At 36.4% G+C, this 288,358-nt stretch overlaps 2 protein-coding genes, 1 non-coding gene and 1 pseudogene across 17 annotated transcripts; 3 read left to right on the plus strand and 1 right to left on the minus strand.

Annotated features, from left to right (window-relative positions):
- The first annotated feature begins 3,177 nt into the window (after positions 1 to 3,177).
- RALGAPA1 (Ral GTPase activating protein catalytic subunit alpha 1) lies at positions 3,178 to 208,929 on the plus strand. 15 transcript variants are annotated; one of them, XM_081547901.1, is made up of 43 exons: positions 3,178 to 3,693; positions 39,212 to 39,322; positions 39,877 to 39,926; positions 42,736 to 42,793; positions 46,455 to 46,498; positions 48,427 to 48,604; positions 50,466 to 50,581; positions 55,160 to 55,298; positions 56,322 to 56,530; positions 59,783 to 60,022; positions 69,629 to 69,826; positions 72,153 to 72,290; positions 76,513 to 76,661; positions 79,969 to 80,098; positions 81,822 to 82,059; positions 83,311 to 83,472; positions 92,788 to 92,928; positions 100,950 to 102,494; positions 104,211 to 104,335; positions 105,296 to 105,512; positions 106,789 to 106,965; positions 108,696 to 108,848; positions 113,578 to 113,771; positions 114,009 to 114,107; positions 114,825 to 114,980; positions 116,334 to 116,462; positions 117,802 to 117,927; positions 121,453 to 121,511; positions 124,067 to 124,175; positions 125,444 to 125,554; positions 134,403 to 134,471; positions 138,162 to 138,296; positions 138,689 to 138,872; positions 144,987 to 145,851; positions 149,340 to 149,411; positions 156,324 to 156,447; positions 161,391 to 161,546; positions 179,838 to 179,996; positions 181,308 to 181,435; positions 198,886 to 199,010; positions 203,452 to 203,454; positions 205,960 to 206,024; positions 207,574 to 208,929. In XM_081547901.1, the coding sequence occupies exons 1-43, from the start codon at positions 3,588 to 3,590 to the stop codon at positions 207,622 to 207,624; spliced, it is 7,743 nt and encodes a 2,580-aa protein (XP_081404027.1). In that variant the 5' UTR covers positions 3,178 to 3,587; the 3' UTR covers positions 207,625 to 208,929. The 15 variants fall into 15 exon arrangements, with proteins under 15 accessions (XP_081404027.1, XP_081404028.1, XP_081404033.1 ...); XM_081547902.1 differs by lacking the exons at positions 203,452 to 203,454; positions 205,960 to 206,024 and adding an exon at positions 199,613 to 199,643; XM_081547907.1 differs by lacking the exons at positions 203,452 to 203,454; positions 205,960 to 206,024 and adding an exon at positions 199,613 to 199,643 and having other exon boundaries at positions 100,950 to 101,117.
- TRNAN-GUU (transfer RNA asparagine (anticodon GUU)) lies at positions 159,754 to 159,825 on the plus strand. Its single transcript has one exon. It is a non-coding gene; the product is annotated as a tRNA-Asn (tRNA).
- Positions 208,930 to 209,892: 963 nt separating the features above from the next.
- Positions 209,893 to 212,721, minus strand: INSM2 (INSM transcriptional repressor 2). The gene has a single exon (XM_081547925.1). The coding sequence runs from the start codon at positions 212,633 to 212,635 to the stop codon at positions 210,977 to 210,979; it is 1,659 nt and encodes a 552-aa protein (XP_081404051.1). The 5' UTR covers positions 212,636 to 212,721; the 3' UTR covers positions 209,893 to 210,976.
- A 363-nt stretch (positions 212,722 to 213,084) lies between these two features.
- LOC145528589 (ankyrin repeat domain-containing protein 26-like) lies at positions 213,085 to 228,841 on the plus strand (annotated as a pseudogene).
- The last annotated feature ends 59,517 nt before the right edge of the window (positions 228,842 to 288,358 follow it).

Here is a 288,358-nt window from a genome sequence, read left to right on the forward strand (position 1 = left end):
TAGAATACTGAAGCCTAAACGGGGCAGTGCGGCAGCATATCAAATGAGACCAAGAGAGGGGTGGCTTTCCAAAGAAAAATCTGGGTATGATTACCAAATGGTAGACAATCCAGCATATATCCACCACAATCAATATGGCTAAATACTTTTTTTTTTAAATTCCACTTCAATAAGTTTAGAAAGAGCAAGAGTCTAGGTCTGCTTTTCCTGCATCATCTTAACAAACTTTGCTGCTGCTGCTGCTGCTAAGTCGCTTCAGTCGAGTCCGACTCTGTGCGACCCCATAGACGGCAGCCCACCAGGCTCCCCTGTCCCTGGGATTCTCTAGGCAAGAATACTGGAGTGGGTTGCCATTTCCTTCTCCAGTGCATGAAAGGGAAAAGTGAAAGTGAAGTTGCTCAGTCGTGACAGACTCTTAGTGACCCCATAGACTGTAGCCTACCAGGCTCCTCCGTCCATGGGATTTTCCAGGCAAGGGTACTGGAGTGGGGTGCCATTGCCTTCTTCGAACAAACTTTGAGATTGGTTATAATCACTATGAAGTGGGAGTAAGGTATGAAATCTGGACATGTTTATAGCCTTTCCTCAATCCGGGTTTTGTTCTTTGATCCAAAGTGCTGTGCATTTCCTGACTATAAAATATATCCTTAAGCAAATATGTATACCAAAAAAAGAAAAAGAAATGTCTTGATTTATCCATGCCACATGTTTTCCTCATTAATACAGATATTCAGGGACTGATTGGAAGACCATCAGGCATCTTTTTTTTACTCTTAAAATTTACTTAAAAAAGAATGAATACTCAAATCTTACTAAGATATGGGGGTAGGGAGGAAACCACTGCCATTTCTAGCACACATGGCTAGAAATGGTGAAGCCCTGAGCCTGAACAAGGGTGGTGATAATGGAGAGAAGAGGACTAAATCAAAAAATACTTAAGAAGCAGAATCATCAGGTGTTGGTAACTGACTGGATGAGAGAGAAGAAGAAGCCTTAAGATGAAACAACTGGATTGAAAATCTGAGCTAACAGTGGTAGTACCAGTGAAGATTTTTAATGAAGGAGGAAGATCAGGTTTGGGAGCGGAGAGGACAAAGATGATGAGTGTTGTTTTGTATATACTGAATTTGAGTAGCTTGTGGAAGCTCACAGAAAAGAGACTTGGGTTACTAATAGGGACATAGGTGTCTAAAATCACCAAATAAATGATAGCCAGAATCATGGGGTTGGATGACTCTTGTACTAGCAAAAGAAACCATTTTAATGTAAACATAATTTAAATGTCAACAAATATTTATTCTGTACCCCAGTAGGACATATTATAAATTTTTCATAAAAGGCTTTATTTTCAGGGAGTTTCTATTCTTAACATACATCTTAAATTGTTTTGCAAGTTTAAAATTGGTACATTTTCTTAATTTTCTTTAAATAGACTTGTTTGTTAAGTTGTGAAAGCAATATATGACTTTTGGTAAAAAAAAAAGCTAAGCAAAAATGTAAAGAAAATAATTAAATTCACCTGTGATTTTACTTTGTAGCTATAATCACAATTTTGGAGGTTTTTTGAATTTTTTTTCTAACTACAGTTTACATGCATAGTTTCTTTCATAGTTTTGAGAACATCTTCAGCATTGTATTGCTTTTTTGTTTAATAGTGTCTTGAGTATTTTCTATGTCATTAAAAAGTCTTCATATTAATAATTTTCATGGTTCCGTGACATTCCACCTACTGGATGTTTTATCTCCTGAAGGACATTCATCGTTTCCAATCTTTCAGTGTTATAAATCACGCTTTAATATTTTCATATAAATATTTCCCATTTCTGATAGTTTAAAATAGGGTCCTAAAAGATAAACTAATAAATCAAAGTATATATAAACATTTTTAAGTGTCTTGATACACAATGCCAACTTTTGAAGTCATTAATGCTTCTTTCTCGTAAGCAATAGGATCGTCTGTTGCTGCCCTCACCTTTTGTAAGACGACTAACTTAAACTCCTAGTTTGACCAATGAAATGTTACATTATTTAAAAATAAGCTATATTGAGTGTAAGAAATCAGACAAGAGTATACTATAAGCATACACTTCCATGAAACTCTGCTGCTGCTGCTGCTGCTAAGTCGCTTCACTTGTGTCCCACTCTGTGCAACCCCATAGACGGCAGCCCACCAGGCTCCCCTGTCCCTGGGATTTTCCAGGCAAGAGTACTGGAGTGGGTTGCCGTTACCTTCTCCTACAAAAGGGCAAGAGGACCATTTGGGGGCTGATGGGTATGTTTACTATTGTGACTGCTTAAGTTTTCATAGTTGTATGCAAATATCCAACTTACTAAATTGCACATTTTGAAAATATGCAGTTTACTGTATATCAGGTACACTTCAATAAAAGCTGTTTAAATTGTTTAAATATATGTTGTTTTACTCTGATTTTTAAAAATTACCCACGAGTGTGAACATTTTTCACATGTTTTAGTTGAGTACACATTTCTGTGATATTTGTTTCATGTTTTCTACTAACTTTTCTCCTTGTGCTTTAGCAATTTTCTCCTGGATTTGTGAACTCTTTACAGATGAAGAAAATTAACCCTTACAGTTCTCCAGATTTCTTTTCCCTGTAATTTTTCTTTGTACTGCAACAAGCTTTTGGGAGAACTCATTTTTGCAAGACAATTTTAACCAAGAGGATGTACTATAATACCACAAATCTCGAAACTACAGTAAATTATTAATCACTTTGCAATACAAACAAAAATTCTTTATACACTATTCAAATTAAGGAAATGAAGGGGTGTTACAAACAAAGCCTTCAGAAATGGCGTCTAAAATACACTGCACATCTACTCTGATGTTCTGGAGCTATGTTCTTAAGTTACATAGTAAATAGCAGGGACAGGCGGAGGACCTTTAAAAACAGACTTATCTGAGGGCTTGGCTAGGAAACACTGCTTTCAAAGGCGCACGCAGAATTTTCTTCCCTGACTTCCTCAGGATACTCCGCTGGCTACTTACACAGGAAACTAAAGGAAGGCAATGCCACGGGTGATCTCACGCTGGCGTGACGTAAAGAACTCTTGACGTCAGAAGGCGGTTGCCACGGGGACCATTCGCCACCGACGGCAAAGTCGTGAAACCCCATCACCACACTCCATCTCCTTGGCGGCTGCTAAAGAAGATTTAACCTTAAGGGGGCCTCAGGGAGAGAGGAGCGCTGCCGCTGCCGCCGACAGCCGCACCTCCGCGACTACGGGTCCTGGGTGCCCGGCCCCGGCCTGTGGCGGCAAGCGGCGGCCGCAGGAAGCGGCGGCGGCGGCGGGCGACCCGCCCGGGTCTCCGTCGCTCCGTGCAGGACTGGAAGAGGGGAGCCGCCATATTGGAGCTAGAGGCGAAGGTGCCTTGCAGACGCCGCGCGTGTCGGGTGGAGGTGGCGGCCCTGGCCTTGGTCTGGGACGAGTTGGCCGCGCCGGGGCCCGCAAGGCTGGGGAGTGAATGAGCCGCTCGCACTAGTCTCCTCCCCGCCCACTCCCTCCACTTTCCGCCGCTGTGACCTGGCCGGGAGGGGGCCGGAGTCGGCCGTGGCGGCGGCAGGATGTTCTCCAAGAAGCCGCACGGGGACGTGAAGAAGTCTACGCAGAAGGTGCTGGACACCAAGAAGGACGCGCTGACCCGCCTCAAGCACCTGCGCATCGTAATTGGTGAGGGGCGAGGGGTGACGGCGTCTGGAGGCCTGGGTTACCCGGCCTTCTCTCTCCTGGGAGCCCCTGGGGACTCTCCCTCCGGCCCTGGCGCGATGCGCTAGTGGAGGGCGAGGCATCGCCTCTTCAGAGACGCGGGAGGGCGGATAATTTGGGAAAGGGAACCCTTGGTAGTTGGCAAACGCTAATCACACACAGGGTTACCTCGTTTTCAGTTAATAGCCCGAACTGTTTTAAAAACACTTATTACTCTAACAACTTAGATTATTTTTAGACTTTCTGGAGACTTGTTGTTGCAGATAATGGTGTTTATAGGATATGTTTGTCAGATGACTACCGCCATCTCCACCCAAGTGAAAAGAAAAAAAAAAAACTCAGACAGTATAAACCCTAATCTTTCAAGTTTCTTGGCTAAGGAGGGCAAGGAGGAAGCAGTTACACCTCTTTGGGAAGTGGGTGGTTCCCTAAAAGCTTGTGGAAAAGAGCCCCGCCCTTGTTAATGCACCTTGTTCATAATTACTATCATTTAGAGGGAGAACTATGATTAATTGTAGAAAACAAGGTAGTTTATAGCTTCCTTTTCTTTTGGAGAATCGTACAGCATTCTATTTTTAAATAAAATTTTCTTACCGTCTGTACCTTCTGTTTTGCGGCCGACCAAACAACTCTTGAATTGTGGATATAGGGTTAAATGAGTTTCTTGCACACTTGGTAATTTCGTGGGCCAATAGGCTGTAATAATACTTATGGAACAACTGGTCCAGAACTTGGATCTTTTTATACGAAATTTGAGGTGAAAAGGAAAGTTTGCCTTTGTTGATACAGAGAGTTAATGGCAAAACTGAGTTTAGAACCCAGATGCCTGAATCCTAGTCCAAGGTTTATCATCTCAGGCTCTCTTTGTAAAGAATGTCCCTTTTAAAAAGTGACGTTTATTCAGTGAATTAAGTCTCTTTTATTTGAGGTGAATGTTTCTGTACTATGTGGTTTACTCATACCAACAGGATACTACCAGTACCCAACCTTTGTATGACACTTTACAGAATGATTTCACATAGGTGATAATTGATCCACACAATAACTTGAGAGTTAGTTAAATTATTACTCTCCATTTTTTACAACTAAGAGAGCTGAAGTTTGGGGCTGTTACCTGGTCATCCAAGTACTAGGAGGCAGAGTCAGAGCTGGAACCCATATTTCATCTCTCCAGTTGGTTTTTTACTCCTTCTACATTTATGGCAGCAAATCTGTATCACAAGTAAATTATGTTTATTCTTGTGTAATAGTAAGAAAGCGATTAAGTCCAGTGTAGCAATGTAAAAAGATACTTTTTCAAGAAAATACAAATTTTCTAGACATAGTTGATGTTGTGATCTTTTTATTTTCATTTTACTTGAGGGTTAAGCTATTGAAAAAATTTGGCTAGGAGACTGTGATAGGGAAAGTTAATGTGTAGGAGATATTACCACAGATAATGGCAGTTTGAAATTGAAGACAATGATATTTGATAACCTACTTAGGACAAGATGTAGGTTGGGTAATGGCAGAGCTCTAAAGTTGAATTCAAATAGAGTATTGACATTTTCTAAATTAATTGCCACAGTTCCTTAGGTAAGGAATGGTTTGTTTATGCTTCTTTGGCCTTAGAAATTTTTTTTCCCACCCTGGAGACATGGTCTGAATGAAGAGGTCATAGGTATCAGGTATTTTGTAGGGCCTAGCTTTCTCAGTTTGAAAACAAAACAATGTTTGTTTAAAAACAAAAACCTGTGCTTTTTAGTAATTTATTATTTTTTTTTAAAAAGGAGCATATACTATCTATAAACGTTTAAAATATTCTTAAGAACTTTCAAATGGAAGACTGTTTTCAGACTCCCTGCCCTGTGAGTGAAGGAGGTCCATATAGAGAGATTACTGCACTCATTTTAGGACAGTAATTCTCAACAGGGACTGTTTTGCTCCCCTGAGGACAATGAGAATGTTTGGAGACACTATTGATTGTCATAACTATGGAGAGGTGCTTCTGGCATCTAGTGGGTAGCAGGTCAGCTAAACATCTTGAAATGCTCAGGATAATCCTTCACAACAGTATTCTAGCTCCAAATGGCAATAGTGCTGAAGTAAACCTTGTCAAATGTAGAACAAAAAAGATGGACCTCTAAGTACTATACTTGGTTCTAACATTAATTAATTGAATGAAATATTCTGTATTTCTGAGTGGTCACAGTGACTTTGAAATATAATTAGTGTAATTGCTAAGCAAATGAGTAGGGGAGAGTAGAACTGCAAAGACTGAAAGATGTCTTAGAGGTCTCCCATTTTGCAGATGGGAGAGCCACTTCAAATCCTTTTTGCAAGTTAAGTGCAGGTTTTATTAATACATAACCACTATGAGGAAACAAGTTTGCAGAATCCCAATTACACAGGATTTTGATTTTTGGTCCCATCTAAACTATATTTTTAACCTTTAAACTGCCATTCACTAAGGGTATTTTTAGAATTCAGTGCTTACCACTATATGAGAACATAATTTAAGCATGTAGTGTAAACCTTTGTCCTGGCATGTAGTCCCACTGAAGGACAATTCCAGCTGAATTTATAGAACTTGGAGGATTTAGATTTAAATCTGTGTTTATTGATAATGTTGTATATTTTATTTTTAGGAACTGGAAGTTAGAATTATTACAGAATAGAAATCTTGTCTAGTTGCTAAAGTTTCATATTATCATCTTGCTCTGCCCCATTCCCCCCCCCTTTTTTTCCCCAAGGAATGGCCTTAAGATGACACTAAGCACATAACTTAGTATCTATCAAGTGGCTAGCATAATGCTTAGCATATAATGGATAGTGACTAAATGTTAATTTTCTTGTATGGCAAGGTAACAGTTCAGTCTTCTTGGCTTAAAAAAAGGTAAGTGCTTACCTAGCTGATATATTGATTATTTTGGATCATTCTTTCTAGTAACTTTATTGAGGTGTAATTGATAAATGATATATCACACAAATTTAAAGCATATAATTGAATACTTTTTAAAAAGTTGGAGTATGGTGATACACAATATTGTATAAGTTACAGGTGTACAATATAGTGATTCACAGTTTTTAAACGTTATACTCCATTTATAGTTATAAAATTGGCCATATTCCCCATGTTATGCACTATGTCCTTTTAGCTTATTTTATGCATAGTAGTTTGTACCTCTCAACCCCTATCTTGTCCCTCTCCCCTTCCGTCAGCCCACTGGTAACTACTACTTTGTTCTCTGCGAGTCTGCTTTTTTTGTTATATTTGCTGGTTTGTTTTATTTTTTCGATTCCACATATAAGTGATATCATATAATCTTTGTCCTTCTCTGACTTATTTCACTTAGTGTAATACCCTCCAAGTCCATCCATGTTGCTTCAAATGGCAAAATTTCATTCTTTTTTATGGCTAAGTAGTATTCCGTTGTATATATACACCACATCTTCTTTATTCATTCATCTGTTATGGACACTTAGGTTGCTTCCATATCTTGGCAATTGTAGATAATGCTGCTGTGAACATTGGGTGTAATTGAATACTGTTTGACATGCATACACTTTGTGAAGCCATCATGACATCATGATTAGGAATATAGTCAGATAATCGAGAAAACAAATAACATCGATAATCTCCCAGAGTTTCCTTTTGCCCCTTTTAATCCCTTCCTCTCACCCTTACTTGCCTGCCATCCTACCCTTGGGCAACCATCGATCTGCTCTCCTCTACATTAGTTTGTGTCTTTTATATACATACGTGTGTGTGTATGTGTGCGTGACCCCTCTTTGTGACCCCTTGGACCGTAGCCCGCCATGGGACTGTGTGTCCCATGGGACTTCCCAGGCAAGAATATAGAGTGGGTTGTCATTTCCTACTCCAGGGGATCGTCCCAACCCAGGGATCAAATCCACGTCTCTGACATGTCCTGCATTGGCACTGTGCCGCCTGGAAGGCCCATGCATAACATATACGTGGAATTAACGGTGCTTACTCTTTTGGGTTGGTTTCTTGTACTCAGCACACTTTGAAATTCCTCTATATTTGTTGTTTGATGATGTGTCTATAGTACATTGCTCTTACCGCTTTTATTGTATGGATGTGCTGTAATTTGATTGTCCTGGTCACATGAACATGTGGATTTTCGGTTTTGGACTATTACATGTAAAATTGCTGTGAGGTACACCTATTGTGTAGACATATGCTTTCTTTTCTCTTGGAGTCAATACTTTGGAATGGATGAATCCTATGGCAGTTGTATTGTTTCTTGATATTTTGTTTTTTTTAACCAGTTGACATTCTCACAAGCAGTATATGAGAGTTGTAGTTCCTGTAGAAATGCACCAACACCACCTGATAATGGTATTTCTTTTTCTTGTCAACCACTGTAATAAGTTATATAGCAGGTGTAGTTACTGTTTCCCTGATATCTGATAACAGTGAGCTTCTTTTCACGTGCTTATTTGCCATTATATATGACTTCTTTGATGAAATCAAGTTCAAATCTTTCACCTATTTTTAAATTGAGCTGTTTGCTTTCTTACTCAGTTTTGAAGATTCTGAATATATTCTGTACGTGTGCTAAGTCACTTCAGTCACATCTGACTCTCTGCAACCCTATGGACTGTAGCCTGCCAGGCTCCTTTGTCCATGGGATTCTCCAGGCAAGAATACTGGAATGGGTTCCTGTGCCCTCCTCCAGGGGATCTTCCCCACCCAGGAGTCGAACTGGGCCTTTCTTATATCTCTTGCATTGGCAGGCGGGTTCTTTACCACTAATGCCACCTTGGAAACCCTGTATTCTGTATATAAGTACTTTATCAAATACATGATTTGCAGAGTGTTTTTTTAAATATTTTAATTCGCTTAACATTTTCTTCAAAGGAATAGAAATTCTTAATTTTAAGTTCATATATCAACTTTTTCTTGTATGGTTCATGCTTTTGTATCTGAAACCTTTGCCTAAGTCCAAGGTCATAAAAATTTTCTCCTTATGCTTTCTTCTAGAGTTTTATCATTTTGGGATCTATGTCTGTGATCCATCTTGAGGTAGCTGTGAATATAGTTTGAGATATGGATTGAGTTTTTTTTTTTTTTTTTCATATGGATCTCCAAGTGTTCTAGCACCGTTTGTTGAAAAAGATTTTCCTTTCTCTGCTGAATTGCCTTTGTACTTTTTCCAAAATTCAGTTGTCTCTATATGTATAGAACTATTTTGGGACTGTTTTGTTCTGGTGATCTGTTTGTCTGTGTTGCTGCCTATACTACAGTGCTTTTTATTGTTGTTATTATTACAACTTGATAATAAATCTTGAAATTAGATGGTGTATACCCTCCAACTTTTTTCTTCCTTTCCAAAGGTTTTTTTTTTTTTTTGCTGTGGGAGGAGGGAGCTATGCCTTGTCTTTTAACTTTCCATAAGATTAGCTTTTCAGTTTCTAAAATAAATGAATAAATAAAACATTTTGCTGGCAATGAGATTGTGATGAATCTGTAGGTCAGTTTGCAAAAAGTTGACAGAAATAATTTCTCTGACTCACGAACAAGGTATGTTTCTTCATTTTCTATAGAGCTTCTTTAATTTCTCTAGCAGTGTTTTGTATTTTTTAATCTACAGGTCTTAAATGCATCTTTTGTCACTTACCTCTAAAATATTTTCTACTTTTGATATCCTTGTAAATGGTATCTTCATGACTATTTCTGATAGTTAGTAAAATACAGTTAATTTTCATACACTGAGCTTGTGTCTTGAAACTGAGCTAAATTCACTTGTTCTGTTAGTATTTTATAGATTTCATTGAATCTTTTACATACATGAACTCATTGTCTGTTAATAGAGTCTTTAAGTCGTCTTTTTAATCTGGATGCCTTTGTATCTTTTTCTTGTTTTATTGCACTTACTGGAATTTCTAGTACAGTGTAGAATAGAAGTGGTGAGAGTGCGTATCCTTGTCGTTTTATTGATCTTAAGGGTAAGGTGATCTGTTTTTTAACTAACCATAAAATCATGTTCATTGTAGGCTTTTTAATAAATGTTCTTTGTCATGTTGAGAAAGACTTACTCTTTTAGTTTGCTGAGAGTTTTCATCAAGGATGGATACTAGATGTGTCAAATGCTTTTTTCTGTTTCTGTTGAGGTTAACAAGTTTTTTAAATTTTTTTCATTTTGTTTTTTAAAGATTTTGTTGTTGACTTTTTTTTAAAGTCTCTATTGAATTTGTTACAGTATTGCTTCTGTTGTTTATGTTCTGTTTTTTTGGGGGCCTTGAGGCATGTAGGGTCTTAGCTTCTGGGCTAGGGATTGAGCCCACACCCTTGGCACTGGGAAGCAAAGTCTTAACTAACCCGTGGACCACCACAGAAGTCCCTCATTCTGTTAATATGAATTAATAGAATTAAATGAACAGAGTTAAATTCCAGTATGGATTTTCAAATGTTGAATCAACTCTGCAGTCCTCTGTAAGCCAAAGTTAATTGTGACATCTTGTCATTTTCATATAATGTTGGATTTTCTATGTTAGAATGTTTGTAATTTTGTAGTTATGTTTATGGGGGATATTACTTTTCTTGTAGTGTTTTTGCTTTTTTTAACATAATGTTAGCCTTGTAGTATTAATTGAGAAACATTCCATTCTTTTTAGTTTTCTGGAATTGTTCATAGAAAATTTGTATCATTTTTTTTTCGTGAACATTTGGTAGACTTCACCAAGGAAGCCATCTAGACACGGAGTTTTCTTGGAGGAAAGGTTCTTAACTACTTTAATAGGTAGAGGGCTGTTTAGGTTATATGTTTCTTCTTGAAACAGAAGTATGTGTCTTTCAAGGAATTTTCTCATTTCATATTAATTTGTCAGATTTATAGGTATAAAGTTGTTCATAATACTTCCTATTCTTTGATACCTATAGAATCTGTGATGATGTCATCCCTCATTCCTGATATTGATAATTTATCTTTTTTTCCTAATCAGTCTGGCTGGATGCTTATCACTTTTACTGATCTTCTAGAGAACCAGTTTGTGACTTCATTGATTTTTCTCTGTTTAATGGATTTCTGCTTTGGTCTTTATTATTTCTTTTTCCTGCTTAGTTTTAGTTGCTGTTTTTCTAGTTTTTTTAAGTGTAAACACAGGTTATTAATTTGAGACCTTTTTTTTTTAAATAATGTATGCATATGTTGATAGAAATTTTCTGTAAACAGTTTCTTACAAATTACGGTATTTTGTATTTTTATTTTCATCTATGTCCAAAATGCATTCTAGTTTCCCTTTTGATTTCTTCTTTGATCTATGGGTTATTAACCCGTGTGTTCTTTAGCTTCAAATATTGGTGGAGTATCCTGATATCTTTCTGTTATTGATTTCTAATATAATTTCATTATTGTCAGAAAATGTATGTTTTATGACTTGAATTCTTGAAAATTTATTGAAATTTGATAGCCCGGAATATGTTTTAACTTGATGAATGTTTCATATTCACTTGAAAACAGTATATATTCTGCTGTGGTTGGGTTGAGTGTTTGAAAAGTATCAGGACAAGTTGTTTGATTGTATTGTTCAAGTCTGCTATATCCTTGCTGAATTTCTTTCTCCTTGTTTTATGAATTATTGAATGTGGGGGTGTGAAATTTCTGACTGTAATTGGGGGTTTGTCTATTTCTTTTTGAGTTCTGTCAGATTTTGCTTAATGTATTTTGAAGCTCTGTTACTAGGTTTCTAAACATTTGGGGTTATTATCTCCTCTTTATAAATTGACTCCTTTTGCCTTATGAAATGATCTTTGTCTGTGGTAATAACCTTTGCTCTGGAATCTACTTTAATAGTGATATAGAGACTTCTTTCATTGACTAGCATTACTAGGATATATATTTTTCTGTTTTTAATCTATTTGTTTTGTTACATTTATATAAAGAAGACTTTTTGGAGGCAGCATGTATGTTTGAATCTTAATTTTTAATGTAATCTTGGCCTTTTAATTAAGATATTTGGATGACTTTTTTTTTCTTTTTTTCTTTATCACGGTGTTGCACCGTACATTCCCAGAACTTATTTATAACTAAAAATTTATACCTTTTCACCCTCTTCACCCATTTCCCCCTCATACTCACTGCCTCAACCACCATTTTGATCTGTTTGTGTTTGGTTTTTTAGATTTCACGTGTAAATGAGATCATAACAGTATTTCTTTCTCTGTCATTTCACTTAGCATAATGCCCTCAAAGTCTGCCTATGCCGTAGCAAATGACAGTGTTTGGTAGAATTCGCTATTGGAGCCATCTGGTTCTGGATATTTCTTTGTTGGGATACTTTTGATCAGTAATTTAGTTTTCTTGTAATCGTTCTGTTCAGATTCAGACCAGTAACTTACCGTTTAGAACTGGATGATGTACAATTAAAGTCATTATTGATATTGATTTGTTTGATTTAAATTTATGTCTGTTATCTTGCTTTTTTCTATTTGGCTTATCTTTTCATAGTTCTCTTTTTTTGCCCTTTTTTGTATTAGTTGAATAAATGTATGATTTTTTTACATTTTTCTTTTGTTGTCTTAATTAGCTATAATCTTTTAATATTTTACTGGTTGGTTTAAGATTTATAATAACTATTTTCAACTTGCCAGAGTCTATTTACTATTTAAGTGATATACTGTACCACTTCTTGTATAAGAACTTTACAAGAGTTTACTTTCATTTATCTTCCCAGACTTTATACTTTTTTGATCATACATTTACTTACACATGTTGTAAACCCTATAATAGTTCATTTTGTCTAAACAAGCAGTTATCTTTTAAGGACTTCTAAATAATGAAGAAAAAGATACATATTTACCCATGTAGTACCATTTTCAGTGCTCTTCATTCCTTTGCAGAGATATTTCTATCCATCCAGCATCATTTTGTTTTGTTGGACTTCCTTTAACATTTCTTTCGTAATGATGCTCTGCTGGTGATGGATTCTTTACATTTTTAATGTCAGAATCTATATTTTGCTTTCTTATTTGAAAGGTGTTTTGCTGCAATTAGAATTCTAGGTTGATGGCTTTTCTCCTTAGTCCTTTAAATAAAGATTTTGCTCCACTGTCTTTTTGCTTGCGTTGTTTCTGATAAGAAGTCTGCTTTCCCCTTATCTTACTCTGTATATATCTTCTTTTTTCTGGCTACTTTTAACACATTATTGACCATGGAATTTTTGCTGAAACTAACACCTATGGCGTTAATACATCTCTGACCATTGCTCAGTAACGTGATAAGATTTTCTCTGCATCACTTGTTTTGAACAATTTGATTATGATGTGCAATGGTGTAGTTTTCTCAATATTTCTTGCCATAGAATCATCGAGATTCTTTGATTTGTAGGTTTAGCATTTTCATAAAGTTTGTAAACTTTTTGGCCATTTTTTCCAGGTTATTTCTCCCCTCCCTTCTTTTATGTTCTTGTTTCACTTATTGGCATATAAAAAGGTATTAATATCAGGCTCATCTATTAGTAAGTATTACATTGGAAGATCTCATAGCATTTGAAAAAGAACTGATATTCTTTCTGTTTTTGTTAGATTCTTTTTTCTATGTTTTGTCTTTGGTAGTTCCTATAGCTACTCCTCAAATTCACAAGTCTTTTCTTTTGCTATATTAGTCTGCCATCCCACTGGTTTATTTTTCATCTCAGACATTGTAGTTTTTATCTAGTTCTTTGTGTATGTGTGTCTGTATGTACATATAGAATTATATCGTCTGTGTATTTTCTTAGCTTCTTGAACATATAGAATACAAGTAAAATACCCTCTGTAATCTCTGCTCATTCTAACATCTCTATCTATTCTGGGTCAGTTTCTGTCCATTGGTTATTTTTCTCATCCTGGGTTGTTCTTCCTGCTTCTTCAAATGCTGAGTTATCTTTGGATGTCTCGTGAATTTTACCTTCTTAGCCTCAGGGTATTTTTATATTCCTGTAAATTCTTGAGCTTTTTACTGGGATGCTGTTAAATTACTTGAAAACAGTTTGATTATTTCAAGTCTTGCTTTTAGACTTTGTTGAGTGGATCCATCTGGGATAATTATGTATTATGAGGCAATACCTTCCTGAATATTCCATTCAGTGCCCCACAGGTATGAGGGATTTTTTCGTAGCCCAGCTCTTGGGAACAGGCACTGTTCCCCAGGTTATGTGAGCCTCTGGCCCTGTTCTCTCACGTTGTCTCACATGGTTCTTTTTCCTGTCTTGGCAAGTTTCCTTGCACGTATCTATGCTCAGACGGAAAGGAACCTTTCTCCGGTCTTCTAGGATCTTACTAGGTATGGCTCTCTCATCTTCGGTACGTTTGTCATGTGGATTCTACCTACCTTGGTTTCCTTGGATTGCCACCTCATTTTCTCAACTCACAGTTTCCACTGGCTCTGCCTAGATTCCCTTTCCTCTCACCATGGCCTGTAAACTCTTAAATCAGTAAACTGGAGCTGTCATAGTTATACTTCATTTGTTTGCCATCTGTGAAGAATGACTTTCCCTATCTTATGTCCATACCTGCTTGAAACATACAAACCAAAGAACAGAAAAACCCCTGAAACATAAACAGTTTTCAAAACATTGGACATCAGATGCCGATAATAAGTTCTCCTAAATGAATGAGACTGGAAATTGGATTTTCATAGCCATGCAACTTGGCCCCCACATTTTAACATTTTTATATTTAGAGAAGAAATTTATGATTAGTTGACTATTGATTATATCTGTGAAAAATCTTAAATTGTTCTTTAATTTGAATATATCAATGTTTTCAAAAAGAAAGTTGGATTAAAATATCTTAAATCAGGAAAATGAGAAACTAGTGTTCATTAGATACAGAAAGTAATGTATAAAGACAGAAACAAGTATTGCTTATGTTCATTAAGTAAATAACTTGACAGCGGTATAGATTAACTTGGAACAGATATGCCTGGAAATCTGAAAATGTATAGGAGTCACTGTGAACTGTAAACTGCCTATAAAAATAAACTAAGTTGATATTTGAATATGTTTTTAGGATTTGATATGCAAAGTTAGTAAGTAATCCTATATACATGTCATTCAGTTCAGTTCAGTCGCTCAGTCGTGTCCGACTCCTTGCGACCCCATGAATCGCAGCATGCCAGGCCTCCCTGTCCATCACCAACTCCCGGAGTTTACCCAAACCTATGTCCATCGAGTTGGTGATGCCATCCAACCATCTCATCCTCTGTTGTCCCCTTCTCATCCTTCCCCCAGTCCTTCCCAGCATCAGGGTCTTTTCCAATGAGTCAACTCTTCACATGAAGTGGCCAAAGTATTGGAGTTTCAGCTTCAACATCACTCCTTCCAATGAACACCCAGGACTGATCTCCTTTAGGATGGACTGGTTGGATCTCCTTGCAGTCCAAGGGACTCTCAAGAGTCTTCTCCAACACCACAGTTCAAAAGCATCAATTCTTTGTTGCTCAGCTTTCTTCACTGTCCAGCTCTCACTCTTCATTATTCTTTAATTTGTATAAACTCTTTATATTCTTTACTTTGACTCTCACTTGAAATATTTTATCTTTGTGTATTTATGAAGAAGTGATATACTGAGCAGATTATTTACATAAACAGTGTTACTGATTAATTTGCTTAGTAAAACAAACTGTTCCATAATATACCAATTTTGGGGGGGGGTTGCATTAAAACTTCTCTTATTAAGGATTTTATTCCATCCAAAGAATTTTACATGGCTTATAGGACTGAATAAAATACAGACTAGAACAATTAGTGATAAAAGAAACAGCTGAATAGCCATTACTTAAAGGTAACATTATCAGGTTCCAGAGATGAGCCGGTTATAGCTATAAGGCATTGAACTTGAGTCTTAGATTTCCTGGCAGCCAAAGTGAAAAGAGAAACATGTTGAGTTACAAGTTTACAGTGTCTTAGAAAAGAAAGCATACTTTTTTTTTTAGTTAAAACTTTTTATTCTGAGTTCAATCACAATTTGTGTATATATGTACCTTCATATATTATCTAATGTCTCTTTTAGAAAGGTCATGTGGTAGAAATAGATTTTGGAGAGAATAGAAAAATAGCCAAGTAGTATGTTTGTTAGATCTATTCTAACAGACAAGATCAAATGTCTACAAATCTAAATTTTTTTTTCTATTTGTATAAGTGACATCACCATCTTTCACTAAGACATAAAACTTGTGACAGTGTGGTAGAAAAAGAAAACTTTATCTTAGTCTCAGATTCTTCTTCAACTTCTTGTTACCCCTCTCTGGTATTTTATATTTCATTAATGTTGAATGAGAAATCACTTTCTGCAATGCCTATGCTTTTGCTAATGATATTTACTGTACCATAATCAATAGCCCATTTCTTTTAACCTTCTTACTAAGGAAGAATAAGAGGGAGGAAGGAAGGAGAAAGGCAGAAAGAAGCATCAGCAACAAAATAATAATCCCACCTATTGGATTTCAAAACTGCAGTCTGGAGGGACAATTACTATAGAAAGGAAGTAGACTTTGTATGAACTCTAAGTTGAAAACCTAATATGATTTAGATGCATGCATTAATCCATTTTTAGAAAATACCACTACTTACTACTTACAAACCAATTTTGAATTAGGTATACTGAGTGTAAAAGTAGTACTCCATGAATGTGAGTGGTAATAAGACTTCTGCGATGACCACTGGTGCAATGAAAAAGTAGACCAGAAAGAAGAAGTAGACTTCTTCTATCAAGAAGGCACCTAAACAGTATAAGATGGCAACTGTACTCAAAGAAAAGCAGGGGATAAAAATTATGCTTACACCCGAAAGCCTTAAGCCTTAAAACCTCTTCCTTAAGAATGGTGGGGAACCTGTAGAGCTTTGCTGAAGCCTTCTCTGTCATCCAGTAGGTAGAGGAACTTTTCCTATTTACTGCTAATAATTTGGTTATTTTACAATGTAATTACTTATTTGCATGCCTATATCTTACAACCTTCCTGAGAGTAGAAGTGTGTCTCTTCAGTTTTTAAATGCACCTATTCCTGACCATAAAAGATGTGCCAATTTTTCTCAGAGAAAAATATAAAACTTTATTTTATGAACTTTAAAGAAAGCCTAATTAAATAAATGGAGACTCCTTGAGATAGGAAGAATATAGCTGACCCTTGAAAAAGATAGGTTTGAACAGCTCAAGTCCATTTACACATGAATTTTTTCCCAAAGTAAATACTCCAGCATTACACAATCCATAGTTGAATCTGTAGATGTAGAACCAGGGATGTGGAAGACCAACCCTGACCTCAGCATAGTGCCCAGCATGTATTAGGTGCTCCATAAATATTATGTAATTCATGAATGAATGTATTAGGTACGAGGAGAGGAAAGCTGGTCTTCTTTGAATAACTTCCTTTCAATGAAGAAGGATAGAAAAAACCGTTGAAGTCAGTATCAGAAAGAACCCTTGGGTTAACTTAATTACCTGTGCAAAAAATTGGCTCAAAATCTAAAATTTGTCCTGTGTGAAACAGAAAAATAAAAGCAAAAAAATAGGATGTTAAGTGAAGAATGCTTATGGCATTATGACAGAGGTTATTGTATAATCTTCACCATTATTGAAATAACTCACGACTCTTATATAACATCTGATTTTCAAAAAACTTATGAATCTGAGCACAACGACATGTCATGTTTGAAGTATATACCACCACCACCCCCAACATACCTAACAGAATAAACTGACTTACAGATAGACAGGGAGGAGAAGATGGAACAGAATCCTGAGTTTGTGGCTCTTAACTTGTCACAGCAGCCACAGTAGACTAATACAAATCTTTTAATGTTTTGTTGTTTTGCTTCTCCATATGAATTTGAAAATCGATTAAATTTTGTGAATATTGTTAGGATTTTAAAAATTGAATGGCCTTGAATCCATAGGTTTAATTTAAAGGAGATTGACATCTGTGGTGTATCTGCAGTTGACCTGAGAGAGCATAGAGGTTTAGGGCACCAACCCTCTGCACAGTTGAAGATCAACATGTGACTTATAGTTGGTCTTCCACATCCCTGGTTCTACATCTACAGATTCAACTATGGATTGTGTAATGCTGGAGTATTTACTTTGGGAAAAAATTCATGTGTAAATGGACTTGAGCTGTTCAAACCTATCTTTTTCAAGGGTCAGCTATATTCTTCCTATCTCAAGGAGTCTCCATTTATTTAATTAGGCTTTCTTTAAAGTTCATAAAATAAAGTTTTATATTTTTCTCTGAGAAAAATTGGCTCATCTTTTATGGTAAGGAATAGGTGCATTTAAAAAGAATGTTAAAATTAAAAGGGATGGCTTCTCTTTGCTGCAGAAGGAACTCATGTGACCACTTCATTAAATGGTGGTTTAGATAAAGATTAGGAAGAAAGAATGTTCTTTTGGATAAAAAGCATATGTAGATCACTACTTTATATCTTTTAACAGAGTATCTTCTACATTACTTAGATTCTTCCGTATAAAAAGGAAGGCAAATTAAACAAATATATTTGCAATATTCGGATAGAGAAGACAGCTCTTAAAACTTAAAGTTAGAAATTGCCATGGAAATGTTGGATAAATTTACCTTTATAAAACATTTAAAATTTTTAATGGTAAAAATCTGTCAGTAACTGAGTTAAAAGACAGACAGCTAAGAAACATTTACAACATGTTTAAAGGAGTTAATTTCTTTAATTTATAAACTGTTAAAAATGTATGAAATTGGGAGAAAATTGTAAAGGATATTGTCAAGACATAATGGAAGGACATTTTCTCATACATTGCTGGCCAAGTGTAAATTAGAGGGCTTCATTAAATGTGAGAATTTTAAATGTACATGTGTATATGCTTTGAAACCAGTACTTCCGTTTCTTAGCATTTTTTCCCCTAAGGAACTAAGTGGATGAGTGTGTCTAAACACTGCAGTGTTGTTTAGAATAATGAAAAAATTGAACTAGTCTAAGTATTATTTGGGGGTTGATTTTAGAATTTAGGTATGTTCCTTTAGATGAACATTAGCATTCTCAGAAATTGTTAGCATTCTAAAATTTTCTCATGAACACAAAATACATTTTAGATATGGGTCTATCTCTTCTCTATCTTTTGGAAATTTTTAAAGAATGAAATCGTTTATAGAAGCAGCTGTCATGTATGGAAATAAGAGTTAATATTTTTGAACACGTGCATGTGACAGGTGCTGAACCAAACATTTCACATGTGTTACCTGACTTAGTTCCTTCAACAGACCAGTGTGGCAAATAGTAATTGATCTCCAAGGAAATTTGAGTATTAAGTAACTAGTAATGGGGATATAGTGTGTACAATCAGAATATCTGGGTTCTGATCTTAGCTATATTATTTGCTTAACAATTTATAGGTGCTTTGGCTGTCTATAAAATTAACATAATTTCAGGTATTATAAGAGAAAATGCATTTGAAGCACAGAGTTTATGGAAACATTTTAAACATTTGAATTTTAATTGGAACCTTAAAGGTGCTAAAGTTGAATCAGATATTAATGACCTATTTAAAGTCAGCCGAGTTTTGTTTTTAAGAAATAAATTGAGTACAAACCTCTGAATATACTTGATGATGGTCTTGATTCTGTATTTTCAGTTTCTAACCTATTAAAAATGGGTAAATTAGAGAGGGACTTATTTAAAAATTATATTTTGGTAAAAAAGAATAAAACAAAGGAAGTGAAATTCATTGTTGGTATTTTATTTTGAATAACACAAATCTTTAAGTTGCATCACTTAGCAACATTATTCTTTGCTTCACCACCCCAAACTAAAGTACCATAGCTAGTAAAAGGTGTGTTTGTGTTGCCAAAAATTTGTCAGTGTTTGAATTTTCTAAAATCAGTAGCTTCAGAGTTCGCAGTCATCTTTTCTTTTCTGTCAGTTGTCCTTAGGACCTTCTGGAGGCAAGTTGGTTGTTGCCATAAGCTGCTGCTTATAATCATGCCATTTCTTGTAAATTGACTTTAAGCAAAGTAATTATTCATTTCTGCCTCCATTTCTTTAAAAATCTGAAAATAATAGTTCTGAGCAACCATTTGAATAGCTGACTGTAATATAGTGCTTTGCTAGGTTTGGGACAACTGCTAAAGAATAAAGGACTTGATGGTATAATAAGAGAATCATGTTAAATATGAAACATGAGTATAAAAGGCAAAAGGATCATATATATAATATATAATATGTATATTATATATTGGCTGCACCGGGTCTTATCTAGTTCCCTGACCAGAGATTGAACCTCAGTCCCCTGCATAGGGAGGATTTTGTATTCTCAGAAGGATCATATATAAACAAGATGCCCTGAAGAAAGTTTCATGAAGCTGGGTCATTAGAGGTGTACCTTGAAAGATGATTGAAATTTTAGTAGATGTAAAAGAAGAGCACAGCTATAAATGGAGGAATGTTGAGGGCAGTGGTCTTTCAAGCTTTTAAAGAATAAAGATATCAGGCCTCACCCTAGAAATTACAATTTAATGGCAAGTTTCCTGAATTCATTGCAGGAACAGATTCCTCATTTCAAGCACCAGTATTAAGAATATTCAGCCTGTATACCAAAACCTCTGCATCATTCTTCCCAGTCAATGCTACTACTACTCAAAATGTAGCCTACAGACTGGTGCTAGTTTTTCAGCTATTTATTGCTGCTGCTAACTCGCTTCAGTCGTGTCCGACTGTGTGCGACCCCATAGACAGCAGCCCACCAGGCTTCCCCGTCCCTGGGATTCTCCAGGCAAGAACACTGGAGTGGGTTGTCATTTCCTTCTCCAGTGCATGAAAGGGAAAAGTGAACATGAAGTCGCTCAGTTGTGTCTGACTCTTCGCGACCCCATGGACTGCAGCCTACCAGGCTCCTCTGTCCATGGGATTTTCCAGGCAAGAGTACTGGAGTGGGTTGCCATTGCCTTCTCCAACAGGTCTGTAACATGTTAAGTGCAGAAATTGAGGTGTTGAGAAGCTCATCTCAGTGTGATAATGCTGTGACATCCAATTGTGTGATTGAGGACTTGCCTTGTTGAATATAGAGTATAGACCATTGAATAGAGTATAGGTGCTTTTCACTGTATTTTCTAGCAATTTATTGTAAAGCATTGGTCTGTTTTGAATTGAAATTTGAAAACAAACGAACAAAATCCCCCCAAAACAAAAAGCAGCTGTCCCTATATATAATTTGAGAAGCATGGTCTACACAGTGTTTAAAATTAACTTTTCACATTCTGACTCATTCTGTTTTTATCCTGTTTTATTTTGTTGTTGTTTTCACCCTCTGTTGTTTTCAAGTATGCCTTCTTTTCCTAGTGTAACAGTATTTACTTTCCCTTACTAGTATTTTAAAATGTGTGTATGTTTGATTATTTTCAGTATTCAAAAGAGTGCCTTTGAATTTAGGGATATGAATTGAGAAACTGTTTTCTGTTTTGGAGGTACAGAACTAGATCGAGAACAGATTTCCAGATTTAGCGAAAATAGTTTTTCAGTCTGATTTTTTTTATATATATACAAAATTTTGTCTTTTGTGAATCGAGATGTAATGCTTCTCACTTCACAGTATATATGTGATTTTTATTTATTTTAATGTCTAATTTCTTTGGCAAAAGCTTGCAGTACAATGTTGAATAAAAGTGGCAAAAAAAGACATCGTTGTCTTGGTTATGTTTTTAGGGGTAGAACTTTAGGTCTTTTACCAGTCGTTATGAAGTTAGATATGGGATTTTCATAGATACCCTTTATTGGATTGAGGATGTTATTTTATTATATATAATTTTATTTTTTTATTTTTGGCTGTGTTGGGTCTTCGTTGTGGTGCAGGCTTTTCTCAGTTGCAGTGAGCCCAGGGGCTACTCTTCATTGCAGTGCATGAGCTTCTCAGTGCAGTGGCTTCTCGTTGCCAAGCGTGGACTGTAGGACTCTCGGGCTTTGGTAGTTGCAGTGCGTGGTCTCAGTAGTTGCGGTGCCCAGGCTCAATAATTGTGGCACATGGGCTTAGTTGCTCCATGGCATATGGGATCTTCCCAGACCAAGGATTTGAACCTGTGTGTCCTGCATTGGCAGGCAGATTCTTTACCACTGAACCACCAGGGAAGCCCCGAGGATATGTATATATATATATATATTTTTTTTTCCTAACTTTCTGAGTGATGTTATCATTAAAGAATGTTGGCTATTGTCAAGTGCTTTTTCCATGTCTGTTGAGACCGTCGTGTGGATTTTGATCCTTTTATTAATATGGTGTATTGCATTGATTGATTTTTGTTTGTTGGACTGACCTTGCATTCTGGGATAAATTCCACTAGGTCATGATGTATAATTCTTTTTATATGTTGTCGTATTCAGTTTTCTAGTAGTCTGTTGAGGATTTTTGTGTCTTTATTCACAAGGAATATCAATCTGCAGGTTTCTTGTAATGTCTTTGATTTTGGAGTGAAGATAATACTGGCCTCATTGATTTAGTTTCAAAGTGTTCTTTCTATTCTTAGAATTCACCTATGAAGCCATTTGGGCCTGGTCTTTTCTTTGAGGTCAGTTTTCTTTTTTATTAAGTCTTTTTATGGATCTGTTCAGATGTTCTATTTCTTCTTGAGGCAGTTTTGGTAGTTTCTTTTATGTCTTTTCTTTGAATTTGTCCATTATATATCAGTTCAGTCACTCAGTCGTGTTCCACTCTTTGCAACCCCATGGACTGAAACACACCAGGCTCCCCTGTCCATCGCCAACTCCTAGAGCTTGCTCAAACTCATGTCCATCGAGTTGGTGATGCCATGCAACCATCTCATCCTCTGTCGTCTCCTTCTTCTCCTGCCTTCAATCTTTCCCAGCATCAGGGTCTTTTTCAATGAGTCACTTCTTCACATCAGGTGGCCAGAGTATTGGAGTTCCAGCTTCAGCATCAGTCCTTCCAATGGATATTCAGGACTGATTACCTTTAGGATTGACTGGTTGGATCTCCTTGCAGTCCAAAAGACTCTCAAGAGTCTTCTCCAACACCACAGTTCAAAAGCATCAGTTCTTTGGTGCTCAGCTTTCTTTACATGTAGATCACCTAATTTGCTAACATACAGTTGCTCCTAGTATTTCTTAATATGTTTTCTATTACTTTAAGATAGGCAGTAATGTTTTCTTTTCCAGTTTATCTTGGATAGCCTAGCCAAAGATTTGTCAATTTTGTTATCTTTTCGAAGAACTAATTTTGGTTCCTTGATTTCTTAGTATTGTTTTTCTTGTCTGATTTACTTATCTCCATTCTAATTCTTATTATTTCCTTTCTTCCCCATGCTCTTGCTCTTTGTTTTCTAGTTTTGTGGAGTGGAACATTATGTTATTGAGGTGTTTATTAAAGCTCTGACTTTATCTCTATGCATTGTTTTAGCTGAATGCCATGTGTTTGGTTTATTATTTTTTCACTTACAGGTCAAAGTATTTTTTCCAGCAAATTCAATTTACTGTCTAGAATCTTTTCATTTCATCTTGATGGATTCACTTGCTAACAACAAATTCAGTCTTGGTGTACTTGGGGATGCCTTAATTTTGCCTTAATTTTTGAAGGACAGTATTGCTGGACATAGAATTCTTGGTTGCCAGGTGTATTCCTTATGCTTTTCGACTGTGTCATCTCAGTGACTTCTGGCCTCCCTGTTTTCTGATGACAAATTATATTTTTCTTTTTTGAGGCTTTCTTGTTAACTGATGTGTTGTTTCTGTCTTCGTATTCTCAAGATTCTTTCTGTTGTCAACTTTTGACAGTTTTGTTATGAGGTGCTTAGATATGGGTCTGAGTGGGTTGCCATTTCCTTCTCCAGAGGATCCTCCCAAGCCAGGCATTGAACCCACATCTCCTGCACTGGCAGGTGGATTCTTTACCACTGAGCTACCAGGGAAGCCCTAGTGAGTTTCTTAAATATATGGAGAAGTGTGTTTCATCAAATTGGGGAAGTTTTCAGACATTACTTGTTGAAATTCTTGTATTTCTTTTCTCTCCTTTGGGTTCTCCTGATATATATGTATTATTACATTTGATGGTGACCCAGAAATGTTTGAGATTCTGTTCATTTTTATTCATTATTTTTAAGTTCTGTTTGTCAGACTGGATAATTACAACTAACCTATCTTTTGAGTTTGCTTATTTGTATTTTATTTTTAAAAATTCTTTTATTTTTGACTGTGCTGGCTCTTCATTGCTGCACGAGCTTTTCTCTAGTTGCAGCAAGTGGGAGCTACTCTAGTTGTGGTGCGTGGGCTTCATGTTGTGGTGGCTTCTCATGTTGTGGAGCACAGACTCTGGGGTGCACAGCTTCAGTAGTTGTGGGATGTGGGCGCTAGAGCACAGACTCAATAGTTATGGCACACAGGCTTAGTTGCTCAGCAGCATGTGAGATCTTCCCAGATCAGGGATCAAACCCGTGTCATTGGCAGGCAGATTCTTTATCACTGAGCCACCAGGGAAGCCCTGCTTATTTTTAATTTTGCCATTTCAAATGTGCTTTTAAGCTTTTAGTGAGCTTTTCACTTTGTTTATTGTACTTTTAAACTTTTTAAAACATAAAGAACTGAAAGTGAAAGTTGCTCAGTCATGTCCGACTCTTTGGGATCTCATGGACTGTAGCCTGCTAGGCTTCTCTGTCCATGTAATTCTCCAGGCCACAATACTGGAGTGGGTAGCTGTTCCCTTCTTCAAGGCATCTTCCCACTCCAGGGATCGAACCCAGGTCTCCTGCATTGTGGGCAGATTCTTTACCGACTGAGTCACTAGGGAAGCCACCTTACTGTTGACATTCTCTCCTTGGTGAGATACCATTCTCACACTTTCCTTTAGTTCTTTAGACATGATTTTATCTTTTGGAACATATTTAAAACTTGTGATAGTGTTTGATACTATCACACTTGTCTGGTGTATCTAATGTTTGTGCTTTTTCAGGGAGTTTCTATTGACTTCTCTTTTACACGGAGCATACTTTCTTGTATCTTTGTGTCCTGTAATTTTTATTGATATGTTAACATTTTAAATCTTACAGCAACCCTGGAAAACAGTTTCTCCCTCTCTCCCATGATTTGTTGTTGCTTCTGTTTGTTATTGTTGCTGTGTGATTCTTTAATGACTTTCCTGAACTATGTGCAGTCTGTTTTCTTCTATTTATGACCACTGGATTCTTCACTCATTCAGCCTGCTGGTCAGCTAATGATTAGATGGTACAAGCCTGGAGTCGATAAGTCTCCTAGTCTTCACCAAGGGGCTCTGTGTATGTGTTTGGGACATACTATCAATATTCAGGAAACAGTTTACAGCACTTTTTTAGCCTTCACATCCTTCTTGTGTAGTCTCAAGATCAGCCAGAGGTGAAAGTTTAAATATTTTTCCAGTTTTTCCTTAATACGCTCGTAGCTGATGCACATGGCCTTCTATACTCCCTTTAATGTGTTGGTGTTCTTTAAAGTTGTCTATTGGTAGCACATCTCCCGACTTTTCCCTTTTTAAATTTTTTTTTTTGGTTAGTTGTTTACCTCATCAGTGATTGCTGCCCGAGGCAGCTGTGGTGTTAACTAATTGCCACTGATTGTTTTTTCACAAATGACTCCAAGAGAAAAACTGTTGTACTGGGTGAGTTCTGAATTAAGTTAAATAAAGACAAGCTTTGTGAGCTCGGGTTTTCGAAGGAGCAGATAGGTTAGTCAAATAATGATGTTTCTCAGAGCGAAGCATTGAAAGAACTCTGATTCTGTTCTGATTCTTCCAGTGACTGATAGGCTGCTGCTTGTCACTGTGTTCGTGGGCTGTTGGTGTTTAAGGCTGGCCATGGAGATGAGGATGGAGGATGGGAACACAATAAGTTTGAAATGCCACAAAGTTTACTGTCTTTATTGAGATTCAGCCATTTTTCATGAATAAATGTCTTTGTTGCAAGCCTTTGATTAATTTCTAGGTTTCCACAAAAGTTGGTTTTTAGTGTTTACTTTTGCTTAATTGTTTTTAATGAAGATTTTCAGAGTTCTTGCTGATATTATCTACTTATAACCTGCTTTCTAAATTATAAATAATGTTTCTTAGTTTTATTAAAATATTCTTTTATGAATATTTTTAGTGACTGCCTATTCACTTGCATGTATGTACCATGATTCATTTAGTGTCTTACTGTGTAGTGGGTAGTGGGCAAGATAGTAGAAGTTAGGGAAGAAAAATAGGACTTGTGTATCATGTGAGGGAACCTGGCATTATCCTGTTTACAGTGGGAAGCCCTGCAAATATTTTAAGTAGATGAGTGATACAGGTAGTTGGACTTAGGTTTGGGTAAATTATTCTGGTAGCAGTGTGTGGAGGATGGATAAAAAGTTGGCTTAGAATATTGTGAGAATAGTTAAGGAGGCTACTAATAAAATTCAGGCAAAAGATCGTGAAGTATCAAATGACAGCAGGCATCGAAATTCATTGCAGAGCTGTTTAGGTGAAAAAGGAGTGATTTGTTGAGTAGTGGGGGTGGGGTGGAGTGGAGGGAGCTGAAAAGAGGGGGATGAATCTGAATTGAATGTCAAGCTTAAGATTTAGATAATATTACCAATGTAGTAAGGGAATGTTAATAATAAAGAACTTGAAGATGAGGGGAAAGATGGTGGATTCGTTTTGGGCTAAGTTGAGTCTGAAACACCTGTGGAAGATGTAAGTGGATAGGTAATGTAAGCCTGAATCTCAGAAAAGAGCATGAAATAAATAGTAGCTGTGGATTGGTGGTGGTCAGTTGCTTCAGTGGTATCCAAATCTGTGACCCCATGGGCCATAAACCACCAGACTCCTCTGTTGATGGGATTTTCCCAGCAAGAATACTGGAGTGGGTTGGCATGCCCTTCTCCAGGGGATCCTCCCGATCCAGGGATCGAACCCACATCTCCTGCATTGCAGGCTGATTTCATTACCGCCACCAAAGCCCAGGGATTAGGGAAGTATTTTTGTGTAGATAGAGTTCAAGTTGTATCAGATGGAGGAGGAGGACATGTTCCTGGTAGACACCACAATTTAAAGAGAGAGTATACAGAAAGAAAAGTTCATAGTGAACATGGAAAAAGACAGTTCGTTGCTGCCATTATTGTAATAGTTTTTCTGTATCCTCTTCCTTCAGCATTGACTTGTGTCAGCCCTAAACTTTAATGTCACAACTGTTTGTGTGTCTTGGGAGGTAGCATAGAGTAAGGCATACTTTATTCTTAGTTCAGTTTGGTTCTGTTAATTGCTGTTTGATCTAGTGTCTTGGTCTCTTTGAAACTTGGTTTTGAGTTTATTTTTAACTTTTTAATAAAATGAAGGGGTAAAATAAAATTGATAGGTCCCTATCTCCATGGGAATTAATGAAACTAAAAGTATCTAGCTCAGTCTTTAGAGAATGGTGGGTGTTCAGTAAATGATATTACCTTCTTTTCTCCCCATCTTCATATTGTATGAGCAGTTGGTACCAATTTATACTAATGTTTAACTCTTTATACTGTGTGTTAGAGTGGTTTGGTATCACAAATGAATTTAATTAGTGAAATTTTAGGTATTATGATGAAGTGAATAGGCTATAATCAGCCAGTGTCAGGAGATACTTTAAGGTAGTATGCATGTCGGAGAAGGCAATGGCACCCCACTCCAGTACTCTTGCCTAGAAAATCCCATGGACGGAGGAGCCTGGTAGGCTACAGTCCATGGGGTCGCTAAGAGTCGGACACGACTGAGCGACTTCACTTTCGCTTTTCCCTTTCATGCACTGGAGAAGGAAATGGCAACCCACTCCAGTATTCTTGCCTGGAGAATCCTAGGGACGGCGGAGCCTGGTGGGCTGCCGTCTATGGGGTCGCACGGAGTCGGACACGACTGAAGCGACTTAGCAGCAGCAGCAGTATGCATGCAACTGCACTAAATCCTCTGAATTCTTGGTAATTTGCAGTGCCTGCCTGTCCTAAACTTCAGAGTTCCTATCTTATCCCTTGCTGGACTGTGTAGCTTTCAAATAATTCTTTAAAAATACTGTTCTTTCAGAATGAATTCAGTTAAAATTGGCCACAAGTTTATGTTTTGGCCTACCATCTCAAGTGTGGCTAATACGATGGTGGTGATTGAGGGCTCAGCAGAGTTGGTTTGGAATTGTTCAACAGCTTTGTGTGGAGAATTTGAAAAATATATTTGTGGAGAATGAGTAAGATCATGTTTGTGTAACTGTAAAAGTGCTATCTATGCAGATATAAACTATTAAGTAAGCATAAGTGATTACAACTTGTTTGCCTTTCCTTATCTTTATGTTTCCATACTTAGCTTGTATGTTTGATAAAACAGAATTGACTTTGTTCTTAAATCGCACACTGTATCTTTGTTTATTAGGTTCTCTTTTTCACTGTATCTCCTCATTTCCTCTGTACCTATGTGGAATCGCTGAAGACAAGAGAAAAAATTTTATTTTACTTTATAGATTTTAATCTTAAAATTAAAGGGCTTATAAATATTTTCAGATCATCAGTTCAGTTGCTCAGTCGTGTCCAACTCTGCAACCCCATGGACTGCAGCACACCAGGCTTCCATTTGTCACCAACTCGAGCTTACTCAAACTCATGTCCTTTGAGTCGGTGATGCCATCCAACCATCTCATCCTCTGTCATCCCCTTCTCCCGCCTTCAGTCTTTCCTAACATCAGGGTCTTTTCCAACGAGTCCGTTCTTCGCATCAGGGGCCAAAGTATTGGAGTTTCAGCTTTAGCATCAGTACTTCCAATGAATATTCAGGACAGATTTCCTTTAGGATGGACTGGTTGGATCCCCTTGCAATCCGAGGGATTCTCAAGAATCTTCTCCAACACCACAGTTCAAAAGCAACAATTCTTCAGCGCTCAGCTTTCTTTATAGTCCAACTCTCACATCCATACATGACTACTGGAAAAACCATAGCTTTGACTAGACGGACCTTTGTTGGCAAAGATATGTCTCTGCTTTTTAATATGCTTTCAGATCATGATCACATATTAATGCTTCCTTCAGTGCTTTTTGTTTTTTCAGTTTATACATTTTTATTTTCCTATCATATCAGGAGCTTTTCTGCAGTTATTTTGAAACATCAGTATGATAAAGAGATGAGCTACATATCTTAAGCGATTTTGCTTGCTTTGAAATTTTAGCGTGTTTTTAGTATGATTTGTATCTGCTTGCTTTTCATGATAAAGGACTAATGAGTAATAAGTATTTGAAAGATAAAAAAAACAAACATCTTAAGTATTTATACAGGAGATAGGTTCCTAGCTTTTGTTTTGATGAATTAAAACATTCAGGACAGTTATCAAGAGAGAGATTGACTTGCCTGCTTGCTACATTGTTAAATACAAGAGTGAGTTTGCCATTTTCATTTATGTTATTGATTTTAGTAATTATTTTCTGAGTTATTATTTCTAGTTAAAATGATTTTCTAGTTAAAATGTTGGGACAGTAGACTATTTTTGAAAGCATTAAGAAAAAAGTAGTTGTTTTTTGGTTTTGTTTTATTGCTTTAAATTCCTTTATAAATGTGTTATGAGTGTTTTTCAAGTTTTGGGGGTTTTTTCTTAAGATGCATTCACAGGGAGCTTCCAGGTGGTGCCGTGGTAAAGAATCTGCTTGCCAGTGCAAGAATGTATTCACATGTGCAAAAACTTCTGTGGACACAGAGGAGCATAGGTTTAAGTGTTGAGGAAATACTCTGTAGATCAATGCATTTCCTAGAGTGTTTCCAGAAACTTTATTTTTGAAGTTCCATTTCACCCACTCTCACTTCAAAAAGCATACTGGAATGAAAGTAATGAAAATAGTGTTGAATATATATTAAATTAGGTTTTTTTAAACAGCTTTACTGAGCTTTTTAAAATGTATGTTATACATAATTAACATATAGTAAACTTCATATATTTTAAGTGCACACTTTATATTTCTTGGAAGCAGCGTAGTTGAGTTTTGCTTTTTTTGTACATCTGACAGTCTCTAACATTTTGAGGGTATCATTTTTATTTAATGTGGTTATTTATATAGAGTCTGTCATCTATTCTTTATCTTCTACTTACCCGCTTTCATTATTGTTTCTCTTTTTCTGCCTTTGTTTGTATTAATCAAGTATTTCTGTGACTTTTGTATTCTTTTTTTTTTTTGTCTTATTACCAGTACATTTTTGTTTTATTTTAGTAGTTAATGTTTATAGTAGTTATTTAGTCACTAAGTCATGTCTGACTCCTTTACGACCCCATGGACTGTAGCCCACCAGACTTCTCAATCCATGGGATTTCTTAGGTAAGAATACTGGAGTGGGTTGCCATTTCCTTCTCCAGGGAATCTTCCAAACCCAGGGATCGAACCCACATCTGCTGCATTGACAGGTGACAATTCTTTACCACTGAACCACCTAGGGCAGCCCAATGTTTATAGTACCTATATGTACACATTTCTTAACATTTCACCTTAGATATTGTAATTTTGATTGATACCTAGAAGCTCGATTTGAGTAGTTCTTTTTATACAGCTTCCACCCTCAACTTTTTGGATATGTGGAATATGGTTAGAATAACTGTATTCATGTCCTTTTCTGCTTGCCTAACATCTGTGTTAAAATCTGGTTTAAATCTGATTTGATGATTATTTTCATTATGATTTAGGTTTTCCTGCTTCTCTGCATGCCTGGTAGTCTTCAATTAAATACCAGACAAGATGCATTTATTTCATCCTGGATATTTGTATACCTATAAAATTGAGCTCTGTTCAGATGATGTTGAAAACAGTTTGGTCTGTTTGCATCTTGCTTTTATGCTATGTTCAGTGGCTCTGGAGTAGTGTTCATTCTAGGGCTAATTGCTGCATCAATTGTGAGTTTTCCTAGTCTGGCTTGTGGGAATTAGGTACTCTTCCTGGCCTATATGAGTACTTGGGAATCTTACCTCTAGTCCTTTCCAGCACTTTCCTCCTCTTATATGGGGGCTTAACTTTAGTTATTAATTCTAAATTTGCTTAATTTTGGTCAGAGAGCATGTGTTAATCACTCAGTCGTGTCTGACTCTCTGCAACCCCATGAACTGTAGCCCACCAGGCTCCTCTGTCCATGGGATTCTCCAGGCAAGACGAGTGGGTTTCCATTGCCTTCTCCAGGGCATCTTCCTGACCCAGGGTTTGAATCTGGGTCTCCTACATTGCAGGCAGAATCTTTACCTCTGAGCCACCAGGAAAGCCCAGAGAGCATGGTATGTGCTGTTTTTCTTGGTTCTTTTTCTCTTTAGTTTATGTCGTTATTAGTTCACTTTTACATGAAAAGATTTATACTGTATTGAATTCAGAGTTTAAGGGTAAAGTGCTAATTGTGTTGTTCAAATCTTACGCATAGTTACTAGCCTTACCTTTGCTAAATATGAGACAGATGTGTTAAAATCTACCATACTTTTAAAAATTTATCTATTTTTAACCATAGGATAATTGCTCTCCAGTATTGTGTTGGTTTCTACCAAACATCAACGTGAATCAGCCATAGGTATGCATATGTCCTCTCCCTCTTGAACCTCCCTCCACATCCCACCCCTCTAGGTTGTTACAGAGTCCTGGTTTGAGTTCCCTGAGTCATTCAGCAAATTCACATTGGCTGTCTGTTTTAGGTATGGTAATGTGTGTTACCATGTCACTTTTTCCATACATCCCGCCCTCTCCAAAATCTACCACACTTTAAGTGACTTTGCTTTTCCTTAGATAGCTGTTGATTTATGCTTTTTATATTTTATACCTCTTCATGCAGAATTGAAATTAAAGCTTCCTGGTAAATAGAGCTTTTTGTCAAAATACATTCAGTTCAGTTCAATCACTCAGTCGTGTCTGACTCTTTGAGACCCTATGGACTGCAGCATGCCAGGCCTCTCTGTCCATTGCCAGCTCCTGGAGTTTACTCAAACTCATGTCCATTGAGTCAGTGATGCCATCCAACCATCTCATTCTCTGTCGTCTCCTTCTCCTCCTGCCTTCAATCTTTCCCAGCATCAGGGTCTTTCCCAAGGAGTCAGTTCTTTGCATCAGGTGGCCAGAGTATTGGAGTTTCAGCTTCAGCATCAGTCCTTCCAATGAATATTCAGAACTGATTTCCTTTAGGATGGACTTGTTGGATCTCCTTGCTGTCCAAGGGACTCTGAAGAGTCTCCTCCAACACCACAGTTCAAAAACATCAATTCTTCGGCACTCAGCTTTCTTTATAGTCCAACTCTCACATCCATACATGACTACTGGAAAAATCATACCCTTGACTGGACGGACCTTTGTTGGTAATGTCATGTCTCTGCTTTTTAATAAGCAGTCTAGGTTGGTCATAACTTTGCTCCCAAGGAGTAAGCGTCTTTTAGTTTCATGGCTGCAGTCACCATCTGCAATGATTTTGGAGCCCAAAAAAATAGTCTGCCGCTGTTTCTGGTGTTTCCCCATCTATTTGCCCTGAAGTAATGGGACCAGATGCCATGATCTTAGTTTTCTGAATTTGAGTTTTAAGCCAGTTTTTTCACTCTCCTCTTTCACTTTCATCAAGAGGCTCTTTGGTTGCTCTTCACTTTCTTCCATAAGGGTGCCTATCTGAGGTTATTGATACTTCTCCTGGCAACCTTGATTCCAGCTTGTGTTTCATCCAATCCAGCATTTCTCATGATGTACTCTGCATATAAGTTAAATGAGCAGGGGGACAGTACACAGCCCTGACGTACTCCATTCCCGATTTGGAACCAGTCTGTTGTTTCATGTCCAGTTCTAACTGTTGCTTCTTGACCTGCCTCTCAGGAGACAGGTCAGGTGGTCTGATATTCCCATCTCTTGAAGAATTTTCCACAGTTTATTGTGATCCACACAGTCAAAGGCTTTGGCATAGTCAATAAAGCAGAAATAGATGTTTTTCTTGAACTCTCTTGCTTTTTTGATATCCCAGTGGATGTTGGCAATTTGATCTTTGGTTCCTCTGCCTTCTCTAAATCCAGCTTGAACATCTGGAAGTTCACGGTTCACGTACTGTTGAAGCCTGGCTTGGAGGATTTTGAGCATTACTTTGCTAGTGTGTGAGGTGAGTGCAATTATGCGGTAGTTTGAACGTTCTTTGGCATTGCCTTTCTTTGGGATTAGAATGAAAACGGACCTTTCCCAGTTCTGTGGCCACTGATGAGTTTTCCAAGTTTGCTGGCATATTGAGTGCAGCATTTTCACAGCATCATCTTTTAGGATTTGAAATAGCTCAACTGGAATGCCATCACCTCCACTAGCTTTGTTCTTAGTGATGTTTCCTAAGGTCCACTTGACTTTGCATTCCAGGATGTCTGGCTCTAGGTGAGTGATCTCACCATCGTGGTTATGTGGGTCGTGAAGATCTTTTTTGTATAGTTCTTGTGTGTATTCTTGCTATCTCTTCTTAATATCTTCTGCTTCTGTTAGGTTCATACCATTTCTGTCCATCAGCGAGCCCATATTTGCATGAAATGTTCCCTTGGTATCTCTAATATTCTCGAAGAGATCTCTAGTCTTTTCCATTCTATTGTTTTCCTTTATTTCTTTGCATTGATCACTGAGGAAACCTTTCTTATCTCTCTCTGCTATTCTTTGGAACTCTGCCTTCAAACGGGTATATCTTTACTTTTCTCCTTTACCTTTAGCTTCTCTTCTTTTCCTAGCTGTTTGTAAGGCCTCCTCAGACAACCATTTTGCCTTTTTGCATTTCTTTTTCTTGAGAATGGTCTTGATCACTGCTCCTGTACAATGTCACGAACCTCTGTCCATAGTTCTTCAGGCACTCTGCTGCAGTCCATGGGGTGGCAAAGAGTTGGACATGACTGAGTGACTGAACTGACCCAGCCTTGGCGTCTGCGGGCTCTATGGTAGGGTTAATGGTGAACTGAAAGAGTGTTTACACTAAGGGGGCCCTTACCAGCCTGCTCCTGCCAGTGCCCCTGTCCCCATACCAACCCATGCCTCCACAGGCAGCCCTCCAACACTAGCTGGTAATTTTGGTTCAGTCTCCTATGGGGTCACTGCTCCTTTCTTCTGGGTCTTGGTATGTGCAAAATTTTGTTTGTGCTTTCTAAGATTGGAGTCTCCCTTTTCCCCAGTCCCCTGGAAGTCCTGTAATCAAATCCCGCTGTCCCTCAAGGTCAGATTGCATGAGGATTCCCATCCCTTTATCAGATCACCAGGCTGGGAAGCCTGGGGTGAGGTTCACAACTTTCTCAACAGTGGGAGGACTTCTTTGGTAGTAGTGTTCTCCAGTTTGTGGGTCACCCACCCTGAGGTTATTGGATTTCATTTTATCGTGATTGAGCCGCTCTACCGTCTTGCTACAGGTCTCTTCTTTGTCTTTGGGCGTGGAGTATCTATTTTTGTTTGTCTTTGGACGTGGAGTATCTATTTTTGGTGGGTTCCAGCATCCTCCTGTCCATGGTTGTTCAACAGCTAGTTGCAATTTTGGTGCTCTCGCAGGAGGACGTGAGCACACATTCTCCTACTCTACCATCTTCTCTCGTCATCTTTATATAATATTTTCATCTTGTTATTCTTCTGTGTTAGAACATTCTGAATAAGAGCACCAGGCTCTCTTCCAAGTATTTGTTTCTTTCCTTTGTCCTTTCTTTTCTTCCTCCTTTTTCTCAGTTTCTTCTCAGTTCTCATATATCTGCCTCTTTTTAGAACTTGATAATGTATTATTTATAATTTTCCAGCCTGTTTGTATAGTTTTGCCCCCCTCCTCCTCTTTTCTCTTTTCCTCCTACTTTTCTCTTCTGCTTTCCTCCTTAATTGTGCTTAACTCCATATTGTTTGTATCTTAATACTATATTTTTGTGTTTCTTTCCCCTTACCTTTCTCCCTTCTCTTCATCCTTCCTTCCGATCTCCTTCCCTCCATATTTCCCCTTCAACCCCTTCCTGCCTTTCACCATTCCACATTCTTACCGTCTTCCTCTCCCCTCTTAGCCCTTTTCCAACATCCCACTTGCTCCTTTCCTACTTACTCTCTTTTCTTCCTTTCCACTCCTTCTCCCCTCTCTTGTTTTGAGCTTGTATTTATTTTTATCCAGCATTTCTGTGTCTCTGCAATTGCAGAGGTTTTTGGTGTGTTATTCACCATATTGTTGCATCAGTCCTCATTATTATTGGTTATTTTAAGGAAATAATTTGCATTGTTCTTTAGTTTATTATTAGAAGCAGATTCCTTGTATTACACTTCATAGTTTAGTGTATTGTAATGCCATCATTTGAGAAAAAGTTCTAAATGGTAATTTTTTTTAAACAGGTGAGGAGGAAGAATGATGACATTGCAAAATTTGTTGAATTTTTGGTCTTCCAACTTGGGTTATGTGATAACTTTTATAAGGGAGGTATTTAGTACAGGTGTTTGAAATTTAAGCTCAGGAACACTGGCTTCTAAACTGTGTAATTGTTAATTATGTATGTAACAGAGCTTAAATGTCTTCAAAGTATGTAGTAGGAAATAGATACTTTAACCTTATTTATAAAAAGATCTTAAAGAGACATCCGAAATTTTATTTGTGAAAACTCAGTGAGGTCTGGAACTGTTTTGCCACTTAAAGTTAGTATTCCCAAAGGTCTTCAAAGCATTCCTAAGCCTGAGTCAGTTTTTTACAAGCTCAGAAACTTCAATCTTAATTTATATTTGAAATGTTTATTTGATTCCTTTAAGGAAACTCTAGTTCATAGACAAATCAAACAGAAGTATTTCTAAAATTGGGGAAATTTTTGAATGTTTAAGCTTTTAAGTTCCAGCCATCAATTTAGCACTTTGCAGAGCACTCCTTCAGATTAAAATTTTGAAAAAAATATCAAAGGTTAAAGAAGCTAAGACATGCTTCCTGTCCCCCAAAACATCCAGTATCTATAAAAGAATAATATATTTGGCACTCCATTTTGGAGTCGTGGGTCTGCATCCTCAGATTCAACCTATTGTGGATCTAGAATATTTAGGGGAAAAAGTTCTAGAAAGTTCCAGAAATCAAAAGTTGAATTTGCTTTACCCAGTCAGCTATTTATATAGCATTTATATCATGTTAGGTTTTATAAGAAATCTACAGATGATGTAAAGTGTGTGGGAGGATGTGCATAAGTTATATGCAGATATCATGTCATTTTATATAAGGGACTTACTTGAGTGTGCTTAGATTTTGGCATCTGATGGCTTCCTGGAACCTTCACCTGCTGATACAGAGGGACAGTTGTACCAGCTAATGTGACATAATTAGGAGCTATATTGTCTGAAATTAATGGAGGCATTCACAGAAAGAGGAAAAAACAATACCCATAATGGGCTATGGGCATTTGAGGGGGGAAAGGTATTGGGTAGAAGTTTTTCCCATAATCTTTCTTCCTGCTTTCTTTTTTTTTTTTATATTTTCCTTTCTCTTGTGTTATTATTTTATAGAGAGTTGTTTTTAAACTAGTGAAGCCTTCTTTTATATTATTCTTTTATATCTACCTGTCCTTTTATATCCACATTTTTTGTGTGTTTCTTCTCCTATTTTCCCCCCACCATGTAAATTTTGTGAATTGATGAGCAAAAGTATTTTATAAGAGTTTTTATTTGCTAACTAGATCATTATAAATAGATACAGATTTAAAAAACAAATTTCTTTTTTTCAATCCAGTACTTTTTATTAGTAAGTATGTAGTTTCCAGGCTTTGTTTAACCTGGTGTACGGGAAGGAAATAGAGAGAGGCTGTCTTGGCTCCTAAATTATGTTGCAAAATCTTGAGTTGATTCACGTTTGCTTCTGTTATGTTTTGATTTTTTTGTTTGTTTTGCTTTGTTTTTGTTCTCTTTTTCTTTTTTCCCTGGGGACATTAGTTTTGTTAGAAACATTAGTTTCCGGAAATTTAGTGATAATTATAGCAGTTTATTTCATTCTGATTTCATAGTTCTTTGTTATTTCAAACTACTCTATGGGGAAAATAGAATACTTTTCCTGTTTATTTTAGTGTATGTTTTATTTTGGTATTCTTTAAAATATGTTTAACTAGTATTCAGTGACTATTATTCTTATCTTTGTTGTTATTTTTCTTATAAATGTGTTAACACTGAATAACATAGAGGTAAGGAGCGTGAGCACCAAGTCCAGGCTGTGTGTTCTGTGCTTAGTCACTCAGTCGTGTCTCACTCTTTGAGACCCCGTGGACTGTACCCCGCCAGGCTCCTCTGTCCATGGGGATTCTCCAGGCAAGAATACTAGAATGGGTTGCCATGCCCTCATCCAGGGAATCTTCCCAAACCAGGGATCGAACCCAGGTTGCCCACATCGCAGGTGAATTCTTTAGTCTGAGCCACCAGGGAAGCCCAGTCCAGGCTGTGTTGAGTTTAAATCCATGATTCTGTTTCTTACTAACTGAATTACTTAAACTCTCTATGCCTGTTTCCTCATCGTTAGGATAATAATAGTCCTTATTTCATAGTGCTGTTCTGAGGAATATAAGAATTAATTTCTATAAAGAACTTAGAAGAGTGTCTGGCATATGGGAAATATTGTTTATGTTACCTGTTACCCCCCACCCCCAGTTCTCTGAAGAGTCACACAGATACTGTTACAGGTAGGAATAGAACCTGGGTGTTCTTATTCCAGTCAAGATGAAACAATGCTATTTTGCTTGTCAGTAGGTTATGCAGTGTTTTCCAAGATATAAATTTCCGAGCTACAAAGTGAATACAATAAAATTAAAATTATATATTTATTTATAATAAAACACATTTGCATGTTCAGCACTGTGTAAGGTTTTGGAAATGCTAAGGTAGACACACTTTCTGTCCTAAAGAAGCCATAGACTAGTCCTGGAAAAGAGACAAGGAAATACTTCAGACATAATTACTTGCAAGAGAGAGAATTGTAGAGAACAGAAGGAAATAGGAGAGGGCATCCATCCCTTCCTTTGGGAGGGTGAAGCAAAAGGGAAACGGTCTTGGAAAACTCCATAGGTGAGATATCATTCAAGAGTTATTATGAATATTCATAGGATAATATAATACACCACAGAGAGTTTAAAGTGCTATGTATATGTTGTTAATATTTAACTTTATACTGAAATCTTCTATTCAGCCTTAAAGCATTCCAAGAAATTAATTGATTCTTACCTTTAACTTGAGTTTACCAACAAGTAGTAGTTTTTCCTATATTTTACTCCCAGAATGTAAAAAAAAAAAAATCTTTTTCCAGTTGCTTTTTTCAGATTTGTTTATTGTAGAAGAGACATGTGCTTTTTGTAAATGAATTTTGAATAGTTGGAAGTATATAAAAGTTATTAATTCCTCCCCCTTTCCTCAACTTTCATCACTCCCTCTGAAAACAAACAATAAAATGCGTAAGTAAAGAATCTGCCTGCAGTTCAGGAGAGCCTGTTTTGAATCCTGGGTTGGGAATATCCCCTGGAGAAGAGAGAGGCTACCCACTCCATTATTCTTGGGCTTCCCTGGTGGCTCAGACGGTAAAGCATTTGCCTGCAATGTGGGAGACCTGGGTTTGATCCCTGGGTTGGGAAGATCCCCTGGAGGAGGGCATGGCAACCCACTCCAATATTCTTGCCTGGAGATTCCCCATGTACAGAGGAGCCTGGCGGGCTGCAGTCCGTGAGGTTGCAAAGCATTGGAGAAGACAGAGCGACTAAGCACAAGCACCTGTATAGCTGTGTAGCTATCTTGCTTTAAATGATAAATGCCATTTCCTTAGTTTGCACTTAAGACATTTTATGACATATCAAGGCTACTTTTTCCATTTTATTTTTATCAAAATGCTCAAAGCTAGCCAAAATGAATGATTTTTCTGCATTCTACCCTGTTTTCCTCACTTCATGTTTTTGTTTATACCAAGAATGTCTTATTCAAAACCACCACATCATATCCAAATTCTTTCCTGTCCGTAAAGATCTTTTCAGATAATACATCCTCTGTAAAAGCTTTTCTTTTTTCCTCACCTTCACTCCTTCCTGTGTTTTGAAAGTAATTTTGTGTTAGTACCCAACACTTGCTGCTGTGGATACAGTTAAATGTTTAGTTTTCTGTGCTTTGGACTACACTGACAGTTCTTGTAGCAGTATTTTATGAGTTTTGCAATACTTAAATGCCTATTTGTAAAGCCTGTTGTTAGATATTTAAAAGAAATTATTTTAGTCATGTTTTATTACTCTTAGAAATACTGACTTTTAACTGTCTTGGGGAGAAGTTACAAAATGTGAGCTGTGAATTGAAAATAAAACTTCTTTTTTTGGTTTGGTTAATGATTTTGGATGAATCTTTCTGAGACATTGTTTTCTTCAAAGATTATGATAACCTGATTTGGTCAGTTTTTAAAATTAAAACTAAAATCTTTAAAAACTAAAGTTGTGAGAATAAGGTATAAATAAATCTCTCAAATATTTTAATAGAAGTTTAAGAGCAGTTCTTTGACATTTTTGAAGGAAACTTTCCACAATAAATATTTGCTGAATGTGATATAAATAGTAATCACTAAAAACTGTTTTCATTTATTTTTCAGAGAATGCAGAATCCATTGATCTTAAACAGTTTTTTGACCAACATTTTTCACATATATATTATGTGTTTTTTGAGAATTTTGTTACTATTGAAGCTAGTCTTAAACAGAAAGGTAAGATGTTAAAATCAATCCTGGCTTATGCTGATGTTTCAAATAATTGTCATAAACATTCACTTAAAATAGACTTGCACATTGGAATTTTAGTATTACTTCACTTCTCCTCTTAGATGGCTTGTAGACACCCTGCTCACACTGTGGGTTAGTAGTATTAATAACACCCTTATTATTTTGAGAAGGCTTAGAAAGATTTGCCTTTTCTCTGGTCAGATTTACCTGTTTTCTCACCTTTATTCTGCCCTAGGGCCATGTGTCAGGTTTGAGCAGTCATTTTCGTAATTTCATTTTTAAGAGTTCACTTAAGAGTTTTCCACAATATATTATGATTTGTATTTTAGACATAAATATGTAGAACCTAAATTTAATTGTCTAAAAAGAGTAGAAATGCTATGATATTGTCTACACATTGAACAGAATACAGTTTAAATATTTTATTAAAGAATCACTGAGAAAAAACTATGCCTGAAATATTTTAAGCTTTTTAAGTGGTTGTTGACATTGAGGACAAAATGATAATGTTTAAATATTTTTCTGTAAAAATGTTTTAGGTCACAAGTCTCAAAGGGAGGAATTGGATGCTATACTTTTTATTTTTGAGGTACGTACCTACCCATGTAACTTTTTTCCCAAAATTAACTTTTGGAACATACAAAGGAATATATTGAATATTAACAAGCACTGTGAATCTGCCATGTTTTTTAAAAACTGAATTGTTTAACCTAAAAAAATACCCGTCTTAATTATTTTCTGAGGTACACTAGGTACAGATAGAATTAATGGTTTTATGCATTTGAAGCCACAATTGGTACAATATTTACGGTGTTTACAAGCAATGAAAATTTTAATTTGTGGAATGTTCACACCAATGGAGAATATTTTTAAGAAATTCTAAAACATTCTTACTTGAGAGGGTAAATTCATGGAACTGTTATATACCTAAGATGTTCATAGTTTCTGCTTTAACTGCTTTCCATTGAAAACTTGTATAGAATAGTTTTAAACATTTTATACATTGTTCTAACATATTACTTTTTATTGGGGCAGGACAAGTTTTTATTGCAATAAGCAGAAGGAAATGACAACATATGATACTCTGTTAAAATTTCTGTTTTATTTTTGGCACCGTGATAAAAATGAGGGACACACATGCTTTTCAAATAACTCCTTGCTCTTCATTCTGGCTTTCAAATCAAATAGTGATAGGAGTATTCCAATCTTTATTGAGAATTTTAGTGATCAGGAAACAGCCAGGATTAGACCTTGTGTTTTGAAAGGCATAAAGAATTTAGAAATCAATTTCTAAAGATTGAACTATTCTATTTACTGCTAATTAAAGATAAAATTCACTGTTTTGTATATTGACTATTTTGGTATGGTTTAGAAGAATTTAAAGAATTTGATCTCTCTCAGTTGCTGAGTTAGTCACAGCTTAAAAAAAGAAAGGTTTTTTTTTTTTAAGCATTCCAAAAGAAGTAACTGGTTTGGTACCTGCTGTGCAGTTAATTTTCGTTAGTCATTAACCCTGCGGAATTTGCTCATATTTACCTCCCAAAGTGTTTGCATGAATTGTTTACAAGGGGAATATTAAAGCATGGATATTTTGAGAAAGAATAAAAAGTATGTACAGAGAAGAGGTAATAATTCCTGGAAAGTATTCCTTCAGACATTCATGAAACTATATTTAGGCAATGGAGATCACTGACTAGTTAATAGAAGCTCTCTCGGTATTCCTTCTATTAAAACATAATACTTATTTTTTTGTATGTAATCTATACTGGTCATTTGTTACTCTTTGAACTGAAATGTTTGTCTATAATCTGTCACTAAATTTCATTAGGAAAAAAAGTGTTAAATGTAGGGTTTTTATCTTTTGGAAAGAATACTTAACCTGTGTGCTGTTTTTGTACTTATGATGGTAGCAATATCTGACTTTGACCTTTAGAGACTAATGATTTAAAAGATCAAGAAATTATCTAAATAAACTGACTTCCTTTTTCTGGAATAAAATGGATCATTGTGGAATGTTAGTACGACATAGGATTGATATTCTGTTTTCTTCTGTGTAGTTAAGAGTATACATGATTTCTTTCATCTTTATATTACTGAATAAAAAGATGATGAAGTGTAATTTAATAGTGATAATGTAGAAGTACTTTAAGTAGTTCACAGACTTGTCTTTTTAGTTTTCTGTAATTTTATCTCTTTCCATACTGGAATAAATATAATTATACAGTTGCTGGCTAAGTATGGGAGAAATGTAGGAGGGCAAGGCTGAAGAATTTTATGTATCTTATGTGGGAATAGCTTTATAATTTCTTCATCATCCTCTTATATGAGAAGTACTAGAGACGATTATCAAAAGGAAGACAGAGAAGTGTAAAAACAGGCATACCATTCTTTGAACAGAATAGTATGAAAGCACAAATTCTGGAAATAGGAATATGGAAGCTGGAATCTGTTTTTCCACTTTGTAACCTAAGCACATTTCTTAACATGTTATGGCAAATGAGATCACTCCTTTTAGGATGGTTTTGAGGATTAATGAAATATCCTTTATATAGAGTGTCTATTATTTGGCCCTTATGAACATTCAATTAATGGTGACTCTAAATGGTAATAAAATAGAGCAGCAATAATAACAAATACCATTCAGCAAGCAGATGAGTATTGAGAACATAGTTCAACAGCATAATAAGGCAGCTATTGAACTAGAATAACTCATATAGGTGCAATATGTAAAGGAAAATAAAGACAAAATTTTGAAGATATTTTATGTAAGAAATATTCCAGACTTGTAGAAGTATGTATGGGTTAGCTTAGCCATAGGGCTCCTGAATTTTAAAATTTTTTTCTCATACCTATAGCCATTATAATATATAAGTATCTTTGGGTTCACCTGATTAATTTAGTACAAGTATTTGATAGGATTTTTGTGAAAGCAAAATATTTCCCCTCTTAGGTATATCGAAATAAGAGAAAGAAAACTACTTGAAGAGAAAATACCACAGATAATAGTATCTAAAAGAATTTAAAACAGATCAGTTGTTTCCCCAGAAAGTCTAAGAATAGAAAACAAGCCTTAAAAAATATAGTATTTATTCACTAAAGAGAAATATAATTTTTACATCTTTGTAAAAGATAAATTTCATCAATTTCCTGTTCCAAGACTTAGTTAGTATAGCCTGTTGTTTTTTGGAGTTTTCAGATACTGATCAGTATGCCAGTGCTGAAGTAGTGCCACTACCATCAGACTAGCTCAAAGATGATTTTGTATTTGTAATACTATCTTCTGCATAAAAAACTCTTAAAGGCTTTGTGTAAGTTCTTTAATTTTTCACATTGTTCAAGATGTGGACTTGTTACTTGCTTTTCATACTTTTCTTTGTTTTATTCATATTGATTTTTAGAAAATTTTACAACTTCTTCCAGAAAGAATTCATCAGCGATGGCAGTTTCATAGTATTGGTAAGTAATATAAATTCTATTTCACATTTGAAATAAATGATAATATTTGAACATATTCTGTAATGAGTTGGCTATTGTTTGAAATGAGTTCATAGTTTATACTTTAGTAAAAATAAAGAATACAGAATTAAACTTACTGGGAATATAAGATAAAAACATACATGAAGGCATGTTAGATTCCATAGTGGCATGTTAAATTTCTTTGATCCACCTGTTACTTACTCTGACTATGTTAGCAATGATTATAAACTATAAAGCCTAAAAATAAAATAAAAGTAGACTCTGCATTAAAGTAAATATTCTGTAATCAGAAATGGGAGAGAAAATGCAAAGTGCCAAGTAGAGTAAGAGCCATGGGTTCCAGGTTTGAGAGCAAGCAGTGCAGGTTGGCAGTTTGCTCCATTAAAAAAAAAGAGGGAACCTGGGGTTTAGCTTACTGCTTGAAGAGCCAAAGTAGAACTTCCCGGATCAAGAGATGAAGCTGAAAAGGAAAAATGTGCAGCCCTGTTGTGGATTACTGTGAAAGACCAAGTAGGCAGGAGGTCACAGGCTTCTCTTACAAGGAGGTAAGCCAAGATGCTAGCTAGCTTGGAGTCTGGTTCTTTAACAATCATAGCATTGCCACAGGACTCTCTGACTCTCATTGTAAGCCTTTTTTCCCTCTTGGATGAAAAAGGAATCTGCAGGTAGGCAATTTCTGGCTTTGGTTCAGTGTCTCAGTGAGAACAAAGGTGATTGCTAGTGATTCTCGTGACCTTTCTCTTGTGGCAAATACATAGACAGCAACCATATCTACATTGTTGAAGTAGAATGTTATAGACCTTATATTCATTTGCAAAAGTTGTATTTTCCTATTAAAAAAGAGTCATAGATTTATTTAGGCCCTACAATTCTTAATCAGTGGTAGCAAATAAAATCTCTGAGGCTTTGAAACGATAAATCATCCCAATTAGCAGTTCTGGAAACGAAAGAAACTACATATAGGATGGATATTGATGCAGGGGCTAAAACAGACAAAATTTTAAATAAAGCCTTTTGAGAACAAACTTTTTTGATAAAGCTCAAGACTAAAAATGATGTGTCCTTAATATATAAAGAACTCTAGCAACTCAGTAAGACAGATCAGTTTTTTAAATATCACACCAAAGAAGACATATGAATTGCTAATAAGCATGATAAGGTGCTCAATAGAATAGTGAAATCCTGTTTTTTATTTCATAATCATGAAAATGTTTTTGGTTATCTGTGAAGAAACTTCTCTAGACATCTGAACTTCTAAAGTTTTTCTCCTGAGGAATGTAGTCTTCAATCTGTAAAAGAGCTTTGGGCTATCTGGTTGTCATGATGAGTAGTATTCCAATAAATGTCCAATTTGAGAAGATATATCAATGGTCATTTTTCTTTGTCACTAAGAATCCTTAAAAAAAAAGTAATTTGAACAACTTTACACTAACAAGTTAGGCAGCTTTTTCTTTAAAATATTTATTTATTTGACCGTGCTGGGTCTTTGTTGCAGCATGTGAGATTTCGTTCCCTGACCAGGGTTGGAAACCAGGCCCCCTGTATTGGCAGTACAGAATCTTAGCCACTGGATCACCAGGGAAGTCTCCCAAGGCAGTTTTAGTAAAATCAACAAATTCCTAGAAAGATACAAATTATTCAAACTGATTAAAAAAAGAATGTGCTCAGTCCCTTGGTTGTGTCCAACTCTTTGCAACCCCATGGAGTGTAACCTGCCAGGCTTCTCTGTCCATGGGATTTTCCAGGCAGAAATAGTGGAATGGGTTGCTATTTCCTTCTCCAGCAGATCTTCCCAGCCTAGGGACTGAATCCACATTTCCTACACTGGTGGCAGATTCTTTACCACTGAGCGACCTGGGAGCCCTTGTTTAGATAACTCACTTTCAGTGCTGCTGCCAGAAAAGCTCTATTCCATTTTGTATCTCCTTGTGTCTGTAGTTGTTCCCTGTTGTTGAATACCTTAAAAACAACATCTACTAATTGAGAAAGATTCATTTCAAATATACCATCTAATGTCTATAATTTTTAAATCTCTGAGGCACTTAAGGTAACAATTACAAATTTTCTCACAAAGGAAAGGTTAACTCCAAATGTCTTAAAAAGATGTAATATCAGTTGGTCACAAACTCTTTCAGAAAATAAAGGAACTCTTCCCAATCTATGTACATGTCTATTATTATCTTGATAATAAAGCCAGATTAAAGACTTCACAAAAGAACACAGTAGTGTTCAATATCCATCATAAACACAGAGGCAAAAATCTTTAATAATTTATTAGCAAACTAAATTTAGTAGTATGAAAAGACTGTATATTAATGGTAACCAGTTGGGATTTATCTCAGGGATGCAAGATTGGTGTAACATTTGAAAAGCATTTTGTGAAAAATACAATCTTAATAGAATAAATGGCAAAACCACCTATAATGCTGACTGATCATGCCAGTAGAAGAAAAAGCATCCGACAGAATTTACTGCCCATGCATGATTAAAAACACTCATCAGATTTGATTAGTTTTCCACTTAAGTTAATTTTTTTCTGTTCCAGGGTTCAATCGATGATACTGCAATGCTTTTAGCATGTATAGATTTTTTTTAAGAGAGCTGATTAAGACCTAGGCTTTACATAGAATTGTTTTAAGAAACTGAATTTGCTCAGACACGAGGGAGGGAATTGGAGATAAATCAACACAATTTGTTGAAATAGTAAAGCTTATTTTTGTATGATATATAAAGCTTAAGCAATAGAGTCATAGTCTTAATCATTTTATATATATTTCATATAAAAATATGTAATCTTGGTGTTACTAGAAAGAAAAAAGATGCAAGATTAAAACAAATAGCTGTAGAGGAAATTTTGTTACTGGTATACATTTTAAAGATAGAAACTATTTCTAAATATTTTATGGATTTATAAATAAGTAGTAATAACACAAAATATTTTTGGAGATAATAATAACAAAATCTGGATAAGATTTCCTCTGGGGAGGGAAGGAGGAAAATGATTCAGGAAAAGTTCACAGGAGGCTTCAGTGATACTTATATAAAATATTATAGATAACATAAATAAATGAAATTTTGAAATTATGGAAAACATGACACTGTTTAGATTTGTTCAAACTGAATGGTGGACTTTTCTGGTTGTGAATATTATTTCATTATTTTATTATAGGTTTGAAATATTATATAATCACAAGAAAAAGGAATATTATGGATGGTTCTGAGTATTTTGAAAAGAAAAAGTAGTACAGGGGAAACATTTGTTAAGAAATACTAGAGTTTCAGATGTTTATTTGATTATATAATTTTCTACAGTGGTTTTTATTTGTATTAGTGATGGTGAAAGTATTTATTTATATTCTTAGTCTAAGTAAAATATATAGATTGTTGCCTTAAATGCAATTTTGGTTTTATTGTTTGTTTTAATAGGATAAATCATATTTAATTCCAGTAAACCATGTGTTAAAATGGTGACTTTTTATATACCCTCTATCCCAAGACTATGGCCAGAGAGATGTTAAGGTCATCAAGAATAATTTGGAGGTGGCCAAGGACTTGTTTTTAAAGTGTTTTCAAGACTGATAACTCTTGACATTTAGAAATGAATAAGATATGAATGTTTAAAATCATGTTTTCTTTTCAGGATTGATTTTAAAGAAACTACTACACACAGGAAACTCCTTGAAGGTATAATGTAACTATATTTCTTTTTTATATTTAAAACTTTTTTGAATTAATTGTTTTCAGCTGTGCTGGGTCTTCGTTGCTGCACAGGCTTTTCTCTAGTTGTGGCAAGCGAGGGCTACTCTGTGGTTGTGTCCTGGCTTCTCATTGCTGTGGCTTTTCTTGTTGTGGCTCCTAGGCTGTAGAGTACAGGCTCAGTAGTTGTGGCGCACAGGCTTAGTTGCTCTGTGGCATGTGGGATCTTTCTGAAGAGGAACTGAACCCATGTGTCCTGCATTGACAGGTGGTTTCTTTACCAGTGAGCCACTAGGGAAGCCCCATTTCTGTGGGTTTTTTTTTTTTTTTAAACTGAGTAAAGCATATAGTCAACTGCTCCACTTGCCTGCATCAGTGTTTTCCTAAATAAATTTGAATTATCTTCAGTTCCCTTGATTGAAGTGAAATTACTTAAAAAACAGCAGCATGGTCAGTTTACCATGCTAGTGAAAAACTTTTGTAGTTTTACCACTGCATTTGACTCATTTGGCAGAAACACAGTCAGCTCTTCACGTCCATGGGTTCTACATCCATACCATTTTATATATCCGACTTGAGCATATGCTGATTTTGGTATCCATGGTAGGGGAGGTCCTGGAAGCAATACCTCATAGATACTGAGGGACAACTGTGCTTTGCCCTGTGGTCCCCAGAAAATACAAATTATTAAGCTATTCAACAAATAATTCTTCATTTTACCATAGCTATCGTGAGATGTAGAGGGAAGTAGTACATCTGGTAAAAATGGTTTGTTTTTTTTTTTTCTTCGTTTTTATTATCCCATTGTGATGTGGTTAGAAAAGCTTCTCAGTCCAAAAGCATCTTGCTGTAAGTTGGGTAAAAGTCGCATTGTAGGTACTTTGGTGTCAAGGCTTGGGTTTGTAGTACAATGGAATAACAGCTTTGTCCTGTTTCTAACTGAACTGAGAGGGTGGCAACAGATGCCTAGCTTTGGCAGTGGCTGTTTACAAAGCATCTATGTGTGCTAAGTCACTTCAGTCATGTCCAACTCTGTGCTACCCTGTGGACTGTAGCCCGCCAGGCTCCTCTGTCCAGGATTCTCCAGGCAGGAATACTGGAGTGGGTTGCCATCCCTTCTCAAGGAGATTTTTCCGATGCAGGGATTAAACCTGCATCTGTTACATCTCCTGCATTGGCAGGTGGGTTCTTTAACACTAGTGCCACCTGGGAAGCTCAGTTGTCTACAAAGCTGTGGTAGAGTAATATCCGAAGCTATCAGTGAGGTTAGGTTAATGAAGAACTTTGTGTTTTGCTTGGAGATTTGGAGTTTCCTTTGTTTTCTCCTCTTGTCTTCCTGAAAGAGCATTCTTCAGTTTAAATATTTAATTTCTGTGTATTGGGCATTGTTCTAGTTGGTTGAAAATACAGTAATGGCCAAAATTGCCTTTTATAAGCAAATTAAATAAATGAGATAATTTCAGGCCGATAAGCCTTTAAAGGACAAGAGCAATGAGTTAGCAGTGAATCCGGATCCCCATGACCATTCCTTCTTTTAGCAGTTAATAGGAGTGGTCATTGCCCTCTTTCTTCTTGGATTAGAGTGGCAATGTTGGGAAGGATGGAAGTAAACAAGAAGGAAATGATTTTGACTTTTTATAAGTGAAAATTATAGCGTAAAAATTACCTGATAGCTTTAAGTAGTTAGAGACCAAGTTTATTTGTTCAGAATCCATGAATTTAGATTTGTAAATGCTAAGGGAGTCAATAAATTGTCATGGCTATCACTCTGTCTCCCTCCCCTGCCTTCTTTCCTTTTCTTCCTCTCCTTTGCAGAGTATCAGTCTGTAACCATCGTCCAGAGAATTTTGACATGGAAGGAAGAAAATATTTCCATTTTAAATAAAACTACTGTTTTTCATTTCATTTCATTTTAGATTAGGCGGGAAGGTGTTCGGCTTTTCTTATTATGGTTGCAAGCTCTTCAGAATAACTGTAGCAAAGAACAGCTTTGGATGTTCTCATGCTTAATCCCTGGATTTTCAGCACCACAGTCTGAATATGGACCTCGAACTTTAGATAATCTCATTAATCCTCCACTCAACCTTCAAGAAAGTAAGATTCATCTTTTCCATCATTATTTTAAAAATTTTGTGTAGTTTGTTAAAATATATTTTTAAATGTCTGTACATTTTTAACTGGTTAATCCAAGGCCATGTTTTTAAATGTGGGATTTATGAAACAAAACTCATAGAGAAATGATTAGTGGTAGCCAGGGGGGTTGGAGCAAGGTAGGGGGAGGGGTTTGAGGGTGGGCAAAATTGGTGAAGGGGATCTAGAGTTACAAACTTCTAGTAAGAAAGTAAATAAAGTAAGTCATCAGGATGTAATAGACAGCATGGAAACTGTAGTTGATGACAATTGTTGTGAATTTGAAAGTTGCTAAGAAAATAAATATTAGAAGTTCTTACCACAAGAAAAAAATTTTTTGTAATTTTGGTGACAGATGGTAAATACTTATTGGGGTGATTATTTTATAGTGTGTACAAATGTTGAATCATGTTGTACACCTGAAACTAGTATAATGTTGTATGTCAATTATACTTCAGTAAAAAAGGTAAATAAATAAAAATTTTAAAACATCCAGGTATAATGAGGCCAACAGATCAGGAGATGATTGCTGTTAAAAGATAGCTTGTTACTCATAGTTCCCAGGAGAAGGGGGTGTGCCACACCAAGGAGGGTGGTCACACAGGGAAACACCAGGGTCAGCTGGGGATGGGGCTTGAAGGTGGATATCATGGGCACGAGCTCAGTCAGAAATGTGTGAAATAGGGTGAGCACATCTCACACTGGCTAGTTCGGATAATTTTATTAATAGCAGGCTCTGGGGCATAGAGGCTGTCTCTGGTTATTTGGTACCTAGTCCTAGGGGTCATTAGGTTAGGGGACTAGTAGCCCTGAGTGTAAGAGGCCAACAGAGGAAGTGGTAGAGATATGAGCTCTGGATATTTAGTTTGTATCTGAAAGGCAAACTTTCAAGCCTGTAGTTTTCTCTCTCTGGGAATTAGCTAGCTGTGGGAGAGGCTTTCTCACTAGGACCTGTAGGACCCCTGTTATTGTTTAATATAGGCCATTTTTTCATTTAATTTTGAATTGTCATGTATCAGCTTGTATCCGTAGGTAATTTTGATGTACACTGAAGTGCAAGTATGTTTTACTTTGTGCAAAGAGAACTGTAAAAAAAAAAAAAAATCCATCTTTGGGCTTAATTTCTTGCCTGCCGTTTACTCAGAAATAGGTTTAGGAGCCTGCTTATGCTAAACCAGGTACTGGGAAATATTTAAGAGAATTTAGCTAGTTGTAGGTTGATGTTCTTGAATTGTTTTTGTTATAATCAATGTTTTTGAATATCTGAAATGTTAAAAAACATGCAAGTTTCTTCTTTTTTTACAAGTGGACTTTTATAAACAAGGAACTAAAATGCTAACTTTTCTTTCTTTCTGGAAGGGAAATATTAGTAGTATTTCATCCTTTGAATAAAGATGCTACTTTAAACAAGAAGCATGAACATTACCTAGGGTAATCAGATTGTCCTTTAATTGATGAATAAGCATATTATTATTAATGTTATTATAATATTTATGGAATTTTTATCATGTACACTCTTAACCTGAATTTGAAAATATCATGAGCAGTTCTTTTTCAGGCAGACATTATTCACTCTTAATCCCTGAATATCTGTCCATCCCTGTGTCACATTTCCTTGATCAGGGGTTCATGAAAAAGTTGATTATTAAATTTGATGGTTGTTGTGATGGACTGTCAATATGACCTTAGATTTATTTCAAGTTTCAGTCATTAGAATGTTCTCAAGCAGTATTCTTTGCTTATCCATTTTGTAGTTAAATTTTACTTGAGTCATATTATCATATTCTTAAATTTGTGGTTATACCAAACTTTTGTCTTTGGATAGCTCAAGTCACTATAGAGGAAATCACTCCACTTGTCCCCCCACAATCAGGAGATAAAGGACAAGAAGATCTTACAAGCTATTTTCTTGAAGCACTTTTAAAATATATAGTAATTCAGGTATGTATAATCTTCTTTTATATCACCCTTCCTACTATCCTGTGGGTAGTTCATTTTCAGCTCCTTCTAGTTATTCTGTTATAGTAGATACTTGCTTATTTTCCTAAAGGAGGAGTAACAAATTTTTACTTCAGAAAATATATGTTAATATGCCCTTCCTGAAATAAAATCACTAGAGGGATTATGAACCTCTTAGAAAGGGAGCTGGAGAGAGAAATTTTTATAGTACACTCTGTGTTTATACAGTCAGCAAAAACAAGACCGGGAGCTGACTGTGACTCAGATCACGAACTCCTTATTTCCAAGTTCAGACTTAAATTGAAGAAAGGAGGGAAAACCGCTAGACCTATCAGGAAAGACCTAAATCTAATCCCTTACGACTATACAGTGGAAGTGACAAATAGATTCAAGGATTAGATCTGATAGAGTGCCCAAAGAACTATGGACAGAGGTTCGTGACATTGTACAGGAGGCAGGGATCAAGACCATCCCCAAGAAAAAGAAATGCAACAAGGCAAAAAGGTTGTCTGAGGAGGCCTTACAAACAGCTGTGAGAAGAAGAGAAGTGAAGGCAAAGGAGAAAAGGAAAGATATTCCCATTTAAATGCAGAGTTCCAAAGAATAGCAGCGAGAGATAAGAAAGCCTTCCTCAGTGATCAGTGCAAAGAAATGAGGAAAGCAATAGAATGAGAAAGACTAGAGATCTCTTCAAGAAAATTAGAGATACCAAGGGAACATTTCATGCAAAGATGGGCACAATAAAGGACAGAAATGGTATGGACCTAACAGAAGCAAAAGATATTAAGAAGAGGTGGCAAGCATAGACAGAAGAACTGTACAAAAAAGATCTTCATGACCCAGATAAACACAATGGCGTGATCACTCACCTAGAGTCAGACATCCTGGAATGCAAAGTCAAATGGGCCTTAGGAAGCATCGCTAAGAACAAAGATAGTGGAGGTGATGGAATTCCAGTTGAGCTATTTCAAATCCTGAAAGATGATGCTGTGAAAGTGCTGCACTCTATATGCCAGCAAATTGGAAAACTTAGCAGTGGCCACAGGACTGGAAAAGGTCAGTTTTCATTCCAATCCCAAAGAAAGGCAATGCCAAAGAATGCTCAAACTACCGCACAGTTGCACTCACCTCACACACTAGCAAAGTAATGCTCAAAATCCTCCAAACCAGGCTTCAAGAGTATGTGAACTGAGAACTTCCAGATGTTCAAGCTGGTTTTAAAAAAGGCAGAGGAACCAGAGATCTTATTGCCAACATCAGCCAGATCATCGAAAAGACAAGAGTTCCAGAAAAACATCTATTTCTGCTTTATTGACTATGCCAACGCCTTTGTGTGGATCACCACAAACTGGAAAATTCAACAGATAGGAATATCAGACCACCTGACCTGCCTCCTGGGAAATCTGTATGGAGGTCAAGAAGCAACAGTTAAAACTGGACATGGAACAACAGAGTGGTTCCAGATAGGAAAAGGAGTACATCAGGGCTGTGTATTGTCACCCTGCTCGTTTAACTTATATGCAGAATACATCATGAGAAATGCTGGATTGGATGAAGCGCAAGCTGGAATCAAGATTGCCGGGAGAAATATCAATAACCTCAGATATGCAGATGACCACCCTTATGGCAGAAAGTGAAGAAGAACCAAAGATCCTCTTGATGAAAGTGAAAGAAGAGAGTGAAAAAGTTGGCTTAAAGCCCAGCATTCAGAAAACTAAGATCATGGCATCCGGTCCCATCACTTCATGGCAAATAGATGAGGAAACAGTGGAAATAGTGAGAGACTTTATTTTTTTGGCCTCCAGAATCACTGCAGATGGTGACTGCAGCCATGAAATTAAAAGACGCTTACTCCTTGGAAGGAAGGTTATGGCGAACCTAGACAGCTTGTTAAAAAAGCAGAGACATTACTTTGCCGACAAAGGTCTGTCTAGTCAAGGCTATGGTTTTTCCAGTAGTCACGTATGGATATGAGAGTTGCACTACAAAGAAGGCTGAGTGCTGAAGAATTGATGCTTTTGAACTGTGGTGTTGGAGAAGACTCTTGAGAGTCCCTTGGACAGCAAGGAGATCCAACCAGTCCATGCGAAAGGAAATCAGTCCTGAATATTCACTGGAAGGACTGATGTTGAAGCTGAAACTCCAATACTTTGGTCACCTGATGTGAAGAGCTGACTCATTTGAAAAGACCCTGATGCTGGGAAAGATTGAAGGCGGGAGGAGAAGGGGACGACAGAGAATGAGATGGTTGGATGTCATCAGTGACTCAATGGACATGAGTTTGAGTACAGGGAGTTGGCGATGGAGAGGGAGGCCTGGCATGCTGCAGTCCACGGGGTCGCAACGAGTCAGACACGACTGAGTGACTGAACTGAACAGAACTGAACTTTATGTGTATGTACCTCATGTGAGCCAGTTGTGTTTGCTTTCTAATCTTTTATTTATGAAAGCAGCTATGGTACTTTAAATGAAAAATCGTTTGATTTAGGAATCAATCTGACTAGAGGCAGCAATTGAGGGGGTGGACAGGGGATGCCTTTAGAGGGTGGAGTGTTGTAATTTGTACTTAAACCTACTTGTACTTTAAAAATTTTAGGTGTGTGTATTATGTAAGATAACCTGTTTGTCTCTATATATGAAATGTGCATATCCTGATTGATGAAAACACTTTTAGCATATACATATTACTTTTAATTGTTCTGAACACAAAAATTCCCTGTCTCAGAAACAAACATTACGCAGTTAATTTGCACCCTGAATGAGATGGCCAGGATTTGAATCCTGACTCTGCATCTTACTGATAGTGTGACTTTTGGTAAATTACTTAACCTCTCTGTGCCCAAAGTAGAGACAAAAAATAATACATATCCCATTTTGGTGTTGGGGCTTAAGTAATTAGTGTATAGTACTTAGAATAACCAACTATGATACATAGTATGTGTTTTGTAGTGAGTAGTTACCGTTACTGTCAGTATTACCAGTTTTTATTTTAAAAAAGTCTTTTGTACTTAATGTAAATTTTTAAAATTGTTTTACTGGTTTACTGAGATACATTTGACATACAGTAAACTGTAATGTTTGAAAAGTACATTTTAATGAATTTTATTACATGTAAACACCCATGAGACCATCACAACAGTCAAGATAATGAACGTATCACCCCTAAAAGTTCTCAGATCCCATGGTAATCCACCCTGCTGTTCCTGCCTGCCACCCTTCATCATCCGTTCCCCAGGCAACTGTTGATATGATTTACTTTCACTGTAGTTTGTATCTTCTGTATTTTTATATAAATGGAATCAGATTGTGCCTCTTTTTTTATTTTAATTTTGGTCTGGCCTTTTTTTTTTCCCAGCATAATAATTTTAAAAATCTTATTATTGTATGTATCTACAGTTTGGTTCTTTTTATTGCTGAGTAACTTTTCAGTGTATGGATATGCTATGATTTGTTATCCAGTCATCTACTGATGGTATGGTGAATTGTTTTTAGTTTTGGGCTGTTACAGATAAAACTACTATGATTATTGGTAAATAAGTCTTTGTGTGAATACAGACTTTCTTTCCCCTTGGGTAAATACCTAGTAGTGGAATGGCTAGATTGTATGGTAGGTATATATTGACTGTTTTCCAAGTGGTTGTACCTTTTTATATTCCACTAGCAATGTATGAGACTATATAAGGTTGCTTCATATCCTCACCATCAGTTGATATGGTCAGTCTGTAGTTTTAGTCATTCTAAAGTTAATGTACAGGAGTATCTCACTGTGGTCTACTTCAGGCCTTTATTATCCCCCTACTTAGATATCTTCCTCAGCCTACTGGAGTTTTCACACCCTATGTTGCACAACTCTTCTCCTTTTGGCTTACTCCCCTCTACACTTCATGGATACTTTCCTCACCCCTGTAAGACTCTGAGTCCTCCCTGAACTACTGCCTCTGTTATACTCCCTTCATGGATGCCTCCTGTGGTCAGGCTCAGATTGCCTGCACTTGACTGGCACTGTTTCATACCTTCCACTCTTCCCTCTCACATATGCCTGTTTTGTTTGACTTTTAGGCTGAATTATTCAGGAAGGGAGAAAGAGGAAAGAACACTATCGTCTTTGTCAGTAGTAGAGCTGAGTTTTAAGTCAATTTTGACAGTTTTCCAGAGCACATTATAAGATTTTTGAAAGATAACATATGTCATTGACCTTTGAACAATATAGGTCCCCTTATACCCAGATATTTTTCAATAAATATGATATACACTACTACACAAGCCACTGATGCTTGAATCTATGAATATGGAGGGCCGACTGCAACATTACAAATGGATTTTTAAGTGCACAGAGGATCAGCACTTCAACCCCCAGGTTGTTCAGGGGTCAACTGTATAATGTGTTTGCATGGCACAAGTTTTTCTACTTACATAAACATATGTACATACACAGATTTAGCTTTTTATCTTTGTAGTCTAAGTTTAGTTTATTGCTTAGGCAGCTTCTTATAAGCTTGTTTTTAACAGCTAGTATTTTTTTTTCTCCTGGAATGAGTCTAATTTTTTGTTTATTTTTAGGTAAAAAGTTTAGAATGGAAGAACAAAGAAAACCAAGAAAGAGGATTTTCATTTTTGTTTTCACATTTTAAGAAATATTATTTGCCTTATATTTTTCCAAACATCTGTAAGGAAAGTAGTTTATATCATCCTGTACTTGGTAAGTAATCTTTGTAATTTTCTAAAATATTATACATAAGAGTAAAACATTCATCAGTATGAATTTAGCATTTATTACCTGCAGAAAACTTGCCACATTTAATTTGTATTGATTAACTGGAGATAGTGTACCATGATTCATACTGAATTTCATACTTAAAGTACAGTTTTATTAGTGGAGAATTTTCATTCCAAGTGAAGAGATTTATCAGAAATTTATTTCTGGGTATCACCTCTTGGAGAAGTTAGCCTACCAGGAATATTTGTGATCACAAATTAAACTTAATTCTAATGTTTGGTATCATCTCTAAACTATTTTGTAAAACTTTTTAAAGGTCCCTCGAAGGTTTGGTTTTGTATGTCTTTTTCAGATTCTGTATGAATAATTACATTGTCATGTATTTTGATGATATCTTGGCCGATATTTAGTGACTGTGTCAAAATGTCTCTCGGAACCTTGAAGCTATAGCCTCAAGGACAAATCCTGGGTTAGAAGTAGACCACTGCCATGTATAGAAGGCATTGACAGCCTGTATGTGGAAATGTCTTTTTTGCACAAAGATGTTTCTGTTTTAAGCTCTGCCAAGTTTAGACAGCTCACAAGCTTAGGCACAGACATTAAGGCTGGTAGAAATGACTTAAATTAGAGTAGCAGACCTTTACCATTGAAAACAATATTTGCTTTAAAAATAATTTTTCTATGAAAATTTTCATACTTTGTATGATATCAAAATATGTGTCTCAGACTTAGTTAATTGAAGTGAGCTCTCATTAATTTTAAATGGCTCTGGAAGTTTCTTAGTATTTTTAATGACTTTTTTAGTGATATTTTTGCACATTTCCATATATCGGCTGTATATGGTTCAGTCTTCTAGATTCCATGCTAATATCCAGCAAATTATTTTAAAATGTATTTATTTCTTAAATCAGGATATCATCACAGTGTTTTCTGAAATACTTAAGAACATAGATTTATCTAAGCATAATTCCTTTCTTATTTTGGTTTTTGTTTCATTCTGTGTAGATATCCCACAGATGAGACCAAAGCCACATTATGTCATGATAAAGAAGGATGCTGAAACCAATGAGGCAATCTATTGTACAAAGGAGCCTTTCATTAAGGCTCGTGTTACTGTCATTCGTTGGCTGGTTTCATTCTGGCTGGAGCCAAAGCCACATACAGGACCTCATATTCCTGGGATGGAAGGTGAAGTCTTGCCAAAAAATATTCAGGTAATACACACACAGAGCAAACTTGTTAAAGTTAAAAATGAGTTTGGGGATTTTTCCACTGATTTCAGTTTCTTAGATGTTCAGTTCAGTCGCTCAGTCGTGTCCGACTCTTTGAGACCACATGAATTGCAGCACGCCAGGCCTCTCTGTCCATCACCAACTCCCGGAGTCTACCCAAACCCATGTCCATCGAGTCGGTGATGCCATCCAACCATCTCATCCTCTGTTGTCCCCTTCTCCTCCCGCCCCCAATCCTACCCAGCATTAGGGTCTTTTCCAATGCGTCAACCCCTCGCATGAGGTGGCCAAAGTATTGGAGTTTCAGCTTCAACATCAGACCTTCCAATGAACACCCAGGACTGATCTCTTTTAGGATGAATTGATTGGATCTCCTTGCAGTCCAAGGGACTCTCAAGAGTCTTCTCCAACACCACAGTTCAAAAGCTTCAATTCTTCGACGCTCAGCTTTCTTCACCATCCAACTCTCACATCCATACATGACCACTGGAAAAACCATAGCCTTGACTAGACGGACTTTTGTTGGCAAAGTAATGTCTCTGCTTTTAAATATGCTATCTAGGTTGGCCATAACCTTCCTTCCAAGGAGTAAGCGTCTTTTAATTTCATGGCTGCAGTCACCATCTGTAGTGATTCTGGAGCCCCCAAAAATAAAGTCTGACGCTGTTTCCACTGTTTCCCCATCTATTTCCCATGAAGTGATGGGACCAGATGCCATGATCTTAGTTTTCTGAATGTTGAGCTTTAAGCCAACTTTTTCACTCTCCTCTTTCACCTTCATCAAGAGGCTCTTTAGTTCTTCTTCACTTTCTGCCATAAGGGTGGTGTCATCCGCATATCTGAGGTTATTGATATATCTCCTGGCAATCTTGATTCCAATCCTGTGTTTCTTCCAGCCCAGCGTTTCTCACGATGTACTCTGCATATAAGTTAAATAAGCAGGGTGACAATATACAGCCTTGACGTACTCCTTTTCCTATTTGGAACCAGTCTGTTGTTCCATGTCCAGTTCTAACTGTTCCTTCCTGACCTGCATACAGGTTTCTCAAGAGACAGGTCAGATGGTCTGGTATTCCCATCTCTTTCAGAATTTTCCACAGTTTATTGTGATCCACACAGTCAAAGGCTTTGGCATAGTCAATAAAGCAGATGTTTTTCTGGAACTCTCTTGCTTTTTCGATGATCCAGCGGATATTGGCAATTTGATCTCTGGTTCCTCTGCCTTTTCTAAAACCAGCTTGAACATCTGGAAGTTCACAGTTCACATACTGCTGAAGCCTGGCTTGGAGAATTTTGAGCATTACTTTACTAGCATGTGAGATGAGTGCAATTGTGCGGTAGTTTGAGCATTCTTTGGCATTGCCTTTCTTTGGGATTGGAACGAAACTGACCTTTTCCAGTCCTGTGGCCACTGCTGAGTTTTCCAAATTTGCTGGCATATCGAGTGCATATGTGGCCACTGCTGAGTTTTCCAAATTTGCTGGCATATCGAGTGCATATCTTAGATGTAGAACACATTTAAAACAAATAATAATGCTACATTCTTTTTATAAATGTATTTGTAAATCCAGATTTTAATAAGTATTATAGAAACAATAGTTTTCTTAATGAAAAATGCAATTTGTAAACTTGTATAGAGGATAATTTCAGTAATATACAAGTCTCAGCTTATTTCATGTTAATTGTACAGTATAAAAATACTCTAAATTGTACAAATAAAAATATTCTGAATTGTGCAAATTCTTGCAATTGTAAACAACTTACAATTAAATGACCTTCATAGTTCTATTTATTTTTTATTTTCTTTTTAAATATTTAGTTACTTATTTTGATTGTGTTGAATCTTAGTTGTAGCACACGGGCTCAGTAGTTGCTCTGTAGCATATGGGATCATAGTTACCCAATCAAGGGTCAAACTCACATTCCCTGTGTTGGAAGCCAGATTCTTAACCACTGAACCAACAGGGAAATCCCATTCATAGAGTACTGTTTTAAAGTCCTGTCACCATGTCATGTCGCCTTTTTTCAGGAACACTGACTCTAGAAATGTGATGTAAAGTTACACAGCTATGCAGCAGAAGGACTAATATTTAAAATTCTGTTGTTTTTAATTAAACCATTACCCTTTTTTTTTCACTTGCCCCTCCTCTCAATGTGCATTTTTTCCCTGAAATTGTCTTTATTGCCGTGTTTTTCAATTTATTTTCCTTTTCTCAGATTTACTCATTTAGTTTTAAAAATATTTTATATGTGTGTGCTTTTATACAACCTCTTTAAGTACTTTAAAAGTTAAGTGGAGATATAAAGTATGTTCATTAACATTCAAAAAATTTGACTTATATTCCCTCTAGCCTTTTATTTGTCTGTAGCAGATTATGTGATGTGTTTTCCCCAAAACATTGTTCTAGATTCTCTACAAAGAGTTTCTGAATGTAGACACTCTCAAGCAGAACTTTTCTTTCTGATCGCAGAATTCAATAAACTAAAAATCAGATTTTTTTTTTTTTAGTTGGGAAGGCATATTTGAGATCATTTACATACTTAAAATCCTTTTATTTTATAGATGATAGAACTGAGACCAAAAATTGAATAATGTACCAGAAAGTATATTATCATGCCACTGTATAGTGCTACCTATCATACCATGGTAGTAATTTCTTTATTACTGCCTTAAGACTTTCACTTTTTCCCTAAGTTTAGCCATCATCTTCAGTCATAGTGAAAATTGTTAAGTTATTAGAATGTAGAGTTGTCTAATATATATTTTATGTTAGCTTCATTTCTACTTTTTCTGTCACATTTTTTTCTGTTCCTTTGGTTTTTTTTAAGAAGTTTTTGCTTGCATAATCTTTGTTTATGGTAAAATAGAGATGACTTTACACATTTAAGACAATAAAGAGGCCAATTTTAAGGTATTTGTTATTGAAGATCAAGCTGACTCCATTGGCATTATTCTTTTACCCAGTCTAATTCCTAACTTGTTTGTGCTGCAAACACACTGAAAAACTTAATTGAATAGATGTTTAGTGAGTATCACTATGTCACTTAGATATTGAGTTATTTCATTGCCATTTAATTATTTAGCATGGATTCTAAATGAAACTCTATTCCTAGATTTTAAACAATGCTATAAGTTACTTATGGAATGCTTTGGATTTTATCAGTATTTTTTATTGGAAGACAAATATTGAGTTAAATGATCGTGATACTCTTTCCCTTTTGTTTTTATTTTAGAGAGCAGCTGCTAGTTTGGTATCCAGAGAAGAAAACAAAAATGATAATGCTGATAAAGCAGATAGAAGTACAGAACCTGAACAGTCTCATTCCAACACAAGCACTCTCACGGAGCGAGAACCTAGCTCTTCTAGTCTCTGTAGTATTGATGAAGAGCATCTCACAGACATTGAAATAGTGCGCAGAGTTTTTTCTTCTAAGAGAAGTAACGTAAACTTTGTCACAGAGATATTTCGTCAGGTAAAATATCTCTCAATATTTTTAATTTCTAATACAAACTTTTGCCTTTAATGTTGAATATATGACTTTTAGCTATTTAGAATTTATTCTTCATGAAAAAGTTTTTTAAAGTTCATATTTAGTTTTTAAAACTTACTACATCTAATCCTTGAATATTTTCAGTTATTTTTTAGGTTATGATAACTTGGGTTTAATAATTATCCCCCCAATATTTCTTCTGTTACCAGAATAATTTTCTTAGGGGCTCACTTTATGGTTTGAAAGTTTTCTTCCTATAATTTATTAATAAGTTATAGAAAAATTATTTTATCTTCCACTTTAAAATTAATAAAAAGTGATTTATGAATACAGAGTGTCTTTATCCTCTGCATGGAGGCTCAGTTTTGTCTTCTAAGGCATTCTGAAATTAAATTTGCTTAAGGCATATATTGTTTGGGGAATAAAATAAAGAAGAGGGAAGGGAAAATAAAAGCTATTTCACATAAAGATAGTTAGAAATTCCTAAGTGCACATTTTCAGTTATACAGAAATTTTATGGGAAAATAAACCTTTTGAAAACTAATTATTTGCTCTTAATAGCAAAGGTACTTAACTTTTACAGGTAAACATCATTGAGTTTTGTAGCTGAAGGGGATCATTCAAGTCTCACAGCAAGTAAGTGGTAGATCCTGGACTAAAATTCTGTTAGTGCTCTTTATTCTATGCTACACTGTCTTCACATGCCAGGGAGCTCTCCAGGCAAAGCAGATTTTCATCTCCTACATGTTTGTTGATATGTAAAAGAAGGCATGAGGCAGCTTTAGCTTTGTCAGTCTAAGGTAAACAAACAAGCTGTAACATTTTGTCCAGCTTTGGCAGTGAGTTGCCAGCTTCAAGGTTTGGGTTGACAGAATATATGACAAGTGTGAAGGGAAAGATATTTAAGTATGAGTGGAATACTTTGCTTATGGGAAAATTTAAAGCTTATAGAACTATAAAGGTTTTCTAGTTCTTGAGTCAGTTTGAGTATGTTTGTTTTTGTAGGAATTTGTTCATTACATTTGTTTTTAAATGCATTCTCTTATAATCTCTTTAAATCTCTGGAGCATTTATTTTAGTGTTTTCCCTTGTCATTCCTGTTAGTATTTGTTCCTTGTTTGTTTTTTCTTGATAATTCTTACCAGAGATTTGTCAGTTTTATTAATCTTTGCAAAGAGTGAACTTTTGGCCTTGTTGATCCTCTGTGTTTTATGTTCATTTTCTCATTTATTAATTTTGCTACTTGTTATTTCCTTCTACTTTTCTTGATTTTATTTGATGGTTCTTTTCCTAGCTAATTTAATTGGCCTCACATTTTTTTCATATAAGCATTTTTAAGACTGTTAATTTACCTCTTAATGCTGTTTTAGCTACAATCTACAAACTTTGTATGTGTATTATTCGCTTCTAAATGTTTTCTAATTTTCATGTTAATACCTTCTTTGACCTGTGAGTTATTTAGGTGTCTTATCTTCCAAACAAATAAGATTTTTCTAGTTTTCTTTTTTCTCACAGATTTCTAATGTGATTCGTTTTGGTCAGAGGATATAATTTGTGTAATCAGTATGTAGTCAGTCCTCATAAATGTCCTGTGTGTTTGAAGAGAATGTATTCTTTTCTATGAAGTTCATGATTTTTAAAGTTTATTAAATCAAGCTTATTATTGTGTTGGTGAACTTTTCTGTATTCTTATCTAAAGTGTTTGGTCAGCTTGACCTCACAGTTATGGAGAAGAGTGTGTTAAAATCTTTTGTTCTGATGGTGATTTGCTTATTTTTTTCTTTGTAGTTCCATAAATTTTCCTTTGTATATTTTGAAGCTTTGTAATTAAGTACATACATATTTATAATTTTATATCTTCTTGGTGAGTTAAACTTTTTGTTTATGGACCTTAATTTAATCTGTAGAAATTATCTTTAGTAAAAAAGAAAACTTAATTTGCTTAAAGTCTACCTATAGTAGTCTATCTACTTTTAGTACATTAATATCACTTTTTATTAGAATTATCCTTGTGTATATTTTTTTAATTCTTTAATTTTCAGTCCTTTTTATTACATTTTATATGTCTCTTGTAAATTGTAAATATGGTTGGATTTTAAAAAGTCTTTGTCTTTTAACTGGAATATTTATTATAATTACTGATATGTTTGGATTTATTGATATCTTATTTTGTTCTTTTTACTTTTCTTATGTCTGTACTTTTTTATATTCCTCTTATTTTTTGCTTTCTTTTTAATTGATGTTTTTTCATTCTGTATCCTCCTTCCTATCACTTGGTTTGAAAATTTTTTCTTGTCCTTTTCCTTTAGTGATTACTATCTAAATTTTAATATATATACTTCACTTTCCAAATATAAAGTTATTATTTTTTTACCCTCTTCCTAATCAGTACGAGGTTAATAGAACCATATTATTCTAATTTCTCCCCAAATGATATATTAGTATCAAATAATTCAGTTCTATTTTGCATGTTTATATATTTAACTCCAGTACCATTATTATCTGTGTGTTCAGTTAATTTACATTTAGTTTTATTCATTACTCCTTTTGATTATGATTTCTTCCTTTTCAGATCTGTCATTTAGAATTACTTTCCTCTGCTTGAAGTTCATCATTTAGAATTTACTTTAGTGGATGTCAAACACAAATTTTTGCTCTGAGAATGCTTTTATTATGCCTGCATATTTTTTCCACTGGACATAAAATTCTAGATTGACAGTTATTTTCACCCAGTACATTTCAGATACTTTCCTAGTTTTCTGTTTTACCATGTTACTGTTGACATGTCAATCAGCAGTTGAACTCTTGATGTTTTATAGGTCAATTGTCTTTTCTCTGGCTTTTAATACCTTTTTTTAAAGTATTTGGTATTTTATATTTTACTGTGGCATATTTGGGACTTCCCTGATAGCTCAGTTGGTAAAGAATCACCTGCAATGCAGGAGACGCCAGTTGAATTTTTGAATTGGAAAGATCCACTGGAGAATGGATAGGCTACCCACTTCAGTATTCTTGAGCTTCCTATGTGGCTCAGTTGGTAAAGAATCCACCTGTAATGCGGGAGACCTGGGTTTGATTCCTGGTTGAGAAGAGCCCCTGGAGAAGGGAAAGGCTACCCCCTCCAGTATTCTGGCCTGGAGAATTCCATGGACTGTATGAAACTCAAAGAGTTGGACACCTCTGAGTGACTTTCATTTTTCACTGTTCAGGTCTAGATTTCCTTTTATTCTTCAGAGGACACTTTGGGCATATGGTATTTATCGATTAGTATAATTTGACAGTTCTGGAAAATTTCCAGCCATTCTCTCTTTAAATACTGCCTCTGTCCCCCCTTTTTTTTTTTTTTGCATTTCAAGATATATGTTAAACTTTCCCACTTTGTACATCTACCAATCTCACATATATATTTTCAATCTCTTTGTCTCTCCATGCTACATTCTGGATACTTCCTTTCTAATTACAACTGTTTCTGGAAGTTGGCCAGTCTGTTTGGTCAATTTTAGGTCTCTAGTTCATGCCTTACTTCTTATGTACTGATAAGAATTTTTTTTATTATATTTGTATTTTATTTTCTGTTGATTGATTGATCCTCCTGATATTCCTGAAGTCTTTATAGGTCTGAGTCTGCCATATTTTGTTTCTGAATGCTCCTCCTCATGGTGCTGTATATTCTCTTGAAATATTTTGTGATCAGAATTTTGATTCTGAGCTTTTGCTACTTACGACTGTTTCTTGATTTGGTTTGTTAAAGGTTGATTGTTCCAGAGAGGAGAGGCATTTACTTCATATAGATGCAAGGAAACTCTTCCAATCTCACATTAAACTGAATTCCTGAAGTTTAAGCCAGCCAGATAATATGAACGTATAGTGTAAACCTGTATTAAGGCTAGCTTCTGGTTACAGTGTCTCTGAGGAGATGTCTGTTATCTACTTTGCCTTTATGTATGGGTAGTTTTCCTTGCACACTTTTAATGGGGTAGTTTTAAGTGATGGGACTGGATGCCATGATCTTTATTTTTTGAATGTTGAGTTTTAAGTCAGCTTTTTCACTCTCCTCTTTCACTTTCATCAGGAGACTCTTATAGGTCCCCTTTACTTTTGACCATAAGGATGGTGTCATCTGCATATCTGAGGTTATTGATATTTCTCCTGGCAGTCTTGATTCCAGCTTATGCTTCATCCATCCTGGCATTTCACTCATGATATATATTCCTTTGGAACCCCAACTTTGTTTGGAGGTTTCCTATCATTCTTTCTTCCTTGCCCCTATAGATCCATAAAAACCAGAGTAATTGGTTCCACTCAAACTGAAACCACTCTATTGCTACACCTAAAGCCTCTCTTGAGTTTGGACCTCCTGTAGGTTTTTATTTTCAAATATTTCTTCTTAAGTTTTGACTCATCAGTGCATTTAAGAAGATAAAAGTTTTTTAAAAGATGAATTACTTTTTTTTTTTTTCAGTTGTACAATTGGTTACCTAGTTATCACACTCTTGGAAGAGAATTCCCCTTATTGGGTTTTTAATGATACTATTTATATCTTAATTTCTAGAAGTTAATATTTGGTTGTTTTAAAATATCTGTGTAGTGATTTTTTTACAATGGCTTATTTATATTTTCACTTTCTTAATATTAAAATATTCATATTCTTATTCCAGTAATTCTAGTAACTTAGGTTTTTGCTGTTCTGGCCTTGTTTGTTGTTTGTTTATTCACCCTCATTTGTTTGTTTGGATTTTTGTGTTAAGAGCTTACATTTCTTTGGAATCTTAAGAAAATTACTTTAAAACCTGGGTTGAAGCATGTGTTCCTCCAGAGAAGATTTGCACTTGCTTCTCTCAGGTATTCAGGAGTCCTATCAACCTTGGTTTACTTTACATCACAATTCTTAGCTTATGATTCTTCTCACTTTGCAGCACTCAAAGTTAGGTGATAGCCAGCCTGCGAATATGAGTTTCCAGGGAAGACTGTATTCCTTACTCGAAGTCAGCAGACAAGTTTCCTCACTGACTCTACTCTGGAGTCAAATTTTTTCTTCCTCTCTTAGCTCACCGTTATTTTGAGGATGTACCCTTGATTGGTTTCACATTTATATGCTCTCTCCGGTTCACACAGAGGGCATTAAAGCAAGGCTCTGCCACCTGTTGCATTGCTTACTCGCTCCTCTAGATCAATACTTTCATTTTGTTCTAGACTCAGAATATCCTTACAAGCTGACCATTCATTTAAAAGGTATATTATACTTTTTATATGACAACTTTTAGGTGTTCTGTGCAAGCAGATTCTAGGGTATCTTTCTTAAATACTACTGGGAACTGAAGTTCTCTGAGATGTTATTTTTATTGTAACAGCTACTTTTTAAAAGTGGTTTTTAAGGCAAAACTTAAAGAAAAATAGATGTTAGGATGGTGACTCCAATGAATCATTAATGTTTTGAAAGGAATCAATTTCTAAGATTAGATTATAGTAGAAAAGCTGTTTTTACTTGCTTAATACTGATGATAAGTTTGCACAATGGAGAATCTGTGTAATAATTTCTTTCTTAATTTGAAGGCTCATATGTTTCATACTGTGGTATAGTCAGAAATATTTCATTAATTATTAGGTATATGGGCATATGATGATTTTACCCTTAGCAATCCCAGCTAGAGCACAAGTCCCTCTTTAGGTAAGTGTAGTAGTAATGTCTTGTCTTTTCGTCTTTCAAATAATTTCATCCTCATAGCCATTACACTTAACTGTTTCCCTGTCTTCAGCCTTCCTCTCTTTCCTTCCCACCTCCTCCTCTTGCCTGGCTACTCAGCCTTTAAGATCATAGCTTAAATGTGAGTACACCAGAAAAGTCTTCCATGACCACCCGCACCCATTCACCTGCCCACTCACAAAGCAGGTATGCGCACACGGGCACATACACCAACACACACACGCACAGTAAGGACCTCTTTTTAATGATGTTTTTGAAAACTGTACTCTCCTTCATAGTATCTCTCCTGAGTTTTAGAAATTTTTTAATGTTTGTTTAATTTTTATCTTTCTGTTACCCTCCGTAAATACTTATCTTACTCATTCATCATTGTAGCCATAGTGCCTGGCAGTGAGTTAGGCACCAAATAAATTTGGGTGAATTTGTTTAGTGAATTTTGGTGAATTATCAAATTTGGTGAATTAATCAAGAAGCTCAGTAACTGTTGAGTGCTGGGCACTTTGTCAGTGCTAGCTGTGAGCTAACATGTATTTCTGGAAGCCAAGTCTTGAGATAATTTGTTATATAGGTGATAACTTTTTTTAGGCCAGTTTAATGATTGTGAGTTCTAGCTCAGATGAGGGTATCTATAATGTTATGTATCTTTAAAAGAAAGGTACAACTGTAAAGTGTAAATGCCCAGGTCATTTGAAATGATAAAATTGTTCTCCATATCCCATCAGTTCAGTTCAGTTCAGTATAGCATTAGGCATAATAATACTCTAGACATCAACACTTTATTTAATAAATAAACCCATTCTTTGTGCTGTATGTTGTTAGTACTTGCAGGACAGTGAGGAGCCACAGGTACTTTGATGTGAGATACGTAAAACACATAAAGAGTTTAACCTTTAAAAGCACCACAGATTTATTTAGATGTATGTAATTTAAAAATATATAAATATACATATATATGTAAAAAAATTTTTTCTGAAGGCAGTGGGTGGCAAAGTATAATCTGAGGCTCCTGAGAAATCCCCAGAACCTTTTGAGGTTCATAAGGTCAAAACCTTTTTCACTGTTGCTCTCTCACAAGTGTACAGTGAAATTTTCCCCAGGATTCCTGACATATGGTATTGTATCAGATTTAATGCGGAAGCAAGCAGATAAGAGAATCCAACTGTCTTCTATTAAGCTAAACATTAAAGAGATTTACAAAAAAGTAAATAATTCTACTCTTCTTTTAATTTGGAAAATGAAATATTCGTGTTAACATATATTAAATTAAGTATTCTGAGACAAAATGTGAACCTCTTTGTCTCCAAGGAGGTTTGTCTCTAACCTTTTTGTCTCTAACCTCTCTGTCTCTAAGGAGACAAAAAATTCCCAGGTCTGCTAAATGCTCACTGTATTTAGTTAAATTTTAAAGAATGTGTCTGTCACAATCTGCGTTGGTTAATAATGGAAGCCCATTAAAAAAGTAATCAGAGACTAACGTGTTTTGTTAGTGTTTTTTCACCAAAGAAGAGAGCCTTAGCTACTGGTAAATCAGATCCCATTGGTTAAGCCAGCTATTAGAAAACTATGTACCAGGTTGCCTTAAGTGATACCATTAAATATTTTATTTATTTTTTTTTATCTCTTGTTGTTTTGATTCTTTCTCCCTGTAGTTTTCTGGTTCTGATGTAGTTTTATGGTCATAGAATCATAAAAGTGGAGATGACCTCATAGGTCTACTGTGGAGAGAAAATTTGCTGAATGTTGATTCACATATTCTTGCCTATAATGACAGATTCCCTTATTATCAATTAACACTTGTATCTGATTGTGAGTGGTACTTCTTTGTAGAAAGATTAAGGTGCCAGTATATGGATTTGACTTCCCTGATGGCTCAGACGGTAAAGCGTCTGCCTACAGTGCGAGAGACCTGGGTTCAATCCCTGGGTCGGGACGATCTCCTGGAGGAGGAAATGGCAACCCACTCCAGTATTCTTGCCTGGAAAATCCCATGGACGGAGGAGCCTGGTAGGCTACATACAGTCCATGGGGTCACAAAGAGTCGAACACGACTGAGCGACTTCACTCACTCACATGGATTTGAACGTTCTGGTCTGAGACAACTATTTCTCATTGTAAATGTATAAAATGGCCCTCTAGTTTTTATGCATCAGATTTTTAGCCACGACTAAGATCAATCTTTCCTCAAGAACCTTATTTAGTGTGTAGGCAAAATCAGTATTGTGGCCTATAAGGAAAAATGTGATATGTATTCACTCTAGTCTTTAATAGATACATCCAGCCACTTGGAATATAGCATGATAATTGTGCAATAATGAAAATCATATCTCTGGAGCTAATATTTTTAAAATTAATAATCTTTATTTTTATAGAGCAGTTTTAGGTTCAAGGGCTTCCCTGGTGGCTCAGATGGTAAAGAGTCTGCCTGCAATGCGGGAGACCTGGGTTTGATTCCTGAATCGGGAACATCCCCTAGAGAAGGAAATGGCAACCCACTCCAGTATTCTTGTCTGGAAAATCCCATGGACTGAGGAGTTTGGTCAGCTACAGTCCATGGGGTCACAAAGAGTCGGACACGACTGAGTGACTTCTCTCTTTAGGTTCAAAACAAAAATGAGCAGAAAATACAGAGAATTCTCATGCTAATTTTTAAGTAAATTTTTTAGTATTTGAGAATAGAAGTTTTGGAGATTGAGCTTTTTTGTTTTTTCTTTTAATATTTTTAAGGAATTCTGAGCTGTTGCTTCAGTTGTGAAATAGTCTTAGAGCAGGCAGTGATGATCAAAATTATGCCATTGACCATTAAACGGTCAGAACATGAGAATGAGAATTTGGGAATGGGTTTGTTAGATGGAGGAAAGTAGCAACTAATGTAGTTTTGTAGGGAATCAATAATAGCAATAAATAAAAGGATTACCAAACAACATGAAATACCCTATTGATATTACACATGAACTTTTCATCATTATTTTCTTGGCTAATTTCAGTCAGATAAAATAGTCTTTTGACCCCATGATTGTTATTAAATATTTGCAGATAATTCTAGAGTAGAAAGTATCAGGTTTTAGGTAAAGGTTTTGTGATTTTTATAGCTGAAATTTATAGATAATCATTGTAAAACAAATACAAAAACAAATCAAGTAAGTTGAATACCAATTTTATTTGTTAAAAAATACAATAAAAATGTTAACACATAAACACAAATATTATAAGGGAAGGACTTTGAGTAGTGAGACTGAGTGTTTTTCTTGCTTTATTTTTATAAGTATGAATTGTATAAAAAGCTTTTTTTTTCTGTGATGTTTTTGTGTTGAGGAAAATGTTATTTTTAAACTTAACACTGAAAGGAAAGGATAATTGTAAGGTATTCCTTTAAACTTTCTAAATATTTTTGCCATATTATTTAGCTTGTAAAATTTTAAGTGAGTAAAATGACAGAAGAAAACTCTTACCTTTTTAAACAATATGTTGTGAAAAGCTAAGTTGCCTTGTTACATAGTGTTTTTATTGCTTTCTAGAGTTGCGTTTTTTTAATTAAAATCTTTTTATCAAAATTTATTTTAATCTACAAAAATGTGATTTATTATAAAAAGTTGTATTTACATTAAACTTATAGGAGCACAGTTACAGGGAATATGTTCATTCAGAAATAACACTATTGAAACAAATCTTTGCTCCTAGGGTTGGAAATCCATGTCTACCTACCAAAAGTATTTGTCTTAATGTATTTGCAGATTATTTGGAAACAAAAGGTTTTTTCTCACAATGAATTGGTTGACTTTAGCTTTTTAAGAATCATTTATATCTCACATTTTATTAAGATAGAAATGTATAGTAGTTTGCAATAAAGTAAAAGGTATCATTATATTCTCTCTTTTTTTCACTAGGCATTTTTATTACCAATTTGCGAAGCAGCAGCTATGAGAAAAGTGGTAAAAGTATATCAAGAATGGATCCAGCAAGAAGAAAAACCTTTGTTCATGCAAGAGCCTGAAGAAATTGTGATCTCTTCTTCAGACCTTCCATGCATTGACAATGTCACAGACCATGATATTTCAATGGAAGAAGGAGAAAAAAGAGAAGAGGTAAAATAAGACTTATGTATTTTAGTATAAGTTTAATAGATAAGATTTTCACAGAAGTGTGCTTATATGGGATAGATGCAAAGGTAAAGATACTTTTCAGTATACAGTTGATCCTTGAAAAACATGAGTTTAAACTGTGTGGGTCCATTTATATGAGGATCTATTTCGATAGTAAATATTACAGTACCACATAATCCATAGTTGGTTAAATCTGTCGATAACGGAGAAACTGTGAATATTGAGAGCCAACTGTTAAGTTATATGCAGATTTTTGACTGCTCAAAGGGTTGGTGCCCTACACCCAGTGTTGTTCAACAGTCAATTATATTTCACAGTTTAGATAATATGTTATCTCAGTACTCTATCCCAAAGCTCTTTGATGTCACAACTTTAAAAGGGATTGTATTCTGATTCTTTCAGTCATTGTCTAGGTCAAAATTGGATGGTATTACAAAAGGTATAATATTTTAAAGTGTGGTGGTAATTCCCTGGTGGTCCAATGGTTAGGATGGGGTGCTTTCACTGCTGGGGCCCAGATGCAGCTTTGGTTGGGTGAGTAAGATACTGCAAGGTGTGCATCTCGGTCAAAACAAAACCATGAGACTAAATCAAAGTGGATGCTGTAGTACATACACTGAAAATACTTTTATTTGGCTGTAGCTAAGAGTCGGTGATTGAGAGTGATAAAAAATGTGAGATAGACAAGAACTAGACCCTGTTTAGTAACTTGTGTGCTATCATGATGGACTTTGATTACATTCTAGACACTGGAAAGACTGAATAGAAAAATGGCATGGATAGTTAACAAATCTCAGAAGGCTCATACCAAGCTTAAAATGGAAGATAGATTGGAGGCCAGTCTGGAGGCAAGGACACTAGCTAGGAAGTACCAGAAGGAGATAAAAGGCACCTGATAGAGGACAGTGGCAGTTGCAGTGGGAATATAAGGGAGAAGACAGATTTATGAGCTCCTCTGATGGTGAAATCAATGTTTTGATGATTAATTATATATGAGGAATGAGAAGGTATCCCAGGCTTTTTCTTTTGCAACCAAGTTAGTTGCATTCACACGTGAACAGGAGTGAAAATAAGTGCAAGTGTGGTGATTATGTCCAAGGAGGCTATATTAGGATTGGTAGAAATGAGGAGAGTATGCTTGTATAAATTTACTTTTAAGTGTCTTGAATTTGAGGTGCTTATGGGTCATTCAGGAAGAACTGTCCCGAAGATACCTGATCGAGAAGTATGGAGCTTAAGAGAACAGTGTAATATTGTATTGGCTACTCAGAGCTTAGTTCCAATACTGCTTCTGGTAATGAAACAATAGTTTGATTAGACCAAATCTCCCATATATTAAAATTGTAAGCTCTAGGCAGAATACTAAAAAAAAAAAAATTGAAGATACTATTGAGTGACCAAAAGCAGAAAGAAATTAGAAACTTTAAAAAAAAAGAACAACATTGAGTGAAATTTCTGTTTAACTGAGGGAGCTCCTTAATCAACAGGACTTTGACAGCCAATACTCAGGCAGACAGCTGCAGTATTGATGGTTTGAAGTGTCAGTATTTATTTATCTTTGGATAACAGGAATTTTATTTTTCTTAAGTAGGATAAATAGAAGCTATTTTCTTTTATTTAAGTCATTTGGATTCTGGCATTTACTTTAGGAGAGGATTTATCTTTTACAAAGCTATAAATAATACGATCTCATTCTTTTTAAGATCTATTTATTTACTTATTTGGCTGTGCTGGGACTTTCTCTAGTGGCGAGTTGGGGCAGAGGCTACTCTTTGTTGTGGTGTGCAGGCTTCTCATTGCAGCAGCTTCTCTTGTTGTGGAGCACAGACTCTAGGCATACTGGCTCAGCAGTTCTGGCTTATGGTCTCAGAAATTGTGGTGCTCAGGCTTAGTTGCTCTATGTCATTTGGGATCATCCCAGACCAGGGATGGAGCCTGTGTCCCCTGCACTGGCAGGCAGATTCTTAACCACTGCACCACCAGGGAAGCCCAATACAGTCCCATTTTGAGTGTGTAAGTGTAAGAGGGGAGGTTTATACATTAGATAGGTAGAAAAATGTCTCTGTATCCAAAATAATACAATTTCTGACTGGTCCTGTTGGGTGATTTTTTTTTCCTTATATTTTTGTCAATGAGAACTTTTTTTTACAGTGTACATATATTTTACTTTTGTAGACAAATAGGTTGTCTTCTATTTTGAGAAGATGTTTAACAGAGGGACCTAGTACTTTCCAATTTGCTTCTTCAATTTACTGACTTGTCACAGCATTTTTAATTGATAAAGTATTAACTTGATATTTTGCTTCAGGAAAATGGGACCAATGTTGCTGATCATGTTCGAAATTCCACTTGGCCTAAAAATGGCACCTACCAAGATGTTCTTCATAATGCTTCTGAAGAAGCCATAGAACAAAACATACGAGCTGGTGCCCAGGCAGTTTTGCAGGTAGATCACTTTTTGTTAATTTTTATAAAATGAAATAAAAATCATTAACTATTTCAAATACATATTTCAGTATTTCAGTGTAATTTTTTAAATACAATGAACTCACCACACACAGTTATCAGTTACTGTTATGCCCTATTAATGTTGTTTTTTCCTTAACCTTCATGTCAATGTATATTGATAAACATTGCATTTTTTCCTACAAGTTTCAAAATTTATATCAATTGTGTCATGGTATACTGTCATCAGCAACTTTTTACATTATCCATTATGTTTTTGAGATTTCTTGTTGATATATAGCCATAGTTAATTCATTTAAAACTACTTTGTGGTATTACAATTTATGATTATTTTGCATTTTACTTAATCATTTTTCTGTTGGTGGTTTTTGTGTGTATGTGTTGATGGTTTTTTAAGTTGGTTTTTTAAGGTGGTTTCCAGTTTCTCAGTATTCCAGATAATGCTGCATTGAACATTCATATACATGTACTTTTGAGTACATGTTGGACAATTTCTCTAGGATATATATGTAGAAGTGGAATTGCTGGGTTGAAGCATTTGTACGTTATCAGTTTTACTTAACTATTAATTGCCAAATTGTTCTTCAGCATGATTATAATATTTTACATTCCCTTAAGTAGTGCTTATAAGTTCTCATTTCCTTGTCTCTTCCTCATAGCTTATATTGTCACATTTTAATTTTTGCTGCTCCTGTGTATATGAAATGTTATTCTTTTTAGTTTGTATTTCCCTGTTTTAATTTGCTTTTCCTTTATCACTACTGAAATAGAGCATCTTTTCTTGTGTATGGCCTATTAATATGTTTTTCCATTATTCATTTGGGTTTTTTTTTTGTTACTGATTTTTAGTTCATTGTATTTATTCATTTTTTAAATCTTACTGTTCTTGTCAAAGCCACATGTGACTTCTCCATTGTTAAATCAAATGGAGTTTTTCAATCCTGATTTTACCAGATTTGTCAGGATTTTACAGAGTAGATCATTCTTCTCTGTTAAAGCCATTCTTCAAATGGCCTTCAGAATATCATACCCTCCTGTTTTTCTATTTTCTCCTAACTCACTGGCTACTTCTCAGGTTTCTGGTTTCTTTTTTTTTTTTTTTTAACTATTTTTCAAAATATTTCTGAACGTTTCACGTTGAAGTACCCAGGAACCAGTTCTTGGCTCTCTTTTCTATGTAAACTTACTGATGTCTTATTGATCTTATCCATTCCTAGTGCTTTAAGTGTCATCTATATACTGCAACTTATACTTTTTATTTCTAGTCTGAGACTTATTATCTGAACTCTTGAGAGTGCTAAACGCAAATATTCAAATGCCAAGTTGTCATCTTCACTTGACTATCTAATAGACATCTTAAATTTGACGTATCTAAAACTTGACTTATCTTGTTCAACAAACATGGTCTTCCTGCAGTTTTTCTCATTTCATTTGATGGCAGCTCTGTTTTCCAGTTGCTCAGGCCATCTTATTTCCTGTGTTTGTTTTATATCTTATATCTAAGTTGACAACAAATCCTGTCAACTTTCAGAATGTATATAGAATTTGACTACTGTTCAGCACTCACACTACCTCTTGTGTTCAAGCCTCAATAATCTTTCATCTGGAATATTGCAATAAATTTCTAATTACTATTCTTGCTTCTGGTCTTGCACCTGCCATCACCCTGGTATATTCTCAACCCAATAGCCAGAGGGATCCCATAAATCAGATCATGTCATTTTTCTGTTCCAAAGCCTCTGGTGACTTTTCATTATCACTGAGTTCTTCCCAGTGATCTGTCAAGCCTTTACATCATTGCTCCTCAAAGAATGTGGTCCACAGACTAGTGCCAGCCCACAGGTAGTTACAAAATTGAGAGTGAAAGTTTAGAAACTTAAATCATTTAATATCCCTTGATTCTGATGAGAAGTTTGGGGTTGTATTTTGCATGTCTTTTTCTCACTTCCTTTTTCCTATTCATTTTTTAAAATTGGATTTTACAATAGGATTGGTCTGCAAAAGACTGAAGGGGAAACCTGTACCTCACCACTGGCAGTATAAGAAGCTCTGCTTTATGTGCTCTGGCTATTTCTCAACGTACCTCCCACTGCTTTTCCCCTTCCTCACTTCACTCTATACTTGGTATTCCTCACGTATGCTAGGCTGGCTCTCACTTCAGGTCATTTAAACTTGCTTTTCCTTTTCTTAGGAACATTTTTCTTCCAGGTTGCCACATAGTTGACCTTTGTCTTTTCTGTTTTAAGTCATCCTTATTTATATTCATTTTCTGCTTCCTGTCACTTCCTTTACTTACTGGGTTTCCCGGGACAATGAGATGATAGTGATGAATCCTTGTCTTGTTCTTGACTTTTGGCACTACTTCCATGTATTCAGGTTCAGGCAGAACTTTTCAAGTTCTGCTGCTGCTGAGTCGCTTCAGTCGTGTCTGACTCTGTGCGACCCCATAGACAGCAGCCCACCAGGCTCTGCCGTCCCTGGGATTCTCCAGGCAAGAATACTGGAGTGGCTTGCCATTTCCTTCTCCAGTGCATGAAAGGGAAAAGTGAAAGTGAAGTTGCTCAGTCATGTCCAACTCTTCGCGACCCCATGGACTGTAGCCTACCAGGCTCCTCCGTCCATGGGATTTTCCAGGCAAGAGTACTGGAGTGGGGTGCCATTGCCTTCTCCAAGTTCAGTTGCTGTTAAAACACTTGCTGTAGTTCCTGATAAATACTCTTTTTCAGATTAAGAAATTTTACCTTTTTTTTTTTAGTGTGCTAAATTAAAAAAAAATGAATAAGTGCTAAATGCTTTTCTTTATGCAATGTGATGATTCTACCTTTTCCCATTTTAATCTGTTGATAAGGGTACATTATATTATTAAACTTTGCTGATGTCAAGGCATTGTTACATTTCTGAGGTTAATATTACTTGATTATAAAGTATTATATTTTGCTTGAGTTGAATTGCTACTTTTTTGAAGATTTTCATCTGTATGTTCTGAAGTATCTTACTTTTTTATATAGTCCTTATGTTTTTGATAACTGGGTTATAATTTTATGAAAATAAATTTGGTAGTTTTTTTTTCTTTTTTTGTTTCTGAAACACTTTATGTAAAATAGGGATCATTTTCTGGGAAGATTGGACAAAACTCTGCCTGCAAAGCAACGTAGGCCTGGTGTTTAGGGATGGATCAGGGATACCTTGATTAGCAGTTCACTGTCTTTGTACTGTACCTCTTTTCTGTTTTTTCTTGAGTCAGTTTTGGCAGTTTATGTTTTATCTACAAAATATAATCCATTTTATTAAATTTTAAGTTTTATTGGCATAAAGTTATTCACGAAACCATCATTTTAAAATTCTCTACTGGGTATGTAGGTAAATCCTTATTTTATTTCTAATGTTATTTGTGCCTCTCTTTTGCTTTTCTTAGTGTTGGTAGACCTACAGAGTCAGCTCTTTTCACGATTTTAAAGTTACCTTAAGTGTTCTTTGCTTACATGATTTTACAGCTGTATTTTGTTACAGAGTTCATACAGGGAATTTAAATCAAAATTATGGGTATGGAAGATGTAAATGTCCTTGGTTGACAATAAATGTAATGTTCTATTCCTCCAGAGTGTTTTGAGAACCTTTGCACTTACCTGTCACTAATATAACAACTTTGTCCTCTATAACAAAGTATAATTAATGATATTATAATAAATTTAAAATTAAAGATACATATTGATGGATCCTGATTATAGTACTGTAATATATAGTCTGTTATTAACAAAACATATGCACACGTAATCAATAAACATGCAAAAAGAAAATAGGTGATTTTGAACAACTCATTCAGAAAGTTCACCTTGATTGAGGTATCATCTATCATCTTGATTGAGGTATCTATCCTCTTTTATCCTAAACTGTTTTTATTTTTTTATTCTTTCCATTTTATGACAACAATAAGGTTATTATGTTAAAGCCTCACTTTTAAATATTGCTGTTTTTCACTCGGTTTATTTTCTTTCAGTGCCTGCTAGTAATTGTATATTTGTCTAGATAAACATAAAAATAGATTTAATGAACTTAAATTTTCCATATCAAGCTGGTGGTAGAAGCAAGACTAGAATTAACCTACAGTCTAATGCTTTTAAGTTTGTTGTAGATCACCTAGCATCTTGAATTTTTTCCCTTTAAATTTTGTAACAAACAGCTTATGATTTCTTTTATCTTAGGTGTTTATTATAAACTCTTCAAACATATTTCTTCTTGAACCTGCAAATGAGATAAAAAGTCTTCTGGATGAGCACACAGATATGTGTAAACGAATTCTTAACATTTATCGGTTCATGGTTGTGCAAGTATCAATGGATAAAAAGACTTGGTAAAAAAATGCTTTTCTGTTTTTTATAGTGTTTATGCATATAGTAAATTCTAGAGGAATAGTGTCTGTGAACAGGGCTGGTAACAATATTGTACAGGCTTCCATTATTGAATGAATGAATGACTATAATATTTTAGGTAGTAATCATGATGGCAACAACGGTCTCCTTCACTTTATCTCAAACATCTTTGATCAAACTTTACAAGATCCCTTTGTTTATCTTGCTAAAGTGGGCATGTGATGGCCTCCCCCAGGAATGAATACTGGCATGCATGAATGAATAAATGAATTTATGTATGTTTGAGTAAATGATTAAATAAATGTTTGAATGTATGAATGCCTGATTCTTCAACTGATATTCAAGGCCCTGTACAGTCAGGCTCCTGACTACTCTTCTAGCTCTTTCTCAAGCTTTAATTCTGTCCTGCAGGATACGATCCTACCTGCCAGCTTTATCAGATTGCTCTCTCTTAAGCAGTCTCTTAAGAGAATCTAATTCCTGTCATCTTTTCCTGTTGTTACCGTAACTATCCTTAGATTCTGCCTTCCTTTCCTCACATATTCTTCCTCTTTCAGTTCTCTTCCTCTCATTCTGTGTTTTTACCTCTGTTGTTTTGTGGTTTTGCAGTCACTAAGTCGTGTCTGACTCTTTGCAAACCTCTGGATTGCAGCATGCCAGGCTTCCCTGTCCTTCACCATCTCCTGGAGTTCGCTCAAATTATGTCCATTCAGTTGGTGATGGACATTTATACAAATATTCTAGGAACTAAGATGATTTTGATAAGATCTACAACAGAGATGAGAATGAGATGGTTAAATAGCATCACCTATGTTGTAGATCTTTTCAAAATTATCTTAGTTCCAAAATTACTTCTATACATGTCTGTTTACCTCACTGAATTAAGATGCTCTAAAAGGTATATACTGGTTGTCTTGTTTTTATATTTCCTACATTTCTTAGCATAGTACCATATATTATGGATACTCTATAAAAATTTAATTGAAAGAAAAAAGAGGACTTTTAGATGAGAAGAGCAGTTCTTCAGTTTTTGTCAAGATACTTGTGCATTGTAAAATTCAAACAAATAGAAAGAAAATAGAAGTTTCCCAGAAGCTCATTCTCTATAGGTAATCATTGTTTGTCCTTTGGTGAACGTTTGGTTCACCAAACCACATAGAGTCACATAGTGTTATGCCATCTGTATGTACCAAACCTTAACTAACCACTTCTTGCTGGATGTATAGTTACTTATTTTGTTGTTGGAGGAGAGAAGGACAGTGAACATCCTTATTATGTATATAATTTTCCTCTTTTGACTCATTCTTTAAAAGTGGGAGTACTTAGTAAAAGAATATGCCTAGTTTGTTTTGTTACATATAGGAAAATAGTTTTATTTTGAAAAAACTTTTTGTTATCCATATTGACATAGTTAGAAGTAGTTATTGTTGTTAACTTATTTGGAGCACTTTTCAGTGTCACATCTTTTTAATCTTCTTACATCTAATTTTTTTCTTAATCCTTGTAGCACCCCATGAGGTAGATAATTTTGCATGGTGATTCTTAGGCACAAAGAAATTAAGTAATTTATCATTGTTCACACAGCTTTGGTTTGAACTGTGGTCCTTCTGACTTCAGAGCCCAAGTTATTGTCAGCCAATAACTTTTACTTTGAACCATTCTTTGTTAGTCCCTCCCCTTTTTTTCTTTTCATATGCTTTGAATCAATGGTCTTGAGCCAGGTTAAAGTGAGAGACTTCTATGTGGAACACAATTTTAAAATTTTTGTAAGTTCCCTTGAAGTCATAGCATTATGAAAAATTACTCACATATTTACATTGAATTTACAAGACTTTATAATTAAAATCATTATTGTATTATAAAGTGAAGTTATCTAATAATATATGAGTGAATTGGAGTTGGACCACAAATCAGAAAGATTTACTTGGAAAATCCCATTATTTATTGAATGTGTAGTTGACTTAAAATGGTTTTTTGTTTCATATTGTGAAACTGGAAGCCTAAAGGTTACAAATACATTACCTCTGATTTTTACTTTATGAGCTGAATATATATATTTGTTAATAAGTTCAGATATTGTTCATTAAGTGATACTTTTATATTTAATTCTGCCCTCACTTCCCAGAAAACCATGATACCTACATCTGGGATCTCTTGCTGCCTTTGGCACACTTCTCACAGGACTGTCCCACATATTGCTGTGCCTGGAATGGGCCTTCAGACAACCCAAAGAAGAGGAAGCTGTGATAGAGACTTGGGCTATTAGTCTGTCTATATACCTGCCTGAAATCCCCTTGTCAGACTTTTTTTTTTTTTTGGCATGTGGTTCAGTCAGTTTTTGAATTACCAGGTGCAAATAAGGTAGTTTTATGGTCTTAATATTAAGCATTAAGGAAAGAGAGGCATGGTAAGGATAATATAATAGGATTGGGTGACTTGCAGTACACATCAAGGATAAAGAGTTAAAAGATGCTCAAACTGGAAAGAACAGAAAGAAGCAGTGGAGCAATGATCCTGGCTTTCTCGTCAGGCTCATTGTGATCTTTTAGTCTTAAAGTATCATGCAGTTTTTGAAATTGCTGCTACTGCTGCTAAGTCACTTCAGTCATGTTCAACTCTCTGTGACCCCACAGACGGCAGCCCACCAGGCTCCCCCGTCCCTGGGATTCTCCAGGCAAGAACACTGGAGTGAGTTGCCATTTCCTTCTCCAGTGCATGAAAGTGAAAAGTGAAAGTGAAGTCTCTCAGTTGTGTCTGACTCTTAGCGACCTCATGGACTGCAGCCTACCAGGCTCCTCCGTCCATGGAATTTGCCAGGCAAGAGTACTGGAGTGGGGTGCCATTGCCTTCTCCGAAATTGAACCTGGTACAATTCTAGAAATGTAGTTTCTCCATGTTGTAAAGATGGATGAGGTAGACAGGCATCAAGGTAGAACTGGATTGTAAAGACAGATGAGTGTTCTTCAGACAGCTCTGTAAGGTCACTGCTTGATTTGTGGGGTGGGGGGATGGGAGCTGTCGCCGTATTCTAACCCCTAATTCATCAGCTTTTGTATAAATTTTTATTTGATGGAGAGGTATTATGGCTGGAAAATGGCTGGTGTAGGTTTGTAAAATGAAAATTTATATTTTACTATTTAAAGAATTCTGAAATTTTGAAAGATATTTGGTATTTGAATTATTGAAAGATAATACCATTTTTATAGCGAGTATTAATTTCAAAGTTATTCATTAACCAAAAGCAAACATATGCCAGAAGGAAACATTAATTAATTTTTTTACTTTAAGGGAACAGATGCTGCTTGTGTTGCTCAGAGTCACGGAGTCTGTACTGAAGATGCCATCACAAGCTTTTCTGCAGTTCCAGGGGAAAAAAAATATGACTTTGGCAGGTCGACTTGCAGGACCACTTTTCCAGGCAATAAAAATAAATAAATAAATAGATAGATAAATAGGTGGATAGATATGTATTTTTTCTTAAGATTCATTGAGCCTTGAACTTGTTTCCTAGGGGAAAAAAGCTTTAAATCAGAAATCATATTAAAGGATCTTTTGTAGAGCCAAATAAAAGTTGCGTATCTAAATAGTATGTTTGCCATACATACAAATTAACAGCCTAGCAGAATAGATGAAATACCAATCAGGCCTGTGAAAAAAGTGTTAAACTGATGACATTTACTTTATCTCTTGTGGGGTACACTTTTCGTATGATTGCAAAAAGCTGCCAGAAGGCTTTGTGGTAACGATTTAATTGTTTGCTTTATGAGTTTCCAAGTCTCTGGCATTGTTAGAAAAACAAAACTTCCTTTTAAGTTCTGTAGTTTAAAAAAAAAAAGTAAATAAAGATTCTTTCCCACCCCGGTATACTGTAAGACTTTATTCTCTTTAAGTCTTCATTTGAAGTATCAGTAGTAGCTGATAATATAGTAATTACATGTTGTGTTTTCCAGCCCAAGGATAGAATACTGACTTTACATGTGTAATAGATTATTTGGAAAACAGAAAGCAAAATAATGTTTTTTTAAAGACAAGACATTAAATATAAACACATGGATAAAATGGCTCTTAATATCAAGGATAAAAGCTATCTCAGATCTAATTCTTGGCCATTTAGTGTAGCTTTTCAATTTAATATTTTTTAATTTAATAGTGCTAGTTTACCTAAAATTCTGTGGTGATAGTGAATAAGTCTTTCAAATCATCTACATTTATTATTTAAATTCCTCTTGACTTCATTAGTCTTTTATCCCCCCCTCATCATTAGAACTAACCCAATGGTGAGTGCTATTGGGTGATATAATTTTAGCTTGCTATATGGAATAATATTTTTGTTCTCTGAATGGAATGGAAAGCACTAGTTTACTGTTTTATATCATAAACTCTGCTTATTTTTATCTTTATGTTTAATGTTAAACTTATGTAAAATTTGTTGAGTTACGCTTTTAAAAACTTATTTTGTGACTGTTTCTTCAGTAGGATTTTATCTTGAGTAGAATTCTGTAAAGTCTCAAGGGTATATAGTCTGATCAGTAATTTCTGCCCTTTTATAAATAAGTTTTTTATTCTATGATTGAATTTGATTCTATGATTGAATTAAAGGAACATCTTTAATTCCACTGGTGTCTTTAAAATCAAATTTAATTTTATCTTTCAAGTTTACATACAAATTTTCAGAAACATATATCAGTAAGTTAAATACATCTCTGGTAACTTTTTCTTTTAGAATATTCAAATTGTGTAGTTAGTGATTCCAATCTTTAATTTGAGAATGTTAGTAGTCAGTAGTTAGTTCAGTAACTAACTGCTCAGTTATTTCAAACTTTACTAATGTGGAGACTTATCTCTTTTTGAACAACGTGTACTTAACATTAATGTAATCTACCATGAAGGGTAGTTAAACTTTAGGGAGATTTCTTTTCAGTTTTGGTAACTTGTCCTAATGCTAGAATGTTGGAAATTGCCAGCTGTTGAAATTTGGAGTAGACGCTAATGAGTGCATGTGTTACTTTTATAAGTATTATGTACAAAGAAAGGATATCATGGATATTATATGATTTAAAGTTCTACTAGTTTGGGGATAATTTTTTAATAATTGATTTTGAACATATTTCATTATTATTTCTGGTTATTTGCCTTTATAGACTCTTATAGTTGCCTGGATTAAAGCAAATCTAAATGTGTACATCTCTCGAGAACTTTGGGATGACTTGCTCTCAGTATTGTCATCGTTGACCTATTGGGAAGAGTTAGCCACTGAATGGTCGCTGACTATGGAGACACTAACTAAAGTTTTAGCTAGAAATTTATATAGTTTGGATCTCAGTGATTTACCATTGGATAAGCTGAGTGAACAGAAACAAAAAAAGCACAAAGGGAAAGGTAAGAGTTGTTCACAGAGATGCTTCATATAAATTTGTTTAAATAATTTGGTCTGGGAGTATCAAGCCAGGGAGAGGAGTGAAAGTGAAAGTCATATTTCTCTTAATTATTCCCTCCTTAATTTACCCTGAAGGTTAAAAATTTTCAATAGTGAAACATGTACGTACCTTGTAACTGTTCTTGAAGAGCCTTAAATTCAGTGGTAATTTTGATGAGGAATAAAGTATTTTGTATGTTATTCTGTGCATATCTAATAAAGTTAGTTCAGACTCTTAAATATTTTATTTTTTAACAATTAACCAAACTGAAAAATTATAAAACACTCTTCCTTTTTATCATACACATATTTTTATTAAAACTTAGAAGGTTATTTCATGTTACTGTATTCGAAAAGAAGTACTTGAGAAATTCTTTTGAAAGCATTTCCTTAGTTTTGACTAAAAGCAAACATTCCTTGACTATGGATTATATATCTGTCTAATGTTAAAAAGCTGGAGAGGGACAGTAACATAGTGATTATATCAAAGAAACATGTCTTTATAATACTGGTAATAGTGCTTTTTCACTTAAGTCATATCTGACTCTTGTGACCCCATGGATGTAGCCTGCCAGGCTCCCCTGTCCATGGGATTTTTCAGGCAAGAATACTGGAGCGGGTTGCCATTTCCTTTTCCAGGGGATCTTCCTGACCCAGGGATTGAACCTTGGTCTCCTGCATTGCAGGCAGATTCCTTACCTACCCAGCCACAAGGGAAGACTTTTATAATACTGAGTTTGCTAGGATTTTTCGTTATTAATAATTAGTTGCTATCTAGAGATTACATGAGTCACATTTCATACTTAACAGTCCAGAGTGTTAAGTATGTGACCAAACTACTTTTTCCTGGACTGTTTATTTCCCAAGTGGCTATTATTGGCAGGTAAAGATAGAGTAATTTCCTTCACAGGATGGATTTTGGTTAGTTCATTTTCTATCCTTTTTTGCTTGTCCAAATGGTTCACTTCCACATGAAACAAGTGGGTGGCAGAGGATTTATTATTACTTATTGTTGATGGTGTATTTTTAAAAATGTGCCTCAGTTTTGGAGTGATTTTTACATGATAAATTTCAGAAAACCCTTTCAGTACACAAGCATGTTATCTAGTTACTTTATGAGTAAACCTAAGAATCTGAGGCAGAATGGCATACATAATTTGATACAGTTATTGATGAGGTGACAGTGCACTAAAATTGAACATCTGCATTTCTAGGAGTGGGACATGAATTTCAGAAAGTTTCAGTTGACAAGTCGTTTTCTAGAGGATGGAGTCGTGATCAGCCTGGCCAAGCTCCAATGAGGCAGAGAAGTGCAACAACCACTGGTTCACCAGGCACAGAAAAGGCAAGGAGTATCGTACGGCAAAAAACTGTTGGTATGTACTTTTTAAAATCATGAGAATTGTATGCAGTGATATGTTTATAGTTCTTAATAACAATGTAACTGAAAACACACAGTTTTCCTATCAGTTGTTTTTTTTTGTTAAATGAAAAACTTCTATACCATAACTTTTTTCAGGAATACTTGGAGTCTGATGACATACTGTGTTATTCCTTTATGCTAGTAAGATGTATCTTACATTACTGTTTTTATGTAGTTTATTTTACCATTGATGTCAATAATTTTAAATTGTTATTTTACAAAATTGAGAAGTAGAACTCTGATACACTGTACAGAACTCATGCATTAACGGATGTAGTTTCTAATAAACATAAAAAAAATAGGGTAGCTTATTTTCAGTGCTACAATTAATATAATTATATTGGCTTCACAGACTTCCAGTGAGGAATTTACGTTTTCTGCTTATAGCCAGCTGAGGCCAAGATAGAGTATATTGCTAGGTTCCTTGCTGCCTTTAACACGTAGGGAAGACATTTGTAGTCTTGGAAATATCAACAGAGGGCAATGATGGAAAGAATTTCTGGATGTGAGATCACTCGGCATACTGTGGACCTAGTTACCATCTCACTCCTTTTCCTCTCAGATTTAAAACTTGGTCTTCATCATAGTAGAAAGAGTGCTGCAATGAAAAACAAGAGGACTTTGTCCTGATATCTTTTCACTCTTATCACTAAATAGCTAGATAAGCTTGAATAACTTTCTCAACTTTCTAGGCTTTATTTACTGCATCTGTGTAGTTGGAATGATAATATCTCACATGCCTGAAACAAAAATTGCTTGAAGTTACTTTAGGCTTTGCAATTCTATGATTCTATGAAAGTGGAATTTTCTTTGGGAATGTATCTATATTTCACAGAGTCAATGAAAAACACTTAAATAAATTTAAAATTGTTGTAAGATATGTCTTCTATAAAATGAGGTATTCTAAAGTGATAAGAATTAGAGTTCTAGAGGAAGAAACAAGTAGAAAGAGAATAGGAAAATTAAAGGTTTTAAAAGAATTTAAAATGTTTAAAATTGTTCAAAAGAATATTTGCACAGTTGTCTCCTGCCTGTAAAATAACCATAGATATATACTGATTGTATGTCAAGCAAGAAGAGTAAGAAATTATACAAGGAACAAGGATATTGGATAAAAATTAATATCATACTTAGACATTTTGGTATAGAATTATATTTTGAAATTCTTATGGAACATGTTGATTACATCTGAAATGCCTTTCTTCATTTTATGTTAAGGTCACATATATAGAAAATATTTCTGTATTGGTTAAAAAGGAATTCTTCTAAATTTAAATTTTTACTTTATTTTACTGAAAAATAGAATATTTTTTAAAGGTTATATATTTTTTCTGATTATAGAGATAATTTATGCTTAATGTGAAAGATAAAAGTTTAAGGAAGTGGAAAAACATCTTAGGTGTCTAATGAGAAGAAATCATAGCTAACATGATGGCATATTTCTAATCTTTATAAAAGCATATAATGATTAAAATACTCATCTTAAGTGCATGCCTGACTGTAACTACTTTCTGATACTTCTGTCAAAATCTTATCTGGCTTTTCATTGGACTGACCAATCAAAAGTTTAATGCATAATAAATTTTGTTTAGAAAGGTGCCTATATAAAGTTAGAAAATACTAAAAGGGGCAACACATTAAATTAGGATATTCTTTAGACATATATTTTCCTAAATTTTTAATTTTTTATGTTTTTAGGGAATGTACATAGTTAAAAATTCAAACTGTGATAAAGCATATATGTATTCTAATAAGTCATCACTGCTCTTCACCCACCCAGGTCACCCCATTAGAGATAACTGCTATTACTAGTTTTTGAGGATTTTTCTAAAACTGTGCATATAGTATAATGCATGCATGGCTTTTAGTCATTCAAATGAAAAATACTTTGACTCACAGTGGAAGCTTTGTTGTAAGCATTGAGGATACATGTGAGAACAAACTTAATAAAGTCCATTGAAGCTGACAATTCTTGTGTCAGGGGAGACACATAATAAGCAGCTAAACCAAACATCAGGCAGTATTACATACTGTGAAGAGAAGTAAAACAGGGTAAGGGGCAAGATTGTAAGGATAGAGAAATAGGATTGTGTTAGATAGGGAAGTCAGTGAAGACCTGTCTAATCATATAAGAACAGAGACCTGAATAAACTGAGAGGAAGCATCTAGGGAAAATGTGTTCCAGGCAGAAGGAAAAGAATAAAAGCCCTAGTCTAAGAGTGTGCTTTGTTATTTAAGGAAGAGTAAAGAGGCCAGAGTGAGTGAAGTGTAGAGTAAGAAAGACAAGAGTGCAAGGAGATGAAGTCAGAATGTAATGATATATTTTAATAATTATTGCATATCAGAAAATGTCGAACACCTTGCATCAGATGTATATTACATGACAGTACCATAATTTAACTTGTATCCTGAAGATGGAATTTCAATTTATTTCCAGTTTGTGGTGTTAAAAATGACACAGAATATAGTTATGTATACTACTGTAACACGGTAATCCAAGTCTATGCCCCGACCAGTAACGCTGAAGAAGCTGAACTTGAACGGTTCTATGAAGACCTACAAGACCTTTTAGAACTAACACCCAAGAAAGATGTCGTTTTCATTATAGGGGACTGGAATGCAAAAGTATGAAGTCAGGAAACACCTGGTGTAACAGGCAAATCTGGCCTTGGAGTACAGAATGAAGCAGGGCAAAAGCTAATAGAGTTTTGCCAAGAGAACGCACTGGTCATAGCAGTTACCCTCTTCCAACAACACAAGAGAAGACTCTACACATGGACATCACCAGATGGTCAACACCGAAATCAGATTGATTATATTCTTTGCAGCCAAAGATGGAAAAGCTCTACACAGTCAGCAAAAACAAGACCGGGAGCTGACTGTGGCTCAGATCCTGAACTGCTTATTGCCAAATTCAGACTTAAATTGAAGAAAGTAGGGAAAACCACTAGACCATTCAGGTATGACCTAGATCAAATCCCTTATGAGTATACAGTGGAAGTGAGAAATAGATTTAAGGGACTAGATCTGATAGACAGAGTGCCTGATGAACTATGGTGAGAGGTTCGTGACATTGTACAGGAGACAGGGATCAAGACCGTCCCCATGGAAAAGAAATGCAAAAAATCAAAATGGCTGTCTGAGGAGGCCTTACAAATAGCTGGGAAAAGAAGAGAAGCAAAAAGCAAAGGAGAAAAGGAAAGATATTCCCATCTGAATGCAGAGTTCCAAAGAATAGCAAGGAGAGATAAGAAAGCCTTCCTCAGCGATCAGTGCAAAGAAACAGAGGAAAACAACAGAATGGGAAAGACTAGAGATCTCTTCAAGAAAATTAGAGATACCAAGGGAACATTTCATGCAAAGATGGGCTCGATAAAGGACAGAAATGGTATGGACCTAACAGAAGCAGAAGATATTAAGAAGAGGTGGCAAGAATACACAGAAGAACTGTACAAAAAAGATCTTCACGACCCAGATAATCACGATGGTGTGATCACTCACCTAGAGCCAGACATCCTGGAATGTGAAGTCAAGTGGGCCTTAGAAAGCATCACTATGAACAAAGCTAGTGGAGGTGATGGAATTCCAGTTGAGCTATTTCAAATCCTGAAAGATGATGCTGTGAAAGTGCTGCACTCATTATGCCAGCAAATTTGGAAAACTCAGCAGTGGCCACAGGACTGGAAAAGGTCAGTTTTCATTCCAATCCCGAAGAAAGGCAATGCCAAAGAATGCTCAAACTACCACACAATTGCACTCATATCACATCCTAGTAAAGTAATGCTCAAAATTCTCCAAGCCAGGCTTCAGCAATATGTGAACCGTGAACTTCCAGATGTTCAAGCTGGATTTAGAAAAGGCAGAGGAACCAGAGATCAAATTGCCAACATCCACTGGATCATCGAAAAAGCAAGAGAGTTTGAGTAAAACATCTATTTCTGCTTTATTGACTATGCCAAAGCCTTTGACTGTGTGGATCACAGTGCTGCTAAGTCGCGTCAGTCATGTCTGACTCTGTGCGACCCCATAGACGGCAGCCCACCAGGCTCTCCCGTCCCTAGGATTCTCCAGGCAAGAATACTGTAGTGGGTTGCCATTTCCTCCTCCACTGCATGAAAGTGAAAAGTGAAAGTGAAGTCGCTCAGTCATGTCCGACTCTTTGCGACCTCATGGGCTGCAGCCTACCAGGCTCCTCCATCCATGGGGTTTCCCAGGCAAGAGTGTTGGAGTGGGGTGCCATTGCCTTCTCCGTGTGGATCACAATAAACTGTGGAGAATTCTGAAAGAGATGGAAATACCAGACCATCTGACCTGTCTCTTGAGAAACCTATATTGAGGTCAGGAAGGAAGCAACAGTTAGAACTGGACATGGAATAACAGACTGGTTCCAGATAGGAAAAGGAGTATGTCAAGGCTGTATATTGACACCCTGCTTATTTAACTTATATGCAGAGTACATCATGAGAAACGCTGGGCTGAAGGAAGCACAAGCTGGAATCAAGATTGCTGGGAGAAATATCAATAACCTCAGATATGCAGATAACACTACCCTTATGGCAGAAAGTGAAGAAGAACTAAAGAGCCTCTTGATGAAAGTGAAAGAGGAGAGTGAAAAAGTTGGCTTAAAGCTCAACGTTCAGAAAACTAAGATCATGGCATCTGGTCCCATCACTTAATGGGAAATAGATGGGGAAACAGTGGAAACAGTGTCAGACTTTTATTTTTGGGGGCTCCAAAATCACTGCAGATGGTGATTGCAGCCATGAAATTAAAAGACGCTTACTTCTTGGAAGGAAGGTTATGACTAACCTAGATAGCATATTTAAAAGCAGAGACATTACTTTGCCAACAAAGGTCCATCTAGTCAAGGCTATGGTTTTTCCAGTGGTCATGTATGGATGTGAGAGTTGGACGGTGAAGAAAGCTGAGCACAGAAGGAATGATGCTTTTGAACTGTGGTGTTGGAGAAGACTGTTGAGAGTCCCTTGGACTGCAAGGAGAACCAACCAGTCCATCCTAAAGGAGATCAGTCCTGGGTGTTCATTGGAAGGACTGATGTTGAAGCTGAAACTCCAATACTTTGGCCACCTCATGCGAAAAGTTGACTCATTGGAAAAGACCCTAATGCTGGGAAGGATTGGGGGCAGGAGGAGAAGGGGCCGACAGAGGATGAGATGGTTGGATGGTATCACCGACTTGATGGACATGGGTTTGGGTAAACTCCAGGAGTTGGTGATGGACAGGGAGGCCAGGCATGCTGCGATTCATGGAGTCGCAAAGAGTCGGACATGACTGAGCAACTGAACTGAACTGAACTGTAACTTGCGCCTGTATGTGGATATGTCTGTAGGTTTAGTGTGTAGTATTTGAAATTAAATTGCCCTTAAAACAATGAAATACCACTACACATCTATCAGAATGGTTGAAATCCAGAACATTTATAACACCAAATGCTGACAAGGATATGGAGCAACAGTAACTCTCATTGGTTGTGGAAGTGCAAAATAGTACTGCCACTTTGGAAGATGGTTTCGTAGTTTAGAAAAGTAAACATATTCTTACTGTAGAATCAAACCATCCTTGGCATTTATCCAGGTAAGTTGGAAACATATGTCCACACAAACATTGGCATGCAAATATCTATAGCAGCTTTATTCATAAACTTGGAATTTATGCCCAAACTTGGAATCAACCAAGATATCCTTAAATAAGTGAATGATTTAACAAACTTTGGTACATCTATACAGTGGAATATTATTCTTTAAAAAGGTACAGTGAGCTATCAGGACATGGAAAAAAATATGGAAGAGCTCCGAATGCTATTGCTAAGTGAAAGAAACCAATCTGAAAATGTTACATACACGGTGATTGCAACTATATGATATTCTGAAGAAGGGAAAACGGAAGAGACAATAAAAAGATTGCTGATTGCCAAGGAGTGGAAAGCAGGGCAATGAGGAGGGAGGAGTAAGTGGAGCACAGAGGGTTTAAATAGAGCAGTGAAACTATTCTGTATGATACTATAATTGTGTATACATATTATACATTTGTTAGAAGCCTGTAGAATGTACAGCACAAAGAGTGATTCCTAATGTAAACTGTAGACTTTTGTTAATAACGCTATGCTTTGAAGCTTAGAAGCCAGGCAGTAACTTCTCTAGTTATGAAAGTCCTTGATGGCTTCTTCCAGTAGAAGCTGTTGTGTCCACATTGAAAATCTGTTGTATAATGTAGCTACCTTCGTTAATGATCTTAGTTAGATCTTCTGGATAGCTTACTGCAGCTTCTACATCACCACTTGCTGCTTCCTGTGTACTTTTATGTTATGAAGGTGGCTTCTTTCCTTAAATCTCATAAATCAACTCTGCTAGCTTCAAACTTTTCTTCTGCAGCTTCTTCACCTCTCTCAGCCTTCTTAGAATTGAAGTGAGTTAGGGCCTTACTCTGAATTAGGATTTTGCTTAAAGCAATGTTGTGGCTGGTTTGATATTTCCAGACAACTTTCTCCTTACCAGCAATTAGACTGTGTTGCTTTCTTATCATTTGTCTCCTCAGTCTTAATTTTCTCCAAGAATTTTTCCTTTGCATTTACAGTTTGACTGTTGGGAGCAAGCAGTCTAGCTCTTGGCCTATATTGACTGTTTACCTGTCTTCCTCACTAAACTTAATCATTTCTATTAATAGCATTTGATTTAAAGTGAGAGATGTGTGACACTTCCTTGCACTTAAACACTTAAGAGACCATTGTAGGGTAATTCATTGAAGTTGGGCCAGTTTCAGTGGCTTTACAGAGATTCTGTGATATAAGCTTTAAATTAGTAAATCCCCCAAAATCCCTCTAGCTAATTCATTGTAAGTTATTTTCTATAATGTGATTGCACAGCTGTGAGGCACTTAACAGATTTCCAGGTAAACATAAAGATAGTAACAGATGGAGGGGTGTCTTTTTGAAGAATTCATTCAGGATCATAACACACAAACTTACATCATAGTGATTATGGGGAAAGTTCCACGGGAAATGCCCAAGCTCTTGCTTCAAGTTGGTGGTAGAAAAGAAGGAATAGAAGGAATTGTTATTTCCAAGGAATTACCTAACCCAAGGAGGAGAACAACAAGAAAGCTTGTAATTCATCTGTGAAATCGAGAATTTGATTTAATTTGGTTCTAAAAGAAATATCTATTTTTAATCACATCTGATTATCACTGTAGATGGTATTTTACCTTTTGTGTTGATAAGCAGCACTTTAGGTTTTACCTTTGTGTTTATATCTTTGTTCTAACAAGTTTTAAGGAATGATTATCTTGAAGTCAACATAACTTTTATTTCAAATTGGACCATAAAATTGTTGACCACTTTCATAAGAGGGAGAGGAAGCCAGCAGAAAAACATGAGTAGGGTCAGACTCTGACATTTTGTATATGGTTTCCATTTTAAAATACACTTAACCTTTAATATATTACATGGGAAGTCATACACTGAAGGCACGTTGTTGCCTTTTCTTAATATATTCCAACCTTCCACATTTTGCTACACATAAACTTATAGAAAAGCTACTCTTAAAGAATCTGTTATTCTGCCAACATTAATAAATTTGGGGAATAGGGACTCTTAGATTATTCTTTTCCAGTGATAAACTCTATGACATACATCTAGATTTTGGTTAGTAATTTTTTTGGTTTTCTCTTCTATATGTTCACAATGAAAACTTCAGTTTTTTTCAAATGATTTTGCTGCGCTATTCAAATATAGGTACTCGATCAGTAAAGATTTGTTGAGCTTGTATGTGCCAGGCACTGGAGATACAAAGATAAGAAGATACAGTTTTTGCCTTTGAAAAACTGGGAGGCATATAAAATGTACAGTCCACTAAAAATAGATTGTAAGCTTTGTAAAAAATTCTTGTTTGTTTTGGTAACTGCTGTATTGCTAGTAAATTATGTGGGAAAGTCTTAAAGCTTCACAGATGAGATGACATTTTATATATGAAGGAGTGTCAAGAAGAAAAGAAGACCAAATATATTATGAACTTATAAGGCCATGTTGTGCAAGAGCATGGAATTTTCAAGAAATGGTATAAAATTCTGTGGGGCAGTAGCATGGAATAACAGGAAGAGGAGATGAAGTTTCAGTGGATATTGTGGTTCGATTGCAAAGGCCCTGATACATTTAAGGGATTTAGGCATTGGGGAACCAGCTGTTTCTAATAATCAGGAAAAACCTTAAGGTTTTTGAAATGATGGTAACATTCAAATATATGTGTATATATGTATTATTAATGTCACCATTACACTGGATTTTATGCAATATTGTTTCTTTTAAAATCTTCATACCTTCATTTATTCAAGAATCTCTAAATGTTAAAAAGTACTTGAGATACAAACTTGACTATTAATTTATTTCTAAGGGTGTCAAAATTTGTCTTTAATTTTGCAAACTGGTTACTTTTCTTTTAAGAAATTACCAAATACAACTAAATACAAATGAAAAAAATTTTAATTTAATCTTTTAAGTTTTTTTGTAATATATTTAAGATTTGAATAAACACAAACTTATTTTTCTCAATAACTTGATTCTTCATGCTGATTCCAAATGCTATTTTCTATAAATATTTTTACTTAAAATTTTAAAATTTAGATACTGTTATCTTTAATAAGAGATACTGGTTTAATTAAGCATTCTTCTTCTATCAGGAACAGATAGTAACCATGAGATTCAACCCTTTAGATTATGAATTACATACAGTTCTCTAAAAAAGACCTGTTGAGTAACTTCGAAACCTTATTAGGGAAAAGTATGAAAGTAGGAATTTGCTCTTGGAATTCAGCTTCATTAAGAAGAGTGGCTCAGAATGGCTCAGAAAAATGCCCAAATATGGTACCCAAAATCTCTTTGAACTATTGATATGGGTTCTTTTAAGTGTTTCTGTTCAGTGAACTTTTCAGTCTTTAGTTTTGAGAACATAGTGCTAATTAAAGTGTCTGCTGTTTTTAATGCTATACCATTGTAATTGCTAATAATGAAAAACAACAACAAAAAATCATTTTCCTGCTTTACACCAAAAAATTTACATTTGAAATGTCATGTGTGTTCTCTGATTTCTTTTCTTACAGCTTGCCAGTATTTGCCGTGCTGAAATGTTTTAATTTAAGATTTCCTTCCTTTATATCTTTTAGTTTTCTCTGTTGCTGCTTTTTCTATGACACAAGCCTTTCATTATAGTCACTCTTCTTTTTTCCTTCCCCACTTCTTTCTTTTCCTTTTTTAAAGCCATGAGAAGCCGATCCATTGGTGAATGTGCTCTGCCATCGGCCTATATACGCAGTGCTAAAAGTGCTCCTGTTCTGATCCATACTTCCAAACCCTTCTTGCCTGATATTGTTCTCACTCCCCTTTCTGATGAGCTTTCAGGTAGTGCCACCTCTGCTAATTTCTGCACCACCTTTTTCACTTTTTAATCCTTCTGCTTTCAAATTTTGCTTAATCAAATAAACTCTTCAAAGTTAATTTCTTTGGGGGAGGTGTGGGAAATGGGGAAAGTGGTTGAGAAATCAACATTTTGAGTTATTTGAACTCTAATGCTGTCCTTGCAGTTCATTCTGGAAGTGCTAAGTTTAGTGCTGTGCCAATGACCAATATTTGGGGTTGTAAATGTCTGGGTTTTTTTTTTTTTTCCTGTTCATGTCTGATTTTTTTCTTCTCAGGTAGTCAGGTGAAGTAGTAATGCATATTTATAATTTCATTTATAATGTCCTCATTTGACTGAATATATGCTAAATATTAAATAGTGCATTCTCCATCATCTGTAGTAATGAAATTTAAGCTAGGGGAATCAAGTATATAATTGAAAAGTTGCTTTGGAGTAAATCTTTGTATTAGATTATAATAGTGTATAGAATTCTAATAACTAATTTTTAAACCAAATAACAAAACCATTCTGTGAAGCCCCAATTTCTAAGGAGCCTCAGAACCTTTCCTCAGAAGTAGTCAGCTTCCCACTTCTGTCTCAGGTCCTTTATCTACAGTATTGGGATGATCTCCTCTTTAATAAGGCATCATTAACATAATAAAATGCATAGTTCTAGGTTCCTTTCAATTAGATTTGAGAATTGTACACCCCTCATCATCTTTCACCCCAAACAAAATATAGACTATTTCCATTACTCCCAAAATTCCCTAGTGCCACTTTCAAATCAGTCACTCTCTCTGTCTCTGTTTCTCTCTCTCTCACACACACACACACACGCACTGTCATTTCTACCACCTTAGCTTAGTTTTTTCTTTAAAATTTTTTTTTCTGTATGACTAGAATCTTATAGTGCCTTGTCTTTTAGACAGAAGCAAGTTTGTTTTTAATATACACTTGGTACTTGACCAATGGAAGGGTGAGGGTTGCTGTCCTTCCACATTATCCAAAATCAGTGTATATATAACTTTACAATGAGCCCTCCACTTCTCTGATTTCACATGGGCAGATTTGATCAACCACACATAGTGTAGTCCAGTAGTACATATTTATTTGTAAAAACCCACAAATAAGTGGACCCACACAGCTTAAGGGCTTCCCTGGTGGCTCAGTGGTAAAGAATCCGTCTGCCACTGCAGGAGAGGCAGGTTCAATCTCTTGGGTTGGGAAGATCCCCTGGAGAAGGAAATGGCAACCCACTCCAGTAATCTTGCCTGGGAAATCCCATGGACAGAGGAGCCTGACGGACTATAGTCCATGGGGTCGCAAACGAGTCGGATACAGTTTAGCGACTAAGCAGCAGCACAGCTTAGAGCCCTGTTCAAGAGTCAGCTGTACTTATTATGCAAAATGTGCTGACTTAAAGAAAGTTACTTGTGCATTCTTGGGTGCTTTCCTGTCGTTTTTTTAGGAGTGTTTCCCTCATATTGTGACTTTGGTGAGGTTACTGATTTTTATTTTTTAACAACCTATCTTTGTGCCCTTTTAGTTCCTAATGAACTGTAGGCTTATGCGAGAGAAGGTGCATTTTTATTAATAATGTTATTTCAGGTTCATGAAGGTCCCTTCCACCATCCCTAATCCTGGTAAGATCCGAGATTTTTCCCAAACCAAGAGGAGGTACATATGTGAAAGCTAAAAAGGAAAGTGAACTATGTTTTTCATTGTTTAATCTGTCCCCCTGATGTAAGTGGGCTTAGTTGAACTCATAATAAATATTTCCTGGGTGCATCATCTTAAGAACAGGAGTTGAGGTTTCTATAACTGCTTCACCAGTAAAACAATGAAACTACCCATAGACAATCACTCTAGCTTTTGGTTGCTGCTGCTGCTGCTAAGTCGCTTCAGTCGTGTCCGACTCTGTGCGACCCCATAGACGGTAGCCCACCAGGCTCCCCTGTCCCTGGGATTCTCCAGGCAAGAACACTGGAGTGGGTTGCCATTTCCTTCTCCAATGCATGAAAGTGAAAAGTGAAAGTGAAGTCACTCAGTCGTGTCTGACCCTTAGCGACCCCATGGACTGCAGCCTACCAGGCTCCTCCATCCATGGGAGTTTCCCGGCAAGAGTACTGGAATGGGTTGCCATTTCCTTCTCCGAGCTTTTGGTTAGAAGTATGATTTTCCAGAAAAATATTTACCTGATACTCTTAAATACTTACATGGCAAAAAGCACTCCTTTTAATTCTTTTATATTTGTTTGTTTTAACATACTGTGATTTCTTTGGAAGAATCAACTGTCAGTTTTCAGTGTACTCTATTTTCATCTAGCCCTTTTTTCTCCTCCAGTATTCTGGGTTAGATGACCATTCAATCTACATTGTTGTAAATGTGATTCTATATGGTATAACTTTATATAGATAGACTAAACTAATGAGTTGCTGAATATCCTTGGAGAAGGCAATGGCACCCCACTCCAGTACTCGTGCCTGGAAAATCCCATGGATGGAGGAGCCTGATAGGCTGCAGTCCATGGGGTTGCTAAGAGTCAGACACGACTGAGCGACTTCACTTTCATTTTTCACTTTCATGCATTGAAGAAGGAAATGGCAACCCACTCCAGTGTTCTTGCCTGGAGAATCCCAGGGACGGGGGAGCCTGATGGGCTGTCGTCTATGGGGTCGCACAGAGTCGGACACGACTGAAGCGACTTAGCAGCAAACTAATTGAGTTGCTGAATATCCTTGCAGAGTTTTTCTTAAGCTCCGGGAACTATTTCAAGGGCATTGACGTAGTCAGTGACATGAGTTCTTAACATTGAACTCATCTGGTGTTGAACAAATGTTTCTTCCCAGACTTGTGTCTGTCTCTGGTTTTGATATAATGTCCTGGGGGTTGCAGGAGATCTTACTTTATTTTTTAAAGCTCTGCAGGTAGTGCTGATGTCTGGGCAGGCACATTTTCCCTGTCGTGTCTCCTGTACCACCAGATTGTACTTTTACATATGTGGTAGCCCAGTCTAGCTCTCTCTATTTTCCTGAAAAAACAAAGAGAAGTCAGAAATCGCAATAATTTTTCTTAAGTAAATTAGCTTTCACTGCCAAAAAAGTACTCTCATGGTAGAAAGCATTTAAAAGAACATAAGCATGGTAGGCAATTATTTTTGCAACTGTTGTTACTATTTTCTAATCAAGTACTGTCTCAGTCTGAAATTGTTTACAGGCCCACTTTCTTCCCAGTTAGTTCTCAAAACTGCTAATTTGTTTACCACATTTGATGCTGTTAAATTCTAGGCTGTCTAAGCCATGTTACATAGACTACTAACGTTATTAGCAGTACTTCATTATTTGAATTGAGCACTGTAGAGCAAAATGTTTTTGATCTTTCAACTTTTACTTTCTGAGTATGAGGAGAAAGAAGATGGTATGTCTCATGCCCCATCTTGTTCCTAAGATCTGCCTAATCAGGAGAATTTCCTATCTAATCAAACAAGTAGGCCCTTTGCACAATCAAGGAATTTATTCCTTCTCACCAATATATGATAGTAATTTTCTACAATTTTTGTGCCTAGAACACCAGCAGATTCTAGTGTAATTCTAAATTACACTAGAATTTTTTTCACTGAAATACTTTGTGTTAATTCTTTTAAAAGTACATCTCAAGAAAAACTTGAAGCTAAGTTAAACATGGTATTATTTAACATGTTTGCAAACAAATACTAAATCTGTATAATTTTCTTATAAAAAATATATTTGTCATTTATCTATTTCCAGAATTTGAGTCAAGGAAACAACATTAAAAGGGTAAGAGTAGATGATAGTTTAGTATTTTAAATTTTAGTGGTCTAAAATTAATTATTTTGGCTTGGTTTATAGCTTTTCAATCTTTTCATATGATTTTAATGATGTGGGTACTGCTTTGAATTTCCTACAAAGTGAACATCCAGTCTTAAAAAGATGTAGAGTTTTTGCTAGCCTTCACTAATAATAATTCTTAACTTACCTTGAAGGTACATTTTCATTATAGCCCAAATAGGCAAGAAAAAAAATTTTTTTTTAATTACATAAAGGGCGTTTGTCTTTTCCTTCAGGTAATTCCAAAAAAAACCTTGAGCCTCTAAATAACATCAGTTTCTACATATACTAATATAAATGATTTTACGAATTCAAGAGCTGTAAAAATATTACCACACATAGCTACTGTTTGTGATTAACTGGGAATAGAATTTAGCTTTGGTAAAAGGGATTTGGGTACTTTTTTCTGTACCTCGTTTTAGAAATTATTAAAATTTTCCAGTAGTATCTTAGTATTATAAATTAAGTTTTTCCCCTTGAGAAACTAGCTTGATATTTTACTAGTTAGCAGCTACTAGTTTTTAATATAAAAGATATGCTTCCCTTCTACCAGTATTTATTGAGCCCCTACTATGTGACAAGAGCTATTTCAGACAATGGGGATATGGGCATGTTAATATAAAAAAAGAAAAAAATCCTGAAAAACGGTAAATTTCAATGAAAAGTTTTTTTTTTTTTACATGTTACAAGCTAATATTACACTTTCATTTACAGCTTATCTTTTCAAAATATCAAAGAAAACTTTTCTTTGCAACACAACATTCAGAAAAAACTACATTTTAATCCAGAGATGATTTCCAGTACTTTAATGGTAAAACATTATTAAGCAAATCCAGAGATGAAACTTTACATTTCAGATACTTTTTAGGCTCTATAGGAAGCATTTTCTCAATGTTCACTTATTTTTTTAAGTTTACTAAAAAACTTTTTTCTTGTTTTGTTCAGTCATTGGTTAGTGATACTTTAGATTGAACTAATTTAATTAGACGCTTGTTCAAGGTAAAATGTAAGCAGCGTAATCAAATAGTTTTAAAGGCCATGTCTGTTTTAACCTGTTATTACCATTATTTTCAGCAATCCAATACAAAGTTTATCCGTTGTATTTTTCTGTATAATTTACTAATATTTGTAGTTGACCTAAGTTTTGATTCCTAAGATTCTTAGCTTTATAAAGATAAATTACTGTGCTGATTTATAATTTATTAATAGTAATTTTTAATTATTTCATGAATACATAATATATATTATTCAGGAGATAAGAACATGGATTAATTTTTGCCTTCCTTCAAATCCCAGCTCTCCACCTTCTAGCTGTGTATCCTCAGGCAAGTCTTACAGTTTCTTCATGTGTAAAATGGGGATAATACACCTAATTCGTGAGGCTACTGTGAGGATTAAATGAGTTAATATACTAAGATGCTTAAAACAGTGCATGTAGGAAGGACTATACAGTCGGTCCATCATATCCAAGGTTGGTTGAATACAAGTAAACCTGTTGGTTTGAAGAGCCAACTGTATTTATTGTACTTGGCCATTTTATATAAGAAACTTGAGCATCTGTGGATTTTAGTTTCCACGGGGGCTCCTGAACACCAGTCCCCAATGAATACAGGACACCTGTGTATGATTGAGCTGTCATTTAGACATTATCTTAAATAAGGTTCAGGTTTATTTCTTTAAACTTTAAGCCTTGTTAGAGTCAATTTTGCTTAATTTCAAGTGCTGATTTTGATCTCCTCTCAGTGGTTACTTTCTTCTTTGATTTTACGCTATTAGTATTAGTGTTATATGCCCAGGTAAGAACTGTATTTAAAACTTAAAACTTTCAGAAAGCTTTTTTGTTGAAACTTAGATTTACTAACAGTACATTATTGTTAGAAAAATATTTTCATTTTCTTCAAAGCCCTTGCCCTCTTAGACTTGAAAGTTTTTTAGATATTCATATGTACTAACAAAAGTTTAGGGGAAAAACAAGCTGAAATAATGGCTAAGTTTCCTAACATGCAACGTGAAGACTGGGTTTGGGAGGAAATGCCTAAAAACAGAACTTCATAGTAATCTTTATTGGTTTCTTTAGAATGGAAAAAGTATGAGATCATCAATAAAGGAAACTAAACATTAAAACTAATATTCAGCTTTTTTCCTGAAGTTCATATATTTTCTAGTCTCATAGCATTAGATTTTAATAAGGTTTTAATATCTTGATTTTAAATTTGCAGCTAAAAAATTAATTCCAACTATAAAATTCTTAATAATTTTAATAGAAAAATTATATAATCTGTATTCTTTGTTGAGTCCTTTTAGAATATTTTGTGGGAAGCAACTGGAGTGCATGGTGAATATAATCTCTTGGCAGAGGTTCTTATGACCTATTATGGGACACAAACCAAAAATACTTAGCATTTGTCAAGATGCACAAATATGCATTGCTTATCTGCTACAGTAATACAATATATGCATAAAGGTTCTGCAGAAATGCTTTGTTTTTCCTTCAGAAGAATTTATAAGTGAAATGTATGAAGAAGAAAGCTAACATTTTTTAAAAGTATTCTCCTCAACTTAATGATAAAGGGTTGTTTCAACTTTAGGAGATAGTTTATGTTTGACACGTATTGGGAGTCTCAATGTATATCTTCAGGAATATAGTGCAATTTTAGTATATCACAAACTGCTCTTGATTTGAATTTAGTATAAGGTGGCTTCTTTTGGACCTCATACAAAGAAAGTGATATCAGTGAAATAGCAGAGGTACTTGCCTCACTTCATCCATCACATAGATCCTGAGAATATTTTTAATTACTATCCCCATTTTATAAATGAGAAAACTTACTTCTCAGAGTCTGGAGTAAGAAAACCTAAGTTTTAGATCTTGCACCATTTCAATAAATATATCTGTGATCTTGGACAAGTAACTGTTTTCTCTGGATCTAAATCTTCTCATTTTCATCAGTTATAGGTCTGTTACTTCTAATCTATACATGACAAGCCTAATGAGTACCAATATCAGGCTTTTTGACTCTTTGTCCCTTTTTCATGGTATTTTTCTGAACGTGTCTTTTAGTAAAATACCAAGATGTTTTTGTAGACATGACATTTTATCAGTAGTAGAAGTTTTGATTTGTATCTATCTCTACAATTAAATAGTATTTCATATTGTGACTTTCAATTTTATACATATTTTTGAAGATTTATCATATACTTAGCACTTCAGGCAGCAAAAACAATGTAATGACATGGAACACTAAGCCTGCTTCTCAAACTTGAGAGAGTGGTTTCCTCTCTTTAGGACTCAGTTTGTTCAGTAGGAGAGTTAAATAATCTATAATGTCCATTTTGACTTTCAAATCTGTGATTTGTAAAAGAATGTAAGAAGCTGTAGGTGCAGTTTTTAGAGTTCTATGGTTACCTCATGGAGTGGGCCAGTGTTTGGCAGAGGAGATTTCTTCCTAGTAGATTAATGCTGTTTGTGTCAGAAATGAAAAAGGACAATTTTTTTTAGCAGTGTATTGATTTTATTTGATAGGGTGAATAGATTTTGCAGGGTAGGGGTAAATAGATTTTAATAGTATAATAAAATAAAGTAAAATACCTCAGTAGAACAGATAACTAGTTTCCTGACAAAGAGAACTTTAGGAAGAGGATAGAGATTTCCATGTGTAATAAGTGGTCAAATAGATGGGCAAAATTTGAAGAAAAGGTGATGTTTCTTGCCTGCTAAGGAAGGGAGCAGAGGAATTTACGAGACCCTATGAGTTTCTGTAGTGGAATACTAAGATCAGCTTTTTTGTGTTAAGATCTACTTTTTTCTGCCTGAAACTTTATTAGGAAAAATTGAATAGCAAGTTTGAATTGCTTGATTTATTGGCACAGCACTATCTTTAACTGCACTTCCAAATGTTTCATCACCTCACTGTTTGTTCTATGCATGTTAACATTTTAAAATGTATTCTGGTAGTATTCTAATTCATTTATACTACATGCTATATTGGCTTGTTCCCATCATTATTTAAAAACAAATTTGTAGATTTTCTTTCATTGAACTTACAAAAAAATCTCAAAAATTTTTATTTTTAAGCATATGCTTAGAAAATGGTTGAAATTAATACTTATTTTTTGTATTTGTATAGTTTCTACTCTATAATTTTTCTTTCTTTCTTTTTTTTTTTTTTTTACAGATATTGATGATGCTCAAATACTTCCTCGTCCAACTAGAGTCAGACATTTTTCGCAAAGTGAAGACACTGGAAATGAAGTTTTTGGTGCTTTGAGTGAGGAGCAGCCATTGCCTCGAAGTAGCAGCACTTCTGACATCTTGGAACCATTCACTGTTGAACGAGCTAAAGGTGCAGTTCCTGTCATTGACAGTTCATCCCGTCATGCACCAAGCTTGCAGAGTTCCACAGAGGCTTCTTCAATAACTAGATCCACTGAGAGCCACATCACTGATACTCATAGTAGAGAGTCTTCTCTGGAAGTTGGTGATAGCATATATGACCATCTCTGTCACTTAATAGATCCAGTAGAACTTGCAGATTCAGCTTTTGAACAAATCCAGTACATTGACCTTGAAGGAGATGATGATCTTCTTTCCTCCCTGAAAGAATATTTTAAGGAAACCCAAGAAAGTCACAGTAAAAACGAGTTAGATAAAGATGCAGCTTCGCAGGAAGTGATCTCTGTTGCAGTAAATAAGGATGAAAGATCATCCTTAGATAAATTAGAGTACATAGACCAGGAAAGTAAATCAGAAAATACCACCTCTTTTGTTGGAACTCCTGAAAACATACAGTTTCAAAAAGAACCAAACTCCGCTGTCTTCACAAATGTTAGTGCACCCAATCAGTTAGACAGCTTTATGAAAACAAAAACTTCTGAAAAATGTAAGCAACTAAACAATGATAAACAGTCATCGGAACCTAGTTCAGGTAGCCCTTGTGATAAAGAAAAGAGAAAACATCTGTACAGACAAACAGCCACAGAATTAGATGCCTGTATAGATATAACGCTGGCTGAAAAGGTTAAGGGTGTGCAAATTAATGAAAAAATCACTGTCCCACATGTTTTGCATGCCAAGAAAACTACACTAAAAGCACCTGTTAACCGTAGAATGCCTCATGTTACAAGCACTAGCAAGCTTTCTCCAACTAAAAGGAGCTTGTCTGAAACAGTAACTCACAGAGCCAAAATCATGAAAATTGCTACTAAAAAGCGAAATAGTGTTCATGTTACTTTTAGACCTTCTACTGAGTCAGTTCAGTTTTATAATCCTCTGGAAAACAAAGAGGCTCCATGGAAGATGAGACTGCGGAAGCTCAGTGGCTTTAGTGGTAGTAGTAATAGCAACATCAGCAACCCTCACACCAGCTCCAGCAGTGCTGCAGAGCTAGTAAAACCTGGTGTGTACAGGCCTCTAGATGCAATTAGTGCAGCATCAGCAAGCAGTGAAACAATTAAGGAAACAACAGAGATTCCCACCGCCATATTACAGAAAGAAGGAATTGCAACTAATCAGTTAGGTAGTCGTAGTACTATTAAGTCATCAAGTCATGAGGCAGGACTACAGCAGGGCTCCCTGGGTGGCGTTTATAAAACTGTTGTCCATGCTCTTTCGAAGCCGAAGGCAAATGTTTCCCCACAGAGGCAGAACAGAATGCCACCAGAGGCTCCACTGAGGGATCTGTACAGTCATGTAATGGGCTATTTTGGAAGGAAAGCTGCAGGTGAGCACTAACAGTGTGCAGAGCGCAAAAGGAGAAGACAGCACCAGTTTGGCTTAATGCAACTGAAGCAAGCTATAAGCAATCAAAAAGCTTTGGGATGGTCACTGCTTTCTCTCTGTTTGGTTATGCATGCGCCTTTCCCCAGCTGTATATTTCCCAGCATAAAATGTTTATTTAAATTACTAATTTCCCTTATAAAGCATTTAGTTAAACCTCTTTGCTGCTGAACAAAATAGAGAAGAGGGGATACAGGAAAATTTAATGACCTTCCAAACACTATCTAAATCAAATGTTTTTAGTGTTTACTACATGAACTTGAAATTAAGTTTACTGAGTTGGAATACTTGCTCCCTTGTTCCCCCAATAGTTTACATTTAAAAGGATCCCAGCTCTATATAATTGGTTTCATTTATTTTTACTGCTGATTCATTTAGTTTTACTTTTTCTTGTAGAAAATTATTTTGACATTATATAACGTAATTTAAATCAGGGTCCTACGGTGAACACCAAGGAAATTATTTCTTAAACCTCAAAGTGGGCTTAGTTACTTTCATGAATTCCATTTCCAAGTAGCTGTAGGCTTTTTAGTTTTGCATTCATTTGTATAGAATGCAAGTCATATCCTTAAAACACTTATCATTACTTTCTTTTCTCTGAGATTTTAGATGTGCATAAAGGTTTCATGATAGCCAATCATGATTTAGATATGGAACCTCTATGGACAGATTACAGAAAGCAAGATTATGGTAACTGTTTTCTCATATCTTGATTCAAATTTAAAATAACTATTCAGTTATAGAAAATTAACTTTCAGCAGTAAGGTAGGTTTTGATTTTATTTGTTTAACATGGTTTTGTTAGCATGATTAACAGAACGCTGCATCTTGCACTGAGCCATTAATGCCACTTGAGGGCAGTATTTGACAGCTTAGCAAAGCCTGGCCAAGTAGTATAAAGATAATGGTATTTCACAGTGAGTTCCTGACCAGTGTATTTTCTTAACCTGAAATGCTTTGAAGTTCATTAGGAATATTAGTGTTGATTTCCTTTGGTTGTGGAACAATCTCCTTTTCAATGGCATAATAGTGAAATAAGTAAATATCTTACTTTCTGTCAGTTTCCCAAGTTTTAAAACGTCCATGTTAATGTAAATCACAGTATAGTCTTAAAAAATTCAAAATAACTATTTTTTTTTTAAAAAAGAAAAACCTTTGTGAAAATCTTTTTTCTTCAAACAGTAAAATTACATTTTGTAGTGAACAGAAACAACATTATGTCAAAATCATAGAATTTTAACTTATTAATATCTTAACTTAAAATTCAGGGGATATATTCCTTGTAAATATTCTTTGGGGAAGATGGATTTCTAAATTATTAAGGCTCCAAATGAAAGCATAAAGACAGGAAGAAAGAAAAATATACCAGTTTCTTTATAGACAATATTAACCTAGCTCCCAACTAGTGCTTATCTATAAGCTTTCTTGCTGTTTAAGGTTGTACTGAAGATTGACTAACATCTGCTTAGTTAAATAAAGTAAATATCAATTTACTAATTCTTAAAATTAAATCTAAAAGGAGAAAAATTCCTCTTAGATGCATGTTTGGCAAATAATTGATATGGCATAGGTAATTTGTTGTGGCTGTTTTTGTTTGTTTTAAATTTAGGAAATGTAGTTAAGTCTTTACTCACTATATATAGTTGTTTATTTGTTTTTAGTCAATAAAGAGGACATGAGCACAAAACTGCCCTCTCTTAATAGTGATATTGGCAGCAGCAATGCTAATGTTCCTGATCTGATGGATGAGTTTATAGCAGAACGACTTCGAAGTGGTAATGCCTCAGTAAGTGTTATTTTATTTATTTGTTTTTGGAGAGGAGGATAGAGAAAACTAAAAGATACATACCTTTTATATATATGTGTGTGTGATACACATGTGAAAAACTTCATTCCAATCAGCCTTCACCTCAAATTTAGGCCTTTTTTTAAAATCAAGATTTTTAAATTAAATTTTTATAATATTCTTTATCCAAAGACATAAAACAAGCAGGCTTTTAGTTTTGACCAGAGTGAAAGACTGGTACACCTGTTTGCTCAGCTACTGCAGTATAAGCCACTACCTTGCTAGCTGTTTGTTTTTTCATCTTTGCTCTTAGGGTGCTCTGATGCCTGCTGGCAGCCCTCAGCAGGAAAGAACAGTAGAGATCTTCTGGCCCAATTCCCACAATTTTAAATATAAGTATATGTGAAATTATATAGATAAACATGTGGAATTGCTTTTTTAAAAAAGAAAACTATTTCACTTGGATTTCCGCTGTCTTCAGAGAAAGTCTACAGCTCCATTACATTTTCCTTTCTTAAATTTTTCTTTATTTTGGCTGCACCCCACAGTTGGCAGGATCTTAGTTTGCCAACCAGGGATGGAATCTGGGCCCCCTGCAGTGGAAACCTGAAGTCCTAACCACTGGACCACTGGGGAATTTCCTCTTCCATTGGCCTCTGTTTTTTCCATTTGAATTTCTTAACTTAATATTCACTCCATGGATCCTTTTAGTCTTCAGAGTCTCAAGCCCAGCACCAAATGATATTTGATTCTTTGCTTTAGGCAGACCAACAGTGCTTCAGGCTCTGGCTCCATACAGTTACGTAGACTTTTCGGTTAGTGTCCTCCTCTTCTCCCTACTTCATGCCCTAAATTTCAGTATTTATTGTGATGATTATCTTGGAAATTAAAGATTTCAGATGCTTAATGAGAATTAAAAACATTTTTTTTTTAATGGTAAAATTTTTCTTGAATTTTTAGACTATGACACGAAGAGGAAGTAGTCCAGGTAGCCTCGAAATTCCCAAAGACCTCCCTGATATTCTAAATAAGCAAAACCAAATGCGTCCTATTGATGACCCAGGTGTGCCCTCAGAATGGACTTCTCCTGCCAGTGCAGGGAGCAGTGATCTTATCAGCTCAGATAGTCATTCGGATTCTTTCAGCGCTTTCCAATATGATGGCCGAAAATTTGACAGCAAGTATCTTTTTACTGCTTGAGCAATATGGTTTTCTGTTAACTTGTTTTCTGTTCTAGACTGACTTACGGATTATATAACCATCACCTTTCTCTCTCATGTTGGTTCCTATATATGTATTTTGATTTCATTTTCAGTGAAACTTTGTAAGGATTTTTGGGGAGTCACTTCAAGTTGAGACTACTTTGTTTTGCCAACTAAAGGCATTAAAAAAAGAAACACTTTTCTTTCATAAAACAAATGGTATCTTAAGACCAGAAACATAGAAGAGGAAAAAATTAGGATGGACTTGGTGTTAGAATAAGGGACAGTCATGCTTATGAGAGGGACTGTTTCATGCGGTCATTTTGGGGGACCACTCTCTAGTCATGAGGGTTTCCCTGGTGTCTCAGACAGTAAAAAATCTGTCTGTGATGCAGGAGACCCGGGTTCGATCCCTGGGTTGACAAGATCTGGAGAAGGGAATGGCCACCCACTCTAGTATTTTTGCCTGGAGAATCCCTTGGACAGAGGAGCCGGGTGGGCTCTAGTCCCTGGGGTCGCAAAGAATCAAGACACAACTGAGTGACTAACACTTAACATCTAGTACAGGCAGGGCTTCAGCATGTTCAGTACAGTTACATTCAATGTTAAGTACCCAGAACCTTGAATAATCGTTTCATGTTAAAGTGACATCAGCGATGTTACTTGGTGCTGTATTACTACCACATAGCTTTTCTGCTATAATTCTGTATTACACTTGGCAGTCAGTAAAGGATACCAACATTTAAAAGAAGAGAGTCAAAATCTTGGGAACTAACTTTATGAAGAGCTGGGAGATTCATTGGAGAATTATATTTCTTGCCCTCATGGATTATATACTACTCTAATCTTGGACTGGAAAAATGAGTTTTAAGAGAAAAATTACTTTTACCACATATGTGCCATTTATATGATACATACCTCTATGTAGATATGTTCTAGAGATTCTAAAACTTGAAAAGCAGTTAGCTATATTTCCATCTACCAGAAAACATGGATAAGAATAGTGATGATATGTGTTTCTGTCCTTTTATCATTATTTTTGTTAATAATAGGCTCTGAAGATCTTGAAAAATTTGTTTCTAATTATAAACTTCAAAGTGTTAACATTGTTTACACTTGCCTGAATGATATGTAAATATGAAGTAGATTTAGGGGGATGTTCATATTATTTTGATAAAGTAGCTCCGTCTGTTTTGTAAATATTTTTGTTTTGTAATCAGAACGTCTGTTCACTAGCATGTCTTCCTGTAGATTTTGGTTTTGGAGCTGATACTGGGAATGCATCCTCTGCTGACATGGATTCAGGTTCTGGCCATTATCAGAGTGCCGAAGAGCAAGAGGTGGCTAGTCTAACCACACTACACATCGACTCGGAAACAAGCAGTCTTAATCAACAAGCTTTCTGTACTGAAGTTGCAACGGTTACTGGTAAAGTTACTCAAGGGAATGTATTCCTTAAATGCATTTTTTTAAGCCACCAAAGAACTTTTGCAGGCTTTGATTTGATAGATTTTATTTACTACTTATTACTATTTAAGTATTATTATTTTTCACTCATCTTTATGTAACAATGGAGAGAAAAAAAAAAGAAAAAACATTATTATAAGAGTCGCTTGACCTGGAGTCCACATGGATAAACTTTGGGGAACTCTATGAACTTCTAATATCATATGCAAAATTTTATAGATGTTTGCACCAGAGCATTTCCTGCAGCAATTTTTGAATAAATAACCGAAAAATGTTACGAGGCACTGCACTTCATCTTTTTGATTGATTTTCAGAATTAGCCTAGATTTTTGTAGATTTCTTTGGTAAAATATTATTGAAAAGATAAACCACACCTCCAAAAAGAAACTGTTTGTACTAATACTCTGTATTTATACAGTCAATTATGAATTTCAGCAACTTTTTATGTGTGGTTAAACCTGACAATCATATGACATGTGGGGTCCAAGAAATTGAGTCATGAAAGGTGTCGCTTTATTCCCAGAGCAGTACAGTGACCAGAGGAAGCCTGAGCAGCCTGTGACCCATATTCAAGAGTTCCATTGTGTTATCCAAATTCACTCTGGTTCCCACTGTAGTTTGATGCCCTTTTGATGGGTGATAGGTGAAATATCTGCCCACTGCAGAATGAGGGCTGAGTGGAAGACAGGAGCCAGTTAGATTGGATCCACAATTTGATTGTTGGAGAGTTTAAATTACTACTCAAAGAGAAATACTAGAAAAAGTTCTTATTTTAAAATAACACCTTTTACTGTAGTTGTCCTGAAACATAAATTTGGATGAGAAGGTACTCAACATTACTAGTAATCAGGGAATATAAATAAAATCCATGAGATACCTCTATACATATGGTAAATCAGCTCAAGTTAAAAAAAACACCCTGACAGTACCAGTGTTGCAGAGAGTGTGAAGCAGCTGGAAATACCATACATTACTAATTGGAGCGCAAAGTGATATGGCCACTGCAAAAGCATGGTAGTATCTTTTAAAATTAAACAATACATTTATTATATGACCATCCCCAGGTATTTATTTCAGTTGTTTATATGTGAACATTCATAACAGCATTATTCATAGTAGCTAAATTGAAAATAGTCCAGATATCCATTAACTAGTGAATAAATTATCAAGTTGTAATGTATTCATTCATTCAGTATTCACTGAAATTGTACTCAGCAATTTAAAAGAAATTGAATGCTTATATTTGCAAAACCAAAGCTGGCTCTCAAAAATATGCTTTTAAATGAAAAATGTTGAAGCTAGCAATGGTAGTGGCATATAGCAATAAGGAAGCTTCTCTTTTCCTGAATCACGTCAAGCCTGAAGTAAATGAAGTAAAGTAGCAGTGGGTACCAGAGTTTCTGTAGCTGGACCAGGAATGGGAGTAGACATTCTTGCTTTCACTGATGGTCCCTGTTAACTGGTAAGTCCAGTTCTCATTCCACACTAGTCCTGTGGTAGACATGGAATGCAACTGCTAGATATGAATCTTGTACAGTATCATGATTTTATTGAACTCTTCACCCAGTTTATAATCTATTTTATCTTTTGATATTTTCAATTTGTGTTTTATTGGGCTTTTAAGCATTACATCTTAGGTTGAGGGTATTAAATATACTCTTTATGGTAATTTTATGAAATTATATTTACAGGTTCAGAAAGTGCCTCTCCAGTCCATTCAGCTCTGGGATCCAGGTCACAGACACCTTCTCCTTCCACACTGAATATAGATCACATGGAACAGAAGGATCTACAGCTCGATGAGAAGCTCCACCACTCTGTTCTTCAGACACCAGATGACCTAGGCAATATTTAAAAATTAGATCTTTGCTATTTTTTCTTTTGGGAGCATTAGTGTCAGGAGATCTTGAATAATGCATCTTAAATTTGATTATGTATTTTATATATGTTATATAAGTATCATTATAAGTCTTTTGAACTTTTCTGTCTTTGGGAAATTTGTTGCTGTAACATTTTTTCCCTGCTCTTAAAGATATTTACATTCTGATTTTTGTTATGATGTTTTATTGTAAAGTAGGCAGTCCAAATGAAGTATTTTTATGCTTAAGCAAATGTTTAAAAGTGACTGGGAAGCCTTAGAAACTAGAAGTTAATTAAAAGTTATATTTGCTGTTCCCTACATGATGTAACAAGCATCAGGATAAAATATCATTTTGGAAATATGCTAAAAACTTTTTCTGAGAACACAGTTGATAAAATATTTGTAATGAATAATATACTCATTTTCATTGGTGATGCGGCAAATTTACTCTTTGGCCAGAGGAAGAAATTTAAAACCACGTGACTTCTCCCTCTCCCCATTCCCCTCCTCCCTGCTTCCTCCTCTTCCCATCCCCACCTCCCTGCTTTCTCCTCTCCCCATTCCTCACCTCCCTGCTTCCTCCTCTTCCCATCCCCACCTCCCTGCTTCCTCCTCTCCCTATCCTCACCTCCCTGCTTTCTCCTCTCCCTATCCTCACCTCCCTGCTTTCTCCTCTCCCCATTCCCCTCCTCCCTGCTTCCTCCTCTTCCCATCCCCACCTCCCTGCTTTCTCCTCTCCCCATTCCCCTCCTCCCTGCTTCCTCCTCTTCCCATCCCCACCTCCCTGCTTTCTCCTCTCCCCATTCCTCACCTCCCTGCTCCCTCCTCACCCATCCCCACCTCCCTGCTTCCTCCTCACCCATCCCCACCTCCCTGCTTCCTCCTCTCCCTATCCTCACCTCCCTGCTTTCTCCTCTCCCCATTCCTCACCTCCCTGCTTCCCTCACTCCTCACCTCCCTGCTTCCTCCTCTCCCTATCCTCACCTCCCTGCTTTCTCCTCTCCCCATTCCTCACCTCCCTGCTTCCTCCTCACCCATCCCCACCTCCCTGCTTCCTCCTCACCCATCCCCACCTCCCTGCTTCCTCCTCACCCATCCCCACCTCCCTGCTCCCTCCTCTCCCCATTCCTCACCTCCCTGCTTCCTCCTCTCCCCATCCCCACTTCCCTGCTTCCTCCTCACCCATCCCCACCTCCCTGCTTCCTCCTCACCCATCCCCACCTCCCTGCTTCCTCCTCTCCCCATCCCCACCTCCCTGCTCCCTCCTCTCCCCATCCCCACCTCCCTGCTTCCTCCTCTCCCCATTCCTCACCTCCCTGCTCCCTCCTCACCCATCCCCACCTCCCTGCTTCCTCCTCACCCATCCCCACCTCCCTGCTTCCTCCTCTCCCCATTCCTCACCTCCCTGCTTCCTCCTCTCCCCATCCCCACCTCCCTGCTTCCTCCTCACCCATCCCCACCTCCCTGCTTCCTCCTCACCCATCCCCTCCTCCCTGCTCCCTCCTCTCCCCATTCCTCACCTCCCTGCTTCCTCCTCTCCCCATTCCTCACCTCCCTGCTCCCTCCTCACCCATCCCCACCTCCCTGCTTCCTCCTCACCCATCCCCACCTCCCTGCTTCCTCCTCTCCCTATCCTCACCTCCCTGCTTTCTCCTCTCCCCATTCCTCACCTCCCTGCTTCCCTCACTCCTCACCTCCCTGCTTCCTCCTCTCCCTATCCTCACCTCCCTGCTTTCTCCTCTCCCCATTCCTCACCTCCCTGCTTCCTCCTCACCCATCCCCACTTCCCTGCTTCCTCCTCACCCATCCCCACCTCCCTGCTCCCTCCTCACCCATCCCCACTTCCCTGCTCCCTCCTCACCCATCCCCACTTCCCTGCTCCCTCCTCTCCCCATTCCTCACCTCCCTGCTCCCTCCTCACCCATCCCCACCTCCCTGCTTCCTCCTCACCCATCCCCACCTCCCTGCTCCCTCCTCTCCCCATTCCTCACCTCCCTGCTTCCTCCTCTCCCCATCCCCACTTCCCTGCTTCCTCCTCACCCATCCCCACCTCCCTGCTTCCTCCTCACCCATCCCCACTTCCCTGCTCCCTCCTCACGCATCCCCACTTCCCTGCTCCCTCCTCTCCCCATTCCTCACCTCCCTGCTCCCTCCTCACCCATCCCCACTTCCCTGCTCCCTCCTCTCCCCATTCCTCACCTCCCTGCTTCCTCCTCACCCATCCCCACCTCCCTGCTTCCTCCTCACCCATCCCCACTTCCCTGCTTCCTCCTCACCCATCCCCACCTCCCTGCTTCCTCCTCTCCCCATCCCCACTTCCCTGCTTCCTCCTCACCCATCCCCACCTCCCTGCTTCCTCCTCACCCATCCCCACCTCCCTGCTCCCTCCTCTCCCCATCCCCACTTCCCTGCTTCCTCCTCACCCATCCCCACCTCCCTGCTTCCTCCTCACCCATCCCCACCTCCCTGCTCCCTCCTCTCCCCATCCCCACTTCCCTGCTTCCTCCTCACCCATCCCCACCTCCCTGCTTCCTCCTCACCCATCCCCACTTCCCTGCTTCCTCCTCACCCATCCCCACCTCCCTGCTTCCTCCTCACCCATCCCCACTTCCCTGCTCCCTCCTCTCCCCATCCCCACCTCCCTGCTCCCTCCTCTCCCCATCCCCACCTCCCTGCTTCCCTCACTCCTCACCTCCCTGCTTCCTCCTTTCCCCACTCCCCAACCTCCCTGCTTTTTTTAAGATACTCATACTCGTAATTCCCAATTACCTTGTAATTACATAGCCCTCATTTTCTGGTTTGTATCAATAGATTATTTCTGACCTTTTCTTTCCTCCTCTTTCTTGGCCTGCAGTTTTTGGCTTTTTGGTTTTTATTTTCAATTTTTTCCCACAACATTTGGAAAAAATTTCAAACTGATAGAAAAGTTGCAAGAGTAGTAAAATGAATACCCATAAATCCTTCAGATAAATTCACCAGTTGTTAATATTTTACCACTGTATCTTTTTCTGTACACACACACACACACCCACCACCACCACCACTGTACCTGCCCTTGTTTTTCTGAGCCATGTAAGAGCAAGTATCAGACTCTTTACATCTAAACACTTCAGCAACTATGTCCTAAGAATAAGTATACACTTCCTGAAAAATCATAATGGCCACATTCAGGATATTGAACATTGATGTATTACTACAATTTTAGTCTATAGTCAAGTTATCCTCAGTTGTTCCAATTATATCCTTCGTAGTTACAAATCAGTTGATTTATCACTATATTATGAAGGTTCTGTAGAACAGAGAAGATGTTCACAGTGATGATTAACTCTAGTGTTTTTTTAAAATTTCGTTTTAGTGAATTTACACTAGAAGCCTTTTTTTATTATTATGAAAGATTCTTTAGTAACTTTTTAATAATATACTCAGTTTACACTAGAAGCCTTTTTTTATTATTATGAAAGATTCTTTAGTAACTTTTTAATAATATACTCAGTTACTGCACACTTCCCATGCAAAGAGAAAAAAGTTAAACATTAAACGTAAAGGATATATGTCTGCTACATATGACTTTGTAAATTATCAGTACATTGAGATATTATCAAGCAGGAAAAACCTTCACTGACTTTCTAATGATTTTACATTTTTCATTATATACGTTGCATAGGATAATAACTTTTTTTAAGCTGGAGATCTATAATGATACCTACCTAAACCATCTATTTTACAGATGAGGAGCTGTAGTCTTAGATTATTGAATAATTTATACAATATCGCATAATTAGTGACAGAAATGAGACTAGGACCCTAGGTTACCTGTAGGTCTTACATATACTCATGTCAATATTAATAAAAGAAATTTAATTATGGAAATTTTAGATTATTTTTTTTATGCCATTGTGATAATCCCTTTTGATGCTAGACCTGACTTGATTGTGAAATACAGAAATATTATTCTTCGAAAGTTTTAATTACAAAGAAACAAGCTTAGGAAGACTTGTTTCCTATAGGATTTGCCTTCAGCCTGAGATTTTCTGTTAAATTTGATGAGGTAACTTGAAATAGCTATTAGATGAAAGAGAGAGTACATACTTAAATATAAGATCCTTATTTCAAAACATAAATTTCTCCATCTTGTATCTGTGTCATTTTCTCCTTAGGTAAATCTAGATAGAAGCACTATTGAAGAAGTAATTATTGTCATAATAAGTGAAAGTGAAAGTTGTTCAGTCGTGTCCGACTCTTTGCGATCCCATGAACTATACAGTCCATGGAATTCTCCAGGCTAGAATACTGGAGTGGGTAGCCTTTCCCTTCTGCAGGGGATCTTCCCAACCCAGGGATCGAACCCAGGTCTCCCGCATTGCAGGTGGACTCTTCACCAGCTGAGCCACAAGGGAAGCTCAAGAATATTGGGTTGTGTAGCCTATCCCTTCTCCAGGAGATCTTCTCAACCCAGGAATCAAACTGGGGTCTCCTGCATTGCAGGTGGATTCTTTACCAACTGAGCTATGAGGGAAGTCCATATTGTCATAATAAGGAATTATGAACTAGTGAGGTTTTGACCTTACTAGGAAAAAATAACACTAAGGCATATTGACATTTCTCTTATTCACTTTTGTAGATATTTAAGATTATTAATTTGACTCCTATGTATTTTCTTGATCAATTCTCTGGAAAAATTACTGACACTTGTGTATTATTTTTCTCTATAGAAATCAGTGAATTTCCATCTGAATGCTGTAGTGTGATGGCAGGGGGCACTCTTACAGGATGGCATGCTGATGTTGCTACTGTAATGTGGCGAAGGATGCTGGGTATTTTGGGAGATGTCAACGCTATTACAGATCCTGAAATACATGCTCAAGTTTTTGATTATCTCTGTGAACTTTGGCAGAATCTAGCTAAGGTAAAAAAATAAACAAAACCTAAAAAGGGAGAAGGAAAGAAATATAAAGTATTAAGAAGTATAGAAAAAAGCCTTAGATAACATTCCCTCCCCAGTCCCCTACTACAGACTGATGCTTTAACCACGATTGAATATATAGTTGGTGGTAGGAACTAGATCTCAGGTTTAAGGTAAAACAAACCAGAAAAGAATACATTTCATATTACAGATTTGTTGCATTTTATTTGAAAATTACAGATTAGAGATAATCTTGGCATTTCAACTGATAACCTGACCTCTCCTTCTCCACCGGTTTTGATTCCTCCACTGAGAATTCTTACACCTTGGCTTTTTAAGGTAAGTTTAATATATAAAATATTAACTTAAAAATTGCATTTAGTAAATAAGTATGTACTCTCAAACATCTGAGAGAGAAAAGACTGCTGTGTAGTCTCCTAGAGCACTTAATTTTGTTTTTTGTTTTGCTTTTTAAAAATTTGTTTCATTGAAGTATAGTTGATTTACAATGTTGTGTTAATTTCTACTGTGTAGGAAAGTGATTCAATTATGTGTGTGACACATTCTTTTTCATGTAGTTTTCCATGACAGTTTATCACAGGATATTGAATATAGTTCCCTGTAAAGCACTTAGTTTTTAACTAGCCATTAGGGGTTATATAGAGAGGAGTGGGCCTAGCAAAATTATTATTTAGGATGCATCAATTTTATTACTGAAATAAAAACGAATACAGAAAATTGTTATTATATTTAAATGAAATATAAACCTCAATTTTCTGTATGCTGTGTACTTTTAAGGAACTGATTCTTTTAAGTATTATTTGATATGTTTGGTGCATTTCCCTAAGTGAAACAGTGTGTAGTTATTCACACCTACATTGTATCATTTTAGCAACAAAGATAATTCTAGTAATTCTGATATGTGGTTCAGTAAAGAAAATGGGCCAACACAGAAATAAATGAAAACGAATATATTGCTTGTTGTATTCAGTTGCTTCAGTATTTAATAAATAGTATTTGGTTTTGAGTATTGAAAACAACATCTTTTAATTGTAGGCAACCATGTTAACTGATAAATATAAACAAGGTAAATTACATGCCTATAAACTTATTTGTAATACAATGAAAAGAAGACAAGATGTTTCTCCAAACAGAGATTTTCTAACACATTTCTACAATATAATGCATTGTGGATTACTTCATATTGATCAGGTAAACATATGTACTTTGTAAGAAATTGCTTTATGACTTTATCTTTGATTCTTGAATCTGTTTAACTCTTGACTTTCAAGGTATAGAATTTAAAAAGCATTCCTTTATGTGAGTAGTTTATTTACTGATTTCTCCCATTTATAACATCATTTATCCTGAAAAATGGTTTCAAAACAAGCTGTTGCAGTTGAGAGATTAACTTGATTATTCAGTGCATGTTTCCTCTGGTGTTGTACCAACCAGTTTGTTTTTGAAGAACCATCCTTTGCTTATATTGAGAGCATCTTCCTTAAATGTCCTAACATAAGACTAAGCACGCACACACACACAGCACACGCTTAGGGCTTCCTTGATAGCTCAATGGGTAAAGAATCCACCTGCAACGCAGGAGACACAGGAGATGGTGAATCTGACCCCTGGGTCAGAAGATCCCCTCGAGAAGGAAATGGCAACCCACTCCATCGTTCTTGCCTGAGAAGTCTCATGGACAGAGGAGCCTGGCGGGCTACAGTCCACATGGGGTCAGAAAGAGTTGGACATGATTGAGTGATGAAGCACACACATAGCTGGCACTTAAGACTTAGGATTTGCTCAGCTAGTCATGCGGTGATCAGAAGTTTTTTTTCCTACTGTTAAGACTCAGTACATCACTTGCAGTTCATTTAAGGAGCATTAAGTTAATATGAAAGATGATATCTCTTTCTGAAAAGTGAATAAACTTCTTGTGTTACTTTGAAATAATTACAGTGTTTTACCTTACACTCTAAATTATGGATAAAGAGCTTCATTTAAGGTAAATTGGATTGAGTAATACAACCTGGTGAACTTCACCTTCATGGTAAATTCCAAAGGCAACATGAATGAATAACCAAGTTAAGAATATTCCCTCAAGAATGCCTAAGTCTAGATTTTTGAGGCTAGATGTCTATCATCAAAGAGCTTCAGTTTTTCTAAAAAAAGAATTTTCCAAGTTGCCACATAGCAGGTCATGCAGCTTCAGACATCAATGTGATCTCATGGAAGCAAGTAGGAGGCAAGAGGAACTACTCTGGAGTTAAGTTTTACAACATATGGGCCTTAGATTTTTAACCCTGTGAAGTGAAGAGCCTTCTGACTCTCCAGGGTTGATGTCAGTTTAAAAAAAAAGGTGTTTTAAGTTTACTTTACTTTGACAAAATAGTACTAAGCATGGATTATTTGGAAGAATTAAAATTAGTCTTTCCTATTAGGCAAGCACTTATAGTTATTACTTGTTTTATTATTTCATACCTTATCTATATTTAAGGACATGATTAGCTGATACCCAGAATTACATTTGTGACTTTTTTTTCTCCTCCTTTCTTTATTCCTAAGGATATTGTCAATACAATCATCAAGCACTGCTCACCTCAGTTTTTCTCACTTGGTTTGCCTGGTGCCACAATGCTTATTATGGATTTTATTGTAGCAGCTGGTAGAGTGGCTTCTTCAGCTTTTCTCAATGTAAGTTTTTATTTCCTATCCTTCATAATATAACAAACAGCAGGTAACCAAGATGCAGCTAACAAAGCAACAGATGAAGAGCCATTGTTGATAAAATATGACAAGTTAATGTTCAGGAAAATATATAATTTAATTAGAATTGAGCCTCATTTTAGATCCCATACATACCATCTTCCTTTTGTTAATCCCCCCATCCCTAGACAGATTACAAAGTAATTTGATTATGTGTTGCCTTTCTTAATTACAGTTGCATTCCAGTTGTGCCTTCCATTATACCCCACATATCTGAACAAGTATCCCCAATTTTATTGTCCAGCTTTAAAGAAAACCCATAGCTAATCTCAACCATTAATTTTTTTTTCACTTTTGTAGTAAAATTGATTTTTAATTGAGATAGTGGTTGTGAACCCACCGTGTTCCATTATGCCTCTGGCCTTGTATCCGTAAATCTGGATTATGTTTTAAATATGGAAATAGGTTATTTTGTTGAAAATTAGAATGCTCCATCACTTCTGTTACGCGTTTATTAACATAAGGAAACCCTTTTGGAGATAGATTCTTGTTTTATGTATATAGAAGATGTTTTAGATTTGTTTTAGCTTTTTTGTTAGGTGTGCTTAAATATATATCAATGTGTAGGTATTTTAGTAAGTTAAGTAAAGCATTGTATCAGTAGGTGGATGTTGGTGGTTCGTGAGCATGCAAGAAGGCAGAAGAAGAAAAATAAACATTCAGTGCTGATACTTAAGAAATGGCTTAATATAGCTAAACAAAGGATGAAAAGTTACTTTCATCTGCAGTCCAAGCATAATTTTCAACTTTGTTTTTATTAAGTAGTATATGTAGTATTTTATCATGTACATAATACCATAAAACTCATCTAGACTAGTGCCTGTTTCTTGAAGATACAGTGAACATTTTCATTCCTAGTTACTTTATTCATTCTTAGGTTGTTACAGATGTAATGTAGAGACATTGAGTCTTCTACTCATTAGAACAATCTATTACAATGCATAAGTTGCCTTTAAAATGAAAGTATTATTTTTCCTCGAAATTAGGGTAATTTTATGCTGTTAGCTAAAACTGTATTCCTGTCTACATACTCATTAGCTGCAGCCACATTTCTGCTTTTTAGCTGCCCTTAAGGAATGCTGTTTGTTCATTGCATTTATTGAGAATGACAGTAGTTTATGTGGAAAGTATAGGTGAAAATGTACTCTTTTTTTGTTCCCCTTTCCTTTTTGTATTTTGTCTTGTACTCTGACTTCCCTGTGTAATCTGATTCGGTAATAAAGTAATTTTTCTGACAAGTTAAAGATTTTTAAAATCTGATACATAGGCACCAAGAGTGGAAGCACAAGTTCTTCTGGGATCTTTGGTTTGCTTTCCCAACTTGTATTGTGAACTGCCTGCTCTCCATCCCAACATCCCTGATATTGCTGTGTCTCAATTTACAGATGTTAAGGTAAGAAGTTAGAGACTAATTTATAATCATAACAATATATTCAGGAAAATTTGCATTCTTTATTTTCCTCTAGAAAGCCACACAATTGTTAAAGAACATTAGCCAGCTGTACCCCTCAGACACAAAGGCTGGAATGTTCATTAGGAGCATAGCCTTTTTTTATTTGTAACTACTCTGGAAACATTTTCTCACTATTGAACCCACTTATATGTCATTATCTTAGGATTCATTCATTCACTCACTGAACATTTATTGAAATCCTATGAGTCAGATATGATACTGCTAATATAAGGCTTCTAAGATTGATGGCACTCGGCCTGCACATTTGACTCTCTTCTTCCAGTTTGCCAAGGTGATGAATCAAACAATGTTAAGGAATATTCTTTTCTGCTCTAGAAAACTATGAAATTGGGGTGGGGATCCCATATACCTGAAGTATTAACAGGCTTAAACAAGAGATGGTGCAAAATTGAAGTGACCATGCAGTTGCTTACCCAGATAATAAACCTCTCTTACCTCTGCCTCTCTGCCTCTCTTATAAATTCCCATGAGTTTAACAGTCCTAAGAAGTTGTGCTTGTTACAGTAATTGCCAAATGGTCTCTGTGAGCCAAGTTGGCCCTAGAATTAGAAGGAAAAAGAGAATAAAGAAGGGACAAGACAGTAGCATTCTGTCTCCTTCAAAGTCATGCTGATGACTTGTTTAAAACACATGTGCTTTCTCTGAAAAAATTTTTAAGACAAATTTTTGTCTGGAGTATTGCATATACTTTCCACACCACCTTTATTTTTCTTTATCACACTTGTTGTTTTTCAGTGTCTGATTCATACTTTAGACAAATAAACACCAAGGTCTTAGTTACTGCTACATCCTCAAGCTTACCATGATGCTTGGCATGGAGAATATACTCAGACATTTTTTAGACAAGTGCACTTCACTGAAACATAAAATTGTAGGGGCTGATGTGAATTTGCAATGATACTTGATTGAAATTATACAAATTAACCTTTACTCTTTAGGGATGTAATGGCTTTGGTTTCTTCTACTTTCAGAAGATTCTGAAAATCAAAAATAAGAGCTTCAGTGTTCTTAGGCAGTTTTGAGTTTCTTTGAGCTTAGTTTTTCCTACTATATGTGATTTGCATGAACTGAGTGGCCTTTTACTTTGTTGGCCGTTGTATAGGAAGTAATGGCTGAAGTGATTTAAAAAATAATAATAATAACACTATTACATAGAGGGCTTCCCTGGTGACTCAGATGGTAAAGAATCCACCTGCAATGCAGGAGACCTGGTTTGATCCCTGGGTCTGGAAGATCCCCTGGAGAAGGGAATGGCTACCCACTCCATTATTCTTGCCTGGAGAATTCCATGGACAGAGAGGAAAGAGCTTACATAGAAAGCTCTAGGGTTTAAACAATAGGTAACTTCCACCTACTTATTAATTCCTAGCCGTTGGGCTAGATGCTAAATTCACAAAGGTAAGTAGAAGTTCACTCCTCTTAAGGACCTTACAATCTGTATATGTGATAAATCTTTAGTGAATGAAATGCAAATTCTATTCCAGTTTCTATAGACTATAAGCCAGAAGACACTGGCACATATCCAGGGACATAAAACAAGATACAAAAATTTCATGGCCTAATGGTATTGAAATCATACAGAATCTGTTCTCTTTATCACTGTAGAATTATGTTAGAAATCAATATCAAAAGCTAATTGAAAGTATTTTGAAGTGCAATGTGACATTTACCAAGAAAGATATTTGACTTAGCCATTGAAAACCTCTAATTGAATGATTTTTAAAAAACACATTAGCTATTAACTGGCCCTTCTCCCCAAATTCACACATCATCATGGTTTACAATTTTTAAAGAAGAAGCTTGCTTTTAAATGATAATTCTCAAAGTTCTGAAATGTTTAAAATGATGTTCATACCTTTTAGCTATTAAATCTGCTTTAGTTATCTTTATAGTGAACATATTATTGCTTTTCTAATCAGGAAAAAAAAGCTGGCTTAAAACACAACATTCAAAACACCAAGGTCATGTCATCCAGTCCCATTACTTCATAACGAATAGAAGGGGAAAAGTGGAAGCAGTAACAGATTTTCATGGGTTTTGAATGGTGACCGCAGCCATAAAATTAAAAAATCCTCCTTGGAAGGAAAGCTGTGACAAACCTAGACAGTGTATTAAAAAGCAGAGACATCACTTTGCCAACAAAGGCCATATAGTCAAAGCTATGGTTTTTCCAGTAGTTGTGTATGGTTGTGCGAGTTGAACCATAAAGGAAGCTGAGCACTGAAGAATTGATGCTTTGGAATTGTGGTACTATTAAGACTCTTGAGAGTCCTTTGGATTGCAAGGAAATTAAACTAGTCAATCCTAAAGGAAATCAACCCTGAATAGTCATTGGAAGGACTAATGCTGAAGCTGAAGCTCTAGTACTTTGGCCCTGTGATGCAGAGTCGACTCTTTGGAAAAGACCCTGAGGCTGGGAAAGATTGAAGGCAAAAGGAGAAGAAGATGAGATGGTTGAGGATGAGATGATTAGATAGCATCACCAACTTAATTGCCTTGAATTTGAGCAAACTCTGGGAGATAGTGAAGGACAGGGAAGTCACAAAGAGTTGGACACGACTTAGTGACTGAACAACAACAAAATCGGGAAATAGTTTTTGAACATATACATTTGGTGATAAATTTCCAAAAATATTTGTCTGCTATAACAAAATACTACAGAATGGGTAGCTTATAAGTGACCGAAATTTATCTCTCATAGTTCTGGAGGCTGAGCCCCAAATCAAGGCTCTAGCATAGTCATATTGTGATGGAGGCCCTCTTCCTGGTTCTTAGCTTGTGCCTTCTTGCTATCTCCTCACAGAGTAAGAAGTGCTTAGGGAACTCTGTGGGAGTCTCTCATATAAGAGTATTAATCCCACTTGTAAAAGTTCCACCCTCATGGTCTGCTGCTGCTGCTAAGTCACTTCAGTCGTCTCCGACTCCGTGCGACCCCATAGATGGCAGCCCACCAGGCTCCGCCGTCCCTGGGATTCTCCAGGCAAGAACACTGGAGTGGCTTGCCATTTCCTCCTCCAGTGCATGAAAGGGAAAAGTGGAAGTGAAGTTGCTCAGTCGTGTCCGACTCTTAGCGACCCCATGGACTGTAGCCTACCAGGCTCCTCCATCCATGGGATTTTCCAGGCAAGAGTACTGGAGTGGGGTGCCATTGCCTTCTCCGTTCATGGTCTAAGTACCTCCTAATACCATCATCTTCAGGGGTTGGGATTTCAATGTATGAATTTGCAAGGAGAGCACAAACATTCAGACCATACTATTGTTTTATTTAGCTAATTTTATGAATAACATTGGACTATATTAAAATTATGTACATGAGTACAAAAATGTCTGTTTTATTTCTCTGTTGTATCCCTGGTGCCTAGGCCCATAATGGCTATTTAATAAATATTTGCTGAATAAATGAATGAAATCTTAGTTATTGCTACTGTTTCTCCTTCATTTTAGGAACTTATAATCAAAACTGTGTTAAGCTCTGCAAGAGATGAGCCCTCTGGTCCTGCACGGTAAGTCAGACTTTCTTAAGACTTGACATAACTCTTCTGTGTTTGCAGTTTTATTTTAAAAGTTAATTGAATTATTTAGCAGTCCAGGTTGTTTCAAATGCACAAAAGCTATTCTGAATCACAAATTTAAATTATTTGGATGATTAACTTTTTCATTACAAACTTCCTTCAGTAAAAATAAAATAAAATCCTAGTTACCTTCTTCAGTATCTTCACCTTCTGTATCTAAAATGATTTCTTTTAATCTTATTAAAATTCAGCTACTCTAGAAAATGATATTGTCTTTTCCATTATTCCACATTTTCATTTCATTTAGCTTTAACCCTAAATCTGATGATTTTCAGTATTCTTTCCCTAGCATTTTCTGTGCTAATAATGACAACCTTCTAAGTTTACAGGGATATTCCTATAATATTGTGCTATTCAATCCTCATCACAATTCTGAGAAATTATTAGAATCATTATTCTTCCAATTTTACTGGCAAGAAAATGGCAGCATAGAAAGCTAACATTCATTAAACTTTTTCCAAGTGCCAACCACTGTTATAAATACTTTATTACCTCACTTAATCTTTGCAACAATTTTTATCCTCCTTTTTATAGATGGGAGCCCAGAGAATTTTAGTAATCTGCCCTATCACACAGAAAATGTAGAGCCATAATTGAAACCCTGGCAATTTGTCTTCAGAGCCTTATTAGATGTATAATAATAAGTGGTGGAACCAGATTTGAACCTTAAGCTTCTGATTCTAGATCTTCTGCCTGCCCCCCCCCCCTTTTTAATGTCATTGCCTTTCCAGTGAAAGAATAGTTAAGCCTAAAACATAATTATCCAAATACAGATTTAGGAATCATTAACATAACAGCTTGTGTTGACGGTATAGGAGAATCCCAGAAGTTGAGCATTAAACATTTTCTAAACTTGTTTGCGGAGAAGGCAGTGGCACCCCACTCCAGCACTCTTGCCTGGAAAATCCCATGGATGGAGGAGCCTGGTAGGCTACAGTCCATGGGGTCGCTAAGAGTCAAGACACGACTGAGCGACTTCACTTTCACTTTTCCCTTTCATGCACTGGAGAAGGAAATGGCAATCCACTCCAGTATTCTTGCCTGGAGAATCCTAGGGACGGCGGAGCCTGGTGGGCTTCCGTCTATGGGGTCGCACACAGTCGGACACGACTGAAGCGACTTAGTAGTAGTAGTAGTAAACTTGTTTGCCTATACTTTTCAGAAATGTAGGGCCTTACGCATACAGACACACACACACACCCTTTTCCTATACTTTTCAGGAATGTATGGCCTTACATACATATACAACCAAAAAACAAAATTTAAATATTTGTATTCCAGTCTCTGCCTTTAGTTAGCTGCATCCATGAAGAACTTTGCTTCACTTCAGAGTTTATTGTTATTTTAGGATTACAGCTCCTTCCACTACTAAGCCTGACACTTGGTTATTTAGATCTGTGAATGTATAAAGTTTATGGGTGGACAAAATGAGAAAGAAAGAAAGCAGTAGACCGCGCATAAAGACTTTCTGCAGTTTTGATAGTAAATTAGTAGCATTAGCACTGAAAGGGGGACTTTGATCCATTACGTTCAGGAAGAAAAATATTTCTGCATTGAATTGTTCTGAAATTTAAGAATATCAGTATCAGGACATGGAAGATATATCAGAAAAACTAGAAGGAGTTGACTTATTTTTGTACCTTGAAATATTACATGCTTCATTAGAAGCTTATACTTGAACACACTAATAGAATTTTTACTGATTCTGATCATCAGATAACTTTCTTCAAGCTGAAACTCAGTTGAGGTAGGGAACTGGAGTTTCACGTTAGAAAACAAAATGAAAATTCTCCATGTTCTGTTTCTGTTGGAATTCCTTTATAAAGTGTATAAGTTTTGTGTTCTCAATTTGTTTTAAAGAGAATTCGTAGCTAGTTATGTTAAATTTAAAAGATATGAAAGAAAAAATATCTTATTACTGCTATCAGTCAATAAAATTACATTTTCCTTTTTGAAAGCAGGTTGCATATTTGTTTGGGAAATTGATGATATCAATTTTTCAATATAGGTTTGTTAGAAAGATCCTGTGTCTTTATCCCCACCTGTGATCTTGGTAGTAAATTGTAGTTGAAAATAAGGCTTAGAACAGGAAACTCGACTCAATAGTCTGTGATAATCTATATGGGAAAAGAGTCTTAAAAAGGATGGATATATGTATATCTGAATCACTTTGCTGTACACCTGAAGCTCACACAGCATTGTAAATCAACTATACTCCAGTATAAAATAAAAATTAAATTAAACTTAAAAAATAAGGCTTAGAGTTTGGGGAATATACTTTTCTCCCACTTTATCTTCCTAGGTAACGAATTGATTAAGGAACAGTAATGAATTGATTAACAGTAACAAATTGATTAATTCACCTGAATTGTGCATCTTCACTCTAGGTTGGTTGGTTGGGAATATTTTGGTTGTGGTGGTGGTTTCATTTCATTTACAAGCACATCCCGCTTTTATTTGTATCATTACTGGTTGCCTTTTTGCAGATGTGTAGCACTTTGCAGTTTAGGTATTTGGATTTGTGAAGAACTAGTCCATGAGTCTCATCATCCTCAAATTAAGGAAGCTCTGAATGTAATTTGTGTTTCCTTAAAGGTAAGTAAGTAAATATTTAGAAGACTATATTAAGACAGTATAGAATGCATGATCATTTTTCCCCAAATGTTAATTATATCTTGTGCATTACATTATTTCCTTGATTCTGACATTTTCCTTAGTAGTTCTGCTCTTGAATTTAGGGTATCTTAGTGATGGCCTATTTTATCTCAACTTTTTATATATTTGGCTTTGTCCCTAAAATACATATGGATGACTGCTATAAAGGAAACCAGTCATTTAACAACATATGTAGGGCTGTTTACCGTTTCTTAATCAGTATTTTTGTAACCTACTCTTTGATCTTTATTACCTCCTGAATTCTTAAGCTGTTTCACTTTTTGGCTTTATCATTCAAGTTAAATGCCCTTGTTATGACCAGAATCAGATTTGTTCAGAAATAATAACCTGATTATTTGGAGTCTGAATGAACAAATAAATATTTTTATTAGTAAAAAGATTAGTGATGTTATTTTTTGGTGTGTAACTTGTAATATAGTATCTATATAGAACTCTAAACACACAAAATACAAAAATACTTGACAGGTATTTCTGAGTATATACCATGTTTGAGGTGCTTCACTAGGCAGAGGACAAATACAGAATAAAAAAGAAATGTAAGTACTATAGTGAAGAGATTAATAATATGATGACTGAAAAAGATCAAAATAAGAGTAATAAAATATAAAAAGCTGAGAGAACCAAATGAATGGTGCATGTAAGCTGCTGATTCAGTTCAGAGAAAGCAGAGATTACTTTGACTTAGGTATCAGAGAAGACTTAGAAAGAGGACACATCTAGTCAGGGCTTAAAGAGTGGGTAAGATTTGGTCATAGAGAGATAAGCATAGAAGTTTGACTTTATACCAGTGGGGAGTCATCTAAGATTTTTAAGCACAGAGAATGTCATCATCAGAACAGTTCAGAAGACAATTTGGAAGTATTGTATACAGTAGACTGGAATGGGGAAAAATGGGATAACAAGATTAGCAGTTTAGAGGCCATTCTAGAAATGAAATAAAAACTTTAATGAGGACAAACATTACAAAGAAAAACTAAAGTTAATTGTATATTTGGAATGTGTTATGATTTTTAATTTTGCAAGTTATATTTATCTTTCTAATATTTTAATAAACATAAATATAAAATGACAAAAATAAACATATATACAATTAAAAATTTTTCAACAACTAGTGCATAGATGAAGAATATCAAGAAGAAATTTTTTATCATATTTCTTTTTTGTTTTTTTTCTTCTTATTACTACAGTTTACTAATAAAACAGTAGCCCATGTAGCTTGTAACATGCTTCACATGCTGGTTCATTATGTACCTAGACTTCAGATTTACCAGCCTGATTCTCCCTTGAAAATTATTCAAGTAAGTAATTTCTCATTTGTTTATTATGACTTGTTAAGGATTCTTACATTTGGATACCCTGAAGTATAAAATTATTTAATAGTTTTCTTTAAATTTTGCATAGCTAAATAGTGGCCACTCAGGGTACATATTTGAAATACCGTAGTTCATGGTAGTCCTTTTCTATATTATATTATCTTAATATATTACCTTAATATATTAAGAGATTATGTGGTTTGTTTTAAATGCTATGTGCAAATTTATTATTGCTATTGTCTTTACAATGTATATTCAGTATCATTCCCTGTCTTAGGTTAGAAAACATACCATCCCTTCAGTTACCAATATCAGAACATTATTTTGGTTCATTCCTTCCCTTTCCTCTACTGCCAGTCATTTATAAAGTGTTTTCTTTCTTTCCTTTTTTTTTAAAAATTCTATGTGTTCTGTGCTTCCTGTAACACAAGATCCTATAATAGCCTTTTAAACTGGTCTCCTGGCTTCTGAGGTCATCCCTCCAAGTCGTCATTCATATTGACATGACTTATGTCACTTTCCTGAAGGAGAAAAAAACAATGAAACTAAAGTCTCCAAGTGGTTTTCTTTTACCTATAAAATAAGACCCAAACTCTTTAGTTGCGATTTACTTGGAAGCCTCCAGAGGAGGACCCATACCATCTTTTCAGAATCATGTACAGATTCCTTTGATGAAATACCCTGTAGTCTAGGCACCTGAGTCAGCTGTTATCCCCTAAACATACCCTTTACTCATCATCTTACCTAAAATGCTCTACTTTCTCTGCCCACCTCATCTTTCAGTGATTGGTTTAAATACCATCTCCTCAAAAAACAAGAATCCTTACTTATTCTCTCCAACCAGAATTTATCTTTCTTATCTTCATGTTCTTATAACATTTTTAGGAAAGATAGTAATATTTATTAAGCACTTAACAATGTATCAGTCATTATGCTAGTCACCTTTTCATATGTTACCTCATTCAGTTCATAAAAGGTCATTTGAAGCAGACTGTTACATTATCTCTTCCTCCTCTTCTCCCTTTACATAAGATGAGAGAACTGAGGATGTAGTAACTATATAAAGTCATAAGCTAAACCAGGGTAGAAACAGAGTTCAAACCCAAGTCTGTTAAATTTCAAGTCCAGGCTTTTGCCACTCAACCATGTCACCAAGGTCCTATTGTAGCACTAAATATATTTGTGTAAAAAATCTAAGCTTCTTTAAGACAGTGACAGTTTTTCTTTATTATTTTTTATGCATAGTATGACTTTGATATAGAATCTCTTAAAAAAAATCTGTTGAGTTTAATACAATATTATGGTTCAGAGATTGGGTTTGAAGGTTAGACCTGGTTTAATTAACCCACAACTCTGCCATTTACTAAGTTTGTAACTATGAACAAATTACTCAGTCCTCTAAACTCTGACTTTCTTTATGTTTGCATTTGGGATAAAAGTACCTACCTCACAGAGTTGCTCTGGAAACTAAATGAGAAAATATATATAAAACACTGATACATTTTGCCATGAAAAGTGATGGGACATAAATTTTAAAAAGTGTGTTGGCTGCAGCTACTGTCGTAATCATGCAGGACTTGATACTTGGATGTAAATGTGAATGTACATATATATATATCTGTTGGTATTAAAGCATTTGAAATTTTAAAACTTGAAAATTTTACTCTTTAAGATTGGTTATTCTGTTGAAAGTTATGGTATTCTTTAAACAGATTTTTTTTTTCTCATTTGAAAGCCTCCAAATGCTTTCCTTTATTTTCTTTCTCAGTTTATGTATTTTAATACTTACCTAAGTAAGGTGTTTAGAGTTTTTGCAGATACAGTTCAGTTCAGTCGCTCAGTCGTGTCCGACTCTTTGCGACCCCATGAATTGCAGCACGCCAGGCCTCTCTGTCCATCACCAACTCCCGGAGTCTACCCAAACCCATGTCCATCGGGTCGGTGATGCCATCCAACCATCTCATCCTCTGTTGTCCCCTTCTCCTCCTGCCCCCAATCCTTCCCAGCATTAGGGTCTTTTCCAATGAGTCAGCCCCTCGCATGAGGTGGCCAAAGTATTGGAGTTTCAGCTTCAACATCAGACCTTCCAATGAACACCCAGGATTGATCTCTTTTAGGATGGATTGATTTGATCTCTTTGCAGTCCAAGGAACTCTCAAGAGTCTTCTCCAACACCACAGTTCAAAAGCATCCATTCTTCAGCGCTCAGCTTTCTTCACCGTCCAACTCTCATATCCATACATGACCACTGGAAAAACCATAGCCTTGACTAGACGGACTTTTGTTGGCAAAGTAATGTCTCTGCTTTCAAATATGCTATCTAGGTTGGCCATAACCTTCCTTCCAAGGAGTAAGCGTCTTTTAATTTCATGGCTGCAGTCGCCATCAGCAGTGATTCTGGAGCCCAAAAAAATAAAGTCTGACACTGTTTTCACTGTTTCCCCATCTACTTCCCATGAAGTGATGGGACCAGATGCCATGATCTTAGTTATCTGAATGTTGAGCTTTAAGCCAACTTTTTCACTCTCCTCTTTCACCTTCATCAAGAGGCTCCTTAGTTCTTCTTCACTTTCTGCCATAAGGGTGGTGTCATCCGCATATCTGAAGTTATTGATATTTCTCCCAGCAATCTTGATTCCAGCTTGTGTTTCTTCCAGCCCAGTGTTTCTCATGATGTACTCTGCATATAAGTTAAATGAGCAGGGTGACAATATACAGCCTTGACGTACTCCTTTTCCTATTTGGAACCAGTCTGTTGTTCCATGTCCAGTTCTAACTGTTGCTTCCTGACCTGCATACAGGTTTCTCAAGAGACAGGTCAGATGGTCTGGTATGCCCATCTCTTTCAGAATTGCCCACAGTTTATTGTGATCCACACAGTCAAAGGCTTTGGCATAGTCAGTAAAGAAGAAATAGATGTTTTTCTAGAACTCTCTTGCTTTTTCAATGATTCAGCAGACATTGGCAATTTGATCTCTGGTTCCTCTGCCTTTTCTAAATCCAGCTTGAACATCTGGAAGTTCACGGTTCACGTATTGCTGAAGCCTGGCTTGGAGAATTTTGAGCATTACTTTACTAGGATGTGATATGAGTGCAATTGTGCGGTAGTTTGAGCATTCTTTGGCATTGCCTTTCTTCGGGATTGGAATGAAAACTGACCTTTTCCAGTCCTGTGGCCACTGCTGAGTTTTCCAAATTTGCTGGCATAATGAGTGCAGCACTTTCACAGCATCACCTTTGAGGATTTGAAATAGCTCAACTGGAATTCCATCACCTCCACTAGCTTTGTTCATAGTGATGCTTTCTAAGGCCCACTTGACTTCACATTCCAGGATGTCTGGCTCTAGGTGAGTGATCACACCATCGTGATTATCTGGGTCGTGAAGATCTTTTTTGTACAGTTCTTCTGTGTATTCTTGCCATCTCTTCTTAGTATCTTCTGCTTCTGTTAGGTCCATACCATTTCTGTCCTTTATCGAGCCTATCTTTGCATGAAATGTTCCTTTGGTATCTCTAATTTTCTTGAAGAGATCTCTAGTCTTTCCCAATCTGTTGTTTTCCTCTATTTCTTTGCACTGATCGCTGAGGAAGGCTTTCTTATCTCTCCTTGCTATTCTTTGGAACTCTGCATTCAGATGGGAATATCTTTCCTTTTCTCCTTTGCTTTTCGCTTCTCTTCTCTTCCCAGCTATCTGTAAGGCCTCCTCAGACAGCTATTTTGCTTTTTTGTATTTCTTTTCCATGGGGAGTTTCTTGATCCCTGTCTGCTGTACAATGTCACGAACCTCTGTCCATAGTTCATCAGGCACTCTGTCTATCAGGTCTAGTCCCTCAAATCTATTTGTCACTTCTACTGTATACTCATAAGGGATTTGATCTAGGTCATGCCTGTATGGACTAGTGGTTTTCCCTACTTTCTTCAGTTTAAGTCGGAATTTGGCAATAAGCAGTTCATGATCTGAGCCACAGTCTGCTCCCGGTCTTGTTTTTGCTGACTGTATAGAGCTTCTCCATCTTTGGCTGCAAAGAATATAATCAATCTGATTTCAGTGTTGACCATCTGGTGATGTCCACGTGTAGAGTCTTGTCTTGTGTTGTTGGAATAGGGTGTTTGCTATTACCAGTGCGTTCTCGTGGCAAAACTCTATTTGCCTTTGCCCTGCTTCATTCTGTACTCCAAGGCCAAACTTGCCTGTTACGCCAGGTGTTTCTTGACTTCCTACTTTTGCATTCCAGTCCCCTGTAATGAAAAGGACATCTGTTTTGGGTGTTAGTTCTAGAAGGTCTTGTAGGTCTTCATAGAACCGTTCAGCTTCTTCGGCGTTACTGGTCGGGGCATAGACTTGGATTACCGTGATATTGAATGGTTTGCCTTGGAAACGAACAGAGATCATTCTATCGTTTTTGAGATTGCATCCAAGTACTGCATTTTGGACTCTTTTGTTGACCGTGATGGCTACTCCATTTCTTCTAAGGGATTCTTGCCCACAGTAGTAGATATAATGGTCATCTGAGTTAAATTCACCCATTCCAATCCATCTTAGTTCGCTGATTCCTAGAATGTTGACGTTCACTCTTGCCATCTCCTGTTTGACCACTTCCAATTTGCCTTGATTCATGGACCTAACATTCCAGGTTCCTATGCAATATTGCTCTTTACAGCATCGGACTTGGTGTCTATCACCAGTCACATCCACAGTTTTGGTTCACTATAAATTATGGTGGCCAATGGCTACAGATAAATAGTTATACTTCACCTCTAATTGAATGAAGAAATGAAATGCTAAAATAGTAGAGGAATTCCCTAATGGCTACCTCCTTGCATAGTTAGGAATAGAATCCCAGTTCTATTACCAGTATTAAGTATTAATCTGATATACTAGATTCATTCAATTAGTGAGTAAAACCTTTTACAGTGTAAATTACCTTTAAAGGAATTTTTTTATTTGAAGCACTCATTTATAAAAATAACATGCAATAAAAATACAATAAGTTTACCTCAATACATTTTTAACATACACATTAAAAAATTGAAAAAGATCAAGAAATTTTCAGGGTAAATGATAAAACTATATTAATATTTTGCTTTCTTTAATAAGGTCTTCTATTTCATACTTTATCAATTTTATCATACTATGTTCAGTGTACAATATATGTTAATTTAAAAACCAACATTACAAAATTTTTTTTTAAAGTCATATATTTGCAAGTATATGTACAACAATATCCAGGAAGACAAGAGTAAATTATTTTTCCCTCACTTTGTTGGGGAATAATTGATAAATATATTATATTTAAAATGTATAAAGCAATGATTTGATATTGTAGAAGGGTTACCAAGATCAAGATAATTAACATATTCCTTATTTCACATTGTTAATTTTTTTTATGGTGAGAATGCTTCAGGTCTACTCTTAGCAACTTTAAGATAGTATTGGATGATTAACTGTATTTACTGTACTATACGTTAAATCCTTAGAATTTATTATTCTTACAACTGAAAATTTGTGCCCATTGACCTCCATCTCCCCAGTTCACTACACCTCAGCTCCTGGCAACCACTATACTATTCTATTTCTGTAAAATCAGCTTTTTTTAGATTCCACGTGTAAGTGATACCATACAGTATTATCTTTCTCTGGCTTATTTCATTTAGTATAATACCCTCCAGGTTTTTTCATGTTCTCACAACTGGCAGGATTTTCTTCTTTGCCATGATTTAATAATATTCAGTCGTGTATGTATGTACATCACAATTTCGATATCCATTTATCTGTCAAAAGACATGTAGGCTGTTCCATATATTGGCTATTTTGAATAATACTGCAGTGAACATGAGTGTGCATATATCCCTTTGAGATACTGATTTTATTTCCTTCATATGTATACCCAGAAGTAGTATATATGGTAGCTACATTTTTGATTTTTTGAGGAACCTCCATACTGTTGTCCATAATGACTGTACCAGTTTCCATTCCCACTAAGTGTGTATAAGGGTTCCCTTTTCTCCACATTATCTTCAACATCGGTTTTCTCTTGTCTTTTTAAAAATAGCCATCATAACAAATGTGAGGTGATACTTCATTGTGATTTTGATTTGCATTTTCGTGATGATTAGTGATGTTGAGTACTTTACCATGTTCTTGTTGGCCATTTGTGTGTCTTTGGCAGAATGTCTACTCAGAATCTTTGCCCTTTTATAAATTCAGATAATTTGTTTTGCTTTTGGGTGTAGAAGTTCCTTGTGTATTTTAGATATTAACCCCTTACAGATATATGGTTTGCGAATATTTTTTTCCATTCTGTAAGTTTTCTTTTTACTTTATTGATGGTTTCTTTCTCTGTGCAGAAGCTTTTAGTTTATATAGTCCCGCTTGTTTATTTTTTTTGTTGCTTGTGCTTTAGGTATGATTTCCAAAAAATTATTACCAAGACCCATGTCACGGAGCCTTTTTCCTGTGTTTTCTAGGAGTTTTAAGGTTTCAAGCCTTTGTATTGAGACTTTGATCCATTTCAAGTTAATTTTTGTGAGTGGTATAAATTAGGGGTACATTTCATGCTTTTGCACATGGATACCCAGCTTTTTTCAACACCACATGTGTGTGTGTTCTTGGCACCCTTGTCAAAAATAGACTGTATGTGTGGGTTTATGTCTAGACTTCATTCTAATGCACTGGTCTATGGGCCTCTTTTTATGTCAGTCCCTTACTGTCAGTGCCATATTTTGATTGTTGTTGTTAAGTCGTGTCCCACTCTTTGCGATCCCATGGGCTGCAGCATGCCAGGCTTCCCTGTCCTTTGCTATCTCCCAGAGTTTACTCAGACTCATGTCCTTTGAGTCAGGTCATACCATCCAACCATCTCATCTTTTGTTGCCCCTTTTCTTTCTGTCTGCAATCTTTCCCAGCAACAGGGTCTTTTCCAGTGAGTCAGCCCTTCCCATCAGGTGACCAAAGTATTGGAGCTTCAGTATCAGTCCTTCCATTGAGTATTCAGGGTTGATTTCCTTTGGGACTGACTGGTTTAATCTCCTTGCAGTTCAAGGGACTCTCAAGAATCTTTGCCAGCACCACAATTCAAAAGCATCAACTCTTCGGGGCTCAGTCTTCTTTATGGTCCAACTCTTACACCCATACATGACTACTTGGAAAACCATAACTTTGACTGTATGAACTTTTGTCGGCAAAGTGATGTCTGTGCTTTATAATATGCTGCCTGGGTTTGTCATAGCTTTCCTTCCAAGGAGCAAGCATCTTTTAATTTCATGGCTGCGGTCACTGTCCACAGTGATTTTGGAGCCCAAGAAAATAAAGTCTTTCACTGCTTCTACTTTTTCTCCTTCTGTTTGCTATGAAGTGATGGGAACAGATTCCATGATCTTAGATTTTTGAATGTTGAGCTTCAAGCAAGCTTTTTCACTTTCCTCTTTCAACTTCATCAAGACACTTGTTAGTTCCACTTCACTTTTTGCCATTAGAGTAGTACCATATGCATATCTGAGGTTGTTGATATTTCTCCTGTCAATCTTGATTCCAGCTTGCGATTCATCCAGCCCGACATCTCACATGATGTACTTTGCATATAATTTAAATAAGCAGGATGACAGTATACAGCCTTGCTGTACTCCTTTCCCAATTTTGAACCCATCAGTTGTTCCATGTCCGTGTTCCATATTTTGATTGCTCTAGCTTTATAATAAAACTTGAAATCAGGAAGTGTGACGCCTCCAGCTTTGTTCTTTTTTCTCAAGATTGCTTTGGCTCTTTGGTTTTGTGTGTGTGGTGGGGGGTGGAATTCCATTTAAATTCTACGATATTTTAGGATAGTTTTCTCTAATTCTGAGAAAAATGCCACTGGAATTTTGATAGGTATTACAGTGAATCTGTAGATCACTGTGCGTAGTGTGAACAATTAAACTGTTAATTCTTCCAGTCCATAGCATGGAATATCTTTCCATTTATTTGTCTTCTTCAGTTTCATTCACTCGTGTATTCTAATTTTCAGGATATAGGTCTTTCACCTCCTTGGTTAAATTTATTCCTAAGTATTTTATTGACTTTGATTCTATTATAAATTAATTTCTCTTTGTGATAGTTTATTGTTGGTGTATAGAAATGCAACTGAATTTTATATGTTGATTTTTGCATCCTGTACCTTTACCGAATTCACTTATGAGTTCTAATCTAACAGGGTTTTTTTGGTGGAATGTTTAGGATTTCCTGTGTATAGGATCATGTCATCTACAAATAGAAATAATTTTACTTCTTCCTTTCAGATTTGGATGCTTTTTATTTCTTTATCTTGCCTAATTGGTGTGGTAGGGCTTCCCATACTGTGTGGAATAGGAATGATAGTTTTGAGCATCCTTGTCTTGTTCCCAACTTTAGTGGAAAGGACATTAACTTTTTACCTTCAAGTATGTTGTTAGTTTTGGGCTTGTCCTATATGGAGTTTATTATGTTAAGATACATTCCTTCTTAACTTGTTGAGCAAAGCAGATATCTTGAGTAATAAATTACCAATGGTTTTTATATGTCATTTTGCTTATTTGTATCTTCTGATTTTTCTGTCAGAACATATATTACTTGTATATTTATACATATTGATTCAAGAATTAAATCTATAAGAAAACCATTTTATAGTTAAGAGGGCATATATAACTTTGGTTCTGTACGTTAAGACTGTAAATGTTTGATAGTTAAGTATACTTGAAAAACTGACCTATTACTTTGAAATGACAATATGTTTTGGCTTAAACTTTCAATAATGTATTGTCCATCACTTTATTAGCATTAGTTTGACATATTTTGAGCTTATTTTTAATTTCTTACAGATTCTAATAGCCACTATTACCCATCTTTTGCCAAGTACGGAAGCGTCATCTTATGAAATGGACAAGAGGGTAATTTAAATTTGTTTTTATATTTAACAATGTGATTATCTAGTAAAATATTTATATTTTTAAACCATGAAGGTATATATATTTATGTGAAACACAATTAATCTTATGTTAATTATGAGATATAGCTTTTCATTATTTAAGTATAACTAAATTATATTTTTAGTTCATACTTCAAATTAATCATAGTCATTTGATAAAGTCTTTAAATTTTAGGGTTGTAAGAAACTTGGGAGGGTTCTGTCCATTGTATTTTTTTTTTTACTTGTTATGATCTCATTTATGCTTGAAAGTTATTAATTGTGAGGAATTCATTCTTAAGGAAGCCATGCATTTTTATATAACTATTACTGATAGAAAGTAAAGAAATTTCCATTAAGGAGAGTTCATATAATGTATAAAGGCATGACGCTTTGGAGAAGACATACCCTTTGGCCATCAAAAAGTTCTACAAGATTGTATTTACCTCAGTAAATTTATTATAAGATTCATTTAATTATTTCAGATATTGTACTTATCAGTCTAAAGTTTATATTTGATATCTCTTTCCAGTTTTCATGTCTTTTCTGAAATTCTGCATTATTTCATCAGTTATCTCCATTTTCTCTCATAGATTTTTAACATATGTATTGTAATTAACGTTCTAGCTGCTAAATTCAGTATCTGGATTATTGATGAGTCTGTTTCCATTGAGCTTTTTTCCTGAAGATTATAGGTTCCACTTTGCTGTTGGTTCATATGTCTGTTAATTTTCTGCACATAGCTTGTTATAGAGACTCTAGATATGTGCTGCCCAAATGGTAGCTACTTACCACGTGTGACTTTACATACAATTAAATTGAACATTTACATGAAAATTTTAATTCTTTGTACCAGCCACATTTCAAGTGCTCAGTAGCCACATGGGCAAATATATACCATTTCCATCATTGCACAAAGTTCTATCAGACAGTTCTGCTCTAGATCCTGTTAATTTTCTCTGAAAATTATTCCTTCCCATTTTCACATCCCAATCTTGAATTCTCTTCTCCAGATCTCAATGTTACGATTTCTTAATCATATTGTGTTGAAATCTCATGTATTCTGCCCATTGTTTACAGAACTCTGCTGTTATAATTGTGTTTCTGGACCTATTCTCAGTTATTTTCTTGTGTGGGCTTGTTGTTTAGTTGCTAAATCATGTCTAACTTTTTTTGACCACATACTGCACCATGCCAGGCTACTCTGTCTTTCACTATCTTCCAGAGTTTGCCCACATTCATGTCCCATTGAGTCAGTGATGCTTTTTAATATTTTTTGGTCTTTGCTGTTGTCTTCCATATCACTAACTTCATGAGTTTACCTAAGAATTTTTTATTCTTCCTCTTTGTACTTAGTTTAAAACTCATTTGATCGTATTATCTAATGATTGATAAGTACATTGTTCCTCATCTTTAAAAGATCCTGTTACTCCATTTTTAGGCAGGAATCCTTCATTTTAGTGTCTTAAAATATGGTCAAGAATTCCAAATCCAATTTGTGAACTATATCTGGGTCACTAATTAGCCACCTCCTTCTTTATCATTTTGTCTTCCAAAGGCATAGCGATTCATATGAAAAAGCTCCACTACCAGGTTTTTGTTCCCTGCCTACTTTATTCACTAAACATTTATTGATCACAAAATACGTGTGTGTGTGGTATTCTGCTTGGAGCTAGTTAAACAGACATAAATAAGATGGTCCCCGCTCTCATGGATTTTGAAGAAGTAGAGAGGCAAGTGAAGCAATCCAATATAGTAAGTGCTTACTGTAAAAAGTAGAAAAATGTGTATGATACAAGATAGAGGAGGAAGTAATTAACTATCAAGGCAGGAGGACTTGTTTTAAGGGAACAATTGCTTAAAGATGAATGGGGTCTTCTACATAAATGGAAACAAGTAGAGTCAGAGAGTTATTCCAAGTGGAGGGAATAGCATGAGTAAAATCATGTGTACAATTTCATGGTGTGTTATGGGAAGACAGTTGTTGTTATTCAGTCAGTTATGTCCAGCTCTTTGTGACCCCGTGGACTGCAGCACACCAAGCTTCCCTGTCCTTCACTATCTCCCAGAGTTCACTCAACCCCATGTTCATTGATTCGGTGATGCCATCCAACCATCTCATCCTCTGTCGTCCCCTTCTCATCCTGCCTTCAGTTTTCCCCAGCATCAGGCTCTTTTCTAATGAATCAGCTCTTCGCATCAGGCGGCCAAGGTATTGGAACTTCAACTTCAGCATCAGTCCTTCCAATCAATATTCAAGGTCAGTTTCCTTTAGGACTGACTGCTTTGATCTCCTTGCAGTCCAAGGGACTCTTAAGAGTCTTCTCTAATACCACAGTTCAAAAGCGTCAATTCTTCAATGCTCAGCCTTCTTCATGATCCAACTCTCACATCCATACGTGACTACTGGAAAAACCATAGCTTTAACTATGTGGACCTTTGTTGGCAAAGTAATGTGTCTACTTTTTAATATGCTGTCTAGGTCTGTTATAGCTTTTCTTCCGAGGAGCAGGCATCTTTTAATGTTATGGGAAGACATAACATAATGTTATGGAAGGCAGTAGGCAATTATTTCCATATTATAGGACATGAAATGCATGATTCAAAGTTGGGAAATTAGGCATTAGACATAGAAAGGGGTCAGAATTCTACATTAAGAACCTTGGACTTTTGAGAAAGTTGTTTTTTTTGAAAGCGACTTTTTGGAAAGGTTTTAATATGCAACAAAATGCCAGATTTGTGAGAGATCACTTAAGAACGTGTGAAAGTCAAAAGGAATAATATAGTAATTGTTAATTACAGTAATCTCCATGAGAATTTATAATGTTCTGAAATAAAGCTAAAGGAAGAAAGGTTAATATTGACAAAATGTCATCCATCACTAGCATCAGGAATAAAGAAAAAGGCAGGATATTTGAAGAAAGATGAATTTTCAGTTTTTAGTGTGTTGCACGTAAGGAGTGATGCCCAGGTAGAGACTACCATCTATATAACTAATGTAGTAAATTTGAGTCTGGAAACAAAATTATTGGCATTGTCAATACATGAGTTGTATTAAACTGGGAATATATGTGATCACTTAAGGAGAAGCTAAACAGTAAGATAGGTTAGCAAAGTATAACACCTTGAAGAGTAACAGTTAAAGTACAGGCAGAGAGGGAGTCACCAAGATAGTGACCTAGAGGGCTCCTGAGTTTTCCTCCTCTCTTGGACCTGTGGAAGATATAGCTACACATGGAGCAGTTCTCTCTGAAAGAAATCCAGAAATTAATCAAGTGACCTCTACACATCAAGTGACTGAGAAAATACCTACATCAAAAATAGATAGGAAAGGCTGTAGCACTCTTATCATAAACCTCACTCCTAGCATAACGCCATACAATCAGGAGGAAACTCCCAACTCACACCCTGTCAGAGGAGAGAAGGGTTTAGACCATACATCTGGCACTTCACCATCCTAAGCCTGCCACCCAAGGGAGAGATGCCAAATCACCTGGCTTGTAGCTAGTTCCTCGTTCTCTTTTATGCTCGCTCTTCACGAAAGCTTACAGTGGGAGAATGGGTGAAAGTTCATTGGATTTGCTGTGTATATTTTATACTTACAGATAATTTGAAGTTTGAATGTTCTGTTTTCTGGTTATACTGAGGATGTGGGGTTTTGTTGTTGTTTCAGTTGGTGGTATCCTTACTTCTGTGCCTTTTGGACTGGATCATGGCCTTACCTCTTAAGACACTGCTCCAACCAGTCCATGCTACAGGAGCAGAAAATGATAAAATAGAAAAATCTGTCCTTAACTGTATTTATAAGGTAAACTTTGCTTTTTATTATTTATTTGGTAACCACGGATTTTTGAAACCTAAAGAATTAACATTTCTTAGTATTGCATTTTCATTGTTATAGAGCTAGGAATTTTCTAAGAACATAGATTTATCTTACAGTACCTATTGATAATTAAAAAGTACTTCTTACAAGACTTTGTTTCATTGAAAAATTTTGAACAGTCAAATCTTTGTTGAATGTGAGAATCATTAGTTAAATATTGCTCATTCTTTTTAAAATAAATTTTACCTTGATTGAAGAGCTGTGTTTAAATATTCAAAAATTTTGTCACGTTCTTGTATTAGCAGTTGTTTTCTCCTTTTTACGTTTATTTTCACTGAAAAGGAAAATTTAGTATGTTTTTCCCCCTGTATTTGCAGGTATTGCATGGGTGTGTTTATGGAGCTCAGTGTTTTAGCAATCCGAGGTATTTTCCAATAAGCCTTTCTGATTTGGCATCTGTAGATTATGATCCTTTTATGCATTTGGAAAGCCTAAAAGAGCCTGAACCTTTGCACTCTCCTGATTCAGAACGATCTTCTAAACTCCAGCCAGTAACAGAAGGTAAAATGAATTCTTTTCAGGACAGTATTCTTGCTTGGGTTCTGCCAGAGTATGATTTGAGGCCTAAGTAGAAATACTGGAAGGTAGTATATCTTACTTTATAATTGTTTACCTTGCCATGTATATTATAACTAAGTTCATTTTTAGTTTAAGAAATAACTTCAGATACACAATTACTAAGATGGTATGTGATGACATTCCCTTTATACTTATAGGTATTCTGATACTGATTAAGTTCTTTAACCATATTGTGATTAAGTTCTGATTAAGTTCATTATTCTGATTAAGTTCTTTAACCATATAGTTTTTATTTCTGATTAAGTTTTTTAACCATATAGTTTTTATATTCAGTGAGTTTACTATCTGAGATAAAGAAATATGTAGACAAGTAACCTTATGATATGACTACATATAAAAATAAAAGTATATCCAAGATGCAGGGGTATAGTATGATGCAGGGAACTCAAACCCAGTGTTCTGTGACAACCTAGAGGGATGGGAGGTGGGAGAGTAGTTCATCAGAGAGGGGACATACGTATACCAATGGCCGACTCATGTCGATGTATGGCAGAAAGCAACACGATATTGTAAAGCAATTATCCTTCAATTAAAAATAAGAAAAGATGCAGGGGTAGCCCAGAGGAATCCTGCAATTATTGAAGGGTTTTAAGGAGGTGATATGCGTGGTAAAATTAGTATTAAGAGCTCTTTGAGAGTAGTATTTTAGGAGTCAGCAGACTGTGGCCTACACCTGCCACCTAAATACACTTTTACTGAGACACATCCATGCTGTTCACTTATGTATCATTATGGCTGCTTTTGTGTAGTAGTAACAGTGTTGAATAGTCTGGACAGAGAGAGCGTGGTCCATAAAACCAAAGATAATTTACTCTGTTCTTTGCAGAAAAAGGAATTTGCTTGATCTCTAATATGTTAGATTGATTTTTAGGGAGGTTAATGCAGGATCAGAGACCAATCATGATGCTGTTGCAGTAGGAGAAACAAGAGTTGCTAAACGGTTAAATTGGTTATATCTTCCCCAAACTAGACCAAGAATGTGAGAAAGTTTAGAGAATTAGGAAGGGAAATGAGAGCAGTATTAGAAATGGTTTAACTTGGAGCGCCTATTGGATATTTATGTGACTTAATGGGACAGTTCATTGTACAGCAGATCTACACCTTAGCAGAGAGGTCTTTGTTAGGAATATATATTTACCCAGATGTGTGTGTTCTGAGAAGAAAAGATTGGAAAGGAAGGAAAACCAGGAAAGAGAGTTTCTCAGAAACAGAAGAAAAAGATTTTTGAAAGACTGGCCAAAGGTATTAAATGATAGAGATATCATGTACAGAAAGACTGATAAATACATCTGCTTTGGTTTCAGCAGAGAAGTAGGAGACAGAAGTGGATGGCTGTGGGTTAAAGAGCAAGCAAGACTTAAGGAAGTAGAGCCATTTGTCAAAAGTGCTCTTTATAAAAAACTCAACTTTTTTTATTTTAAAAAAGTCAAGAAAAATGATAAAATAGATAAGATTATTCAGGATTAAAGGAGTTTTAAAGACAAAAAGACTTAAACTCAATTATAAGCTGAGAAAGAAAAGTTGTAAGGGGTTCATTAACAGAGTGAAGTTTCTGAGAGCTAGAAAGTTTAGGTATTAATATTAGCTCTTCTTCTGAAATCAGAAAGATGAAGAAAATTGAAATAGATCAATAGGACTGACAGAAGTTATCGAGGACCCAATAGAAAGTAGAAACCACAACGTTTTGGTTGCATCTCTCAACATTCAGTAAATTGGATCTGGCAGATAGACAAGGGAACAATGGCTTTCAGAATATTGGTATATGGTTTAGTTATAGAATCTAGGGTTGGTGAGGATTGAACTGATGTTAGGAAATAGCTAACAAGCTGGAAGAAAGTAGAGGTGATCGTGTGAATCAGAAAGTAGATGTGGTTAGTGATAAGAAGTTTGAACAGTGATATTCTGGTCCCATCCATAGAGGTTTTGATATATTGATCTGGGATTGCCGGGGCTTCTCAAACATTGCAGGTGATTAATATCCAGCCAAGGTTGAGAACCGCTGAGCTTATCAATATGTTAGGACAGTGGTTTATTAAATGAGTTTTTAAGCAGCAGACACTCTTCAGATAAATTTCACAAGGAAGTCTACTTTGTAAAACTTCTTAAAGTAGAGCTACAGTGAAGATTCTGCTGACTTCTCTCCCATTCATGTCTAAGAGCCCTCTCCCAAGAGCTCTACAGAACAGAATTGGAAAGTCACTAGACTAGGAGGTTGTGGTCAGAGTATAAACTATTAAGGAAGAGTTTGATTTTTAAAGGTAGAATAGTAATAAATGATTAAAACATCCAGAATGTGGCTATGGTAATGGATTGATGACATAAAATGCAAGTGAAGGTATAAAGTTATGTATCAAGGAAATACAGGGCTTGGGTTTTGAGTCAACCACAAATACCTAATAGTTTGTCTAGAACACATATGTACAAGTGAACTAGGAATGTAAGAAAAATAATTCAGACAATAAGTGATATAGGGGACTTATTTCTTTAGATTTGGCATAGTATAATACAGTGTTTATTTTACTTAAAAACAAAGTTAAATGAAAATATTCTTTCCTTTTTGCATTTTTAAAAGTGTAAAATGATAAAACTTGGTTCAGGGCAATATAGTATATTCCTTAAACAGTGAAATAGTTTACTTAATATTTACTTACTAAAAGGGAAGTTTTAATGTATTTCATGTAAAATTTAGTGTGCCATTAACAGTCACTGTAAAAGAAAGGTGTAAAGATTTTAAACAGATGAGCTTTATATTGATACCAAATACTCCATGGGGTACTATTCTCTAAATGTATTAAAGTTGTTCCCTTTGGACTTTCTTAAAGGTATTAAGGACCAGATAAATGCAGAACCTTTTAGGAACAGCTGTGAGCTAACAGCAGGTGATTCTGTGGTCTGTAGTGACTACATGCTGAGGGTTTTTTTTTTTTTAATGTGGCAAAAATGGCTAATCATTGTGCCCTTGTCTAAGGCATGCATCATCATCTTCAAGTACTTTTTTGGCCAAAGATTTCTAAACACACAGTGTCCCCAATAAGCTCAGTATTGGACTGAACAAGTCTGATTTGAAAACTATTGGCAGGAGTAGCTGTAATTATTAAATTTACCAAAGAATAAAGCAAGGTAGTGAAGTTGGCTTTTTGTCAAATGGCAGTAGTCTTATTAGCAGAAAGTCATCATTTGCAGGGTCAGAGTGAAAGGAGGCTCATTCTGTCTTAATTATAGTTTCACCTATACATATTATGCAAAGCTAATATTTAAAGCATTTGTCAAAATTAACTTCCTCTGCATGTTCTGTTATAGTGCAGTGAATTGCAGCAGCTTTTTATGTCTTGCTGCTTTTGTGTGCCATAATAATATGTAATTATGGGTTTGCTGCAAATGCTGTAGGGTTTGTTTAATCTGACGATCTGAAAAGACAACCTTGAATAGACTTATTTAAATGAATGATAGTTACCCAAAGCATTAGAAGCATTGATATCTTCATTTTGCATTTTATCACAAGTCTAGTTATTTTAGAATTTCATTTTTAATTTCTATATTAGAGAATTTCATGGTTCCTTATATCTAAGTAGATATGTAGAAGATATGTATGTTCAATAGCTTATGATTCAAAATAAATCTAAGTAAACCTAACTGCCAAATTAATAAGTTGAGAGGTTTTTTTTTTTTAATCCTTTTATATTTATAGATATCCTGAATTTAGAGTAGCAGTTTAGGAAAGAAAATGCTTTTACCTACTTCGGAAATCTAAGTTCATTTGTTAAATGTTCTCGGTGTTAGTAATTATGACATTTGTGAACAAGCTCACTAAACTGCGTTCTCACTGTCTCTTTCCTTGAGGGGAGCATGTATAGGACGGACAGGACCTAGACTTAGGGATTTCAGTTTTAGGGAAGGAGCTGGCTAATTCTTGCGGTTTAGTTATAGGCAAGTTTGCAAAAGGAACTCATAAAACCTTTGTGACTTACATTGCTCTCAAAATTGATTTGTATTGTTTCAGTTATATCAGGCTTTGTATATGAGTTTTCAATTCATCTTTACCAAAAACCCCATGTTATCCTTAGAGAAAAATGGAGTTTAAGAAGTTTTATGTGACTTGTCCATGATCACAGAAGAAGCCAAAGTCAGAAATACTTCTCTTTTCTATAGTCCATTTCTATTAAATTACACTCTTTTGCTTCTTTAGAAATGTTCTGCAAAGAAGATTCACTGCCTAAATGAGTCACCTGTTTGTCACTCAAAAGGAAGAAAGGGCAAAAAAATTTTCCTGCATCAAAAACTTAATTTAATCATAAGTTTCTATTACTATTTAAAACATGGCTTAGTTTATTTATTTAATTTTTCATGGCTTAGTTTAAATGAGCTCTTCCAGTTGATCTTGACCATTTATTAATTTATGCTAAGTACTACTTTTTTGATTCTGTACACAGAAAAAAACTTTTTTGTATATGTTCTTTCCACATGTCTAAGTAATTTGCCAAAAGAAAAGGACAGTTTAACAAAAGAGAAAAATATGGAGATTTGAGTTGTGATAAAGATGAAAATAACACTGCCCCAGTGTGATATCTTCTGTGGCAAATCCATGAACTTGTGAACTCATTTGTCTTCTTGTGCAAAATGAGAGTATTGGCTAGCTTATCTGCAAGGCCCCTTACAGTGTGAACCCTCATTATATTCTAAGTTATAATTAGAGAAACAAAAGCAGACACTAGATTCAGATTACCCATTTCTCATCATTTAGTGGCATATCTTTTTGCTGTACCATAATAGGTCTTGAAAATGTAGGATTGAATTAAGATTAGTCATTTAGTTTGTTATCTAGTGTTAAAATAGCTCATTTTCATAGCTAGCCCTAACTATAATCAAAGAACAGCTCGATGAAATTGGAACTTTTTGAGTAAATTGAAGAATGTGTATATATACATGTATGTAATAAAACTTGATTGATTATGGAAGAAGATTAAAATTTTGACACTCAGTAACATTTCCAAATCAAGAAAGTCCAAAGAAAATTGATCTTTTTTATATTTGGAATAATGAAGAAGATGGTATTAATGGCATAACTGCTGACTAGTTGCTTACTCTTTGCCTGTACCCAGGGGTGTCAGTTTTGAATCTTCCAGGCTGTAGCCTGGAATATATGACACTATTTGTTTCTCTCTCCTCTTTTTAAGTAATCATACCAACAATGTACAACTTAGTTCCCTTATGAACTTTTAAAAGTTGAGTTTACTCTCTTTCTTTCTCCCTTTACTCTCTGTGTCCTTTGTCTTCCTTCCACCCTCCCCTCCTTTTTCCTCTTCCTTCAGGTCCTGACATTAGGCACCTTGCCTCTTCAGGCCTCTTACTGCTATATTCTTTGAGTTTTCTGTTTTTACCATTTCCTATGGGTGTTTTTTTTTTTTTTTTTAAGTTACTCATATAGATATACTCCTTACCTGTTCACTGCCTTAGAAAAATAAGCAAGCCATAAACACTTTTCCTTTAAAGTTTCCTTCGCATATGCAGGCTACACTGACTCACTGTTAAAATTGATCCTGACTCCTGAAGTTTAGTTGAAGGATCACTTTTCTCTGACACTTTTACATCATCCATATAAGCCATAGTTAAATGACATTTAAGGCATGTTACAAACTATGTCTCTGCATCTCCTGATAAGATAAGAAACTTATCAATTGGATTTCGTTGACTTTTTAATCTGGGAGCTAAGCTATTTCACGTGACTTAAAACACTTTTGAACCTTCTTTGGAGGTATGATGTACATTTAAGGGCCTCCATTTAAATTATTAATATGAATCCATAAGCAAAAATTTCAAAAAGGGCTTTCTTATAAAAATAAACAAAACTTGATCAGAGTAGTTTTCTTCTTCTTTGCCATCATTCTTGTAGTTCATATGCTACATTGAAAATATTTGCTCTAATATTTGAATGTGATTTTGATAATGTGATGGAATCCCTATTTGCTGTTTTATTGTTATGTGACTCTCTAAGAAGCAGCAGTATTCTCACTCACTTATATTTTTCTTTATTCCTAGTGAAAACTCAAATGCAACAAGGATTAATCTCCATAGCTGCCCGCACTGTTATTACACATCTGGTGAATCACTTGGGCCATTATCCAATGAGTGGTGGTCCTGCTATGTTAACAAGTCAGGTGTGTGAGAATCATGACAATCATTACAGTGAAAGCACTGAACTTTCCCCTGAACTCTTCGAGAGTCCAAATATTCAGTTTTTTGTGTTAAACAACACCACCTTAGTGTCTTGTATCCAGATCAGAGCTGAAGAGAGTATACCTGGAGGAGGTTTATCTGCTGGTCTTGCATCAGCCAATTCAAATGTCAGAATTATAGTACGTGATCTGTCTGGAAAATATTCATGGGATTCTGCCATCCTGTATGGACCACCTCTTGTAAGTGGTCTATCAGAACCTACATCTCTCGTGCTTTCATTGTCTCACCAAGAAAAGCCAGAAGAGCCTTCTGCATCTAATGAATGCTTAGAAGATATAACAGTTAAAGATGGGAGTTCCCTCCAGTTTAAAAGAAGTTTTAGAGAAACTGTACCAACTTGGGACACAATAAGAGATGAAGAAGATGTTCTTGATGAGCTTTTGCAGTATTTAGGTGTAACCAGTCCTGAATGCTTACAGAGAACTGGAGTCTCACTTAATATTCCTGCTCCACAGCCTGTGTGCATTTCTGAAAAACAGGAGAATGATGTTATTAATGCTATCCTTAAGCAGCATACAGAGGAAAAAGAATTTGTTGAAAAACACTTTAATGACTTAAACATGAAAGCTGCAGAACAAGATGAACCAATACCTCAGAAACCTCAGTCAGCATTTTATTATTGCAGATTGCTTCTTAGTATATTGGGAATGAATTCCTGGGACAAAAGGTAAGAATAAAGGACAGGTTTTTCCTTTTTTTTAAAGAAATATTAGTCTTATTCATCTTATGATCAACATTTTAGTCTCCATTCTTTCCCTCACTAAATTTTGCCTACCAATTAGTTCTTTGACCAGTAAGCAGATTTTCTCTTTTTAGTCCACTGAGTCATAATCAGGTTTCAAAGGAGTAAGAAGATAATTGACTATAATGAATTAACTCTTAACATTTTCATAATGACTAGTATAACTATCTGACTTAGAACGCATAGCTCAAATAAATGAGAAAAAGCTTTTTTCCAACCTTCATGTAAGCTAATAGGAAAAACTATTTTTTATTACAACACTTCTGACACCAAATGTGTGAGTTTCTCACACCAGGCAGTTTCAACAATACCTGGAGTTACCACAGACAAGTTAAGAGCTTCGACTGATTAGATTGCCCTCTACTTCAGACACCAATTGCAAGTCTGGGTCATCCATACTCCTGGGTAACTGACTATAAATCAGGGGTTCCCACAACCCCGTTCTTGGATTTGATAATTAATTATAATGACTCTTAAAACATTTACTTAGGTTTATCAGTTTGTTATAAAGGACAATTAAAGGATATAGATGAGCAGCCAGATGAAGAGGTACTTAGGGTAAAGTCTGAAAGGATTCCAAGTGTGGAAATTCTGTCCCTGTGGAGTTGGAGTGTGCCACCCTCCCAGCACATTGATTGTGTTCAACCAGGGAGCTCTCTGAATCCCGTTGTTAAGGGATTTTTATGGAGGTCTTACTGTGCAGGCATGATTGATTATTAACTCAATTCTCTAGTTCTTCTCTCTCCCCAGAGGCAGGGCTGAAAGTTTCAAGCTTGTTCTTTCTGGTGGCTTACTCTTTCTGGTGATGAGGCACCATCCTGAAGTTATCGAGAACACCACCAACAGTTACCTTATTAGAACAAAATTAAAAGGAAACTCCAGAGGTTTTAGGAAGTCTGTGTAAGACTCTACTGTCACCTCCTACACTCAGGAAATTATAAGAGTTTTAAGAGCTCTGTTTGAGGAATTGGGGACACAGCCCCAGTGTATATTTCTTACTGTGTCATATAAGCCTAATTTTTTTTAGACAAACGGTGATATGATACTTGCTTGTTTGTATCAGAGAAATTAACTCAGGATTTAGCATCAAATCACAAAAAGAATTTAGATTTCATTTTTTTTAATGTTATTTAATTTTGTTTTCTTTCATGCATATTGTAAAACCTCACTAAAAACTTGCAGTACACACAGTTTTGTAAGGAAGTTAAGTAGGAGTTAAATGAAAAGGCATGAGACTTAAATCAGAAGATCCAAATTAGAGAAACTTAAACTTTGAGCCTCGGGCCCCAGTCTGCAGATTGAGGAAATAACTCCTACCTCACATGATGGTGAGAATTAAATTAGGCAATGTATATAAAATAGTAAAACTGTACACTCTACAAGTATAAGCTGTAACTGTAAACTGTACAAGAATAAGCATTATTAGCATACATTTATTTTTTTTAATTTCTGTGATACTAAAAGCTGTAGGGAAGTGAAAGACACAGTGTTTTTATATATATAATGTATTGTTTTTGTTCAATTTATAGTAGGGCAGCTCAGATATAACTGGATGAATAAATCTTAAAGTAATTCAGACACATGTAAAGCATTGAATTGGAATTCTACTTGCTTACCTAGTGTTTATAATCTTACTTGGTTTAAACACTTCCATTTATTAAAAGAGGATATCCTCTGCCTTATGGGAAAACCAGGTTATATCAGGAACACAATTTGGTATGTCCAGTACAGGTAATTGCTACTAATACAAATTTATTCTACTCTCTTCTGCTGTGCAATGGCCCATATATTGTTTCTTGAGAAAAATTAAAGAAGGGAAGCTCTATTTTACTTTCATGAATGTAATTTATACATATTCAGCACCTGTATAATGTATTTGGTAAAATTTACACACTGCTTTGTAGTGTAAAAAATACATGTAATGTAAAACAAGAAAGAAACAAATTCCATCTGGATTGTGCATCCCTATCAGGTAAAGAGTTAGATTTTGTGAAATATTTCTCACGAGGGACAGCTTTCTCACACATTATTATGAAACTCTTGAGAAGGAACCTACAAAGTACTTTTATCCATTTTTCTGAATATGAGTTTGGGAAACTCACAGCATCTGCAAGGAGACATTTACATGGTCAAGAGATAATGATCCACAAGCAGAAATGTATAAGAGCCTCAATAGAAATAATGACATATATTCTTTTTTTTTTTTAATAAATTTATTTATTTTACTTGGGGGCTAATTACTTTACAATATTGTAATAGTTTTTGCCATACATTGACAAGAATCAGCCATGGGTTTACATGTGTTCCCCTTCCCGAACCCCCCACCCACCTCCCTCCCCCTCCCATCCCTCTGGATCATCCCACTGCCCCGGCCCCGAGCCCTTGTCACATGCATCGAACATGGAATGGTGCTCTGTTTCACATATGACAATACACATGTCTCAATGCCATTCTCCCAGAACGGCCCACCCTCACCTTCTCCCTCAGAGTCCATAAAATTGTTCCATGCATCTGTGTCTCTCATTCTGTCCCGCATATAGGGTTATCGTTACCATCTTTCAGATTCCATATATATGCATTAGTATACTGTATTGTTGTTTTTCTTTCTGGCTTACTTCACTCTGTATAATGGGCTCCAGTTTCATCCATCTCAGTAGAACCGGTTCAAATGTATTTTTTTTAATGGCTGAGTAATATTCCATTGTGTATATGTACCACAGCTTCCTTATCCATTCATCTGCTGATGGACATCTAGGTTGCTTCCATGTCCTGGCTATTGTAAACAGTGCTGCGATGAACATTGGGGTACACGCGTCTCTTTCAATTCTGGTTTCCTCGGTGTATATGCCCAGCAGTGGGATTGCTGGGTCATATGGCAGTTCTATTCCCAGTTTTTTAAGGAATCTCCACACTGTTCTCCATAGTGGCTGTACTAGTTTGCATTCCCACCAACAGTGTAAGAGGGTTCCCTTTTCTCCACACCCTCTCCAGCATTTATTGCTTGTAGACTTTTGGATAGCAGCCATTCTGACTGGTGTGAAATGATACCTCATTGTGGTTTTGATTTGCATTTCTCTAATAATGAGTGATGTTGAGCATCTTTTCATGTGTTTGTTAGCCATCTGTATGTCTTCTTTGGAGAAATGTCTGTTTAGTTCTTTGGCCCATTTTTTGATTGGGTCATTTATTTTTCGGGAATTCAGCTGCAGAAGTTGCTTGTATATTTTTGAGATTAATTGTTTGAATGACATATATTCTTTACATTTGTTTTAGGGTCTCTTCTCCTTTGTGTTAGAAGTATGAAAAGGCAAGAAAAGTGTAAGAATTGCATGAGTAGAGTGGAAAGTCTTTCCAGGACTGTAATGTCATTCACTGCAAAGATGATGAAAATGTTTATAAATCTCTCTATTTAGGAGGAGCTTTCATCTCCTGAAGAAAAATGAAAAACTACTTAGAGAACTTAGGAACTTGGACTCAAGGCAGTGGTAAGTTGTTGAGAAATTTTCAAGTCTGTATCTAGCACCTCAGCTCTGTCTGTTCATAATGTGAATAATAATGTATTGTTGAAGTATAAATTTATGAACACAAACTTTTTTCACTGACACATATCTTAGAAATAATAAGCATTTAAAAAAATGTACAGCTACATTTAAATGCTTGGTATCTTTGGATTATTTATATCTTTTTATATACTTCAGAATCATCTTTTGAGTTGAATAAGTCTGATTGAACCTATAAAATGTCCTTTAGTTTCCCCATACTTAGATATTCCCTTTTGATTAGTGTAAGAGGCCAAAGTGAAATGACTGGTGTATATAAGCTAGTAGCTACAAAAATATTAATGAAATGAAGAAGATGGAGATAGTTTGTTATATTGCTATAAATCTGATTTCTTTTTAAGACCTTGGATATAAACCCATTTTTATGTGGCTTTTGGTGTGAAAACCTTGTTATACCACTATTTTAATAATCTCTAGATTCCTGGTGTATCTGGATGCGATTTCCTGGGAAACTCATACTAGAAACTACAAAATATTACTTAGCTGAAATTCCCATATGGTCAACTTACATATATGTACTACTTTACTTTTTAGGTTCATAAAAATAAAATTTACGGATAGGTGCCTTTTGGCAGTATAACTAGAAAAACATCAGTAAAGCAACTCTGGATGTTACCATTATTAAGAATGCTTATATTTCTGAAATTTGAAATCCACAACATCCTTAACATTCACCTTTCTTAACTGTGTCAATATCTTGCTTGAGTGGTGTTTTATACTTTTGTGTCTACAGTTTTTGCTTTTCATGTTCTCCCAGTCAGTTTGCCCACCCACTACTGGTTCTACTTGCTTGCCTGTCAAGCAAATTCACATATTGTTAACCATTTTTAAAATGCCTTCTCTTACAACCGCAAAACTGTGAAGTTTATAGATATAGATACATATTTCTATAACCTGTTCTTTAATCAGAATCATTCTTAACATCTGCTTTCTCTACTGGGCAGCAGTACATTACTAGAGAAAATTATCAGACCAGTATGATAGAGGGAGTTACTGTGGATTCATGGATCTTTACTTCGACAATGCTATCTCTGTTGTTTGGCAAATTTTTTTATCCCTTGTTCACTTTTATAATACTTCTTAAAGTAATTATTATAAACCACTTCTTTGTTCCTCAAACTGTCAGTATAGTCAAAAGTCATCTCTATGTTCTGACCATTGAGAAACTAGTTTGTAACAAGCCATTCACCCTGCCATCACTATTCTGTAGGAATGCAAAGTGAAGAAGAGGATTCAGACCATTCCCACATCAAACACACATACCTTACATCTTCGTTTGTTAAATTTCTCTGTATTGAGCCATCTTCTCTTGCTCGTTTTCTTTGTCAAAAAAGCATTTTTTTTTCTTTCTGTGCTTCTGCTTCCTACCTTCTTAGTCTGCTCTAGGATCTTCAGAAAGTTATTCTTTCTTTATCTTGTATTTCTACTTCTCTTGTGGAGAAGGAAATGGCAACCCACTCCAGTATTCTTGCCTGGAGAATCCCAGGGACAGAGGAGCCTGGTGGGCTGCCTTCCACGGGGTCGCACAGAGTCAGACACGACTGAAGCGACGCAGCAGCAGCAGTAGCTACTTCTTTTGCTCTAAGTTAGTTTGTTATGTGTTTAAAACAAAACTTTCCTCAGTTTTTATCCTTTCAAGCTATAGTATATCCCTTTCATGTTTTTACTACCAAATTTATAGAAAAATGTAGTTTATATTCATTTCCAGTCATTCTTGTTTTCCCTTGTTTTTAGCTTTCCTCAAAAAATTTTTTTAAATAATGTATGATTTCTTTGGCTACTACAGAAAATAGGAAAATAACACTTGTTATTCATAAGACTGTTGTTAACATTTCTTTATGTATTTTAGTCTTTCTTTTTGATAGACATATATATCATTTTTGTTTTACAAAATTGGAATCACAGTAATATGTAGCAAGTTATGTCTTTAAAAGAAACTCTATATTGTGAGCATTTTCTTCAGCCATTTTGATATTCTTCAAAAAAAATATTTTTATGGCACCAAGTTCTATGAATTTTTGACATGAGTTTTTATTTCTTCCCCTATGGTAGATTCCTAGAAATAAAATTCTTAGGTCAAAGCATAAGAACTTATTTCAGGCTATATATACTATAAAATTGCTTTCCAGTAAGTACTGATTTCTAATCCCATCAACACTGTGTAACTGCAGCCTGTTCAGCACAAGATATTAATCACATTTTCTTAATTTTTATAGTTTGAGGGGCAGATCATGGTATCTTATTAACCTATAGTTTTTAAATACTAGTGAAGTTAATATTTTTCATATATTTGTAAAAAATTTTTAATCTGTCTCCAAATTCTCTCTTACTGTCTCTTACTCTTTAGGAATTTTTATTAATTGTAAGAGCTCTCTTACATGTGTATATGTCTTAAGGATTAATTTTTGTGTTTATTGTGGGAGTTCTAGTTCAGTTTTCAACATTTTTAGGTTGCTTAGCATACAAGTTTTTCATTTTTATGTAGTAATTATTATCTCTCAATCTTTTTAATTTCTGTAATTGTGCTTAGAGAGTTCTGTCTTAAAATCAATTAAATAGTTACATTTCCTTCTAGGTTTTTAAGTATTTATATTAATTTTTTATCCCATCTGTAATGTATTTTGATTTATGGAATGAGAAATGGAACCACATTGGATGTTGGAAAATAGTCTATTTCTATAATTTGTTATAGAATTTGTTAAAGACCATATCTTTCCCATTGACTTGATATTGTCTTTATCAAATATTAAGCTGTTTCAAAGCTGTCTGTTTATTGCTATTAATTTGTCAATTTTCTGGAGATGTTCCTGTTTATTACAGCTTTATAATTTAGTATCTGATAGAATCAGTCTTCTTCCTCATCTCATCCACACACATTCTTCTTTTTGGAGATGTTCTTACCTGTTTTTTCTTCCAGAGTTTTGTTAGAATTATGATGTTGTATTACAGGGGAAAAAAATCCCATTGATATTTTGATTGGATTTGCAATAAAACTTTCCTGTGGAAAGAGTAAACACCCTTATTATTGTCATTCTTCCCATTCATAATCATAGAGTGTTTCTTATTTGTTCTGAGACCCAGACATTACTTTTAGGGGTATATTTTACTTTTGTGTTGCTATTCTGAGTAGAATCTTTCCCCTCACTGTATTTTGTATCCAAATACCTTAATGAATTCTCTTACTGACTTTAAACCTTTTATAGTTGTCTCACTCTTAGAACTTGTTTAGGTGTATAATCATTTTCTGCAAATCATCTCCTTTCAAAAAGTAATGACAAAAAGTTATGCTTTTTTTTTTTTGCTTATATCATCATGTCTTATTGCACTGAGTAAAACTTTTACTACAGTATTAAATAACTATAGGAAGACTGGTCATCCCTGTCTTTTCTACTTTTAATAGAAATGACTATTCTGTTTAATCTTTAAGTAAAATATTGGTTATTAGTTTGAAATAGATTATTTTTATCATACTGAAAAAGGAGCTTGTCTCCTATGAAATTTCATAATGAACACATGTTAAATGTTGTCAGAATCCTTTTCAGCATCAGATCAAGTGTTCATATATTTTTATTTATTTTGCAGTCAGCCTTTGCTTTCTTACCTAGTTGATACATACTAATTAGATTGTTTATATTAAATAGTTCTTCCATTCTTGGGATAAACCTGCCTAGGTCCTATGACTTCTTGCTGGGTTAAATTTACTAGAATTTCATATTTAATTAGAGCATGGTTCACCTATTAGAATATTTTAGTTAAATTTTTGTCTGTTCTCATGTTTTTAAAATTAATGTTACAGCCAGATTCATATAATGAATATTCAGTTTACTTCATTCACTGTTGTGGTACATAATAATTTAATGGCAATCTGATATATACCAAGCATTTTAGTAGAAGTAGTAAGTAGAAAAATCAGAAGGAATGGTGAAAAATTAACATCTGATGTTAAAGGGCAGGTAAGGTCTCCTTCACATTAGAAGCCTGCAGTCCATGGATTTGCAAAGAGTCAGACACGACTGGGCAGCCAAACAACAACAAGCTCTACTTTTACAAAGTTTAAAAAGGACATAGATAATATACAGTGATTCCTCTTTTACTTTTGCATTTTAAAGATTTATTTTCTAAATTTTCCTATTTGGCACATGTATTTCTCTTTTTGACTTAGTATTAGGTGAACATTTCTGTATAACTCTGCTCAACTTTATAAATTGTGATTTATGAGTTCTAGCTGATAGCCCTTTACCTGGAATATTGAGAACACTGAGAGGTCCCCTTTCTGCCAGGATCAGAATTTACACATACTTCCAACTTAAATTTACTTCATACTTCCAGCTTAAATTCTAACAGCTTTCTTGAGATGTAATTCACATACCATAAGGTTCACTCAAAGTGTACATGTTTTTAGTATATTCATAGACAGCTATCACAGCAATTTAATTTTAGAATATTTTCTTCAAAAAGAAACATTGTTCCCATTGCTAGTCATTCTCCATTACCCCATAACACTACTCCCTACTCACCAGCTGTAGACAACATATGTCTACTTTCTTTCTCTATAGATTTGCCTGTTCTGGATATTTAATATAATAGGAATCAAACATAAGTGGTCTTTTGTGAGGGCTTCTTAGTGCTGTGTTTTCAAAATTCATCTATGTTGCAGCATGTGTCAGCACTTCATTTCTTCTTATCCCTGAATAATACTCATTCGTGAATATACTGCATTTCGTTTATTCATTCATAAGTTGATGGGCATTTGCGTTAGTTTCACTTCTTGGCTGTTATGAATAATCCTGCTATAAACATTCATGTTGTTTTTTTACATGGACATTTTATAGTTCTGTGAACTAATTTTTAATAAGATTTTTATAATTTTAGGCCTTATATTTAGGGTCTGTAATGCTTTTTAATTTTTGTATATGATGTGAGGTAAGATTCCAACTTTATTCTTTTGCATTACAGATATCCAGTTCCTTCAGGACCATTTTGTTGAAAATACTAATTTTTTTCTCCCATTGAATTGGCTTGGTACTGTTGCAAAAAGCCTTTTTTGTCCGTTAAAAAATGACACAAATGTTTATAACAGCATTATTCATAACGGCCGAGAAGTGAAACTAAGGCAAATATCCAACAACTTATGAATGAATAAACAAAATGTAGTACATTCACAAATGCAGTATTATTCAGGGATAAGAAGAAATGAAGTGCTGACACATGCTGCAACATAGATGAATTTTGAAAACACTGTGCTAAAAATCCTGTCACAAAAGACCACATATATATGTCTTTGCTATGGTGGTACCACAGGATTCCCTGGGAAGATCCCCTGGAAAAGGGAATGGCTACCTACTGCGGTATTCTTGCCTGGAGAATTCCATGGACAGAGGCACCTAGCAGGCTACAGTCCAGGGGGTCACAGAGTCGGCCAGGAATGAACTACTTTCACTTCCATGATAGTACCACAGTCCATTGATTGCTATAGTTTTGTAGCAGGCTTTAAGACTGAGAATTATGAGTCCTCTGACTTCATTCTTCTTTTTCAAGATTATTTTCACTATTTGGAATTTTTTGCATTTTCTTGTGAATTTTAGGATCAGCTTATCAACTTCTACAAAAAAAAGGAAGCTAGGATTTTGGTAAAAGTTGTATTAAATTTATAATCAATTCGGTAAACATTATCAATACGTTTTTAAGTCCATGAATATGGGATTTTTTTTAAAGATCTTTACTTTTCTTCAACAACATTTTGTGGCTTTCAGAGTATTTAAATTTTGTACTTTTGTTAAGCGTTTTTATTATTGTGTATTTTTGATGCTATTATAAAAGAAATAGTTTTCTTTGTTTTTGGATTGTTCACTGTTAGTTTATAAAAGTACAGTTGATTTTTTGTATGTTGATACTATATCCTAAATCCTCTCTGAAGTCATTTACTAGCTCTAATAGCTTTTTAGTCTTTACTGTTTGTACCATACAAATACGGGGATGGGGACAGACAAGCGGGGAGGAGGGAGAAGTGTAAGATTAATGACATACATACAACAGAAAGGGGAAAAAGAACCCCTCGCACCCAGACCAGTCCCCACCTCACCCTAGGACGTCTCTCTGTGAACTATCTGTAACATTTTTATTTAAAAGTCTAATATAGCAACATCAGCCCTTTTGATTACTGTTTGCATAGCATCTTTTTCCATTTCTTTTACTTTCTACTTTGTGTCTTTGAATCAGAAGTACATTGGTAGTTGTTGTTTGCTTGAGTCTTTTATTATTATCTTGGAACGCCAAATTTCATACAAGAAGTTTGCTTTTAGGAGCATTTTTAATTTTAGGGAGAACTAAAACTAAAATGTCTCAGAACTTGTTAGTTATTTCATAAAGTTTTATAGTATTTATGTTTGAATTTCTTATAAGTAATTTGGAAAAATGGATCATTTCTTATTCTTCTCTGTAGTCCTACTTAGTTTTAGTTCTAAAACACAGTCCCTCTAACTCTGGGATTCAGCTACATTGTACAACAGGTAGTTCTTTGGATGCTTTGTGCAGTCACACTATGTGTCTTTCCTGATACATTCTCTTCTTCATCTGTCAAATCTTAGTTCCCTTTACCGAGCTTAATGTTACCTTCTCTTTTAAATTTCTAATATCTCAGTCAGAAGTAATCATGCTTTTCTTCTGTTCAAATCACAATTTTGTAACTTTCAGAATTTTTTACTTACAGTTACTTAGATTTCTCTCTGTAGATTATAAGGTTTAATTCATTTTCATCTTTTTTATTGCCCCATATTTAGAAGTTTATTATTGGATGAATTAATGATTAAATGAATGGTGAAATCTTTTGTTTTATAGCCGAGAGACACACAAGATTGCAGTATTTTATGTTGCTGAAGGACAAGAAGACAAACATTCCATTCTCACCAATACAGGAGGAAGTCAAGCATATGAAGATTTTGTAGCTGGTCTTGGTTGGGAGGTATTGTTTTAAATTATATAAATATCATTTTATTTCTATTTGGAAGCAGCAGTTTTCTTTTTCCTTTTAGTTGACTTTAGAAGCATTATTTTAGGAGACTCAGAAACTTAACAATGGATTTGTTACTGTTTCTGCCTTATATCTCATCTACAAAGACAGCAGCAATTGGGACTTAGGAAATCTTTTGACTGTTTTATCATATAATATATTGTCAGAGTGTGCTAAACTCATAAACTGAAAAGATCCAGATTTTCCTCACAATTATGACCATTAGACTAGTGATCTTAAAATGAAGATATAAATATTCTAGGACTGTCCCAAGGATTCTAACTAACCATGTTGGCATGGTTAGTTTTGAGGAGATAAGTTTCTAGATCCTCAACTTTACAAAAATTAATGTGTGAGAACCTTTCTACCAGTCTCTTGCCTCTCCTTTTCTGTTCTTCATCTTTGTTAAAGTATACCTCTCACTCACCTGAGGCCTACATTGCCCTCTAAGGTTTGGTACCCAAAAAAGAGACAGTTCATTCAAGAGGGCATGTTCCTGAGAGAGAGTATCTCCAATCGCAAAGCAGGAAATATTGGAAGGTGCTGCACTTTATGTCATGCTAGTAACCAATTCACATCAAGATTCCTGAACCAATTTGTCTGTCTTAATAATTATAACTGGGAAGTGAGGTGTTTGTCATAGAGATTTGAATTGGTATGTTTATTTAAATTGTAAAATGGTGAGTCAGACATGTTCTAACAGAAAATGAATTTGATGTGGCTGATTGATTTGTCATTAATAGCAAACATTTTATATATATTGGATCAGCAAAATTTGTGCTCTGAGATTTTGATGAATATACATATATATTCATCATGTATTAAAATTTTAATTCATATTTAAAAATACATATAAATGGAGGAACCTACTTTTTTAATTTTTATTTTTAATTTATTCATTGTTGGCTGTGCTGTCTTCATTACTGTATGTGGGCTTTCTCTAGTTGTGTCTAGCAGGGACTATACATTGCATTGCATGGGTTTCTTATTGTAGTGGCTTCTCTTGTTGCAGAACTTGGGCTCTAGGCACATGGGCTTCAGTAATTGTGGTATGAGGGGAAAATACATGTAAAGTACTCAGATATAACTATAGTATACTGGAAATTGGGCTTCCCATGTGGCTTAGTGTTAAAGAATCCACCTGTAAATCAGGAGACGTGGGTTCAATCTCTGGGTTGGAAATAAACCCTGGAGAAGGAAATGGCAGCCCACTCCAGTATTCTTACTTGGGAAATTCCATGCAAGAGGAGCTTTGCAGGCTACAGTCCATGGGGGTCGCAAAATAGTCAGACACAACTTAGCAACTAAACACCACCACCACCAAGCAAATATTCATGGCAATTATATTACAAACAGGGGAGGGTTAAAGGACATAAGGTGACATAGGGTTTCTATGTTTCACTCAAACTGGTAAAATGACAACATCGGTAGACTGTAATAAGGTATGTTTAATATAATAAATACCAAGAAAAACTAGTAAGAAACATAACGGAAGATACACTCAAAATGAAAACTAAAATCAGAGTTCTAAAATATGTTCAAGTAACTCATAGGAGATAGAAAAAATAAAACAGCAGATTTGCAGAGAACAAAAAAATAAAATGGTGAGCTTATGCTCTAATATATCTGTCATTACAGGAAATATTAATGGTCTAAACATAACAATTAATTGGCAGAGTCGGGACTTCACTGGTGCTCCAGTGGTTAAGAATCCATATTCCAGTGCAGGAGAAGCAGGTTTGATCTCTGGTCAGAGAACTAATATCCCATATATTTCAGGGCAAACTAAGCCCATGTGCTGCAGCTGCTGAGCCCACATGCTCTAAAGCCTGTATACCACAACTTGAGAGAGAAGCCTGCAAACCACAGGAAAGAGCTAGCATGCCGCAATGAAAGATCCAGCATGCCGAAAGATCCCAAGATCTTTCTTGGGAAAGATCCCAAGATCCCACGTGCTTCAGCTGAGACCCAAGGCAGCCAAATAAATAGATAAATTTTTTTTTTCTAAAAATTGGCTGAGTGGGTTAAAGAACATGACTCACTTATATGAATTGTAAAAGAAACTCACTTCGAGTATAATAATATAGGCTGGTAGGAAGTAAATGGACAGAAAAAATTGTGGAAATCTTAAAGGAAAGCCAGAGTGACTGAATTTATATTAAATAAGGTAGGCTTCAGAGCAGAGAAAATTATCAGAGATGAGGGACATTCTGTAACAGTGATAAAAGGGTCAGTCCACTAAGAAGACTTAAAAATCCTAAACATGTGTGCAGCAAACAACAGAACTGCAAAATATGTGAAGCAGAGCTGATAGAACCGAAAGAAGAAATAGGCAGATTCACAATTATAAATGGAGACTTTACCCCTCTCTCAACAACTGAGAGAAGTAGACAGAAAATCAGCAAGTATATAGAGGGTCTCAACACCACCAGCAACCAATAGGACCTAATTGACATTTATATAAAACACTCCACCCAGCAATATCATAACATATTTTCAGTATCTAAGGAACGTTTACCAAGATAGACCATGTATGAACCATTAAAAGAAATGTCAGCACATCTCGAGGTGTTGAAATCATACAGTGTGTTCTCCAACTACAGTAGGATCAAACTTCAAATCATTAACAGAGAAATAATGGGAGAATCTCCAAACATTTGGAAAAGTTACATGCCATATAATCCACTTACATAATATTCTTGAAATGACAGTTTTAGTAGTAAAGAACAAGTTAGTGATTGCCAGGCATTAAGAAGGAGGTGGGATAGGGGGGAAGTGGGTGTGGGTCATTTAACAGGGCAACACGGGGAATCCTTGTGGTGATGAAAATGTTGTCTCAGTCATGTCAATATCAGTATCCTGGTTATAATATGGTTCTGCATTGGGGAAATCTGAGCAAACGGTACATAAGATCTCTTTCTATTATTTCTTAAAACTTTGGAGAATCTATAATTAATCTCCAGACAAAACATTTAATTAAAAAATAGAGATCTGCACATGTTACAGAACTGTTTTATAGCAAGGAGCGCTAAACTTAGACTTTCTCCTTTATGTACTGAGAAAATTGACTTGAAAGTAAATAACTTTCTCACTAAAAGAAAACAACAAAATGTACACTTAAAATATCATTTTTTAACCTATCAGCAGAGGTCATACAGTTTGATAATATATTTGAGAATGTATGAGGGAAACACTCTCATGCAACTGTTGGTACAGTCTACAGAGAGCAATTTGGTAGTGGGTTTCAAAATCAGAACTTCCCTGGTGGCTCAGACGGTAAAGCGTCTGCCTGTTATGCGGGAGACCCGGGTTCGATCCCTGGGTTGGGAAGATCCCCTGGAGAAGGAAATGGCAACCCACTCCAGTACTCTTGCCTGGAAAATTCCACGGACTGAGGAGCCTGGTAGGCTACAGTCCATGGGGTCGCAAAGAGTCGGACCCGACTGAGCAATTTCACTTCACTTGTGAAGTGCACATGTCCTTTGACTTACATTTCCACTTTTGACTGTTTGTCCTAGATCTGTAGGACAGATCTACAGATCTACTTTCACAAATGCAGCATAATATGTGTTCAGTGTTATCCATTGCAGCATTGACTGTAATAGCAAAAGATTGGGAAAGTCTAAATATCCTTCAAGTAGGGCACTAATTAAATTATTGTACATCAAGAAAAGGGACTTCTGTGAAGTCATAAAAACAAAAAGATGAGGCTCTTTACTAATAAGGATTATTTTTGAAGATGTTTTAAGTGCATTAAAGCAAGGTGCAGAACACTATATCTATGTTGTGTGTGTGTGCATGCGCACATACATACCTTTAAATTTTAATTGTATATAGAGAACATTTTCGGAAGCATACTTAAGAAATTGCCTTGTTAGAGTGAAACTGAGTAGCTAGAGGTGAGAAATATGGAAGAAAAAATACTGATGTATCTTTTGAACTTTTAATTGTATGAATGTATTACTGAGTTAAAAAATAAATTTAAAACATTATAAATGAGGAAATCTTATAGTAATGGCATGATAGCTAACTTGTTATTTATACATTCAGCCATTATAGGATATACTGCTATTAGAGACATGTTCAGTTCAAATATGCAGAAATTTGCTTTTGTAAGTCTCTACTTTGCACTTATTTGTATTTTGTTTTTTACAAGCATATGCATAGCTGGTTTCTCTGAATGGAGAGATACAAGCAGTGTTTAAGTTTTGGGTTTTTCTTTACAATATTTCTTTGGTTTTTTACAGTGAGCACAAGTTACTGGTCTGTGTGTCGAACAAGTCCAGGGGCTATCATCCAGTGAAATGACCCTGATATTAAATATATCATACTTATAATTTGGAAAAAGAGATTTAAAAGTCTTTGCACAGATTAATTTGAAGTTTTTTTAATGCATTTGAAGTGTACGTTTTTGTATTTTTGTTCTGGGCTATGATAGGTACTAATAATTAGGAAGCCAGTTTTGATGAATAAATATGTCACACCAAATTAATTATTTAATCACAGTGACATTACTGTTTTGTTTTGTTTTTTAACTTTTCCCCAGATCATTTCCAGTCTTGATTTTTGCCACTTGATTTTTACTCTCTGCCCTTGGTGTCTCCCCCACAGCCTTTACAATTTAACACCTAGTAGCCTAACAAAAGATGCATAGTGCTCAGCAGTTGATTCCTTTGCTAATTAGGTCCTACTAATTAGAGATCCTCAGATACTTAAGAAGATCTACCAGTGTAGAGAATAGCTCTAACTAATAATTCTGGGACAAGCCATGGTTGGTAGTATGCAAAAGACTTCATTCCCCATATTTTTGCAAAGTGACAGATTTGAGTCTTTTTCCATAGTGAGTTTAGTTTGGTTTAGTTAATAAACATTATGTGTCTTTTCATTGCTTCTAGGTAAATCTTACAAACCACTGTGGTTTCATGGGAGGACTACAAAAAAATAAAAGCACTGGATTGACCACACCATATTTTGCTACCTCTACCGTTGAAGTAATATTTCATGTGTCAACAAGAATGCCTTCGGATTCTGATGACTCTTTGACCAAAAAAGTAAGTGGTAAGGAAAAAGTGCTCAGAGTTAGAATCTTGGTAAAATATGTAAGCAAGTAAGCTAATTGATTAAGAGCTGTTTCTGAGTACTCTGTTCTTCACCTAGTACTGTCTTAAGATACAGTATTGTTGCAGAGTAAACTGTCTTCCTTAATGATATGATTGAAGGTTATAGTCTTAAAAAAGCATATGCCTTCAAGAAAATGGGCATTTGACAAATTGAAAAACTACTGTATATGTTCAGATTGGTGAAATTATAATTCACGTCCCCACACAGAGATGGATATAACATTTATATTGATTGAGGGAAAAGGGAAAAAATGAAAATGTGAATTATTATAAAGCATTTAAAATGTGCTTTATAATAAATTTTAACTAAAATTAACATAGCAGATAAAATAAGTCTTAATTCATTAAAATAGATTTCACTGCCTTAGAATTTATGGGCGGTATAGTGAAATGGTTTTAATGGCCTATGTCTTTTAAAACCTACACCACCATTTTGCTGTAGCAGACACCAGCATTCAAAAATCATCCTAGTGACCACAGACATACCCTGGAATAAAGTTGTGTGTGCTCAATCCATGTTTGGTGTTTTTAGGGAGAAATATATTTTTCAAGTGAAACTTTATCCACCATTTCTTTTATCTTCTTTTTTTTCCTATCCCTCAGTTTATTCAGAACCACTGGTGAATGTAACCTGATTAATATGATAGATCATTTTACTCAGTACTCTTATGTTACTTAGTATCAGAGCTCTTCACAGTTCATTAATAACCTATGAAAACAGTTTTATACTTATACTCTTTTGAAAAGGAACTTCAGAATTCCTCTCAAATACTTTATAAGATTGAATTAATACCCTTGATGTTTTTTGTTTACATTTTAGAATACTGTTGGAAATTGCCTACTAAATGAGTAATGGTTAGAATAACTAATATATGGATGCTAATTAGATTGGAATGAATAGTAAAGGTATAGGTAATTGATGTGTAGGAAGGTAAGAATATTTGGTCACAGACTTTCTATAGAATATCTTAGGATATAGTTTTTAGTAATACAGAATGAGACATGAATACTGACAAGAAAATGGTAAAGAGTTGGGTTGGCATAAAACTTCAGTAAAACTTCAGTTAAGCACTTTCGTCCATCTTCTCATTTTAAATCTGTATGAAAATAAGCCATACTGAAATTAGAGACAATTATGGGTATAGTGCAAAAAGATAAATTATTGTAATCATTAAGAACTTGTCAGTGATCCTCATTTTCATGGAACCATGGATACAACTTTTAAACCCCCAGAGCAGAGTCTAAAATTAATAGTATCTTCAATTGCAAACATAAGAGCAGAACAAAGTATATCATTTTTTGTTGAAATTTTTTTAAAGAAACTAAGGTAGGATATTTTTTCTTCAATATATTAAACCTGATGGTTATCAGGTACTTGAAGTTGTAGTTTTGCAACCTTCATAGAAATGTCTTAAGATTTCTTATTTCCTTCACAACAGTCACAAAGGTCTTCCTTAATTAAGAAGAATCTGAAATGGATGCTTAACAATCCATTATCACAGCAAAATTAATTTTGGAAATGTGTTAACACCATTTAAGAATAGTTAAATGGTTGAATTCTAATTAAAATTATATCCTAAATGGTGAAATTTTTAAGTATTGGATATATTAGAGTATATTGAGGGATTAAACCTTCAATACTAATAGTTTGTTTCATTTATAAGTACAGAAATTTTTTATTGTGATAAAATATGTATATAAAATATAAAATTTACCATTTTAATATGTACAGTTCTTTGTCACGAAGTACATTTACAGTGTGGTACAGCCATCACAAACATTTATTTCCAGAACTTCTCCATTTATTTCAAAATATTTTTTGACCTATGTGTTACTTAGAACTGTGCTGTTTAATTTCCAAGCATTTGGGGCTTTACCAGCTATCTTTTTGTTATTGATTTCTAGTTTAATTCCATTGTGGTCTAAGAGCAGACATCATATGATTTCTATTTTTTTTTAATTTGTTAAGGTGTGTTTTATGGCCCAAGTATAGTCTATCTGGTGAATGTTGTGTGCGAGTCTGGGAAGAATGTGTAATCTGCTATTGTTGAATGAAATAGTCTATAAATGTCAATTATACTCACTTGATTGATGAAGCTGTTGAGTTCAACTATATCCTTACCAATTTTCTGCCTGCTAGATCTCTGCTTTTCTGAGAGGGGTATTAAAGTCTCCAACTGTAATAGTGGATTCTTCTGTTTCCCTTGCAGTGCTGTCAGTTTTTACCTCACATATTTTGACACCCTGTTGTTAGGTACATACACCTTAAGGATTGGTTATGTCTTCTTGGAATATTGACCTCTTTATCTTTAGGTTATGCCTCTCTACATCCCGGGTTATCTTCCTCGCTGTGAAGTGTGCTCTCTCTGAAATTAGTATAGCTACTCCTGCTTTCTTACTGGTGGTATCATGGTATATCTTTCTACACCTGTTTACTTTGAATCTGTACGTGTCTCTGTATTTAAAGTTGATTTCTTGTAGACAACATATAGTTAGGGCTTTTTTTTTTTTGATCCGCTCTGACAGTCTCTATGTATTTGAGTCACTGACATTTAAAGTGATAATTAATATATAATTGGACTAATATTTACCATATTTGTTATTATTTTCTCTTGTTCTTTGTTTTTGTATTTTACATTTTTTTCCTGCCATTTGTGGTTATAACAGCATTTTATGATTCCATTTTCTCTTGTTTCTTAACATATCATTTGTGCTTTTTTTAAAAAATTGTTTTCCAGTTCTTGCCCTAGAGTTTATACTATTTATTTATAACTAAGTCCTCTTTCAAATAACACGTGCTGCTTCACTGAAAGTACCTATGTGCCCAGTTTTTCTCTCCTATCCCTTGTGTCATTGCTATCATTCATTTCACTTTTACTTAACCATATATATAGATGAGTGTGTTAGGCACTCAGCTGTGTCCTACTCTTCGCAACCCCATGGACTGTAGCCCGCTGCTCCTCTGTCCATGGAATTCTCCAGTCATGAATACTGAAGTGGGTTTTTTGGTTGTTTTTTTTTTTGCCATTCCCTTTGCCAGGGGATCTTCCTGACCCAGGGATCGAACCCAAGTCCCCTTCATTGCAGGCAGATCCTCTACTGTCTGAGCCACCAGGGAAGCGCTTATATACATAAGCATACATTGTCAAATACATTGTTGCCATTTATTACCTTAAACTACTATGTGTTAGATCAATTAAGAATAAGAAAAATAAGTTTTTATTTTGCCTTCAGTTATTGATTCTTTAATGCTTTTCCTTTCTTATGCACATCCAGATTTCTATCATATATCATTTCTCTTCTCTCTGAAAAGGTATTTCTTCTAAGGCAGGTCTACTGGCAACAAATTCCCTCAGTTGCTGTTGTCTGAGAATGTCTTTATTCCCCTTTACTTGTGAAGGATAATTTGACAGGGTATAGAATCCTAGATTAGTAGTTTTTCCTCTCAGCCCTTTAAATGTTTTACTCTTCTCTCTTCCTCCTTTCATTGCTTAGGAGAAATCAGATGTAATTTTTAATCTTTGCTTCTCCATAGGTAAAATGTTTTTCCTCCCTCTGGCTTCTCCCAAGACTTTTTCATCTGTGGTTTTCTGAGGTTTGAATGGGATATGCTTAGATGTAGTTTGGAGGCCTTTTATCCTGCTTAGTGGTCTCTGAGCTTCCTGGATCTGTTATTTGGTGTCTAACATTAATTTGGGGCAATTCTCAATCCTATTGCTTCTGTTTATTTCTCTCCTCCTATACATAAATGTTACACTTTTTGTGGTTATCTCTCAGTTCTTGGATATTGGGAGATTTTTTTGGGTTTTTTTTTTTCTCTTTGTTTTTCAGTTTCAGAAAGTTCTGTTGTTATATTCTCAAGCTCAGAGATTGTTTCCTCAGCCATGTCCAGTTTACTAATGAGTCCATCAGAGGCTTTCCTCATTTTACTTGCACTGGTCTCTTTTATCTCTAGCATTTTTTTTTTCTTTCTGAGAATGCCCATCTCTCTGCTTACATTATCCATCTGTTCTTGCATGTTGTTTATTTTTTCCATTAATGCCCTTAGCATATTAATCATAGTTGTAATTCCCGCATCCCTGCCATATCTTACTATGGTTCTGATCTTCATTCTGTCACTCTTATTTACACTGAGTCTCCAGCAGTTTGTCAGCAACAACTCGGGTTTTCCTTCTCTGGCGCTGGTTCGTGCAGAGGTTTCTGCTCTGTTAAATTGTTATTCGTCATATTTGCCTATCCAATTTTGGAACAGCAGTTTTCCCTATGACCTCACTTCTCTGATCTAAGAAGAGTACTGTAGTTGATTTTTTAGTTGTTCAGCTTTTTACTTGTTTATAGGAGAGAATGATAACTTCTGTTCTCCTTACTTGCCAGGCTGGAAACTGGAAATCTCAGTACTTTATCCTCCCAAACAGAACTCTATATCCATTAACAATAACTCTCCATTACCACCTACACCCAGCCCCTAGTAACCTCTAATTTGCTTTCTTTCTCTTTTAATTTTCCAATTCTAGATATCTTATATAAGTTGGAATCATATAGTATTTGTCCTTTTGTGTCTGATTTCATTTAGCATGTTTTCAAGCTTCATTGATGAAGCATGTCAGAATTTCATCCTTTCTATGACTGAATAGTATCCCATGATATGTATATGCATTTTGTTTGTCCATATATCTATTGATAGATACTGGGTTGTTTCCACTTTTTAGCTATTGTGAATAATGCTGCAGTGAACATTGTCATGCAGGTATTTGTTTGAATTCCTATTTTCTGTTCTTTTAGGTGTATAGACTTATGAGTGGAATTGCTGGGTAACATGGAAATTATATGTTTGGCTTTCTGAGGAATTGTCCAGCTGTTTTCCAAACTGACTGTGCCGTTTAACATTTCCACTAGCCAATGCACAAACATTCCAGTTTTTCCACATCCTTGCCATTACTTGTTTTCAGCTATCCTAATAGGTGCAGAGTGTTATACTGTCTGTGGTTTTGACTTGCATTTCCCTTTTGAATAATGATGTGCATCTTTTCATGTGCTTATTTGCCATATGTGTATCTTCTTTGTGGAGAAATGTCCATTCAACTCTTCCACCCATTTTTTAAATTAGGTTGCTTGTAATTTTCTGGTTATGTTGTTGGAGTTCTTTATATATTCTAGATGTTACTATCTTATCAGATATATGACTAGCAAATACTTTCTCCCATTTTGTGGGTTGTCTTTTCACTCTCTTGATAGTGTCCTTTGATGCACAGAACTTTTATTTTGATGGAGTTCTGTTAACAATGTTCTCTTTTGTTGCTTCTTAATCAGTTCAAGAATTCATTTCCAAATCCACTGTCGTGGATATTTTCCCATGTGCTTTTTTCTAAGAGTATTTTAATTTTTGCTTTTATATTTATGTTTTGGATCCATTTTTAGTTATTTTTTTGTGTAGAGTAAGAGATAAAAGTCTGACTTCATTCCTTTATATATGGCTATTCATTTGTTGCACCAGTGTTTGTTTAAAAGACTACACATTCCCTTAGTGAGGGGTCTTGGCACCCTTGTCAAAAATCAGTTGGTCATCTATGTAAAACTTTACTTCTGAACTCCCTATTTTATTCCATTGGTCTAAATGTCCTTTTGCTTTAATTAAATGCTTTAATTACTGTAACTTTGTAGTAAGTTTTGAAATCAAGTAATATGAATTCTGCAACTTCATTCTTCTTTTTCAAGATTGTTTTTATTATTCATAGTCACCTGAGATTCTGTATGAATTTTAAGATTGGTTTTTCTATTTCTGTGAAAAACCTTGTTGGGATTTCAGTAGGATTGCACTGACTCTTTGGATCACTTTAGTAGTCATTTTAATAATAATAAGCCTTTCAATCCATGAATATGGGAAACATTTCCATTTTTTTATGTAGTCTTTCATATTTTTTCAGCAATATTTTGTAGTTTTCAACATATGTCTTTCTCCTCCTTAAACTTATGCTAATATTTTATTATTTTAATGTATTAAAAATTGAATTGTTTTTACAAGTTCCTCTTCTGTTGTTAAAAATGCAGCTGACTTTTGTGTGTTAATTTGGTACTTGTTGAATTCATATATTAGTTCTAACAGATTTTATTGTAGAATCAGGGTTTTCTGTATATAAGATCATGGTTTTTCAGGGTCTGTAAAGAAACAATTCCTTGGTCCACAGTTTTGCTGACACAACACCCTAGACAAAAATATTTTTCTCTCCCTTTAAGTTAATTAATTATAAATGTAAAATTGTATATTTTAACAATTTACCAAGTGGAATAGGACAGGTATTTTTTTCTAATTACTTAGTGGGGTTTTTTTTTCAAATTATTAAAAAAAGAATGCAGGCAGATACATGGCACAATTTCCCAGTTGTTTAGTACTGAAATGTAAGAAGTATTGTAACTTCTAAAAATACAGGGACTTCCATAGTGGTCCAGTGGTTAAGACTGCACTTCCAATTCAGGGGCACAGGTTCAATTCCTGGTCAGGGAACTAAGATCCCACATGTTGTGTGGTGCAGCCAGAATAAATATATAAATAGGTAGGTAGGTAGGTAGATAAAAAATAAAAATGTAAGCATATATTTATCATTTTAAAATTTATAATGCAAGCATGCTGTTATGTTAGTTGCTAAAGTAGCTATACCTGTTTTATTGAAGAAAATTACCCTGGCTAGATAGGCTTTTTTAACCTAAAGCACGTTAGGAGTTTGTTTGTTTGTTGTAGTGAAAAATCTTCAAAATATCACTTCTTTCACATATAAAAACAAAATACCATAAAAAAAAACCTGTCAAAATTATAAACAATATGTAATAAAGTGGTATCATTTTGGAAGGTATAGTTCTATTGTTTTCTCCAGTAGTAATTTAAGTAATCTTAAACAAAATCTACTCTATCAAGGTGGGACTAAATTGATGCAATATTTCACTTAATTCAGTAGAGAGGAAAAATTTACCCTGTTTCAGAATTCAGTATAAATTATTCTAAACGTTCTTTTCATAGATATCAAAAAAGCTTAATATTTATTGCTCTCTCTATGAGGTTTCTTTTTACCTATTTTCTCTGCTCGGTGCTCTTCAGAGTCCTACAGTATGTAAGATTTTTCTAAGTAACAAGCTTATATTTTAGCTCTATTATAGTATCAGTTTCTTTTTAATAAAAGGTTAAATGCTTAAACTTCATCATAGAAACTAGTTGTCTTATACCAGTTCTCCTTAATAAAAAAATCACTTTCTGTATTGGTATTTTTTCTCCTGAATTTAATAAATTCCACATTAGTGGTAATAAGTTGAGGCCTAGAACATGTGTCCTATTACAAATGAACAATTGGATATCATTAGGTTGTCCCCCTTTCCTTTGTACATACATCTTTAGGTGTGTTAATCCATTCAGTAGACACATTAATGAGCACTGGTTGAAGTGTAATATTGAAGGAAGTAAGGCTTGTTGACCTCAGCATGGAGTTTAATACCTCTAATTAAATTAGATAGTCAACAGTCAGTATAAAGAAATAGCTGTGCCTCTGGCAAGGCAGAATTATTTATGACTCTGGTTCTTTGTTTTAAACTTGATAGGAGAAAATCATTTATATCCATTTTATAGAAACTAATTTTAGTTTTTACTTTTTGTTTAAACTATCATGTGGTAGTTCTGTAAATTATTTTTAAGCATTTTATGTTCTTAGAATTAGAGGTAAATGTCTTTGGTAAATAGAGGTAAATAAGTGTAGCTGTTTATTTCTTGTCAGGAAAGGCTTTTTCAAGGATCAAAATGATAGCAACAGAATTTTTACAACATGGAGTAACTATACTTTTTTTTTTTTTTTTAACAAATTAACCAAGCATTCAGTCTAACAAAGTAGTCTCTCTTAGAAATTACACCACCATACTAAGAATCTTGATGTAACTCCAGTCCAACCTTCTGTTCTATAAATTATCTCTACCTGAGGAAGATTGACAGAAAATGGTTAAAAATAATTTCCACTTAACTGAGTTTATTCACCCCTAAAAATCAAAAGTGCTGCAAGCATTGGTATAAAGTGTTCACAGGAGCTTGTCTCATTTCCTCTGTCTCCTTGTTTAGCCACTTGCTGATACTCTGCTTCATAGGTAGCTGAATCACCCTTTTAGGAATTTGATGAAGATCAAGTTGAGATAATTGTAACCTACTTAGTTGGACTCTCTAGCCTATCTTTCATTTCCTGGACCCCCTAAAAGAGGGGAAAGAAGCACTTTATTTAAGTCAGTTCCCTCTGAAACACTGTTAGTGTCTTGGACAGCAGTTCGTTTTCTGTTTTGAAATTTGGTCACAATAGTTTCACAAGTAAATGAGCTTTATAGAACTGCTTGGTCTGATTTTAACTTTAAATCCATTTTTTTCTGGATTTTATCTAGAAATACGATTAAAATATACTTCATTTTCCAAAGAACTATATTCTAGTATAGTCTGGAAAATGAAAAACAAATTGAAGGAATAATAAAAAATTCTTTCATTGTGTTAGTAAAAGTGTAGTTATTAGTTAATAATTCTGCGGAATTATATACATTGTTTTAGTCCCAAATTTAGCCACATTACATAAAATAATTTTAATATAATAAACTCTACCTTTAACCCCAGGTGGCTAGTGGTAAAGAATCTGCTTGCAATGCAGGAGATGCAGGTTCCATCCTTGGGTCAGGACGACCACCCCTGGAGAAGGAAATGCAACCCACTCCAGTATTCTTGTCTGGAAAATTCCATGGACAGAGGAGCCTGGCAGGCTACAGTCCACAGGGTCACAAAGAGTTGGACACAACTGAATGACTAACACCTTTAACCCAGTTTCTATAAATATACTCCTGATGATAAGAATCGAAGATAGAGAAACCAGGGAATATAAATGGTTCAGAGTAAATTTATCTTATCACTGGCTGGTTGAATTTGGATGGTATAGCAGTGGCTTCTCATTGCACATCAGTTCAGTTCAGTTCAGTCGCTCAGTCGTGTCCTACTCTTTGCGATCCCATGAATTGCAGCACGCCAGGCCTCCCTGTCCATCACCAACTCCCGGAGTCTACCCAAACCCATGTCCATCGAGTCAGTGATGCCATCCAACCATCTCATCCTCTGTTGGCCCCTTCTCCTCCTGCCCCCAATCCTACCCAGCATTAGAGTCTTTTCCAATGAGTCAACTCTTCGCATGAGGTGGCCAAAGTATTGGAGTTTCAGCTTCAACATCAGTCCTTCCAATGAACACCCAGGGCTGATCTCCTTTAGGATGGATTGATTGCATCTCCTTGCAGTCCAAGGAACTCACAAGAGTCTTCTCCAACACCACAGTTCAAAAGCATCAATTCTGCGGCAATCAGCTTTCTTCACCGTCCAACTCTCACATCCATACATGACCACTGGAAAAACCATAGCCTTGACTAGACGGACTTTTGTTGGCAAAGTAATGTCTCTGCTTTCAAATATGCTATCTAGGTTGGTCATAACCTTCCTTCCAAGGAGTAAGCGTCTTTTAATTTCATGGCTGCAATCACCATCAGCAGTGATTTTAGAACCCAAAAAAATAAAGTCTGACACTGTTTCCACCATTTCGCCGTCTATTTCCCATGAAGTGATGGGACCAGATGCCATGATCTTAGTTTTCTGAACGTTGAGCTTTAAGCCAACTTTTTCACTCTCCTCTTTCACTTTCATCAAGACGCTCTTTAGTTCCTCTTCACTTTCTGCCATAAGGGTGGTGTCATCCGCATATCTGAGGTTATTGATATTTCTCCCAGCAATCTTGATTCCAGCTTGTGTTTCTTCCAGCCCAGTGTTTCTCATGATGTACTCTGCATATAAGTTAAATAAGCAGGGTGACAATATACAGCCTTGACGTACTCCTTTTCCTATTTGGAACCAGTCTGTTGTTCCATGTCCAGTTCTAACTGTTGCTTCCTGACCTGCATACAGGTTTCTCAAGAGACAGGTCAGATGGTCGGGTATTCCCATCTCTTTCAGAATTTTCCACAGTTTATTGTGATCCACACAGTCAAAGGCTTTGGCATAGACAATAAAGCAGAAATAGATGTTTTTCTGGAACTCTCTTGCTTTTTTGATGATCCAGTGGATGTTGGCAATTTGATCTCTGGTTCCTCTGCCTTTTCTAAATCCAGCTTGAACATCTGGAAGTTCACGGTTCACGTATTGCTGAAGCCTGGCTTGGAGAATTTTGAGCATCACTTTACTAGCTTGTGAGATGAGTGCAATTGTGCGGTAGTTTGAGCATTCTTTGGCATTGCCTTTCTTTGGGATTGGAATGAAAACTGACCTTTTCCAGTCCTGTGGCCACTGCTGAGTTTTCCAAATTTGCTGGCATATCGAGTGCAGCACTTTCACAGCATCATCTTTCAGGGTTTGAAATAGCTCAACTGGAATTCCATCACCTCCACTAGCTTTGTTCATAGTGATGCTTTCTAAGGCCCACTTGACTTCACATTCCAGGATGTCTGGCTCTAGGTGAGTGATCACACCATCGTGATTATCTGGGTCGTGAAGATCTTTTTTGTACAGTTCTTCTGTGTATTCTTGCCACCTCTTCTTAATATCTTCTGCTTCTGTTAGGTCCATACCATTTCTGTCCTTTATCGAGCCCATCTTTGCATTAAATGTTCCCTTGGTAGCTCTAATTTTCTTGAAGAGATCTCTAGTCTTTCCCAATCTGTTGTTTTCCTCTATTTCTTTGCACTGATTGCTGAGGAAGGCTTTCTTATCTCTCCTTGCTATTCTTTGGAACTCTGCATTCAGGTGGGAATATCTTTCCTTTTCTCCTTTGCTTTTCGCTTCTCTTCTCTTCCCAGCTATTTTTAAGGCCTCCTCAGACAGCCATTTTGCTTTTTGCATTTCTTTTCCATGGGGATGGTCTTGATCCCTGTCTCCTGTACAGTGTCACGAACTTCTGTCCATAGTTCATCAGGCACTCTGTCTATCAGATCTAGTCCCTTAAATCTATTTGTCACTTCTACTGTATACTCATAAGGGATTTGATCTAGGTCATGCCTGAATGGACTAGTGGTTTTCCCTACTTTCTTCAATTTAAGTCTGAATTTGGCAATAAGGAGTTCATGATCTGAGCCACCGGAGAAGGCAATGGCACCCCACTCCAGTACTCTTGCCTGGAAAATCCCATGGATGGAGGAGCCTGGTAGGCTACAGTCCATGGGGTCGCTAAGAGTCAGACACGACTAAGCAACTTCACTTTCACTTTTCCCTTTCGTGCACTGGAGAAGGAAATGGCAACTCACTCCAGTATTCTTGCCTGGAGAATCCCAGGGACGGCGGAGCCTGGTGGGCTGCCGTCTATGGGGTCGCACAGAGTCGGACACGACTGAAGCGACTTAGCAGCAGCAGCAGATCTGAGCCACAGTCTTCTCCCGGTCTTGTTTTTGCTGACTGTGTAGAGCTTCTCCATCTTTGGCTGCAAAGAATATAAGCATTCTGATTTCAGTGTTGACCATCTGGTGATGTCCATGTGTAGAGTCTTCTCTTGTGTTGTTGGAAGAGGGTGTTTGCTATGACCAGTGCATTCTCTTGGCAAAACTGTATTAGCCTTTGCCCTGCTTCATTCTGTACTCCAAGGCCAGATTTGCCTGTTACTCCAGGTGTTTCCTGACTTCCTACTTTTGCATTCCAGTCCCCTGTAATGAAAACGACATCTTTTTGGGGTCCTTTTTTTTTGGGACATCTCATTGCACATAGATTAGACTAATTCCTTACCATGGCCTTCGGTGCCCTACAAGATCTGGCTATTTGCCTGTCTGCTTCTCCAATCTCATCTCTTGTCACTTTCCTTTTCATTTACCAGAACCTGGTCTCACTGGCTGTCATTATAACCTGCCATCACATCGAGCTCATTCCCAACTCAGGGGCTTTTCACTTACTGTTTCTTTCCATTTGAAATGCTCTTTTGCCACCTCATCAGGCTTTCTACCCGGAGGAGGGAATGGCAGCCCACTCCAGTATTCGTGCCTGGAGAATTCCATGGACAAAGGAGCCTGGTGACCTACAGTCCATGGAGTGGGAAAGAGTCCGGCACAACTGAGCAACTTACACAAACAAACACACACACACACACACACACACTGACTCACACACACACACACACACACACACACACGCTTTCTCATCTGCATTGTTCTATTCTCAGACTCATGTGACAGTTCCTCAGCGAGACCTTTCCAGACCATCTCAGCTAAGGAAGCCCTCTCTACCCAGTAACACTATCACATTACCCTATTTTATATTTTTAAGCACTTATCACCATCTAAATGGTATATTTAAGTAAAGCCATAAGTGCAGGTAATTTTATTTTTATGCTGTACACTATGTAATAATAGAAAAAAATTGCTAAGTACGTGGTATTATCTTTTTAATAGCATATTTATCAAGTGTCCCCTCTGCTGAAGTATTATAATACTAGATGCTGTTCCTGTTGCTTCAAGAAGCTTTTCCTAATTATTAGGAATGAATGATCCAGACAGCAAGTGAGTTATGAAAATGTATGAGTATACTTTTTCACATGGTTGAAGAGTATATGATAGTTTATGTTTTGCTACGTATGAAGATGAGGGGCAAAGAATGAAGGGCTTGGGACAGTGAGTATTAACTCGGTTTCAATTTCTACACGTATACCACTAATCCCCTGAAGTAACTGCCTTAATTATCTTCTATGCATTCTTCAAGTGCCGTTATAGTTCAGTTGATTTTGTCATTTGCACTCAGAGAGGTGTCTTTATATCATTGTCTATATATACTGTTAATTATTCATTAATTGAATAATTTTTTACTTTCACTCCACTGGACTTAAAGCTTTGTGAGAGTAGAAAATACGTCTGTTTTCCCTCACCGTTGTATCTCCAGTAGCTGGTACAGTGCTTCCCTGGTAAGCTCAGACAGTAAAGAATATGCCTGCCAATGCAGGAGACCCAGGTCCAGTCCCTGGAGAAGGGAATGGCTACCCACTCCAGTATTCTTGCCTGGAGAATTCCATGGGGAGGAGAATCTGGTGGGCTATAGTCCATGGGGTTGCAAAGAGTGGCACACTACTGAGCGAGTTAACACTTTGATGTTCACAGTGCATTTGGCTCTCAATATTTGCCAATGTTTGAAAGAAGGTAGATAGGAAAGAGAGAGGGAAGGCCTTCTAAGAACTCAAGAACTAGTCCAGCTGTTAGGATGACTACATCTTATGTAGAGCAACAGTAGAGGCAATAGGAAGGAAAGTACAAAAATGGAATATAATACTTTAAAAATTTTTTTTATGAAGAGCTTGTTAGAGATACTATAAGTGTAGTTGCTCAGTTGTGTCCGACCCTTTGCGATCCCACGGACTGTAGCCTGCCAAGCTCCTCTGTTCATGGGATTCTCCAGGTGAGAATACTGGAGTGAGTTGCCATTTCCTTCTCCAAGGGATCTTCCCAACACAGGGATTGAACCTGGGTTTCCTGCATTGCAGGCTATTTCTTTACCATCTGAGCCACCAGAGAAGCCCAGAGATACTATAAGGAAGACAGAAATTGAAGACTTTCAGGCTTTGACCCTAAGTAATTATAATTAGTTGTTAGGTGCTTTTAATAGAAGTAGGGACACCGGGGGATAAGTTGATGTTGTAAAAGAGATGATACAGTTACATTACCTGAATTTTAGTCTCCAGTGCCAAATGAATGATTTTCACTGAGGAAATCTAGAATTGACTCTGGAATCTCTCCTGATAATCATGGAAAATGAGAAACACTGATGTCGACAGGCAAACATCTGATTTTCATAAAGGACATGAATCAGGCCACCAAGTACAAAAATTACTAACATTCATGAGCTCCATGTCAGTGCCTGGCAAAATAGGATTATTAAACAGATGGTTCGTGAGCACTTAGGTAATGAAGTAGTGATCACTAGGAGCTAGCATGAGTTCACCATAACAAATCACATCAAAGTAACTTAATTTGTTTTAATAGGATTACTACATCAGGGAAGGCCATAGACAGTATAAAACATTTAACTAAGTCGTTTCTTGTGGACAGGTTGAAGAAATGTGGCCTTAATAATAGTTCAATAAGTATATTCGTGACTGGTTGTGTAATTATATCTAGAGACATAAATTAATTATTTAATGAGAGGCAACGTATAGAGGTGGGTAAAGTGTGGTTTCTGCAACTAACCTGCTTGGGTTTCAATCCTGGCTCTGCCACACTAGTTATATAACTTTGTCTTTTTAAGCTTCAATTCCTCACCTATAAAGATAACGTTAATAATAATTATACTAACTTTATAGCATTGTTGTGAACATTAAATAAATTATCACAGAGCACTTAGAATAGAAAACATGTAATAAATGTTGGATATTCCTTTAACCAAGAAGGACATCTGTAATGACTTGCTATAAGGCTCCTACCCAGATCTGTCCCTTCGACATTTTTATCCAAAATCTAAATAAAGACACAAAAATTTGATTTTAAAGATAACCCAAATCTAGAAAAGTCAGAGCCACCATGTTGAATAGAAGAATCGTGCTAACAAAAGACCCTGACAGGCTTAAAGATAATCGGAACCTGGTAAGATAAAATTTATTAAGAGCTGTAGTTCTAGTAGTCAGTTGTACCTACTTAAAAGAAAGTTTCTAAGAAAAAGTCTTAAGGGTTTGAATTGACTACAGCTTCTGTTTAAGCCAGTGTTGTAAAAATGCAGAGAATAATTGAGTGTACAGAACAAAGGAAGTAGTCTCTGGTTGTATTAGAGCATATGTAGATATTATATTCTCTTCCACAGGTGGCACTTGTGGAAAAGAATCTGCCTGCCAATACAGTACATATAAGAAACTGGGGTTTGATCCCTCAGTCTGGAAGATCTCCTGGTGCAGGAAATGGCAACCCACTCCAGTATCCTTGCCTGGAAAATTCCATGGATAGAGTCCATGGGGTTGCAAAGAGACACAACTGAACGACTGAGCACATTCCACATTTGATATTGTTCTATTCCACACACCAAAATTTAATAGAAATATCAATAAGCTGAGATAATAATCCAGGAAAATGAATGTTTGTAAACTTAACCATTTTGTCTTCATAAATTGATAATGATAACCTGCATTTACGTTATATGCCTTGAATTCCAAAATGACTTCAATAGCAGTCAAAGTGAATTTGAAAGAGTATTTTGCTTGCCAATCATTTTAATAGGCCTATCCCATATATAGAATTCTTACACTCTATTTCAGAAGTGATTGGCATCTGGGTACAAAGATACGCAGGTAGGAATTTCTTTGCGAGTTTTCAGTATACAGAAAAACTTTCTCAGTATACATAATTACATGCATGCTCAGTCACTAAAGTCATGTCTGATTCTTTGTGACCCCATGGACAGGCTCCTCTGTCGATGGGATTTTCCTGGCAAGAATACTGGAATGGGTTGGCATTTCCTCCTCCAGGGATCGAACCCAAGTCTCCTGTGTCTCCTGCATTAACAGGCAGATTCTTTACCACAACGCCACCTGGGAAGCCCAGCAAGAAACCAGTACATAACACACGATCCTTTAAATCCTTAAAAGATATGGTATAGATAAAATAATTTAAAATATAAAATATTATATAAAATATTTATGTCAAATGTCAAACACACTTCTGAAATTTCCATTAACTGTTAACCACTCAAAATTCCTATTTTCAGTAGTCTTTAAAAACTCCAAGATACATGGTAGTGATTAGCAGTTTCTCCATTTGTTTAATTATTATATAATAATAATTAGTAATTTAGTTAATTTTATATAACAGATTTTTAAAGACAAAGATATAAAAACATGCCTCAACAGCATAAAATAATTTTTTAGCATTTGGATATAAATGATAAGGGGTGTTCTTGAGGATTTTTCCTTAAAATGATTCAACATGTTTTGAATGACTGTTATATTCATGGCTCTATGCCACAGATATCTGCATTACAGAATTTTTGTAAAAATAAATTATTCTTTTCTGTTAAACTTCCATAACAGACTTTTAATACTCTGTGGTAGATATTTGAAGACAAACTTTCATTATCAAATAAAGCTACAGTTGCCCTTTTCTCTCATTTCTTTAGATAAGTGGGCACTAGAAATTATAGATAGCTTTGGCAAGAGTTCAAGGGTTAATGTAGCAGATAAATAAAAGGAATTTTCTGTAAATTGAGACCTGCATTATTTCAGTTGTCTTGTCTTTCCTAACCTAACTCATTTAATTTTAAAAAGTAAATACTTAAATTCTTCCTGACAGTGTGCTCAGCTTTTACTATCGTTTATTACTTCAATTATACTTGATATCACTTAGAACAATCTGCCATTTGGAAATCTCAGTATAGCCTGGAGCTTAGTATTAGATCTGGCTGCTATTGTAACATGTACAGCATATGACATTAATGTATCAAAATTAGATTGGATCATCCCTCCTGGTTAAATTTATTTCACATTTCTTTTGTATTCAGTTAACATAAACCTATTAGGGAAGCTGACACATGGGGATGGCTGTATAGGAAGGATATTTTTAAAGTATTTTGATTAAAAAATGAAATTATAGAGCCATGGCTTTTCTGAGTTGTGTAATCATTTTTGGTTTTTAAAAATGTCACAAAGCCCAAGCTGTGCATTTTTATCATTCAAGGTGTGTGTGTATATGTGTGTGTGTGTGTATGTTGTAAATAATGATAATTAAAACTTGAAATAAACATTGTTTTGATGTTTGAGGTCTATCATCATGTATTTAGGGCAATAAGCACGTTTATGGTTTCCAAAAAGAAACTTGAATCCACTTAGACCTAAAAAAAAGTCTTCTTTAAAAGAAAATAAAAATATATTTCTAGAATAATAGATTCTGCTCTATAGATTTAGCTAGGCACTGTCTTTAGAGTAATAGCTGGCACTATCTTATAATCCGTCAAAGAAGAGAGGACGTTTCTTACTTAGGAATATAAATTTTAAAGTTCAGGGATTTACCTTGTGTTTTCACATACTTAATTTTATTCATAGTGATTAGGATTTTCTAGATAGATTGGTGTTGGGGACTTTTAAGAACCACTAGAACATTGGTTCTTGGCTTTTTTTGTGTTACCTAGTCTTGTATGATAGACTTTCTTCTCAGAAAAATACATAGCATGTACAAAATACATAGATTGTCTTGAACCCAGATTAAGAACTTCAGGGTTAAAGGATGACAGAAGAGAACCTTTTATTAACTGGACTTAATTCCTTTCTTTGTTTGAATCACACGTTTGTAATCCTGCTGTGTAGTAAGTAAGCCAAAATAAATCACATGTTTCAAAAACAGAAATTGCCTGTATTTTAGCCCATACTAAGAATATTGACAACACTTACCCTAATTTTCTCTTCCACACATTTCTGTCTCCAGTATCTCAAGTTATCTGAAAGTAATAGAAAAACCCGTGAGATAGGCACAAAAAATGGACTCAACTATTTGCAGTGGCAGAATCAATAAATGTACCAAGATAACCAAACTGTATATTAAAATACATGTTTAAACATATTTCCTTGAAGAAAACTCAGTACTGATGGATATTAAGTTAACTTTTCTAATAACTTAATAGAAATCTAACTTTTAGATACTTTTTATAATTTTAATCAACACAGTGTTAACTCTGATTGCCAAAAACACCTTCATAGGCAAAATTTCATAGGCAAAGAAAACCTGGAAATAAATTTGTTCAGCCAAATATAATCAACTTTCTCTTACTCCAAAGGTAATTTATGAATTATTTACTTGTTTTACTTCTCTTCCTGTTGCCTCCTTTAGTCCCTTTCACTTTCACTCATTAGCACTTCCAGAGAGTGGTCAGAAAAAAAGAACAGTCTTAAATCAGTCACTTTTTAAAACACTCTTTTAAACAATTTTGAAAAGGTTTGGTAGTGGAAAATTGGTGCAGTTACTGGTTAAGACGAGTGGTCTGTATGTGAATCTTTTTTAATCTAATTTCTCTGTTTCCCATTCACTGTAGACAGTTGAAAATCATCTGGTCTTCTGCAACATCTCCTAACATCTTTCTGAATGTTTGTGTTTTGCATGTTGTGAAAAACAGTCAAATGAAGTTTTAAAAATATTTTTTAAATTTCTTTCCCTTTTAATCCTTTTATAGTATGTTGTCAGTAGCTGTATGATAACATAACAGTATTTTCTCAAGCAGTATGAACTATTTTCTTGGTTTTCCAGTTGAGACATTTAGGAAATGATGAAGTGCACATTGTTTGGTCAGAGCACACCAGAGACTACAGGAGAGGGATTATTCCTACAGAGTTTGGTGATGTCCTTATTATAATATACCCGATGAAAAACCACATGTTCAGTATCCAGATAATGAAAAAACCAGAGGTAAGAATTCTTTATCTTACATTTTAATAAAATATTTTGAGTTCTATGTGGATTTGTGAGTTTCACTCAGACGAATTAGGCTGTGTAAAAATGGAGAGGGAGATGTGACACAGACTCTAGTAGCTATGTGAATTGTCCAAGTCTAGTTCAGAAGGAGCTAAAATAGGAAAAACAGATAGAAACTGTACTTGAATGGGACAAGGCTAGGTAGTGCCAGAGTGGAAGTTCCTTTACAGTAAGCCCACAAAAAGACTTATCTTTATTAACAGGATGATTTAGAGTTTCCTAAAACACAAGGTAAGAAGTAATCATTCCCTTTTAAAACAGTATGATTCCTATATTTTTAGTTGATATATTTTGTTAAGATTACATGATTATTTAGTTATATCACTTAATAATGAGAATTCTACAAAGTTTAAAAAAAGCAAGTAGTTCTAGTTGAATGTCTTATAGGGCGGAAACACCTGCAGAAGTATTTTCTTTCAGAAGAATAAAAGTTTGGCAGTATTTTGGTGTCTTTTTTTTTTTTTTTTGAGTACGTTTTGTTTATGGAAAAACTAGTTTTTGACTGTTGATCATGAATCTTCTTGAAATGGATTGTTCCCTATGTGTGAAACAACGGCTTATGGCCAGATTTTTTTAGGATTCATCTAATCAGAGGTCAGCAAATGATAGCCTGTTTCCTGTTGTTTTCGTATACCCCACAAGCTAAGAATGTTACATTTTTAATGGGTTTTTCTCATTTGAAAAATTGAAGAAGAATATACAGCAGAGGCAATATGTGGCCACAAAACATAAAATATTTATTGTATTATCCATAGCTCATGTCTTTGCCTTTAGCTGCCATTTGTACTAGCCATATTCAAATGGAATACTTTCGAAAATATCAGTCATCTGATAATAGTGACATAGATCTTTTTCTGATAAACCATATAATAAAAAATAGTGTTTTAGGTTCATTGGTAAAGCTGGCATTGCATGAAAATAATAAAGTAACTTGAAGTGTTGGATTTTTGTATACAATTGAGGCTGCAAAAATTGGAAAATTGGCAGGTAGTATAAGTTGTTTAATCAGTTACATGAAGCACAAAATTCTTTGAATGGAACCCCTGTAGACCTTTGGCATTTTTTGTTTTGTTTGTTGTCCTAGTATGAATGACCCATGACGGCAGAGAATTTGAATAGCATTTCTACTAAAGGAAGAACTAAAGAGGAAGCAGAAAGATTTTTTATATGCAAACTGTTTCGATTGTTGTTATTTACAGCCTTTTTCCAGTTTGAATGGTTAAATTATTCTAATTTCTCAATCAGGTTCCCTTCTTTGGTCCACTCTTTGATGGTGCTATTGTGAATGGAAAGGTCCTACCTATTATGGTTCGAGCAACAGCTATAAATGCAAGCCGTGCTCTGAAATCGCTGATTCCGTTGTATCAAAACTTGTATCCTTTTTAACAGCTGGTTTAACAGTTGTTTTCCACTTTCCAAAGTAACTTCTTCTAATGTGTGCTAAGACCTATGGAGTTTTTGTTTATTGACATAAAGATGATGGAGTTCCTCCCCAGTGTTTAAACAGTTATGGTATTTTCTTTTATACTGTTGTAGTCAGTACTTGTCTTTTGGTTAGTTAATTAGAGCCCCATTATATACTAGGTGTTCTGCTAAGCTGGATGTGCAGAGATAACCAAAACAGTCATTGCAAAGTACTCAGTCTAGTTGAGGAAATATACTGTTTTCAGTATCTATACTATAATAACAGTTATGCACGGAATGTTCTGCAAGTTATTATAACAAGGGGCCTCTCAGCTGGAAGGAATAGTGGTATCAGCAAACACTTCTGAGAATATAAGGATTGACCCAGTCTTGAAGGATGAATGAGTTAATCAGGTAGATGAGATTAAGAAGAGTATTCCAAGCAGAGGGAACAATATAAACAGAAACATGGAAGTATGAGAGGACATGGAATGTTTTAGAACATGACTTCTGAAGCCAGATTGCCTGAACTCAAATACTGGTCACCTCTTCCTTACTTCTGTAGCCTTGGACAAGTTATTTAACTTCTCTGAGCCTCATTTCCTTATCCATAAAATGAAGAATGATAATAATATCTAGCCTATAGTGTTATGAGAAGTGAATGAGTCAATATGTGTAAAACTCTTAGAGCACTGCCTGGGACGAAATATGCACACAGTTTTAGAATTTAAATTCTTTCCTGTTCAGTTCAGTTCAGTCACTTAGTCGTGTCCGACTCTTTGTGACCCCATGAACCGCAGCACGCCAGTCCTCCCTGTCCATCACCAACTCCCGGAGTTTGCCCAAACTCATTGAGTCGGTGATGCCAGCCAACCATTTCATCCTTTGTCGTCCCCTTCTCCTCCTGCCCTCAGTCTTTCCCAGCATCAGGGTCTTTTTAAATGAGTCAGCCCTTCGCATCAGGTGGCCAAAGTATTGGTTGTTTTCTGTTACTCCTTTGTAAAGTGGATTTGTGTCTTCATATACTTTTTCTATATGATTAAAAACATTTCAATTATTTTTCTTCTACATAATAAACTATAGATGTTAAGCTTTACAAGGAAGGCTTTTTAAAATATCCTATTACATGTGAAATAGATTTATCGTAAGTCTACAGCATGTGTTTTCTTGTAAGGAACATTGACTTAAGTAACCTGATTTCTGTGTAGTTTCTCATGTATTCTGACACTGTAGAATAGAATTATAGGTAGCTTCTGACATGTTACATTGATTAATTAAGCTTAGTGACATTTATATAGCATTTCTTATTTGTAGTGGTTACATCTTCATTTACTTCTAGTTGAAAACTCAGATTTGAAGTGGTCATTGTTATGAAATGTAAAGATTCAGTTTATTATTTCCTGAATATCTCTAGAAAGTTTATTGTGCATAAACTAATTTTTTCCACATTGTCAGCTCTACTGCAATTGATGTCTTTCTGACCTTTGCCTCTTTATAGTTCCCCGATCCTGATGTTCATCCTGAGGTTAGTGTTTTCCATCATTTAAGACACAGTAGAAAGAATGCCTTAAATCTTTTTTTTTAATTTATGTATTTATTTTAATTGGAGGATAATTATTTTACAGTATTGTGATGGTTTTTGCCATACATTGACATAAATCAGCCACAGGTGTACATGTGTCCCCCTATCTTGAACCCCCCTCCCTATCCCTCTGGGTTGTCCCAGAGCACTAGCTTTGGGTACCCTGCCTCATGCTTTGAACTTGCACTGGTCATCTGTTTTACATATGGTGATATACATGTTTCAATGCTATTCTCTCAAATCATATCACCCTCACCTTCTCCCACTGAGTCCCAAAGTCTGTGTCTCCTTTGCTGTGCTACATGTAGGGTTGTTGGTGCCATCTTTCTAAATTCCATATATATACGTTAATATACAGTATTTGCCTTTCTCTTTCTGACTTACTTCCTCTGTATAATAGGCTCCAGGTTTGTCTACCTCATTAGATGTGTTCCTTTTTATAGCCTAGTAATATTCCATTATGTTTATGTACCACAACTTCCTTATCTGTTCATCTCCTGATGGACATCTAGGTTGCTTTCATGTCCTAGCTATTGTAAATAGTGCTACAGTGAACATTGGGGGGTACATGTGTCTCTTTCAATTCTGGTTTCCTCAGGGTATATGCCCAGCAGTGGGATTGCTATGTCGTATGGCCGTTCCATTCCATTTTTAAGGAATCTCCACACTCTTCTCCATAGTGGCTGTACCAGTTTGCATTCCCACCCAGAGTATAAGAGGGTTCCCTTTTCTTCACACCCTCTCTAGCATTTATTGTTTGTAGACTTTTTGATGATGGCCATTCTGACTGGTATGAAGTGATACCTCAGTGTGGTTTTGATTTGCATTTCTCTAATATTGAGCAGTGTTGAGCATCTTTTCATGTGTTTATTGGCCCTCCATGTGTCTTCTTTGGAGAAATGTGTGTTATATTTTGGAGATTAATTATTTGTCAGTTGTTTCATTTGCTATTATTTTCTCCTATTCTGAGGGCTGACTTTTCACCTTGCTTACAGTTTCCTTCGTTGTGCAAAAGTTTTTAAGAATGCCTTAAATCTTTTGGGAAAGTGATGAGAGTGAGATTAGAGTTTAATACAAACCTCTACTTGCCTCTTGTGTCAATAGGAACTCAATTTATTGAACTAACACAAACTGTTTCTGGCCTGAGAGACAAACAGCATGTAAGATGCACATCTTACCAAGTAGTTCAAGTATACCAATGAAAAGTAAGGATATGGCTTAATTTCCTTTACCTGCACCTCTTGAGGACTATTTCAGATTTGCATGTTACACTAGGGGTATAATAGCTGGATTTGCAGTTAGAAACATTGATTTTAACCTGAGGTCTGCCTTGTGATCATAGTCAAGTCCCAGAATCTCTAACCCTAACTTTCTTCATCTTTAATAAAAAAACATGCTAATACCAAACTCAGAATTGTGGCAAAGAATAAATGAGATAATGAATTTTAGATGTGCCTAGTAAATGAAATAAGGTACATGATTTTGTGCTCTGATTAATTCTGTTATGTGTAAAGATTACAGTCAGTAGAAAACAACTCTATCAAACAGCAAGGAGTTGCCTAATTGGGTTTTTATATTTGGTTGGTTGGTCGGTTAATTGATTGAATTGGATTTTCAGGCTTGTTTCATGAAGTTCTTATAGTTAATCTTGCTGAGACATTAATAGATACCACACTGGAGAAAATTCTAAGATGAGAGAGAATTTAAGATGAAAACAGTAAACATGAACACTTTACACAGCAGATGTGAGGAACTTGTATCAGGAAAACCACTTCAGCAACAATCAGTAAAAATATTAAATCAGATCAAACAAGTTTTTCTTGACTTGGAAGCTTGAATTTAGAAGCTGTATAGAAGTTATTTCCCCATACTATTTAAGTATATAGTAGAGATACTCTTAGCCTTTGCTAATCTGAAGAACTAGTCTCTCTTCACAAAGGTTCACAAAGGTGTATATTAATTTTAAATATGGAGGGAATTGACAATATAGGCAGATTACTTGATTTTTAAGTGAAAGTTTACATAATAAATTACAACTAGATGGTTTCATTTTAAGATACTAAAATATAGATGTCCTTTCATCTTAAATAGCAAATATTTCAGAAATAATAAAATTTTAAATATGTAGTTTTGACAAATTCAGATAAGCTCACATTAAGGAAAAAAATCATGTATTCTAAAACAGATCAATAAAGCTTATGAGAAATTACAATGAAAATTGAGATAGAAATGGGCTTTGAAAACCATCAGGTTCTATTTTAATCCTCATAAGAGAAATGAAGGAGTAAAAGAATATGTAATAAACTCAATTATATTTGGATAATTGAACTGCTGTGTCAGTTATTTTATGCCCAATAAAAGTACCCACTAAGATTCCACAGCATAAATTGTGCTATTTATGATCATTAAATACAGCTTAAATTTTATCCTAGGAACATCTTCTGTATCTATGAATCTAATGCTGTTCACTAAATGAGGACAATATTGATTGTCATATGCTGCCCAAATCGATCATGCTGGCAGCCAGAATTACAGTAATCTGTCAGTATTGATGACTGTCTTTCAAGCTTTGAAACCTCTCCTTCACTTCACTTGTCATTTCTTGCATTACTTGTACTTGAAAAGCATTTCCTTACAACCTCTGACTTTTGTCAGCTAGGTTTATTTATTTATTTATTTATTTATTTTTTGTCTCGAGCTCAATTTGTTGGTTTGATCGTGCAGTTAGAATTCAAATGCATCACTGGGGAGGAAGCGTAGGCACATTCTGGGTAACCATTGGACCTGAGGGCTATTTCAGGTTGATGTTTAGCCATCATTTAGTAGTTACCTGTTGAAAGAGAGTGTATGTGTGTTTTGATGTGGCGTTTTTTTTAGTTATTTTTGACTGTTTTGTAGTGAGAATATTAATTTCATGATCAAAAGTCATACCATGGCTTTTTCTTAAATAAAAATTTTAAATTATTTGTTTTGATCCCAGAGACATTATGACTGTGTATAAATGTTAAATATGTTGATATCATATACATCCTGTTTATTTTTTAATGTGAGATTTATTATAGAATATTTTCAGAAGTTACAGTACATAATCATATTGTATTTGGGTTCTCAGAGAAACAATCAGTAGGATGCGTGTTCTTAGAGAGAGAGGTTGATTTTAAGGAATTGACTCACATGGTTGTGGGTACTGGCAAGTCTGAAATCCAAGGGAGTTAGGGTAGAGATGATAATCACATCTAAAAATTACCTTCAGAGCAACATCTAAGCTGGTACTTAACCAAAAACTGGGTACCATGTCCTAGCCAAGTTGACATAAAATTAACCATCTCCCATGTCTTAGTTTTCTTGTTTTGTTAACCTTTCTTACTCCAAGATATAATTTGAAAAAAGTTTATTGGTCTTAAATATGATGAATAATTAGTTTAACCACCACCAGGTAAGAAGATAGAACTGTACTGTTTTTCTTCTATCAAAAATATTTATTGATCACTTACATAGTAATGGTAAAGATTTTGAGAGAAATGCAAAGACAAATCAGATGATAATCTCTTCTATAAGTTTATAATTTAATAGAGATAATATATTTACACTAAAAATTACTACAGATTACACAAGGTAAAATGTGTCATGGTCAGGTTGTAGATAAAATGCTATGGGAGTTTTGAGGAAAAAATCATTGCTTTGGAGTCAGAAATTAGGGAAGAATGTGTAGAAAATCTGGACCTCAAAGGTGAGATTTGAGTAGGTGGAATGGAGCATGTCTGTTATAATCCTTGTAATTTATATTTTGAGATTTTATGTATATATGTGTATAATACATATGTAATATTCTGAAATATACATTATAAGGGATATTATGAAACTAAATGGTTATCTTTAAAAAAAAACACTTTCCTCCTAGATTTAATATTCTTCCCTACCAAACCAATATTATTTGATTTCTTCTAATCTGTTTAGATTTGACTTTTTTCGTAAATGCCAGAATTGGGTTTCTGTTTAACTTTATCAGACAAATTACCAGAAGTCAATGATCATTCTTCAATTAGTCACAGTTTGTTATCCCTGCAGTTCTGCTACTCAAATGTAAAGAACCTGTTGCAAAAGTATAAGAGCCAAAACGAAACGAAATGTAATTGATTGGCTCCGCTAATGCAGTTTGCCATTCATTACGATAGAACATTATAAAACCTCTTAGGGAGGCCCATCAATATTGCTGCCATTTCATGTTAGAAGAAAGTGAGTTTATTGAGAAACTACATAAATTTATGTATCTACTGTCTTTTGTAGATCATTTCCTCAGAAGATAATATTGATAAATACAGACTATCCTTAGTTAAGTCCTTAATTATAAATTAATTATTTTTTAAAGTGTGGCAGCTGACTGTTAGGAAATCAGCATGGGCTTCAGAGTCCAGAACTGTGTGTCACTGTCTTTATGTCTGATTTTTATTTAATCTGTAAAAAGAGTACCAAACTCAGAAATGTTGTAAGGATTAAGTGAAATTATCCATATGAAGCACTAAGCAGCCTGTCTGCCATGTAGCAAGAGCTCAGAAAATGTGCTTTTACGTACTATTATACTTTAACATGTTGTTGACAGATGAACTATTTTTATCCTATTCTGACAAGAATAGAAAGCACCACCAACATCTTACCTGTTTTGTCACATCCATCCAGCATGACAGTATGGTCCACATATGGTCCAATCTAGATAGTTGGGTTATATCATAGTATACCAGAAAGAAAATAGAAAACTATGAGGCGATTGTCCAGCTTTTCCCCCAAAACAACAAAACTTGAAGTTTCTCTACTTCTGTATCTTTACTAACTTCTGACCTATGCTAGAAAGGAACTCTTTCTCTATTAAACCCTTTTGTTGTTGATATTAGTGACAAAGATGCACTAGTGTGCTTACATTATTGTTATACCTACTACGTAGTGTGTAAGTTTTATTCTAGTCTTTTTTTAAATATAAAAAACAGTAGTAGATTCAGATGCTATTTGGGGATTTCAGAGAGCAAAGAATGAAGGATGTAAAATTAACTTTGTTTAATGAAGGAATTGCAGTGCTTTTAATCCGTTAATTTCCTTTTTTACTAAATATAAGGGATTTTGCTATTGAATTTTTAATAACTCAATAATGGAATTAAAATTAAACTATGGATCACAGATCTCCTCATTTTCTTCTAACTGCTTTTCCTCTCAAACACTAGAATACAGCCTATTTAAATCTTAACTTTTGCTTGCCAAACCACTGTTACCGTCCATCTGTTCATGCCAATTGTAAAGAAGGTTCGGTTTTTAGTGAAGCTTTGCATTTCACATAAGGTATGTGAAGTGAAATTTCACAAGGGACATGATGGATCCTGATTCTTAGTGATAAACCTTTGGGGCCATCAGGGTTGGCATATGGTCCAGTATGATATGAAGGCTTGGGTTCCCTGGCTTCACTTCTTTGGCGTGAAGCTGATAAAACCTGGCTCTTGAGTATTATTTCACTGGACACCAATCATGGGCAGCAGGAACTGCCCATTTAACTCTCTGTGGGAAGGAAGCCCAGAGAGCATTCACAATGGTACCATTGTCGAGTTGCAAACTGCTCTGAACAGCTTGACGGCACTAGGGAGGAGGGGAAGGGGTTGCTTTACTAATTGCTGTTGAGAAAAAGAGAAGCAGCAAAAATAGCTGTTGTAGAACTGATGTTTCTACATTTACTTATTCTCTCTTGATAAAGGTGTTGATTTTTATTTAGCACATACCTGCTATCAAAAAGAAAGCAAATAAATATATTTAAGCAACCACCTGTAGTAATTCCCTGTTAACAGCCCACGAGATTATAGCTGAGCAAAAGTCAGTTTTCCTTTATGATATTTTTATGTTTAAATGAAATGAAAATAATGTGTTGTAATCTTGATAGAAATTTAAGGGAAAGTGGGTTAAAACCACCTAAGTTTATACATCACATAAGGTTAGAGACAAATTTGGCTTAATTTCCTTTACTGTGTGCTTTTAAGAATTCCCGAGTATCATCTGAATATATATAAGCTATACTGATACAGAAATATAAATCAATTTTATGCGTAACAGTCACAAATGCTAAAATAATCCACTAAGCAAATCTTAAGGTTAAATACTAGATTTATCATTTAAATGAGTAGGTGATGCCTGTTTCAGTCACTCATGATTGTCTTTCTCTCCTTGAATTCTATTTTGGATATCTTTTTTAAAAGTGAGGCAATGTATTCTGTGATATTTGTATAAACACTCTAGGTCTTTCCATTTTCTTCTGGTCAGTCTAATCAAGCAGTTGGAGGTTCTCATGCAAAAAAACAATGATCTACAACTTAAAAAAATATTAAAAGCTTATTTCAGCCCCCACGATCCTGATCCCACAATATATTTCCATAGATGATTCTTTTTTTTCCAGCAGAAATTAAGTTGACTAAATTATACTGCAGTATTGTAATTTATGCAACATGTTCTTTCAAAGGATCAGAGAGTTATTTTAGAAAAGTTTTTCAATCTATAGATTTTTAAAATTTTGATGTTCTTGCTAAACTGAGGGAAAATCAAATGCATGTTTTATAAAATAGTAACATTCTGTAAAATTTAACTAGTATTCCATCTCTTATATCCGCTTAAATTATTTTAGTAGATGAGCACCCAGTGCAATATTTCAAAAACAGTAATTCATTGAATACCCATTCTTCCTTTTACTACAGAATAGATTATAGTTAAGTCAAGATTAATGGGTAGATTTTAATGTTAAAGTCCTGTCTCTGAGCCTATTATTCCCTGGGGGCATATAGTGCATTAGTTTAAGCCCAATATATTGTTTATCATAGATTCTATGACACTGTCTTAAATGATGGTTTGCTGTACCCTGTAACTATTTACCATGATAATAAATCACTTTTTGTACTCCCAATAATTATAGCATTTAAACAGAATCTTAATTAAGTTAGTGCACATTTAGGTAGAGATAACACTTAAGTAATTGTACACTGTAAAATTTCACTTAGTTATTTTTTTCCTTTTTGCAGTCTTCTGACATAACCCAAGTTTAGTATTTATTCCAAACACATTGATTTCCTTAACTTAATGTACTGAAATTTTTGTTCCTAAAAGGAAAAACACAAGTGATTGTTTCTAATTTTCCTCCAATATTTTAAAAACTCTTACTCTCATACTTAGTAGTTCTGAAGCAGTTCTCTGTTGACTGTGAAAGTTTCATTACTTAATGATAATATTTTCAAGCAAATCTTACTGAGAATGAGAGTACAAAATTTTAATTTCATTAAATTTGAAATCCAAGTAACTTAGTTTTTTTAGATGATTTGGTTTATATAACTTTCATGAAAGTGAAACATATACATCTTTGATAATGTTAGTGCATTTTAGAAGCTGCCAATGATTATTGGATTATTAAATCAGGAAGGATTTTCAGAACCTTTGGGTAGGTTTAAATTTTTAATCCCGTTTATTTAAGGTTAATCTTTTTAAGTGTGTTTACATAAATTTTGTTATATAGAATTGGGTTTATCAACTTTTTACTTAATGTTTTCATTTAATAATTGATTTATGAGCAATTATATATGGTCCAGATTTTATACAACTCCAGCTTTCAATAATAGGACTCTCCTCACAGTGCCTTAGCACCTGTTATGGATTTTGAGTCATCTGGCAGCCCCTGGGACTTAGATAAAGAAGTACCAGGTGTCCTGCCTGTCTCCTAATTGAGACGCAGTGAAAACAATATAGACTTGGCAGTATGGTTAAAAGGATGGATTAAAGCCCAGCTTTGTCTACTCTGACAAATCACAGCTTTTCCTTCATGGTGTAGATAGTATCAACCACTAAAGAATTTCATTAATATTAGACATCATAAAAATCATACACAATTATTTGTCATAACCTGTTGGGGATTTTCAGAATTTCTGTTAAATAGTTCTGTTAAATTTCTGTTAAAGATTCATGCTGTTTATGTAGGAGAATTTTATTTTTACTGCATATGAACTAGACTCCATGTTTCTTAAAGAAATTAGTTGCTATAGGAAAGAAATGGAGTGTTAATTTACTAGATCTTTATAAAGTAAGCAGTATAGCTTACTTTTATCTTATAAAGGAGCAGTGCCTTTTAGTCTATGGGATACTTCATTGCCCTGTATATTTCAGGTAAGTATGCCACTTTACTCCTGATAATAATAGTCATGAGATCCTTGAGTTGTACTTAATAAAATGTATCTACCTATATTCTATATCTCAATAAAATTCTAATTTTCCATTATGTTTTCAAGATCCTATAACGATACTGCTTGAGAATGTTTGAAAATATTTCGTCGCCTTTTAGAACTGAAAAGCCAAATGTGGTTTATTTTCTCATTTTTTAGATCATGCCATAAATTTTTACTATACTACATATGAGATTCAACTATATAAATAAACATTTTTTGAAAATTGCCAATCTTAGAAGTTACACTAATAGTCATTGTGTTGGTCATCCCTGAGCTGACTAAAATGCCTTTTATACTTTTTTTTTTCCATCTAAAATTCGTTTCATTGAGATGGTAGAAAGAGCACTGGACTCTTATATGACCAAAGTTCTAGTCCCAACTCTACCAGTCAGTCAGCAGCTTTGTTTTTCTGAGCAAATCTTTATATTCTCCTTCAAGGCAAAAGCTTATTGTTGAATAAACATTTTGCTGAGTTTCCTGAAATTAGTGTTGACAGATCTTTGTTGTATCCTTCCTCAGTTTCTGACTTGTCCTAAAATATTCTCTATAAATGCTGCCTTGGGATCAGTCCTCTCAAGATTGCCTTTTTAAAACCTTAAATATTTAAATTCCCAAGTATTTTTTTCAAGGATATTTTTACCTCTCTTCTTACGGTGTACAGAGCAGTTTTGAATATCTGCCTAAAATGATTTTGAAAATACCTTTCATTTGATTTTATCTATAGATAGTCCCAGGTTCTTCCCTTTTCTCCCTTCACTGCAGATGGCCACTTGAATAATAAGTAGAACTGATGAAAAAAATTTTAATTTCTTTAAGAAAAAAAAATTATCCCAACCAATGGGACAAAATGTTTATTTCAATGCTAAATTGTAATGAGTTGTGGTTACATTGAACATTATAGCATTTCTTCTATGGGCAATTATTTTATGGTAATATCAGCTTTCTTTTAATGTTACACCTTACATAGGTACACACAGTGCTTGACTCACTTCGTTCAAAAAAGGTCAGCTAGATTAAGGATAGGGGTAGAATCAAACTCTTCTTCGTAAGTAAGATTCAAACTCTGTCCCTAAATTCAATCCTAGGAAGGTCTCAACTATATTTGCCCCAGGGTGGTTTGTCTCTGGAGAGCCTAATTGGGATTAGAGGAAGCAGGCTCTCTGCATAAGTGAAGTCACTCAGTCGTGTCCTGCTCTCCACGACCCCATGGACTGTAGCCCACCAGGCTCCTCCGTCCATGGGATTTTTCCAGGCAGAAATACTGGAGTGGGTTGCCATTTCCTTCTCCAGGGGATCTTCCCAACTCAGGGATTGAACCCGGGTCTCCTGCTTTGTAGGCAGACACTTTACCATCTGAGCCACCAGGGAAATCAACAGGCTCCTAATCAATTATCAAACCAACTTTATAGAAGGAATGAATAAACAGTCTAAGATAAAAAGGCATGGCCTCCATCCTCAGACATTAGTCTCCCACTGGTTTATTAGAAGAACAAGCATGAGGAAAGAGGCACACTTGGTGCTTAACAGCTGGCTCTGGAGAGCAGGAAGAGGCCTCGATTTGTGGCATTTATTGAGTTCCATGATGTGAAAACTCCCACCAGAGTCAATATCAAGCTACCAACCATCTTGCAAACTTTGTAAATAATGTAGGTAGTATTTGCAAAAAAATTTTAAGTCTCTATGCAAAACTTTCTCTTCCTGCAATTACCATTCTTGGAATTTTCTATAGAGAGAAGGCAGATGAAATTCCTAACTGGTAAAACAGCAAAGAAACCACATTCATATGAGTGTGGGCAAGTGCTTACTCAATTAGGAATTTCAGAATGGGCCTTGAATCCCTGAGGCTATGCTGTCGAGCACAGATATAGACACTTCATACTTTGCCTTTACTCAAAAAATAGTCAGTAGGGTTTTGGTTTGTTTTGGAAAGAAAACATTAAACTTGAATTTAAGAGGAAATTACTTAGGCAATGATAGGCCTTTGATGTCTGCTTATAATTTTCATAACACCTTTTTATGAAAAATTATACTTTATATTCATTCTTATGTACATGTGTACACACATATATACATATATAAACACACATACATATACATACACACACAAATTTCAATTTCTTTGAGACTAGTCACAAATTACATTGGACGTATAATATCCCCTTACTTGAACACTGTATTATTTAGAAAACTATTGTGGAGAATGAAAGGTTGTTGCTTCTTTAAAACCAAATCTATCTTAAAAAAAAAACTACCTTTTGTCTGTTTTTCCTATACATTAGTAAAGTTGAAATAAGTGGTACTAATTAACTGTTTACCATCTCTTTTCTTCATATTCTCTTTTTTCTCATGAGAAATTAATTTTCTCAGAATAACTCAGAAGTTGCTCTTGTACATACCATAGACAACTTTTATCAAAGCATTCTTGCAAATGAATGCATGTATATTTCTTAAACTGATACTGAAAAGTGTCCACATGGAGACAACACTTGCTATTTATTATGTTGGTGCAAACATAATTGTGGTTTCTGACTGAATTTTAAGTCATTATAACTAGGCTCAAACGGATCTTTATTAGTCAAAATAAAAACCCATTACAATCAACACATTTTTTACTAATGAGAAATAAGTTGGTTTATTTCTATAGCATAAAAGTCTGTTGTTTTGGGATTTGATGAACTCTTGGAAAGAATTTTCTGCATCCTATTGGTTGTGGAAGCATTTTCCCTGCAAGAAATTGTAGAGATTCTTGAAGAAGTGGTCATTGGTGAGAGGTCAGGTGAATATGGTGGATGAGGCAAAACTTAGTAGCCCGATTCATTCAACTTTTGAAGCATCGGTTGTGTGATATGCACTTGGGCGTTGTCATGGAGAATTGGGCCCTTTCTGTTGACCAGTGCTGGCTGCAGTTGTTGCGGTTTTTAGTGCATCTCATCGATTTGCTGAGCATACTTCTAGTTATAATGGCTTCACTGGGATTCAGAAAGCTATAGTGGATCAGATGGGCAGCAGACCACCAAATAGTGACCATGACTTTTTTTTGGTGCAGGTTTTGCTTTGGGAAGTGTTTTGGAGCTTCTTCTTGGTCTCACCACACTAAGTTGGGCATTGCCAGTTGTGTAAAATCCACTTTTTGTTGCATGTCACAGTCTGATCAAGAAATGCTTCATTGTTGTTGCATAGAATAAGAGAAGACAGCACTTCAAAACAATGTTGTTTTTTTTTTATTTCTGGTCAACTTGTGAGGCACCGACTTACCGAACTTTTTCATCTTTCCAACTTACTTCAAATGCCGAAAGACCATAGAATGGCTGATGTTGAGTTCTTCCGCAACTTCTCATGTAGTTGTAATAGGACCAGCTTCGATGATCTCTCTCAAGTAGTCGTTGCCAACTTCAGATGGCCAGTGGCCAGCACTACACTCCTCCTGTTCAGGCCTCGCATCTCCTTTGCAAAACTTCTTGAACCACCACTGCACTGTACATTGGTTAGCAGTTCCTGGGTCAGATGAGTTGTTGATGTTGTGAGTTGTCTCTGCTGCTTTACGACTGATTTTGAACTCAAATAAGAAAATTGCTTGAAATTACTCTTTGTCTAACATTATTTCCATAGTCTAAAATAAATGTCAACAGCAAGTAATAAGTCATTAGCAAAAAAAAAAGGCGAGAATTGCACATTAAAATGATGTATAACATAACCACATTAACTTAGAATGTGTTCCAGTATCAAACGGCAAATTTCACCAATGCAAAAACCTCAGTTACTTTTGCACCAACTTGATACAAGGACTTGAGTCAGAGGTCAAAACAACTGTTTTAACATTTAACATTCAGATTAAAATATGGCACAGAGAATTCATGCATCTCTTTCCAGGAGTGGGCTGAAATTGAACCCTAGTTTCATGACAGCTGATCTTCATCCAGTGACAGAGGGCCATTATTTATTATTTCATATGTAAGTTTAAAATCAAAAGTAGTTACTTAAAATGAATACTGATGTTAACATTGTGTTAATGATGTACAGATTGGGTTTAAACTATTTATTTATACTATAAAAAATACTTAGTTCCTTTTTCTTGTTTTTAGAAAGGGTAATACTCCTTCTCCCCATTTCTGCTTTTGAAGAAAGTAGAAGGAAAGGAGGATTAGTGGATAATTACATTGCTATGATTGCAGCACCTGTGTTATTTCTTTTGATTGGCTAGTTCTGTATTAAAGATTCCTACCAGCCAAAAGTCTCCTTCATCAAATGGCTTTTTTCTAGCTAGTTTTGGCTTGGGTTGTTTTAGATTTGCAACAAAAACTGTCTTAATTCAACTTAGACTTGTACTTTAAGTTTTACTCTGAATTTGTAAGTATGCCATCACCTTTTTAGCGTCTCACCCATTTCATTTGTAATTTCAGTGCCAATGGCAACATACAATTGCAGTAGGAATATAGCTTGAATTGTTATTATCCATCAGGTTTGTGTAGGCCACTCAATTTGTAGGTACTAATAACTCTTCCCTAGAGAGCTGCCTTTTAAGCAATAAGTGGGTAACCTATTTTAAGGACATATAGGAATTAACTGTTTTGGATTATGGTTACCATTGCAGATGCTAACATCACTGTTTGGAACTTTATAATCATCTTAGTCACAAAAGGCTCCTTGTTTGTGGACTCAGGATTATAGTTTAAGTACTTCGAGTTCAGTATATCACCTTAATATATGTTTTCCAAAGTAAAAGGAGAAAAGATGTGAGTACATAGATTGGGTTGCTTTGATATTATTGTGCTTTTTTTATTTGACTACAGCAAACTTGGAAAATTAGAAAGAATTTAGCTTTTAGAATGTGGTTTACTGTAGTCTACTGTTAACTAAGCTAACAGTATTTTCTGAAATTAATCCCCCAAAAGGAAACTGCAGACATCAGCATTACAGTTTTTCATTTAAATTCAACCATCAGTGATTGTTTTCCTTCACTCTGCCACCTATACTTGAACTTTAAAAATTGTTTAAGTAAGCATTATTACCTCTAATGATCTTTTTTGCAATTTTATTTAATACATCATGTGTTTTTTCCTACAAAATGAATACATTATGTCTAGATAATTTTAGTTTGTATAGCTTTATATATTGAAATTTCTTCAGAGTTTTATGAATCTCCTTTTATATAGTGAAATAGAATTACACCCCAAAATGTATCTTCTCTAGATATTCATTTCTTGTTCTAATAAATTTTACTACTTTGGAAGTATTCTCCTTGCTTTAGAAATACTAAATTTGCTTTCTCTCTGCCTAATTTTTGTGTAAACTCTAAATATAAGATAAAATATTTCATTTATAGGCCCTCTGAAAGTAGAGCATTTTAAAAGCAGGTAGGTGTCTCCACCCTACTTTTCATGAAGCATTTTACCCATTCAAGCAGACTTTTAAAAACAGCTTGTTTTGATAGCAGACTGTTCTCCTGTGGGCCTTCAGCCTTTGCTTCCTGGCAGCACCTTTGGTGCGAAAAGAGAGTGATCAATTGGGAGACTATCAGTGCCAGCATGCATAGAGTGATAAGTTAACACACCACTGGGAATTTCTAGGGCCCACCAAGATACTTCACTTCTAATGTGCTAACAAGCTCATTTTTCTACCTCTTGCCTCTTCAGTTATTTTTTTTCTCAGAAGAGCTTAGAAGTTGAGTGCATCAGGCATAATGAAAAGCTCTGTAGGAGGGAGAAGCAATAACCCCATTTTTCCCTTTTCAGCCAAATAGAAAATTAGTTTCTGGTAATACACAAAGGCCAGTATTTTTTGTACAAGGGGCACTGCTGTGAATCAAAGGACTCTATTAACTGCAGAAAATTCGGCAGCTGTGAATCTCCCCCAATGAAAAAAGTACTTTCCAACAAGTTGTGAGATATGTGGTATTATTTAGATTGAACCATCAGTTTCATCCCCTTTCATTTATAACCATATACTCTCTTTTAAAAGTGTGCTATATTACTTTTCTGGGTTAACACTCAAAAATGTCTGCATGATCCTTCTATAAAATCCTCACTGCTGATCATTTTAATATAGCATCTTTTCCTGTTGCTACCCATTGCAGGAGTGAAATTATTTTGAAGTTCAACCCCAGAAGTGAAAATAATGGATTACAAGGAATTGGAATTAAGATTATTTGAATATTTGATACATAAAATGTAGTATAAGAGATTACTCAAGTCATTTAGATGGCAAAAGACATCACAGTCTTAAGTGCATAATGAATATAGACGTAACTTTGTTTCTCTCAATAATGCCTTGTAAATGTAACCGACTATGGGATCTCCCACTGAATTAACATTTTAAATGATCTTCTTCAGAATTTTTTCTTGGTCTTGATTATAGACCTGGTCTACAGTTTAAAGAACTGAAGAACAACAATTGAATTGCAATTTTAAAGAGAGAGAATAATGAATTTTGAAGGTAAAATATTAAAATGGGTTTTAGGGAAAATTCAATGAATAGAAAAGAAGCAATAGGCAAATTTTTATTATCCTTCATACTTATTTATATGTTTTATGTAAAGCCTATCAACATAGCACACTGAGTACAGCAGGAAAACTTTGAAAAGTTGTAGAAGAAAGGTTAACTGATTTCTCAGTTCAGGAACTATACGACATGAAGTCAGCATGTGAGTTTTTCCTGATAATTGTATGTTGCTGCCTGCTGCTCTACATTTTGACAGCCATTTCCATAGTTGCTTTCGTGAACAACAGAAATATTCTCTCTCTTTCTCGCCCTCTCTGTGCTAACAGCACAATCAGGCCTGCTGAAACAGGAAGCCTGGAGTGGGTTGTTCAAAAGCAACAACACTTCAAGGTACTGCTTGCTTGTCAATAATATCAGAGAAGAAAATGTGGTGAAAGGGAAGTACAGTATTTTTCTGTCAGTGTCAGTGCCCTGTAGATGCTTTTGTTAGACAGTATTTAGGAGTCCTGTGGACTCTTTGCAAATATTCCTGCCTGTTTCAGTGTTATAATTGACTAGGTATTTTTTTCTGACATACAGATTCAACTGTGTATTTATATTAACTGCATGGAGTTATTCAAGGATTACAGCAACAGTAGTCTTCCATTCAAAATGAGAACAATTGTTGGGAAAATGCAGGGGTTTAGAAAAAGAAGAAGATATGTAGGAATTTTTCACAATAAATCATTGCAAATGAAAAATAGAATTTCAGACATAGTATCTTAAGCCGCATTATAATATTTATCATGTGGCTTTTCGGAGTACATCTGCAGATCGAAGCTGATTAACCAGATAAGATGAGCCTAGGCTGCCCTGGTAGCGGCTGAATCCTCTTCCAAGTAAACTGTTAACCTTTCTTTCTTCCAACAGTTTACTGTTAGTTATATTCTACTAAATGTATCCCTGTTAAGCTGCTAGGTATAGTGGGGTCCAGAAGAGTAAACTTAGGTTAATAGCTACATTTTTTTTACTCTTTACAAAGTCATACTCTTAGTGATATGCAAGAATAGTTGGCAGATCTTTTTATTAAGAAGTAATGGCTTAGCAGTGATAGGCCTTTTTGAGGAGACCTGTTCTTTTCCAATGTAAGCTGCATTTAAGTTCAACCTTAACTGAAGGAAATCAGCTATGAGGAGAGAGCACGGTATCTGCAAACGATTGTCCAGCACCATTTAGAACCAACGACATTTGAAGATTTTGCAGCACAGGTTTTTTCTCCAGCTCCCTACCATCATTTACCATCTGATGCCGGTAAGGTTAAAAGCAAGTATTAGTTACTGGTGATTATTCAAACTTGAAATGCAATACCCTTTTGTTCTGAGAAAAAAACAAAACTCTTACTGAAAAACTTACTTGAATACAATTCCAGTCATTGAAGTATAGATATTTTTCATCATTATTTTCATATTTGGCTTATAAATTTGATGTATACTTTCTTGTACCTAAAAACAGTTCCTTTAAATGTCAATGGTCTTCATTAAAAACACATACACTACATTTTATCTTAGCTAAAGGGCAGTAACAATTATGTTTCACAGAATCATTGCTGAAGTATCTGCAAAAGAAACAGTTGAGCAGGCACTCTCAGATTCGGAGGATCAAATTTTATGGCCAAGAATATTGCCTTATCATCTCTGATTTTACAAATAAAGTTAAAATAACTGGTCTAGATTTAGAAGTACTTAACAGAGTAAATTATTTGTAATATTTGAAGATTATAAGAGGGTACTGCATTTTTACAATTAACTAATTTTGAAGAAATCAGTAAGAAAATAAATGACTCATGGCCTTCCTATTCTGTAATACTTTGCACTCCTTATGATTGTTTCATTTATTTTATTTTCCCTCTTTAGATCATTAAATATCAGTTCTGTTTATCTGAAGGTAAGACAAAGTGTCACACAAAACACCCTTTGTTCTTCCCCCATTTCCTTTTTTAAAAATTAGCAAGCACTAAGCTTGTAACTCAGTTAATAAGCAAACTTAACACTGCCCTGGTTCATACTAAACATTTCAGAAATTGTCACTAAATTTCTTCCAGAATTATACTTACTAACCTAGGTCTGCATGAAACACTAACATTGGTTCTGGGATAAAAATAACTAATAATAGAACCCTTGGTTGAAATTAGTTACACCTTGTTGTATTGACTTTTTTGTTTCTCAGCATGAAAAAGTAGTCCTACTGAACTGAAATGGTGTGTCTGTATTTTGTAATGTGTTGCATTGTTATCGGATATCTTTACTCATCAAATAGTTATTGTTGTGTGCCTTACACTGTACTAGGCACCTGAAATACAAAGACTATTTTAATGATATTCAAGGGAAGCAGGAAAAAAGAATACAGTATACTTGAAATTCACTATAACGAGCCCTCAAATTCTCTTTATATTGTATAAGTTTTCTTTGTATTAAATAAGTTTAAGAGGCACAGTACTCCTTTTCTGGCCTAATTGGTTTGAAAAAAATAATAATTCTCAGTTGAGGTTTAGTCTGTGAAATTAAAGTTTCCATTCCTGTCACCATTTAATTGGCCATTATAAAAATAATTTTACAAAGAAACTTGGAGCCCTTTCAATTAATAATATAAAATACTTAACAAAGAGAAAATTATATTAGACTGGGTTCAATCTTTTGAAAGATTAAAAAGTCTTAAGGTTTGCTTTGGTGGATTATCACTATCTGAAATTACTCAGCTTGGCATTAAGAAAGATGGTAAAAGAAAGATACTTTTTACCTAGTTAAGTATACCTGGACATTTCATTTTTAATAATAGAGAATATCTGATAAAATATCAGACTACATTATTGAAATAGACATGAACACTTGTGTATCATATAGTTGAACCATAAGTTTCACAAGTGAAAATATTGATAAGACCATGTTCAGACTAACTTCTCCCCTTAAATGTATACAGGCTGTCAGGTTTTATGTTGTAGTTGTTTACTAGCTGGAGTCCTTCATATTCCTGTTCTTAATGTTTTTCTTATATTTTCTGTATTATCCTGCACATTTGACCAGATACATAATACGGGAAGTAAGTAGTAGTCTCACTTTCTGAGACATTAGGTAAAGGATGATACAGCAGCCAAGTCAAGGCTGTTTGGTTAATTTGGGGGTGAGGGGTTGTGCCTGTTACAGGATCTAGTTCCCAACCGGGGATCGAATGAACCCTGGGCCCACATTGGAAGAGCCCAGGTCCCAGCCACTGGGCCACCAGCAAAGTCCCTGGTTAATTTTTTTTCAACTGTCTTCGCTTTCAGGAACCATTAGAAACAATGACCTTGAATTTTTTTTAAAAGGTCTTTCTACCTGTAAATAACTTTTCCAATATTACTGAATACATTTTTATGCTTTTTTACAGACTTGAATAGTTATGAAAGATAAAATTTTTATCAGAGTAGTTTTAAGGTGGGTTTTTTTTTTTAATTGGACCATTTTTAAAGTCTTTATTGAATTTGTTACAATATTGTTTCTGTTTTATGTTAGGTTTTTTTGGGTGCAAGGCATGTGGGGTCTTAGCTCCCCGACCAGGGGTGAAGCCCACACCCCTACATTGGAAAGTGAAGTCTTCGCCCCTGGACCCCCAGAGAGACCCCAGAGTGGTTTTCAACTCAACACAATAATATAAAAAAGGAAACATTTACCCATTTACAGTAGCAAAAACATAAGGCCATCTGAAGAATGATTGTTTTCCCCAATCAGCTCAAATTTTGATTTTCCTGTCACAAACCAACTCATACACACAGAACTCCCTTTAAAGTAATAAGTCAAAGTGTAGAGAGAAGACATAAAATAGGCCACATAATAGCCATATGGACCTGACTTACTGTTTGCAAAAATTGCATAGTAGTGTGAAGATTTTTAGGTTCATTATTACTTTTTAATATAATGAAAAAGTTGATTTGCCACACTGAGGGAATGGCATTCAGAACTGCAGTTGAGAATCAATTTAGATAGCCTATGCATACCACGTCTATATAAACGAATACTAATCAATACTAATACAATAAATTGAAATTATGTTTTAAAGGAATACCAGTATGATAATCATATAAAGGATATAATCTGTTCCTTCTAACCAAGTCTGTAATAAAATTCTATTCAGTAGAATAGTGGAAAAATACTACTTTAGGTTTACTTAACTTGGCTCAAGCTTATTTAATACCTACTTCCTGGATGACAGTAATTTATCAGTTGTGATGACGTTGAAATCCAAGGAGGATTTTTCTAGGTAATTTTTAGTATTATTTAAATAGATATGAAAAACATCTTTGGTGTATCATAGTTGATCCATAAATTTCATAACTGTATTTTCTCAAAATGGACTCTGTCTGTAGCAGTAGACTGATACTTAAGGGAAATTATTTTTATCCCTAAGGTCATTGAGGGAGATATCGTGATGTCACACGTTGTTGATCTTCCATAACCACATTAAAACATTATTAGATTTTTCATGTCCTTTTTTAAAAAAAAAATTACAGGAAAAAAATCCCTTTATCTTTGTCAGGCATGTGTGTGGAAAATATCAAAAGTTTTACAGTGACCTTCTTTTTTAATGTCTTAATATTCATGAACACCTCTCCTCTGACTCTAAACTTTGAAATTACTCCTCTTCCTGGTCAGATTATATTGGCAGTTCAAAATCCTGATATTTTCCCCTAATGTCACATTATCTTCTCAAATTAAGTCTTTTCTCCCCCGCCCCAGGTCTTTTCCAGTGTTACGTTTTTTTACTATCATCAGCCATAAGTATTTTTGAATACATTCTGTTAGCATATCTAGAATTACCTCTAATACTCTATTATTTTAGTTGAGCTAGTATTAGATACCTCCCTTTGGATTTGTTTCTCTACAAATTGTTAGAAATTTTACTATTTTAAAAATTGGTTGATTGGTATTTGACTCCCTCTGAATATGCACATATATACATACATATGTACATATACACACACACAGTTGACCCTTGAACAACATGGGTTTGAACTGCACAGGTCCACTTACACATGCATTTTTTTTCAGTAGCAAATATTACAGTACTGCACAATATTAGATTGGTTGAATCCGTGAATGCAGAACCACATATACAGAGGAACAAGAACTCCCTACCTATAGGTAGAACTGTATATATAGAGGGCTGACTATAAGTTACAGGGACGTTACATAGAGAGTTGGCACCCCTAATCCCCACATTCAAGGGTCAACTATATACACACGTAAATATATGTATATCTACATATATATACCACTTTGTATAATTACCTTTAGAAAACATATAGGTTCCTAAGTAAATATTCTAAAAATCAGCAGTAAGATTAAATAATCCAAATAGTGATTATGAAGACCTAGAGTAGAATCTAATCTTTCTTCATTCCAACCTCAATTTTGCTATTAATTCATAAAATCTATATTGCCACGTGTAGATGAAACAGTATTACAGTTGTCAGGCCCATCTCTTTGAATCTTTCAATGGAATGAATCATCAAAATTTAGCCATTAAAGTTTTCTCCTTTTCCCAGGCTTTGAAGTGATCTAGAAGAAAAGATTTTAGCTTTTCAGAAGATAGTTATTTTATTTATATCCTAAATATTATTTGTGAGTGCCAATAGAAAATCAACTGCCTTTGACATATACGCTGTAAGTTTGTTTACTGTGTTTTTAAAAACAAATTCCTAATGATATTTATTTATCAGTAGGTTAGCCTAAAATTAAAAGCAACCAAATATATTCTCTTTTCAGTATTTTGAACTTAGAAATTTGGCTTGTATGTTGACCAAGAAGCAAATAATATTAATCTTAAATAAAGTCCATTAACCTTTAATAACAATAATTACTAGGTTCAGTTTTCACATAGACCAGTCATTAAGATATAAAATTTGTGTAATGAAAATAACAATAATTGAACAATCACTGTGCATTCTCTCATTGAATCTTCTATGAGGTGAAAACCAAAAAAGTTTACCCAGTCACCTGGTAAAGTCAGAGTCTGACTTCAGAGTGCATGATCTTAACTAATATAATTATTCATTTAGTCTAAATATTTTCAGTCCCTTCTTGATATTGAGGAAGGAGAGAAATTGCCCAGTAACCTGTCATGTTTGCAAATTAGAGTTTGTTAAAAATTTTTATTTTGAAGGCTCTACTTTTCCATCCATTGAAAAATCTTCATTATTTTCCATATAGTTTTAAGGGTGCCATGGGAGGACTATGGGCTTTGGAAGTCAGACTAATCTGGGTTTAAATCCTAGTTCTCCTGTTTATTATCTCCATGAACTCAAATGAATTCATTTATCCTAAACCCAGTTTTCCCATTTGTAAGGAGATAAAATATGACAAGTTTAGACTGATATGTTCTCAGTCTGCAATAATGGTAGTTCTTGAATATCTTAATAAGAAACCTCATGTTTGCCTGTATTTCTGTGTTATTTTATTTTAAATTATGTGTTAACTGTATGACATTCAGTGGTGCATCCACACTAATCTTAACCACGCATCTACTGTTTTAACGATATTAAAGCAGTAAGATTACTTGGGTAATCTGTTCTTTAATAAAGGTTATATTTTGTAGGAATATTAACATAAAAGTAGATAAATTCTCTATTTTCCTCCAAACTAAACTTTATGTTATGTTCTCCACATTTTACCAATTAACATGTTGTTATTGGTCCTTTTCTTCAAAAACTATTTCTAGTTTCTATCCCATCTTTTCTAATCTTCATCTGTTTTGATTTAAAGTCTGTTAACTTTTGCTCTTATCATAGTCTTATTGTATACCTGCTATATGTCGAGGTCTTTGCATTTGTAGGCATTCATTCCCACAATTTTGGAATACAGCTAGTATTGTCTCCATTTTACAAATAAGAAAGCTGTCTCAGGTTAGTTTGCCCAGTATCCAGCAAACTAAACTTGTCATTTAACTTAGATCTGTCTAACCCATGCCCATGCTGTTTCTAACACGACGCTACCTCTTAGTTCAATATTATTTAGAATTGCTTTCAAAGTCACAATATTTTTAAAGGCATTGTTTAGTAGCTCCAGTAACTTTAGCAGTTTTAAATGGGTCATACCTGTCAGCAAGTAGTATAATCGAAGCCACAACAAATAACGATCCATTAAGTGCCCTTCTATAATCTTTATAGATCCCCAGTCATATTCTTCACGTTGCTTGTAATAAAGTTCGTTGTAATCAGTGTACAAAATATGAATCAATATATTGTACCTTCAAGATATAGACACCAGTCTGTGTGAGTACTATACAAACATTAGTAAAACATAGGAGCGCATACTTTAGAAACTTGATACTTGAGAATATTTTATTGATAAAAATAAATCAACATTCTTTATGACTCAGGTGACATAAGTCAATACTTAGAGTAGGATGTGAAATGAAGTGCAAGTATCACATTATTCTTTAAATCTAAAATTGAGATCTATCCACCATCGATTATTTATGGAATTTGGGTATGCTGAGTATCCATCACAAACATCATTTGCTAAAACGTGAGGAGGTCCTAATAGCTGTATACCACACACACACTAAAAAGTCCAGTTTGACTCAGTTGACTGAAAGGGGTTTCACCTTGAAGGTAGCAAGGGGGACGTAGAGGAATTGCTGTTGTTGAAGAAAAATATTCTTTGAATTTGGCATATTCTAAGCAGCGTTTCTTTCTGTGATGATGGAAATGGACAGTGTCTGCACTGTCCATTAGGGTTGCCACTAACCGCTTGGGACTGCTAAACAATTTAAAAGTGGCTTAGTGCATCAAGAAGCCAAATTTTAAATTTTCATTTAATTAACTGTAATGTGGCTGTGGCTACCATATTGGACAGTACAGCCCGAGAGAATTTATGATTGAGTGATTAGGATAACCTGCCACCAGTACAATGAACACTTTAAAAGGTAGATGTTTATAGAATTTCTCATAGACCTTTTTTTTCTTTTCTTTTTTCCTATTTGAACTTGTTTTGTTAGTGGGTAAGTATAACATTTGAATGTACAAGCATTTGTCCATTGTGAAACTTCATCACCCTAACACACTGCATGCCCAATTGTATTTCATAATAAAAACCTGATTACTGTCTTCTCTGCTCCTCTGTTAACACCTGTAAAATTCTGCACTATGTCGCTCATATCTGTTACCTGTTTTCTCTTTTGTTTTCTCATTTCTGCCTGCTACTCCATTTCTTCATTCACAACAAAGAAAGAAATGCAGTGATAGTTCTCTTCCTCCCAAAACCTCCACTAGAAAACATTGGCCATCTCAAGGTAAACAGACATGGGAAGGCCTCTCATGACTGGCCGGAAATAAGTATGCATTACCCGAAAAGCATGAGCTACTGCTCTTCACCTTCCTTCTGCCATCCATCTGCAGTGCTCCCCTAAAAAGGGCCATGGATTCATATTCTCTAAGATTTCCAGTATGGGTCCAGTATGAACCAGTTCAGATCTTCAGGAAGAGTAAAGGCGAACAGAAGTACATGTCCTTCTTGTATTTTGAAGGCCAACCTCATTTCAGTTAGAAAAGAAAGAATGTTGGAGAAGTTACTTTAAAAAGAGGGCAACTTATCTGAATTAGGATTAGTGATAAAATATTTTTTCCTTGACAATATATGTTTGTTCTTGAGTATACTACTTGACCTTGAAAACACTTTGAAGTGTTCTACAGAGAGAATTCTTAATTTCCTAAGACATCTCAGTAGGATCTGTACCCCTTATTGAGCAGTTTTGTTTCCTTATAAATATTCATAACTTCAACTTAGGCACAAGTGTTTCACTATATGGAAGTAGTAGTATAAGTATTCCCAAGCTCAGAGTGTCAGTGAGGACCTCCAGTGGCTAACAGATGTGCCAAAAGTTTCCTAGAGTAAGGAGCTGTGTCAGTTGAAGCCTGCAGCCTGTGTCATGTACCTTTGCTTGTGACACACATGAAGATAATTTTTATGTACATAAAACGAAACCTGGATTAAAGTGCCTCAAAATATACAGAATTGTAAAAATGTTATTTGCAGATTTTTTGTTTTTTCAAGGGTTTTTATTTTTAATGAAATATGAGTGCCTATAGTGTGCAAAGTTCTGTAGTACTGCTGTAAGTTAGATAATCATAATTCATAGAAATAACATACAAAGGTGAAGAACTACTTTGTACATGATACGAAGAATTTTCCAATTTGAACTTGTTTTTTTGCTTCTTTCAAATATTTATATCTACTGACTCTACTGGTAACTACAGAAGTTTAAGAAAACAAGAGCATCACTTATCTCTTCTAAATTGAGACACTTCTCCCCCCCCCCCCCAGAATTTATCTTGTTCCTTCTTAAAAGCACATTTAAATTTAACTTCCTAGCATGTTTAATGGTCTCATACTACTAAGTTCCTTTTGGGAACGTTTGGTGCTGTTTTATTTTCCAGTTTGAGCAGTGAAGGCCCTTTTGTTGATTATATTCTGTACCCTAGAGATAGGAATTGGTCCTTCTCACCTGCTTCTTAAGCCCTCATGTGCATGCTGATGGTGCTTTGGATCCCTGTCCTTTCTGTCCCAAAGATCTTGCTTCCCATTGCTTCTTCTGGGGAGCTCTCTGGTTGGTTCTGGTTCTGGAAATAATGATTCGTGCTTTCTGGCTACTATAATGACAGGAGCCACCAGATCACTGGGTTTTAAAGAAAATACTAGTAGACTATTGTAACAAGAAAATTTGGTGCTTGCTGTTTCCTCTCAAAAGACCTCACTAAGGTCTTCGGATCTGTAGTAGAGAAGTTACTCTTGTAGGAGGAGAGCCAGAGGATTTGCACTAATGCACTTGCTGTTTCCCACAGGCTCCTACCCAGAGATCCTACCCAGTGAAACTCCCACAGCGGCGCAGGTAGACGGGGCCGACCTGGCCTCTCCAATGTCTCCTCGAACGAGCAAAAGCCGCATGTCCATGAAGCTGCGTCGCTCCTCTGGCTCCGCCAATAAGTCCTAAGGAGACAGCAGCCTGGCAGTGGTCACCAGTAGCCACCTTAGCATGAACATGGTGTTAACCCTTCCAGGCTTTGTGTTTGCTGTAATATGCATGTTCCTTCCTGAACATTTATTTTAGAAAACACTGGATTTAAATAATTTGTAACCTAGTATTTTAGATTTGGGTTGTTTATTCGGTTGGTTTTTTCCCCTACACTCCAAGCTGCCATATTGGGGGCGGGGGGGTGAAACTTTATTCTACACCCTTTACCTTCCCTCGATAATTATGTCTAAGTAGTTTTACTTTCAATTTCATAATTAACTTTGAGCCAAAATATAATTGCATAGATAGCCTCATGATTTTTATCATGCCCCATTACAACTTTATGGCTCAGTAAACATAAAATTTTTTAATAAATGTACATCTTTAAACATTTGTAAAGTTGTGGCAAAAGTTGCAGATCTGTTAACACATTTGATGTGTATGGATTATTATTTATGTTATCAAAATAAACCACTTAAAATAAATGGTCTTTTAGCATCTCAAGTTCCAGCTAAAATAATTTTAGCATTACCTTTTTCTTCCCAAAGCAGTGTCTCATTTCTTGGCTGTGCAGCAGGTGATGCCATGACATATCTATCTAATAACCAAAAAAATCATTGTGCTGAACTCTGATTCATGTTTAGCTTCCAAATATTTTTCTAATGTTTTGCTTTTTAAATGGTATCACTGTTAAATGCCACTTCTGTTTTGAGATTATGGCCCCTTATTATTGGCTGCTGGACCCTGGTATATCGATGTTCTTTCTTAAGTACCAAAAAGGGAAGAATGAGGTGGGGTGGGTAGAAAAAACAGAAGAAAACTTATCTAAGTGTGTGGCTTAAATTATGTGTATTATTTTAAAAGAAAAGGGAACATGACCCAGGAGTCTAAATTAATCTAATATTGTTAATACTGAACATGCAGGTGCAGATTGGTATACATTCCACTCTCCAGAAATATTTTCCTACAGTAGATAAGCTCACATTTTGCTCACTTTTTTTTTTTTGAACAAGCATCTCCTAAGGAAATGTAGCATGACATTGGTACTAACTGCATGTGTAAATAAATACATCATATTGGCAAACTATAAAATATAAATTATGTATCATCATTCATGTAGTATCTACAAATTTGTAACAGTGGAAAAAAGATGGTATTTAATAATACAATAAAAATATTCTTATCATTTTGTGTTCATAAGTGGTCTTTTATATTTTTTCAGACTTAATAAGCAGGGCCATAAAGCATGAACCTAGGTTTATCTTAGCTAATCGTGGAAAATGAATTTTAATTCTCTTCTTTGGATACACCCCAATTTATTTCTCAGAGATCCTACCACAATTGCTAAAAATAGGAGATTTTTCACTTTCATAGCATCTCACCAGAAACTTCCTCCAATGCACTTGTTAGCATCTGTTTATCTCACCCTCATGCTTCTTTGATTACTTAAATTTTACTTTTTTGGTAATATATATTCAAGAACAAAACTTTTTATAGTTTGTAAGGGAAGCCTTCAGAGTGCCTGTGCACTTAAAAAATTTTGGATTTCCTTATAAATAAAAACAAATTCCTATGAAACTATGTAGAAAATAAACTAAAATTCCCGTTAAAGCTTATATAAAGGATAAACATGGATAGAGAGTTTCCCACAACCAAAGTGAAGAACTGCAAAAAAGATAAAATACCTACTTACAAATGTCTATAGTGCTTTTCCTTAAAAAAATGAACAAGTTAATGGTTTGATAATATGTAACAAATTGGAGTGAAAATACTAACTTAAAAATACTGAAGTTAATTAGCACAGTTAACATTTTACTCATCTTCAAATAAACTATTCACTAACTTTGAAAAAGAAAATATTTAAAATATTTTCTGTTGACATTTTTGGGTGGTAAAGTATCTTTAATATTTGAAGAATAGTACATATCCCTTGCTTTTTGGAGTTCAGTCTATGCAGCCATACTTCCAAGGAAAATCTCCCATTTATGCACCATTATAATCATTTACAAAATATAATTTCTCTTGTCTGTATTCCGACTAAATGGGTCACCAAGATTATTGGCTTTGGGGAGATGAGAAGTGTGGCATTTAGAAACAGGCTGTGTTCAATGGGATTCTTTAGACAAACACAGAACACAACAAAGCACCAGCTATGTACATTTATTTGGTGGTAAGCATCTTACAAATATGGGCTACCTGTCCAGCAGTACTCAGCCAGTGTTCCAAACTCTGGCTATTAGGGCATAGGTACAGAATGCATGCTAAATATGCTTTACAAAAAGAAATTCAAAACCAGGTTGCTGCTAAAATATTGAATGAATTGCCATTCATTTTCATAGTGGGTTATAAGTATTAACATCTTCCTTAAGCTGAACATGGTGTCATATATAATACACATTTTAAGATTTACAACAGAAGCGTTAAAACAAGTTGGATGAAGCCCTACTAAAACTGAAACTTTAGGAAATGAGTTCTGTATTTCCCAAAAGCTTATATTAAAGGTTTAAAGTATCTTCCTGAATACTGCACACAAAAGGGCTAGAGGTGAGAATCGGGGAGGGGTGGGTCTCAACTCCTTTCAATTAGAGGTGTTATTCCCCACCTCCAGACACTAGCTTCAGAGTGAACTGAGCATTGACAAAAGGAAAGTTTACAAGGCGACTCCACATCACCCAAAAGTGCGCAAACATCTTACATTTCCTGCCCACAGACGCTGGTCTTGTATTTCCCACCCACCCAATGTAAGTTTGGCACCAATCACAACTTTTAATTCACAGAATATACACTGCAAGACATCTGACCCTATTGAGACAGAAACTACAGAGGCGCTTGCGATGGCTAGAGAAAAAAAAAAAGGACCTCCATTTTTGGTAGCTAGAATCCTTTGTAGAGACATGCACGCACTCACTGCGACTTTCCATAGGAATTACAAGTCATATAGGATTCGTTGGGGTCTCCAGAGTTTTGTGGGGGCGGGGGGAATCCTATCTTGTGAGGAAGATTTAAAGCTGACAATTCTTGACCGGGAACGCTTATACCATATACGTACCTGCTCTAGAGGGAGATTTTACATTTCTCTGTCCGCTCCTCAGGCGGAACATTGACACTATTGAGAGTTTCAGGTGAGAAAATAAGAAAAGAGGGTAGACTCGCAAGTTGAAGAAAACCCCACAGAAATCCCCAGGATCGTTTCCTCCATGGCCCACCTTACAATCTTCCTCGTCTCTCGGCCCTCAGCAGCCCGGCCGCAGCGGCATCTGCAGCAGCAGTACCTGCCGACTTTCTGAGGGGTGGCACTTATTGATGTGCCTGGTCAGCCCTGGGGAGCTAAAAAAAGTGGACGGGCAGTGCTTGCACGAGAAAATCTGCTGAGCACTCCCGTCGGATGCCCCGCCTGGGTTCGGTGCATCGGGAGGCGACCCGGCCAGAGCGGGCAGGAGCAGCTCCTCGCGGACCGCATGCCACAGCCGGTGTTTGTCCCTGATGTCTGCCGAGGGGAAGTGCGCCCCGCACAGAGGGCAAGCGAAGGCCAGGGGGCCGCCGCGTTCCGAGCCAAAGCCGGGGCCGAGTGCGCGGGCCGAGCCCACCTCGTGAGTGCCCAGGTGCTTGCGCAGATAGGCTTGGCGACGGAACTTTTTGTGGCAATATGGGCACACAAAGATCTCGGGTCCCCCGACACCACTGGCACTGCCGGGCTCAGGCACCCGGCGCCCCAACACCCCCGCCGTATAAGGGAGGTGAGGAAGCAGAGGCTCGGCGTGGGACAGCACCTGGAGGCCAGGCTGTGGGGCGCTGTCCTGGTGCTGCTCCGCCCCGGAGCTGTCCCTGGCCCGCGGGTGCTGATCCGCAGTTTGCTCCGCCCGGCTGTTCTCCTTCCCCTCGGCCAGGAAAGATGCGACAGTCCCGGAATCCGGGGAGGACGACGATAGGGGCAGCTTCCCGTCGGCCGAGGAGACTGTGGCTGCATTGACCGCTGTGGGACGCGGCTTGTGCCAGCGGCGATGGGAGGCGAGGTTCGCAGGGCAGCTGAAAACCTTGTCGCACTCGGGGCAGCGGTACTCGACGCGCACGATGCGGGAGCAGCGGTGCTGAGCCAGCGCGAAGGGGTCTGCGTACTGCTCCTTGCACAGCTGGCAGATGAACTCCCCCAGCGGTGTGCGGCTGCCCCCGGGGCCCCGGGACGACGCTCCGGGCTCCTCCTCCTTGATCTTCAGGCCCAGAACAGGGGATGTGGTGACTTCATCGGCGAAGCTCAACTTCCTCATGGCCTTTGGCTTCTTGACTCCGGCGGCCGCGGGCCCAGACACGCCGCCCGAAGGAGCCTTGGCGCGGCGCTCGCCGGTGGCCCGCTTCAGGCCGTGCAGGGTGGCCGAGAAGGGCTCGGGGTCCGGATGGAGCGCGGGCTCCGGGAACGGTGCCCGGAGCGGCAGCAGGAACTGCTCCCCCGAGGTCGGTGCAGCTGCTGGTGCTACCGAGCAGGAGAAAGAGGCCACGGCGGCAGTGCCCCCGGGGAAGGACTCAGCAGAGACGGGTGAGCTGAGGCAGCGCTCCAGGAACGCCCGGCGCAGTTCCACGCCCGCCGGCTTCGTGGGACTGGGGCTGGGCCCCGGACCCTCCCTACCATCCGCCCTCCACTCCGCGCCATCCCGCCCGCCCGCCGCCGGGCTCACCCTAGCCGCCCGACAGGACGACCCTGACAGTACACGGGCCGCCTCCTCCTCCGGAGTTGGGGGTGCCTCCCGCTCCACACCGGGCTGAGAGGCACTGGAAGCCTCCTCGGGGAAGGGCGGCGCCCCCGGGGGTTCCCCAAGGGCGAAGACCCGCTCGGCTAGGCGCACTCGGTAAGAGCCGCCCGTCCGTTTAGTTCTCTTTACCAGGAAGCCCCTAGGCATGGTGTAGTCGGAGCGCTCAGGGGCAAAAGAGTGACAGGGACGCCGCGGGGTCTGCGAGAGGGCGAGCACCGCAGCTGCCCCAGCTTCGCCGCGGCCGTCATGTGTCCGCCGCCTTTATAGCTGCGACGCGGGCCGGGGGCCCGCCCCGGTCGCCTTCGGGCTGGACCGGCCAATCAGGAGTGGGAACGGGCGCGGGGGCGGGGCTTTCACGGGACTTGGCTCCAGCGGGTCCACTAAGCGGGAGGCGCGCGGGCCCGGCTTAGCTGCGCCTCCTCCCTGCCGCCCACCCGGCGAAGACGCAAGAAGGGAAGGTGCGGAGTGTGAGGAAGCTCGGCGCTCCCTGCCTCAGTGGCCTCCAGGGGCCCTCTGGGGTGCTGGGTGGAGAGGCCACCACCTCACAGCGCCCTCCTTGCTGGCGGGACCCCGCTGCCCCCGCGCGTGAGAGGCTGATGGAAAAGCCACCTCCCGCCCCCCCACTTTGCGGGAGCAGAGCTGAGAAGAAGGGCGCCGGGCCGCAGGTGCCGGCGAGGCGACGGGTTGGTTGGGTGTCAGCCGGCGAACGGGTTAACTTCCTCTGCTGGTATCGAGCTGATGAGAAGCTGCGACAGAGCGGCAGGGCGGCTGACTCCACCGCCCTGTGCCTACACTTGACGGTGGGAGCACGTCTGCCATCCAGTATCGATCGAGGCTGCGCGCGTCTGTGATACTATGAGAATCCATCTGGGAAGAAGGGCTCTCAGTGCGGGAGAGCGTGCGTGCTGGCAAGCCTCTGGAGCTCAGGACGCCTCCTCCTGAGCCTCCTCCCCATGGGAATAGGAGCGGGGAGGGGAAAACAGGATCTAATTTTCGACTGTCCTCAGATAAAGTGCTTTCTCTGTTCGCACCTTCCACTTGTTCTGCCCAGAGACATGACAGTGCCTAACTGAACTGTTTAGCATGGAGTAGATTGAGTGAGAAATACTGGTGGAATCAGGATTTCCTCTGCTCCCCTTGTGTAAGAGATACTTTGCCAAAGATGTGCTATGGACCTTTAAAAACTCAATACATTTTCATCCAGCACTGTTTTCAGCACTAGAAGAGATCTGAAAGTTTGTGACACTAGATCAACTATGAAAAATAATTAGAATATATATGGCAGATGCATAGTAAAGTGCCCCAAATCCATGGTATAGAAAAGGACAATCTGAGAATAGGAAGGGAAAAGAACTCTGTGTTCAAGCCTCCTCCCTAAGTAAAATCGGAGAAACAGACTGAGTAGACTATGGCATAACAGATCCAGTCATCAATAACACATATTGTCTTCCTTGTAGTGCATGAAGCATTTTTACATAGAGAGCATTATTTGAGGGAAGATTTGGAAGTAATTATATATTTATTAATCAGTGGCTATGTTTTGTGCATTGTATTTAAGTAATCTCTAGATCTTTCCACAAACACAAAACAGAAGTAGATATTATTCTCCTTTTATGATGAGGGGACTGAGCCACAGGAGAAGTTGTATCACTGGCTGAAGTCACCCAGAGCCCAAGTTCTCGCTAATTCCAAAGCTCAGACTTTCCACTAGACCAGTGTCTTCAAACTATTTTTTTTCTGATCACATCCCACATTAAGAAATATTTTACAGAACACACACGTAACTGAAACAAAAGTTTTACAAAATAACATTTACCCTTAACTAGGTGCAATGCATTTTTGTATTTTCTATTCACTTCTGTTTTCTTTTTTTAAAATGCTAGTCATAGCAAACGAATTTATTTGATAACTCACTAATGGATTAGGTCCCACAGTTTGAAAAACACCATTATGGTGTCTCCCATTAAATAGCATGAAACCATACAAAATTAAATAAAATAAATAAACCTGACACTCTATGATCAAAATTAATATTCTGAATAACTACTTAAACTATTTGAGTTCTTTAGCTGTGTATGTAAGCTTTGCTTTTCAAATTGATTGTTTCTGACATGCCACTTTATGTATGATTTCTAACTCAACTTCTCAATTTTTCTCCTCTTATTTCTCCTAATGACCCAGATACTGTATGGTTTGGAAAATCTAATATAAGAGTTTTAATACTTTAAGATAGCCCCTTTTTTTGGGGGGGTGGCTTTTCCTTGGGTGCATAGTACTCTGTCAGAATTGCTGTCAACCACATGACCCAGCATTTGTGCTTCCAAGTATATAGACAGAAGAATTGAAAACAGAGACTGAATCCCATGCTGTCACACTGATATCCATCATAATGTAGCGTTATCCACAATAGCCCAAAGGTGAAAACAACCCAGTGTCCACCAACAAACACACAAACAAAATGTAGTATATACAACTGATGGGGTATTATTCAGCCATAAAAAGAACTGAAGTTCTGACACATACTAAGTGAAATAAGCCAGAGACAAAAAGACAAATATTCCAAGATTTCACTTACATGAAATGTCTATAATGCTTATTGAAAAGAATGCTTATCCTTATTTTACTTAAATGAAATATCTAGGCAAATTCATAGAAATGGAAAGAAGATTATTATTGGTTGTCAGGGGCTGCAGGAATGGGAACTTATATATAGCTTAAGAGGGTTATACAATTTCCTTCTGCAGTAATGGAAAAAGTTTTATTAATTAATAGTGAGAGAGGGACAATGCTGTGAATGCAATTAATGCCTAAACTGCACATGTTTAAATTTAAACAATTTAAAATTGTTTAAATGGACACTTTTGTTATATATATTTTACCACAATAAAAATTTTCACACACACACCAAAAAAAGAGTGGAAGGCAAAACTATGGCATATCAGCCTGTGGAAAGAATGTAAAGGACTAGGTCATGTAATTTGGACTTAATTACACAGGACAGGCAGAGAGAGTCACTTAAAGTTTTACAGTGAGGGAGTGACATTTGCTTTTGAAACTGCACGAGGGATAATATTCTTGCCTAAAATTTCTGCCAGAGAGAGAAAAGGAAACACAGATAAAGCAGTCTCCTCTCCTCAGTCTTTCCCCTTTCTGAAAATGTGGATCTATTTTCTAGGAAAAAAAGTTATGGAAATTTGAAAAGTTAGAAGAGCAGTTATAAGGTGAGAATACTTAATGAAGTGACTGGCATAGAGCTGATATTCAATAAATATTTTTTGAATGAATGATGCTGATTGTTAAATGGCTAGTGAGTGTGTCTATCCATCTATCCAAGCATCCTTCCAGCCCTCCTGGCTTTCAGATATCCTGTCTTCTTCCATCTGTACAACTATTCAATCAGATCGAGTAACTGCTCTATAATCTTTCTGTGATGGTTCAGAAACATGGTGTTCAAGGATTATCTTTATTTTCAGATAAACAAATTCATGGAAAAGAGGGCCTGGCCTGTACCATTTCTATTCCTGACCACTATTTTACAGAAATCTGCCATGAAATTTCCGGTTGACCCAATGGACATCAGCATCACCCGGGTTACCAAAGGGTTTGCTCCTGACCCGTCCTCCGACCAGCTCTGCCTCATTCCTTCCCAGGGAAGAGTTGACCGCCCGCCTGGGAGCTGCTCGGCTGTTGCTGCAATTCCCCCTCCTCGGGGGAAACAGCCACCTCCTTCTCACTCATCCCCTTCCCAGAATGCCTCTTGTGTTCTTTCCTTTCCTCATCACCCCATTCTCTCAATATCCAGCGAACATCAGACCTCCATTAAAAGGCGAGTTTCCCTGCACCAGTGCATCTGCTATTCTCCCTACTCTGTAACACTTGTATTGGCTACCCCATAGGCTAAGGCTAATACTTATCTAGTATTGAGTTAGCCCTACGTCACCACTATGAAACAGAGCAACTAATGATTAGTACGTAACAATTCTCAGGTGGCTCAGTGGTAAAGAAGCCACCTGCCAATGCAGGAAACGCAAGAGACACAGATTCGATCCCTGGGTCGGGAAGATCTCCTGGAGAAGGAAATGGCAACCCACACCAGTATTCTTGCCTGGAAGATTCCATGAACAGAGGAGTCTGGCGCGCTACAGTCCATGGGGTCGCAAAGAGTCAGACACGACCGAGCACACACACACAGACACACATAAAAAATGCATAGTCATTTCTCTTCTGTGTCTGCAAAATAAAAAAGCATTATTGTTTTTAAAAAGAAGAAGAAAAATGGCTATCAAATATTTTCTACAGATCCAATAGTTCTAATAGGCCTCCCTCACTTCCCCTCAGGTGTAACTTGATAACAACCTTTCTAGAAATCAGTATAGCAGCGAATATCAGAAGCTTTGAAACAAATAGGCATACCCTTCAATTCACCAACTCCTTTCGTAAATCATCCAAAAGAAGGGAAAACATACACGCACAAGCCATTTTTCACTGTGTTTTTGTAATTGTATATAATCTGAAACTACCTTGAAATTGCAGTGCAGCTATACCAAAGACGATTATGTAGCCATAAGAATGCAGTGACACTGGAGCTTTCCTGGTGGCTCAGTGGTAAAGAATCTGCCTGCCAATGCAGGAGACACAGGTTCAATCCCTGGTCCAGGAAGATCCCACATGCCACGGAGCAACTGAGCCCATGCGCCACAACTACTGAGCCTGTGCTCTCGAGCCCCGGCTCGACAACAAGAGAGGCCACCGCAATGAGAAGCCCGCCCACCACAACTAGAGAGTAGCTCACCACAACTAGAGGAAAGCCTGTGCGGCAAGGAAGATCCAGCACAGCCAAAAATAAATGAATAAAAATTTTAAAAATGCAATGACACTAACAAATGTGTATGTCTTAATGTTAAGCAAAACAGCAGGCTACAAAGCTACAGGTACAATAAAAAGCTCACTTATGAAAGTACAAAATGAATAAAAGACTAGAAAGAAATATGCCAGAAGGTTGTTGGCCTTGCTTCTAGTTAGCAGAGATTTCTTTTGTTGTTTTTAAAAATTCTGTCAAAAATTTTTTTGTGATAAGCATATAGCACTCTGATAATGAGAGGAAAAATTAATGTCTTAAATCCTTTCTGGTCTTAGACGTGGTACCCCTCCTCCAGGACACTGTTGCAGAAATGACAGTGGGACATCAAATGGGAATTGCACAGTTAAGTAACATTCTCCAGAACTCGGGGCCCAGAAAAGAGATGAAAAGCCTCTATCGTGCCATGGCCTTCCAGTTGAAGAACACTTTGGGGGAGAGATTAGGGGTTAAATAAAAGGTAGAAAGGGGGCCAAATGGAGGAGAAAAATAATTTAGATGGATACTCTCCACTTAGCTATAAATCCAGATAATCTTTCAACATATGAACACTTCTTTTTCCATTTTTCCACTTTGAAATTATGATAAATAGGGTAGTCCTTAGCAAGATTGTGAAATCTTTGCTTTCTTTATCTATAATACATCCTTTCTCTTGATAATCACACATTTTTTTTTTTTTTTTTTTTTACCACTCAAGACCTTTTGCATACACAATAGGACCTTCATCTGCTCTGGTATAGTTTGATAAAAAGTCATACACACTGAATTCTCTCTCAAGCTATCTGCATTTTAATTTTCCTATTTCTAATTATGGAGTGAATTACTTTGACTTAAATTCAGGAATTTTGTGATAATAGCAATGAGAAAAAATTTTCTGTACAGAGAGAGACTTCTTGCCCTGAAATCATAGTGTGTGTAAGACAAGCTCAGATAACTGACCTACCTTCTAGTCACTTGAATATCAGATGATTACTCAGAAGGAACTGTATCTCTTCTATTTCTCTACTGCCTCGCCTCCACACAGACATGGCCCTATACAAGGTAAACTGATGACTGTGTGGCTGTAAGGCTCTGTGGTTGCAGTGAAGATGCGGAGAAGGTTAGGAGACTGGAATGAAACTTGAAGTAGGGAGTTCATCCAAGAGAATATTAAAGAAGTTGATGTTCAAAAAGATGCACGCACCCCAATGTTTACAACAGCACCGTCTACAACAGTCAGGACATGGAAGCAACCCAAATGTCCACTGACAGAGAAATTGATAAAAAAGATGTGGTACATATATACAATGGAATGTTACTCAGACATAAAAAAGAATGAAAGAATGTCATTTGCACTAACATAGATGAACTAACATAGGTGGACCTAGAGATCGCCATACCAAGTGAAGTAAGTCAGACAGAGGAAGACAAATATAACGTGATGTGCTTATATGTGGAATCTAAAAAAAAATGATATAGATGAACTTATATACAAAACAGAAGTAGACCCACAGACATAGGAAACAAACTTATGGTTACCGAAGGGGAAAGGGGAGGGGAGGAATAAATTAGGAATTTAGGATTAACATACACACACTGCTATATATAAAATAGATAACCAACAAGAAGCTAGAGCACTGGGAACTATACTTAATATTTTACAACAACCTATAAAGGAAAAGAATCTGAAAAATATATATATATAAAACAATCACTTTGCTGTGCACCAGAAACCAATACAACATTGTAAGTCGACTATACTTCAATGAAATAAATTTTAAAAATTAAATTAAAAATAAAAATTTAAAAAGTAGTTGACAGAAGATGATACGGCCTTAATTATTCAAATACATTAAGCAGTGAAATAGATAGTTGACGTGTTAAGCAGTGAAATAGATAGTTGACATCTTCTTAAAAACTGGGAAGCAGAGAGAAAACTTGACTTTCACTTGGCCGTGAAAGACTGCCTGTTGAAACTGAGATTCACTTCAGAAACTGTAAGCAATGGGAAAAGAGTGAGCTTGAACTAGAAAACAATGATTTTCAATGGCATCAGATGCCACAATGGAAGGCATTTTGATTTGTTGTGCAGGAAACATGATAGCTCTCTACTCTCAGCCATTCTCACGCTCCCAATCACAAGCCCCGGCTCTGTCTTCTAAGATAATTCTCTCATCAAATTCTTTTAGCTACTTCTTCAGCTCAGTATAGAACTCTCCTATACTATAAACACTAAAACCTTTGTGAAGGCTGCACAAAGACTTCATCTTCCTAATTTCATAGAGATCCTTCTATATGAAAACCTACTGCCTTACTTCCAGACTCAAAAAGATATTTTATGGAGTTGGTATATTGCTCACAAAACAAGTAGATTTCAATTCTAACATTGTCATTTAATGAAGAGGTGATCTTGGAAAATTTACTTCATCTCTCTGAGTCTCAACAATCTCTAAATTAGGTATAACAATACCTACATCATCTAATGAGAACTAAATTGAATGTGATGAACTAATATTCTCAACAGCACTGGTTCTTACTTGTGCTCACTATTGATATTTTTTTTCTCTATCACTATTTATATACTTGGTGTTGCTTGTAAACTCATAAGGGTAGAGACTGACTATGTAACCAGTTTAGGATTACACAGAATAACGTGTGTGTGTGTGTGTCTCAGTAAATATTCTGAAATAATAACGACGGTTGTCTACATGGCTGGGGGAAAAAAGCCTTCTCAATTTTTATCTATAATTTAAATAAATCCCATTCATATGCTTGAAAAGTATGTGCATATATTTTGCAGCTGTATATACCAAGTACAAAAGAGTCAGACACAACTTGGCGACTAAACAACAGACTAAGTATTATATATATATATATATATATATATATATATATATATATATATATATATATACGCCTCCTTCCACATATATATGGTGAAAGTGTTAGTGTTAATTGCTCATCATGTCCGACTCTTTGCAACCCCATGAACTGTAGCCCACCAGGCTCCTCTGTCCATGCAATTCTCCAGGCAAGAACACTAAAGTGGGTAGCCATTCCCTTCTCCAGGGGATCTTCCTGACCCAGGGATCGAACCCAGGTCTCCTGCATTGCAGGTAGATTCTTTTACCGTTTGAACCAAGGTAAATTATGATATTTCTCTTTGTAGTCTCTCATTTTATGCTCCATACAGTTTGAGACTTTGTCATAGGTGCATATAAATTAAAACATTATCTGTTCAGATAACCAAATGTCTCAGAAGTATACAGTATCTCTCTTTATCTGTAGTGATGCTTTCTGAGCTAAAGTCTGTTTTGTCTGATGTTTTCTCCTAGAGACATCAACTATTATTTGATGGGCATTTACAATGTATGTATTTGACTTCAACCTTTTTTATCATTATGCTTTAAGGGTGTCTCCACTTAACAGTAGCTGCATTTTTTTAACCAGTCAGATAATCTTTAACTTTTAATTGGAGCATTTAGTCCTTTTACATTTGTGTAATTGCTACTATACTGGAAATGAAATCTACCATCTTCAAAAGTGTTTTCCATTTCTCTGATCTGTTACATTTTCTTTTTTTTACATTTTAGATTGATTTCTGATTTTTATGTATCAAATTCCTCCTCTCTACTAATTTAAAATTATACTCTTTGCTTATATCTTTTTATTAATTCTTAAATTACATCACAAAATTTTAATTTATCAAAGGTTATTTTTAAAATATTAAGAAAGTTAGAAAACTTTAATGCATTTACTCTTTCTGACATATGTTATTATGGTTTTGTATTTTTAAAAATCTACAAGACATCGTTATTATTATTTTTCACAGATAATATTCCTTAGATCTACCTACAAGTTTTCCACTCTCTTGACTCTCAATTCTTTCTCGTATCTCAGACTTCTGGGGTGGGATCATTTTTCTCCGGCCTAAAGAACATGCTTTGAAATATCCTTCACTATAGATTTGCTAGGAGCAAAATATCTTAGCTCCAGTGTGTCTTTATCCACCTACAGAATTCTAAGATAACTATCTTCTTTCAGCACATTGAAAATGATATTTCACTATCTTATGTTTCCTGTTTTTCACTTGTGAAAAGTCAGCTATCAGTATATTGTTGCTCTTTTGAAAGTAATTTATCTGTTTCTCTGGCTGCTTTTAATATTTATTCTTTGTCTTTGGTTTTCAGATATTATTGGCTTAGACAGGGTTTTCTTTTCATTAATCACGCTTTCATAAGACTTCTTTAAATCAGTGACATGAAGTCTTTTGTCGGTTTAGAAATTCCTCAGCAGTTAACTCTTCAAAGAATTGTTTTATCTCATTCTCTTTCTTCTCCTTCTAGAAATGTGGCTGAACCCATGTTAGACATTCTCACATATCTTCTGTGTCTTTTATCCCCTCTTCTTTTCCCCTCTGCAGGCCGCATTCTGGATCATTTCCCTTGATGTATCTTCAGATTCATTAAGTCTTAAAGGTGTGTCTAACCTACACTTAAAATCTAGTTGGACTTAAAATTTTTATTTATAAGTTTACTCATAAAATTTATTTTTATTTGTAAAATATACATATACATTTTTGTTTAAAATAAAGTCACAATATTTAAACTCACAGTAAAATTGTACTTGGTTCTTTTTTCAAATTCAGATTTGCTGTTTACTTTCTATAGTTTCCTGTTCTCTGTAGAAAGCATCAAGCTGGTATTTTACATCTTTATTTTTTATTTTTTTTCTTTTACATTTTTAAACATCACCATCATAATTGTGTTATAGTCCATGCCTCATAATTCTAGTATTTAAAGTCCTCATGGGTCTGTTTTTGTTGTTTGCTGTCTCTGATGACTCTTGTTCATTTAATCTGGCTTCCTCGTGCACCTGATGATCATTGAGAAGATAATACATTCTCATATTCTGCCAGATACGAGAATGTGCTGAACATCATATTTGACAAATTATTTATAGAAATTATTTAGACCTCTGATAAAAGTATCTTCCTCAAGAGCAGATCTGTATTTCCTTCTGCCAAGCATCTGGAGACACTGCCAAACAACAATTATTTTAACCCAGGTTCAAGGCTTTGAGATTCATTGACCCAGGCAATTTGAATACAAGCAGTAAATACTCAAGGGCTTTGGAATCTCGGTATCTTGTGGCGAAGGGTCTTCTATTAGACCTCCTGTCCTGTACAAGTCCTGGAGTTTGCTTTTTGTCTCCTTTGCACTTGCAAGTCTATCAAGACAAATACTCTAGTTGTTTAGTCATTCAGTTGTGTCTCTTTGCAAGACAATGGACTGTAGCCTGTCAGGCTCCTCTGTCCATGGGATTTCCCTGGCAAGAATTCTGGAGTGGGTTGCCATTTCCTTCTCCAGGGGATCTTCCCGACCCAGGGACCGAACCCACATCTTCTGCTTGGTAGGTGGATTCTTTACCACTGAGCCACCAGGGAAGCCCAGACAAATACTCTGATTTTAGCCAATCAGCAAATTCCTTCTGGGCAGAACATGTTTGGATTCCCATTTCTCCTTCACCTTTAGTCTGGTAATTCCAAACTACCTTTTCATATTCTTTCATGCTTGAAGAATAAATTTTAAATCTGAATCTTTTAGTTGTTTTAGGGAGGATTCATCTAGTTTATCAGAACCATTCAATTAGACTTACATTTTAAACTTTTTTGATGAATATTAAGAAAATGTCCTTCAGAAAGATTGTACCTTTTTAGGCTTCTATCAGTAGGCTTAGAAATACCTTTTCTTTACCTTTTCCCCTTAACTATATATTTTGCCACTTATGAGAAATAACATTTCCAAGTTGAATAAGGGAAAAGTCCTGCTTTTACTAAGTATCTGTAGTTATTTAATTACCAACGAAATTTAATGCTTTGTGGTCTGTTTATTTAAATTGTATTTTACTTTTTATAATTTAACCTATTCAAAAATTTCTGTTTTTTATTTTTCTTAGGTCCTTTGGCTACTATAAAGCTGCTACCCATCAGCAAAGCTACATCAGTTGTTAAAATATTAAACTACTTCCATAACCAATCAGCAAATAGCCACCACCTTCCAAATAGCCTTACCTTGGCTCATGCAGACATTTCAGCCTCTCCCAAACACCACTCACTTGCTCATTTTCCATCAGTTAAAGAGGTAATGTCCAACATACCAACAGGCCTTTAGAGCCCTACCCTTGCTCAGAGCCCTGGCCATTGTCAGTTCTGACTGGTTAGTAGCTATTTTGTAGATACTGTTAAACCTTTTAATGTAACATATATGCACATATATTGAAAGTATTTTTGTATGTGACTGACAAGGGCTTAATTTCCAAAACATACCAAACAGCTCACATAAGTCAGAAACAACAACAAAAAATATCCAGTTGAAAAATGGGCAGATCCAAATAGACATTTCTCCAAAGATGTAATGGATGGCCAACAAGAACATGAAAAGATGCTCAACATTACTAATTTTTAGAGAAATGCAAATCAAAACTACAATGAGTGCCACCTCACATTGGTCAGAATGGCCATCGTTAAAAAGTCAACAAATAACAAATGCTGGAGAGGGTGCAGTGGAAGGGATCCTTCCTACACTGTTCATGGGAACATAAGTCGGTGCAGTGACTATGGAAAACGGTATGGAGGCTTCGCAAAAAACTAAAAATAGAGTTGCCATACGATCCAGCAATCCTACTCTTGGGCATGTATCTAGACAAAACTATAATTCAAAAAGAAATGTGCAGACCTATGTTAATAGTGGGACACATTAACCAAGACATGGAAACAACCTAAATATCCACTGACAGATGAATATATAAAGAAAATGTGGTACATATATACAATGGACTACTGCTCATTTAAAAAAAAAGAATGAAATAATGCCATTTGCAGTAACATGGGTGGACTTAGAGATTATCGTACTAAGTGAAGTAGAAAGAGAAAGACAAAGACCATATGATGTCACTTGTATGTGGAATCTAAAATATGACACAAATGAACTTATCTATGAAACAGACTCACAGACATAGAGCACAGATTTGTGGTTGCCAACAGTGGGTGCAAGGGATGGAGAGGAAGTCTTGGATCAGCAAATGCAAATGTTTATATACAGAGTGGATAAACAAGGTCCTATTTTATAGCACAGGGAACGCTATTCAATATCCTGTGATAAACCATATGGAAAAAATATGAAAAACATATATCTATATATACATACATATATATATATAACCGAGTCACTTTGCTATATAGCAGAAATAAACACAACATTGCAAGTCAATTATACTTGAATAAAATAAAAAAATAATGTGAAAGGAAAAAGTCAATTTTACAATAAGACTTTAAAAACACATCATGCTGTATTCCTTTTTTCTTCCATATCCTATTTCCTTAATTTTTATTTTCAATTAGTTTCAGTTTGGAGAAGGCAATTGCAACCCACTCCAGTACTCTTGCCTGGAAAATCCCATGGATGGAGGAGCCTAGTACGCTCCAGTCCATGGAGTCATGAAGAGTTGGACATGACTGAGCGACTTCCCTTTCACTTTTCACTCGCATGCATTGGAAAAGGAAATGGCAACCCACTCCAGTGTTCTTGCCTGGAGAATCCCAGGGACGAGGGAGCCTGGTGGGCTGCCGTCTATGGGGTCGTACAGAGTCGGACACGACTGAAGCAACTTAGCAGCAGCAGCAGCAGCAGTTTCAGTTTCTCTCAAAATTGTTACCATTGCAACAGCTATTTGTTCTTTTTCTTGCACTTTCCTTTATTCACAAAACAATTTGTTTGGGAAATCATTCCACATTATGACCCATAGATCCACCCATTTCTTTTTCTGTTTGTTTTATTTAATTGAAGTATAGTTGATCTACAATGTTGCGTTAGTTTCAGGTGTACAACAAAGTGATACGTATGTGTATGTATACAAATGTATGTATGTATCAACAAGTTGGTGCAGCCACTATGGATTCTTCTCCCTTGTAGGTTATTACAAAGTACTGAGTCTAGTTCCCTGTGTTATACAGTAGGTCCTTTTTCTTTATCTATTTTATATCACCTATTTCTTTTTAACTACTGCATAATATTCCCTAGTGTGCATACGCCATTGTTTATTTCACTGTTGCTCTGTGTTCACACTTAACAAAGTGTGATGATTAATATCCATGTCCCTGTGTCTCTGAGTCTATTTAATAGTGTTTCCTCTAGGGAAGATACAGAGTAGTAGAAATGCTGCTACTACATTAGCTATGCTACATTCTCAGAGAGAATGCATATTTTAAAACTTGTATCAGATGGTAAAAAAATATGTCTTCCAAAACATAGTTCTAGTTTACAAGCTGTGAAATTGTGATTTATAATAAGAAATGTACATTTGATCTTCATCCTCATTTCTGGCACCTATAGGTATTTGCTGTTAAATGATCTCTCAGCTTTTAAAAATCTACAAAGGAATTTAGTTACAAATCTATAAGATTTTTATCAGATTTTATTATGTTTTGAAAACCTATCAAGCTTATGATTGTCTAATACTTATGATTGTCTTAATACTTTTAGCAGACATCACAAATTATAACATTTCTAAGTATTAGTAGAAGCCAGAATAAAGTAATAGTTCATTTTGGACAAGAAGTAAAGTATTTTGAATTTTCTTGCCATGCTGTGTGGCATGTGAGATCTTAGTTTTCCAACCAGGGATTGAACCTGAGACCCCTGCATGGGAAGCACAGTCTTAACAGCTAGATTGCCAGGGAAGTCCCTGAACTAATTTTTATTTATGATCTGTTATCTCCTATAGAAAGAGTAAGTGAATTTTTGTGCACTAAATCATTTTAATACTTGTTTACCATATTGATCTATAAAGATACCAGCTCTTTCATGGTCTTCTGCCAAATATATCAGTTAGCTATTACGATCCATTTTTTATGATTACTTTGTTTTAAATCTGATAACCACACCATTGCATTGTTATCCAGGCAACATCTTCCTAGCATTTCAATTATCTTAATCTCATGCAGACCCACATCAAAAGCTTTTACAAACATTTAGATATATTGTTTGCCCATGGAGTTTTCTTTATCCACAAACTTGTTGAGTAATTTTATAAGATCAAATAAATCAGATTTGCCTGGCATAATCTGTCTTCATAAACAAATGCTGTCCGCTGACCATCACATTGTTATCTAAATGATTTCAGATCAATTTGGTTTGCTCTAACTTGGGCAATTGCATTCTGCCAGCCCCAAACTCCCTCTATTTTTCAATTGGAGACATTATTCTTCCTTTCACTTAACAAAGTGTTCTGTAAAGCAAGCAGGCAAGTATCTGAACCAATAAAGCCTAGTTTCCTGAAGATTTGTGTCTGATAGGCTAACTGAAACTATGTATTATATCCATGTCATAGCTTTAACTGGTGACATTATTACCTAAATCATTGTACTAGATGTCATAAGTAATATTTTGTGTTACATCAATGGGAAAAGTAGGCAACACAAAGAAAGTTTTTTATGTGTATGTCTAGGACCATCCTAATGCTAGATTCGCTGCAATATAATCAGATTTAGTTGGAATCAAGTTTTACATCAGAGGTTAATAGTGAGATACACTGGATGTGAGATGATTTCACTAGAAGACCTGTTATATATTGTACTAAGGCAGAATGATCACTGTGCTTTAGCTAAGAAAAATGATAATTCTACAGTCAGTCCTCCTTATCCACACATTCCACATCTATGGATTCAACCAATTGTGGACCAAAAATATTTGGGAAAATACTCCAGAAAGTTCCAAAAACTAAAACTTGCATTTGTCACGCTCTGGCAACTACTTACATAGAATTTAAATTGTGTTGGATGTTATAAGTAATCTAGAGATGATTTAAATTATACGGGAGGAGGTGCATAGGTTATATGCAGATACTATACCATCTTATTGGCTTCCTTCGTGGCTCAGATGGTAAAGAATCCACCTGCAATACAGGAGACCTGGGTTCAATTCCTGGTTGGAAATATCCCCTACAGAAGGAAGTGGCAACCCACACCAGTGATCCTGCTGGAGAATCCCATGGACAGAGGAGACTTGCGGGCTATGGTCCTTGGGGTGGAAAAGGGTCAGACACGACTGAGTGACTAAGCATGCATGCACCCATGCCATTTTACATGAGGGACTTGAGCATCCGCAGATTTGGATATCCATGGGGTCCGGGAGCCAACTCCCTTCAGATATCAAGAGATGACTATATTTCAGGGTCAATGAACAAACTATTCATTACTCATCACTCCATTGAATAAAATCTATAAATTTATTAATTCTATTCCTCTTACATTTATATGACGCCATGTGAAATCTGTGGTTTATCTCCTTTTTTGACATTGACCTAAAACTGAATGCTAACTTGGAGGCAATCAAAAGAGGCACTAGGCTGGCTTGCAAAGCAGGTTTTGAAGAGGAGGAGGACCTTCTGGTTCCTTTGGTGCTGTTATACTTTAATTTCAACCACACTCAGCTTGAACTGACATGTACAGTTCTGGGTTTAAAACAAAGAAACCCAGATTCCAAAATTCAGTCATAATGTCCAGGGAATAATTCACACACTTGAAGAACGTTTGTGTGGTGGAGGAAATCCACAGCCTGCTGGGGCTCGCACTGCCCCAGGAAAGCTGGGACTGGGAGGCCAGGGGGTCTGGGCCCTGCATTGGCAGCAACAGTGGTGGCAGGAGCCCCAGTGAGGATCGCCATAGCAGCCATGAGACAACTTCCACAAGAACTGGCTGATACCCTAAAAATGCAGTCTATGTTGGAGGCTTCACTGGAGGTCACGTCACGTGATCATGCTAACTTAGAAGGTAGGGTATAGGACTGAAAGAAGTTATGTCAACTCACAAGTCACGTACAAGCAGCATCTCAAGAAAACTTGGAGCGGTTAAGAGAGAAGAGTAATGCTTTAATAAGAAGTCAGGTGGAACTCAGAATTAAAGACTTGGAATCTGAACTCTCTAAGAGGAACATTTTTCAAGAAGATTCTAATAAAGCAGAGTTGGAAAAATATAAGCAACTCTACCGAGAAGAAGTAGAAGTTAGAAAGCCATTGGCAAATAAACTGGACAAGACTAAGGACAGGTTGGCAGAGGTCAGCACCAAACCTGGGGTGGAGAAATAGTGGAACAGATCTTGCCTCAGCACTGTCACCAGGAGGCCAGTCCTGGAGCCCCCTTGTGTTGGAAATTTCAATAATAATTTAGTGCTCAACAGAAATCTTACTCCAAGAGCAAACGTAGTGCTTTCTAACTCAATTCCACGCCCTTCAAATAACAGTATGGAGACTTACTTGATCAAAGTGGTCAGTGGGAGTTGCAAAAGAATATAACTAGAGAACTAGAAAAAGCTGTTGCTGAATTGAAATCTGGATCCTATAGAGGGTCTCCTCTAGGATCTACAGATGAGTCAAATCTATATCAGGACCTACTTTTGAAAACATCACAAGAATATGTGCAGATTTTGAGGGGAAAAAAAATACGATCTGAAAGATAAATAGTAAAGTTTTCCCTACTGGACTGTTTTCATGACATTTTAGTTTCCCATAATGTTTCCCATTAAATATAATAAGAAAATCTTTATTAAAGGGAAATACTTTTGCGTGCATGATGAAAATGTATATGGTATTTTTAGCCATGCTTCTCTGCATCTAACTTACTTTTAAGCAGATTTAAAAACCAGTACTGTTGAGTTTTACATATTCAAAGTGAAGTGTAGTCACTCAGTCATGTCTGACTTTTTGCAACTCTATAGACTGTAGCCCACCAGGCTCCTCTGCCCATGGAATTCTCCAGGCAAGAATACTGGAATGGGTAGCTGTTCCCTTCTCCAGGGGATCTTCCAGCCCAAAGGATCAAACCCAGGTCACCTGCATTGCAGGTAGATTCTTTACCATTTGAGCCACCATAGACACCCTTTACAAACTCAAACTGAACCCTAATACCAGTTGTTTAAACAGCACCCAAACAACCAAACTTGTCATTAGTATTTAGTGGTGCAGATTGATAGCTTTCTTGTATTTTCCAGTTTGTATCACTATTCACAGACCTAAAGATTTAGATATTGCTGTTATGGCTACAGTCAATGTTTTGATGTATTATAATTATTCATAGTGGCATAAAACTTACTATATATAACTTTAAACACAGATTCAGAGATCGTTCCTCACAGAGAAATTTTTTTTAAAAAATGCGAAATTTTTTTCCTTTGGGGCCCTTTAGATCAGCATTTGTAGCACCAAACCCACATGGCCCAAGCAGTAATCTGGAAAAAGACACAAAAGGCAAAGTAGGTAAACAGAAGACTAGCATCATTTACTCTCTAAAGGTATCTTCTTTACTAACAGAGTATAGTTCAAGTTTTTCTACAACTAATGAGTAACATGAGTAGCATGTCATCTTATAGTAAATATCTATAATATGAAATCATATTCTCTTATCTTCTTTGTTATTATTAAGTTGGTTTTATTTTGTTTTTTTACTTAAGAACATGATACTTCATGAGATCAACCATACTAACATCTTTCTTGGTTTTTGAAAATTGCTATTGCTAAAATATCAACCATACTCGTTTAGTAAAAGCAAATACTCTTTGTGTATTTGTGTGCACCTGTGTGCATGTGTTTGTGTTGGAAATGATGATTAAAGAAGTCAGTATTATTATGAGAGAACAGGATAGAATGACTCTATTTCCTTTCAGTTCAGTCGCTCAGTCGTGTACGACTCTTTGCGACCCCATGAACCGCAGCACACCAGGCCTCCCTGTCCATCACCAACTCCCTGAGTCCACCCAAACCCATGTCCATTGAGTCAGTGATGCTATCCAACCATCTTATCCTCTGCCATCCTGTTCTCCTCCTGCCATCAATCTTTCCCAGCATCAGGGTCTTTTCAAATGAGTCAGCTCTTCGCATCAGGTGGCCAAAGTATTGGAGTTTCAGCTTCAACATCAGACCTTCCAATGAACACCCAGGACTGATCTCCTTTTGGATAGACTGGTTGGATCTCTTTGCAGTTCAAGGGACTCTCCAACACCACAGTTCAAAAGCATCGATTCTTTGGCATTCAGCTTTCTTTATAGTCCAACTCTCACATCCATACATGACCACTGGAAAAACCATAGCCTTGACTAGACGGACCTTTGTTGACAAAGTAATGTCTCTGCTTTTTAATATGCTGTCTAGGTTGGTCATAACTTTCCTTCCAAGGAGTAAGTGTCTTTTAATTTCATGGTTCCAATCACCATCTGCAGTGATTCTGGAGCCCAGAAAAATAAAGTCAGCCACTGGTTCCATTGTTTCCCCATCTATTTGCCATGAAGTGATGGGACTGGATGCCACGATCTTAGTTTTCTGAATGTTGAGCTTCAAGCTTCCTTTCTATTTCCCCAGGGACCTTCAATGGAGATAATTAGAATATTGGCCCAGCTATTATTGTCTAATAGAGTTGTCAGTCATTGATAAAACTTTTATCTGCCTTCATACATTATAACTGTAACACTTGTATATAAGGAGTGTTCTGTTTTCCAATAAAGTAAAACTTCCCTAAAGTTTGTTTGCTGTTAATATTTTGCTAAGGGGGGGAGGTTGTTGAGAGGAGACAGAAATGCAAAGATTAAATAAAGAAAACTTCAACATCTTCAACTCAGATTCCTCATCTGAACTATAGTACCCAGAAAATTTCTTGACTATTCTCTCAATTCTCTCAAAGATAGTACAAAATTAGTGCTATTCTAGATGCAAAGGAAAAAAGTTCATTTATTAGGGCTTAATTTTCCCTTAGATCAGGTGAGAAATATAATTCCAGCTGTATTTAAATATAATTCCTTGGGAGTTTGGGACTAGCCAACGCAAACTACTATATATAAAATGGATCAACAGCAAGGTCCTACTGAGTAGCTCAGGGAACTATACTCAATATCCTGTGATAAACCATAATGAAAAAGGAAAAAAAGAATAGATATACATGTGTGACTGAATCACTTTACTGTACACCTGAAACATTGTAAATTATACTTTAATTAAAATTTTTAATTAAAACATGCTAGCAAAGTAATGTTCAAAATTCTTCAAGCCAGGCTTCGACAGTACGTGAACCATGAACTTCCAGATGTTCAAGCTGGATTTAGAAAAGGCAGAGGAACCAGAGATCAAATTGCCAACATCTGTTGGATCATCAAAAAGCAAAAGAATTCCAGAAAAACATCTACTTCTGCTTTATTGACTATGCCAAAGCCTTTGACTGTGTGGATCACAACAAACTGGAAAATTCTTAAAGAGATGGGAATACCAGACCACCTGACCTGCCTCCTGAGAAATCTGTATGCAGGTCAGGAAGCATGTTAGAACTGGACATGGAACAACAGACTGGTTCCAAATAGGAAAAGGAGTACGCCAAGGCTGTATATGGTCACCCTGCTGATTTAATTTATATGCAGAGGACATCATGAGAAACGCTGGACTGGATGAAGCACAAGCTGGAATCAAGATTGCTGGGAGAAATATCAATAACCTCAGATATGCAGATGACACCACCCTTATGGCAGAAAGAGAAGAACTAAGAGCCTCTTGATGAAAGTGAAAGAGGAGAGTGAAAAAGTTGGCTTAAAACTCATCATTCAGAAAACCAAGATCATGGCATCTGGTCCCATCACTTCATGGGAAATAGATGGGGAAACAGTGGAAACAGTGGCTGACTTTATTTTCTTGGGCTTCAAAATCACTGCAGATGCTGATTGCAGCCATGAAATTAAAAGATGCTTACTCCTTGGAAGGAAAGTTATGACCAACCTAGACAGCATTTAAAAAGCAGAGACATTATTTTGCCAACAAAGGTCCATCTAATCAAAGCTATGGTTTTTCCAGTAGTCATGTATGGATGTGAGCGTTGGATGGTGAAGAAAGCTGAGCTCAGAAGAATTGATGCTTTTGAACTGTGGTGTTGGAGAAGACTCTTGAGAGTCCCTTGGACTGCAAGGAGATCCAACCAGTCCATCCTAAAGGAAATCAGTCCTGAACATTCATTGGAAAGATGGATGCTGAAGCTGAACCTCCAATACTTTGGCCACCTGATGAGAAGAGCTGACTCACTGGAAAAGACCCTGATGCTGGGAAAGATTGAAGGCAGGAGGAGAAGGGGACAACAGAGGATGAGATGGTTGGATGGCATCACCGACTCAATGGACATGAGTTTGAGTAAACTCTGAGTTAGCGATGGAGAGGGAGGCCTGGCATGCTGCAGTCCACGAGGTCGCAAAGAGTCAGACACGACAGAGCAATTGAACTGAACTGATTATTCTTTAAATAGTCATTGTAATTTCAAAATAAAGTTGAAACTCCTATGTAAGCAGCTTTAATAATTTCAATTGATCATAAATAAAGAGATTGATTTGTTCCCTCCAAAAGATTTTTTGTGCTTAATCCTTTGAAACTAGTTTAAAAATGAAAGCAGCATTGTAACCTCAAATCTTTTATGGAATGCTAGTTTTAAAACAAGACCCACATAGTATATTCATGAGCATTAACTATTTGAAAAGTCCTAACTAGGTGTCAAGTTCAAAAGATTTTACAGGGAACTCTGCCCAATGTTATGCAGTGACCTGGATGAGGGAAGTTTGGGGGAGAATGGATACACGTATACGCAGGGCTAAGCCCCTTTGCTGTCTACCTGAAACTATTACAATACTGTTAATCAGCTATACCCCAATACAAAATAAAAATATTTTTAAAAAGATCAATAGGCTTTATTCCTTGTTTGGTCAGAAACTTATTGATAGACAACCTAATTTTCTGAATGTTTTAACTTCAAACAGTCTATTGAAAAATATAAGAACAAATTACTATAAACACCATATTTCTCACTGGGAATGCTGAGACTTAAGTCTTTAAAGGAGATGAATATGTATTTATATCCTTTATATATATTTTATAAATAAACTAGGATGGTGACATTCATTCTTAGTGAGCTACTGCATCTGTCTTCCCTGGGCAGAAGCCTTTAAAAAAAAATTCCAAAATGAGAGAACACAGAAAAAGCAGTATCTAAAAGGCAAGGAATAAAAGGAAAAGAAATACGTGAACAAGTAACACAGTGGAGCCAAGACATATTAGAGATTCATTAGTATATTTTCAGAGTCTACACAATGCCCGTAATTATTTAACATTTCAACTGAGAAAGTCTGTATAGATATATTCTGTAGATACACAGTATACAACGCTGAACATCTTTTGGACAATTACGTGTGAAATCTTCATCACAACCATTTTTGCTGAACAGCTCTACTATGAGTGGCGGATTTTCTGAAACTGAAATTGCTATTTGCACGATGTGGTGCATTGAAGCAATTCAAGGCTTTCATTCCACTTCACTGGAAATGAAGATTCACTATATTAACGTTCTCTAGACACTTATGTGGTGTGAAATTATGCCCCTCAATTACAAATTCTTCCAGCCTTCTCTCTCTTGGCTTCTCTATCTTCAAGTTTTATTTCAAATACTCCACAAAATATTTGGCTTCACTTGGCATAAAAGAAGCAAACCTCTGTGCCTCTTTTCCCCACCTTTCCATGGAGATAATAACAATTGCCTGTCTCATAAAGATATTGTGAAACATAATATTTTGTAAAGCACTTTAAAAACCTTAGCTATGAAGGCTAATGGCACTAAGAACTGTATTGTCATTCATTCCTCCATTTCCTCTCAAGCTGGCCATTTTCTTTTTGTCTTTGTTTGTTCGTTTAAATGTTAAGAAGAAATATTTTTTTGCTATTGAATGTTGAGGCTTAGCTTTATTTCCTTCAACTTCTTTCTTTTTTGATTTATGACCTCTTCTGGTCTCATGCCATCAAATCAGAGATTGCTTCCAAGAACGCACCTAGAACAGACTCAAATGTTATCTGTTTTATGGCTAAATGACCTGCATATGGTCTAATCTCACAACCAAGGATCCTCCAGAATACTAATTCAGGACTTAAGGCTTCACGGCGGCATTACTGGACACTGTCGCCACTACAGAGCCATCTATTCATGTTCTCTCTCCACCATACCTATATTTGTATCAACTGAATAGATTCTCTCTCTTGACACTGTGAATGCCCTTGATGCAGGGGACAGAGTCTGCCTACAAAGTACCTAGCACAATGGTCTACTCACAGTAAATATTTTTAAAAATGAGTTAAAGTAATTAAATAAAGCTACACTCTTACTAAGTTGGCTGCACTGTGGAAGTCTTTGGAACCAAATTGGACTGAGCCTAGAGGAACTGCTGGCCACTATTTCCAAGCTCAAGGTAACCCAGGTGTGGAGAACTGCTTGACAAGCTTCCAGGGGTTTATCTGGATGGCTTCATGTCTCTGCAAGCCAAATACTGACTGAATTCTTCTCCCTGGAGCTGCTGATAAGATTTAAAGGTATGAGGCCTTTTTCTGTCTCCTATATAACCATGTCTTCAAAAAAAGGTACTCTTAGAATGCATCAAAGTACTATGATGAAGGAACACAAATAAAAGTGAATTAAGGAGTACATAAAGTACATAAGGCAATGGCACCCCACTCCAGTACTCTTGCCTGGAAAATCCCATGGACTGAAGAGACTGGTAGGCTGCAGCCCATGAGGTCGCAAAGAGTCGGACACGACTGAGAGATTTCACTTTCACTTTTCCCTTTCATACACTGGAGAAGGAAATGGCAACCCACTCCAGTGTTCTTGCCTGGAGAATCCCAGGGACGGCGGAGCCTGGTGGGCTGCCATCTATGGGGTTGCATGGAGTCGGACACGACTGAAGCGACTTAGCATCAAAGTACATAATGAAAGGATGATGTTGAATAAGTTACTAAGCTAAAGAGGCCTTGGACAGACCCAAGTTCCTGTCCTGGCTCGGCGATTTGCTAGCTGTGTTACATTGAACAACTTACTTAACCTCTCTGAACCTATTTCCTCATTCTTAAAATATTACTTTCCTTGAAGAGTTGTGAAGATAGTTTTCCTGTGAATAAGATTAACACATATCTGACCTAGGGCTTCCTAGGTGGTGCTAGTGGTAAAGAATCTGCCTGCCAATGAAGGTGACATATGAGGTGTGGGTTCAATTCCTGGGTCAGCAAGATCCCCTGGAGCAGGCAATGGTATCCTGCTCCAGTATTCTTGCCTGGAAAATCCCATGGACAGAGGAGCCTGGTGGGCTACAGTCCATGGGGTTGCGAACACTTGGATACAATTGAGTACAACAACAGCCAGGACCAACAACCATACCTGACCTAAAGTAAAAGCTCAATCAAGAGCATTATTAGAAAGGACACCATGGAAAATTGTGAGCAACTATAGAGTCATCTTAACCAAAGTAAGAATGAAACACTTCTGAGAAGAGCCCCAGAGAAATCCTAGTAGAACAAGAGGGAGGTTTTTCCAGTGACTAAGCCAGAAGTCACAACTTTCTGTTCCATCTCACTCTAAGGTGGGTTCAGGGATGAAAACCTCGGTAAAAGAATTACAAGTCAAGAATATAAAACCACTGAGTTTGAATAAAATGCTGTCCAGTTTCCTATAGGGCTACTTCCTGAGAAGGAGGAGCTCTAGATGTCACAAAGCCTTCGATGACCTAGCCAGCGGCAATAAAACAGCAAAGAAGGAGTGTGATGCAGCAAACATTTCAACTGATTTAAGGTTTCACGTCTTATTCCTAAGGCTCTGTGCAGGAAAAGCAGGACCAAGTACTTGGCTCTATCTCAGAATAATGTTTTCTTCCAGAATTCTGGGTATGAGGGCATTTCCTAGATACAGATAAAAGGAGGCATTGTTATTCTGTCTCCTCTACTCCCAGATTCTTTTTAGGAAAAGAAATTGGAGGAATAGCAAAGAATACACTTTAGATGCAGTTGTTCAGGTATCTCAGAAAAACATGATCTTAAAATGTCTGGAAAATATGATTCTATAACACAATAGGAGAAGATCATGTAGCTGCTATTTCCCCCTGAACTGTACAAAGAATGAAGTCACAAAAGGCATCTTAGAAAAACTGGAGATACAGAAACAGACAGACAGCTAGACAGATTGGTAGTAATAGACTGACAGACAGAAATCACTATTAGTGAAATCCCATCATAGGAGGGCTCTCTAGGGTGAAGGATGTTAAACTTCATGCTTCAAAAGAGATTAAAAACATATTTGAAGTGACAGCTCTTGATCGATCAGTCACATAAATAGGTGATGATTTGCTCGTGGGGAGAAACAAAGTCTTTTGTTTTGTCTCTACCTACCTGAGCTAATACAAATAATTGCAGCTGACCCCTGAACAACACAAGGGAGTCTACTTATCGGCAGATTTTTTTCAACAGTAAATACTGCAGTACTACATGATCCAATCTGTGGCTGCTTGTTTGAATCTGAATATACAGAACTGCCTGTCGGAAGGAGCTGTATATAGGGAGCGTGTGCTCAGCCGTGTCTGAGTCTTTGCAGCCTCATGGACTGTAGCCTGTCAGGCTCCTCTGTCCATGGGATTTTCAGGCAATAATACTGGAGCAGGTTGCCATTTCCTACTTTTAAGAGATCTTCCCAACCCAGGATCAAACCCACATTCCTTGTGTCTCCTGCATTAGCAGGTGGATTCTTTACCACTGAGCTACCTGGGAAGCCTGAATATAGGGAGGGCACTATAAATTACATGCAGATTTTTCACTGCTGGGGGAGGGGGTGCTCCTAATCCCTACATTGTTCAAGGTCATAATATAGTTGACCTTGTCCCAACAGAAGCATTGACAACTAGGAATTTTAAGATTACCTAACCTATTAAGAAAAGAGATTGATGTCTACCATCAGATGAATGGATAAAGAAGATGTGGTGTATATATATGTGTGTGTGTGTATATATATATATGGAATATTACTTAGTCATAAAAAAGAATGAAATAATGCCATTTGTAGCATCATGGATGGACCTAGAGATATCATATCAAGTAAAGTAAGATAGAAAAGAGCAAATATCACTTACATGTAGAATCAAAAAAAAAAAGATACAAGTGAATTTATTTACAAAATAGAAATAGATTCACAGGCATAGAAGTAAATTTATGGTTACCAAAGGGAACAGGGGGAAGGGATAAATTAGTTTGGGATTAACGGATACACATTACCGCATATAAAATAAATAACCAACTGTAGAGCACAGGGAACTATACTCAATAACCTATAAGGAAAAGAATCTGACAAAGAATCGGTTTATATGTGTGTATGTATATACACACACATATAACTAAATCACGGGGCTAAAATTAACACAACATTTTTTTTTTTTTACAACATTGTTAATTAACTATACTTCAATAAAAAGAAAAGTGATTAGACAAATAAATGGGGCAAGAAAGCATGTAGTTCAGAATACAAGGCCATTTGTTTTTATCATTTGTAGGTTAAGCAGCTGACAGTGTAGACATTTTGAAGTAACTGTGACATGAGCTAAATGTTTTGGGAAGTCCTCATCAGTACCATTGCATGAGGCTTTCCTTCTAGTTTTATGCTTAGTGTGTTGCTGAAATTAAAGAAGTCCTTGATAGAAAAATAATTGACTGTCAGATTTTAAATAATGGCTATATTATGGGCCAGGTAGTTTTTATTTCCCTTTTTGTGAATGTACGTGTAATGAGAGGAACCTGGAAAGAGGAAGAATTTCTAGCCTGTCATAAAAACAATCAACTCATTTAGCCTCAAAACATATTATGCAATTTAGTATTTGGAAATACACTCGATTTTTAACATCTCTATAAAAAGGCAAAACAGATTCCTTAAAGAACTGGAAATAGAACTGCCATATGACCCAGCAATCCCACTGCTGGGCATACACACCTAGGAAACCAGAATTGAAAGAGACACATGTACCCCAATGTTCATCGCAGCATTGTTTACAATAGCCAGGACATGGAAGCAACCTAGATGTCCATCAGCAGATGAATGGATAAGAAAGCTGTGGTACATATACACAATGGAATATTACTCAGCCATTAAAAAGAATGCATTTGAATCAGTTCTAATGAGGTGGATGATACTGGAGCCTATTATACAGGGTGAAGTAAGTCAGAAAGAAAAACACCAATACAGTATACTAACGCATATATATGGAATTTAGAAAGATGGTAACGATGACCCTATATGTGAGACAGCAAAAGAGACACAGATGTAAAGAACAGACTTTTGAACTCTGTGGGAGAAAGCAAGGGTGGGATGATTTGAGAGAATAGCATTGAAACATGTATATTATCATATCTGAAATAGATCACCAGTCCAGGTTCGACGCATGAGACAGGGTGCTCAGGGCCGGTGCACTGGGATGACCCTGAGGGAGGGAGGGGGGTCCAGGATGGGGGACACCTGTACACCCATGGCTGATTCATGTCAATGTATGGCAAAAACCACCACAATATTGTAAAGTAATTAGCCTCCAATTAAAATAAATAAATTAATTTTTAAAAAAGGCAAAATAGTACTCACAGATTTTTCTGTAATGCTTAATTCTGGAATAGTGAAGTTTCAATTCTCTTAAACTATATTTCTCATCAAGTAAATTAAGCAAATCAAATGCAAACTTTCCCTTTATTTGAGCTCTTCTCTGATTTTATACAAAATTTATAAATTTGTACTTTAGCTTCTGCTTGAATACATTCTAGATTGTGTTTTTCTCTTTGTTATTGCTATTGCCTTGATTTTTCTCTTTGTATGTTTTGGTGGATAGAATATTATAAACTCCTGTGACTATGAGAACCTGTATCTTTCACATTTTGCTATCATCTGTAGCATCTAAAACAAGTGTGTACTCACTGCATATTCATTGGCTTAAATTGAATAACATGTCTAAAAAAGGATTTTTAAGGTCCTATGTCCATTTCTATGTTTTTAGAACCATACATCAATCTAGGGAAATAAAGTCAGTCCTTCTGACAAGCCCCAGGAAAAAGTGTCCACCACCTGTAAAGGCAACGCTGTGAAAGTGTGAGTTGCTCAGTCATGTCTGACTCTTTGTGACCCCATGGACAGTAGCCCAGCAGGCTCCACTGTTCATGGCATTCTCCAGGCAAGAAGAATACTGGAATGGATAGCCATGCCCTTCTCCAAGGGCTCTTCCCAACCCAGGGATCAAACCCATGTCTCCCACATCTCCTGCACTGCAGGCAGATTCTTTACCATCTGAGCTGATCCTGCCTAATATCAAAATGATTTACCAAAAGGAAATTCTTCACATATGTGGAGACACACACAGAAATATTAGATACAAAAAGCTTTTATCTTTGTTTCACCCAAAAAGCTACAATTGGCATTTGCTACATCAATATTATGTAGGAATGCACTTTATAAGATTCCTTTCTGCAAAATATCACGGAAAAAATTGAGATCATTAGTGAAAAAAAGGTAGAAAATATTCATAAATCTAGAAGGCAGGAACAGCTATTAAGAATAACATTTTAATTCCTGTCATGAAATTTTGAAGCCCAACATACCAACTTAACTACTCTTTCAATACTGTGTTTTAAGTTTAGCAACAACTTTTTACCAAAACAAAACTGTGTACCATAGTGAAGTGAAAGTGTTAGCTGCTCAGTTGTGTCCAACTCTTTGCAATCCCATGGACTATAGCCCTCCAGGCTCCTCTGTCCATGAAATTTTCCAGGCAAGAATACTGGAGTGGGTAGCCATTCCCCCCTCCAAGGGATTCTCCCAACCCAGGAATCGAACTTGGGTCTCCTGCATTGGAGGCAGATTCTTTACCAGCTGAGCCACGTACCTCAGAGTATATCTTAAATGTTCTCACCACACACACACACCACCCCCACACACACGTTAAATATGTGAGGTGACGGATGTGTTAACTAACCTCACTGTGGTAATCATTTCACAAGTTATATGTATATCAAATAATGCCCATCTTACACTTACACAATGTTATATGTCAATCTTACCTCAGTGAAGCTGGGGAAAAACTGTGTATCTGAAAGCAAATGAAACTGGGCTTCAAGGAGACTCCAAGTAACTCAAAACATGAAGACGCCCAGTGACTATAAATTACTAAACTTCTAGCAATCTGTCTCTTCTCCTGACATCTGATCAAAGTTTTATCATATATTAATTATTGTTTTGAGCAAAGGCTCTGAATTTCATTGAGATCACCAGCTCTAGACACCTACAAATATGTTTTGCTATAAATTACTGGCACTGTTTCTGTTGATATTCAGTATAATCAAACATTTGTAAGCATGCTGTCTTTTCAATCTGTTCAGCTGATGCACTTTACCTGATCTTTCATTAAAGTAATCAAAACACTTGCTGTGTCGCATCTAATGAATGTTGCATGTATGATTAAGTGCTTTCATTCATATTGCAAGTTTGATTTAATGTAATCTGCCTTTCAGACAGCCATTAGCCTAGCTCCTACATGAATTTGATTAATTGGCTGAATTCTTCCAGATGTCCATTAGGCATTACAGGAATTTCTATGTAGAAACAGCAGGGACTGTCTAGCACAGAACCAAACAATGAAATGTTATATTGCTGTCATGACTTACAAAAAGCTGGATTCATTTTCATTAATAAAACATCTGTACTCCTGCACAGCTATGCATTGAGATGCATTTATTTTATATGTTTATTTCTCTTATGACTGTAAATAGATAGTTAAAATAGAAGCACATTTACTGATATTATGTGGGCCCAGGGTTTAGCAGATGCTGATTGACCAAACAGATCAATCTTGAAAGTTTACAGAAGGTCCTAAACAGAAAAAAATGTACCAACAGACACCTGTTTGAAACAGAATTAAAGAATGTCTGGTATTATAGAAATAAGAGTATTTAAATGACAAGAGAGACTTATTTTGAAAATGGCTTGATTGTTCTACATACGCTAAACCATTGAATCTCTTTCAGAAAAAATGGCAAATGTGGCTCTTGCTGAGACAACTTGCACCGTTGTTTGGAAAAGCTTTCTTTGGCCTTTAGTTCTGTTTTGTTGGTTCTTAAAGAGCAGGGAGAGATTTAGCCTTGTGCAGATCCTAGCTCGATGTATTTTAGCCCTTAATAAATGCTACTACCCATCATCTGAGAAGTTTCCCACAACAACCAATTGAAACAAAAAGTAAATTTCAAACAAAGCCAGTATTCGAGACAATCAAACACTCTCTAAGACCAAATATCCATCTTAAAATTAAGAGAATACCACAAAAATGATATTTTGTGTCTCTTTTACAAGGATCTATACATTGATTTTAGGAATTGAAATTGAAACTTTTCTCATGCCTAAAATTGTATGAAATTAGTGGTTTATGATGATATATCATCCCTGCTGTAAAGACATATACTGTTTGAACTTTAAGACTAAATGCCTTTTATCCTTTCTTTGCACAGTTAAACAAAGTATATCAACTTGGGAAGGTGTGGAGAAATGGGAACTCTCCTACACTGTTGGTGGGAATGTAAATTGGTATAACCACTATGGAGAACAGTATGGAAGTTCCTTAAAATAGAACTACCATATGATCTAGCAGTTCTACTCCTGGGCATATATCCAGAGAAAATCATACTTCAAAAATATATTGGCACTCTAATAGTCATTGCAGCACTATTTACAACATTCAATACAAGGAAACAACTTGAATGTTCATTGACAAAGGAATGCATAAAGATGTGGTACATATATACAATGGGATGTGACTCAGCCACAAGAAAAGAACAATGCCATTTGCAGCAACATGGACAGAACTAAAGATTATCATACTAAGTGAAGTAAGACAGACAGAAAAAGACAAATATCATATGATATTGCTTACAGGTGGAGTCTAATTTTTTTAAAATGATACAAGTGAACTTATTTACAAAACAGAAACAGAGCCACAGATTTCAAAAACTATGATTACCAAAGGGGAAACGTAGTGGGGAGGGATAAATTAGGAGTTTGGGATTAACAAGCACACACTACTATATATAAAATAGATAACGAGTAAGAACCTACTGTAGAGCACAGGGAACTCTACTCAATATTCTGTAGTAACCTATATGGGAAAAGAATCTGAAAAAGAATGGATAAATGTATGTGTTTAACTGAATCACTTTGCTGTACACCTGAAACTAACACAACATTTTAAGTCAAATATACTCCAATTTTATTTTTTTTAATGGAAAAAAAGGTAAGTAAACTTGGAGAGAAGAAATCTTCTCATAATAAAATATACATGTGAATCATTAATCGTAATAGAACTTTTTCTAAAATAACTGAACTTTGAAATTTTAGTTTTTAACCTGAAATAGCTTCCCTATTAGTAGTTTCTACTTCACTGCAGTTATTTAAAAAGTGAGTCTTTCTTACCTAATAGTTTATTTTAATCATGACCAGGTGAACTTATATTACTATCTTGAAGAGGGCATCGTTCAGGAAGCAGATCTTCTATCATGTGTGCCATGTTAATAAGATGATGTCAATAAGATTTCAAAAATGGGACTTGAACAGTCAATATCTGCCTTTACCAGAAGTTTGTTGGGAAATTTTTGGAATATAGAAAAGCCTAAAAGGAAAATGGCAAAATGATTGTCTGAGGAGGCCTTACAAATAGCTGAGAAAAGAGGAGAAGGAAAAGGCAAAAGAGAAAAGGAAAGATACACCCATCTGAATGCAGAGTTACAAAGAAGAGCAAGGAGAAATAAGAAAGCCTTCCTACATGAACAATGCAAAGAAATAGAGGAAAACAACAGAATGGGAAGGACTAGAGATCTCTTCAAGAAAATTAGAGAGACCAAGGGAACATTTCATGCAAAGAAGGGCACAGTAAAGGACAGAAATGGTATGGACCTAACAGAAGCCGAAGATATTAAGAGGTGGCAACAATACACAGAAGAACTGTACAAAAAAGATATTCATGACCCAGATAATCGTGATGGTGTGATCACTCACCTAGGGCCAGACATCCTGGAATGTGAAGTCAAATGGGCCTTAGAAAGCATTACTACGAACAAAGCGAGGGGAGGTGATGGAATTCCAGTTGAGCTATTTCAAATCCTGAAAGATGATGCTGTGAAAGTGCTGCACTCAACATGCCAGCAAATTTGGAAGACTCAGCAGTGGCCACAGGACTGCAAACGGTCAGTTTGCATTCCAATCCCAAAGAGAGGCAATGCCAAAGAATGCTCAAACTACTGCACAATTGCACTCATCTCACATGCTAGCAAAGTAATGTTCAAAATTCTCCAAGCCAGGCTTCAACAGTACATGAATTAAGAACTTCTAGAAGTTCAAGGTGGATTTAGAAAAGGCAGAGGAACCAGAGGTCAAATTGCAAACATCCATTGGATCATCAAAAAAGCAAGGGAATTCCAGAAAAATACCTACTTTTGCTTCATTGACTACACTAAAGCTTTTGACTATGTGGGTCACAACAAACTGTGGAAAATTCTTAAAGAAATTGGAATACCAAACCACTTTACCTGCCTCCTGAGAAATCTGTATACAGGTCAGGAAGCAACTGTTAGAACTGGACATGGAACAATGGACTGGTTCCAAATTGAGAAAGGAGTACGTCAAGGCTACATGTTATTACCCCGCTTATTTAACTTATATTCAGAGTACATCATGTGCAATGCTGGACTGGATGAAGCACAAGTTGGAATCAAGATTGCCAGGAGAAATATCAATAACCTCAGATGTGCAGATGACACTACTCGTATTATGTCAGAAACCCAAGAGGAACTGAAGAGCCTCTTGATGAAAGTGAAAGAAGAGAGGGAAAAAGCTGGCCTAAAATTCAACATTCATAAAAACTAAGATCATGGCATTCAGTCCCATCACTTCATGGCAAATAGATGGGGAAACAATGGAAACAGTGACTTTATTTTTGGGGGATCCAAAATCACTGCAGATGGTAACTGCAGCCATGAAATTAAAAGACACTTGCTCCTTGGAAGGAAAGCTGTGACAAACCTACACAGCATATTAAAAAGCAGAGACATTACTTTGCTGACAAAGGTCCATATAGTCAAAGCTATGGTTTTTCCAGTAGTCATGTATGGACGTGAGAGTTGGACCATAAAGAAGGCTGAGTGCCAAAGAATTGATACTTTTGAACTGTGGTGTTAGAGAAGGCTTTTGAGAGTCCCTTGGACTGCAAGGAGATCTAACCAGTCCATCCTAAAGGAGATCAGTCCTAGGTGTTCATTGGAAGGACTGATGCTGAAGCTGAAGCTCCAATACTTTGGCCACCTGATGCAAAGAACTGACTCATTAGAAAAGATCCTGATGCTGGGAAAGACTGAAGGCAGGAGGAGAAGGGGACGACAGAGAATGAGATGGCTGGATGGCATCACTGACTAGACATGAGTTTGAGGAAGCTCTGGGAGTTGGTGATGGACAGGGAAACCTGGCGTCCATGGGGCTGCAAAGAGTCAGACACGACTGAGTGACTGAACTGATTGGTAAAGGAAAATACTTGATAGTCTTCTTACTGATCTTGGTGTTAAAATGAAGACCTAAAAATACTAATACTAGGACTTCCCTGGGGTCCAGTGGTTAGGACTTTGCCTCCCAATGCAGGGGGTGCAGACTCCATCCCTGGTTGGGGTGCTAAGATCCCACAGGCCTTATGGCCAAAAAACCAAGACATAAAACAAAAGTAACATTGTAACAAATTCAAAAAAGACTTTCAAAACATTGTCCATATCAAAAAACTCTTTAAAAATACTAATTTAACAACATTTGTATTATTTATACAATATAATATCATTTATATAATACACACTATAGGAATATAAAGTTTATTTTATTAGTTATGTATTATAATAATTGAATAGAATATATGATAATATAATATTATCTATATAACTCAGAGTATTACAAAAGAATATGAATTTAAATACATCTGAGTTTACCAACTTTTTCAGTCATCCAGCAAAAATTCATCGAATACCTACTATGGAAATATAAAGACATATAAGCCACAGTCCCTGCACTCACATGAGAAGGCACATAAGTACACGCCATGACAAGCATCCCGATAAAAGTTGCTCCAACTCCTATGGCAGCATAAAAGCAGTGTTCCCTTCAGTTCCCTCAAGCTTCACAGAGGTGTTAACATTTGAGCTGCATCTTGCAAGATGAGTGGAGTAAAGCATATAAAATAAGGGGAAGGAGTGGGGAGCAATAGGGTATCTCAGCCACCAAGAACAGTCACGCTGTCAGGGGAGTGTCTGCTCCCCACTCCTGATGCTTTCTTTTGTGTCAAGGGACATCTGTTATGGTGACATTAGTAGACTCCTTTCTTTCCCTCCTTTACTCATTCCTCACTAGGGAAAGAAGGATGACGTCATTTGATTGGTACGTTAGGGACCAGAACTTGGTATGTTTAGCTCAGCCAGCTTCTTCCTCTCTCCTCTTTCTGATCAACCTGGTCGGCTCTTGGCCTTACCCAAGCATAGAAGTCACTGATTCCCCCTGAGAGAAGAGGCCAGTGGTTATCCATTTCGTCCTGGGACAGGCTGGGTAAGAGCGTCTAATTCTGGAGTTTAGAATTAAGAAGCCCCTATTTTCCACATGTAAGCCACATTCTCCAACCTAGTCACCATTAGGAATAAAAGTGTTATTTTGCTCTCAAACCACCTCCTTTATCTTTCTCAGTTGCGTTAGAACTCAGGCCTGGAATCAGAATGCTATTTGTTGCTCTTCCTCCTCCAAAAAAAAAAACACGTCCAAGTTCTGTGAGCACACAGCCATGTAAGTCACCTATTCAGACTGGTGAAGCACAGAAGGTTGAGAGGAGAAGTGAGACATGAGACCGAGAAGTAAGGAGGCCAGACTGGGAGAACCACCCAGCCTGGACAACGGTTCACTGAAATACTTTGTTCTGATTACAAAGATGAAGATGTTATCTAGGAAAAGGGTTAAATGTCCGAACAGAGCTTCACTGGCACTGATCCGGAGCGTCTCAGGCAGTGACCCTCAAGCTTTACTGTGCTCTGGAATCATTTGGGGACCTTAGTAAAATGCAGATGTGCAGCCCCTTCTCAAAGTTTCTGACTCAGGATGAGCACGATATGGGTCCAGCAATCTGTGTGTTTAACAAAGCCCCTGGGTTAGGTGACTCTCATGCCAGAAAAGTTGCATAGCAGTCTGAAAGTGAAAGTGTTAGTCGCTCAGTCACGTCCAGCTCCTTGCAACCCCATGGACTGTACAACCTGCCAGGCCCCTCTGTCCATGGAATTCTCCAGGCAAGAACACTGGAGTGGGTAGCCATTCCCTTCTCCAGGGAATCTTCCTAACCCAGGTATCAAACCCAGTCTCTCACATTGCAGGCAGATCCTTTGCCATCTAAACCACCAGTGAAGCTCACATAGCAGACTGTATGTAAACAAGGTAGTTTTAAGTTGCTGGTTGTTTAATTTCAGATGCATTTCTAGTATCCTGCATTTACCTCTCCTCTTCTCACAATTGCTGGTTTTGATATCATATTTGTGTGCAGATGACTTCCTACCTTTACTGTATGTTTGCCTTTACCAGTGAGCTTTTTATTCGTAATTTTCTTGTTTCCAGTTGTGGCCTTTTCTGTCTATAGAAGTTCCTTTAGCATTTGTTGTAAAGCTGGTCTTGTCATGCTGAATTCTCTCAGCTTTTGCTTGTCTATAAAGCTTTTGATTCCTCCATTGAATCTGAATGAGAACCTTGCTGGGTAGAGAATTCTTGGCTGTAGATTCTTCCCTATCATCACCTTAAATATATCATGCCACTCCCTTCTGGCCTGCAGAGTTTCTGCTGAGAAATCAGCTGATCATCTTAGGGAAGCTCCCTTGTATGTTATTTGTTGCTTTTCCCTCATACCAGAAATTTTAAGGGGGCTTCCCTAGTGGTTCAGACAGTAAAGAATCTGCCTGCAATGCAAGAGATCCGGGTTCAATCCCTGCATTGGGAGGATCCCCTGGAGAAGGAAGTGGCAACTCACTCCAGTATTCTTGCCTGGAGAATTCATGGACAGAGGAGCCTGGTGGGCTGCAGTTCATGGGGTCACAAAGAGTCAGACACGACTGAACGACTAATACTTAGAAAATTTAAACCCACCCTTGGGAAAACACTATTTGAGGGTCTGAATTTCAGTTATACAGTTCTAGAAATCTAGCTTCATTAGAATACCCAAACATGTTCAAGATTCACGGTAACCAAATTCCCAAGATATTTAGATGCAAACCAGAATGCTGCTATATGCATAGTGAGAACTCTAACATTAAAAGGACTGGAGTACTTGATACATTCTCTCCCTGTAGGAAACCCCATATGGGTAGCCACATTATACCTGAAGGTTGCTTGATCACCTTGGAATCATAGCAGTGAAAGTTAGTTGGGGGACCTTTACTAATGGCATCAAGCTAATCTGAAATTTTCACCTCCACTCTCAAGGCTGACTTGCAAAGAGGACTGGAAGCTGCCAGTCAGAGGACCCCTGCCCAATGCCCTGAAGATATACTGGCAAATTCCTATTCTTTATGTCTCCTTTTTCTAGGGTTCTTTTTAACATGTTCTTCACATACATTTAAGTATAATTGATAAGATTACAAATTTAGATACACTAATATCGTCAAATGTTCTTGAAAATCTGATGCTACCTTGATAGGGTTCATGTTCTCCCAGAATTTGCCTCCCTATTTACAGAGTATTTTTTAGGGTGAAATATTTCTACCAATGAATGCAAGCCTCATGAGGTCTAGAATCTTTGACTTCCTCTTCATCACTTTATCTCAATTGCTTAAAACAGTGCCTGACAGAGTAGTCAACAGATACATTTTGAATGAATAAATGATTGCTCTTATATATTACATGACCTTTTTTTCATTTTTATTATCATAGGGAAAACACAATTCCAACATCTGCATCCTACAAATTAGCCACACACTTCAACAAAATGCCCAAAGCAAAATCTGTTGCTTTTGTTACACTTTGTCAGAATTTGCTTTGATTTCTAGCACTGATCTCTGGGGAGGTTATGTCTGGTTAAAAGGAATCGGAAATCTCTGCTTGTTCAAGAATAAAGAAGAGGAATAGATTTGACTAAATACCAATTCTTTTCATGTTTGGATGGACAGCTAAGTCTAAGAACTTTCTCTTGGGTGTGTAAGTGAATGTCATCTGTACTTTCCGCACCCTCATCACAACAAATGTAAGGAGGAAGTTCCTTAGCTTCTGAGCTTAAGAAACATTGAAAAATATTGTGAAGCGCCAACTAATTAAAAATGAAATGCAGCCAGCTAAGCTCCAGCCATCTTTAATTTACAATATTGCTTTGCTTCCGAGGCAAATGTGGACAAGTCACAACTTCTTTTGATGCCTGAGGGATTGAAAAAATTAAATCAGCAGGATTGGCTATTGATGTTTTCTAGCAAATGTTTTGAAATCTCTGCCTTTCATCCATCTTGCAGGAAAACAGGATTGCTTTGTGAGCCTTCAAAGATATTAATTCTTTTAATAAATCCTGATTTGTATGTTGAAAACTTCCAATGGTTGGTTAGATTTCTGTAGCAATCTCTGCATCAGGGGTGAATGTTGCCCGCAGGCAGACTCCCAATTTTTTCCCAAGTATCATCATTCTCAGTCTGAAACTGGGGCTGAAACCAACACCACAACAGATTAAACACACCTTCTGTTCAGCCTCTTTTCATGAGATTTCTTTGTTATATTGTTTGCAAGGCAAATTTCATGACAGGCTGTTTGCTTTCCTGGTGATCAGCACTTAATGAGATAAAGCACAAACATAAGCAGTGACTGGCCCAGTTCTGTGCTTTGATCCTTGCCCCTCTAACCAAGGTGAAAAAAAGACGGGGCACAACTGGAAATTCTAAAAATGTAGTGAACATTTGTCATAGAGGAAGTCAACTGGAGCTCCTGCCAGTAAAAACAATAAAGATAGCGTGTTGCAAGTTAAAGCACAAATATAGAGATAATGCTGTATGTGCATGCAGGAAAGGTGGGTTTGAGGGTGGAAAGAAATTGCCCTTACCCTGAAAATTCTATCGCAGCATCTATTTCTCCAATAATTTCACCACAATGATTATACAAATATAGTAGAAATAAGAAGATAGCAAAAAAACTATTAGATGATCCTCTTGAGGACAGCATTATTTTAGGAGGGGTTTTTATTCAAAGGAAGCATTCATGGCACTGGTTTAAAATGTTCTGAGGCCTTCTCCTGGAAATTCCTTCTTAAGGGAGCAAATAGGAATGTGCCTCTACTGAACAAAAAAAAGCAATACATTTTCTCTTTTTTCCCCCAGCCCTTTAAAAAAAAGGGCTTTAAGAAAAAAAGAATGACACCAGGGACTATATTCAATATCCTGTGATAAACCATAATGGAAAAAAATATGAAAAGAATGCATATATATACATATATAAATACATATAACTGAATCACTTTGCTGTACACTGGAAATTGACACAACACTATAAATCAGCTATACTTCAATAAAATAAATATTTTTAAAAATAACGATAAATGGCTTTATCTAGTCCATTTATCTAATCTATCTATCTAGAGAGAGAGAGAGAGAGAAAAGTTGAATAGTGATAAATAGTCTCCTTTCCCTGGAGACTAAGCTAAAGAGTGAAGTGAAGTGAAGTGGCTCAGTCGTGTCCGACTCTTTGTGACCCCATGGACTGTAGCCTATCAGGGTCCTCTGTCCATGGGAGGAGTACTGGAGTGGGTTGCCATTTCTTTCTCCAGGGATCGTACCCAGGTCTCCTGCATTGTAGGCAGATGCTTTTACCATCTGAGCCACCCAGGAAACCATAAAGAAGGAGGGTCTAGATAGTTCTTGACTTTAGAAAGGGAGCTAACTTAAAAAACACTAGTGCAGAGAGCAAGAGTAGGAAGGTTGTGAGGGACGCTGTGAGAGCCTGTGACTCAGCAGGGCCTGATATTGGGTGGAATGTGGGATCTTAGTTTCCTGACCAGGGACCAAACACATACCCCCTGCACTAGAAGTTCAGAGTCCTAACCACTGGACCACCAGGGGAGTCCCTGATGTGTCTTCTCCAGAAGAATCTTTATCATTTTGAATTAGTGATTTAAACTGATTAAGTTTTTTGTGTAAACTTTTTTGAAGTATAATTGATTTATAATATCGTATTAATTCTTGCTGCACAGCAAAGTGATTCAGTTACATATCTATATATATTATTTTAAAAATTCTTTTCCATTACAGTTTATCACTGGATGTTGACTACACTTCCCTGTGCTATACAGTAGGACCTTGTTGTTCATCCATTCTATATAGAATGGTTTGTATCTGCTAATCCCAACCTCCCATTCCATCCCTCTCACACTTCCCAATCCCTTGGCAACCACAAATCTGTTCTCTGTGTCTGTGAGTCTGTTTTTGTTTCCTAGATAGGTCCATTTGTGTCATATTTTAGATTTCACATATAAGTGATATTATACATATTCATATTTTGCTTTCTGACTTACTTCACTTAGTATGATAATTAGAGATACATTTTATTGCTCCTTTTTTCCAGTCAAGATATAATAATGAAAAATTAAACATCACATTAAATACTTTAAAGATTTTACCTTTTAAAATAACTACCTACCTAATTATGTATATGTACAAATAGAAATAGACATACATAGATATATGTAATAAGTACACAATTAGAAAAACTAATTCAAGTGTGCACACATTACTGTTGCCAAAGTTAATCACTGGTTAACTTCAAATAGTATGTTCGATCTTTATTGAAACAAAATATTTAAGAATAAAAATGTTAGATTTACCAAAAAAATGTTAGATTTTCCATAAGTAAATTTTAATTTCATTATTCAATAATGAGCTATACTTACCTTTTTCAAGCATACCTCATTTTATCAACTTCACAGATACTATGTTTTTTTACAAACTGAAGTTTGTGGCAACCTTTGGTCAGGTTAAGTCTGTTGATGCCATTTTCCCAACAGTATTTGCTCACTTTGTGTCTCTGTATCACATTTCATAATTCGCAGAATATTAAACATTTTCATTGTTATTGTGTTTGTTAGAGTGACTTGTGATCAGCGATCTTTGATGTTATTGTTCTGGGGTATCACAACCTGCGCCCATATAAGACAGCAAACTTAATCCACAAATATTGTGTGTTCTGACTGGAGCACCTATCTCTCTCCCTTTCCTCAGGACTTCCTATTGCCTGAGACAACAATTTTGAAATTAAGCCAGTTAATAACCCTACAATGACCACTAAGTGCTCAAGTAAAAAAAGAGAAGCTGAATATCTCTCACCTTAACTTAAAATCTGGAAACAATAAACTGAGCAAGGAAGGCACATCCAAACCAAGACAGGCCAAAACTAGGCCTCTTGTGCCAAACAGTTCACCAAGTTGTGAATACAAAGCAAAAGTCCTTCAAAGACTTTTACAAGTGCTGCTCCGGTGAACAGATGAATGATAGGAAATCAAAACAGCCTTACTGTTGATAAAGAGAAAGCTTAGTGGCCTGGAGAGATCAAACCAGCCACAATATTCCCTTAAGTCAAAGCCTAATCTAGAGCAAGACCCCAACTCGCCTCAGTTCTAGGATGGCTGAAGAAGAAGGTGAGGAAGCTGCAGAAGAAATTTCCCTACTTTCTTCAATTTAAGTCTGAATTTGGCAACAAGGAGTTCATGATCTGAGCCACAGTCAGCTCCCGGTCTTGTTTTTGCTGACTGTATAGAGCTTCTCTATCTTTGACTGCAAAGAATATAATCAATCTGATTACATTTGAGCTATTTCAAATCCTGAAAGATGATGCTGTGAAAGTGCTGCACTCAATATGCCAGCAAAGTTGGAAAACTCAGCAGTGGCCACAGGACTGGAAAAGGTCCGTTTTCATTCCAATCCAAAGAAAGGCAATGCCAAAGAATGCTCAAACTACCACACACAATTGCACTCATCTCACACGCTAGTAAAGTGATGCTCAAAATTCTCCAAGCCAGGCTTCAGCAATACGTGAACCATGAACTTCTAGATGTTCAACCTGGTTTTAGAAAAGGCAGAGGAACCAGAGATCAAACTGCCAACATCTGCTGGATCACTGAAAAAGCAAGAGAATTCCAGAAAAACATCTATTTCTGCTTTATTGATTATGCCAAAGCCTTTGATGGTGTGGATCACAATAAACTGTGGAAAATTCTGAAAGAGATGGAAATACCAGACCATCTGACCTGTCTCTTGAGAAACCTGTATGCAGGTCAGGAAGCAACAGTTAGAACTGGACATGGAACAACAGACTGGTTCCAAATAGGAAAAGGAGTACGTCAAGGCTGTATATTGTCACCCTGCTTATTTAACTCATATGCAGAGCACATCATGAGAAACGCTGGGCTGGAGGAAGCACAAGCTGGAATCAAGATTGCCGGGAGAAATATCAATAACCTCAGATATGCGGATGACACTACCCTCATGGCAGAAAGCGAAGAAGAACTAAAGAGCCTCTTGATGAAAGTGAAAGAGGAGAGTGAAAAAGTTGGCTTAAAGCTCAACATTCAGAAGACTAAAATCATGGCATCTGGTCCCATCACTTCAGGGGAAATAGATGGGGAAATAATGGAAACAGTGTCAGACTTTATTTTTTGGGCTCCAAAATCACTGCAGATGCTGACTGCAGCCATGAAATTAAAAGACACTTACTGCTTGGAAGGAAAGTTATGACCAACCTAGATAGCATATTTAAAAGCAGAGACATTACTTTGCCAACAAAGGTCTGTCTAGTCAAGGCTATGGTTTTTCCAGGGGTCATGTATGGATGTGAGAGTTGGACTGTGAAGAAAGCTGAGCGCTGAAGAATTGTTGCTTTTGAACTGTGGTGTTGGAGAAGACTCTTGAGAGTCCCTTGGACTGCAAGGAGATCCAACCAGTCCATCCTAAAGGAGATCAATCCTGGGTGTTCATTGGAAGGACTGATGTTGAAGCTGAAACTCCAATACTTTGGCCACCTCATGGGAAGAGTTGACTCATTGGAAAAGACCCTGATGCTGGGAAGGATTGGGGGCAGGAGGAGAAGGGGACGACAGAGGATGAGATGGCTGGATGGCATCACTGAGTCGATGGATATCAGTTTGAACAAGCTCCAGGAGTTGGTGATGGACAGGGAGGCCTGGCGTGCTGCGATTCATGGGGTCGCAAAGAGTCAGACACGACTGAGCGACTGAACTGAACTGAACTGAACTTGTAAGAATATAGCGGCCATTGGGCTTCCCAGGTGGTGCTGTGGTAAAGAATCTGCCTGCCAATGCAGGAGATGCAAGTTCGATCCCTGGATCAGGAAGATTGCTTGGAGAAGGAAATGGCAACCCACTTCAGGATTCTTGCCTGGAAAATCCCATGGAGAGAGGAGCCTGGTGGGCTACAGTCCACAGGGGTGCAAAGAGTCAGATACAACTGAGCACGCACATATAGCTCCCATAGATGGTGATTCTTCTGATGAATAAGGGCAAAATATATTTACAAAATACTTCTGCAAACAAGAAAACCATTCTTCATGCCACTAAGGACATGATTCATGGGAAGAGGTCAAAATATCAACCTAAACAGGAGTCAGGAAGAACTTGATTCCAAACCTCATGGGTGACTCTGAGGGGTTCAAGACTGCACTGGAGGAAGTCACGGCAGATGTGGCAGAATTAGCAAGAGAACTAGAATTAGAAATGGAGTCTGAAGATGTGACTAAATTGCTGCAATCTCATGATAAAACTCTAATGGATGAGGAATTGCTTCTTATGGATTAGCAAAGAAAGTGTTTTCTTGAGATAGAATCCACTCCTGGTGAAGATTCTGTGAAGATTGTTGAAATGACAACAAAAGATATAGAACATTACATAAACTTAGTTGACAAAGCAGTGACATAGTTTGAGAGGACTGGTTCCAGTTTTGAAAAAAATTCTACTGTGGGTAAAATGCTATCAAACATCACTGAATGCTATAAAAAAAATCATTTGTGAAAAGAGTCAGTTGATGAGGTAAACTTCACTGCAGTCTTATTTCAAGAAACTGTTACAATCACTCCAGCCTTCAGCAACCACCACCTAGATCAAGCACCATCCATCAACATTGAGGCAAGGCCCTCTACCAGAAAAAAAGTTCTAACTCATTGGAGACTCAGATGGTTCTTAGCATTTTTTAGCAATGAAGTATTTTTTAATTAAGGTATGTACATGGTTTCTTTTCACATACTGCTGCTGCACATTTAATAGACTATGTGCGCCATGTGCTCAGTCATGTCCAACTCTGTGCAACACCATGGACTGTAGCCAGGCTTCTCTGTCCCTGAGATTCTCCTGGCAAGAATACTGGAGTGGGCTGCCATCTCCTCCTCCAGGGTATCTTCCTGACCCAGGGATTGAACCCACGTCTCCTGTGTCTCCTGCATAGCAGGCAGATTCTTTACCCACTGAGCTATCAGGGAAGCCCTGATAGACTATGGTATAGTGTAAATATAACTCGTTTAGGTACTGGGAAACCAAAAAACTCATGTGACTTGTTTCATTGCATATTCGCTTTTTTGCAGTGGTCTGGAAGGGAATCTGCAGTATCTCCGAGGTGTGCCTGTACTACAGTGATGTACATAGTACTTTACTACATGTTTAAAAATGTATTATTCTTCACCATGGCACTCTAAAGAGAAGGCTAGTTGAATTTATTCACTTTGCTACTCAATCTCAGAGTTTCAGATTTTTCAAGTCTGAGGAGGATTCTGAGTATCTCTGCATTTTAAAAATCCCATAGGTAGGTATGATGTGCAGCCAGGGTTGAGAACTACTGATTTACAGGACCTTAAATATAGACATTATGGTCATAAATATCATATTATATCACTTATATGTGGAATCTTAAGGTACAAATGAACTAACCTACAAAACAGAGTTACAAATGTAGAAAACAAATTTATGGTTACCAGGGGGTAAAGGGCAGGGAGGGATAAATTGGGAGATTGAGACTGACATATACATACTACTATATAAAAAATAGATAACTAATAAGACCTCGGGAACCCTACTCAATACCCTGTAATGACCTATATGAGAAAAGAATCTAAAAGAGTGGATATATGTATAATTGATTCACTTTGCTGTACACCTGAAACTGAAACACCATTGTAAGTCAACTGTCCTCCAATAAAAATTTAAATAAATAAGAAATTATGATCATAATTGATAACAACATCTTTCACTAAGAGTAGAAATAAACTGGACAAATAAGTAAGTCTCAAATTACTCCAGAAACACCAACTCAATACAGAAATTAGAGGGGCTTTGTAAATCAAAAATTCCAATATAGTAAATGCTAATGATAATGATGATGGCAAAATGGTTGAGTAGGCAATTCCAAGCTCTCATTCCCCCACTGAAACATTGAAAAACAAATAGAAATTGTCAGCATCAACTTTGACAGGACTCTGGAAAACAAAGGTTTGCAGCAACTAAATGAATACTCAACCAAGAAAAAGACAACTTGCAAACTAAGAAGTCTTTGTGACCTTTTTACTTGTGCTTGCCTCCCCCACATCCCAGCATGAGGGCAGTGTTGAAACAGCAGTGGCCCACGTTCCTAGTGTGGACTCTGGTCCTGGGTTCCAGAAAAAGCAGACTTTATTTGCGAATTATTGTTTATGTCTATTCCAACTTGTGTGAGGCTACCTGAAGGGCCAGATCAAGTGCTTGTCTCTGTTTGGACTGAGAACTTGGGCCAGAAAACCTGAATATATTGTTCAAAAAAAGCTCCAAAGCATACAAATAACCCACAGATTATCTGGGGTAAAAGATTAGGGTCCAGGCATACAATAGACCACCCAAACTTTGGAGAAAAAAACCGTAAGAGGTTTTAAGGGAAATTAGGACATTCAAAACCACCCAAGGGTATTTACCACTCAGCACTGGTGCCCAGTAGTAGAGAATCCACCTGCCAATACAGGAGACACCAGTTCGATCTCCAGGTCAGGAAGACCCCCTGGAGAAGGAAATGGCAACCTACGCCAGTATTCTTGCCTGGGAAATCCCAGGGACAGAGGAGCCTGGTGGGCTATGGTCCACTGGGTCACAAAGAGTCAGACATAACTGAGTGACTAAACAGTACAAGGAATACTCACAGGAATTTAGAAAGTCACGCACGTATACAGGGAAAGACATATGTTCAGAAAATACTCGAGAAGACCCTAAATTTTCATCTCAGGCTGATTGCCAAACTCAAGGTGAGCCTGGATAAGTGTTGGAATGTCCTAGTTCAGAGCCCATCAGCAAAGACAGGGAGAGGTATTTGGTGTGGTTTTTTGATCTTTTTATTTTTTTTTTCCTGTGGTGGAGGGGACCAGTTTTAAAATTTTATTTTATTTCTTAGCCTTCAAAGAAATCTCTGAAGCAATGGAGACTTCAAGGACCACAGGTCTTTGCAAAAACCGTTCAGGAAAGTCACGAAACAATAGACTGCTACAGCCTTCAATAGTAAAAAAATAAAATAAGAATCAGCACATCCTAGAGAAGGGGTAAAATCTGGTTTCCGGATTATCCCATTATAATATTCAAATGCCCAGTTTTCAACAAACAAGGCACACAAAGAAACAGGAAAGTATAGCCCATCCCTTTAGAAACCAGCCCTGACATTGGACTCTCTATCCTAAGACTTTAAAACAATCTTAAATAAACTGAAATCACTAAAGCAAAACATGGCCAAAAAACTAAAGAAAGTCAGGAAAACAACATATGAACAAAATGAGATATCACAAAAGGAAACAATTATAAAAAGGAAACAAAGGTATTCTAGAACACACTGTATGACCAGGAGTGTATCTTTAAGAAATGGCTGGCTAGGACGAATGCCGCAGTCCATAATGAACAGGATGAGGGTAACTAACCACCTCTGGAAGGCCTGCCCTAACAACCCATCTAGCCTTCCTCCAGATTTTGAACTGATCCTCAGCTCTGACTTGGGAGAATAAGATTGTTCCATGCCTTTGAGAATTCATCGGGCCCTGCTCTCAAGTTTTTTGAAGTTAGAAGCAAGCACAGTCTGGGACCCAGAAATGAGACCAGCGAGCCCCTAAAGCCCATGGTCATCAGTGCCCAGACTTAAAGAATTTTAGAGGAGAAAACCTGATGATATAGCCCATCAGTGCAGCAGAACAACCTGAGTCAATACGGATCACAGATACAACCTTGGATATATTTCATTGGCTTGATTAAATCCCTAAAAGGTGAATTCTTTTTTATGGAGAAAGAACCGCGGGACACTGAAAGAGGTCACTGGGTGCAACAATGAGAGTAAGACGGTGCGTCATGTAATCAGAGCTCTCAGTCCGGGGGTTTTTCTGGTGCTTTCTAAATCGGCCTGCTGAGAATTCCTTCAGTCTCCCCAACTAAATAAAAGAGGATCATAACACATTAGGATCGTGAGTATTAGCAAAAGGCATCATTTGATGATTTGACTTCTGGGAAGAGTCAAATAGAAATACCATTAGTAACACTGGGTTGAGAAAAGATGTGATAAACCACAAAGTCCTAGTCAGAACGTGGGAATGAAGTTGTGCCTCTTTTTCCCTACTGTCTGGTATTATATTCCCATAAGAAGGTTAATTGTATTAACAGCAGTTACAACCACAGGGGAACACTGAACTGAATGGTGGGTGCTCTGATAACTTCTGTATGAAAGAAAGGGCCACAGCCTCTAAAGGAGTCACCAGTCATTCAGGAGTGAGGCAGCTGTCTTATCTCTCAGGACACACCAACCATCAGGATAATCTGAGGGTTACTGCTGTGTGCAGCTGAGTGCCTGTGAAGTTGACAAATAGCTTGTGTGTGTGCTGCCTGTGTGACTGAAAAGAGACAAGACAGTAAAGTCACAGAGCCAAGAGTGACCTTTCCCAAGAGACCCATTATGATTCAGGGCCATTATCAGCCCAATGAGTCCCACACATACAATAAAATTCACTGTTTTATTAACACAGTGGATTTTATTAAATCCTAACAGAGTGGCGAGGAGAGTAGATTTCCTTTTGTTTTCCTCCTGTATCTGTCATCATCTCTGCAAAAACAACTTTCTACCATTGTGACAGTAAGGCCATTGGAACACCTGCAGGTATTAATACTAATCCTACATTTTTTTGGAAATGGAAACAGTTGCAATCAGAATAGGTAGAAGCCTCTCTGGAAACAGCACTTGGAAAGAAAAAAATTTTACCTTCTTTGCTGAGGATGATATAATAGTATCGATAGTTAAAATTTGTAGAGCATTTTATAATTTTCGAAACATTTGTCTTAAACATTCCTTCATCTGAGCTTCAAAATATTTCTCTTCTGTGTAACCTGTGCGAAGTTCCCTAACTCTCATTAGTTTAGTTCCCTCATCTGTAAAAAGGGGATAATACCATTTACATCACAGAATTGTTGTGAGGATAAAAAAGAGTGCATGTAAAGTGTTTAGCCCCATGCCTGCAGTGAAGCACCACTGAATTCTAGTTCTCAGCACTTTGCCACATTAGCCTTCAACATGCGATCGCTAAGCTCATGAGGACCAGATCTGAGTTCAGAACCCAGGTCTTCAGACTGCCCTGTTGTGCAAAGGAAAGCAAGAGAGAAGAAGGAGTAGTTTAGTTTACATGGGTCATGTGCATATGCTTGATCTTATTTCCATGTTTCATTGGATCCAACTGGTCAAACAGTAATTAGGATTGACACAATATAAAGAAAAGTTCATCTAAGTTCATCTCTCTTTACACCCCCAACCTTCCCATAGCTTTTAAGTTTCCTTTATTCCAGTTTGGTGTCTGCAAATTAAACTGGTGTCACAGAAGACTCTTGAGAGTCCCTTGGACTGCAAGGAGATCAAACCAGTCCATCCTAAAGGAGATCAGTCCTGAATATTCATTGGAAGGACTGATGCTAAAGCTGAAGCTCCAGTACTTTGGCCACCTGATACAAAGAACTAACTCATTTGAAAAGACCCTGGTGCTGGGAAAGACTGAAGGCAGGAGGAGAAGAGAATGACAGAGGATGAGATGGTTGGATGGCATCACCGATGCGATGGACATGAGTTTGAGCAAGCTCCAGGAGTTGGTGATGGACAGGGAAGCCTGGCGTGCTGCAGTCCATGGGGTTGCAGAGTTGGACATGACTGAGCAACTGAACTGAACTGAACTGAACATCAAATGAAATGAAAAGTAGTTCCACATTAAACTCTCAACTGGAGAGAGATTACCTTTAAAGCATTCACCTAAAGGAACTATGAGATAGCCAACTCTGTAATTGAAATGAGAAAAAAGTCAGTCAAACAAAAATTATTATTATTGATTGAGTTTTATCCTTAATACCAGCATAGTACCTATCTATGCAAAGTACAAAACTTTCATTTGTTGATATCTAAGACTAAAATCAATAAAATTGTCTATAATCTATGCTTCTCAGGTTTGCCTCTCTGCAGTAGATCAAACAAGAGTAATTAGGTTTCTGCCTGACTAGCAGGGTGATAAAACTGTTTCATTCTGGATCAAAATCTTCCTGGTGGATAGATTACACTTTCTTCCTTTACCATCACCATGGAGCAATTGCTTCTGTGTATTATTTGGTTCAAAGTATCAAAATCTCATTCTACAATTCTCAGTAGAAAGATGTCACCAAAGCTTGATTCTTATTCTAGATTTAAGGATTATTCTTCCCATTTCACTTTCTTCCAAAGTTCTCTCCTGGATAGCATATTTTATATGTGATAATATTAATATCAATCTTCCTAATTGTTAATGGCAGTTTTCCTTATTTTAATAAACACAGTGATTAAGAATGGGAACTACAACTGCACTTCAAAATTTAGAAAATGTTTTCACACACATCATCTCATCTGATCCTTATAGACGTTAGGAAGTAGGTAGTGCAGATGTTCATTTCACAAAGGAGGGAGGTTAAGAGATTCAGAGAGGCTAAGTAATTTGTCTAAGATTTCCCAGCCAGATAGTACTGTATTACATCATGTCATTACTGGATTGCATCACGTCATTTCATGGTAATATGGCTCTTCAACAGAGCACAGCAAGACATCCTGTGTTATCTGGTCATGAAATTATAGCAACACACAAAGAAGAGCTTAAGTGTGCCACCTACATATGTGTGACTATTACTTTGCATATGCATTTATGCAATTTGTATATTAAATAGTATATGCTATGAACAATTTTGAGATTTTTTTTTAGTGATAGCTGCAATTAAATTTTTAATAAAAATAGTTTTTCTGATTCTAAGAATGATACGTTTCTCTCCTTCTAATAAAACGGAAAAAAACAAAGAACAAAGTATAATATATCTGAAATTCTAGAACCTAAACCTCTGCTCCTTTTAGAATCTCTCAAAGGGTACGTGTAGGCATGCATGCTCACGCACACACACATACACTCACACAGAGCTTTATACAGCTTTATACAAATAGCACTATGTAAAAAGCTACCTGGCATATTTTTTACTCAACATCTTAAATATTTTTCCATGTCAATAAGAGATCTACTTAACCATTTTTAGCTGTTGAGAGTACACAATGTAGAGATGTACCCTTTCTTTCATTTTTAAGCCATTTCCATTGTGCAATTTGCTATTACAAGCTACAGTGTGATGACCATTTAGGATACATTCCTGAAAGTATTACTAAATTAGAAGGTATTCTAATTTAAGATTATGATACATATTGGCCTCTTGCCTTCTAGAAATGTTTCAGTTTGTACCCACATTGACAGTGACTGAGGGCAAATTTCCCTATACTCTCTCACTGATGTCGGATTTTGCCAAACAATTTTTACCTTTTCCCATCTGAATAATGAGAAATACCATTGTCATTTTCATAATTTTGATAATTAGTGATGTCAAGCAAATTTTGTATGTCTTTGCCCTATTTAATTTTTTCGCTTTGACTTACTTTTATGGCTTTTGTAATGTTTTACAGGTATATCCATTTTTTAAATATATAGAAATATTTTATAATTACAAAAGCAACCCTTTTATATGTTTCAGATATTATATCTTCCTTCTTTATTTTAATAATCCAGAATTTATGTTACTACTGTTTTTTTAGCAATCTGAAATCAACTTATTATTTTTGCAGAGTTGCTAACTTAGAAAATGTTGCCCTAAGACCATTTGTTAAAAATGACTTTTTTATCATATACCAAATTCTCATATATTTCTATATCTTATTTATTTATTTAGGCCATGCTGTGGCTTGTGGGATCTAGTTCTCCAACCAGGAATTGACCCTAGGCCCTCAGCAATGAAGTCCTAACCATTGAACTGCCAGGGAATTTCTTTCCTATATCTAATTCAGAGTTTTTTCCTTCTGAACCATTGATCCTTCTATACTTTCTGTATCAATATCAAACTACTATAATTTTTATGGTAGATATATATTTACTATTTTGCAGTCACGTACCTGTATGCAGGTCAAGAAACAACAGTCAAAACCAGACATGGAACAACAGACTGGTTCAAAGTTGGGAAAGGAGTATGTCAAGGCTGTATATTGCCACACTGCTTATTTAATGTATATACAGAGTACATCATGCAAAATGCCAGCTGGATGAAGCACAAGCTGGAATCAAGATTGCCGGGAGAAATATCAATAACCTCAGATACGCAGATGACACCACACTTATGGCAGAAAAACTAGAGAGCTTCTTGATGAAAGTGAAAGAGGAGAGTGAAACAGCTGGCTTAAAACTCAACATTCAAAAAACTAAGACCATGTCATCCAGTGCCATCACTTCACGGCAAACAGAAGGGGAAAAAGTGAAAGCAGTGACAGATTTTATTCTTGGGCTCCAAAATCACTGCAGACGGCAACTTCAGCCATGAAATTAAAAGACACTTGCTCCTTGGAAGGAAAACTACGACAAACCTAGACAAAAATATTAAAAAGCAGAGACATCGCTTTGCCAACAAAGGTCCATTTAGTCAAAGCAATGGTTTTGCCAGTAGTCATGTACAGATATGACAGTTGGACCATAAAGAAGGCTAAGTGCCGAAGAACTGATGCTTTTGAATTGTGCTAGAGAAGACTCTTGAGAGTCCCTTGGACTGCCAGGATATCAAACCCATCAATCTTAAAGGAAATCAACCCTGAACATTCATTGGAAGGACTGATGCTGAAGCTAAAGCTCCAATATTTTGTCCACCTGATCCAAAGAGCTTACTCATTAGAAAAGACCCTGGGAAAAGATGCTGGGAAAAATTGAAGGCAGGAGGAGAAGGGGATGACAGAGGATGAGATGGTTGGATAGGATCATCACCTCAACAGACATGACTTTGAGCAAACTCCAGGAGATAGTGAAGGACAGAGGAGCCAGGCGTGCAACAGTCCATGGGGTCACAAAGAGTGAGACATGACTTAGTGATTGAACAACAATGACAACAGAAGTTATGTAATACCTTATCATTTTTCTTTTATATAAGCTTCCACTATGAAATTCATTTTGTCACCGCACATTGATTTCATCGCATTTCTGAATTACTAGGGAGGATTAGTTTCTATAATACTGAACCTAGAAAACAAATACATTATCAGGAGGGGGTGGTTACATAAAGTTCATCCATCTATGCTTACAGAATTATATATATATATATATATTTATATATATATATATATGCAGCTGTAGTAGTTGTATGGAAGAATCGGTAAGACATAATTTAGTTTTTTAAAATAGGTTTCAGGAATTCTACTTCTGGTAAGATAGAATAGTCATACTTATCCCTATTCCTTCCTCTAAATGCAGGTGAAAGCACTGAGCATTATATTTAAACAAACATAAGAAGACTCAGAAAGGCAGAAAGAAGACAAACTGGCTAAAACCTTGACATACATGGTATGTATCCCCTGGATTTTCTCTTGCCTCGTATGTCCCAGATGTGAAGCCTCAAGAAGCTGGCAAGCTGGAAATGCCAACAAGTACAGACAAAAATAAAGACCCAGCAAGTCTTTTCTCTAGTCAGAGAACCAGAAACACAGCGGACACAGAAATCTTTTAGACAGTAATTGCTCTACTCCAGCCAAACACTACAGAAAAAATTGTGATCCCACCTCCACTGATGCCAACAAGGTCTAATAGGAAGCCTAGCCTTCCAGTCTCAAAAAGCTTTAACAAAGTGCCCCAGTACCTTCTCCAGGATGATGTCAGAGGAGGCAGAGTGGAGGGTCAGAACTTTCACCACTGCCCAGCAGTAAAGAGGCTACCTTCACCACAGCATCAGTGAAGACGACGCAAGGAGCCAGAACTTCCACGCTTACCCAGCAGCAGCAAGTAGCACCCCGTGAGGTGCAATGGAGACCGTGGGAAACTTGGACTTATACATTCACCCAGCAGTAATGAGGCAATACTTCCATGCTGGAGTAGCATCAGTCAGCTAACAGAAGGTTTAAACATGATCCAGAGTCTCAGAATATAGTATAAAAATGTCCAGATTTCAACCATTCATCAAATAAAAACCCATGAAGATCTAAAAGCAAATACAAATAAAAGATAATTGATGTCAATACTGATGTGATAGAGATATTAGAATTACTCATGGGGATTTGAAAGCAACCATGATAAAAACGCCTCAGTGAACAACTACAAGCATGCTTGAAACAAATGAAAAAACAGAAAGCCTGTTATTTGTATGACTGGTTTTTGTTGGTATACAAAAAGGCTAGTGATTTTAATAAATTTATTTTTCAACTACTCTAAATTACTAAAACCTCTCATCATTTCTAGTAGTTTTTAAGTTGATTTACTTGGTGTTCCATGAATAATCATATCATCTGTAAGTGTATTTTCTCCTCCTTTTCAATATTTTTCATATTCTTTTCTCGTTTCATCGCATCACCTCCAACCCATAGTGTTACCAATAGCAGTTCTTTTTCGCAACATTAATAGGCATCCTTTTTGTGTTTTATTCTAAATTGATTCTTGATTCATTCATTCATTTATTCTGCTTACTAACCGCCTACCACTGCGCTAAGGCATTGTGCAAGGCATCATGCTAAACTCTAGATATCTGATGACAAGCAAAACCACACAAAGCCCCTGCTGTCACTGAGTCTCTTGTCTAGTGGGAAAGATCAACATTATCAAGCAATCATACTCGCCAATGTCTAATTACAAATTAGATAACTGCTAAAAGCAACTTGATTCTATGAGAACAGGTAGTAGAGGAACATGAAGGAATAAAAGAGACTGTTCTATTATGAATAGTCAGAGAAGAATTCCATTAAGCCCATTTAAGTCTACAACCTTTTCTTCTAAAAGCATATAGAGGAATTGAGTCTTGGATAATTATCTTACCCAAATTCTTATGACTAGGAAGTGGTGCAAATATCACTTGTTCCATGATTTTAAGTAGCGTATATTTCAAATCAACTCATGAAACTTATTGTTTATAGAGTGTTTAACTCTGTGCTACTGTGCATCTTATCAAGCTTCCCAACAGTCATTTCACGCAGGTATTACTGTCCCTATTTCACACTCAGGAGCAGTTTAGGCGAGCAAGCTAGACAAAGTTTTAGGGCATGGATGATTATCAGGTGATATCCTGATTGCTACTGATTGACGGCTCCTACCATACAACAGGAAGTCTAGAAAACTAGGTATTGATGCATATTTTTTTATTTCACTAGACTGTATACTCCTTGAATGTAGAAATTATGTCCTAGTTATATTTATAGTGCCAGTATCAAGCAAAGGACGAATCATACAGGAAATATTCAATAAAATGTTTATTGAATGTTGAATGAATGGATTAATCATGGACTGCTGTGACTGCATAGACCACAACCTCAAATAATATGTGATGACCTACCAAGGTTGTCTAAATTTTAATATATTGAATTAGATTGTATTCAGTTGTATGACTAGGAATGTTTTCACACTTGACTGTGTACATATTAAATTCTAATCTAGTTTCAAAGTACTGTGATGTTGTTTAATTAAAATGCAATAAAAATTAAGTAAGGAAATCTAAAGTAAAATTTCAAGTACATTTAGGTAGATAAAAAGTAGTCTCTGAAAACTAGAATTGGGGACATGTAAGAAATGCCCTTGAAGTTGGGGACACTGAACCTTTAAACTCTGCTGAGTTTCTTGGCCAGTAGAAGCAGCCCACCCATTCCTGTCTGAGCAGGTTAATCCTTTTTTGCCTGAAGAACCTGTAGTGGCCTCCCCTGAAGTAGTTATCTCCGGGTCTCCTCAGAACTAACCCCTGTCACTTCTCTTTGCTCCTAGGTCTAGATTCAAGCCTCAGCCCACTCCAAAGCATGAGGTATAAAGTATGACCCATAAGAAGGTGTGCTTCACACCAAAAGAACTACGGGTTAATGGTGGGAGGAACATAAAATTGGATCAGGTCAAATGTATTGATGGGCTACCCAGGTGGCACTAGTGATAAAGAACCCGCCTGCCAATGCAGGAGATGTAAGAGACACAGATTCGACCCCTGGATCAGGAAGATCCCTGGAGGAGGGCATGGCAACCCACTCCAGTATTCTTGCCTGGAGAATCCCATGGACAGAGAAGCCTGGCGGGCTACAGTCTGTAAGGTCGCAAAGAGTCGGACATGACTGAAGTGATCTAGCATGCACGCACACACGCAGAGATTCTAGATTCAATGTTTTATCTCAAAAGGTTAGAAACGGCCATAACAGTTTATTTGATTGGTTGGTCTCATTACAAGGAAAAATATTTTTCTTTTTTTTTATTGTATCTATATGAAATTATGGCTGATAACTAAATTTACTGCTGTAATCATTTCACAACATATGTAAGTCAAACCATTATTCAGTAGATCTTAAATTTATACAGTGATGTATGTCAATTACATCTCAATAAAACCGATTTCTTTTATTGCTAGGATCTCTCTGTTAAATTTCTGGATAGTCCTCGTGTCTGCCTCTTGCTCCAAACAAGACCTAAGGCTGAGGCAGATGCAGGCTCTTCTGGTTTGCTTGTTTTCCATCCTCTACTCCAAGTCAAGTTAGCCTCATCCAGCATCAAAGTTACTGATTTTCATAGTAAGCACCACCTTAACAGAACAACAGCCCCTCCCCGCAAAATCATGGTGTAATATGGAGATAGCCCTAGGCAAGGACACCCCTTCTCTCACTGAAGACACCACTTTTCACCAATTTCTAAAAGTGAAAGTGAAGTCGCTCAGTCCTGTCTGACTCTGCGACCCCATGGTATGTAGCCTGCCAGGCTCCTCCATCCATGGGATTTTCCAGGCAAGAATACTGGAGTGGGTTGCCATTTCCTTCTCCACACCAATATCTAAAGGATACACAATTTTCAATTCATTGTTTGCCTGAGCCCTGTAGATTCCCTGAGCCCTGAAATGACTGATTTTGAAATTTCTATACAAGTTCATAGTTACTTTGGGAGAGGATTTGTCAACCTCTTCACCTTTCCATAGCCAGAGATTCATGTTAATATTGTTTTATGCCTTTCTGAACTTAATGTAATTTTATAACTGCCTTCTAAACTTTTCTGCCTTTGTTAAGGAAACATTAATGATATTTTCCCAATCTCACATCCTTCTTTGATTCATTCAGTGTAGCTATAGACACTGTTTCTATTTTATTCTGTCATTTTTGTAGTGTGACTTCCCAATCTTGCAGGGTGTACATAATGTACAAACTACTATCATTTTAAATAAAAATTTAATGGGAGTTATCAGTCATGCTGTGTTGCATATAAGTTATCAGTGAAGACAGGAAGAAATGGGGGGAAAAGAAATTTCTGTTCAGGAGCAAAGGAGATTTTTCATATGTTCATTTAGCAAGTAACTAAGTGTCCCCTTATATGCAGAAGTAATATTCAAGGTCCTCTAAGAAGAAAAGGAAGAAGAAAGTAGACTAACATTTGTTGAGGGTCTACTTTGTGTCAGGCTCTAGGCTAGGCCCTTCACATGCAATATCTCATTTGATTATTTTAATGCCCTGAGGAGCTAAGTTTTGCTATTTGCATTTTACAGAGGAATAAGCTGATCTCATAGAAATCAGGTCAGTTGCCCAAGGACAGCCCGTTAGTAACTATTAGAGCTCAGATTTAAAAGCACTCTGACTCCAGAGTGACACACTGATTTTCAAGGGATATTGTGGATGGTTTTTCTACACGTTAGGTAGGAAGAACATTGAAATTGGAAACAATAGTTTGGGGAGTGTGGGGTTTTCTCAACAAATCTCACTGGACTCTGAGAAGACAGACAATATTCACCTATATCTCAATGAAAATGAAGTGCAACTATTATTATTTTTAACACTTCTTTTGTGACTCTACTTTCCCCAAAATGTTTGGGGGAAAAGAATGTAGTTTGTTAGCATTGCTATTGCTTCCTGTTTGGCTCTGTAAAGTTACTAGCAGTTTAAAAGAAAAATTAAAAAAAGAACAAAGGAAAAAATTTGTAATAAACAATATTTTTAAAAACTTAAAAAGTAAAAAGGAATTTGTATATTGACTTCTAAAACAGTTCAGTGGAGGAAACTTTTGAAAACTTTATCCTGCTTCTTGGCACTCTTGAAAAAGGAATTCTGGGATTGCAAGTGGTGGAATTTACAAACTAGATCACATCAATGCACAATGTAAGAGAAAGGGTAAACAAACAGCTGACCCAGGACTCAGGAAGTGACCCCTAAAATTTGACTGGCAAGATGCCCTATGATTTGTCTCAGTGTTCCTGATGCACTTACAATCCTTGCAAGACAAAATCCACACATCAAATAGCAAATGCACACACAGAAAGCTACTTAGAGTATGAAGGAAATGCAAAGGTGTGCATCTTAAGCCTTTAAAAATAATAGTGACTTGAAGGAAATAAAACAAGATTGTTACCAATGTATTCTGTATACAACAGAGTACACCATTATTCTAGGAGGTGATATTATGGTGACTTTTTTCTTTCTGCTTTTATGTATTTTGTAAATTTTCTATAACGAATATGGAACATGTATTACATTTACAATGAAAAATTATTGTAAAACATGTAAAGAAGACATATGAGAAAAATTCCATGGGAAATACTGTATGAGGTAACAGAAATTTATCTGCGAAAGAAGGTAGAAGATCAGCCTGACTGAAATCAAATGGCAATAGAGCTGAGAAGTATATATAATAGAAAGTATTGACAAATTAGATTCTTTAACAGAGTATCATAACAATGTTATAGGAGAGACAGACTCTTCTGATCGAGATTAGAATACAGAAGAAAAACAAAAGTACTAAACAACAAGCACCTACTGTATAGCACAGGGAACTATTTTGAACATCTTGTAATAACCTATAATGGAAAAGAATCTGAAAAAGAATGTGTGTGTATGTGTGTGTGAATCATTTTGCTGTATACTGAAACACTACTGTAAATCAACCATACTTCAATACAAAAAATAAAATAATAATAATTTTAAAAGCACAGTTGGTCAGCATACCCCCCCCAAAAAGAAAAAGGACTAGCCACAGAATTGAACATAATAATATGTATATAACATAAGAGAGACTAAGGAAGAGAAGGGTAGCTTGAGAATTGAAAAACAGTAAGGAAAAAAGAAAGAGAATAAAACGTAAGACACAGAGAAAGAACCATCAGGGTCTGATGCTTGATTGAATACAGGAGGCTAAAGAAAAGGATAAGTCACAAACAGCACAGGACTATACCCCTAGGCATCCAGGAGAGTGGTGAGGCTTAGAAGGCTCTCAGGATGTACACAATAGAAAAAAGTTTCATTTTTGACAAATAAATATTATGCTTCGGTGCTGGCATAATATATAAGTAGTGATACTATATGAACAGCTAGTTATCTAAAGATATAGAGCTGTAAGGCACAAAAACTAGTGTTTAAAGCTATGAGAGTAAATAATCTTTTCTAGAAATATCTGCCCTTGAGGACCAAAGTCTGAGTCTTAAAGAATCACAGATGCAAGTCAGGCAGTGAAAGAGCTAAAGAGAAACAATTGACAACATAAGGATTCAGATGAGGAACCTTTGTTTTTGACTTTAAGAATAGGACAGTCAACATGGCGTTTGAATGTTGTGTAGTATATTTTTTTGTTCATTTTGTTCTGAAATTTAAGTATGCAAAATAAAGAAGATGCAGGTTTTTTTACACACATACAAGAAGAATAGGATAGTCAATGAGGGTAAAAGCACAAAAAAAGCTCAAGATTTTAAGACTATAACAAAAAAACCTGTACATGAAGCTTGTAGAAGCTTTATTTACAATAGCCAGACACTGGAAACAACCCAAATGTCCTTCAGCGTAGGTTAAACACCTATGGTATGTTCCTAACATGGAATAAAAAGGAATGATCTGCTGAGATAGGCAACAACTTGGATGGATCACAGAGAATTACATTGAGTGACTAAACCAATCTCAAATAGTTACATACTTATAATATTTCATTTGTATCAAAATGATAAAATTATAGAGATTAGGAACAGAATAGTTACTGGGATGTGGAAAGAGAAGAAGTAACTATAAAGGGGTAACATAAAGGATCTTTGTGCTGATGAATAGTTCTGTGGCTTGATTGTGGTCATGGTAACACAAAACTATATGTGTGACAGCATCACACAGAAACTATATAGACACAAACATACATAAATGGCTGCATTTAAAATGGTGAAATCTCAATTTTGTTTTCCAAGATGACATAAGATTTCATTCCATAAAATGTTATGACTGGAAGAATACTGGATAAAAGCACATGGGAACTCTCTCTACTACTTTTTGCCTCTTCCTGTGAATCTACAATTATCTTGAAATAAAGTGGAAAAAAAACTGTGCCAGGAAAAATAGATTATTAGATTTAGCCAGGAGCAGTTAATTTTTTTCCAACTTTATTGAGGTATAACAAATTAAACTTTAAGATCTTCAAAGTGTACAATGGGATGATTTGATATACACATACATTGTGAAAGAATTCCCACCATTAAGCTAATTAATACATCCATTACCTCACAAATTTATCTTTTTCTTTTTTGTTGTTCTTTTTTCTTTTTTACTGAGAATATTTACGTTCTACTCTCTTAGCAAATTTCAGTTATACAATAGTGATATCAACTATGCGCACCACGCTATAAATTAGATCCCCAAACATTATTCACCTTGTAACTGTTTCTACCCTATCACCAACTCTACCAATATTTCTCCCAACTCTCAGCACTTTTCTTCACTCTGTTTCTATGAGTTTGACTTTTTAAAAAAATGATTCCACATATAATTGATATTATGCAATAATTGACTTATCTTACTTAGCATATTGCCATGGATGAAATTTGTAACATTTCATCCATGCTGTTACAAATGACCAAGTTTCCTTCTTTCCTAGGTTGAATAAATTTCCATTGCGTATTTATACCACATTTGCTTTATTCATTCATCTGTTGATGGACATTCATTTGTTCTCATACCTTGCCTACTGTGAGGAACAGTGCTATGAACGTGGAAGTACAGGTATCTCTTCAGGATAATGATTGTGTTTCTTTTGGATCTATAACCAGAAGGTATAGATGATGATTTGGTAGTTCTGTTTTTAATTTCTTGAGGAACTTCCATACTTCATACTTTTTTCTATAGTGGCTACACCAATTCACATTCCCACCAACATTGCACAGGGTTCTCTTTTGTGTACATCCTCACTTACACTTATCTCTTGCTTTATTGATAACAGTCATCCAACAGGTATAAAGTGATATCTCATTGTGGTTTTGATTTGCATTTCCCTCATAATTAGAGATGTCAAGATCCTTTTTCATATACCTATTGATGATTTGTATGTCTTCTTTGGAAAAATGTCTATTCAGGTCCTTTGCCCAGTTTAAAATTGGGTTATTTGAGGGGTTTTGCTACTGAGTGTACAAGTTCCTTGTATATTTTTTATGTTAACCCCATATCATATTTGTTTTTTACAAGCTAGAAGCAGTTAGTTTTAGAATATTTTCTGTAGAGTGGTGAAAACAAAAGCCAAAAAATAAGATTAAAAAAGGAAAGGCTAACCTAAATGTCCACCCACAGAGGAATGGATAAAGATGCGGCACATATATACAATAGAATATTACTCAGTTATTAAAAAGAATGAAATAATGTCATTTGCAGCAACATGGATGGACCTAGAGACTGTTATACTGAGTGAAGTAAGTCAGACAGAGAAGGAGAAATATCACATGACATCCTTTATATGTGGAATCTAAAAAGAAATGATACAAATGAACTTACAAAAGAGAAAGAGACTCACAGAGAGAGAACAAACTTATGGTTGCCTGGGAGAAGGATGGGGGAAGGGACAGTTAGGAAGTTTGGGATGGACATGTACACACTGCTATATTTAAAATGGATAACCAACAAGGACCTACTGTATAGCACATGGAATTGTGTTCAATGTTATGTGGCAGCCTGGATGGGAGGGGAGTTTGGGGGAGAATGGATATGTGTATATGTATGACTAAGTCCCTTCACTGGTCATCTGAAATTATCATAATATTGTTAATTGGCTATACCCCAATAGAAAATTAAAAGTTTAAATTAGGGGAGAGCAGAAGATGGCGGAGGAATAGGACGAGGAGACCACTCTCTCCTCCACAAATTTATCGAAAGAACATCTGAACGCTGACCAAACTTCACAAAACTACTTCTGAAGGCTGGCTGAGGACGTCAGGCTTTCACAAAAACTGCGCATTATCTTCAAAAGAGGTAGGAGAAATTATAAAAGATAAAAAGAGAGACAAAAGAGTTAGGGACGGAGACCCGTCCCGGGGAGGGAGTCGTAAAAGAGGAGGAATTTCCAAGCACCAGGAAACCCTCTCACCGGCGGGTGTGGGGGAGGATTTTTTATCTCGGAGGGCAACGTAACTGGGAGGAAAAAATAAATAAAATCGACAGATTACGTGCCTAAAGCAACTCCCAGCAAAGAACCCCAGACGCTCGCATCATCCGCCACCAGCAAGTGGGGGCTGAACGGAGAGGAGCGGGCGGCATTGCCTAGGGTAAGGACCGGGCCCGAGTGCCCTGAGGGCAATCTGAGGGAGCTAACGTGAGATAGTAACCCAAACTGTGGGACAGCGAGAGAGAGAGAGAACTATCCCGCGAAAAGCCCAACTCTAAGGCACTGCCGGCCCGCTCACAGAACAAAGGACTGAGCGATACCAGAGGAGAGCTAGCCGGCTGCGGACTGCGCCATCCCCCGCCGGACACAGCGGGCAGGCGGGGCCCGCCAGAGCCGGAAAGGGGCAAACTCGGCTCCAGAGAGGGCACCCCCTACCAAACTGCAAACAGGCTCCCAGTTTTTAAGCAAAGACTGCCTGAGATCCCGGAGGGTCGACAGCAGCCGGGAGGGTCGCAGCCAGAGACCAGCTCCCCAGAACCGACACAAAGCACACCGGAGCCGGGCGCGCCCGTAAACCGAGGCGGGGACCAGGGAGGTGATAAGCCGCACCGCCCCAACAGGGGACAGCGCCCTCGCCAAACTCCTGGCCGCCTGGGCAGCTCCGACCGGGAACGGCACAAGCCGCGGGCAAAATCGAGTCTGCGCCTTTGTGGAGTAACCGGGAGCCTGAACCTGAGCGGCTTAGTCCTGGGAAGTGCACGCAGCTCAGGGCCCGCTCCCCGGCCGAGTAACCTGAAGCCTGAGCAGGGTAGACGGGGAAAGCACACACGCCGTGAGCGGGGGCGAACCCAGTGCGGCCGAGACACTGCGAGCTTACCACACACACGCCAGAATTGCAGTGTTCCTTCCTCCCCACAGCACGATTGAACAAGCGAACCTAAAGAGATCACCTCCACCGCTTTGTTGCAGGGCGGAAATTAGATACTGAAGAGATCTCCAAACAGAAGCCAAATAAACAGAGGGAAGTGCTTTGGAAGGGACAGGCCAACAGATTAAGATCCCTGTAGCTAATACCGACTGCATTAAAAAGGACCTACAGATCTTGAAAAGTATAAGCAGGAATAAGGATCTATCTAAAACTGAGCAGATCCCACACTGCTCACAACAGCTCCAGAGAAAGTCCGGGATATATATATTTTTTACTATTATTATTTTTTTTAATTTTTTTTAAATTTTTTTTTTAATTAAAAAAAATTTTTTTTTCTCTTCTTTCCTTTTTCTTCAAGTCCTCTATTGCACCTTTAACTTTCATTTTCATAACCCACTATTAACTTGCAAAAAAAAAAAAAAAAAAAACCCCTATTTTTGAAGCAAACTACATACATATATCTTATACCTTTTGTGTTTTTTTTTTTTAATGTTTTTTTCCTGTTCTACATTTTTTTACTGTTTCTTTTTTTTACTGTTTTACTGTTTTTTTTTCTTTTTACACTGTTCCCTTTTTTCTTTTTTTTTTTTTTTTTTAGATTGTAAGTTTTATAAGAGTCTAACCTCTACTCTAGATTTTTAATCTGTGTTTTACATATTTGATATCAACTTTGTACATTTAAGAACCCAATCTTTAGGACCCATTTTTACTCAGGAGTGTGATCACTGGCCTGATCACTCTCTCCCCCTATTGATGCTCTTTCTTCTCCCCCAGGGAACCTCTATCTCCCACCCTCCTCCTTCTCTTCTCAACCCAATTCTGTGAATCTCTGAGGGTGTTCTGGGTACCGGAGAACACTTCAGGAACAGGATACTGCCCAGATCTCTCTCTCCCCTCTTAATTCCTCCCTTTCTACTCATGCTCACCTCTGTTACCTTCCTCCCCCCTCTCTATGTATCTCTGTGAATCACTCTGAGGGTCCCAAACTGTGGAAAGCACAGAGGGAAGTGCTTACTGGCTAGATTGCTCTCTCCACATTTGAATTCCCCTCTTCCCCTCCTGGTCACTTCAACCCACCCCCCCCACCTCATCTCTCCATGTAACTCAGTGAACCTTTCTGGGTATCCCTCACTGTGGAGAATCTTTTCACCATTAACCTAAAAGTTTTATTATTGAGGCTGTATGGAAGGAGAAGTCTTGAGGCTACTGCAAGAATAAGACTGAAAGCCAGGGGAAACATTAATTAATAAGAGACCATCCAATAGCCTCCATAAATTCACTGAAACCAAGCTCCACCCAAGAGATAATAAGTTCCAGAGCAAGACATACCACGCAAATTCTCCAGCAACGCGGGAACATAGACCTGAGCATCAATATACAGGCTGCCCAGAGGCACACCAAATCCATAGACATCTCAAAAATTAATACTGGTCACTCCATTACACTCAAGAGAGCAGAAATCCAGCTCCACCCACCAGAACACCGACACAAGCTCCCCCAACCAGGAAACCTTGACAAGCCACCTGTCCAACCCCAACCGCAGTGAGGAACCTCCACAACAAAGAGGAACTTCATACTACCAGAATACAGAAGGGCCACGCCTAACACAGCAATCTAAACAAGATGAAAAGGCAGAGAAATACTCAGCAAGTAAAGGAAAATGAGAAATGCCCACAAAGCCAAACAAAAGAGGAGGAGATAGGGAATCTATCCGAAAAAGAATTTAGAATAAGGATAATAAAAATGATCCAAAATCTTGAAAGCAAAATGGAGTTACAGATAAATAGCCTGGAGACAAAGATTGAGAAGATGCAAGAAATGTTTATCAAGGACTTAGAAGAAATAAAAAGGAATCAATATAGAATGAATAATGAAATAAAGGAGATAAAAGACACTCTGGAGGGAACCAACAGTAGAATAACGGAGGCAGAAGATAGGATAAGTGAGGTAGAAGATAGAATGATGGAAATAAACGAAGCAGAGAGGAAAAAAGAAAAAAGAATCAAAAGAAATGAGGAAAACCTCCGGGACCTCTGGGACAATATGAAACGCCCCAACATTCGAATCATAGGAGTCCCAGAAGAAGAAGATAAAAGGAAAGGCCATGAAAAAATACTCGAGGAGATAATAGTTGAGAATTTCCCTAAATTGAGGAAAGAAATAGTCACAGAAGTCCAAGAAACCCAGAGAGTTCCAAACAGGATAAACCCAAGGCGAAACACCCCAAGACACATATTAATCAAATTAACAAAGATCAAACACAAAGAACAAATATTAAAAGCAGCAAGGGAAAAACAACAAATAACACACAAGGGGATCCCCATAAGGATAACAGCTGATCTTTCAATAGAAACCCTTCAGGCTAGAAGGGAATGGCAGGACATACTTAAAGTAATGAAAGAGAATAATCTACAACCCAGATTACTGTACCCAGCAAGGATCTCATTCAGATATGAAGGAGAATTCAAAAGCTTTACAGGCAAGCAAGAGCTGAGGGAATTCAGCACCACCAAACCAGCTCTCCAGCAAATGCTAAAGGATCTTCTCTAAACAGGAAACACAGAAAGGATGTTTCAACACGAACTCAAAACAACAAAGTAAATGGCAACGGGATCATACTTATCAATAATTACCTTAAATGTAAATGGGTTGAATGCCCCAACCAAAAGGCAAAGGGTTGCTGAATGGATACAAAAACAAGACCCCTATATATGCTGTCTACAAGAGACCCACCTCAAAACTAGGGACACACACAGGCTGAAAGTGAAAGGATGGAAAAACATATTCCATGCAAACGGAGACCAAAAGAAAGCAGGAGTCGCAATACTCATTTCAGATAAAATAGACTTTAAAATAAAGGATGTGAAAAGGGACAAAGAAGGACACTACATAAAGATCAAAGGATCAATTCAAGAAGAAGACGTAACAATCATAAATATATATGCACCCAACATAGGAGCACCACAATATATAAGGCAAATACTAACAAGTATGAAAGCGGAAATTAACAATAACACAATAATAGTGGGAGACTTTAATACTCCACTCACGCATATGGATAGATCAACTAAACAGAAAATTAACAAGGAAACACAAACTTTAAATGATACAATAGACAAATTAGATTTAATTGATATTTACAGGAGTTTCCACCCCAAAACAATCAATTTTACCTTTTTCTCAAGTGCACATGGAACTTTCTCCAGGATAGATCACATCCTGGGCCATAAATCTAGCCTTGGTAAATTCAAAAAAATTGAAATCATCCCAGCCATCTTCTCTGACCACAATGCAGTAAGATTAGACCTCAATTACAGGAAAAAAACTATTAAAAGTTCCAACATATGGAGGCTAAACAACACGCTTCTGAATAACCAACAAATCACAGAAGAAATCAAAAAAGAAATAAAATTATGCATAGAAACGAATGAAAATGAAAACACAACAACCCAAAACCTATGGGACACTGTAAAAGCAATACTAAGGGGAAGGTTCATAGCAATACAGGCGTACCTCAAGAAACAAGAAAAAAATCAAATAAATCAACTAACTCTACACCTAAAGCAACTAGAGAAGGAAGAAATGAAAAACCCCAGGGTCAGTAGAAGGAAAGAAATCTTAAAAATTAGGGCAGAAATAAATGCAAAAGAAACAAAAGAGACCATAGCAAAAATCAACAAAACTAAAAGCTGGTTTTTCGAGAAGATAAACAAAATTGATAAGCCATTAGCCAGACTCATCAAGAAACAAAGGGAGAAGAATCAGATCAACAAAATTAGAAATGAAAATGGAGAGATCACAACAGATTCCACAGAAATACAAAGGATCATAAGAGACTACTACCAACAGCTATATGCCAATAAAATGGACAACTTGGAAGAAATGGACAAATTCTTAGAAAAGTATAACTTTCCAAAACTGAACCAGGAAGAAATAGAAGATCTTAACAGACCCATCACAAGCACGGAAATCGAAAGTGTAATCAGAAATCTTCCAGCAAACAAAAGCCCAGGACCAGACGGCTTCACAGCGGAATTCTACCAAAAATTTAGAGAAGAGCTAACACCTATCCTGCTCAAACTCTTCCAGAAAATTGCAGAAGATGGTAAACTTCCAAACTCATTCTATGAGGCCACCATCACCCTAATTCCAAAACTAGACAAAGATGTCACAAAAAAGGAAAACTACAGGCCAATATCACTGATGAACATAGATGCAAAAATCCTTAATAAAATTCTAGCAAACAGAATCCAACATCATATTAAAAAGATCATACATCATGACCAAGTGGGCTTTATCCCAGGAATGCAAGGTTTTTTTAACATCCGCAAATCAATCAATGTAATACACCACATTAACAAATTGAAAGAAAAAAACCATATGGTTATCTCAATAGATGCAGAAAAAGCCTTTGACAAAATTCAGCATCCATTTATGATTAAAACCCTCCAGAAAGCAGGAATAGAAGGAACATATCTCAACATAATAAAAGCTATATATGACAAACCCACAGCAAACATTATCCTCAATGGTGAAAAATTGAAAGCATTTCCCCTAAAGTCAGGAACAAGGCAAGGATGCCCACTTTCACCACTACTATTCAACATAGTTTTGGAAGTTTTGGCCACAGCAATCAGAGCTGAAAAAGAAATAAAAGGAATACAGATAGGAAAAGAAGAAGTAAAACTCTCACTGTTTGCAGATGACATGATCCTCTACATAGAAAACCCTAAAGACTCTACTAGAAAATTACTAGAGTTGATCAATGAATATAGTAAAGTTGCAGGATATAAAATTAACACACAGAAATCCCTTGCATTCCTATACTCCAATAATGAGAAAACAGAAAGAGAAATTAAGGAAACAATACCATTCACCATTGCATCAAAAAGAATAAAATACTTAGGAATATATCTACCTAAAGAAACAAAAGACTTATATATAGAAAACTATAAAACACTGATGAAAGAAATCAAAGAGGACACAAACAGATGGAGAAATATACCGTGTTCATGGATTGGAAGAATTAATATAGTGAAAATGAGTATTCTACCCAAAGCAATCTACAGATTCAATGCAATCCCTATCAAGCTACCAATGGTATTTTTCACAGAACTAGAACAAATCATCTCACAATTTGTATGGAAATATAAGAAACCTCGAATAGCCAAAGCAATCTTGAGGAAGAAGAATGGAACTGGAGGAATCAACCTGCCTGACTTCAGACTCTACTACAAAGCCACAGTCATCAAGACAGTATGGTACTGGCACAAAGATAGAAATATAGATCAATGGAACAAAATAGAAAGCCCAGAGATAAACCCACGCACATATGGACACCTTATCTTCGACAAAGGAGGCAAGAATATACAATGGAGAAAAGACAACCTCTTTAACAAGTGGTGCTGGGAAAACTGGTCAACCACTTGTAAAAGAATGAAACTAGAACACTTCCTAACACCGTACACAAAAATAAACTCAAAATGGATTAAAGATCTAAACGTAAGACCAGAAACAATAAAACTCCTAGAGGAAAACATAGGCAAAACACTCTCCGACATAAATCACAGCAGGATCCTCCATGACCCACCTCCCAGAATATTGGAAATAAAAGCAAAAATAAACAAATGGGACCTAATTAAAATTAAAAGCTTTTGCACAACAAAGGAAACTATAAACAAGGTGAAAAGACAGCCTTCAGAATGGGAGAAAATAATAGCAAATGAAGCAACAGACAAACAATTAATCTCAAAAATATACAAGCAACTTCTGCAGCTGAATTCCCGAAAAATAAACGACCCAATCAAAAAATGGGCCAAAGAACTAAACAGACATTTCTCCAAAGAAGACATACAGATGGCTAACAAACACATGAAAAGATGCTCAACATCACTCATTATTAGAGAAATGCAAATCAAAACCACAATGAGGTATCATTTCACACCAGTCAGAATGGCTGCTATCCAAAAGTCTACAAGCAATAAATGCTGGAGAGGGTGTGGAGAAAAGGGAACCCTCTTACACTGTTGGTGGGAATGCAAACTAGTACAGCCACTATGGAGAAGAGTGTGGAGATTCCTTAAAAAACTGGGAATAGAACTGCCATATGACCCAGCAATCCCACTGCTGGGCATATACACCGAGGAAACCAGAATTGAAAGAGACGCGTGTACCCCAATGTTCATCGCAGCACTGTTTACAATAGCCAGGACATGGAAGCAACCTAGATGTCCATCAGCAGATGAATGGATAAGGAAGCTGTGGTACATATACACAATGGAATATTACTCAGCCATTAAAAAAAATACATTTGAACCGGTTCTACTGAGATGGATGAAACTGGAGCCCATTATACAGAGTGAAGTAAGCCAGAAAGAAAAACAACAATACAGTATACTAATGCATATATATGGAATCTGAAAGATGGTAACGATAACCCTATATGCGGGACAGAATGAGAGACACAGATGCATGGAACAATTTTATGGACTCTGAGGGAGAAGGTGAGGGTGGGACGTTCTGGGAGAATGGCATTGAGACATGTGTATTGTCATATGTGAAACAGAGCACCATTCCATGTTCGATGCATGTGACAAGGGCTCGGGGCCGGGGCAGTGGGATGATCCAGAGGGATGGGAGGGGGAGGGAGGTGGGTGGGGGGTTCGGGAAGGGGAACACATGTAAACCCATGGCTGATTCTTGTCAATGTATGGCAAAAACTATTACAATATTGTAAAGTAATTAGCCCCCAAGTAAAATAAATAAATTTATAAAAAATAAAAAAAAAATAAAAAAAAAATAAAAGTTTAAATTAAAAAATTATTAAATATAAATGTGTCATGAACTGAAACTGGTAAACATTTTAGTTATAGACAAATATTATTTCTTTTCAACTTCAGATAAACTTTAAAAAACTGAAAAAACAAAGAAAGAAATGCTATATATACATAATGGAATATTATTCAGCCATAAAAGAGAATAAGAACTTGCCATTTGTGACAACATGGATGGACCTTGAAGACATTATGCAACAAGAAATAAGCCATACGGAGAAAGACAATTACCATATGACCTCACTTATATGTGTAATCGAAAAACAAAAACAAAATTCAAGCTCATAAATACAGAGACTAGATTGGTGGTTGCCAGAGGCAGGAGGTGGGGGTGACAAAATGTGTGAAAGGGGTGAAAAAGTACAAACTTCCAGTTATTATATATATATATATAAGTCATAGGGATATACTGAACAAAATGGTGACTACAGTTAACAATACTGTATTGCACATTTGAAAATTGCTAAGAGTAGTAGTTTTTAAAAGCTCTCATCACAAGAAAAAATTAGAACTAAGTACAGTATTGGATGTTAACTAGACTTATGGTGGTGATCATTTTACAATATTTATAAATATCAATTCATTATATTGTACACCTGAAATTATCACAACTTTATATGTTAACTGTACCTCAGTTTTTGAAAAGAAGTAAATGCATGGTGAATAGTTTCTTCTTCTGACTAAACCCAAATAGTCCACAGTATATTTTTACCATTATAATTTATGCCAATCAAAATAGAAAAGGCCTTTGGAATAAAGGGGGAAAGGGGAAGGGTTCTCTAGGTTATAACAAACAAAAGCAAACACAGTTAAGGAACTTTTGGATGTGTTACATATCTTAATGTCTGATTTGTCAAAACTGATTGCTAGAGGAATATACATAGAATATTCTCTGCCGTTTTCTAACTCGCTGTCCTCCAGGATAATTAGTTTTTCAACCAGGAATCAACACGCTGCAAAACCAGCATTGGAGGCTATCAAGAACTTACTACCAAATGGATTATCATCACTGAGCATAGCCTTATAACTTCTATGACAAATGCCTATATCTTTGCTTTCTGGTCCCTTCACGTTACATCCAGAGTTAGTATTATAGGAAAGCAGGAGAGTCCTTTGCAGAGTAACTTATGTGATGTGAATTTACTAGTACATGTGCAGCCCAGCATGTGGAACCAAAGAAGTTCAACTCACTGCCTGATCTAAAAATAATCACCCTTGATGCAGAATCCTGTTAGGTTCAGAAATTTAATATATAAGACAAAATATTTCTATTTATCTTAAAAGTTCCTATAGTAAAATCTTGTATCTGCAGATGTTACTGTCTAAAATCTGATTCATCTCTCTTGAACTCTACCTTCCCTCTTGAACTCTACCTTCCCATGAACTCCTTGAAGGAAGAAAATGTGTACGTATGAAAATATGTGTGTGTATATGTATATATGTGTGTGTGTGTGCACGCTACATGTGGTTGTTGTTGTTTAGTCGCTAAACTGTGTCCGACTCTTTTGTGAGCCCATGGTCTCTAGCCCACCAGGCTCCTCTGTCCATGAGATTTCCCAGGCAAGAATTCTGGGGTAGGTTGCTGTTTCTTTCTCCAGGGGATCTTCTCGACCCAGAGATTGAGCCCGCGTCTCCTCATTGGCAGGCAGATTCTTTATCACTGAACCACCAGGGAAGCCCCTATATATAAGTAAATCAAATCTCCAAATCTTGAAATCTCCTTCTCCAAGTCTAATCATGACCAGTTAACTCTTTCTTTTAGCACCGCTCAAGAATGGTTTGCTTCCAATTTCAAGACGGAAAGCCTCCCTTTGCCTTTTGAAAACAGCCATAACATTTCATGAATAAATACACTTTTATTACTAATGCGGGGGAAAATCTTGGTCATTTGTTTTGTTTCCATATAAATCAGGACTGGTGTTTTAGAATAAAAATAGAAACTTAAGACTTTAGAACTGGAAGAGACCTTAAAAAATTCTCTATCCAACCCCCTTATTTTACAGATAAGGAAACTGAAGCACAAAGAAATGAAAGTAACTTCTCAAGTTCATGAAAACAATAAAATTAGACAACAAGCCTGTCTAATAATTTCAGCACTGTTGTTAGAAGCTGGAATCTGGTCTCTGACCTTTTGCCAAAAAAATGCCAAACAACTACACTACTAACTACTGTTTTCACTATTATCAGCAATGCAGCAACGAATACTTTCACCTGACTCTGTACATGTGCAAGGGCTTCTTGGGGCCTAGCTCTAGAAGAATGCTATAAACATTGACAAATTGAAACTGAACTATTAGATACTGACAAATTGCTATCTAAAGTGGTTATCTAATTTTTCACTCCCAACTGGGTTTGAGTCCCTGTTTGGACTTGTCAAACATTTCACTTTTGGTCAATCTGATGGGTATGAATGAGATCTTATGTTTCAAGTTAAATTTCTCTGATTACTAGGTATATTGAACATCTACTCATATGTTCACTGTTCACATTGAATTTCTTCTTCTTTTAATTGTCTATTTTTATTCTTAACCAATTTCTGTCAAACCTGATCAGAGGTAGTTCTTTATATAGTCTGCATTTACTAATTTTTTTTTCTTTTTTGCTGTTTTTAGACATTGTAACTATCTCCTCTTAGTAAGGTCTTGTCTTACTCATTTCCAGCCACCAGAAGAGTATCTGGAAAGACCCAGAATATGGAAAAACATGCAGAAAGTTCTTAAAGATAAAAAGAGAGAGAGGGAAGGAGGAAAAGAGTAACTCTACACTTGTTCTGACCAAGGTATAGGCATTTGAAGAAAGTTCCAGAACAGATAAGACTAACCACTGAACCCTTTTAGTTCAAAATATCTGATTAATTGGTGTATTAAAATTTTTAAAGTTGTAAGTTCAGGGCATTCTGTTTTGTTGCTGGTGGGAGTGACAATGGTGGCTTTTTATTTTATATGCTGTTTTTTGGTCCAGCTGGGCAACTAATTTTTAAACAAAAGTGATTTTTGGGAGGCCCACTTTTTGGCAAGTCACTACAGTTGAAAAAGACTCAAAAGTAAGTAAATGCTAGCCTATGATCTCTTAAGATTTTTCATTGCTGCTTTTTCTTCCCCTGGCCCTGCCTTTTATTCTATAGAAGGCACCATTACAAAAAAGATACACATAGTCCACATTTGCTTGGCTCAGGCATAGGAATTATTTGGTGCTATTTCCGTACAGGCAGTGTTCTCCTAGACCTTCTCTATAGATGCCAATTAGAAGATTAGCGTCTTTTCTCTCTCCCTCTTTGCTATTAAATAGTCACACAAAAGCTGAGCTGACAAATTACTCTCTCCATGGTGCTCGACAAAGACAGACAATAGATCATCATCATTTACTATACTCAAATCCTATTAATCACAGATTAATGAGAACATGTCTAGTGGGGAAGAAATTACCAGAATGTGGGCCTATTGGCTTGTTACTCATGTAACATCTGCTCAGCCTTTACCTTTAGTGTCATGTCATCTTTTATCACATTGAAATAATGTTTGCTCCAGAAACATAATTAAGATAATGGAGCAGATTCAGAGCCCTTCCCTTAATAATTAAAGAACTGGGGTTATATTTCCTAGTCCGATGGCTTTTAAAAAACTAATTTTCCTCTGTTCTTGATTATTTCCTTTTTCTTTTGCTCATAATGATCTATCAGGTCTTGTTTTTTTTTTCTCCTCTCTCTGTAAACTATGTGATTAATATTCATACCCAAAACTAGGACAAAGCCAGAGTTTGAGTGCCTTTTTCTATTGAGATAAAATTCACATAACATAAAATTCATCATTGTAACCATGTTAAAGCATATAATCCAGAGAAGCTCCTTTTTATAATTGGAAATATTCTAAATTTTGATTAATACTTAGATGACTCTATAAAGCTTGGGAAGCGCATCAATACTATATCTGCTTTCCTTAACCCCCCTCTGCAGTATGTTGTTGTAATTTTTAAGTCATATACTCTTATTTTTATTTATTAATTTTTGGGCCACACTATGCGGCACGTGCGATCTTAGTTCCCCAACCACGAACCCAAGCCCCCTGCACTGGAAGCGCAGAATCTTGACCACTGGCTTACCAGAGAAGTCCCTACTTTTATTTTTTAAATGTTTGGTTTCACCAATGTTTTAGTCTTTTATTCTAAAGCCAATTTTCTGCTTTAAAGCATAAAAGTTCAAATATTTAATATTGTTGGAGGCCCCCTACTGTCCTTGTTTCAACAAGGGGTAGAATTGGGGGAACAAATGATTTTTTTTTTTTTTTAGGGCAGTGGCATCTGCAATCAGCTGATAAAGAGGACAGAAGAATCATAATTTATGATTACAAAGTTGAAGAAAGTAATTGCTCATGTTATTAAAAGCTAGACCATGTACTTGTCACTCTTGGAGGCTGTGGTGATTAGTGCTCAGGACTGGGTAAGCTGTGATCTAAGGCTTTATGATTAAGCTGTGATTCAGCACCACAGGGATAAAAACAGCTCCACAACCAAGAGCTGGCAAGCACCAGTTGAGGGAGGGGGAAGGAGGATTGCAAAGAGCTTCTTAATTAAATTTTAATTATTGCTAATTAGAACTACTGTTTTTTATATCCCCAACAAGGAAGACAAGAGCTGATCTTGCCTTTTTATTATTCTGCTAATTAGTTTCCCAAGGAGAGGTTTGAAAGGGCAGACTCTGCTTTGACAGTATCCAAGTTGTCAGCTGAACTCAGAACTGCAGGTGAATCTTGTCCTCAAACTTGAGGCTTAAAATTTCTAGGTAGCTCTTTTCTGAATCTTGGATTTTATTCTGGATACCTCAGGAAATGAGCTAACCCCATCCACTACGTGAAGAAATCCATGAATTAGTTTTCCTTTTGCTTATCCTAGCTACCTTATCTTCATACAAGTCCCAAGATTTTTGCTTAATTACTAAAATATGTGTCCAACTCTGCGACCCCATAGACTGTAGCCTGCCAGGCTCCTCCGTCTATGGAATTCTCCAGGCAAGAATACTGGAGTGGGTTGTCATTTCCTTTTCCAGGGGATCTTCCTGACCCAGGGATCAAACCCAGGTCTCCTGCATTGCAGGCATTTTCTTTACCATCCGAGCCACCAGGGAAGCCCTCTTAAAATAGACAGCAAATCCTCTACATATTATTAATGTGCTCTTGTAAACTTTATGCTTTTTGTGAACTGCTAAATGTTAGAGATGATCTCTACTGGATTTGAAGAATAAGCAAAAGTACACATAAAAATGATCGCTAGTTTTCTCTAGCCATAGACTTGGTGCTTTGCAATAGGTAACAACAACAACAAAATCCAAGTCCCTGCCCTCAAGAGCTCCCAAGTTCTATTAAATACCATTTAAGATGAAATGCTCCAGGTAAACCACACTTGAGATTGCAAAAGAGAAACCCTAATTGCAAGCTTGATATAATCCCAGAAGGTTCCCAAGATCCATTAGCATTATAAACCCTCTGCAAAACATGAATCCTATTTTATAAGTGCATACATTTCACAAGTCTCCCAAGATAATAAAAGAGTTCTGAGTTAGTACAACTCCCTGTGTTAATTATAATAAAATCCATCAAATGAAATTACGTTTCTGGAATCAACAGCATTTGGCTAAGCACACACACACGCCTTGACAATATTCTATACAGTTGGAGTTACATTAACACATGTGTTTATTTCCTCACCTTTTACAGACACAAGAGCCTTGTGATATGTTAATTCACACCAAATTCCAATCCTTTCCCTTGTCTTTATCTTCCCAACTCAATGATGTGATGTGTCAACACCTTTCATATTGGGAAGAAAAAATGCTTAGACAAGATTTTGTTTAACTCACTTTAATTAAAATTACAGAAACTAAGATACAAAGAGTAAATAAATTAAATCTGCCTTTCAGTGCCATTCACCATCTGCCCTGTCAATATCCACTCTGATCTGAATTATTCTAAAAAGTCATCTGGGTCTTTCTTACTCTGATTAGTCAATTAGCCACATCTCACACTGGTTTGAAATGTGTTTTTTCAGGTCAGTGAGTTACCCTCACAATCTTACAGTAGTTGACATACCAATAAATAAAGACTTCTGGGATTTCCCATTAGTACACAAAGATCTGTTGCTTTATTTAGCTTATCCAACATTTGAAAGCTCTCTAATACTTCTATCTTTTTTCTTCAAAACTTGTAAACATTACATAATCCTGTTTTATTTTTCGTTATTGTATATTTTATGTTAGATCTGGAGCTGGTTATTATTAACCTCATTTTCACAGGTGAAGAAAGTCCAGTAGAATACTATCCAACTCCAGTTATACTCTTCTTGCAGCTTGCATATTATGCTATTGTTTCTTTCCCAATCACCTCCATTAGTCAACAAGAATTACTTTTTGTAAGAGATATTTGGACTGTTCTAAACTTCTATGGGTAACCATGGGGAAAGCCTCCAGATTGGGTGCCTTTGAAGAAAATGGAAGTAAGATAGGGAATGTAGGGGATAAATAATAAAACAGGAGAGAGACCTTATAATAGAATCACCACAGTGTGCCAAGAACTGAGGACTCTGACTAATTCAATTCTGTGCACTGAGCACTCACCATCCCCAACCAACACAAAACCTGTGGCCCAGGTGCACTCAAGGACGACTTGATACATGTCGTCCCACAGACTGGATCCAAGTTCATGACTTCTCAAAAGCTTGAATTTGCTGATCCTTTATTTTAAATTTTGCTGTAATGAGTTGTAAAATACACTCCAAGATACAACGTTTAGTGCATAACTAAACCAAAGTATATGTAGTGGGCATGATCAAAAATTCAGAAAACAAGAAATATCACTTCATTTTATAGAAAAACTTAATTTCTGACTCCAGCTCCCCAATCTCTTGAGCTAGAAGAAAGATTAAGATTAGTTCTTTTTCAAGCCTTTCCCTCATCTCTTCTGAGTTGTGAAGATGCTGATATCTTGTGCGTTGGGGTGGGGCAAATGGGCGTGGGACTGGCTCTAGCCATCAGTCACTTCTATGCACAGGTTACCACTAAGTCTTCCATGGTCTTATCTAAATGGCATCTTTAGTGGTTCTCCTCTATTTCATCAACATATTCAGGACTTAGAATCTTCCTCAAAACTGACTAAATCCCATATACCTAAAGCTCTGGAGAAGGCTCACTTTCCACCCCACTTTTCCAGTACATTCTACCTCTACCTGGACATCTCCTCCATTTTTCTTTCTCCACAAGCTCTCTAAATTTTTCCAAGAGCTTAAGCTTTTGGAAACTAAAGCCAAAAAAGTCTTGTGTAATACTCCTGCTTTCTGCCCTATAGAGACCCTGAGTAGGGTATTTACCTGAAACAGAGGAAATAAAAAAGAAAATTCATAGATATAAAAACAAAGTAATATTACAAAGTATTGTCCATACCTCATACTAGAAATATTCCAAATAGATCACAGATAGGAGGGAGGGAAGGAGGAAGAGTTAGGAGGGAGGGAGGGAGATGAGGGAAGAAAAGAGGGAGAGAAGAAAGGGCAGTCAGCTATAGAAGTAAAAAAAAAAGGAGAATTCCTTTATATAATAACTTTGGCTTAGAGAAGGATCTTTCTAACTATGACTTGAAAGTCAGATGTCATTAAAGAAAATATGGATAAATTTAACTACCTAAAAACGGTTTTTAAATCCAGCATGACAAAAATAAAAAACCAAAACTATATGTGACATCAAGAGACAAATTACAAATTGGAGGAAAATGTCTGTAGTAATTCTTTCCACAGATAAAAGGCAAATCTCCCTTATCCAGGAGGTCCTATAAACAAAAATAGAAAACAGACCATTGATCTAATTCAATAACAATATGGGCTAAAGATATGAATAGTTCACAGAAAAGGAAATAAGGATTTTTTTGAACACAAGAGAAGATATCCAATCTCACTCATAATAAGAGAAATGCAAATTAAAAGTATACTATTTCTCAGCTATGAAACTGGCAAAAATCCAAATGTTTGAGAATGCACGGTGTTGGCAAAACTACGGAGAATCAGGCGCTCTCACACATGGCTGGTGGAAGTGTAAATTAACACAACTGCTATGGAGGGAATTTACACTACCTATCCAAATGAAAAATGTGTATGTCCTTTGACATAGTGAATCCACTGCTGGGAACTTATTCTGTAGATACATTGCATAGGTTATCCACTGAAACTTTGTAATAGCGAAAGACTGGAAAACAATCTAAGTGTCTACTAATAGGAAATGAGCTAACTAAATCATGGTATATCTACACGTTGGAATATTTTGCAGATGTACAAAAACAATGAGACAACTCTGATATTGATATGGGAAAATATCTCCAGGATACTTCAGTATTTGAAGTATGCTGCTGCTGCTGCTGCTAAGTTGCTTCAGTCGTGTCCGACTCTG

This window comes from Giraffa tippelskirchi, chromosome 12, assembly GCF_054371585.1.
Source record: "Giraffa tippelskirchi isolate mGirTip1 chromosome 12, T2T-mGirTip1v1.2.pri, whole genome shotgun sequence".
Lineage (NCBI taxonomy): Eukaryota > Metazoa > Chordata > Mammalia > Artiodactyla > Giraffidae > Giraffa > Giraffa tippelskirchi.

What these genes read in the sequence shown, in the direction of transcription:
- RALGAPA1 (XM_081547900.1), top strand. Translation starts at nt 3,588, where the DNA reads ATGTTCTCCAAGAAGCCGCACGGGGACGTGAAGAAGTCTACGCAGAAG. An exon ending in AAAAAAGCACAAAGGGAAAG is followed by an intron (nt 82,060 to 83,310) that starts GTAAGAGTTGTT and finishes CTGCATTTCTAG; the next exon opens with GAGTGGGACATGAATTTCAG. An exon ending in AGATAATGAAAAAACCAGAG is followed by an intron (nt 179,997 to 181,307) that starts GTAAGAATTCTT and finishes TTTCTCAATCAG; the next exon opens with GTTCCCTTCTTTGGTCCACT.
- INSM2 (XM_081547925.1), bottom strand. Translation starts at nt 212,635, where the DNA reads ATGCCTAGGGGCTTCCTGGTAAAGAGAACTAAACGGACGGGCGGCTCT.